At 50.4% G+C, this 248,734-nt stretch overlaps 5 protein-coding genes across 20 annotated transcripts; 1 reads left to right on the plus strand and 4 right to left on the minus strand.

Annotated features, from left to right (window-relative positions):
* Nucleotides 1-29,304: 29,304 nt before the first annotated feature.
* Nucleotides 29,305-99,679, plus strand: Kifc3 (kinesin family member C3). 8 transcript variants are annotated; one of them, XM_057753583.1, is made up of 22 exons: nt 29,305-29,320; nt 70,633-70,843; nt 73,438-73,571; nt 78,544-78,682; nt 81,082-81,263; nt 89,485-89,550; nt 89,978-90,121; nt 90,207-90,446; nt 90,802-90,975; nt 91,433-91,580; nt 91,651-91,781; nt 92,613-92,724; nt 93,494-93,675; nt 94,355-94,459; nt 95,604-95,734; nt 96,073-96,196; nt 96,746-96,875; nt 96,962-97,191; nt 97,394-97,528; nt 98,014-98,122; nt 98,853-98,879; nt 99,071-99,679. In XM_057753583.1, the coding sequence occupies exons 2-21, from the start codon at nt 70,672-70,674 to the stop codon at nt 98,855-98,857; spliced, it is 2,793 nt and encodes a 930-aa protein (XP_057609566.1). In that variant the 5' UTR covers nt 29,305-29,320; nt 70,633-70,671; the 3' UTR covers nt 98,858-98,879; nt 99,071-99,679. The 8 variants fall into 8 exon arrangements, with proteins under 8 accessions (XP_057609566.1, XP_057609563.1, XP_057609565.1 ...); XM_057753580.1 differs by lacking the exon at nt 98,853-98,879; XM_057753582.1 differs by lacking the exon at nt 98,853-98,879 and having other exon boundaries at nt 78,547-78,682.
* An 830-nt stretch (nt 99,680-100,509) lies between these two features.
* Nucleotides 100,510-119,606, minus strand: Katnb1 (katanin regulatory subunit B1). 2 transcript variants are annotated; one of them, XM_057754349.1, is made up of 20 exons: nt 119,514-119,606; nt 118,052-118,352; nt 113,819-113,949; nt 110,950-111,067; nt 106,328-106,428; nt 106,010-106,051; nt 105,203-105,286; nt 104,908-105,023; nt 104,465-104,536; nt 104,167-104,317; nt 103,870-104,060; nt 103,628-103,758; nt 103,243-103,293; nt 102,346-102,413; nt 102,116-102,184; nt 101,873-102,022; nt 101,566-101,642; nt 101,420-101,494; nt 101,174-101,290; nt 100,510-100,889 (listed from the first exon to the last, which is right to left on the minus strand). In XM_057754349.1, the coding sequence occupies exons 2-20, from the start codon at nt 118,089-118,091 to the stop codon at nt 100,757-100,759; spliced, it is 1,917 nt and encodes a 638-aa protein (XP_057610332.1). In that variant the 5' UTR covers nt 118,092-118,352; nt 119,514-119,606; the 3' UTR covers nt 100,510-100,756. The 2 variants fall into 2 exon arrangements, with proteins under 2 accessions (XP_057610332.1, XP_057610330.1); XM_057754347.1 differs by having other exon boundaries at nt 102,116-102,235.
* Nucleotides 119,607-122,429: 2,823 nt separating this feature from the next.
* Nucleotides 122,430-144,433, minus strand: Drc7 (dynein regulatory complex subunit 7). Of its 2 annotated transcripts, XM_057754136.1 has the most exons (17): nt 144,228-144,433; nt 143,738-143,912; nt 142,735-142,860; nt 142,010-142,204; nt 139,507-139,665; nt 138,985-139,203; nt 131,994-132,122; nt 129,772-129,844; nt 128,882-129,010; nt 128,606-128,734; nt 127,338-127,558; nt 126,002-126,217; nt 125,324-125,434; nt 125,135-125,245; nt 124,052-124,246; nt 122,678-122,817; nt 122,430-122,592 (listed from the first exon to the last, which is right to left on the minus strand). In XM_057754136.1, exons 1-17 carry the CDS (start codon nt 144,431-144,433, stop codon nt 122,499-122,501), a joined length of 2,628 nt encoding a protein of 875 aa, XP_057610119.1. In that variant the 3' UTR covers nt 122,430-122,498. The 2 variants fall into 2 exon arrangements, with proteins under 2 accessions (XP_057610119.1, XP_057610120.1); XM_057754137.1 differs by lacking the exon at nt 142,010-142,204.
* Nucleotides 144,434-153,906: 9,473 nt separating this feature from the next.
* Adgrg3 (adhesion G protein-coupled receptor G3) lies at nt 153,907-177,308 on the minus strand. Its single transcript, XM_057754266.1, has 12 exons — nt 177,257-177,308; nt 174,439-174,601; nt 163,815-163,950; nt 162,182-162,331; nt 161,357-161,491; nt 160,862-160,901; nt 160,631-160,722; nt 160,385-160,497; nt 158,193-158,473; nt 157,945-158,038; nt 157,367-157,641; nt 153,907-154,019 (listed from the first exon to the last, which is right to left on the minus strand). The coding sequence occupies exons 1-12, from the start codon at nt 177,306-177,308 to the stop codon at nt 153,907-153,909; spliced, it is 1,644 nt and encodes a 547-aa protein (XP_057610249.1).
* A 3,621-nt stretch (nt 177,309-180,929) lies between these two features.
* On the minus strand, nt 180,930-218,086 carry Adgrg1 (adhesion G protein-coupled receptor G1). 7 transcript variants are annotated; one of them, XM_057754030.1, is made up of 14 exons: nt 217,907-218,086; nt 192,575-192,660; nt 191,699-192,121; nt 189,745-189,874; nt 189,192-189,339; nt 188,748-188,879; nt 188,276-188,392; nt 187,907-187,952; nt 187,604-187,707; nt 186,597-186,715; nt 185,341-185,609; nt 184,527-184,635; nt 183,311-183,579; nt 180,930-182,336 (listed from the first exon to the last, which is right to left on the minus strand). In XM_057754030.1, exons 2-14 carry the CDS (start codon nt 192,636-192,638, stop codon nt 182,206-182,208), a joined length of 2,061 nt encoding a protein of 686 aa, XP_057610013.1. In that variant the 5' UTR covers nt 192,639-192,660; nt 217,907-218,086; the 3' UTR covers nt 180,930-182,205. The 7 variants fall into 7 exon arrangements, with proteins under 7 accessions (XP_057610013.1, XP_057610014.1, XP_057610010.1 ...); XM_057754031.1 differs by lacking the exon at nt 217,907-218,086 and adding an exon at nt 217,754-217,775; XM_057754027.1 differs by lacking the exon at nt 217,907-218,086 and adding an exon at nt 210,973-211,340.
* Nucleotides 218,087-248,734: the final 30,648 nt, after the last annotated feature.

Here is a 248,734-nt window from a genome sequence, read left to right on the forward strand (position 1 = left end):
GCAGGCTGATCAAACCATGAGGAGCAAGCCAGTAAGCAGCCCCCTTCCATGGCCTCTGCATCGGCTCCCGCATTCAGGTTCCTGCCCGGACTTTGTGGGATGATGAACTAGAAGCTATAGAAGGAAATAAACCCTTTCTTTCTCAAGTTTATTTTGGCCACAGTGTTTTATCACAATAGAAACCCTAAGTAAGACACAAGTCTTCGCCTCCAAGTAGCACCTAAAAAAAGAATAATAGTGTTGAAGGCTGGCGAGAGGGTCCAGAGGGTGTTCCCACAAGTCGGAGGATCTGAGTTCCATCCCGGGACACACACGGTGGGAGAAGAGTTTCCTTCAGGCTGTGCTCTGGCCTCCATTCTCACGTGTTCCTGCAGCTACACACCTAGAGAAACCTTAATGGATAAGGGAGGAGGGGCTGGGGAGAGGGCTCTGTGATTGAGAGCACTTGCTACTCTTGCAGAAGGCCCAGGCAGTGTCCCCATGACCCACACCATGACTCAAAACTGCCGTAACCCCAGTTCCAAGGAATCCAATGCCCTCTTCTGGCTTCCCAAGGGCAACAAGCACATGTGTGGTGCACATATGGGCAAGCACACACTCAGAATAAGCATAAATCTTTAAAATAATAGGTTGCTGAGAGTGATGTATCACGTGGATTTAAATGGTTGTGGTGCGGTGTAACTGTTGGGAGTGAAAATCGAAAAGTAAAAATGGGAAAAGCATAGGATTATGCTTACCACGTGAAGCACATTGTCTGACAAAAGAAATTATTTCTATTGAATTAAATAGTTCAATGATCTACTTCAATTTGTTACTTATAAGGGGACCCTTGCTGCTAACAAAACCCCCACATGAAATACTGAGTGTCCGTGGAGGCTCACAAAGCTCACAAAAGAGAAGGGCTTGGACAACAGGGATAAGAAATGATATATATTTTTTTTCAGGCTGAGCCTTTGTGGGTGTGATATCAGCTCTTGGAACTGGCAGGTCCATTAATCAGGGGACACTTACATCCAGCAGGCTGGAAAGACAGGCTTGAGCCACTGAGTGTTCATTACAGGAAAAAAGAAAGAACTCTTGCAAAAAGCCTTAGGCAGAGAATTCTTATCAACAAGACGAGAGGTAATGAGCGTGACATCTATGGGGAGACAGAATTCCAAATGGAATTTCAGGACCAAGCGGCGGAGTTTGGAGAATAGGGCCACATTTACAATTCAATGGAGTGAACACAGAGGGTAATTTTTCATGTGTACTTAATGTATTTTAAACCGCAAGCCCTGAGAGTCACTGTGGGTGTATCCCTGTCTGGGTTTCCTTATCAAGCTGATGACTCTGTAGTGGGCTACAGTGCTCTTTTAAGCCCCAGTGGAACATACATTTATTTATTTAAAATTTGTTTTTCGGTGGAACTATAATCCCAGCACCGTGGAGACTGAGGCAGGAGAATTTCCTGTTTGACACTGCTTGGGCCACATGGTGAAATCTCTCAAAAGTACAGTAGATACAGCCAGCATGGTTGGGTTCAATCCCTAGGGCCCACATGGAAGAAGATTCCCACTCTCTGCACACATACCATGACACACGCATCCTGCCTCACACAAATAAATAGATGCACTTAAAACATTTCAATACATGTAATGAATAAGGGGTGAGAGAGAGGGTAATGAGGAATACGAATAAAGTACATTATATGTATATGAAATTGTAAAATAATAAGCAAAAATCAGGCATGTTGTCAGATGATAAGAGGTAGGAGGATTGGGAATTTAAGGCTAACCTCTGCTACATACTGAGTTTGAGGTCTTATGACCATAAACTCAGGCTACGGGAGACCTCGTCACAAACAAATGATAAACGTTGTCTATCTGCCCTGTATGTTTGAGGAGACGGAGGTGTAAACCTAATGGTGGAGTCTCTACCTGGTATATGAGGCCCCAAGTTTGACCTAGCACCACGAAAACCAAACAAAACACTGTAGGTTTCAAACTCTTTCTGTACTCATCAGATACAGATCTAAATGGAACATATTATCCTTTATGTAACTGTAAGAGCCACAAGAGAAGCCCAGCTACCCGAGCTTACAGGTCGGGGCACATGTTGAAGCGCAGGTAAAATACAAAACTCAGGTACGGGCCTGCCTCAGAAGTCCGTGGCCCATAACTCATAGTGTTCTGTCGTCAGCGTCCGACACACCTGTGCCCAGAGAGCCAGCCTCTTTCTTCAAAGCCGCCTCCAAACTCATGCTGCAGCAAGGTTGACCGTTTCCCTTGTGCAGTTGCTTGGTTCAGTCGCATTTAGGCTGCTTGTACGTGGGCCAAGATGGGGGCATCTGGAGATGCCGCTTAGTGGCAGACGATTGTTTTTGTGCGCACGCTCGTCAGCACAAAATGACTGCACAAAGTTGTGCTATTTGGGGTACCGCACCTCCGAAGTGTCCTCACTTCAATACAAAGCTGCGTGTATCTGGGGTCACGTGATAGTAATTGCCACTCAATTCTTCCTGAGTTTCCACTGGCTCCCGATGAGGTAGGATGGAAGACAATAGCCCTATAAATCGGCATAAAAATGAGCGTCAGTTGTCATTATCTGCAGGAAGCTAAGGCAAGAGGATGACGACTTCGAGGCCTGTCTGGCCAGCTTTGTGAGATCCCTGTCTCAAAAAGATACAAAAAAGGCCGGAAACTGAGCCTGGTGGTGCAGACCTGTGATCCCAGCACTAGGAAAATTGAGGGCAAAGATCAGAAATTTAGGGTCATCCTGAGCTACATAGAAGGACCCTGAAGGGAGGAAGAGAGACAGAGAGGTTGACCATGGTGAACAGGAATTACCTTGTTGCCTGCTTCACGTTCACCTCCACCTTCGCAGCAGGTTTGGCCTAATTTCTGGTTCCCTCGCTTGCTCCTCGACCACTTCCTCCAAATTCCCACTAGGTGGCGCTACGATCCCGGTTATCACTCTCAGAGACCCTATGAGCTTGCCGGAGTCCAACTGGCCGCAGGCATCTGGACCCTGTCAAGGCTGCAGCGATTTTGTTTTACAAACTAGTAAATGGAAAGTCAAGGAGCATAAGTAATTCAGAGCCTCAAAAAGATCTCTCCCCTCCTGCCTCTTCCCCATAATCTGTTCCAAACTTGTAACATCATCACACTACCCTGGAAGAGCAGAGCCATGGGTATTCAGGGAAGCACTGTGGTAGCTTCGGACCTCCCCATCCTGGCCTCCTACAGAAGAATTGTTTTTAAAAAAGACGGGAAGAAAGAACTGGAAAACAAAAATTTAAAAATAGCCTAGTGTGGTGATTTAGATCTTTAATTCCATCCAGAACTCAGGAGTCTGAGGCACAAGGATTACAGTGAGTTGATGGCCAGCCCGGGCTACATAGTTCTAGTCCAGTCTGAGCTGCAGTCTGAGACCTGTCTCATTCATCCAAAATAACAAATATAGACAATTTTAAAAGAAGCAGTGATCGGGTATCTTTGGCCTTGCCTTGTGCTGGAGAGAATGAAGAAGACAGGGTGAGGGTGGTAGCAGCTCACCCTCTCTTAAGAGTAAAGCAACGGAGAAGACAGAAGCACAGTCTGGAAGCGCTCTTACAAAAGAGGTGATCGCAATCAGCTCTCTGAAGTATTGGGGGCTTGCTTTTTGTGGTGCCTAGGATGGAGTTCAGGGCCTCACCTACACCAGGCAGGTCCCCTGCCTCTGAACCACACCCCTGTCTTCACGGCAGGATTTTAAGGGAAGGGTTTTGTTTCCGCTCAGTGTGACAAGATCTCGCTGGTCTTGGGCTGTGATTCCTCCCACCCTTGGCCCCTGATAACAAGATTAAGAAGATTCTGATAGAGAACACAGGGACTCCTGCAGGCCAGAAACCACGCGTCTTTGCGGAGGTCGCTCTTCTAAGGCTTGGCTGAAGGGCAGCTGACTGTGACAATAACTAAAGGGCCCAGGGCAACAGCCAGCTGGGAAGGAGGAGTGACCACCCAGCCTTCAGGGAGGTGTTCTGCTGAGGAATTTGTACTTTAGCCCGAAGGCTGTGTGGGGCAGTTGGGAAGGCAGCTAGCTCAGGGAATGTCCTGGGCAGAGCTGTTTTTTGGAAAGGGGACCCTGGCAGCCTCGTGGAGGTCCAGAGACAAGGACAGGTTGGAAATGGAGACAGGGGACACACAGCAGAATGAGGTGAGGACCAAATGGGTTTGGGACAGTGGGGAGGAGAGGAGACAGAAGAGAGGTTTCAGCTAAGACAGGTTTCTCTGGCAGGGACTAGAGGATTGCTAGACCTCTGGGATTTGTGCTGCTCAGAAAGAGCTGAAAATAATTGATTTTAATTAAATGTACATCTTTTGGGGCTAAGATTTCAGAAATTTATTCTTTTATTTACTTATATGTATGTACGAATGAATGAATGAGTGAATGAATGAATGTATTTGTGCATCTGCGTGTTTATGCACAAGCACAAGTGCACACATACCACATCACACATGTGGAGGTCAGAGGACGACCCGCGGGAGGTAGTTCCCTCTCCTTCCACTTTGTGGGCCTTGAGGACAGAAGTCATGTCTTAGGCTAGGTGACAGGTGTCTTGCAGATCCATTTCACAGGCCCCTGGAATCTCTCTATCTATCTAGTTTGGTAGCATTCCAGATAGACACACACAAAGTGCCCATAGGTAGGGCTATTAATCATTTCTCAACTAAAAGGAGGTCATGCTGGAATACCCCCCTCCCCCAGCCCTGCTCTGCCCACAGCATTGATTAGAGTTATAAATAGACCTGGGAACATAACTTAGTGGTAGAGTTTGCTCAGCATACATACACAAGGCCTGTATTCCACCCCAGCCCCATGACTCCCCAAGGCCTGTATCCACCCCAGCCCCGTGACTCCCCAAACTTGATAGATGGCTCCCCCTTGCCACCTTCATGGTCTCCCTCTTCTAGGATATGTTACTAATGTTTTCCTTTCTTTTTGGGGGTGCTGGGGATGGAACCTTGTGCATCCTAGGCAGGCACTCTTTCACTGGGCTATAACCCCAGACTCCTGAATTTTTGTTTTGTTTTATATTTTCTTTCTTTCTTTCTCTCTCTCTCTCTCTCTCTCTCTCTCTCTCTCTCTCTCTCTCTCCTTCCTTCATTCCTTTATTCTCTCTCTCCCCCTCTCTCCTTCCTTCCTTCCTTCCTTCCTTCCTTCCTTCCTTCCTTCCTTCCTTCCTTCCTTCCTTAATTCTCTCTCTCTCTTTCTCTCTCTCTCTCTGTCTCTCTGTCTCTCTGTCTCTCTGTCTCTCTCTCAGACAGAGTCTCACTATTTAGCCCTGGGTAGCCTAGGCTCACTAGCTTTGTACACCAGACTGGCCTAGAACTCACAAAGATCCACCTGCCCCTTGAGAATTAGAATTAAAGACATTTGCCACCACAGCCAGCCCCATTGTCTTTATCCAAATTCTGCTGTCCTTGGAGCCTGGGCTCTGGTGAGGCTAAGGACGTTTCTCTCTCCTAGGCTCCTTGTCACGGGAATCAGCCTAGAGTGGCCTTCATGGTAGGCAGCTAGGCTGGCCTTGTGCTGGATGGACAGGGTGTCTGGGGTTTAGATTGAGGGGATTGTTCAGGGATGGCCCTGGGTGTCTAGAAGCATTTCCCAATGCAAAATCCCCTGTTGTGGAATAGTAATTTAACTATGGAGAATGTGTTACATTTGTTTATACTGTGGAATGTTACTTTAAATGTATAAAGGTGTGCTACATAAGTTTCTGCTGCCTTTGTTAATGATATAAAGATGTGTTACATTTGTTTATGCTGTTTTTTTAATTATAGAAAGATGTGTTGCATTTGTTTCACCTTGCCTGCCTAAGGTATCTGATTGGTCTAATAAAAAGCTGAATGGCCGCCGGGCGGTGGTGGCACACGCCTTTAATCCCAGCACTTGGGAGGCAGAGGCAGGCGGATCTCTGTGAGTTCGAGACCAGCCTGGTCTACAAGAGCTAGTTCCAGGACAGGCTCCAAAACCACAGAGAAACCCTGTCTCGAAAAACCAAAAAAAAAAAAAAAAAAAAAAAAAAAAGCTGAATGGCCAATAGCTAGACGGGAGAGGGATAGGCTGTGTAACACCAATAATAAAAACCCAGAAACAGAAATTGGGGTTCAAGCTGAAGATCAGAAAAGCAAAACAGCCAAGCCAGTAGAAAAGTCTTATCTCTACCAAGGCTGGGTGACTGAAAGCTGAACCCTGTGCCTTTGTCTCCTCTCCTCTGTCTTATATCTTCCTCTAGTGCTGGGATTAATGACCTAATGATGCCGGGCACGCCTTTAATCCCAGCACTCGGGAGGCAGAGGCAGGCGGATCTCTGTGAGTTCGAGACCAGCCTGGTCTACAGAGCTAGTTCCAGGATAGGCTCCAAAGCCACAGAGAAACCCTGTCTCGAAAAACCAAAAAAAAAAAAAAAAAAAAAAATGACCTAATGATTCCCTAGGACTGAGATTAAAGTTGTGAGCCACTACCACGTAGATCCATGGATCCATTTCTGCATTGATCTTGTGGCCTTGAACTCACAGAATCTGCTTCTGTCTCCCAAATCCTGAGAGTAAAGGTATGTGCCACTACTGCCTGGCCTCTAGTGGCTTAGTTTTGCCCTCTGATTTTTAGGCAAGCTTTATCTATTAAAACATAAATAAAATATTACTATATTTCCCCTTTTTGTCTAAAATAAGAAGGCTGCAACTAATATAAGAAAAACTATATACAATAATACAATAACAATATATAATATATATAGGCAATAAATATGTCAACAATGTCTGGTCCATTTGCATTTGACAAATTCAGAGAAAATACTCCATATCTATCCTATCTTGTTAGTCCAAAGTCTTGTACCTAATTTACTTTCTATCATAACTTGCTTTCTGGTAAACTATAACTATCTAATCTTTAACTTCCTCGGAGATCCAAGAAGGAAATAATATTAACTGAATAAGCAGGAAGTATGAGCAAATGTCTTCCAAAAACTGTGAGAAATGACAGAAACAGCTGAATGTCTGGTCAGTTACCCAAAAGTTTCTCTACAATGTTGGAGCATCTATCTTCAGCCTATAGGCCTAGAATATCTGGCAGACTTTTCTATGAAGCAGAGTTTTTGAAGAACTGTTCCACCTTGTCTGGACAAGATTTGGTAGTCACTCTTTTTTGTGTCCTGCTTGTCCCATTAAGAAAGCATACTGTTAGCAGTTGAGGCAAGGGCACTTTCTTGCCCAGTGACTTACTTTTGCCCCAAAAAAGTAAACTCCACCTGAAGTGTCTTCGATGCCCATCATATTCTCTGAAGTAGATTGGTGCTGCCAGGAGCAGACATGTCTCATTGTCATAAAAATAAAGAACAAAAGAACCCGATATTAACACATCTTAAATATCATATTTTGTAGGTCTCTAAAGTGTTTGAAGATGACCTAGTTATTTAAAATATATCTCTGTTTGACTTTGAAAGCATACCTAATGTAACTACAAGTTTGATTGTAATAGGTGACTAATTACCACCTGCATTTCCTTATTATCCTAAACAGTTTGTAATAATAACTTTCAAGGACTAGAAATCTGTATTACGTTGTTAAATGATCTGTATAGGTACAAAACCTTGAATATGTTTAGAAAAATATGTACAGTCTTTTAACAAAATTAATCTCAAATTTGTATCATTATACAAAATTTGTATACAATATACAAAAGTGCAATCCAATATAAAACATTTCAAATGAGTAGTTGTTTTTTAAAAAGTAGATTTAATAATCTACCTTTTTATCTTATTATGACTATATGCTCCCTTTTTCTTTTCAAGTGCAGAGCTTGTGGGCATAGAGAATAAATAGGAAGATAAATTTAGGCTCAAGAGAGATGAAGAAAGGAGAGAGGGAGATGCCGGGGCAGGACAGTCAGACACAGAGTAGGACATACAGAAGGAAATAAAGATTAAAAAAAAAACCCAGAGGTAAAACGTAGATACAGAGAACCAAGACAGATTCTAAGAGCTGTAGAGAAAGGAGCATTAAGACAGGCTGAGCATTCGTGACTAATATTAAGTCTCCATGTCGTGACTTGGGAGCTGGTTGGTGACCCAAAAGAAAAAGCCTGGAACAATCTCCTGCTTCCTTTGGACTCCGGCCAATGCGGATTTAACCCCGTTGTTACTCAGAATGTCACCTGGCATCTCAAACTACAAGTTCTACGAACTGAATCAGAGTGCAATGTGTCAGGGAAGCTGGGGCAAATGAACCTTTAAATGTTTGAAGCCCCTGATGAGCTTGTTTGGCTTGTACAGGTTTCTGAACCTGTTGGATGTTTTCTGGACGAGTTAGTGATCACGCCTGCTTCTTTGTTTTGCTGTTTTGTTTTTTTTTAATTTGTTTTTTTGTTTTGTTTTGTTTTTTTGTTTTTTTTGAGACAGGGTTTCTCTGTAGCTTTGGAGCCTGTCCTAGAACTAGCTCTTGTAGACCAGGCTGGCCTCGAACTCACAGAGATCCGCCTGCCTCTGCCTCCAGAGTGCTGGGATTAAAGGCACACGCCACCAATGCCCAGCTGTTTTGTTGTTTTGTCTCACTCTTTGGCTCTTTGTTTGTTAATGTGCCCAGGCTGACCTTGAACTCATCACAGAGCCTACTCTGGCCACCAATTTTCTATCCTCTTTTCTCAGCCTCCCGAGTTACAAGGAGGACGGGTATGGGTCAACATGCCTAGCTGATCACTTCCATTTGTTCCATGGCTTCCAATATGCCAGGACAGTTGACCTGGGCTCCACCCACGGAACCTCCAGAGCCCTAACAGGACCAGGAGCTCAGATGATATGAAAGGGCCTCAGGGCAGGCTTGTCCCTGGGAGTAGAGAGAGCCACTTCTGAATTCATACATAAACCTAATAACACTTAGTAGCTAGGGATGGTGAGAAAGGCCTTACCGTATATGTGTGTGTATGTGTGTGTGTCTGTGGGGCGGAGGTTACCTCTGCTTTTTGTTTGTTTGTTTTTCGAGACGGAGTTTCTCTGTGTTGCCCTGGCTGTCCTGGAACCTATTCTGCAGAGCAGGTTGACTTTGAACTCAGATCTGCCTGCCTCTGTCTCCCAAGTACTGGGATTAAAGGTGTGTGCCATTACAATCTGGCAAGGGGATGTCCCTTGAGTTGAGATCTGAAGGATGGAAAGAGCTGATGTATATAAGCAGCACCTAGGCACGGGCAGGATGAGGAACCCACTGCCTGTCCGATCTGCTCCAGAAGCCCATTTTCCTTTCCTTCCTGACGGCACACCCTGCTCACCAACACTTCAGCTTCCTGGACCTGGAGCTGTTTCTGCTTTAGGGAAGTTATTTCCTATCCATGGAACCCTTTAGTCCTCCAAGCCCTAGCCAACTGCATTTGACTGACAGATTGAGAAACTGCATTGCATGGTGCTGTGATTCCTAGGAGACGTGTTGAGTCTTGGTGATAAAGGAGACATGTAAGCTTGTTTCATTCAAGTTAGTTCGGTTTTCTAAGCTTTACTCTGCCTTTCCGTGATTTCCAAGAAAGGACTAGGAGACTCGGAGCAGATCTGAGTGTGTGCTGCCCTGTAACTGTGGGTGGTGACATTGCAGGTGAGCACAGGGTTCCTCAGAGGCAGGAGGTGTTGGATCCCCTGGAGCTCTGGGATTACAGGCAGCCCTGAGCTCAGTGTGGGTGTGGGAGGCAGACTTGTGTCCTGCAGAAGAGCAGCGATTGTTCTTGACCTCGACACTACCTCACCAGTCCCTTGTTTTGTCTGCCAAGGTCACTGGTTGCCTAGGCTTTCCTTGAATTTCGTTGAGGGTGACCTTGATCCTCCTGTGCCCACTTCCGAGTGCTGGGATTACGAGTTTGTAACCACACTTGACTGGTGATGTTTTGTAAAACATGAAAACAATCCTTTAATTATTTCAGTTACCTACGGCTGTTCACCCGTCGTGACTATGGCTTGACTTCGGGGTGTCAGACAATTGTAGAAGAGGAATTTCTAAGGTCAATTCTGAGGGCATGATCACAGCTCAGCAGGAGTGGGCGGGACCCCTGGGGGTTTCTGAGAGCTGAATGGGAGCAACTATAATTAGTATTTCATTAGGCGACTCTCTTTACTTTGTATGGAAGCTGGGGCTGGAGTGAGTAGAGGTGACAGGGCCTCAACGGGCTAGAAAATGCTCTGGGTTGCATCTCAATTCTCTGTTTTTAAATTCTGAGTTAAAATTCATCCATGCCATTTTAATAGCTTCAGCCATGTCTTTGGAAGAAGGAGGGAGGGAACACAACACGGCTTGAATTTGGACACGGAAGCAGGAGAGGACACTCAAGCAGAGAAGTGTTTATTTGGGGTCTGAGGAAAACAGGGTTTTCTGGTGACATTTCTGGAAAGGCTTGCCTCTCTACAGAATGAGTTCCAACCCATCCAGAACTACATAGTGAGATCCTGTCACAAAATATTAATTAATTTGTTAATTTAAAAAATGAAATTAGGACTGAAGAGGTGCTCAGCGGTTAAGGGCACTGGCTGACTTCCAGAGAACCCAGGTTCAGTTCCCAGCACCCACGTGGCAGCTCTCAGTTATCTGTAGCTCCAGTTCTGGTGGATCTGATTCCCTTATGCAGACATACATGCAGGTAAAACACCAATGTACATAAAATAAAAATAAATAACTTTAAAAATGAAATTAAAGTTGGTTTCGGGTGCTTTTAAGTTTCACAGGAAGGAGGCCTCCCCAGGGGAAAACACACTTTATAGGTGCCCTTGAATTCTTTCCTTTTTCAAGATAGTATCTCTACCTGGTCCTATCTGGTATGAGGCTCACAATGTAGACCAGGCTGGCCTGGAACTCACAGGGATCCACCTGCCTCTGCTTTCTGAGTGCTGGGATTAATGAGTGTGCGCCATCATGCCCCAGCCTCCTCCATGTTTCTGTCAGTGTGGAGAACTGATTTTAATGTCTTCTTTAAATAGCTGATAGAAATCTGGGGTTAGAATCTTTCTGAGTGGAGGTAGGTTTTAACTAGACATTCAATTTCTTCTAGCAGGTATAAGACAATTTAGCCTTTCTGTTCCTCGCAGGGGAGTTTTAGCAGGTTGAGGCTTTAACAAATTGGGCCATTTTCTTCTGAACTATCAGACTTCTGTGCATATCTCTTTATCAATCTTGTCAAAGAATCTGCTTCTGTTTTTTTTATTTTCTGATCTTCATTTTGTTGGGGTTTTGAGATATAGTTTCACTATGTGGCACAGGTTAGTCTTAAACTTGTAGCAATTCTCTTGCCTCCCCAGTGTTCAGTTATAAGCATGTGCCCAGGCACCTCTACATACAGTGTGTGTGTGCGGCGCATGCATGCATGTGTGTGTGTGTGTGTGTGTGTTTTCCCTTGCTGCTTAGGTCGGCATAGACCTTTTTTATTTTTTTTTTAAATTTTTTTATGGTTTATTTAACTTTATTTTATGTGCATTGGTGTGAAGGTGTCAGATCCCCTGCAACTGGATCTTCAGACAGTTGTGAGCTGCCATGTGGGTGCTGGGAATTGAACCCAGGTCCTCTGGAAGAGCAGTCAGTGCTCTTAACCACTGAGCCATCTCTCCAGCGCTAGACCTTTTTTAAAATGTCTTTTGGAGACATGGTTTCTCTATGTAGTCATGGCTATTCTGGAACGTAGATCAGGCTGGCCTTGAACTTGTGGTCCTTCTGTCTCTGCCACCTAAATGCTGGGATTACAAGTGTGAGTCCCCTACTCAGTTTCAGTCTGGAATCTACCGGCTTATGCGATTGTCTTGCTTCAGCCTTCCCTGAAGCTGAGATTACAGGTTCATTACACCACCCATTTCAGCTGTTGTTTTCATTGTTGCTGCTTTTCCTGGTTTTTTTTTTTTTTTTCATTTTCAATGTTACTGCTTTTTTTCACTTAGCTTTATTATTTCTTTGCTTTTGCTTATTTTTTCTTAGTTTGTTAAGGAGGAAAATTAGTATCCCCCCGTCCCCGTGTGTGTGTGTGTGTGTGTGTGTGTGTGTGAGAGAGAGAGAGAGAGAGAGAGAGAGAGAGAGAGCTTTGCTAGGTAGCCCAAACTTGCCTTAAGACTTCCTATTCTCAGGGTCTGGAGAGATGGCTCAGTGGTTAATAGCATTGCCTGCTCTTCCAAACGTCCTGAGTTTAATTCCCAGCAACCACATGGTGGCTCACAACCATCTGTAATGAGGTCTGGTGCCCTCTTCTGGCCTGCAGGCATACACACAGGCAGAATATTGTATACATAATAAATAAATAAATATTTTTTAAAAAACCTTCCTATTCTCTTGTTTCTCCCCTGAGTGTAGGAATATAGGCGTGAACCACAGTGCCCGATCTAGATTAGCTTTTGAACTGTGGCTCTTACTCTTTTAAGATAAACATTTAATGTTATAAATTTTCCTTAAGCAGTACTTATTTATATCCCACAAATTTTCTCCTTCCTTCCTTCCTTCCTTCCTTCCTTCCTTCCTTCCTTCCTTCCTTCCTTCCTTTCTTTCGTTTTGAGACAGGGTTTCTCTTTAGCTTTGGAGCCTGTCCTGGAACTCACGCTGTAGACCAATAGACCAGGCTGGCCTCAAACTCACAGAGGTCCGCCCACCTCTGCCTCCCCAGTGCTGGGATTAAAGGTGTGCACCACCACTTCCCGGCTCCCACAAATTTCACGTGCTGTATTTTCATTTTTGTTTGGTTTGAATGGTTTTCTTTTGAGACTAAGACTCCCACTTTAGAAAGGTGCTGCTGCTGGAAGAGCTGCCACAGGCCTGTAAAATCCCAGCGCTCAGGAAGCAGAGGCAGGAGGTTTGCCATAAGTTTGAAAAGCCAGTCTACACAGTTAGTTCTAGGCTATAAAGTAAGACCTTGCCTCAAGCAAAGCGAAGCGCAAAGACAAAGCCAAACCAAAGAAGAAATGTGCTGTTCAGTTTTTAAGTACTTTTGCAGGTATTTTTTTTCTTTTTGCTTCAAATTTAATTCCATTTTGGAAAATACTTCTTTTTATCATTTTTAAATCTTTTTAAGTAGGCGGGAGAGATGGCCTAGCCATTAAAGGCACAACTCACAATGAAAAAGATTTACTCCTTCTAAGTATGTTGGGATTTGTTTTACACCATACAGTGTGGTCTAACAGTGCTCTATGTGCACCTGAGAAGATGCTGTGTTCTGCTCTTCCTAGATGAAAGGTTCCATGAAAGCCAATGGGGTCCATTCAGTTGATGGGATGACTCAATTATTGATCTATGGACTTATAACATCAATTACTGAGAAAGGTGTATTGAAGTCTTTAACTATAATTGTACATTTTCCCATTTCTGCCTCTATTTGAAGCCATGTTGTTAGGCACATGTGTTTAGGGTAGTTCTGCCTTCTTGGTGAAGTAGTTACTAGATCCAGATTCAGGTGTTCACCCATGGAAAAACCAGTGCTCGAGAGGTGGATGCTGGGATGACGAAGGTATAGTAGAAGGGGTGAAGGCTGTATTCAGTGAACAAAGAACGGAGAAGAGAGAGTTTTGCTCCTGAATCAGTTTCTCCATCTGGACTGGTTGCAAATGCCCACAAGCCCAGTAGTCAAGACCCTGAGGCAGGGGAGTCACAAGTTCAAGACCAGCTTACACTACACATAAGTTCCAGGTCAGCCTGATCTACACAGCAGGACCCTGTTTCAAAAGCACAAAACAAAACAATAAATAAATGAATAAAATTGGCTCGCTCACCATATATTCAGGTAGGAATAATGAGGGAGAGATGGCCAGGAAATGGGAGGACTATTCATGGCACTTCTGGGACTAGGTGGGATTTTCTAAGAGCTGACGAACCGCCTCTTTTCATGGCTTTCTTGGTCTGGTGTTTCCAGTCACGGTGGCGGTAGGTGTCACCAGCCTCGAAGGCTGGGTGAGAGACAGACTAGGCAAGTCTAGCTCAAGTTAAGCCTGTTTTATAGTTTTGGGCAACACATTTCTTAAATGTTTCAGATGCCTACATGTAGAGCCCAGTCCTGTTTGACCTGAAGGTTAAGGCAGGAGATGAGACAGACAGCAGGCAAGGCTGACTTTTCAGCCATCCTCATTACCTACCTGTCACCTGCAGGCCCAAGCAAAACGCCAGTGTTTTCAGGCTCCTGAAGCCCCACTAGCAATCACAGCCACAACCCACGCAAACACGGAGGCAGTGGGGGCTAGCGATGAGCTGCCTAGCTACCTGACCTCCAAAGTTAGTGGTTTCTAATTTAACTGAGAGCTAGTCAGGATGGAGGTTCTTTAGGTTTCCCTGCATGATACAAGAGGGGCCACTCTTTCTCTGTGAAGGAGCTGGTTTTGCTCTGACAGGCAGCTTGGCCTCCGAGTTGATTCTGAAATCTTGCAGAGGGCAAGGTTTTCCCCCTTGGTGACAAACTGACCCTTTTATCATTATTGTAAGTCTCTCTTTATTCCTAGTCATTTTTCTTGCTCTAGTATTTACTTTATCTCATATTAATATAGGCACTTTGGCCTTATAGCTGCATATATATAGCTTTATATATAGTAGACCTTTTTATTTTCCCTTTATATATAATATTATTTTTGTTTGTTTTGTTTCTTGAGACAAGGTTTCTCCAAACCCTGCCTGTCCTGGAATAGTGTAGCCCTGGCTGTCCTGGAACTCAGAGATACACCTGCCTCTGCCTCCCAAGTGCTGGGATTAAAGGCATATGCTACCATGTCCAGCTCTTTCATCGTTATGTGTGAAGAACTTCTTGGGGGCCTCTTCTTAGAAGTCAGAATTTAAAAGATGGGTGTAACAGCTAATGACTCTGCTCCCAGTACTTGAGAGGTTTAAGTAGGAGTGTAGAGCTACTGGGCTACAGAATAAGACCATCTCAAAAAGGCAAGAGCTGAATACAGTGGCATAAGTCTGCAATCCTAATACTTGGGTGGCTGAGGATTGGCATGAGGATGAGGCTGGCCTCAATTACAGCAGAAAACTCTGTCTTGTTTGAAAAAAATCAAACTAGCCGGGCGATGGTGGCGCACGCCTTTAATCCCAGCACTCGGGAGGCAGAGGCAGGCGGATCTCTGTGAGTTCGAGACCAGCCTGGTCTACAGAGCTAGTTCCAGGACAAAACCAAAAAAAAAAAAAAAAAAAAGAAAAAAATCAAACTAAACAAAAGCCCAATTTAAAGTTGGGCGTAGTAGGTCCTGCCCATAATCTCAGTACCTTGGAGGCTGAGGCAGGAGAATGACTACAAATTCAAGGCTAGCCAGGGTTACACAGTGAGACCCTATCTCAGAAACCAAACCAAACAAAACAATTTAATAGCTTTTGCATTTTAGTTGGTGGGTTCAGACAATTTACATTTAATGTAATTATAGCTTTTGAATATAGTTCACCATTTGGTTATTTTCTGTTTATCTTTATTTTTGTTTCTCCCTTTGCCCCTTCACATTGTCTTGTAGATTATTTTTAAATTTTTTAAATTAATTATTATTATTGTATGTGTGTGTGAGTATGTGTGTTTGGTTTGTGGTATGTGGTGTGTGTATGTGGTGTATGTATGGGTGTTTGTGGTGTGTATGTCTGTATGGTATGTATGTATGTGTGTGACTATATGTGTGTGTGGTCTATATGTGTGGTGTGTATATATATGTACGTATGTGTGCATGGTATGTGTGTAGTGTGTATTATGTGTGTGTGGTATATGTGTGTGGTTTGTGTATATGTATGTGGTATGGTGTGTGTATGTTTGTGTATATGTGCATGTGTGTGTAGTGTGAGTGTGTGTATATGCATGTGTGTGGTGTGTGTGTGTGTATATGTGTGTGTGTGCGTGGTGTGCCACAGTGTGAATGTGGAGCTCAGATGACAACTCTATGGAGTTGGTTCTCTTTCCACCTATGCATGGATCCCAGGGGTGGAACTCAGGTGGCTAGGCTTCTGTGGCAAGCACCTTAGCTGGCTAAGCCACCTCACAGGCCCTATTTAAATATTTTAAGTGTACTATTTAAGCTCATCTATTGTGTAGGGTTTTTATTTTGTTTTGCTTGCATAGCTTGGGTCTCAGAACCCTTATTAGGGACAATAAGGGAATAAAGAACTGACAGGCACATGTACAGAGAAAAGCTGAGACCAGGCTACCTTGAAACTCATTTTGTAACCTGGGCTAGTCTCAAACTCATAATAATCCTTTTTTTTTTTAAGGTGTTGATTACATCCAGGGCTGTGTGCATGCTAGATAAGTTCTGTATTGCTGAGCTATATTCCAGCCCCATATATGTTTATTCATTACTTTTAAATCAAATTTTATTTTGTAATCTAGGTTCACTTTGAATTCTCACCCCCCTGCCTCAGTTTCCTGAATACTGGGATTGCAGGCATTTAATACAGTAGCTGGCTAGTCTCTCTCTCTCTCTCTCTCTCTCTCTCTCTCTCTCTCTCTCTCTCTCCATCTTCCCTCCTTTTTCCTCCCTACCTCCTCTGTCTCCCTTCCTTCCTTCCTTCCTTCCTTCCTTCCTTCCTTCCTTCCTTCCTTCCTTCCTTCCTTCCTTCCTTCCTTCCTTCCTTCCTTCTGAGACAAGGTCTCTCTATGTAGCCCTGGCTGTCATGGAATTCAATATGTAGACCAGGGTAATCTCGAACACTTGAACACTCAGAGATCCACCTGCCTTTGCCTCCCTTGTGCTGGAATTAAAGCCTTGCATATTTTAAAAGAAAGATAGTAGTTGGGCAGTGGTGGCACATGCCTTTAATCCCAGCACTCCAGAGGCAGATACAGGAGTACCTCTGACTTTGAGACCAGCCTGGTCTACATATCAAGTTTTAATCAAAAGAGGCTGTCTCAAACAAACAAACAAAAATCCAGGCGAGAGTATAGCTCTGGAAATTCCCTCAGACCTGTAGCCTTTCCCTGTAGCTCTTCAAATGCTTATTTCTAAACACTTCCACATGAGGCTTCTAAAAGCAGTGAGTGTGTGCTTTCTCTTCCTCCCACACACACCCTGCCACAGAGCAGTTTTCTCCTAAGGATGGTTGCATGTTTGATTATCATTACCTATAAGGTAATTTATCTCAATTAAATTAGACTACAAAAACACACAAAAGAAATAAAAGACCTGGCATGACAGACAAATCAGGCCTTCATCCCCATGCTCAGGGGCAAGTGCAGTGGGGCTTTGTGAGCTGGAGGCCAGCCTGGCCTATATAGTAAGACCTGTCAATCAGTCAGTCACCCAATAAAAATAAACTGGTCTATAGAAATAAATTGATGAGTAAAGTGGAATTTGAAATCTGGGTTTGATTACATTTTTAAAAAAGAAATCTTTATGTGTGCGTTTTGCCTGCCTGCATATCTGTAGAGTAAGATACATTCCTGATGCCCTCAGAGGCCAGAAGAGGTCATTGGATCCCCTAGAACTAGAGTTACAGACAGTTGTGAACTGCCAAAGGGTGCTGGGAATCAAACCCAGGTCCCCTAGAAGAGTAGTCAGTGCTCTTAACCTCTGGTCTATCCCTCCAATATCCACTCGCACCTTTTGTTTTTAAAATGTTTTAACTCAGGGTAATACTCTGCAGTCCTGGCTGGCCAAAAGCGAGCTATGTAGCCTGGGTGGCCCCAAACTTACAGCAGCCTCTGTCTGACTCTCAGATCCTGGGGTCAGAGGTGAGCAGCCCACGCCCAGCTGCACTGCTTCTTTATAACTCACCCTTTGGACTGAGGTGCCCATTTGTCTCAAACTGTTAGAGCAGGTTCCTAGAATTGGTAAATAGATACACCAGCCTCCTTATTCATCGCTGTGACAAAATACCCAATGAGAAGGCAAATGAAAAGGTGAAGGGTTTTGGCTCACAGTTTGAGGGTACAGCTCATCACGGCAGGGAAAGCAGCAGGAATCTGCTTGCTCACCCCGAGCAGGTGCATGGTGGTGCTCACCCCTGAGCAGGTGCATGGTGGTGCTCACCCCTGAGCAGGTGCATGGTGGTGTTCACCCCTGGGCAGGTGCATGGTGGTGTTCACCCCTGGGCAGGTGCATGGTGGTGTTCACCCCTGGGCAGGTGCATGGTGGTGCTCACACCTGGGCAGGTGCATGATGGTGCTCACCCCTGGGCAGGTGCATGATGGTGCTCACCCCTGGGCAGGTGCATGGTGATGTTCAGCTTGCTTCTTCACTCCCCTTTTTATACATCTGAGGACCTCTACCCACTGGATGGTGCCCCCACAATCAGGATAGGTCTTCCTTCCTCAGTTAAACGTCTCTGGAAGTGCCCCTCGCCCACACATAGCCAGAACAGTGCCTCCCTGGAGCCCTGGTGGTTTCTCATTCAATCAAGTTGCCGAGGGAAATGACTGATCTGGAAAGGCCGGTGAAACCTAAGGTCACGTGTGGAGCGGCAGGTGTAAACTCTAGCGCTTATTGCTAGCAGCGCTGTTAATCCCTGGGTCCTCTGATCACAGCACCGCTATTGTCCTCCACTTGTTAGAAAATCCCGACAAAGTATCTTCTTCATGGTGGCAAAGGGAGAACCTTCTTACATTCTAGAATTCTTGTTTGTTTGTTTGTTTGTTTGTTTATTATGTACACAGTGTTCTGCCTGCATGAATGCTTGCACACCAGAAGAGAGCACCAGATTTCATCCTAGATAGTTGTGAGCCACCGTGTGGTTTCTGGGAATTGAACTCAGAACCTCAGGAAGAGCAGCCAGTGCTCTTAACCTCTGAGCCATCTCTAGAATTCATGTTTAAGGGGGAAGGGAAATTAAATCACCACACAAGTTTCCTCTCAAAGTTTCATTTTGTTTTTTCTCTTTTTGGTTTTTGTTTTGACACAAGGTGATGATACGCAGTCCATGCTGGCCTTGAACTCTCAGTTCTTCCACCTCAGCCTCCCGAGTGCTAGGGCTGCTGGCAGGCGTCACCACATCCAGCTATGTCTGGTACTCTGTGTGGCTTAGGAAGATTCCTCGGCCCTTGGTTGTAACCATGTCATAAGCCTGGACTATCTGAGATCCTTGGCTTTAAAGGCCTAATAGTTCTTCAGAATTCTTTTGTTTGTTTGTTTGATTGATTGGTTTTTCAAGACAGGGTTTCTCTGTGTAGCCCTGGCTGTCCTGGAACTTACCATGTAGACTAGGCTGGCCTCGAACTCAGAAATCTTCCTGCCTTTGCCTCCCGAGTGCTGGCAAAGGTGTGTGTCACCACTTCCTGCCTTCTTCAAAATTCTGATAGCAACCAAGGCCTGCAGTTTCTCTTCTCTGGTCCCTTATGCTCTTCAGCCTCAGCTCTCTGGCGTCTGTTTCTGCCACTCTGCTGCTCCTGCCCTGGGTACTCCCCTGAACTGTTCAACCTCTTCAGCGCTCAGGCAGCTGGCTGCCTTGCTGGGTTTGTGCTGAGTGACAGTTCAACCAGATGCTGTCATGCTGCTCTCTCTGCGGCTCAGCCCACACTACTAAAACAAGACAAGCAAAGACTGACAGCATCATTGGGCCTGATGTTGCAACTCCGGAGGAGATAGCACAGGATGGTATCTGTTTCCCAGGCGACTCCCCAAGTGAACCTGAACAACCTGCTGAATGCCATAGCCGGGGTGATTGCACTAATAGCAATACACTTCGCCTGCAGACGAAGGTCAGTGATATCACTAATCACTGTATTGTTCCTCTGGGCTAGGTAAAGATGCTCATAGGACCATCTAGAGTTTTCTAAGTCTCCAATAGCAAAATGTCTGCATCGTATTGTCCTGGCTGCGGCTACACCTTCAGGAGAGGGGCAATCAGCTGGGCCTGAGTAGTTTTTCTCAGAGAGCCTAAGGAGCCAATGCTAGCAAGAGAGTAATGGCTGGATTCTGAAGCATACAGTTATGAAATCAGATTGCCCCAACTCCCAAATGTTTTGATGTTTACAGTTGGAACTTAAGGAACTTAGTACGCTAATCCTGATCTTAACAGTGATTTACCAGCCTCTGATACCTGCCCTAGGCAGAGATGGGTCCTCCCATCCCATCTGTCTCTCGTGCCCACACACTCACCCAGCCCCCCCACCCTTCATGCCCAGACATCTTGAAGGCTGGTCCTGCACTTCAGCTCTCTGTGTGGTCTTTCCCTCAAGTAAACCAGACCCCGTTCCCAGCTTCATACTAAAGAAAGCCGTGATTAAACAAGGCCACTACCAGTGCATTCTCTGAGCAAAAGGAGCTTAAAGTTTTAACAGACTCCTCAGATGTATGGAAATTTCCAGGAATTACACAGGAAAATAAGGATTTATAAGTGAAGCTTGGGCTTCAGGTTTTCAGTTAACGGTGACGATGGATGACATAATTGCTCAGAGCAAATTTTAAGTTGTTTTGTAGAGGGTTCTTCTAGACTTGACCTAAAAGTATGTGTGCTCTTGAGGCTGGGGGTTGTTAACCCCACAGAGTTGAGGAGGAAGACCATTGACACAAATCCTGTCCAAATCCATTAAAGCAAGCTTTTCATTAAAAACTCTTTTATTAAACTGTAGCTGGAGGTCTCTCTCCTGCCTGCCAGTTCCAGAATAACCACTCTGTGGCTTAATATTCATTACGAACTGTTTGGCCGATGGCTCAGGTTTCTTACTGGCTAGCTCTACATATAAACTCATGCATTTCTAATTATCCATGTATCACCACGTGCTCTGTAGCTTACCAGGAATGCTCTGGCATCTTACTCCTCCGGTGGCTGCTGGTGTCTGACTCTGACTCTGCTCTCTCTCTCTCTCTTTTTGTTTTTTTCGAGACAGGGTTTCTCTGTAGTTTTGGTGCCTCTCCTGGAACTAGCTCTTGTAGACCAGGCTGGCCTCGAACTCACAAAGATCATCCTGCCTCTGCCTCCCGAGTGCTGGGATTAAAAGCATGTGCCGCCACAGCCCAGCGCCTTCTTTTTCTCTTTATGTTTGCTTGTATTTCCTGCCTGGCTATCAACAAAATCAGTTTCTTTACTAACTAATGATAATAAAACATGTTTATACCATGCAGAGGGATTACCCCGCATAGAAGACAATCACAGTGACATACCTTCACACAGTGTAACGAATATTCCACAGCAAGGAACCTTGTCAAGTACCTCCCTCATTATAAGTGAGGGAGGGAAATTTCACAAAATATTTCTTTTACTAGAATTTTATTTCCACTGGGCGGTGGTGGCGCATGACTTTAATCCCAGCACTCGGGAGACAGAGGCAGGCGGATCTCTATGAGTTCGAGGCCAGCCTGGTCTACAAGAGCTAGTTCCAGGACAGGCTTCAAAACTACAGAGAAATCCTATCTTGAAAAACAAACAAAAAAATTATTTCCTTATTTATTTGGGGGGAGGCAGGTATGGAACTCACTGTGTAGACCTGGTTGGCCTTAAACTCACAAAGATCTGCCAGCCTCTACCTCCTAAGTCCTGAGACTAAAAGCATGCATCACCACACCCGTCTAATAATAAATTTTTAAAAACAAAACAATAAAATCATCCAACTCTGCTTCGATAAACTGGTTAGTCTTGAAATTCTCAGTGTTGAAGTCAGACTCTGATGAGGTCCTTAAAAGTTCCCTATGCTGGTGAGGATGGCGGTGTGGAACCGTGTCTGTCCTGTCTCTGTGAGGATGGCCGTGTGGAACCGTGTCTGTCCTGTCTCTGTGAGGATGGCCGTGTGGAACCCTGTCTGTCCTGTCTCTGTGAGGATGGCGGTGTGGAACCGTGTCTGTCCTGTCTCTGTGAGGATGGTGGTGTGGAACCCTGTCTGTCCTGTCTCTGTGAGGATGGTGGTGTGGAACCGTGTCTGTCCTGTCTCTGTGAGGATGGCGGTATGGAACTGTGTCTGTCCTGTCTCTGTGAGGATGGCGGTGTGGAACCGTGTCTGTCCTGTCTCTGTGAGGATGGTGGTGTAGAACCGTGTCTGTCCTGTCTCTGTGAGGATGGTGGTGTGGAACCGTGTCTGTCCTGTCTCTGTGAGGACGGCGGTGTGGAACCGTGTCTGTCCTGTCTCTGTGAGGATGGTGGTGTGGAACCGTGTCTGTCCTGTCTCTGTGAGGACGGCGGTGTGGAACCGTGTCTGTCCTGTCTCTGTGAGGATGGCGGTGTGGAACCGTGTCTGTCCTGTCTCTGTGAGGATGGTGGTGTAGAACCGTGTCTGTCCTGTCTCTGTGAGGATGGTGGTGTGGAACCGTGTCTGTCCTGTCACTGCTGACAGCCTGAGCCCCTGGGTTTGAACGTGTGGAAAGTCTTTCTTTATCATCTCATAGATACTTGTGTCACATGTAAATTCACTTGTGACTCCCCTCTCCAAGGGTGACAGGAAATTGGGCAGTGCCCCCTGTGTATGTTTGACACACACATACTCATTTGGAACCTCTGGTTCTACTTGTGAAACATTACTGATGTGTAAGAGAGACCATTTAAATTACGGCTCTTAGTAACCAAGCCCTCCTCCTTTTTAACCCCATAAAAGGAAGCCTCAGACAGAAATCCAGGATCCTTGCGTGCCCTCCCTCATGAGGCCTGCTGTCACTCTGGACAGTGTATCCTTCTGGAATCTGTTGCTCCAAAGTTGTCTTGTTATTTTTGCAAATCTGAGTGAACCCTTATTTTCAGTTCTTTGAGTAAGAGGCCAAGGACCTGGAAACACAAGGGTGCATCCCTCCCACCCTGTAACTGTTTAAGATTGTATCTGCCTCTGATGTTGGTGGCGAGCCCCCAACTGCTAAGCTGATTGGCAGGCTGTACATTCAAGAGATGCCACATCCCCTCCTCAGGTGGGCTGACTTGCCGAAAGCTCCCAGTGTGCAGGAACTTAACTGTGCTTAAACTGACTGGCTTATTCGAAAAGATGAGCTGAGAGAGGAGAGGGAGCTGGGTTGGCCCTGAGCATTGCCTCCACCCCTGCAACCTGGGGAGCCAGGGTGCACAGAACTCTCTCAACACATGGCTGCACTCACCAACTCGTGGAGACTCCAGCAAATCTCTTTTCTTTTCCCCTACTGCTTGCTGCCAGGAGTTTAAAGGGGTAAAAGCACAAACCCCCTAAGCATCCTCCTTTCGGCTGACCAATCCCATCCTGAGGCCACCTAATAGCTGTGCCTGAGGCCGACAGATGCATATGCTCAGGTCGACGGGGAGTGGCTTCACATTTGTTTATTCCAGACAGGATCTCCCTTCATAGTCCAGGCTGACCTGGAACTCCTGATGCTAAGGAGAAAGGATTCTCTTTAGTTTTTTGGTTTCTCTGAGTCACAAACGACTCCTACCAGTCTAGAAGTTCCTAGGCTTCAGGAGCTATGCAGAGAACCTGGGACCACCACTAGATATATTTTCAATATGTATCTACTGCAGAATCATAAATGAATGTGAAGTCCTTCCATGGGTCACCGTTCTCTTCTGTTCATAAAAGAACTTGCTCCGTCAAAGTCAAGCTCGGGAGGTTTCTTGAAACTCAATAGCTGAGCATTTGGGGAGATGAATATGGGCGAGCCGGTGGGGCAGCCTTGACCTAGCCTCGTGGGAGACATTTTTAATCTCCTTTCCTCCTGTAGTAACTAGATGAAATGGAAAAGAGGGAGGATAGGCCATGGGAGTCTGGCTTAAGAATGGAGAATTGCACCTGTTTGGGCAGTGCCACCATCCTGGCCCAGGTGACCAGGTTTCCCAGTGGCACCTCGCTTTAGAGCCCACGGCTACAGCTTGCCAGCTTCAATGTTGTAGTTCAGAGCATGTGGCTGGGGCAGAGGTTGGGGGAGGCCAAAGGCAGCGATCTTAGAACTCCGGAAGCCAAGAGAAACTCTGGGATCTTGGACTTGAGTGCCTTGCCTAGTCTAGAATGGATGGAACCCTCCCTCACCTTCCCGCAGGTGCCTCCAGAGTTTGCTTTGGTGGGATGAGGTAGAGTCAGATGCTTACATGATCTCTAGCCCTCACCCATCTGTCTCCCCAAGGAACCGGAAAGTCGGAAGCATCCTCTGTTCTTTTTCTTGTTCCAACAGCTAGTCCATGTTCTTCACTCACAAACCTGCACAACAGCTATTGCGAGCCCTTTGTTCACAAGCCTTTGCTCCACACCAGGCTGGGGACTGGCTGCCTGGGAGACCTTAGCACACACTGTGGTCAAAGACCCCAATGTGTGGAGCTTGCCATCCTTCACAGAGGGACACTGGAGGCAATGCACAGGCCCACAGATGCCTTGCCACTGTATACATTAAGACAACACAAACTTGACAAAAACAGGGCAGCAGAGGTGGCCACGGCGGCACACACCTACGAACCTAGTGGAAGGAAGAAGGCTGAAGCAGCAGGATCGTTAAGGGGTTCGAGGCCAACCTGTGCTGCAGTGTGAGGCCCTGTCTCAAAACCAAAGACTCCTGTGGGACATGTGTACACTGTGTAAGTATATATCGCTATGATTGGTTTAACAACAAGCTGAATGGTCCCTAGCTAGGCAGGAGAGGGCTAGGCGGAGGCAGAGAGAATAAATGGGAGGAGGAATCTAGGCTGGGAGAGAGAATGAGGGAGAGAAAAAGGGAGATGCCTGGGGCCAGGCAGTCAGGCAGCCACCAGCCAGTCAACATGGAGGAGGACATACGAAATGAAAGTTTAAAAACAAACAACAAAAAACAAAACAAAAAAACCACAATAAAACCAAAAACCCAAGGCAAAATGTAGACGAAGAAAAACAGGCTAATTTAAGTTCTAAGAATTAGTTAGAAACAAGCCCAAGCTCTAGCCTGAGCTTTCATAATAAGAAGGCTTCATGTTCTAGTTTGGGAACTGGATGGACAGAGAAAGACTTGGTCTATATGGCACCAACATGGGGACACATATTTCCACATAGGACCTGAGAGAGTTTGAAAAAGTTCCCAAAGTGCAAATATGGACTCAGATATGGCTTCCTAGTCCCACAATCTCTCAGGCCGCAGTGCACAGAGACGCAGCGCCCAGCTGTTGCCTGTAGGCTTGAACCAGGCAGCATCATGTGCAGACCCACAGGGCAGATTTAAGGCTTGGCTCCAGGGTCAGAGAAGGCAGCAGACACACGGTAAAGCAGTCCAGATTGTGAAACCCTTTAAACAGATGAGGAAAAAAAAATGGGTATAGCTGGGCGGTGGTGGCGCACGCCTTTAATCCCAGCACTCGGGAGGCAGAGGCAGGCGGATCTCTGTGAGTTCGAGACCAGCCTGGTCTACAGAGCTAGTTCCAGGACAGGCTCCAAAACCACAGAGAAACCCTGTCTTGAAAAACCAAAAAAAAAAAAAAAGGTATAGACAGTCATAGAAAAAATAAATAGTTTAAAAATAATAAAGTCTTTAAAGAGAGAGTAGAGCAGTATAAAAGAATAAGCCATGTAAAGATGGGAAATACACAGGGGGTCTGGATTCTATGTGGTGCTTTGCTGACTTTGAATTTTTAAAGCTAGTGCTGCTGAGACACATTAGATTATGAAAACTGGTAAGTTAAACCAATCTATATATTTTTAAAATGTCTTAACTTCAAAATGGAAGTCAGAAATACATTGTGGTTGGGGAGAGGTTATGTCTTTGTTTCCACAGGAAACAAAAAGTTATGGTTCTCTTCAAAATTAATGATCAGATTTGATTAGAGGAGAAGTGAAAAATCTTGGCTATGGACATAAAAAAAGAAACCAAGAAAGACTACAAGTCAGGTGGCATATGGACTTGATCCCTCTACATGGGAACAGCTCTGCGATTGGATGAGACTTGATAAATCTTGTTGGCTACAGATTCCCCATGACTTATTATTGCGTGTCATCCTTTCATATGGATGGAGATTTATATTATAGTTTGGTTATGTAGTCCAAATGGTCTTATAAAGTTGACAGATGTCTTTTACCTGCTCAGACACAGAACAAAAAGACTTGTGCACACTGCCCATTCCATACTGTGTTAATGCAGATATGCATGTTACCTTTAAAAGTTTGTATGTTTTCAGAAAAAAAAGGACCAGACACCAGTATAGACAAGTAGCCCAGGTGACCCAGCCTCTCAGAGTGCCTCTGTCTGAGTTTTCTCAAATTCTACATTCAGAACAACTTCTAAGCTGCTAGCTGAGATGACCCAGTTTCACAGACTCTCCAGCCAAGACTTCAGAGAAGCCCTGCCTTTCCCATCACACAGAGTCTTGACAACAGCTAGATCTCCAAGGACTTGACCATTATCCCAATTTTCTCAGGGTCTCCTAAAGATGTCATTGCCCCCAAACAACAGGAAGTAATCTGGAGAATACAATGCCCACATTCCCAAGAGGTAGGGTGGGTGCTTTTTGGTCATTTAGTGAGTTATGGATGTTTGTTACTAGTTAGGGGGGTTGGTTACAAGTTGTTATTGGTCATGATCCAGAAAAAAAGCTGAACAAAGGATATTAGATTCAGGGATCTCTTTCTGAAAGGATAAAGGATGAATATAGCATAAAAATGATGGGGTAAAAGGGTGGATTATTGAGTCTACTTTTGAACAATCACTAGTTTCAAATATTTTACATCAGTATGGAGTTTTGTATATTGATACAAATTTAAGGTTATCTTTGTTATACTGTATATATGTTTATACTCTTGTTTAAGGTATGGTATCTATGCAGCTCATTTTAAAATGTAATGTAAAGTTATTTATGATAAATTAGAAAGATAGATGGGTAGTTAGTCATCTATAACAAACACATAGTCATGGAGCCTGTCCTGGAACTAGCTCTTGTAGACCAGGCTGGTCTCGAACTCACAGAGATCCAACTGCCTCTGCCTCCCAAGTGCTGGGATTAAAGGCGTGCGCCACCACCGCCCGGCTGTTAGGTATGTTTTCAAGATCAAACAGATTTATTTTAAATATAGAGTGTCTTCAAACACTTCCAAGATCTATAGACTATGGAATTTAAAATATTTTAATAGCATAAAACTTTTCATGACAGTGATATTTGTCTGCTCCTGGAAGCACCAATTAACTTCAAAAAAGGATAATGGGCATCAATGACCCTCCATTTGAGTTTGCTTTTATTTTGACAAAGTTAGTCACAGGGCAAGAAACCACCCCTGCCGCAACTGCTGACAGTATGCTGTCCAAATTGAACAAACAGGACACAAAAGAAGGTGACTGACAAATTTTGCCAAGACAAAGCAGGACAGTCCTTCAGAATTCCTGCTTCACAAGAAAGTCTGTCAGGTATTCTTAGCCTGTAGGCTGAGGATGGATGCTCCAGTGTTGCATTGTGTGTCTACCAGCTGTTTCTGTCATTCCTATAGCTTTGGAAGTTGCTTGCTCTGCATTTCCCGTTTATTCGAATAATATTATATCTTTCTTGGGTCTTTGATGGGGTTGAAGACTAGATAGTTATAGTTACAGTTTTCCTTGTTACCAAATTTAGAAAAGAAACTCATAAAAGAAATGTAAAGTATATAAGGTTGAGAGACATAAAAACTTAAATTGTTTATCCAAGAAAATATTTTGAGGTCTAAAAAGGTAATTTTAGGATGGCAATACAAGTTATGATAGAAAATAGTTTAAATATAAAACGTTGAGCTCATCAGTATAAGATAGATAATAGAGTAATTTCTCCAAATTTGCCAGATACAAATGGACTGGACATTGTGAATATAATTCTTATACGATAATTGTCTTTACTGTATATAGTTTTACTATGTTAGACAAAAAGGGGGAAATGTGGGATATTTTTGTACAGTGTGTGAAAATTTATTGCTGTGATTGTAATAAAGAGCTAAATGGCCAATAGCTAGGCAGGAGGTACAGGTGGGATGTCTGGGCAGAGAAAAGGAAAAGGAGAAGGAATCCAGGAGGAGGAGAAGCCAGGAGACATGGAGAGGAAACAGGAGGTGCAAGATGGAATAGAAGTAATGCCATCTGATAGAATGTAGACTGATATAAATGGGTTGTTTCAGTTATAGGAGTTAGTTAGGAACAAGCCTAAGCTATAGGCTGAGCTTTCGTAGTAGGAAGTCTCCATGTCATTATTTGGGAGCTGGCTGGTGGGACAGTATATATATATATATACTTGGGTGCCTTTTCCTCAAGGAGGCCTCATGTGACTTCCTTTTTTTTTTTTTTTCCAAAGACAGGGTTTCTCTGTAGTTTTAGAGCCTGTCCTGGAACTAGCTCTTGTAGACCAGGCTGACCTTGAACTCACAGAGATCCTCCTGCACCAAGGATTGACTTCTCCCAGGCTGCTCTTCGGAGCAAGTCTTTCTCTGTCCACCTTGGTGCAGGGTGGTGGTGGTGGCTCAGCAGGGAGGAGCGTTCCCCATTGACCTGAGTTCCAGGAACCCAAACGTGCTGTTAGTGCCTTCCTGAGATCTGGGACCTGGATCTACCCCAGGACTCACAGGGGAAGAACCAACTCCTCACAACTGTGCTCTACCTCCACATGCGTGCTGTGGCTATGCACACACTAACAGTAACAAAAACACAAATATCAGAAATGCCTGTGAACTCTCCACCCGAGTCACTCAAGGAGGAGGATGTTGCTGTAGGCTGGGCACGAAGGCAGAGGGTGAGACAGGATTGGGGAGGTTGAAAATCAAACTCAGCTATGGATAACTTGCCAGGCCTCAGGAGGTGGAGTCCATCTGGAGGATCAAGATTTTCAGGGCCAATGTTAGCTGCCCAGAGAGTTTGGTCAACCTCAGCTGCCTGAGATCCTATCTTTAAAACAAACAAAAACAATCCAGGTGGTGGTGGCACAGGCCTTTAATCCCAGCACTCAGGTGGGTGGATCTCCGAGTTCAAGGCCAGCCTGGTCTACAAGATCTAGCTCCAGGACAGGCTCCAAAGCTACAGAGAAGCCCTGTCTCGAAAAAACAAAAACAGCCTGGACATTTTGAGTTTCCAGTTGGAAGCTAGAACCAAGATTAGGACCATGTAGAGCGGACTGCAGAGAAGTTCTTCATAAACAGCTCGTGACCCAGGTGATTCCCTGAAAGTGGAAGCAGGTGCTGCCTTCAGAGCCTTTCAAAAAAAAAAAAAAAAAAAGAGCTGTACTAAAGCCTGAAGGCCTCCTTGTTCACAGCTGAGCCATTCCTGGTGGAATTGGTGAGCCAATCAGAAACCCCCAGCATGCTTCATGTTCTAATTGGGTAGAGCACTATCAGGGCAAGCCTGGCTGTGGGTGCCATGTTTGTAGGGCCAGCCCTGGTCTGGTTGAGCTGGAACATCTGGGCCCAGAAGCAAAGAGAAAAGTGGGAAAAAGACTTCAACAAAGATTTGGAGAAGACTGTAGCCTGGTGGGCAGAACTCCACACCTCCCAAGATGCTTCTGTAGGACCCCAAGCTCGCTCCCCAGCAACCATCACAGGCTCCAAGGGCTGGGGCCCTGAACTCCAGGTAAGGAGCAGAGACCTACCTAACCTTTGGATGACGGTTTGCCTTGAGGCCCTGGAAGCATGCCTGAAGTGTACTATGTTTTTTTTCTTCCTACTATCTTCTGTTATGTCAAAAGTACCTGCCAGTTGCACAGATTTAACTGGAAGAGGTGGACTAGTTGTTTTGTTTTTTTGGTTTTTTTTTTTTTTTTTTGGAGACAGGTTTGCTCTGTGCAGTCCCGACTATCCTGGAACTTGCTCTGTAGACCAGGCTGGCCTGGAACTCAGAGACCTGCTTGCCTCTGCCTCTTCCCGAGTACTGGGATTAAAGGCGTGAGCCACCACCGCCCGCCGCCTGCATGGACCAGGTGTTTCTAATGATAGGTCTCAGTCCAGCAACTAAATTCATAACTGGTTCCTTTGCTTTGTTAATGAACCAAGCCTGGTTTTCACCACCTAGTGTGCCAATGGCTAAAACGAGGCATTTTGCAGAAGAGGAAGTGCTTATTCAGGAAGAACAAGCGGCGGCAAAGCTTTCCTCAGATCTGAGGTTGAAGGTAGCGGAATTGACGGGCTTAAAAAACAGGGTGGTCTGAGGCATGGGGAAGGCGGCTAAAGGAAAAACAAAGGGATTGCTGGTCTGCACACGTGTAATCAGACACTGTGGGGCTTCGGGGGCATGTGTTCAGAAATGCTGGTGCTGCCAAGATCTGGGGTTGGAGTTTTGTGTTTGACACCAACAGGTCGCCCTCTGGACACGTGTGTAGGCCCCATGCAAAGGATTTTGAACAGTTTGAGATAGGCAAATGGCAGCCTGTAAAGTCACTTAGGTACCCGTTGGCACCGTGTCCCATACCTCAGAGGTGTCGACAAGTTCTGTTTAGCCACTGACTTAGAGAGGCAGTAGCCCAGTGATGAACTCTTGCTTTGTATGTCCAAGGCCCTGGTTCTATCCTTGACATTAAAAATAAATGAACCATCTTGGCAATGACCTCTGGGTTTCGAAGACTCTTGGAATGACAGGCAGAAGAGAGGTCATTTTCAACAGACTTTTCAGTGAAATCTGAACCCACTGGTATCCGGTCACGGTGCAGCCAAAGGGATGTATTGGGTCAGTAGATGGCTCAGTGGGAAAATGTGTTCTGGTTGTCCTCCTTCCTTTTTGTTTTGATTTTTGAGACAAGGTCTCATCACGTAGCCCTGCTTGACCTGAAGCATTCTTTGCACACTAGGCTGGCCTCGAACCACAGAGATCTGCCTGCCTCTGCCTGCCTCCCGAGTGCTAGGATTAAAGGCGTGCAAGACCATTTATTTTTGCGTTTAAGGCCAAGGCCAGTTTGATCTACATAGTGAGTTTCAGGACAGTTGGTGGTACGTGGTAAGATCTTGTCTTGAAAAAAATTATTTTTATTTTATGTGTGTAGATGTTTTTCCTGCATGTATGTCTGTGCACCCCATTTAGCAGTGCCTGTGAAGTCCAAAGAGGGGGTCAGATCCCCTGGAACTGTAGCTACAGGTGCTGTTAGCTGCTGGGTAGGTGCTAGGAACTGAACTCTAAATCCTCTGCAAGAATGGTACTCCTAACCACTGACCCATTTCTCTGGCCCCCAAATTTATTTTTTTTGGGGGGAGGGGGATAAAGTCACACCACGTCGGTCATGCTAGCCTTGAACTCACTGTGTGGCCCAGTCTTGCCTTAAGCTCCTCCTTCCTTAGCCGCCTGAGTGCCTCCAGAGAAATGGCTCAGTGGTTAGGAATACTTAACTGTTCTTGCAGAGGGTTAGGGTTCAGTTCCCAGCATCCTCCCAGCAGCTAACAACCACTTGTAGCTCCGGAGCCTGAGCTGAATTGTTCTTATTTCTGTTGTAGACGAGCCAATTGCTATTGCTATTGTTGACAGACTAGAAGTGCCTGAGGTTCAGGTTGGGATGTGAAGTCTTTAGCCGTTCTGGCTTTGAGGCACTGGACCCAGTGAATTATTACACACTTATTATCTAGCTCTGTTTGAGCTATTGATTCCCTCCCTCCATAAATATGCATTGGAATGTGTGCTAATACCTGGCCCATTCATACTGGTGTGTTCGTGTGTGTGTGTGTGTGTGTGTGTGTGTGTGTTAGTGTGTTATGTACCTGCCCCTGAGTGATCTGCCCCCTTGGAGCTTGCATTCCTGGTAGAGAGACAAGAAGAAAACAAGATAGTTTCAGTGATAAGAACAAGGCTGTGTGATAAGATTAAAACACTGAGAGGGGGGGTTTGTCAGAGGGTTGTCTGGAGGAGAAGTTAGATGTGAGGATAAATATAGACGGAAGTCAGCTTTCAGGAATGTGGAGGTGGGGGAGGCTAGAGAAGGCAGAGGATGAGAAAGAAGGCCTATAAATCAGTGTGGGCTGAAGGCGGTGGGAGGTGGCTTGGGTTGGCAATGATTTTCCACAGTGGGCTGAAGGCGGTGGGAGGTGGCTTGGGTTGGCAATGATTTTCCACAGTTGGGCCCACTGGACTCAATAAAGGCTTGGGCACAGGTCTGAGGGGATTCAAGACACTAGACATCCCCCCAGCCCCCACCCTGTTCCCTTGTGCTTGCTAGGCAAGCTCCCTGCCTCTTAGCCATGCTCCCAGTTTTCCACCAAGGTTTGGATCTGAACAGCTGGGCAACGTCTGCAGCTGGGAAGGCTGGGGCGTTGATCGGGGAGGAGACTGTCCTCCTGGGAGGAGTCTATCAGAGCTGAGTTCTCAGTGGGGAAAGAGAGTACTTGAAATTGCAGAGAAACATCCAACTAACAAACAGGAATTACTTAAATACGATGGAATTTTAGGTTCATAAGAGAGAGAAGGGCCAGGTAGTGGTGGCACATGCCTTTAATCCCAGCACTCAGGAGGCAGAGGCAGGTGGATCTCTGTGAGTTCGAGGCCAGCCTGGTCTAGAAGAGCTAGTTCCAGGACAGGAACCAAAAGCTACGGAGAAACCCTGTCTCGAAAATTTAAAGAGAGAGAAAGAGAGACAGAGAGAGAGAGAGAGAGAAGGACGGAAGGTAATCAGTCCATTTGAAATCTGAGTATTCAGGTAAATAAACCTGGTATCACATCCAATTGGCACTGGACAATAGTGTTAAAAGTAACTGTATTTTGCTGAATGTGGTGGTGCACGACTTTAATCCCAGCATTTAAGATCTGCATAGAGATCTATGGTTTACATAGTGATTTCCAGGGCAGCCAGGACTACATATGAGACAGTCTAAAACTTTTTTTAAGCCTGTATTTTCAAGTTAGATGTAAGGTAAGCAAATAAAAATACGCACTAAGATCAGGGGAATGGTATAGAGAAGTCTCCAATTTACTGATTTGGGAAGGACAGTTTAGTTATAGAAACATTTATAAATAACCTTTAGAAATAAATCATTGTGTTTATTTATTTAGGAGGGCTGGGAATTGCACCCCAGCTAAGCATATGCTGTACCAAAACCTTAATATTGTAGCAGACAGATACAGACAGGCATAAAGAAAATATCACCGGAGAAACCCTGGGCTCAATCCTCAGTGGCGATGGGGGACAGGCTGTACAGATCAGTAGCCGGTTTGTCCCTGGAGACATCCCAGCATTATCTCTTTCCTGGTCTGTCTTCTCCTTGTGATAAAGGCAGAGAACAAGGCACAGGCTCATTTCTACATTGTAACCAGGGTGAAGAGAACCTAAGTCCTAAGGTTTTGTGGGGTAAGAACATGAAGACCTGGCTCCTGTCCCCCTAAGTGTCATCACCACTGTCACCTACGCTAAGGTTTATATTAAGGATGTGTCCTCAGGAAGAGGTCCAGTGCATCCCCCCCCCCCCCCCCCCCGCCATCCTGCTGCTCCTCTGGCCTTCCCCACCTTTCCCAGAGGCCTTTCCATTCACGCCATCTTTCTACCTAACTCACCTCACGATCAAGTGTTGTAATATGAGCGGCGGGGCTGCGTCCCCGGCACCCGGCCGCCCGCATGGCTAGCTTATGCCCCGAAATAATTGTATGGAAACTGTATTCTTTTAATCACTGCCTGGCCCATTATTTCCAGCCTCTTATTGGCTAGCTCTTACATATTGATCTAACCCATTTCTAATATTCTGTGTAGCACCATGGGCTGGCTTACCAGGGAAGATCTTAACCTGCGTCTGTCTGGAGTGGGAGAATCATGGCGACTCACTGACTCGGTTTCTTTCTCCCAGCATTCTGTTCTGTCTACTCCGCCTACCTAATTTTCTGTCCTATCAGGGCCAAGCAGTTTTCTTTATTAATTAACCAATGAAAGCAACAGATAAATACAAGACCCACCCCCATCAATCAAGCAGTGGCTTTTTGTTTTTTTTCCACACACGTACGAATACTACCGGTTTTTATTTTTATTGTTTGATGAGGTCTAGGGTGACTTCAAGAGGCGGGAGAAGGTCTGGACTCAAAGATGACATTCCAAACCTAGGACAAAACTAGTTCCACAAAGCCTGGTGACGCTGACCCCAACGAGCGTCTCAAAAAAAGCATTTCTTTTTCTCAAAATACAATCTGCAGCCCCAGCGAAATTTCAGCCCGTTCTTTCCTCCCGGGGAGATCGCAAAGCCATATTTTCCAGCTAGAGAGTTTCCCATCCCTGCGAAAATGATTTGCCGATGACTCCTGTTTTCCCCCGTGGAGCTGCACTCTCTGAATTCTGTCTTGTGTGTGAATGCTTGGTAACGCACACAGCCTTGCCCTGGAGAGAAATCACCGCAGACAGACAAGCGCAGGCAGAGCAGTAAGCAGGTGGCAGTAGTGGGGCTTCTCTGGGGTGCGTTTAGTATTCCGTGTGCGTTGTCCTCGGCAACCTCACGGCCGTGAAGACGAAGTTGCCTGTCTGTGCAGCTTTCTGTGTCTTAGGCTGAAGAGGTCTGTGGTGGACATCAGTTGTCCTGTAGGTAACACAGCTTAATGCCATCTGATCATTGCTGGTTCTGGGAAACAGCTCATGTTTCTGCTTTCCTGACCTTTGTCTTTGGGCAGCAAATTTGCTGACAAAATGACATATGATATGCAAATGAGGGTGAGCTGAGAAGATAGACATGGACCTTGCATGTTTTTATATGTTTTACCTATGCCATGCTGCTTGCATACCCCGATTTTTTTTTTAACTTCCCCTATAGAACTTGACTGAGCAGGCCAGTCTGAAGCAGTCCCCAGCTGTCACTGACCTGGGGCTCTGCTGAAGCCTCTCTGCATGGCCACCCTGAGCCTCAACATCCCCTCCATGATGTCTTTACTTGGAGACATTGGCTTTTCCGACCGGGGACGCTCTGTGCACTGCCTGCTAAACACCCCAATCGTACCATCCCCCCAGTGAGGAGCACTGGCAGGAGGAAGTGTGATACCCTCATTCTCACGCATCCCTGAGGACACGTGTCTGCCCCACCTGCCCAGAACAAACGCTTGGGAAATGAAAATGTCAATTAAGCTGTGTTGCCATAGCAACCCCAATCTCATATTTGCCTTTAATAGAAAAAAAAAAACCAGCCTAAGGCTGAAGATTGAGTTAGTTGAATTCCTCAGTTGTTCTGTTCACCCTTTCAAAATGCACACACATTGTGCACACTGGTTTGCAAAGACTAAAACAGCCAATGAGGCTTTCTTAAATGGTTAGCGGGAAAGAACCCAGGGCACTGTTCATACGAGACAACCCGAATCCACAGGGCCATACTCCAGGCTCCCATAATGCATCTTTAGTTTTATTTGTCATCGTCATCATCATCATTTTTTTTTTGGTCTTTTGAGATGGGGTTAGCGGTATCGTTGTCATGGTCATCATGGTGTGTGTGTGCACATGTGTGTGTGCATGATGGAAGTCAGAAGACAATTTGATGGAGCTCTTTCTCTTCTACCTTCTGGTGGGTTCTGGGGCTCAAGCTCAGGTCCCAGGTTTGCATGGCAAGCGCTGTCCCCTGCTGAGCCGTCTGGCTGGCCCCCATGATGTATCCCTTTAGGCTGACTTCACACTTGCAGACCCCCTTCCTGCCTGGGCTTCCAGAGTGACAGGTGGGCGCTCCAGCTCTGTGACGTGCCTTGCTGAGACAGAACGATGAGATGGGCCCAGAAAATCTCTGCTATTCTCTTGACCTGGCACGAGTTCTGCTGCTGTTGCTTTTCACTCTGTTGTTTGCTTTTAAAACAGGGCCTCTCTGTGGAGCCCTGACTAGATTGGCACATTCTACACAGACCACAGGGATCCCCCTGCCTCTGCCTCCTGAGTGCTGGGATCAAAGGTGTGGGCCTACACCTAGACTTGTCCCTTAAACGGTCACCGTACTGTCTCACCTCCTGAGTGCTGGGGTTTCCAGACTATAGCACCTCATCCTTTGTCTACATGGTTCTGGGGAAAGAATCCTGGGTTCGTGTGCTGTGGGCAAAAAGCAACAAACTGGGCTACATCCTAGCTATCTGTGCCCTTTGCTCCCTACCCCGCCACCTTTTTGAGGCAGGGTTGCTAACTATCTCGACTCTGATTCCCTGGCTTCAATCTCCCAGTTGTGAGATTACAGGTGTGTGTGCCACAGCACGGGGCTTAAGGTTTTGTTTAATTTTGTTCTTGCCACAGTGCTCTCCCCTACGCTAGTGGCTCTGCCAAGGATCACTGCAAATACGCCTGTATCGACTTTCAGTCTCCTAGAGGCGTAGCCTGTGGGTCAGGTCCTAGCGAGAAACTTTTACTCTGCAGTTTTTCAAGTCCTGAGTGAGGAGCAAGGGCCCAGAGACAGAGGCTTAGGTCAGCAGGCTTTGCCCATCCGTGTTTTCAAAGCTGGACACGTAGCCCAAGGCCTTTGGCATGGAGGCCATGCCAACTTTGTACCTTTTATTTGGGGACAGGTTCTGGTTCAGGCCAGCCTTGAACTCACTTTGAACTGTGATTCTCCTGCCTCAGTCTGCTGAGTGGCTGGGACAATACGCTTATACAAACCCTGGGGACTCTGTGGGTTTCCTGCACTAAGTTTTGTTAGGCACAGTTTGGGGTAACTTACCCCCATACTCCTGGTCTGGGAAATGAGGCCGACAGGAGCCATGCTTTCCAGGCTGGAGGTGTGGTTCAGTGGTTAGCCCGTGCCTGGAATGACATAGTCCATCCACAGCCCCCTACCCACCAAAAAGCACTTCCTTTATAGGGTTGTTCTGATAATTGAATGAAATGCCGGGGCTGGAGAGATGGCTCAGTGGTTAAGAACATTGCCTGCTCTTCCAAAGGTCCTGAGTTCAATTCCCAGCAACCACATGGTGGCTCACAACCATCTGTAATGAGGTCTGGTGCCCTCTTCTGGCCTGCAGACATACACACAGACAGAATATTGTATACATAATAAATAAATAAATATTTAAAAAAAAATGAAATGCCACAGACACGCTGGCTCACAGGGAGTGCTCGGGAGACGTGAACCATTGTGGCATGAGTGTTGGTGAGGGAATTCGCAGAGGAGGGACGCATCTGCCATCACAGGAACTACTTGCTTTAAATGGTACTTTTTAGTTTTTTCCTTTTCTTTGTTTTGAGGCAGGGTGTTACGTAGCTTAGGCTGTCTTCCATCTCATTGTGGAGCCAAGATTGATCTTGAACTCCTTATCCTCCTGCCCCAGCTCCCAGAGTGCTGGGATTACAAGTATGTACTGCCACACAGCCCTGGCTTTTCAGTGCCAGGTGTGAACCCAGCGCTTGCTTCGTGCATACTGGGCAGGCACTCCACACACAGCTGAATCCCCAGACCTCTTTGCTGATGTTGGAAATGCATTCCAGCTGTCCTTTAGAGCCGACTGGATGTTGTTAATAGCATGTATCTTCTCTCCCTGTCAATATACAAGTTGGTTTGTTTTTTGGTGCTTTTTTTCATTTTATTTATTTTATTTTCCACCTTTGCCAAGGCCAGAGATCAAACCCAAGGCATGAAGTGCCAAGTGTATGCAAAACCACTGAGATCTCACTCACTTTCCCCTTTCAAAAGAAGGTGGCTCAGGCCTGTAAACAGAGCACTTGAGAAGTGGAGGCAGGAGCATCAGGAGTTCAAGATCAGTCTCAGCTACATAGTGAGATCCTGTCTTAAAAGACAAAAACGGCTTAGGGCTGGGGTGTGGTGTGGTGTGGTGTGGTCGCGGCACTCACCTAGTGTATACAGGCTCTAGTTTGGATGCCTAACCCCATAAAGCCGTTGTGTTTTGTTGTTCTTGTCTGATGAATGGTCAGTCATAACTATGCAGATGTTGGTGTTGAGTCCCGTAGGCAAAGGGACAACATCTCTCCCATGACTGTCTCAGAACAAAAAAAAAAAAAAGGAGCCTCCTTCTTACTCACAGGGCGGAGGGACCTGCAGGGAGTAAGCCAGCCTTGGCAAAGAGGAAAGCCAGGAAAGATGTTTTGTGTGGCCTTTCCCCTCTCCTAAATTTTATAGTCTCACCCAGGCTTCTCCCACAGTTTCCCAGATTTAGTCTCTTAAGGGGAAATGGAGCAGAGGTCTAAGCAATGCCAATCACCCTCTGCTTCCACAGGGCGACTGCCAGGGAGCCTGGAGGCTGCACCCATTCTAGAGAGCAACCAACCTTATTTGTGTTTCACAGAGTTCAGAATCTCAGCATGAGGGAAGGAAGAAGGGAGGGCCAGCAAGATGGGTAAAGACTCAGTGAGTAGAACTGCTTGCCACCAAGTCTGATAACCTGAGTTCAAATCCCTGTGATCCCACCCATGGTGGAAGTCAAAAGAATGACTCTCCCAAGTTGTTCCCTGCCCCCCACACATATACTGTGGCACACAAATGTACAATCACATACAAAATAAATATTTTTTAAAAGATCAAGCAGTCTAGGTGATGGTGCATGCCTTTAATCCCTTTATTCAGGGAGGCAGAGGCAGGTGGATCTCTGTGAGTTCGAGGTCAGTCTGGTCTACAGAGCAAATTCCAGGACAGCTAGGGCTACACAGAGAAATCCCATCTCAAACCCTGACCTGCCCACCCCCCGCAAAAATAAAACAATGCTAATGAGTTTCTAAACTATGGCACATATATTACTTTAAAAGCCAAAGGATAAGCGCATTCCTAACTAGGGTCTCTCATTAAACTAATCGTAAGTAGTGGGTACAATGCCTCATAAAAAAAATAAATAAATGTGACTGAGCCTGTAATCCCAAAACTCAGGAGGCTGAGACAGGAGGACTGAGAGTTCCAGGTCATCCCGGGCTATAGACTGAGACCCTGTCTCACTCAGGGTGAATGGCTCCCTCCTTAAAGTGATTGTCTTGACAGCATGAGCACCTGTCTTGAGTCCCCAGGACCCACATAAAATGCTAGTCCTGGTGGCACATGCTGGAGTCTCAGCCCTGGGGAGGCAAACCTAAGAAGATTCATGGAGTTTGACGGCTAGCCAGTGTAGCCTATTTGGAGAGTTCCAGACCAAAGAGAGATCCTGTCTTAAAGGAGATGGATGGTACCCTAAGGATGACCCCCAAGGCTGGTCTCTGCCCCCCCCACTATGCACATAAAACAAGAACAACAAAAACAAAACTTGGGAGTCTGCATTCCAGGTCTGACCCTGAGATTCATGGAGAATGGTGGCCATGATTCCCATTTAGTAATTTTAGCCCCTGCCCCTAAAGAGTCCCTAGAACAAGGAACCAGAGTCACAAATGGAGTTGTGCCCTTCTGTGCTATTGTGTGTCAGTGTCCTGATCTCTGATGTTGAGATCATAGGTGGGTTTTTTTCTTAAATTTATGTATTTGACATCCCGACTGCTGTTTCCCCGCCTTCCTCTCCTCCCAGCCCTTCCCGATCCACTCCTCCTCCATGTCTACTCAGAGGAGGGCAGACCTCCCATGGGTATCAGTCAAACATGGCATATCAAGTTGAAGGCTAGACAAGGTAACTCAGTATGAGGAAAAGAGTCCCAAAGGCCAACCACAGATGGAGAATAGATATCATAGGTGTTTTGACCTCTGGGGACAGCTTCCAGGTGGAGTATCCTTGGGGAAAGATGACCCAGACCACGCCTGGGAGTTCCCCCTCTCAGAGTGAGTCCTGCCTGGCTGCTTTGATGGTGTACAGGCCCTGTTTCCAGTGGAGGCTGGTCCCCCTGGGTCCCTTCTTGAGCTGGAGTTTGGCTCCCTAGAGTGCTGTCCACAAGCAGGAATCATGTCCAGGCGGAGCTTTGGAGCCCCTCAGCTTCCCTTTGCTGTAATCTCAACTCCCTCTTTCCTGGGTGTCCAGTGGGAACACCTGTCCCAGATGCCACTCTGAGTCCCTTCTTGTTCAAGGTGATTCTGTAAGAATCCCCTTTAAAAATAACTACCCGGAGGCTGGGGAGATGGCTCCATGGGCAATGTGCCTGCAGCACAAGCATGAGGGACCACATCCAAATCCCTAACATCATATAAAAAGTCAGCCCCCCGCAAGAGATCGGAGGATCCCAGGGACCACCAACCAGTGCAGCCAGTCAGGAGCTCCAGATTTAATTAGAGACTCGGGCTGAAAAAAATAAGGTAGAAGGGCAGTCGAGGCGACTCAAGGTGAAGGTGCTTATGAAAGCCTGAGGGCCTGAGTTCAATCCCCAGAACCACGACAGAAGGACGGGACTGACGCTCGAGACTGTCCTCCAACTTTAACAGGCATGACATGGCGCACATGCTCCCGCACTTACACATGCACACTGAACACACATTTGCAATAAGTAAAATTTTATTCTTTTCATTTCGGTAAAGAGCACCTGACGTTGACCTCTGACCTCTACCTATGCATGCATTGGTACGTGCACACATGTATAATACAAATACACACATACACACAAACACAAAGATAAAAAGTGAATATAATACTCATAGCTGAGCCGGGCGGTGGTGACGCACGCCTTTAATCCCACCACTCGGGAGGCAGAGGCAGGCGGATCTCTGTGAGTTCGAGGCCAGCCTGGTCTACAAAAGCTAGTTCCAGGACAGGAACCAAAGAAGCTACAGAGAAACCCTGTCTCAAAAATAAAAAATTAAAAAAAAAATACTCATAGCTGAGACTCCCAAGTTTGATTTTTATATTTTTGGTTTGTTTTCTACATATCTCTAACTCAGGCTGACCTGGAACTCATATATCTGAGGGTGGCTTTGATTTCACAGCAACTCTCCTGCCTCAGCCTCCCATGTATATGGTCACCAGGCCAGACTTGAAATGCAGTATCCAAGACACAAGGTCTGGGCCTCATCTTCCTGTAGTCATCGCTGACACTTGAGGACAGGGGACTCAGACTCTGCTTTGTTGGTGTGCAGCAGAGCTGCTGCAGGGGCTGCCAGCCTTCCAGAGCTTTGGGGGAGCCTGAGAAACTGTCTCTGTGGATGAGGAAACAGGGATGTTGTCACTCACCTTACTCACTGAGCCCCGGCCTGGCTCACCTGCACTTGGTCCTTGGCCCTGTTTCACGGTTTCTGTCTTGGGTTGCGTAATCTCAGACTTTCAGGACTCAGGTCTCCCTGGCAGAGGTATTTCTGCTGCTGGGTCTTTAATTAGATGCCAGGCTCCCCTTCCTTTCTGTCTAAGCTATCCCCTCAAAGACCTGATAGGAAACAGGCTGACCTTACCTTGCCTTGCGGCCCCCCAGGGACTGGCTTTGGTGACATTTCCAAATTTATCAAAGTCTGAGGCAAGCCCAGAGCATAACAATTACTTGAGGCCCTGGGGATTTGTGGTTAATATATTTTTCTTTTCTAAACAGATGAAGGCTCTGGCTTTTGTTTGTTATGGTGGCCCTTGTAATATAGAAAGCGTTTGATTACAGCCCGTTCTCATTACAATCATTTCACAAAAGGGAAAACGCAGAGAACAGAAGTAATTTTTTTTTCAGGATTATACGACCAATTACATAGCAGAATAGGGTCCCCGACTAGGTCTGTGTTTTTGAAGCCAGTGTGCTCCGGCTACATTGGGGAAACCAGGACCAGGCCTGGTTTATTAAATATTAAATATGTACTGCACACATATTTAATCTGGCACTCCAGAGGCAGGCAAATCTGCAGAAGTTCAGGACAGGGGTTCTCAACCTTCCTAATGCTATGACCCTTTAATACCGTTCCTCATGCTGTGCTGACCCCCAACCATAAAATTATTTTCATTGCTACTTCATAACTGTAATTTTGCTACTGTTAAGAACTGTAAAGATCTGTTTCCCTATGGTCTTAGGCGACCCCATGAAAGGGTTCTTCAACCCCTCCCCCTCAAAGGGGTCGAGGCCCACAGATTGAGCACGGCAGGTTCGGGGCTAGTTCGGGCTACATAGGGAGTTCCACATCAACCAGGACTACACAGCAAGACCCTGAAAAACGACAGCACAGCAATCTGACGGTAGCGGCTGGCAGGGATGCCTTTCCAGGGAGGAAGGAAAGCTAGAATGCTCTACATGGTCCTTGTCACTCCTGTGTCCTTGCTCCGGGGTGAGCACCTGCCCAGGCTGGCACTGGCCCTGCCTCTTGGCCATGAATGACTGGCTTCTGAAATGCAGTTTCTTTGCTCTGGTGACTTCCTGGAAGGCCAGGAATTGAGTTTGGGCCGCTTGCCCACTAGGATTTGTGACCAGCTGGGCAGGCTGGCAAGTGGTGTTCTGGCTGTGACCCTGTGGCCCTCCAAGGGACAGGTGAAGGCTCTGACACTCCCTGAGATGGCCCGAGCCAGCTCTTTAGTCACCGGGTTTGGCCAGACCAGCATGGCTGTAGAAGGGAGCACACCTGCGTTCAGAATCTGCTGTATCATCCAGCTGCAGTCCTGGACACTTCTGCTTTGTGAACGTCCTCTCCACCAGAAAGGAAAAAAGCACTGAGTTATGTCACCGCTATCGTAGAATAAAGAGCAGGTTCATACTGTAGGAAAAACATTCCTTCACTCTGAAAACTCATATTCCTCCTTTTGATTTTAATTGAAATTTAAAAATTTACTCCAGTGTAGTCCAGATTTGGTCTTGAACTTTCCTCCTGCCTTCTCTTTCTGAGAGCTGGAATTACAGGCATGCTCCATCATATCCAGCTAAATTCAACATTCATCATCATCATCATCATCGTTGTTGTTATTTTGTTTTTTGTTTTTTTTTAAAGATTTATTTATTAATTATGTATACAGCATTTTCCCTACATATATGGTGCAGACCAGTAGAGGGCACCAGATCTCATTACAGATGGTTGTGAGCCACCATGTGGTTGCTGGGAATTGAACTCAGGACCTCTGGAAGAGCAGTCAGTGCTCTTAACCTCTGAGCCATCTCTCCAGCCCTATTTTGGTTTTTTGAAACAGGTTTCTTGTGTAGCCCTGGCTGTCCTGGAACTAACTCTATAGACTGGGCTGACCTCGAACTCACAGAGATCCACCTCCCTCTGCCTCACGAGTGTTGGGATTAAAGGCACGTGCTACCATCACCTGGCCCAACATTTATTATCAATTTGGTTATACACGTGTGCACACACATGTATTAGAGAGAGAGAGGAGAGAGAGAAAGAGAAGGGGGGTACTTCTACCACAGCTTTCAGGTAGAGGTCAGAGGACAACTGGGGAGTCACTTCTTTTCTTTTGTCGGTTCTGGGGCTCAAGTTCAGCTCACATCAGGTTTGTGCACTTTTGCTCACTGAGGCATTTCGCTGGCTCTAAATTCAACTATTTTACGGACTCCTACAAGTATTCTGGGCACTGTGCTTGCTATGCCTGTTGGATGAGGTGACTTATTTGGGGTCTGTGGTGTCTTGTTGCTGAGAATTGAAGCCAGGAACTTACCTTTTTTCTTTCTTTCTCTTTTTTTTTTTTTTTTGGTTTTTCGAGACAGGGTTTCTCTGTGATTTTGGAGCCTGTCCTGGAACTAGCTCTTGTAGACCAGGCTGGTCTCGAACTCACAGAGATCCGCCTGCCTCTGCTTCCCGAGTGCTGGGATTAAAGGCGTGCGCCACCACCGCCCGGCTTCTTTCTTTCTTTCTTTTTTTTTTTTTTTGGTTTTTCGAGACAGGATTTCTCTGTGGTTTGGGAGCCTGTCCTGGAACTAGCTCTTGTAGACCAAGCTGATTCCCATCAGCCAGCTCGCCCAGCTCTTTTTTTTTTTTTTTCTTGAGACCTAGTCTCCTAGTCCTCTTCTGGCTGGATTACAACTCCCTATGCTGACCAGGCTGGCCTCAGATTCACCAAGAGCTGTGCGCTTCTGCTTCGTCACACATGCTAGGCAAGTCCTCTACCACCGTGCCATGTTTCTCAGCCCAAGCTGACATTTTTGGAGCCAGTTTTCAAATGCAAAATGGGTATAGAGACATATTTGTTCAAACCCACAAGCGGCGAGCGTTTGAGGAGGCTCCAGAGCTATTAGTATCTAGTTGCTGCTCCTGTACTTGGTGGAACTGTCTGTCCTTCTTGCCTTCTGCTAGGCCAGGGCCTTGTGCAGGAAGGACTGAGGGTGCCATAGAGAGGGCAGAGTTCCTCTCCTGGGTGACAGGCAGCTTCTTGGGCAATTACTGAAAAAAGATTGTGACCAGGTATGATGGCTCACGCACATAAGTCCACCACATAGGCCGAGGGAAGTTCATGATTCTGAGGATAGCCTATGCTACATGGTAAGACTGCCTCAAAGAAGAGGGGAAAAAAAAGAAAGAGGGGCAGGAAGGAGGGAAGCAGGGATTATGTTGGAGGTTTTCACTGTCAGTTCTGTTTCTGGCTCCTGTGTCTCAAACAGTAGGGCCCAGATGTCCCAGGACTTGCCTTCTGCCCAGGCCTGCTCAAAGACTGGCTCTGTTCAGCAGAGCGGGTGCCTGCAGCCAGGGTGCTGCGGAGCTCTGCCTGCCTGTCTCTAGGGCACACTCGCAGGCCGACCATTGCAAGCAGCTTTGGCAAGGGCACACACAGGGCTCTGCCTCCAACCTCCCTCCTCCCATTGGCGGCCCACGCTGCCTCCTTGGCCTCATCCTGGCTCATTCCGTTTTCTCATGGTCATGTGTGCACGTGGATGGCCTCGTGCCGTGCCCAGAGAGAGCTTTAACAACAGCACAGGCCTGGACGGAGTCCCAGCTCTGTTGCTGACTGGCTGGGCAGGTTACTTCACACCAACTTCCTGGGAAAGGGACAATCCCAATTTCTACCTCACAAGTGACACCAGAGGACACGGGTTCTGTACCTGTGGGGTAACCAGCATTAGCATGGGTCCCATTCCCTCCTGAGATGGAAGTGGAGAAGGACCTGCTGGAGACTCATCAATTGTTCCTCCCTCTAGCAGCAGGTAAAGAATCACATAAAGATCATGGAAAGTTGTAGATCTGCCAGGGTGACAGGTTCCCAACCATGGTGTAACTCTGAGTCTGTGTACTGTTTTTCTGCACCTGAAAGATTCGTCAACTGAAAAGCACAGAAAGCTATGGAACTTGTCTCAAGGTATTGCAGGGAGGAATAAATGTTATCCCATTTGTAATGTCCTGGTGGAATCTGGTATCCACTGAACCTCTAAGAAGATGCTGGGCCTTTCACTATTTTTTTTTTTCATTTTTTAGCCTCAAGTAGAGTAACTTTAGTCTTCAGGACAGAACCTTCTAGACCAACACCAATTCCCCAGTCCCTTCCTCTCCCAGGTGTTAGAAACGCGTTCTTGTTACTGCTGGGAAGGTTATGACTTGGAGAGCATAGGAGAACTTCTGGCCACCCAGGGTTTCATGATGGTAGCTCCTCAGCCCCAGAAAATGTCCTCCCCTGGAAAGCTGTGGGCCTAAGGTCGCCGTGGGTACCACATAGGCAGGATGAGGCTCTGGACAGGATTCCATCTCCAAGAACCTGGAGAGAAGGTGTCCTGTGTTCCCACCATGCCAGGCACCCTGAAACATCCTGGCCTAGCCCCGGCATGTGGGGTAAAAGTGACCCTGTAGTCAGCCAGCCGAGTCTTTGGCTCTCTGGTCTCAGTTCTTGCCACATTTTCAGAGTGGGCATTATCCTTGAATATTCAGCCAGCATGTATACGACCTGTAGGCAGTGAAGCCTGGATCCCCAGGGCCCTGAAGTCACCTCAGTCACTGACACGAGCTCCCACCAACTGTGGCTGTTTGCAGCTTCCTTTCCCTCTGGCCTTTTCTAATTCTGGAGAATCCCTTTAGCCTGGTACAGCGCCTGAATGGAGGTACCTGGTAGGCTCTTGGCTGCTTGGCTCCCTCCTGGAGTAACTTCTGTTCCCTTGAATCCTTACTGACTGTTGGATAAAATATTAATGTCCTGGGTGTGAGAGCTCCAGAGCCTTCCGGAGCAGGGTCCGGTTTCACAGTCCTGAGGCTGCAGCTGTTCTCCGGGGTCTGCAGAAGGCCCCAGGGCCCCACACCTCAGAATAATTGTGTCCAGCAGCCCAGTCCAGCATTTACACTGCGTGACAGCCACATCCGGGGTGTTCCAGGCCCAGCAGCGTGACAGCATGAGAGGTAATGTACCCTGACAATGTAGAAAGACTGACTTCTGGGTTGGATTTGTACTTCATTATCTGTTACAGCAGACCAAGTCAATGGCTTCCTTAAGGATAACCATATCAAAACCTACCCCCAGAGAAGTGATGGTTGGGGAGAATTCTACTCTGTTCTAGTCTCCTCTTCCAATCCTTTGTCTAAAAAGAGGAAGAGGGTACCACGGCAAGACATGAAGGTCAGAAGACAGCTTTGAGAAGTCAATTCTCTCCTTCTATTACATGGGTCCTGGGGACCAAATCCAGGTCTTCAGGCTTGGTGGCAGATTTCTTCTTCTTCTTCTTCTTCTTCTTCTTCTTCTTCTTCTTCTTCTTCTTCTTCTTCTTCTTCTTCTTCTTCTTCTTCTTCTTCTTCTTCTTCTTCTTCTTTTCATTTTTGAGACGGGTTCTCTGTAACAACTCTGGCTGTTCTGGAACCCACTATGTAGACTAGGCTGGCCTCACTGAAATCTGCCTTCTTCTGCCTCCCAAGCACTGGGGTTAAAGGAGTGTGCCACCACAACCTGGCCTGACTCCCCTCTTTTTAAGACAAGGTTTATTATATAGCACTGGTTGGTCTGGAACTCACTATATAGACCAGGCTGGCCTTGAACTCACAGTGACTCACCTGCCTCTGGACTGTCTGGATTAAAGGCGAGCACCAAGCCTGCCACTCCCCCACTCTCTTTTCATCCCTCTTTACATGAACTCCACGCGCCTGCATCCAAACATCTAATGCAAAAGAACTGCATAGCTTTTTTACTAGATTTTTTTAAAAAGACTAGATTCCTAAAGGGGTGGTAGTCACTGTAGCTCTGGAACTTCAGTCCCAAGGGATCCGACACCCTCGTCTGACCCCGACAGTACCAGGCGTGCACATGATCCATATACACACATGGAGACAAAATATCCGTATGCATAAACAGACACATCTTTAACAACTGCTGAACAAATAATAAGATAAGTGACAGTGTTCAAGTTTGTGAGGGGTATCTGCTACTTGTGGGTGACGGCAAAGTTCCAAGTGACAAAGACATCCTGGAAGCATTGTGCTTGCAAAGGACCACAAATAGCTTGACTATCCCAGGCTGAATCTGTTTTTGAGGCAAGGTCTCTTGACCTAGGATGTTCTGGGAGTTGGCATGTAGCCCAGATCATCCTGTGTTAGCCTTCCAAGTCCTGGGGTTCCTGGCATGCACCCCTACCCCTGGTTTAGATATTTTTATGTGGTTGGTTTGCGGTTTTCAGTAGATTGATCAAATCAACTGGCACACACACTCTTTGAGAGATGTCCAACCGTGGTGCCAGGGAGTTGGGGTCAACTGCCTGGTTGTTGGAATGCTCCTCAGAGGTCTGGTATGCAGAACCAAGCGCTGAACAATATACTAACCAGGCTAACGTGAGAGGGGGTCAGGAGCAATTCTCAGACTGAGCTGATAAATGGGGCTAATTTCTGGTGGTGATGATGGCCTCAGGAGTGGCACAGAGGGCAGAGGTTAAGCAGGGAGACACGCTCTGCTCCTACAGGGGCTTCTATTATTTGAATTCGGATGGTTTTAAAAACTGTTATACGAATGACATATAGCCTCTCCGCAAAGCGCAGGCTCAGTTTTCAAGAGAATCAAAGTTGACAGGCCTGCGAGCGGCAGAGCCGAGGCTGGACAGGACGGGGGCAGCTAATTTGGGTGGGCAGCTGACACTCCTCTAAATTAAGCTACCCAGGCCGAACCCTGACTCACAGCTGGCCCTGCAGCACCTCCGGGTTAAGTAGAGTGGTAGCCTTCTCGGCTGGCGTTTATACGCATGCCTGCATTCTCGTTATAATCACATGTATCCTGGCTTTCATGCAGGGAGCTCAAAGCTGGGGTGCAAGCCCCATTTACCCTCCCAAGAGCCCAGGCTGGGGACAGATGCTTGGCATTTAAGGGGGAGGTGGACGGTGATTCACGAGGCGATGTCGCTGCTCTCTGCCTTTTTAGTCCAGTGTGAGGAAAGTCCCCAACAAGGTCATCCAGTTGCAGACCAGCCCAAGACTGCCCACAGGCTGGGTCAGCAACCTGCCAGGTGGGCTGGGTGGGGATAAGGTGCACTATCGGTCACATTCTTTGCCCATGAAGTGCTCTGCCCCAGCTCTTTCATCCTTTACCAGAAATTCCAACCTCGGTGATGTCTGAGTAGGTTGAGGATGCAGGCTAACTATTTGCCTGAGGCACTGGCCAGGAGGTGCTTCGGGGGCGGAGCAAGGCGCCTGCTTCTTTCCACCCAGAGGCCTCAGAAGGGATGCAGACAGAAGGCTACCCTCTACAGAAAACACCTCGTCTTGAAAAGAGGGCGGTAGCTGGCTCTTGTTGGATGTGCTGACTTGTGTGAATTTAGCCTGCTCGCTGTCGCCCTGCCCCCGCCACCTTGGTAGTTCCGTCAGCGAAGCTTAGGCTACATCTGTTAGTCTTGTCTTTCTGCCTGTCTGTGTCTCTGTCTCTCTCTATGTGTCCAGAGTTTGGCTCTGTAACTCAAGCTGGACTCCAGCTCTCCTCGCTGCCTCAGCCTCCCGGAGATATCCGTATCACTGCGTCTGGCCAGTCCTGGTTTCATCTACTGGTTGGGTATTCCTTTTTGGGATTTGAAGTATAAGAAATATCTTAGTTTTTTTTTTTTTTTAAATTGTATTATTTCCATACACATGATGAGATTTCTTTGGGAGGTGATCCAACGATTTGTCTAAACCCAAGATTAGTTATATTTCATATTGCCTAAAAGGAAATTTGTGACATATTTTAATTTTTAAAAGTCTTACTTGGGTTCTGGGCATTTAAACTCAGGTCTTCTGCTTGCAGAACATGTGTTCTTGCTCCTGGAACAATTTTCCCAACCCATATTTATTTTTAATATTATTTTAATATTAAATATAATTAATATATGGGTGTTTTGCTTACATGTACCACGTGCATGCCTGGTGCCTGAGGAGGCCAGAGAGGGTGCTGGATCCCCTAGAAATGGATGATGAAGAAGGGGTCGTGTGGGTGCTGGGTCCTCTGGAAGAACAGCCAGTGCTCTTAACCTTGAAGCCATCTCCCCAGCCGATCTTTAAAAATTTTTTTTATTTAAAAATATTTGTGTGTTTTGAGATAGGTCTTGGTCCTCCAGCCTGCTTCCTGTGTGCTGGAATGACAGGCCTGTGCCACCACATCTGGTTTGTGCTTTATTCTTTCGTGGGTCTGCATTTCAGCTGGGGTACGTCCCATGAAGACAGGTGTGGGATTTTCCAGTGAAGGCTTCATGTATGTCAGTGTGCAGCAAGGTTCCGCTAAAGCCGCATGTAGAGCCACATGCCTATAATCTCCGCACTCTGGGGGATGAAGCAGGAGGATTACATGCTTGACAGCAGCCTCTGAGGGTCGCCTAGGAGTAGAGTGACCAGCCACATTGATTCACACAGGACTGGGGGATTTCCAGGACAAGGGGTTTTCAGCAGTAAGGTCAGGACAGGTCTTGGCCCACCCTCCCAGCCTCCAGAGAGACTCTGAATACTTTCAGTAGCATGATCAGACACATCTTCCTTTCCAGTTTCCATAGTTACGGACTTCATAGAAAGGTTGGAGGAATAAACAAAGAAGTGGATCTCAGTAGTTCCAGGTCAGCCATGGCTTCAAAGTGTAATCCTGTCTTTAAAATGTATGAGAAGTTAGATAGCATGGCCCATACCTTTAATCTCCAGCACATCAGAGGCTGAGGCAGAAGGACCAAGAATTCAATGACATGCTGAGCTACAAAACAAGACCCCATCTCAGAAAAAAAAAAAAAAAAAGACAAAAGTTCCTGGATACCCAGCCTCCAGAATCAACAGAATCAAGCTTTTCTTGAATTCTCATTTCTTTACAGCTATCTAAACATCTAAACTTTTCTTCTTTCTCCCTTCTTCTGAGTCTCTTCTCTTCTCATCTCTTCTCTTCTCTTTTCTATTTTCTTCTCCCTTCCCTTCCCTTCCCTTCCCTTCCCTTCCCTTCCCTTCCCTTCCCTTCCCTTCCCTTCCCTTCCCTTCCCTTCCCTCTGCTTCCTTTCCTTTCCCTTTCCCTCCCCACCCTCTCCCTTCCCCTCTTCCTTCTCTCTCTCCAATTTTTTGAGAGTTTTTCTGTGTAGCCTTGGCTGTCCTGGAATTCCCTCTGTAGACCAGGCTAGCCTAAAACTCATAGAGCTCTGCCTCTGAGTGCTGGGATGAACCCGGCTTCCTCTGAACTCTTTTTTAATTTTAATTTTTTTAATTGATATTTATTGAGGAAGGCAGATTGAGTTTTGAGTCCTGCCTGGGCTACAGAACAAAACTCTTTTTTTGGGGGGGGGGAGTTAATTGATATTTATTGAGCTCTACATTTTTCTCTGCTCCCCTCCCTGCCTCTTCCCTCCCCACTTCAATCCTCCCCCCAAGGTCCCCATCCTCCCAATTTACTCAGGAGATCTTGTCTTTTTCTACTTTCTACTTCCCATGTAGATTAGATCTATGTAAGTCTCTCATAGTGTCCATATTGTTGTCTAAGTTCTCGGGAATTGTGGTTTGTAGGCTGGCTTTCTTTGCTTTATGTTGTAATATGAGCGGCGGGGCTGCGTCCCCGGCACCCAGCCACCCACATGGCTAGCTTATGCCCCGAAATAATTACACGGAAACTGTATTCTTTTAAACCCTGCCTGGCCCATTAGTTCCGGCCTCTTATTGGCTAGCTCTTACATATTGATCTAACCCATTTCTAATATTCTGTGTAGTACCACGAGCTGGCTTACCAGGGAGAATCTTAACCTGCATCTGTCTGGAGTGGGAGAATCATGGCGACTCCTTGACTCAGCTTCTTTCTCCCCGCATTCTGTCTGTTTACTCCACCCACCTAAGGGCTGGCCTATAAATGGGCCTAGGCAGTTTCTTTATTATTTAACCAATGACCTTCCTCCATCAGCTTTATGTTTAAAAACCACCTAATAGTGAGTACATGTGATAATTGTCTTTCTGTATCTGCGTTACCTCACTCAAAATAACATTTTCTAGCTCCATCCATTTTCTTGCAAAATTCAAGATGTTGTTATTTTTTTCTGCTGTGTAGTACTCCATTGTGTAAATGTACCACATTTTTCTAATCCATTCTCCGATTGAGGGACATTTAAGTTGTTTCCAGGTTCTGGCCATGACAAACAAAGATGCTATGAACATGGTTGAGCACATGTCCTTGTGGCACGATTGAGCATCCTTTGGATATATACCCAAAAGTGGTATTATTGGGTCTCGAGGAAGGTTGTTTCCTAATTTTCTGAGAAATTGCCACACTGGCATCCGAAGGGGTTGTACCAGCTTACATTCCCACCAGCGATGCAGAAGTGATCCCTTTTCCCCACAACCTCTCCAGCATAAGTTGTCATCAGTGTTTTTGATCTTGGCCATTCTTACAGATATATGATGGGATCTCAGAGTTGTTTTGATTTGCAATTCTCTGATGACTAAGGATGTTGAACATTTCCTTAAGAGTCTTTCAGTCATTTTAGATTCCTCTGTTGAGAGTTCTCTGTTTAGGTCTGTACTCCATTTTTTTTATTGGACTATGTGTTCTTTTGATGACCAATTTCTTGAGTTCTTTGTATATTTTGGAGATCAGACCTCTGTCTGATGTGGGGTTAGTGAAGATCTTTTGCAATTCTGTAGGCTGTCGTTTTGTCCTGTTGACCGTGTCCTTTGCTTTACAGAAGCTTTTCAATTTCAGGAGGTCCCATTTATTAATTGTTTCTCTCAGTGTCTGTGCTGCTTGGGTTATATTTAGGAAGTGGTTCCCTGTGCCAATGTGTTCAAGCGTACTTCTCACTTTCCCTTCTATAAGTTTCAGTGTGGCTGGCTTTATGTTGAGGTCTTTGGACTTGATGAACTCTTTTATTATTATCATCATTGGTTTTTTTTGAGACAGGGTTTCACCAATATAGCTGGCTCAGAATTCCCATGATGGACCAAGCTGGTCTAAAACTCATAGATATCCTCCTGCCTCTGCCTGGGATTAAAGGCATGTGCCACCATTCTCCAGCCCCTCTGAACCCTTTAAGAGGTCCCGAGATGTCTCTTACCCATACTGCCCCTTCTCCCTACGAACCCTCAGAGACAGGAGGATCTCTGAACTTTCTTCAGACCTCCAAGAAAGAGGACACAATTAGCCTTCAGCCCCTTGGAGAGGCTCCAACAGAAGGGCCCAGAGAATGATTGGGTGGGTACACATTTCATCTCTGAACTTCACGCCTCTGCCACCTAATCCAAGTCACTTTTGTGGGCTGTGCATGGCGATATAAACCAAGGAGCTCTTCCCTGGTCCGTATCTGTAACAATAACTGGACCTTGAGCCAAGGGTCACCTGGCTTCTCTTTCTAATCTCGACTAAAGCTGCAGCCTTTCTCATCTTTAGTCTTTTATTTTGAAGGCAACAGAGACCTGGAGTGGAGACAAGAGCTGCCTGAGTCTTGCAAGCAGGTCAGAGCAGGGCCTGAGAGAGTATCCAATATCATGTAATCCCAAAAATCCATTAATGACACGGTGGCTGCCAAAGCCCTAATTGAATCTGTACAACTTACTGGTCAGCATGTTGGGCTCTGGTATTATCAAAATATATTATTAAAACGGCATTCGTGAGAGTTAAAAGTCAGCCAAGTGTTTTGACTGCTGTTGGAGATATTAGTGAAGCAAGGCCTGTTAAATCATTGGGCAATTTGGAAATTCATTTTATTTATTAATAGTCACATATAATAGTAACAAACAATAACAAAAAAAAAAAAAAAAAAAACCCCAGGTCATCTTATATAGCTCAGGTTGGGCCTCAAACTTCCATGTTTCTCACCTTGGTCTTTGTACTGCTGGGAATGCATGTGTGTGCACTGTGTCCATGTCTCATAGATCCTTGTTTGTTAAGGCTTGTTTCTGTGTTTACACGTGGGTATGTGTACATGATGCCCATGAGGACAGAAGGAAGTGTCAGATCCCCTGAAGGAGGGTGCTGAGAACTGAACTCAGGTCCTCTGCAAAGGCAGAATGTGCTTAACCACCCTCTGCAGCCCTTCTCGTGGACTCTTGGTCAGACCTCCACTGGCCCTGCTGCCCACAGAGAGCAGCAGGTGCCAGTGTGACACCTAAGGAGGCCAGCTGGAGCCTTTACGAACTTGGCAGGTGTAGCAATTGTGAACGTTTCCAGCAAACAGGGTAATGCCATTGATCACATTGGGTCAGTAGCCTCGACCGGCTTAGCAGTCACAGAATGCTCCTGTTAGGTTGCCTGCTAGAGCCTACGTGGTTGTGCGTGCTGGCCCTGGACCCAAAAGACCTGCCCTTCATTCACTTTATAAACTTGGCCAATGAATGGGGTCCCTCCACCCCCCCACCCCCGTTTCCTTTGCGAACTCGTAAGCCTAGCCCCTCAAGGTCACACAGGAGGAGCTTTGTGGCTGATGTGAGGAAGGGAGGAATGACATCATTAGGACTCATCCAGATCCCCAGGGGTGCTGTGTGGCCACTGGATGATTGTTTTACTTCTCTGAATCTCTTGTCTGTGTGACGCAGGTAGGATCAGGAACAGGTATGTTGAGAGAATTAACATGTGATATATCGGGCTGAATAATGTATGTGCCCTGAACTAGTGACAATGACCTTATTAGAAACACAATCTTTGCCTTTGCAGGTGTACTTGAGGTCATATTGAATTAGAGTAGGCCCTTGAGTATGAAATGGTCAGTGTCTTTCTAAGAACAGGGAGCTCTGGACATAAGAGAAGCTCAGAGTTTGAGAAAGAGGCAGGGACAAGCAAGAAGTACTCCATCTTCCAGCTAAGGAAAACCAAGGATTGTTACAACAATCATGGAGGCAGGGGCTCCCTGCTAGAGCCAGACAAAGAAGAAGGGCCCTGCTTGTAACCTTGGCTGGTGACCTCAGCCTTCAGGACAGTCATTTTTAGCTACTTGTTTTGTGGAAATTTTGTTTCAGGGCCACAAGACTCTCCTAGTGCGACACAGGAATGTGCTGAGCAGAGTCTGCTTCAGCAAGGGACCGAGGTCGTCAGTTCGCAGTGCTGTCACCATCCTTAGTATTCATGGCTCAAGATTGGCCACAATGCTTACAGACTCCTTTGGAGAGTCCTCCAACCTCCCTGACCCCACCACTTATCGGAGTGGCATAGGATGATGGCCTGGGGTCACACCCCCTCTCCCTCATCTTGTCCCCGCTTAGCCTTTTCTGGAGGAGGTGGGTGACTTCTTTTTAAAAAATTATTTATTCTGGGGGATATGTACATGCCATGATACATGTATGGAGAACAATTGACAACTTATGGAAGTCAGTTCTTTCTTTCCACCATGTGGGTTCTGGGGAGCTACATCAGCCTTGGCAACAGGCACCTTTGCCAACTGAGCCATCACAACAGCTCAGAGGTGGTGGCTGACTTATTTGAGCCCTCAGAGGGTGTGTTGAGGTTAAGGGTCCTGCATGCATCCTTGTTTGAGGGGGTGGGGGCTGTCCCAGACACCACCCCAAGCAGCAGCAACCCAGCCTGGTTTCAGAGCTGGGATGTTTCATAAACCTGTCTGGCAACAACATTCTTCTAGCACGGAGTTGTCACCATGCAGTCTGTTGTGGTTTTGTGAGGCAGCTCAGGCTGCTAACCTGTGATGCCAGTGTGACTCACAGGGCCCTCAGAACTGGAAGCAGGTCTCCTCAGTGACGGTGGCCAGAGCCCTTGACTCTCAGCCCAGATTGCTCAGACACTAAGGTTGGGTCTCAGAGATTTTCCTCCCCAAGACAGAGGGGGAACCCTTGGGTTGACAGTGGGAGGAGGGAGATCAACTGGGCTGTGGAAAGAAACAACCTAGAAAGATCCCAGTCAAGTAGTCCCTTCCTTGTCCTGGTCACAATTTTTTAAATTGACTAAGTGTGTGTGTGTGAGTGTGTGTGTGTGAGTGTGTGAGAGAGAGAGAGAGAGAAAACCTGTGAAAGTCAGTTCTTGTCTCCACCATGTGGGGTCTACTTCAGGTCTTCAGCCTTGGCAGCAGGCGCCTTCATTCACTAAATCATCTTGTTGGCCCCAGGCCATCTTTTAGGGACTTGGCTTTCCTCACTTGTATAGGGATTGTTTTTGTTTTGTTTTTCCAGACAGGGTTTCTCTGTGTAGTTCTGGCTGTGGCTGACTAGACTGTCCTTGAACTCAGAGATCACCTGCCTCCACCTTAGCCCCCTGAGTACTGGATCTGAACAGGCTGGGCTTGTTTGCTGCAGGCGCTCTCTCTCTCTCTCTCTCTCTCTCTCTCTCTCTCTCTCTCTCTCTCTCTCCTCTCCCTCTCCCTCTCCCTCTCCCTCTCCCTCTCCCTCTCCCTCTCTCCCTCCCTCCCTCCCTCCCTCCCTTCTTTCCTCCCTCCCCTCTCTTTTTTTTTTTATTTTAGTGGTAGGTTGAGACAGGGTCTTTCTATGTAGCCCATATTGGCCCAAGACTCTTGCCTCTCAGATTTGGAACCTGCGCCTCCTGGGGAGGGGGTCATGTATCAACACAGCCTTGAAGGGTGTCCTAGCAGGAGAACAAGGACAGGAAGCTGATGTGGTTCAGCGCAGCTGGCTTGGAAACTATGGGAAGAGAACCTTGAAAAGAGCTCCTGGGGCTTCTGAGAGGCGGCTGGGGGAGACAAGTGACTGTAAGACACTGGAGAGGGGCTGGAGAGGTGGCTCAGCAGATAGTGTTTGAAGTACAAACATGAGGACTGAAGTTCAGAACCCCAAACCTGTGTTAATGTCAGGTGGGCAGAGTGGGCCACCTGTAATTCCAGTACCCAAAAGGGGGAGCAACGCTGGTTAGTCAAGTTGTTACCTTCTGGGTTCAGATCAGACAGTCTGCCTCAATAAGGTGGAGACTGACTAGGGATGATTCCCTATCTCAACCTAGTGCCTCCACATGCAAGTTACACACATGCACCCACACACATGTAAGCACATACATGAATAACACACACACAACGAAAGACAGAAAACAGGGTGGCTTAGATCTTGGAGTCCAGAGGTATGAGGTGTCCTGTCCCTAAGGCTTGAGCTGGCAACAGCACCACAGAGCAACCATGGTTACTGATGGACCTGAGACACTCAAGGCTTGGTCATGGCTGATCCAGCCAGCCTGCTTGCCTCTGGCTTTGCTCACTACACAGCTGGATTTGGTAGAGACGTGGTGAAGACAGGGCTGATGGGAGAGATAGAAGCAGATTACTCAGGTCCCCAAATACTGTGGCCGGCAGCTCCAAATATGGCAGTGCCCAGCTCGTACAGAGCTGTTTCAATACTACCCCCAGGTAAACCCCCCTCATTTCTACCTTCATTTGAGTTTCACAGAATTAGAGTGTTATTTATTAAAAAGTCTCTTTTCTGCCAGGCATTGGTGGTACGTCTTTAACCCCAGAATTTGGGAGGCACTGGCAGGCAGATCTCTGAGTTTGAGGGCAGCCTTGGTCTACAAGAGCTAGTTCCAGGACAGCTAGGGCTGTTACACAGAAAAACCCTGTCTCAAAAAAATGAATAAATAGTGGTGGCGCACGCCTTTAATCCCAGCACTCGGGAGGCAGAGGCAGGCGGATCTCTGTGAGTTCGAGAACAGCCTGGTCTACAAGAGCTAGTTCCAGGACAGGCTCCAAAGCCACAGAAAAACCCTGTCTCGAAAAACCAAAAAAATAAAAAATAAATAAATAAATAAATAAATAAATGAAAAAAATTCTTTTTTTTTTTTTTTTTTTTGAGACAGGGTTTCTCTGTAGCTTTGGAGCCTGTCCTGGAACTCCCTTTGTAGACCAGGCTGGCCTCGAACTCACAGAGATCCGCCTGCCTCTGCCTCCCGAGTGCTGGGATTAAAGGCGTGCGCCACCACCGCCCGGCTAAATTCTCTTTTCTTTAATCAGTCAGGATTTCACTATGTAGCCCTGCTGGCCTGAAACTCATAACATAGACCAAGCTGACCTCAAACTCACAGTGATCTACCTGCCTCTGCCTCCCAGTTTTTGGGATTAAAGACATGGATGGCTACCACACTCAACCAATTGGACATCTTCATTACTTGCTTATTTATTTGCATTTTCTTGAGTGTCTTTAAAACATTTTTAAATTAATTTCTATCTACTCTATTTAATTAGGTTGTGTGCGTCTGTGTGCGCACACGCACATGTGCCATGGGGCATACATTGAGGATTAGCTGTGAGTTTTCCCCTTCCGTCATGGAAGTCCTAGGGGTTGAACTCAGGCGGTCAGACTTGGCAGCAGGTGCCTTTGCCTGCTGAGCTATCTCATAGGCCTGAATCTGAGGTGAACTGAGTGCTAACCTTGGTAGCAGGAAGGTTGGTAAATGGCGAGAATAGTGGTGGTCTTCAATAATAGGGATGCCCCATCTTGAACATGGATAAATAGCTCTATTCCCATTTCCTTAGCAACAGGGATGCCCCATCTCTAACATGGATAAATAACACTATTCCTGTTTCCTTAGCAACAGGGATGCCCCATCTCTAACATGGCTTAATAGCACTATTCCTGTTTCCTTGTTGTTGTGGCAAAACACAGCGAGTGCGAGGGAAGGATTCCTGGCTTATGTTTCCGGGTCCTAGTCCATTACTGGGAAGTCAGGGCAGAAACCATGGAGGACACTGCTTGCTGCTGACTCACAGACAGGCCCATGTGTGGCTAGCTTACTCATATCACCTAGGACCACCTACCTGCCCATGGAATAGGACTGCCCACAGTAGCTAGGCTCTTCTACAGTTAATCAAGACCATCTCTCAACAGGCATTTCCACAGGCCAACACCTTAATCGGGACTCCCTTCTCAGGTGGCTCTAGGCTGGATCAAGTTAATGTCAAGTTAATGACTAAAACGATCTATGACAAGTACTCACTCACGGAATGCTGTAAGGGTTAGCACATAGTGACTACTCAGTGAATAGTGTTCACCTATGACGCTGGGGCTCAGAGAGGCTAGCTGTCTTGCCCAAAGTCACACTGCATGGGTGGGGAGCTGTCTGAATCAGGGAGTCCTAGTCTGACGGAGAGGAGATTGTGAGCGGTCCCCTCATTCACATTCTAGCACTGGGAAGGAAATCCCGTGACTTCTGACTGGTTGGTGTTGGGGAGGCCTCACCGAGGAGGGCTGTGTTAGTTACATTTCTGTTGTGGTAAAATGCCACGACCAAAAGCAACTTACAGAAGAATTTATTTCGGTTTATAGTTCCAGATGACTAGAATCCTTAATAGCGGGGTGACAAGGAATCAGGACAGGATGACTTGAATCAGGAGCAGGAAGCTGAGAGATCACATCTCAACTGCAAACAGGAACCAGGGAGTGAACCGGAAGTGGGGCAAAGCTATGAACTCCCAAGGCCCACCCCCAGGGATGAACTTCCTCCAGTAATCTCACCAGACACCACCACCACGTGAGCCTTGGGGTACATTACTCAACCCCCCCCCCAGGTGATAGTTTCATGGGTGGTCACATGACAAAAGGGCCTGCTTTGGAGTGACCATGGGGCTAGGTGAGGTGTGAAGCACCAGGTTAGCGCACACACACACAGTACTCTGAGTATGTACCTGTGCTGCGCTCTCCCTCTTCCTCTGCCAGCCTGACCAGCGAGGTTTTTAGTGTGAGCACACTCTGGCCAACCCTCTGGCTATGACTCGCAGCTTCCTTGAGTCCCTGGGCGCTCGACGTGTCTTTCCTGTGAGCACATATTACAGAGGCTGTGAGGGCGCTGAGCCTATAGGGAAGCTGCAGTGGGCTCCCAGGAGTTTCTGGGTACAAAGCTGGAGGCAAGCTTCAGAGTAGCAAAATCTCAATTTCTGCCACAAAAGGGCTTGGCAGCCGTGTGGGTTTGACGGGGCCTGAGGCTTCAAAGATGGCAAGAGTGTCCAAAGAGCGTCTTTCACCATCTCCCCGGGACGGGTCATCTGCACCCATTGGCGCAGGAGGGGATTTGAGAGGCCAGGTCTGTGTGGTGGGAGGTCTGTCTGGGGTAACTGTATTTTGGGCTGTGAGGATGAGCTAATGTAGATCAGAGGTGTGGCCAGGACAGGTGCATTCTGGGTTGTCTTCTAGGGAGATTTAGACACCCTGGGATTCTCTCTCAACAGGAAGTGCCCTAGCAGCCAGGATGGAATTATCTCCAGCCTCTTACAGGCCAGTGTTGCCCTGTGTACCTGTGCTACTGGCTTGGGGCCAAGTTTGAGCTGATCTTGTTCCTGGGAGGGCTATACCTATCAATAGTCCCCAGGGTTGTCATCAAGATGGGGCACACCAACAGGGAGTGACCTTTGGGGGTTTGCATGTGTGTCTGACTCCCCTCTGGAGTGAGCTGTGTGCCCTGCTGCAGGAATTCCTGTCCTGATCCACCAGCTCTCTCCTGCTCATATCCCATCCGTTTTTCACCTCATCCCCACCCCAGGTCTACGTACACCGGCTCTTTGATACCCTGAAAGGCAAACAGTAGAAGCCGGGGTAGGAGTACTCTTGGTCTCAGTTGGCCACTGTTACTATTGCCTGCTCTTTGGGTGACTTCATACACACCCTTCTCCTGCCCTAGAGTTGGGGCATATGGGAGATCACTAGAGAAGGACTAGGGGCTGAGCCATTCTCTAAGAAGGCAAACCTTAATGGTATATTTGGCTGACGTCTGGGTAGGTTTCTCTTTCTTCTGACCTTCTTCTCCCCGCCTTTCAACTACAGCCATCCTGAGTGGTCAGCTGTCCTCTTTGTCACTGCAGTGCTAGAAGGACCGCCAGCCTGTTCTTCTCTATTTCTTTATCAGGGAGTGGGGACAAGACTAACAAAAGGGTAGGTATCAGACAGTGGGCCAGGGACACAGCTTATGTCCTAAAGTGTTCCCCTTTTACAGCTTTCTAACCTCCCAACAGTGTCCCCTAATATATATTCATGGGCCTCTCCCGGCCATTCTTACAATGTAGCACCTCAGTTTCCCCACCGTGCTGCAATACCCCCATAGGATGAGGTAAGAGGGACAGGTAGGGTCCAGGCTGTGCTGGGATGCTTGTCCTCAGACAGCTAAGCTGGTGCTCCAGGACCTGCACATCTTGACCGTGAGGATGGTGGAAGTTCATCTCTCCCCTCCCCTGATGAAATACAGAAGCTACAGAAACTACAGAGATCCCTGTCATTTCTTCCCTGACACCTGGATGCCGGCAAATCCCATGCGGAAGGTTGGGACTTGTGGGGATGACTAAGAACTGGGCGTGGGAGGCTGGTTAATCAGCAGCGTCAAAACTTCCGTTGGTGTTTGCAAACAAGGGCCACCCCCAGAGGAGGAGGACAGGCTACAGGGAGGGGCTGGCAGTGGTGGCCTCACTCAGGCAATGCTGAGGCAGTCATGCCACAGATTGGCAGGGTGGTCAGGCTTAGAGCTCTGTGTTCTGGAAGAATGAAGTCTCCTTGACCTGGTGCCACCCCTGGTCCCAGCCCCCAGGGGTTTCCTTTTTAGGAGTAATTGACATTTTGCAAGAAACCCGAATGTAGTGTCAGGGTGACGTGGGAGCAGGAATGATGTTGCTTGTGGCTGCCTGAAACCAGTATTCCATTCGGGGTTTCCCTGTGTGCTCCTAGATCCTGGCCGATGGGATGTCACACAACCATGTGGGAAGGTGGCAGAGACTAAAGAGCAGGTGGGGAAGGGGAGCCTAAGCCAGTGACCTTAGCCAAACCTTCCCAGCTCTGATGACAAACATCTAGGGCTTTGGCACCTGAAGGCTCTGTCAGCCAGACACACCCTGCTCTTGACAGCCATCGCTCAGCCTTCTCTTCGTGTGCCTCCGCAGAGAACCTGACAGGAAGCGCGGTCCAGATTCAAGGGAAAGGTAAATCCGTGTGAAAATGGTTCTTCTCAAAAAGCACTACCAACGGCAGAGTAAATTTGGTGCAGCCCTTTGGAAGGCAATCTGGTAATGTGTAACAAGCAACAACAAAATGCTCAGGCTCTGTTCCAGAAGATTGCCTGAAGCTGATAGCCCCCACTCCTTACTCCTGCTCCAGAGGAATGCATGGGTTGGTGGGAGGGAGTGTGGAGAGCATGTTCTTCATAAAAATGAAAAGGGGAACTTTGGGGAGATGGGTAGTAATAGGCGTTTAAAGCTTTCACATCAAGTTCGAAACCAACCTTGGCTCCAGGAGATTCTCAAAACGAATAAGGTAATAATTTAGTCAGGCAGCCTGGGCAGTGGTGGCACACACCGTTAATCCCAATACTTAGGAGGCAGAGGCAGGTGGATCTCTGTAAGTTCAAAGTCAGCAGCCCAGTCTACAGAGTGAGTTCCGGGATAGCCAAGGCTACACAGAGAAACCCAGTTTCTAAAACAACAATTAGCCAGGCAAAGTTGTACATGCCTGTCATTTCAGTACTTGGGAGGTAGAGACAGGATGATCAAGAGTTCAAGGCCATGCATACCCAGCTACAAAATGAAATTGAGGCCAATCTGTGGAGTGTATGAGACCCTATCTCAAAAAACAAAATGAATAAATAAGACAGTGGTAGATGGGCGAGGGGCAGAGCTTGGGCAGAATGTGTGAGATTCCCAGTACCCCAAATAAAATAATACAATGATTACTGTCACGAGGACCGATCCTCCATGGGATCTGAACCTCAGCCTTAATGGGGTTCACCAATAAGAGGAGATCTTTTAAAAAGTGATGTGGTAGCCAGGTGTGGCAGCACTGATGTAATCCCAGGAATCTGAGGCAGGAGGACTGCCAGTCCTAGGCAGCCTAGACTATGTAGCAAGACTCTGTTGAGAAACAACAAAAGAATTACATGGGAAAAATTTAAAGCTGAGAGTCTGGAGTAGAATATGGCCTCCGGCCTGTCTCCTGTCACCTGCAACGTGCGTTTTGCTGCTGCTGGTCCCATGCAATGGCACTCGCTCCCGTCTCTATTCCACAGCACACCATTGGTTCAGTACAGCAATAGCCAGGGAAGAGGAACCCTAAGCTGGGCTTCAGGTCTCCATGCTCATGGCCCTTGAGCCCACGTCTAACCACCGTCTCTGTCCCTCTTGTTATAGATTGGTTTCTGCTCACAGTCCATTACCAGGGAGAAAAATCTAGAACAGTGACCTAATTAAAGGGTCTTGGGGACTTTTCCAAACTCTATCAACTTCTGTTATAATTATACATTTTTTTAAAGAATTAGTCTTTTGTACATATTTGCAAACCCCAAGCATTTGGAGCTGGTGGCAGAAGGATTTCTTGAACCCAGGGTTTTGAGTTTTGAGCCTGGGAAAGAGGGTAACATAGCAAGTCGCTATCACAAGATAAAAGCTTCATAGGTTTTCCTTTGTTTTATGTGTGTGAATGTTTTGCCTGCATATATGCCTGTATCACATACATGCAGTGCCTGCAGTGGTCAGAAGAGGGCGTCGGATCCCCAGAATTGGAGTTACTGCGGATTATGAACCACATGCAGGTGCCTGGAACTGAACTCTGGACTTCTACAAGAGAGACAATTACTTACCTGCTCACCCATTTCCCTAGCCCCTCCCATTCAAAAATTCATTTTTGTGTATGTGTGTGGGAGCATGTGTATGCCATGGCACACTGGAGAGGTCCGAGGATAGCCTGTGGGAGTCAGTTCTTTCCTACTGCGATGGGTGCCAGGGATCGAAATTAGGGTTGGTGGCAAATGCCTTTATCTAAGGAGCCTTCTTGAAGTACCTCTAAAAGGTTTCAAAAGACGATAGGGCCTGCTCAGGCCCAACCAAACATCAAAACTTCCAACAGGGAGAGACTAATGAGCAAGAAATGAAAACAGGAGCATTGAGGCACAGATGGCCTCGATCAAGGAGTCAGGCGCTGGGAACAGGAAGTGAAGCCAGAGAGTTAGGAGTCTGGGAGGCCTGGTGGGGATAGAGCGGGGCTTCTTCACTGCCTCGCCCAGGATCGCTCTTTGTTTTTATTTAATTATTTGTTTGTAAACCCTGTCTCGAAAAACCAAAAAAGAAAAAAAGAAAAAAAAATTATTTGTTTGTTTTTTGAGGCACGTCTCATTCTGTTGCCTTGACTGACCTGGAACTCGAATATCCACCTGCCTCTGCCTCCAGAGTGCTGGGATTAAAAGTGAACACACACACACACACACACACACCACACCTTCTCTGGGTCATTCTTGCTAAATCTTTTTATTGCCTGGTGCTTATGGGATTAAAGGTGAATACACACACACACACACACCCCTTCTGGGGTCAGTCTTGCTAAATCTTTTTATTACCTGGCACATAAATACATTATCACCCCAGTATTTGCATTCTTCTCATTTTTTAGACTACAAGACATGATAAGGGTGAGAAAACCTCTGTTTGGATGCCAAATTCCTCAGCAGGCCCGAGGTAGATCTTTAACCGCCTTTGTGGGAGCTGGGGAGTGCCCATTTAATGACGCCTCTGGGCAAATGGTAAAAGGCCAGGAGGTCTGAGAATTTCAAAGTTAGGCTTGGGTGGGGCAAAGGTTGTCTTGCTTCCTGTAGAGTCTCCTGAAAATGTGAGGATTGTTTCTTCCTGTTACTGTGGTTTTTAGAAAGTGGGGACACACAAGGATCAGGTAGGGGGTGCAGGTCTCCTGCATCCCCTTCCTTCTGGAATCCCCCCCCCCCGCCCGTGTTCATGATGGACAACTTCAGGAGTATTGGAAGATGTTAGTTTCATTCAGTAGGACCACTTAATTCTAGAATCAACTCTAGCACGTTCTCTTGCTTCAAAGGTCTATTACCTGGGTACAGAGGCATGTGTACAAGTGTACATGTATGTGTGCATGTGCTGGGTACAGGCATACGTGCTCCTTACATGTGCTGGATACAGGCGTGTGTGCTCCTTACATGTGCTGAGTACAGGCGTATGATGTGCTCCTTTGGAAAGCTGAGGGAGGAGGATTGCTTCTGCCTAGGAGTTTGAGGCTAGTCTGGGCAACACTGCAAGTCCATCCTCCCCCACGCTGTCAAACATAACCCAAATAAAACAAAGTTTCTCCAGCAGGAAGATAACTTTCCCTAGAGGCGGGGGCTTCTTTCTGACCATGCTGGAACAGCAGTTTAAAAAGCCTTCTAGACAGAAGGAATGATCCTTCATTTGCACAGGAGGAAGTCTATTTGGGTGTGTTTCCTGTATCCTGCTCTCTGAATCCTACTGACCCCTGTCTACTCAGTTATCAAGTCTGTGCTGCCAGACACTGGGCTGAAGCTTTTGAGGTTGTGAAGTCTGGAAAGGGCCCTGTCCTCCAGGGGAGGGAGTGGTGTTGACAGGACAGGCCACAGCGATGGCCCTGGTGGTGCTGGTGGTGGAGGTGCCACTGTTAGGGACTGGGAGTCTTCTGCTGCCTGCTGGAGCCTGGGAGTGAAAGGGAAAGGTGAGGAAGGTAGCTCGTTGGACTTGTGGAACTGGAAGGCCATCTAGAATTGATGAGATAAAGGTGGTGGTGGTTGGGGGGGGTGGTTGTAAAGGAATGAGGCCTCCTGGGCGTTTGTGAAGGCTGGAGGTCACTGGCCAATGGACTTCCAGAGACTGAAAAACCTTGTCTGCTTATCTGTGGACTTTGGCCACTAGGGGAGAGAGGAAAAGAAAATCATGGCAGGATTTTCTCAATTCTTCTTTCCTCTTTCCTCTGGGGAAGAGCTCTTGGGCCCTTGGCTGCTTGGGATACTTAGGAGGTTTACTGTTCTGGCCGCTGCTATTTATCTGGCCCTAGCACAGTCTCTACAGTGGGCAGGAAGCATCAAGGCCAGGGGCTGTGGAGGCCTGACCTGGTTAGCATAGCCAGGATCCTGGGAAATCTTTCACTCTTCCCATGGTTAGGAGAGAGTTGGCAGCCTCTATTGAAACCACCCAGGAAAGTGAGTTGGTACGCAGTTCCTGGTGACTTTGGGTAACCAACAGACTTTGAACTTAAATCCTCTCATGAGCCTCCCACAAGGCTAGAATGACAGGCCTGGGCCACCAAGACCAGCAGGGTGTGAATTCTTAAATTCTTCACAATCAATGACCAATTTGTTTTTACTTTTCAAGCTAGAGCCTTGCTGGAATTTTAAGAATGTTCTCACCTAATGCCCCAAACTTCATTTCTCCGTGATGGGCACTTCCTGTGGCATATTGAGGTATCTATGCACAGTGTAGATGCTCACATCTCTGCTAGACTTGGAGCCGCAGCTCAGACACATTCTGAATTTTCCAGCAAACCTTTCCTCTCTTGAACAAGTGGACATAGGATGTACCCACCTACCGGCCTGAGCAGGATCAAACAGGATCTTGTGTCTTTAGAGCTCATCACAGTGCCTGGCACTAGGCTCACTCTGGATAAATGGTGTCTATTATGTGTGCAGGGGGAAAAGGCCGTACTAAATAAAGTGTTGGCAGCATTTATTCCCAGCGGGTGGGATTATGGTTACAATGAGCATCCATTACTTTTGTGATCGGAGAAAAGGGAACAATAAAAGTTTTTATTAATAATAATAATAATAATAAAAACCTGACTTTGGCTTTGCTAGAAGGAAGCTGAAGTTAATGTCAGTGTCCCAACCCTCAAGCAAAACAAGGTTTCTGCTTTTATACTCAAACTTTAATGGACAACCCAATAAAGCCTCCGATAAAGGAGACAGTGCCCGCTTCCAGCTGTGGTCTCACTGTCTTGTTCTGGTGCCGGACATTCTGTGGGGCCCAAGTCCTTGTCCCAGTCTTGGTCCGGATTCTTGACTCCCAGTCGCATGTCTCAGCAGCAAAAGAAGAAAACAGGCCCATCGGAGGCTGCACGGCCCTCTCTAGTTCCCTCGGAACCCTGGAGAGGCAGACCCCCACCCTCCTCAGGTTCTCTGGGGACCGGCAGCCTCTGTTGGAGAGGCTCCGGTGCCACTTTCTCCTTCTGCACCCTCGAGTGGGCATGCTGTGGCTGAAATAAACGCTTCTCTGTTTGGGAGACAATGAACAGAGTGGCTCCTCTAGGTCAGCTGTCTCTCTTGGCCGGCTGGGCCTGCTCTCCCCCAGGCCTCTTCCAGGAGGAGCTTTTAAAGATAGATTGGGGGCTGTTTGGCTGGAGCTTAAGGGAATGTGTTACCTTAACAAACCCCAAGCAGGCTGCTCAGGAAGATGCTCATTGGCTGGCAAGCAGGGGCGCAGCTGGAAAGGCAGTATGGCAGGCAAGGCAGAGAGAGAGAGAGAGAGAGAGAGAGAGAGAGAGAGAGAGAGAGAGAGAGAGAGAGAGAGAGAGAGAGAGAGAGAGAGAGAGATCCATGTAGCAGAGCAGGTGAATATGTTTATATGCTTGATCTCCTGTGTAAGAGTATGTGTGTGTGTGCTAGAATGTATCGTTTTTTGTCTTTTTAAAAATGTGCACTAGTATTACCATGGGTTTCAGGTCCCCTCAAACTGAAGTTACAGCCATGTGGGTGTTGGGAGTTGAACCTGGGTCCTCTGGAAGAGTAGTCAATGCTCTTAACCACTGAGCCATCTCTCCAGCCCTAGAATGTATTCACAGGGTTTCTCTGTGGTTTTGGAGCCTGTCCTGGAACTAGCTCTGTAGACCAGGCTGGTCTCGAACTCACAGAGATCCGCCTGCCTCTGCCTCCCAAGTGCTGGGATTAAAGGCATGCGCCACCACCGCCCGGCCCCTAGAATGTATTCTTAAGATGTGAATCTGTGTGCCAGGATGTGTGTGAATCTTAGCAGGAGTGCGTGAAACTTTTGCACCTGGGTTAGAGGCGGAGTACAAACCGTTTGAGGGTGAGTGTAACCGTTTCCCAACGTTAGCACCTGGGTGGGAGTAAGAGGCCTGCGTTCCTGCGGGCTGGGTAAGGGCGAGTGTGCAGGCACGTGAAGTGTGCAGCGGAGGGTGTGAGCTTGCTCTGAAAGCGCAGGCAGGTGTGCCAGGGCGCGTGCACCAGAGGGTGAGCACGTAAATTTTACCAGCCTGTGCTGGGGGGGGTAGGAGTAGAGGGGGCGTGCGCCCGGGGCAGGCGCGTGCGCGAGAGTGCGCGTGCCCCCTCCCGAGCCCGTTGCCATGGGAACGCGCCGCGGCCTGAGTTAATCATTTCCTGTGGAAAGTGCGGGAGGGGCGGGCGCGGGGCGGGCCGAGGAGGCGGCGGCGGCAGCGACGGCGGCGTGGAGCTGCCTCGCGCGGGCGGGCCGGAGCGGGCCGAGCCCTGGGCTCTGCGGCGACACTGGGATCCTGTCTCCGCTAGGCCGGTGAGTCGGGGTCCGGGCAGGCTGGGACCGGCTGGCACCGGCTCCTCCAGGCGCGCCTGGTGGGCTGCGCGCCCACCCTGCTCGGGAACCCCTCTGTCTCGATCCACGGCGGGTGCGGCGACTGGGCCCCAGAGACCCGCCTGTGAGTGGGGTCCCACTGCGTTGTCCAACCGCAGAATCTCTCTGGAACCTGGGCTAGAGGGTGGCACGGCCTCTGGGGTCGCGTCGCCTAGACCCGCTTAGAATCTCATTGGTGAGGAAATGTACAGAGCCTACCTGGGTGCTGTGCGTCAACCAGCGCGCCCCCTTCCCCTGCATGGGTCGCTCCCAGGAAGGCTGCAGTTTGGGCCCTCCCTCTGTGTCCCCAGGTAGTTGCTTTCTCTAGCCAGGCCCAAGGTGGGGTGTACCAGCCCCTAGGTTAGGAGGAAAGGCCTCAGAGATAACCCTCACAAGCCCAGCCGAATCAAGTCATTGACAGCTGCAGCTGAGGAATCCTCGCAGGGAGGGGGAGCCCAGAAGCTGCCTGTCCCCTTCAGCCTTTCTACTGCAAGTAACAGCAGAACTCTGCCCGACATAGTGAAAGGCCTGGTCCTGAGACAGTTTAAAGAGGAAGCTAGATTTAAATTCTTGAGTACATTTGTCGCCCCCTTCCACCACCCCCCTTAATACATGTCTCATGTATTAAGCTAGGGGACCACCCTAGCTTCACCTTCCTTAGTGTCCTTCTGCCCCATACTGGGTGAGTGCCCTTCCTAGCCTGGCAGGATTTTTCCCCATGCCCTTCATAAAGGAGCCGTCTCCTTGGCCAGAGAGAGTCATTTGCTAGGAATGCAGCCCCAGAATGGCTCTGCGTATTTGTGTGGCTGGACTTCAGGGTTTGGGGTGGTGAGTTCTGCTGTCCCTCTGGGTCATCTGGACTCCCCGAAACATTTTCTGTATGCCAGGAGAAACCTAGCCCAGGCTAGCCACCCCAAAAATGCTCACCCAGGAGAACAAGCGACTATGAAGTGTACCCCTGAGTCTTTGCATGGTCTCTGGTCTAGGACAGGAAGAGGGCAGCTCTACCATCCTGGCCCAAACCCAGAGAGGCAGGCACATGCCCCTCCCCCAGCTGGCCTCTGCATTTACCCACCAAGGGGACAATACACCAAAAGACAGCATCCTAAGCTCTTTGTACATGCCAGCACTCCATACGTGCTCTGTCTGATGTTTATGCCAGACCTGTGAGGCACAGTGCTCGTCCTTTTATACATGGAGATGATCAGAGAAAGACTAGGTGATTAATTGTCCCAGGTGGCGGGGCCAAGGCCTGCCTGGACCATTCTCTTAGCTCTACCCCATGAATTCCAGGTTAGTAGAGGTCCAGGGACCCCAGATCAAACACTTGTGTGGGAGAGCGTGTGCTTCCCGCTAGGCCTGGAACCCTGGGCTTGCTTGAGATTCCTCAGTATTCCTGACCTCACACCAGGGTTTCCAGCTGCTAAATTCAGCTGCCTTTTCCTCTTAGGGATCTAGCACACACCCTTCCTCTTTCTTCAGGCTGCCCCTCCAACTTCCTTCCCTGATAGCACAGAAATATGGTCTCCTGCCTCTGCCATCCTAGACTGAGCTGAGGTCCCCTGGAATTCTCTTTCCTACACGGCCTCACCTGTAGGAGCACCTGCAGAGGATGGTCCTCCCATCTTCTGTTGGCCTGCAGGGTTGGCTTTATGCCCAGCTCTGTGCCAGGCTGCCCGGAGAGGGCATTTTTATCTGCCCCTCTTGCTTCTTCCTCTCAAGGCATCAGCGGTATGGGCCTATTCTATGGACCAGCATCTTCCTGACTGTCCCACATTCCTGTCCCCCTCCCAGTGAGTACCCCACATTGTCTTTAGTCAAGGAAGGAAGAGACCATGACCCCACTGTCTTCAGTACTTGGCCCCATAAACATCAGATCTCAAGTCTTTGGTCTTTGACCCCTGAGTCTTGCTTTTTTTTTCTGCCTCTGGATGCTTTGTTCCTGCCCCTCTGTCTACCCCACATGCCACTTCTCCCTATCTCAGCTCATCTCCCTCCCATCCTAGCTAAACTTCCCTCAGGGAAGGAAGCAGCTGCTGCCTGGGCCCTCTCCAATTCCTTGAGCCACCTTTGAACTTGCTTTGCTGCCTAGGATGATCTGGAACTTGCAGCCTCTGAGTGCTGGGATGGTAGGTGTGAGTCCCCACCCAGCTCCCTCTAGGGTTTCTTTTACTTTGCCATGGCCACCTGACTATCCTACTTGCTGCCTTGCAGTCTTCCTGAGGACTCTGTGCATGCCCTGGGCAGCTCCTGCCACCCCTCTGACCTCCACCCCCAAACCCCAGCCCTGCCCTTACTTCAGACTGCCTCCCTTTTGGTCTACTTTGCCGATTATGTCCTCACCTTTAGCAGTGGTGGCCTTTAGTTCTGAGTCTTTTTAATTATTTTAATTATTTCTTTCTTTCTTTCTTCCTTTTTCTTTTGTTTTTTTAAGACAGTTTCTCTGTATAACAACCATGACTGTCCTGGAACTAGCTCTTGTAGACCAGGCTGGCCTTGAACTCACAGAGATCCACCTGTCTCTGCTTCCTGAGTGCTGGGATTAAAGGTGTGCGCCACCACTGCCCGGCTAGCTGGTCCTCCTTTCCAGGCTTTGGTTAATTCACACACACACACTTCAGGATACTCATTTAGTAAGCTGTCTTGGAGCGCATGGGCAAAGCTCCTGTGAGCCCCTCCCCTCAGGGAGCCAGAGAGGGTCGGGGAGACAGCCGGTTCAGCACATGTTCTTGCTGCCGGGCAGGAGGTGGTTAGTATAGTGACCGGTGCTCCTGGCGCACCTCTCTACCCTTGCCTGTAACCTGTTCGTGCTCTGTAAGTTTGTTTTCAGACAGGGTTTCAGTACATAGCCCTGGCTGGCCTTGAACTCATAGAGATCTCTGCTTCTGGAGTGCTAAGATTAAAGGCATGCACCATCACTTTCAATAACCCTTTACCTAACGATGTTAAGGGTTTTTGTCTATTTGTTCTCTTCTGACTGGACATTTGAGGACCCGTTTCTCCGGGCACATAGTAGGCACTCAACAAACGATTATGAAAGAGACCTGAATGAATGTCTGGCAGGGTGCCTGCTACACCCTCAGTACTGAGTTAGGTGAATGTGTGAATGAACTGGCTCTGAGAATTGCTGAATGTAAACCCAGCTTGCCCCTGGCCCTAAGCCAGCCCCTGCTGAGCCCCTCCTCAGTGCAATGCTAATACTCAGGAGTACTAGCTGCTGGGCCACAGGCTTGGGACACAGCCTGAAGGTAGAGACTTAAGCTAGCAGCTGAGTGCAATTAGAAAATGAGATGTCATGGAGGAAAAGGATTAAACTTACCACTGCTTGGAAGCATAGGCTTCGAGCTTCCTCCACGTGGGGCTGCTACCCCAGTATGTCCTGCCACAGATCTTCATAGCAAGTGACCGACACACTGACTTGCTCCTGTCCCACTCGGAAATGCCATAGTCAGTACTGAGCACCCTCCTGCGAGCCCAGGGCCCTTAGGGGTTGCTACACTTGGGGCTGCTGTTCTGAGTAGCAAGGGACCCTTGTTTTGCAGACCCCTCCGGACGCCGCAGCTTGTGGGCTACCGACGCCTCCTGAACTCCTCTCCCCTTGTTCTCTCCACAGGTTGCCCGGCACCCAGAAGAGGTTGCTGAGCCCCGGGCCATGGTCCCCTCTCGCAGGACGTGGAACTTGGGAGCCACGCCTTCACTGCGGGGCCTGTGGAGAGTGGGCCGGGTCCAGGAGCCCAAGCCCAAGCCCGGGATGGCTCGCCCCGCCCCAGCCAGCCCAGCCGCCCGCCCTTTCCCACACACTGGCCAGGGGAGGTTGAGAACTGGTGAGTCCGCATTTTTAGAATGCCTCTTCATTTCCCTTCCTTCCTCCAGATCCCCGAGATGAGACTGAGGTTTCTCGCGGTTCCTAAACTCAGTCAGGGCTGTCAGGTAATTACAGGGTAGCCAGCAGCTCCGAGCCGTCTGGGCGTGGAGAACAGCGCAGCGCAGCGTCACTGGGTGCTCCTTCCCTGCGTCCCGCTGGGGAGGAGGAGAAGGCTTGGGGCCGGTTAAACTTTAACAGTCCGTACCACTGCGGCATCAGCTACGTTCCCGCCAGCCGAACCAGGTCAGAGACTCTGAGATCTCACTCGGGTGCTCTCTAGTGTCAGCCGGAGGCCGGTAAACAAGGTAGGTGAAGCGGCTGACCGACCTCCTGGGTGCCCTGCTCAACACGGACACCTGATTCCGCCAGGCTGCCCTGGACGGGAGTGAGGAGTGAACGCAGATTACTCAGAGTGTTGCCCAGCGGACTTTGCGTTCCAGGCCCTGGGTTTTAGGTGTCAGACAGCCAACGAAGCTTTCAAAGTGATCCTACCAGGAGGTCTATAGCGAGAGGGTCCTGGAGCCTGGGCCACTGTTGTACCCTAGGGAACTGTCAGCCGTCAGCTTTCTGGGTCATGTCCCAGGTGCTGAGACTGTCAAGGAGCCAGCGGCTCTTCTGTTCTTGGTAGGAGCTGGGTGTGGGGGTGAGGAGCTGCCTTGACCCTTTCCCCAGCTCTGTGTGGGCAGGTAGGCAGGGTGCCTCAGGTGTGTGGGAAGGCAGGGTTATCCAGAACTGCCTTCAGGGGCTTGCTCCTGACCTACTGGAGAAGTGTTCAGATTGCCAGTCCAGGCTTCTGGGCCTGAGACCATTTGGTCTCAGCCCCATAGTACACAGAAGAGGGGATGCACGGAGGCTCAGAGAGGGCTCATAACAAATCCCTACTGTCGTCTCCCTTTCTAACCATAACACGTTCACTCTGCCAGTGGTAGCCAGGCAGTGCTCCGCAGCTCTCCAAGCCTCTGTGATTGCCTTGGGCTGGCCACCCCCTTATACCCTGGGAGTCTTCAGGCAAAGCAGAGGTTCTGTGGGTCAGTCAGCTGGTTGTTGAAAAGGGGCAGAGGATGGTCTCTACAAGGTTGTCCCCAGGGTGTGATAGATGTAAGTGTGGCTTTTCTGGTAAACAAAACTAAACATTTCACCTTGGAAAACTGAGTTCTTCATTTACTTCGTGTGTGTGTGTGTGTGTGTGTGTGTGTGTATAATGAATGCTGTGTCTTTAGAGACTTCTGGCCACTTTATAAACTTAAAGGTTCAGTGAAATCCATTTGTGACAGACAGGCATAGGCTTGGCACCTAGGAGAGTCTCAGTCCACCACGCACCCCAGCCTCCTCCAGATGTCCCCGCTAGTCTTATTGTCATCCTGAAAGTGATAATCAACCAGCGTTGGTTGGCACACGGGGTTTGAATACAAGGCCTGGGTGACACTAGGCATATTAACTATTCAGGATCTCTGGTTTTCTGCCTGTCCTACAAGGGGAATGTCCTCCACTTCCCTGAGTGGTTGTGATGATAATTGCTGTCCTAATAGCTGTTATCTGTGGGTCCTCACTGTGCCTAAATCCTCTTTGTTCCTCACCATGGGGTTATGCCCTCAGGATATTAGTTTATCCCAGGGTAGCTGTGCATTTTCCCCCCACAGGGTCTTACTAAGGCTGCCTGGAACTTGCTTTGTAGACTGGACTAGCTTTGAATTTAACAGAAATCTGCCTGCCTCTGCCTTCAGAGTGCTAAGATTAAAAGCTTGAGCCTGATGAAAAAGCTTCCATTTATTGATTTTTTTTTAAAAAAATTAGTTTAATTATGTTATGTGTATTTATCTGTACATAGTTAAGCACACATGAATGCAGGTACCTACAGAGTTTAGAAGTATCAGATACCTTGGGGCTGGACTTATAAGGCAGTTGTGAACCACCCAGTGTGGGTGCTGGAACAAAACTCCAGTCCTTTGCAGAAGCAGCCTGTGTTCTGTGGCTGAGCTTTCTCTCCAGCCTGTAGCTGTGCATTTGACAGTGGGGCCAGTACTGTTTCCCACCCTGGCCAAGCTGAAAAGGAGTGGGGGTGTCCTGCTCCGATAGGAGCCCCAGAGGATGCCCTTTAGCTGTTTCTGGGTACACTTCTGGAAACAGCAGGGACCAGGCCACCCAGTGTGGGTTTGGTCTTAATGAAGGCAAGGGAGAAATTGCCACCTAGAGGCAGCCCGGGTAATAAAGCTGTATCCTGTGTCCAATTCCCTCGGTGTCTTGGCTTCTTCTTGCTGCTCTCTGCAGAGGAGCTGATGAACAAGCGTGGACCCCGAGAGCCACTGTGGCAACTGGGGAGCCCCCAGTAGGGTCTTGGGTACCCTTCAGGAAAGAATCTCAGGGTTCCTTTTGGTAAGAGAATCAGGTGGCCCCACTCTGTCCCTATCTGCTTCTGTGTGGAGGGAGCCAGTGAGGCCACATGAGGCTCTGCTGGCCACATCTGGGCAGGTTGGAGGGGGCAAAAACTGCACTCAGCTCCCTTTGGCCAGCAGCCAAGTATGTCATTTCACCTGTCTGTCTGTCCTGGAACAGGGCGTGGAAAAGACACCCTCACTGGTGGTGAGGAAGACTTGAGCTCCCGTCGCCCATCCCTGGCACAGTGTCGAGCCCTCAGTGTGGACTGGCCTGGTCCTAGGAGTCCGCATAGACTCTACCTGACAGTTCAGGTAAGCGTGGGCCGTCAGATGCAGGGCCAGGGTGTGGCCAGTATGTCAGGTCCTCTGAGCTCCAGCAGTGTGCCAGGGAGAAGAACTGGGGACCTGCCAGGCACCTGCTGGCTAGTCCTTTGCAGCCCACAACTGAAAGCCTACATGAATGCAGCAGGTTCTATTTCAGCTTATCTCAGGGGCGATTTCTTAGGCGGTGACAGGAACTTTTCAGTCACAAACTGGCTGAGGTGGGAAGTGAGGCCTTGGCTAAGATGAGCGGAGTTGCAGGAGATACTGGGAAAACAGGCCGGTTTGGGGGAGCTGTTTGTTTTTATGTGGACAGTGCCCATGTTCCCTTGTTTGAAGAATCAAAGGGAAGGCCAGGCTGGGCATGGTGCAAGCTTTAGAGACAGAGGCAGGTAGAGCTCTTCTGTGAACTTGAGCCCAGCCTGGTCTACAAAGCAAGTTTAAGGCCAGCTAGGAATACAGAAAGACTGTCTCACAAAAGGGGTTGGGGGCAGGGAGCTTCAAAGGAAGATGGTGGGGGGAGATTGTTTTCCTCCACAGTTGTCACTGATTTTCAGAAGGCATACTTCCTGTATATGGGTGGGGGAAGCTTTGATTGTAGAAATAATACAAAGAGTTAGTGGATTTTATTCAATGCTATTTTGGAACACAGGCAATACATCTTGTGTCTCGGCAGAAAGGTACTGTTTGAATGGATTTTATAGATGAGGACAGGTATGCTCAAAGCTCAGAGAGGTTAACTAACTTGCTGCTGGTCACACGGACTGGGATCTGAACTACTGAACACAACTCACTTGATTGCAATGGTGTAAAAGGTGGCAGTGGCACACACCTTTAATCCCAGCACTCGGGAGGTAGAGGCAGGTGCATTTCTGAGTTTGAGTCCAGCCTGGTCTACAGAGCTAATTCCAGGACAGCTGGGCAACACAGAGCAACCCTGTCTCAACCCCCCTCCCCACTAAAAAAAAAAAAATTGGTGTAAAGAATTCACAGTACAATCCCTAGAAACTGTGTGCCCCTCATGGTCCTTCCATTTATATGGTTTTTATATTTACCTTTACATATTATTCTATGCCGTATTATTTCCCTCAGAGTCATCTTGGAGATTTCTTCATACCCATCAGTCATAGAGAACCACCTCTATTTTCTTAAAAGCTGCATAATATTCTACTTGAGACTTTGCCATAAACTGTAATTGGGCTGTGTGTATGGTTTAGCATCAGGGCGCTTGCCTGGCATGCATGAGGCCTTAGGTTCATCCCATCACCACTGAGTACCCATGGTGGTGATGGCAAAATTTTCTGTGTCTGCTCTGGGTGTTATCTCTGATGACAGCGAGCTCCTTTGACATTCAAGCAGTTGTGACGTTGATGTTTTACACTCACTGTGGGTATGTAGGGGGGTGGATGGGGTCTCTGGGCGTGGGTGGGGGTGAGCACAGTGTACCTGTGAACAACTAGGGAATAACTTGTTGGAGTCGGCTCTCCTACTGTGTAGATTCTGGGGATGGGAACTCAGGGTATCAAGGGCCTTCATCCATTGAGCCATCTGACTGGCCTACATTACTTTGTTGTTTGCTTTGTTTTGAGACAGGATCTCACTGTTCAGCCCTGTCTGGCCTTAAACTCACAGGGATCTACCACCTCAGTCTCCTAAGGGCTAGGATTAAAGGCGTGTGCCACCATACCCAGCCGTATTAGCTTGGTTTGTTTCTAGAGTCCTATTTTTATGTGTTTGAATGTTTGCCTACATATATGTGTATGCACCATGTATATGCCTGGGATCTGCTGTCTGGGGATGCCGGAAGGAATCACATCCCTGTAACTACCATGTGGGTGCTGGGAACCAAATCTATCAGATCTGCTGACACTCCATGTCTAGAACTAGTTACCAACATGAATCCGCATATGGGTGCTGGGAACACAAAAGCAGCCAGGTGCTCTTAATTGCTGAGCCATCTCTCTAGTGCCTATGTCTTAGTCAAACTTTCTATTGCTTCAACAAAACACCATGACCTCAAAGTGAGTAGGGAAGGAAACAAAGGATTTATCTGGCTTACACATCAGCATTGCAGCTCATCATTGAAGAAGTCAGGACAGGAACTCAAACAGGGCAGGATCCTGGAGGCAAGAACTGATGCAGAGGCCATGGACCGCAGCTGCTTACTGGCTGTCTTCCTATAGCTTGCTCAGCCCACCTTCTTGTAGAACCCAGAACCAGCAGCCCAGGGATGGCACTACCCACCATGGGCTGGGCCCTCCCCCATTGATCACTAAATGAGAAAGGCCTTACAGCTGGATCTCAAGGAGGTATTTCCTTCGCTGAGGTGTCTTCCTCGGATGACTAGCTTGTGTCAAGTTGGTGCACAAAACCACCAAGTACGAGCCTACATTAGTATATTTTTTAAGATTTATTTTTATTTTTAATGTGTGTGTGTGTTTGACTACATATATGTCTGTGTACTACATCTATGTCTGCTACCTACGAAGGCCAGAAGAATTAGATCTTCTCAGACTGGAGTTACTGATGGTCACGAGCCACCATGTGGGTATTGGAAATTGAACCTGGGTCCTCTGGAAGAGCAGCCAGTGCTCTTAACTGCTGGTCTCTTCAGTCCTCCTGCATTAGTATTTTAATATATGCATTTGCTGAACAGATATTTATGGGTTGGATGCCTTATGCCAATGCATCTTAGCACAGGTGCAGGGATGCTGAGGAGGGATATAGGAAAGACAGCCCAGCAGAAGCTCCAGAGAGTCACCAGTGACCTCAAATGCATCAGGATGCCCTGGGCAGCTGCGGCCCTGGCCCACTGCTCTGGGCAGGACCCCCCCGGTGATGGCGCTTCAGGGGCAGTCTGTGTTTCGCCATGCTTCTTGGGTCTCTTGAGATTCTTCCGGGAGCTGAACGGCCCACACTTGCCTTTGTGAGGTCAGGGAGGAGAGCAGGAGAGTGGGTCCGGCGAGACAACAGTTAAGGAAACCAGAGGGAAGTTAAATCAGGAGGCTGTGGTCAGGAACTGCTGCTCAGCTGGGTGGTGGCCCTGTTCTTGAGCTTTGATTATGGGGTGCTGGGCTGTGGCTGCTATGGAGGCCTGGGCTCAGCAGTTCTGACGGGCTGTTCAGAAGCTGATAGCGACTGGCTTCCAAGTTCATGTCCTTCTGACCCCTGCCGAGCTCTGCCATGTTTATGGGGATGGATGTGTGCCAAAGTGTGTCCCAAGTTCAGTGAAACAACCTGCAGGTCACCCGAGCCTTGGTCCAGCAACTACAGCCTGAGCTATACCCTCAGAGGTGGTGCAGAAATTCCCAGCCCCTGGGGGATGTCTGTCCTTCCGGTGCTTCGGCCAGCAGCCCAGAAATAGTGTATGTAACCTTTGCTCCTGTCTGAAGGCAAATGGAAACTTCCAGCTGCTGCTGTCCCTGCCACCCCCACCTTCCCCAACCTGCTCAAGATGGCGTTGCGGTTGGTTGAGGGGTAGAGACAAAATTAAGCTGAGGAGAATTTTCCTAAATACGAAGATGAGGGGAGAAGGAGGCCAAGGGCATGGCTCCCCAGGCACCTGCCCCGGCCACTTTCACCCTTGCAATTCTTTTGATTGGCCTTTTGGTGCTTAGTAAAAGATGGAGGTTAGAGAACTTATAAACGGACCACAGCTATCTATGCGGCGCTTAGTGTATGCCAGGCACCTTAAGTGTGCTTTTCTTGTTGTTGCCATTGACTTGCCCACTGGCACTGGAAGGCAGAGGTCAGTGGTTCTAGATTGAGACAACAGAGGGAGACAGAGAGAAACAGCTACTGCGATGGTGCAGGATTTGTCCATAGCCACACAGCACGCAGGTCTGACTTGCTTTCTCACTGGGCTTTGCCCTCCCTATACTGAGCATTAAAGATATATATGTAGCACCTGGCCTGGGGTGTTGGCGTACACCTTAAATTCCAGTAGTGAGGAGGCAGAGGCAGATGGATCTCTGCAAGTTCCAGGCCAGCCAGGGTTGGGCTGCAGAGTGAGACCCTGTATATATAAAAATAGGTAACACAAAGAGGGCACAAAGACATAAAATTCTCTTCCCAGATGTCCCCATGGACATAAGCAAACCAAACCAAACTGTGTTTCTGAGGTGAAAAATTCAAACTCCAGACATCCCCAGAAGGACCAGGAAGGCCCTGTCTGATCATCACCTTTTCTCCTGTTGTGAAATTTATTTCCGTTTCCATCTCAGTGGGCCTCTGTGTGTGCATACCGCACAACGAGGAAACACCGAGCCTGTGAACTCCAGTTCATTTTCATCTACATCTTGTGTATGACCCTCAGATGGATCACACCTTCCCACACTGTTCTGACCCTTGCTTGGTGTCTTTCTCTGAGCTATAGGGGATGTCTCTAAATGAAGCACCCCTTTCCCGCACCTCCACTCTTCTGCTCCAGCCCAGCTACCTTTGTCTCAGTCCCTTGATGGGGATATGGGGTCACATTGCCCCTGGATAGCCTCATGGGGCAGAGAAGGAGGCAGGGTGGTCATTCTCCCGGTCAGGTGAATTCATGTGCAGCTTCCTAGTCCTGGGTGTGCCATCCTTAGGTGGGAGGCCATCTGCCAAGGTGTTGCAGCAGATGGCACTACAGGGGAGTTGCCCCAAGCCTGCTGTGTGTATGGCAGGACTGGATAGTCGCCTGTGATGGTGTGAACCAGCTGCTCACCTGCTGCTGACTTCTGCCCCACGGAACCTGCAGGGATAGCACTAGCTTCACCGGGGACCACAGCGTCCTCGGTGTGGAGGCCGGCTACTGTGGGGCCCAAGAATAAGTCACCGCCATCTTCCTGTGGGATATTAGTGTGACTTCCCCAGATCCCAGGCAGGCTTCTTTGTCCACACCTGGTGCTGGGAGACAAAGTGCTGGGCCCTGGGACCAGAATGCTCACACAGTTCCCTTCACGAGAGGATTCTGGTTGTGTCTTGGCAGCAGGCCCTGCAGGACAAGGGGTGCGAGAGCAAGAGTCAGGGGACGAAAGAAGACAAGCTCCTGAAGAGGCAGGCGCCGGCCCCCAGGCGGGACCGGGAGGCCCCAGAAGCTGGTGGCGCCATGAATGTAGAAAACACAGGTAAAGGAGGTCAGCCTATCAGCACACCTGGCTGAACTGGTGCAGGACAGAGGCTCCCGTGGGGTCCCAGCTGTGTGATGCTCTGTCCCACAGCTGGAGGTGGCTCAGCCGGTCTGGCCACCTGATGTGAACTTGAGACCCTGGACAGCCTCCTCCAAATCCAGGGACAGCCATGTGTCTGTCCTCTTTCTTGTCCTGCCCCTTGTCCCAGGGCCACCAGGGCTCCACCCAGTGATAAGAGACCTTGGCCACTGGAGGCTGGGGTTGGATTTCCCTTCTTTTTGTCTTTTCCAAGCACCCATCTAAAGCAGAGCCCAGGAGCAGCCTCCCAGACGCCATTGGTGCCGGCTGCAAAGCCTGGCTGTACTGGTCAGAGGATCTAGAGAGCAGGGAATTGTTCCCCTGCCTTCAGGCTTAGAAAACTGAGCCTGTGGTTCCATTATCCTCGGCAAAATGGGCACCCAGAGCTGACTGGTTTTAGAAGGTTCTCCAGGCCCCTTTGCTGTCCTCTGGGGTTTCTATAGTAAGTACAGGCCAGTGGCCACAGAGAAAGAGCATCCTAGGCAGCCACAGGGCAAGGCCAGGGGTGTGAGGGAAAGGTGCTGCTTTCCCAGAATCTGCATGTCTGAACTTGCTGAGGTTGTTGGAGGAGGTCACTCCCTCCTCTGAGTCTGGGCCAGCACCTGCTCTGCGTGAGCCCTGGTCCACCTAGATTCAGGGCTGGTGTAGGGTCTGGCTGAGCAATGAGCAGCCAGGGTTTCAGTACAGCCACCATCTGGCCAGTAGGTGGGATAGGCTCAGGAGGAAGGCTAGCTCCTCCTAGCAATGAGGACTGGTGTAATACCTGATCCCGGGGCCCTGTGGTGGGTGTGCTTCTAGAAACTGACCTGTTAGGTGGTGGCTTCCTCAGTACAGGCTTGTTCTGCTCAGGTACCCTGGGACCTCACCTCTCCTCCCTTCTCCCCATTCTCAGACCTCCTTCTGTTTCTTCAAGAGTGTTTCTCCCACTACCCACAATTCTGCAGGTTCTACTCAACTCCTGGCCCCTGCACAGGGCACCATGCTGTGGTCTGGGGCTCAGGGCCTCCCGGGACAGGAGCCGTGTCATGGAAGACAGGCTTGCCAAGACCCGGGATAGTCACTCACACCTGTGTTACCTGGGGGAGCCCAGCTCCTTTCCCAGGGCTGCTTTTGGGCTTAGCACATTGGAAGAGCCTGCAGGGTCCCTCCTGCAGGATCAGCTCTCAGCCGAGCCCAGCACATTCTCTTTGCACCAGTACAGTCTGTGGCCATGCTGATCATGTGGCAGCCCTGTGTGCTGGCCTAGAAGCATCGGGCTGCCCTTATTGCCTCTAGAATAGATCACAGAGGCTGGGCCAGCTCTGTGTGACTTTCATGCTGTGTCACATGCAGAGCCACACAGCTGAGGCCATTGGCTAAGCATGAATTGTCTCTGGAAGGAGGGGCTCCCAGCCCCACCCATGGGAACAGAACCCCTTCCCCCAGCAGCCTCGCTGCTGCTGCCTCCCATTCCCTGTGCTGCTCTGGGGCTTTGCAGAACTGTAGTCAAGGGGTCCATTGGTGGGGGTCAGGCACAGGGAGGCCCCTCACCTCTGGGAAGACCAGAAGCTAAGGCCTCATCGAAGTGAAAGGTTCACCAGCTAGCACCAACCCTCTGCCCTCCCAGATACTTTGCAGGGCCTCGCTTGGACTGCTGGGGGGGAGAAGGCAAATCCTTCTTCTGTCCCCCTGGACTGCAGCTGGTTCCTCAGTGCACAGGCCATGCTCCTCTTTAGTGCTTTGGAGCAAGCACTGATCACAGCCCTTGATGCTTGTCCTGTGTCTCCCACTCTGATCACAGAACAGGGGAAGGTGTGGGATGGGGAGGACTTGGGCTGAGGCCCTGCTTGACTTGGTGCTTGTCCCTTTCTTGTGCATGTGTGGCCCCACGTGCAGGCATCAGCCTGAGAGTATGCCTGGTTGCCCCTCCTCCATGCACAGGGGACCACTGTCCATGGAGCAGCTGGGAAAGCCCCATCCTCTCCGCCGTGCTTTTGAGAGAGTGTGTCTTAGCATGAAGAGCTCTTTCTGAGTGAGCCTCTGTTCTTTCCCAGTGGCAGTTGTCTGGAGACACACCGCTTTGAGGGGATTCAATAAAAACTGCTTTCCTAAGTCTTGGTTTAGGCAGTTCTGTCCCCAGAAGTTACTGCTAAAGTGACTTCCCCAAGGCAGACCTGGAGGTCCCCTGCAAACCCATTTTGTTGTAGCCTCCAGACCTCATCCTAGCCCTACCTGCCTGCATCCTCTTCCCATCGATGGTGTGCCCTGTGGTGATGGCCACACCCCTCCTCCAGGCAGACCTCCACTGTCGTGCTGATCAGCCACTACTTTGCTTGTAGGTGGGCGGCTGTTTGGCATCGGGAGGTGCTCAAGCCTGTCAGGGTCACCAGGCCCAGACCCCGTGGTACATAGGACGGTGGAGGCCATGTCCCAGCTTCAGGAGGAGCTGATGGTCCTTCGGGAAAGGCTGGCCCTCCACGACAGTGATCGGCAAACCACAACTATCCAGCTGCAGAACCAGGTACCTGGGGAGGCAGGGACAAACAGAGGCCGCTGCCCACTGTGGAACAGGTCAGAGGACATTGTTAAGGTACCTGGACCCCACCAGAAGTCAGGTGGTGACATCTTCTGGTTTGGGGAGATGCTACAGGATGAGGAGGTTCAAACTCTGGTTGTTTCACTTGGCAACAAGTGTCTTTAGCACCTGAGCATCTTCCCAGACAAAACATTTTCCCCTTTAATTGTTGAAATCTACTTATCAAGAGGGGAAGTTGAAAGTGGAGTACCCAGCCTTCCTGCTGTCCCTAGCCCCACTCTGGTGTCCCTAAAACTCCACTTTAAGGAGGATCTTCTCAGATGACCTGGGAATTCAAAAGGGTACCTTGCCTTTGCTCAGGTTTTATCTGTGAACTTTTTGATTATGTATTTATAACAACAGTGTTCTCCAGGGATGGTTCCTGAAACTCTGTACCTATGAGCTACTCTCTCTAGGGTCCAATCCTGTGGAGACATGCTCAAACTCCTGGGCCTGGAGACGGGAGCAAACCCTGACTCCTCAGGACTCATTGGCCCTGTGGTCCAGGGATAGGTAACTGCCAGTCTGCACCTTACTTGTAGATGGTTTTGACAACAGGACCCTGCAGTGCTCCCTACTGATCTGTGCTGCACTGTATCATAGGGAGGTTAGAACTGGAGAAATATGTCTGTCGTCTGAGGCTATCTTGGCTGTAGGAGCATTGTCTATCCTCTGAACTCCATCTTCTAATTTCTGGCCAGCTGATGCGTGTGGCTTTGTGGTTATCAGATGGGTGGGTCATAAGTGTGGACAAGACATTGATTATGAACTATAATGTGTGGTGCCCCATGAGTTCCTCTGGCCTCTTGTCTCCCTGAGCCTACAGTGGCTTTTGTTGTGGTTTTGTGTTGTTGGCTGTTGGCTTTGGTTTTGGTCTTTCTGAGATATGCTCGTGATCTAGCCCCATTGTGCCCTGGAACTCCACAGTGGGTAGTGCCCGCCTTCTGGGCACTGTGAATAAGACCACTACCAGTAACCATGTGCCACTGTCCCTTCAGGTTCCTGCTTTCAGTTCTTTGGACCGTATGCCCAGAATTGGAATTACTGAATCATGTAGGATTTCATTATTTTCCTTATTGAGACTCAGTGTTGAGACTTTCCTTTCCTCTTTTTTCAGAAAAGATCTCACTATGTGGTTCTGCTTGGCTTGGAGCTCCCTGTGTAGACGAGGTCAGCCTCAAACTCTGAAAATCTAGAGATCCATTTCTCTCTGCCTTGCAAGTGCTAGTATTGAAGTTGAGTGCTACTGTGCCTTCCTGGGACAGGATCTTGATACTGCCTCAAGCTGCTGTTGACCTTGAGATGACCTGCTGCCCTCTGCCCCCACCCCCACAGGTGTAAACCACATACCTGACTCAATTTGTTATAATTACTGTTATACATTTTTTTCTTAGTCTTGCTGTGTAGCCCTGACTGGCCTGGAGCTTACTCCTTAGACTAGTGTGGCTTGATCTCACAGGCAATAATCCTGCCTCTGCCTCCTAAGGGCTTGGACTACAGGGAGTGCTCCCAGACCTAACTCAGTTTAATTTTTGAGTTTTCCCATGTCCACCAAATGTGCCCAGGGTTCCAGTGTCTCTGTATTCTCACTGACACTTATTTAACAGCCTTTCCGGTGGGTGTGCAGTAGTGTCTCACTGTAGCTTCTAAAGTTCTTCATTTTTCTTTTTAATTTCTGTCTGCATGTATTCCTGCAGGTCAGAAGAGGGCACCAGATCTCATTACAGATGGCTGTGAGCCACCATGTGGTTGCTGGGAATTGAACTCAGGGTATCTGGAAGAGCAGTCAGTGCTCTTGGCCTCTGAGCCATCTCTCCAGCCCAGTTCTTTATTTTTCTATCCAGGTGACTGGATTTCTTTCGTTAAGTTGTAGAAGTTCTTTATGTCATCTGGACAGTAATCCTGTCTCAGGAAATGGATTTGCACGTCTCCCTCCACTCCATGTTTACCTTTCACTCTGCTCCATGTCTTTTGTTCAGGGATGCTAACCTGAAGCGCTACACCCGTGATTTAATGGTGTGTGTGTGTGTGTGTGTGTGTGTGTGTGTGTGTTGCCTGCGCACATGCCTGTGTATCACATGTAGTTCCTGCAGAAGCCAGAAGAGGGCATCAGATTCCCCCGGGACTGGAGTTGTGCAGACACTTTGTGGTTGCTGGGAAGCAAACCTGGGTCTTCTGCATTGCCTCCAGCCCCTATTCTAGTGACTTTTGTGGAGTTGTAGAAGTACTGAAGTTAATTTTTGTGAAGACCACTTAGCTAGTTTTTTCTTTTACTGTTCATGTTTTGACCATATCAAAAAAGCACTGCCAAATTCAGTGTTATGAAGTTTTTTTTTTCCTATATTTTCTTTTTTGTATTTAGGTCTTTGATCCATTTGCTATCCTTTTTGTATATTGCTCTGTGGTACATGGGTAAGGGCCCAGCTTTATTATTTGACATGTGGAGAACCAGTCTGCCACCCCCCAGTTGTCAGAAAGATTGTTCTTTGCTATGCCATGGTCTTGGCACCCTTGCCAGAAACAACTAGAACATATCTGGGGTTCTTCTGGACTCCCTCATCCTGTCTGTTCCAGCCAGAGCCGCACTGCTTCATTGCTGGAGCGCTGAAGTCAAGACATGGGCTTCCACCTTCATTCCTCTTGTGCAGCACTTGTCTGTTCGGTGTCTATTAGCTCACAGATGAATTTTTGGATGGATTTTTAAAAAATGTCTTCAGAAAATGCTGTTAGGGTTTTGGTAGGAATTGTCTTGGATTTCTAGATTTCTCTGGGTATTGTTGCAAGCCTTTTATTGAGTCTTCAACCCACGGCTACAAGACACTTTACTGTCATCTTTAATCTCCTTAAGCGACCTTTGTAGTTTTATTTTTTTCTTTTTTGATTTTGTTTTTGTTTTTTCGAGACAGGGTTTCTCTGTGGCTTTGGAGCCTGTCCCGGAACTAGCTCTTGTAGACCAGGCTGGTCTCGAACTCATAGAGATCTGCCTGCCTCTGCCTCCCAAGTGCTGGGATTAAAGGAGTGTACCACCACTGCCCGGCTGTAGATTTCTTTAAAAAAAAAATATTTTACTTATTTTGTATACAGTGTTCTGCCTGCATGTATGCATGCAGGCCAGAAGAGGGTACCAGATCTCATTCTAGATGGTTGTGAACCACCATGTGGTTGCTGGGAATTGAACTCAGAGCCAGCTCTCCAGACCACTTTGTAGTTCTCATGATGTCTTCTTACCTTTTTCATTATGTACGCACATGCATGTTCACACGAGTTTGCGGGTGCATGTCCCTGTATATGTGGGTAGAGACTGACATGGAGTGTGTTCCTCTATTCCTCTCCATCTTATATTTGAGATAAGGTCTCTCACTGAACCGGAGCTCACCATTTCAGCTAGACTAGCTAGATGGGGTGACTGACGAGCCCCTGGGATCTATCTGGCTGTCTCTGTCTTTATTCTCAGCACTGGAGTTATAGGCGTGTGCTGCCGTGTGCTGCCATGCCTGCATGTGTGTCTGTGCACCGCACTCACGCAATGCTCTTGGAGGCCAGAAGTGGGTGTCAGATCCCCTGTGACTGCAGTTACAGACGGCTGCTGTGAGCTGCCATGTGGGTGCTGGGAATTGAACTCAGATCCTCTGGCTGAGCAGCCATTGCTCTTAAACAGTGAGCCATGTCTCCAGCCCCGTGCCTAGTTTTTGAAAGGATGGTGGGGACCTGAACCAAGATCCGTGTGCTTGAATAAGCACTTTACCAACGAGCCATCTCCCCATCTCCTTATTTAAATGTAGTCTGATTTCATTCTTTCTTGATGCCGCTGAGAATGGAATGATTTTATTTTCTACTTTGAATAGTCTGTTGTTATAGCAACACAACTGATTTCTTGCGTTGATTTCACATCCTGCAAAACTTTGATGAAATTAATAGTTCTTACTGGCCTGATTTTAAAATCAAATTACTCGCCAGTTTTAAATCTCAATTTGCATGAAAATCTGCCCCCCTCCCCCCCAGTGCTGGGAATTGAACCCAAAGCCTGTGTGTGCTGGCCAAGTGCTTAGCCACACCCCAGCCCTGGCCTTCACTTTTGTTTCTGACAGAGGAAGCTGTGGCTCCTTTGACATTCCCACCTGGCATCCTGTGTGAAGTCATGTGGCCATTCTGGTCTTTAGTGGAGTGGGTTTCTGCCAGCCCACCCTAGCTCATGGCCGGCCCACCCATGCTGATGATGCTGATGACTTCATGCTCTGACCCAACTTCACCACTCACTGTGGTCTTTGAGGGCACTCCTGCGTTTTCAACACTCATCTACAGTTACTAGGAACCAGCCTAGTGCAAGGCACTAGGAAAGCAGCTCAGGGGTCACTACAGATCTCCTATGCTAGCCCAGGCTGTGCAGCCTTAATCCCAAATCCAAATTGCTCCGAAGTCCAAACACTATGCTACAACTTTGACAGCTAAGCCTGAACAAAGTTTATTCCGTGCACAAAAATGCTATTAAAATACTGTAAAATTTACTCCATACTCTGTGTATAAGGTGCATGTGACACACAGGTGAATTTGCTTAGACCTGGGCACCATGCCCAAGATGTCTCACAGTGTATATGCAACAATTTAAAAATATGAACTACAGACTGAACTACAGAAAACTTCTGGTCCTGCACACTCAGATGTCGGCTGCTCAGTTTGTAGTAGAGTATCTCACATGCCAGGCCTTGGCAAGCACATCACACAGATTTCCTCACTTGGTCTTCAGGGCTTTGATGACAGGGACGCAGAGAGGCACGGAGGGTGAAGGGACTTGTCTGGTTACTCTCATGAGCGGAGGTCTGGTTAGGTTTGGGATCCTGACACAGCTGTGTCAATCAGGTCAGCCTCCCAGCTGGGGCGTATGGGAGGCAGAATGAGTGAGGTGGCTGTGGGAGGGGTACTGCCTTGATATTACCCCCACCCTGCCCTTTGCCGCCATCCCTGGGGCTCCAGGTGAAATGCCAGCTCAGCAAGGCTCTGTAGAACCCTTGGCAGAGCCGTTTTTATGCTTCAAGATAGCTGCTGACCACGCTGCCCAGGCATGGTGGGAGGTAGGGAGGTAATCACTGGGTTGGGAGCAGACAGCTGAGACAATGAAGACCTGAGTGGGTACCCACCTCTATCCAGCTGCTTCTGCCATGGTAAATGTGGGTTTATGTCAGGTCAGTAGACAGGCATGACCCACTCGCTGTGCCCCTTGCCTCAGTTTCTCTAGCTGAGTGATTCTCAACCTTCCAAGGGCTGCAACCCTTTAATACAGTTCCTCATGTTGTGGTGACTCCCAAACATAAAATTATTTTGATTGCTACTTCATAACTGAAATTTTGCTCCTGTTATGAATTATAAAGTAGATAATTTCAGAGATAGAGGTTTGCCACGGGGTGGGGGTGGGGTCACGATCCACAGGCGCAGATCAGAGCCATTGCTAACCTTAGGTGGGAGGCCGTCGCCTCTGTGGACTCTGCACTCTCCGTTCTGCTCTTTGATTCAGGGGTTCTGCACGCTGCCCTCTGCTGTTGACTCGCGCAGATTGGCCTTTGTAGCCCTCCCTCCTAAGTGTGTGAGTAGGCAAGGCACAGGCTTGCAGGGTGTGGTACCTTGCTCTCTGCTCCTGTTCCTGCCTCCCATCCAGTTCTCTGGACGCTCCACTCACTTCTTCTGCTCTCTGCTCTCTGCCCTCAAGCCCTCTCCAAACAGAGCCTCCCTCCCAGCGCAGGCAGGGACCCTCTCCCTGCAGCAGGTTCTAACTGTCCTGCCCCAGTCAGGTGCAGCTGCTCCTCAGGAGGCCATGAAGGAGTTAGTGGGCTGTGCCTGATGGGTGGTGATGGCCGCCCCTGACAGGGTGCCCTTCAGATCAGTAGAGTTAGATTCCCCAGCTCTGCTTCCTGAGATGAGCTCCCAGATAACTTAGTGTCTGGTATCTCCAACCAAAGGGGTCTTTTATGGTCCCCACTCCTTGTCGACAAGTTGTTCCCATCCTGTCCATCTCCTGTGTCTCCTTATCTAGCCCAGCAGAGCCAGCAGCACCTGAGTTCCCATTGTGATGCAAGAAGGAGCTAGGCTGTAGACAGACCAGAGGCCCTGACTCCCAGGAAGCATTGCCAGCCCCATGTTCCCTACAGCGGGGCTGAGCGCCCAGCATCAGCCAGCATTGAAAACAGCCAAGGTCAGAACTTCAGAAATGCAGTGAGGCAGTACAAAGCGTTAGAAACTATAGGGTGAGGGAAATGCAAGAGAAACTCCTACACTTCACACCTGACTGGAAATCACGGAGACTCCGTGGACTGTGATTCTGCAGCCTGGAGGCCCTGCTCTTTCCTATCACCTACACAGGCTTCTCTTTGATAGGATGCTAATAGCTACCGTGAGGCAGGATGCAGGGGGCAGGGCAGAGTGGTCACAAAGGACTGGAAAGACCCCTCTGGTCAGATGCTACACACCAAGTCCACACTGGGCTTGTTGGGGGTGAAGGCAGAAGGTCTGGGAGACACAACGATGAGGTTGTACTTCAAACCTCCAGTTTTGCCCTCCACAAACCAAAGAGCAAGCACCAGCTTCACAGTTGCCTTGCAGTCAGTACCACAGCTGACCTAGCTGCTTCCTCAATAGTAGGACTTCAGACCAGCTCCACTTTTTGGCTGCCTAACTCTGCTTGTAGCTAAAGGGCGCGCACACACTGGGTTCTCAGCCCCATCGGGCAGTGGTAGTGGGTAGAGAAATGGCATGGACTTTGCTTTCCTGCTAGGCCCATGGCTAAGAGTGCCCTTAGGAAGGAACTTAATAAAGGTGAGGACAGGTAAGTTTTCTCAAGTCTTAGCTTTCAGGTCACCTGCTTATCCCCTGGAGGTATGGGCAGCCTGGCTGGGCCTTCCACTCTCTCAGTGGGGTCGTGGGCCATCAAGAGTTGACCTGCACTGGCCTGCTGGGTCTACAGCGAGGTGGAGGATCTCATGGCCCTCTTCCTCTTGCCCAGCTAGCCACTTTGTCCAGGCCTAGGGAACAGTGACCTCTGAGGCTACATGCGCATCTGAGATGTTACATCTAAACATCCAGGCCCCACCCTACCTGTCTTTGAACAGGGTCTTACTATGTAGCCCTAGTTGGTCTGGAACTCGCCATGTAGACTAGACTGGCCTCAAAGTCAAGAGTTACCCGTATCTCTGCTGGGATTACAGGTGTGCACCACCACACCCAGTATTAGCCTCTCTTACGAGATAAATTTTGAGGTACTGGGTATGAGTTCCCATCAGATGTTGGCCATGGGTACCCACATCGGAGATTCTTCTTCAGGTAGTCTTAGGTATCCAATTGTGTGTGTGTGTCTGGGGGGGGGGGGTCTGCCTTATCTGCCTGGTGTCTGTAGACAATATTCCCCTTCACCTCATTTAGTAATCAGAGTTCAGTACTTTGGTGGTCAAGATATATAAGCCTCCTAACCCACCAACGTCCATTTGACTCTCCACTTCTTTTCCAAGGTGACACAGTCATCTAGAATGTTCTGAGGAGAAACTCAACATGTCCTGGCAAATTCTGCTGCCAGGAATCTTATCTGCCAAGCCTGTTCCCCAGGGGGCTTCCTGAGGCAGACTAATATAGGCTCAGGGCTGGGGCCTTGAGGGATGGTATCCTGTTGGAGGCAGCTCAAGGAAGGGTCCCTGTCCTAGGATCTTTATCCAAGGCATTGTCACCACCCCTCACTGAGTATCTTGCTTGTCCATGTTCATGCCCATCTTCCTGGTCACAGTTCTTCAAGGTCCTGGGCATGGCCTGGCTGCAGAAGACAGTTTCACGGGCCGATTCACTAGAAGCTCCCTAAGGTGGAAAATGCTGGGGGCTGGGCAAGGCTGAGCCCAGGGACTTCTGAAGGACCTGTGCCAGTGAGAGGTCCTGAATTTCCTAAGAGTTCTTCTCCAGGCCTTCCTGCAGGGCCATAGCTGGCACATTTTTGCAGGGAGTGGGCATTGCAGGTTGCTGGAAACAGGGCAGCTTACCAGAGTTCCAGGCATAGCCTGGTGCTTGAACACAGGGAAACCTGTGGTCCTGGGGTCAGAGGGGCCACACTGGCTATCACTGGAGCTGGGCAAGCAGACTGGGTGTGGGCTGGTGGTGAGGACCTGGGTTCACAGTGCCCTTGGCTTTATGCCCACAGGTGGAGCATCTGAAGGAAAAGCTCCTTAGCCAGGCCCAGGAAGTGAGCCGACTACGATCAGAACTGGTGAGACCCCAGTACCATTTTGAGGAGGGGTGGTGGATGCCAAGCAGAGGATCCCACCTTGGTGTGGCTGGGTCCCCACGCCCTACCTGAACTTATGCTGCCTTGTGTCAAAGGCTTGTCACTTCTCACCACAGAGCAGGGGGCTGGATCTCTTTGCTGACGTAGAACAGGAGTGTGAACTCTGCATTAATGTGACTCTGTGTCACTTTCACACTCAGGAAAATAGACTGAGAGGAGTAGGGTGGCAGGGAGCAGGCCTGCCTCGCCTCGTGGCCTCCTTTCCTGTCTCTCTCTTGACGTTTTTCTGAGCCCCTGCCGCCCCTTTCTTTGCCTCCTTTTACGTTCCCTCTGTTCTCCTGGCTTCATCTCACCTCTCCTGGTGTGTGTGCCCTTGCTCATGCCTCCTTTGGGCCCCGGCTCTCCACAGGGAGGCACCGACGCGGAAAAGCACCGGGACAGGCTGATGGTGGAGAACGAGCAGCTGAAGCAAGAGCTGAGGCGCTGTGAGGTGGAGCTGCAGGAGCTTCGGGCACAGCCGGTGGTGCCCTGCGAGGGCTGTGAGCACAGCCAGGTAAGCCGGCAGGCCACCCTGGGCCTGTGGGCTCAGCTGTGTCACGTGGCCCTGCGCCTATCCTGTCTGCCTTAACTACCTGCAGGAGAGCACCCAGCTCCGTGACAAGCTGTCCCAGCTGCAGCTGGAAGTGGCTGAGAACAAAGGCATGCTGTCGGAGCTGAACCTGGAGGTGCAGCAGAAGACCGACCGGCTAGCAGAGGTGGAGCTGCGGCTCAAGGACTGCTTGGCTGAGAAAGCACAGGAGGAGGAGCGGCTCAGTCGGCGCCTGCGGGACAGCCACGAGACTATCGCCAGTCTGAGGGCCCAGTCCCCACCAGTTAAGGTGAGTCGTGCTGCCTTGAAGGAATCCTGGGCCCAGGGCAGGTCTTGTCCCAGTGGATAGCCAGGTGTATGTGACTGAAGGGCTTTCTCCTTCCACGCTCGCTGCCAGGGCAGGCTCTGTGACAGGGCTTGTTGTGTGCTCGGCACAAGTGCACCTGCTGTCGTCTCTGTCCTTCTTGTCGGTTTTTTGTGCCCAGCCTGGCCTCAGTCAGGCTTCCCTTTGGAAGATGCTAGCAGGCCCTGCAGCGTTCTGCAGAACCAGAACCCTTTCAGCTCCTGGAAGTTTTGTTCTAACAGAGCTGCTGTTGGGTCAACGGCGTCTAAGGATGCTCTGTTCTGTCTTTCCCTCTCTGCAGTACGTCATCAAGACAGTGGAGGTGGAGTCATCCAAGACCAAGCAGGCCCTCAGCGAGTCCCAGACCCGAAACCAGCACCTGCAGGAGCAAGTGGCCATGCAGCGGCAGGTGCTTAAAGAGATGGAGCAGCAGCTGCAGAACTCCCATCAGTTGACAGTACAGCTGCGGGCTCAGGTGAGCGGGCCAAGAGGGCTGTAGTGGGGACTCCACACCACAGACTCGGGGTCTAGTTCCTCCTTTCCCCTGACCATGTGGTCAGTCTCTGTGCCCTCATCTATAACATGAGCTGGTCACAGAAGCTCCTGGGCCACAGGGAAGTGATCACAAGGGGCTGTCTGTGGCAGCCCACAGGTTTGCTCAATAGGTCCCGCTGCGTGTGTCACCATGCTTTTTCTAATCTCCTGAGCGCATGTTTCTTGGGGACATATAGCCTATCACCTGTTATGTGCACAGACCAGCTGGAGCTGTGCTTTAATACGAGGAGGTGATGTCTGTGCGGACTCGCAGCCCTGTGGGGAAAGCAGGCCATTCCGCCCTCTACACCAGCCAGGAGATTCAGGGGCTTCCTCTCCACACTTGCCCTGCCCTTTCTCACACTCCCTCCTGTACCTTTTCCTGGCCTGGCCATCAGATTGCCATGTATGAGGCAGAGCTGGAGCGGGCACACGGGCAGATGTTGGAGGAGATGCAGTCCCTGGAGGAGGATAAGAACCGGGCCATTGAGGAGGCCTTCGCACGGGCCCAGGTGGAGATGAAAGCAGTACACGAGAACCTGGCAGGTGAGCCTGAAGCCGGCTCTGCCTAGCCCCATGCCTGGAAGCCCAGATGTCTAACACCTTCGCTCCACAGGTGTCAGGACCAACCTGCTGACGCTGCAGCCTGCACTGAGGACCCTCACCAACGACTATAATGGGCTCAAGCGGCAGGTGCGGGGATTCCCCTTGCTCCTGCAGGAGGCTCTCCGGAGTGTCAAAGCTGAGGTGAGCAAACTCAGTGGGACTTCGCTGGGAGAGGCCAGTCACCTGTATTCAGATCCCCTACGCAACAGCTTCTTGCCTTATTCCCAAAAGACATTCCTCTCATGAGCTCTCATCCATGCTACAGGATCCTTATAGCCATTATGTTTGTTTGTTTAGTAATTTATTTTTAAGACCCTGGCTCCACATTTTCTTACCTCAGCCTCCTGAGTGTTGTAATTACTGGCATTTGCCACCATGCCTGGCTCACTGTGTTTATTATTTACTTTCTTTCTTCTATAAGAAGCATTGAGCCCAGGGCTCAAAGCCTCATCCCTAGGTGCTCATTTTGTTTTTTAAAGTCATCCTCACATAGCGTGAGAACAGCCAGTGAATCTTCAGGGGCCTCCCGTGTGGCTGAGCCTTTTGTAGCCGCTGGCTTCTCAAGTTTGTATGACAGTTCTGCAGAGACAGATATATTCTGGGAAAAGGAAATAAGTTCTTGATATAATCATGTCAGTAATACATGGATACAGCCAGGAACCAAACCCAGGGTATTCTGGGCATCACCACTCTCCTTAACGTCCTAGCTCCATGAGAAGGGTTCTATTTGGGAGGAGCTGAATCTCGCTGTAGCCAGGTACTCAAGTTCCGGCCTTTGCTTCTTTGCCTAGAGCTCACTTTTCCTTGTCTCTAAGATGGGGTGCTGGCTGTGCCTCCACAGAGGTTGATCTGCCATGATAGTACATGTCGGGTCTCAGCCTGGGCAGATGAGGGTAATGCCATCAGGCCAGGTGGCCAGGGAAGGGAAGCTAACAGAGCCAGGCCTTTGATGGTAGTGTGCACGCTCCCCAGATTGGCCAGGCCATTGAGGAGGTCAACAGCAACAACCAGGAGCTGCTGCGCAAGTACCGCCGGGAACTGCAGCTGCGCAAGAAATGCCACAATGAGCTGGTGCGGCTGAAGGGTGAGTATCCTCGGCTGCATGCAGTTACTCCTAGCAAAGGATTCAGGGGCCCAGCACACTCAGGAAACTTACTTAAAGGCACACAGCTAGCAAATGGTCCACCTTGGGTTTGAACTTACCTTTAAAGCCCCTTGCCCATGGCAGGTTCCTCCCAGGCCTGGGGATGTGAGGGCACTGTGCAGTAGTAGACTAGGGCTTCACTGATCTCTGCCCTGAGCTCTAGAGATCACCTGCTCTGTGCCAGCTGTTGCAGACCCTGAGGAGTCAGCTGTGTCCCCAGTCCATAGCCCTCACCATGCTCGTGTTGGCTGGGAGAAGAGAGAGTGGTCATTAGTCACCAGAGAACCCTACAGTGTTCCTTCTCCAGGGCTGGGAGTGCACGTATAGCTGTCCCTGGGATACACTGCCAGCCCCCCTTTTCTTGCCTTGTTCTTTTTTTCCCGTCTGGTTCTGGTACCCAAATCCTACCTAGCATTCCCTGTGCCCCTCTAGATTGATAGATAAATCCCTCAGTTCATGGAGTCCAAGCTCCTTGAATAGATGAGAGAGTGTTACCAAGACTGGCTGCAGTACCTGAGCCACAAGGTAAAACACCCTGAATTTGTCTGCTCAGGAAGAAAATGTACTGAATTCATACAATAGTCTGGGTGATTAATAATAAGTTGCTCCTGGAACTCTGCATAAAAGATGGGACTCTTGGGCCACTGGTCTGCCTAGAACTGCAGTCTGGCATTGATCCATTTCATTTCTCCGTCTTCTACCAATCTAGGAAACATCCGGGTGATTGCACGAGTCCGGCCAGTCACCAAGGAGGATGGGGACGGACCTGAGGCAACCAATGCCGTGACCTTTGATCCAGATGACGACTCCATCATCCACCTGCTGCACAAGGGCAAGCCTGTGTCCTTCGAGCTGGACAAGGTCTTCTCCCCGTGGGCCTCACAGCAGGATGTGAGTGTGGCTCCATTGCAGGGCATTCGTAGGGACATGGGAGGAGCAGCAGAGGAAAGGACAGAAACACAAGGCAGGGGCCAAGGCTAGGTGAGAGTGGAGAAGCATGATCTCTCTTCGTCCATCTGGAAGGAAGTGGGTGGAAAGGTACAACTGGAGGCCTTAGGGAGATCCACATGGACCATGACTACCCATGGCTCCTTCTACCTCAAGGCCTCCTTCATTGGCCATTAGGCCCAGGGTAGCTTCCCTTGCTTGAGTTCCTTTCTTGTGACAGTACCATGGGACTTTCTGGAACTCCCCACTGTCCCTGATGCCCCCAGTGCCAAGGCTGAGCAACATGAACTCCATGGGAGTGACAGCTTCACACTCCTCTCAGCTCAGAGGCAGCCTTCTAGGCTTGTCTGGCCCACATCTCTTTCCTGCTGGGGATCAGGCAGGCCCAAGCCAGAGAATGTGCTAAGCACATGCTAGCCTCTGCCTTGGTTGGGTCAAAGTCTTCCCTGAGAATGTATAAGCTAGGATTGGGCCCCAAACCCTGCCCTGGTGATAGTGGCTAAATCCTTACCTGGTTCTCATTGATAGAGGCCTTAGCTGGGAGGTGGCTGGAGTTGGGGTGTGGGGCCCCACGTGCCAGCAGCACTGGAAGCCCCTTGGTCCCTGCCCTGTGTCCCCGCAGGTGTTCCAAGAGGTACAGGCCCTCATTACCTCCTGCATCGATGGCTTCAATGTCTGTATCTTTGCTTATGGCCAGACAGGTGCCGGCAAGACATATACGATGGAGGTAGGTGTGTGCCCAGTAGGATCGGGCTTAGGGACCTAGCTTCCTTCCATGATCTTTGGGTTTTGCACAATGTATGCTTTGTCTTATTCTCACAACCACCATGGGCTGCTGTTCCTTGCATTGACTCCATGGTACCAGGCCTGCAAAAACAAGTATCTCCTTCCCAGGAGCCTGCCCCATAGGCTTGCATGTCTCTAGGAAGTGGGGACAGACATCAGAAGACTCCTTCCTTGCGTATATTCCCTGAGCTCTTTTCCTATAGTGTGGCTGCCTCAGACTAGGCTTGAGGATTCCCAGGATATTATGATGAATGAGGCTTGGTATCAGCCCTCAGGGGGTTCCTGGGCCATGGGAGAGACTTGCTACCTACATGACTATAGTTGTGGGAAGCTGGGCTGTAAGAGAAGGGCTTTATCCATGCCATGTGCCCAGAGTCCTTGTAAGCAAGGACTGGGTCACTTAAGTTGAGGAATTTATTTTTTTGTTGCTGTTGTTTTGAGACAGGGTCTCTATGTAGCCCTGGCTGTCCTGAAACTTACTATGTTGGCCAGACTGACCTTGAACTCACAGAGATCCTCCTGAGTGCTAGAATTAAAGGCATGCATCAACACTAGCCCAATGTTGAGGAATCTTGACTATGGAGTAATAGAAAAACTCCAGCCCTGTAGGGTGTTGCCTTGTTGGTAGTTTTCTGGCTCTCCAGAGGTCACTGTTGACTCCCCCACATAGGAAAGGGGAGCTGGCAGAAACGGCTTGTTGGGTCCTGCTCAGGCCATTGGGCACCTGTTATCTCTGCACTAATCCCCACACCCTGAGTTCTGAGTAAAGAGACTGCTGAGCCGGACAGGACAGGTAGAAAGATGCCCAGCCTAAGCCCTGGTGCTCGGCAGGGTAGGCGTTCCAGGCCTTTGCCCCCAGAGCTCCTTCCATTCTCACCACCTTCCTGGCAGCAGGATAATGCTGCCTTAAAGGTAGGGAAACTCACTTCTTCCTAGTAGAATACCCAGATATTTATTCTGAGAACAGGCCAACATGCAGCAGGCAGCTTCACAGGGAGGCTCACCTGTAGGGTACCTAGGGGCGTGGGGTGCCAGATGCTGTGTGAGCATCTGTAGGGCCACTGGGCCTTTCCTTCTGCCATCAGGGGACCCCAGAGAACCCAGGCATTAATCAGCGGGCCCTGCAGCTGCTCTTCTCGGAGGTGCAGGAGAAGGCGTCTGACTGGCAGTACAACATCACCGTCAGCGCGGCTGAGATTTACAACGAGGTCCTCAGGTGGGCCGGGCCAGAGTTCTGTGGGGCTTCCTGGTCTCTGGGTCTAGCCTCTAGCTAGAGCTGACTTTGACCAAATCTAGGAGGTAGGTCCTCCTCCCTTATCTGGGCTGCCCTATGCTAGTTGGGATGGGGGTGGGGATCCCTGTCCAACCAGAGGGCGTGCACCCTTACTTAGGACTTCTGTGGAAACTGTTTCCCCCTTTCTGAGGACAGGGCAGAAAAGGAAAGGTCAGCAGATTCCAAGATTGATTGTGGGGGCAGAGTCAGGCTAGGGACTGGGTGCGATGCAAGCAGAGGCCAGAGTGGGAGGGAGAAGAAACGTTCTGCTTGTCCCCCAGAGACCTGCTGGGGAAAGAGCCTCAGGAGAAGCTGGAGATCCGGCTGTGCCCAGATGGCAGCGGGCAGCTCTATGTGCCAGGGCTGACTGAGTTCCAGGTGCAGAGCGTGGATGACATCAACAAGGTAAGGCGTATGGGACGCGCTGGGAGACCTTGCCTACCAGCTGCTCTGGAGGACAGGCGTGGGCTCAGATGTGGGCTCTGTCAACACCTGACTGTGCAGCTTGGAGGGGTCCCCAGGCCTCTGGAAGCCTGTGTCCTCATCTGAAGGGAAAGGCGGGAGGATTGTGAATCTGAAACCAGTCTGCTACCTAGCAAGACCTTGTCTCAGAAACACTTCCAGTGACTAGGTGCACACCTTTGATCTCAGCACTCAGGGGACAGTGGCAGGCAGCTCTCTGTGGGTTTGAGATCAACCTGGTCTGTATAGAGAGTTCCAGGCCAGCTAAGGCTACATAGTGAGACCTTGTCTCAAAACAAAAAATTAAAAAGTAGCCAGCTGTTGATGGTACACCCCTTCATCCCAGTATTTGAGAAGGCAGGCCGATCTCTGTGAGCTGCAGCTTGATGTGCATAGTAAGAACTTGTCTCCCGCAAAATCGAACAACAAAACCCAAATAAAACAGGGTGGCATTGCCCTTCCCAAAGGAGCCCCATTGCCTTTGCCTCTCAGGTGTTTGAGTTTGGCTACAACAACCGCACCACAGAGTTCACCAACCTGAACGAACACAGCTCCCGCTCCCACGCTCTGCTCATTGTAACAGTGCGCGGTGTGGACTGCAGCACAGGCCTCCGGACCACGGGTAAGACACACACAGTGGGCATCCCGGTCAAGCACTCTCCATGGCTATCTTGAGCAGCATTGACCTGTCCTTTGTCCTGCCTGCAGGGAAGCTGAACCTGGTGGACCTGGCTGGTTCCGAGCGTGTGGGCAAGTCAGGGGCTGAAGGCAACCGCCTGCGAGAGGCACAGCACATCAACAGGTCACTGTCTGCCCTGGGGGACGTCATTGCTGCCCTGCGTTCCCGACAGGGCCACGTGCCCTTCCGAAACTCCAAGCTCACCTACCTGCTGCAGGACTCCCTCAGTGGCGACAGCAAGACTCTTATGGTGGTGCAGGTGAGGGTCTGGGGTTCAGGAAGGGCCTCCCCAGGCTGTCAGCTCCCCCAGTCCCACATGGACCCTGCCAACACTCTTAGCCATTTTCATTGCCCCCCGTGGTCTCCCCTGATCAGAAGCATCCTCTGGTGACCATGCTGCTGCCTCCTGAGCCGTGGGGGCAGACAACTGGCATGGACTGGACCTGAACTCTGTCTCTTAGGTGTCCCCAGTAGAGAAGAACACCAGCGAGACTTTGTACTCCCTCAAGTTTGCTGAGAGAGTTCGCTCTGTGGAGTTGGGCCCTGGGTCCCGCCGCACAGAGCTGGGCTCCTGGTCAAGCCAAGAGCATCTGGAGGTAGGGAGAAGAGGAGGGTCCTCCCCAACACAGGATCCCCCCCACCCCGTAGGCCTTGGCTCTGAGTAGGGAGCAGGGCTGACAGGCTTGAGTGGTGGGGGCAGAAGCTGCCACAAAGGTGGTGAAGCTAGTACCCAGTGGCGCTTTTGCTTTCTGAGGCAGGTTCCCACCATGTAGCTCTGACTGACCTACAACTTCCTTTGTAGACCAGGAAGCCTCAGATTCACTGAGATCTGCCTGCCTGGTTTCTGATTGCTAAGGGGTCACTATACCAGCTCCATGGCCCCTCTAGGTCATCTTTATTTTGGGGGACCAGCAATGCATTGTGGATTGCAATGCAAATTAATTTCCTCCTTCATGGGTAATATTCCTGGGCTGACTTCTCATTAGTTGTCTCTGTAGATGAGGGAACATTGTCAGGTGGATGGAGGGGAGGAGCCAGGACAGCCGTGGCTCCCACAACAACCGGCCTTCTCTGCTCACAGTGGGAGCCAGCTTGCCAGACACCACAGCCAACAGCGCGAGCCCACTCTGCCCCTGGCTCTGGGACCAACAGCCGCCCGGGCTCCATCCGAAGGAAGCTGCAGCCATCAGGTAAGCCTGTCTGGGAGAGGACAGGAGGGCGGCAAGCCTTTCCCACATTGATGGTCACCGTGCCAGGCTGCCCTTTCCTAGATAAGCTGTTTTAAAAAGGGAAGAAAAACCCTATGAGCCAGCCCTAGCGGCCCCCACCTATAGTCCCAACTGCTTGGGAGGCTGAAACAAGAGGCCTGCCTGGCCAATGGAATTTTAAAAAGAAGGTAAAGTCAGGCATGGTAACTTGTGCCTGACCTCAGTTAGCGTTTGGGAGGCAGAGGCAAGTCTGCAAGTTCTGGGCCAGCATGGTTTACACAATGAGTTCTATTGTTCCCTCAAAGGGAAGCTGCTTGCCTAGCATGTGGGAAGTCCTGGGTTCCCTCAATACCCCAAAACCACATTTAGAACTGGTCTCTCTGCCTTGCCTGCTCTGGACAGAAGGCAGAACTGTTTTACTGAGTCCCAAGCCCCTGGAGAGGGTGACAGAGAATCTGGCCCTAGAAGCTCCTAGCACGTGCTACCGACTCAAGGCCCATGCTGTGCACATAGGAGCCCTCACCCCAGCAGAGCCCCCCACCTCCCACAAAGCAGTTCCGTCATGCCCAGCGGAAAAGAGGCCCCATCACAGGGCTGTGACCCGGGATTCCTGCCTCATCATTTGGAGGCCAGGCCACTCACTGGGTCCAAAATGGGTGGTGGCAGCTGGGTCAAAACTCTGCAAGTGAGATGTCTATCACTTTGCTTTCAGCCTGACGGCTGGGGCCGCAGTCTCCAGGTGAGTGTGGGCCAGCGGCCTGGGGCTGCCTGCTGTCAGCTATTGGTGCAGGGCTCTGCTAGGGCTGCGTGGTCCAGAGCTGGCCTGTCCTCCGCTGCCTGCTGTCCATATGCTTCTGCTGGCCTCCTGCTCTGCATCTGCTGTGGGCACGCCTGCTGAGGCAGGAGGCTGAGAGCACCCTTCTTTTTCAGGGAAGTTGAGGCCAGTGCCTGTGTGAGGATGTGCTACGCTGCCAGGCCTGGAGCTGGGCCCTGTGGTCTGGCTTACCTGTTCTAACACCATCATGGATGCAGGAGATGGAGGCCTGTGTGGAGGCTCTCCTGCCCTGCCTCTCCTCAGAGAAACATGTTCAGAAGGAAGCAAGTCTGTGTGTGGCTCTAGGCACCCAAGCGTGGGCTTCTGGAAGGGTGGGGATGGTATTCTGCCTGGTAGGCTGAAGCCATGGAAGTCCAGCCCTTGCAGGGAGCGTGGTCCCTACTAGTGGGGAAGGCTGAGGAACCAGCTGGGGGCTGGGGAGAGCAAGAGCATCTCTGCTTACCCTTCTTAGGAGGGGGTCCCTCACTGGAGTGTGTATATAAATGTTCTAAGGTGTATATAGGAGCCCCCACCCTGCCAGGGGTCTGGGCTGTATTTATGGCTGGCAGAGGCCAGTGGACAGGGCTGGGTCCTGCTCATCTGCCTGACACCAGGCACTCTCCCTGCCCACTGATTCTCAACATGTTCCTCTCCCCAGATCCTATTTAAGAACTTTTGGAAGCTTAGCCATTTTTACTTATTAAAATTAATGTCTTTTTACATGAGCATAGTCTGAGTCATTGGTACTGGGAGACCCTGTGTATGATCATGGAGAGTGGACATTTTATGCCCTGTTGCTCCCCACTAAGTGACCATACAGACTCTAGAAGCTACCACCAAAGACCACTGGGAGCCAGGAGTCTTACTGTCCCCATGCCTTGTCTATCACTTTGGTTATGATCTCAACTATGAAGACCCCATGTGTACCTGTAACCATTGTCCCATCGTGGTCTCACTTCCATGTTACAGGGAGCTGTCAGGTTTGTCAGTCCACTGCTCACCCTGGGCTGGCCTTTGCTCCCAGTCTTTGGAACTGTGGCCACTAGTAATGACCCCACTCCCTACCTACACATTTGTGCCTGGCCCCGACGTCTTGCTAGGCACATCAACAGCTGTCCTGGAGGGCAGCGGTTGGTTCTCATCCAGCCAGGAAGCGCAGAGATTCCTGTGGGCTCTGAAAGCCACTCTAGTCTTCCAGTGTCATCCAACATCTTGGTCTAGTCCTCAAGGCATCTAGAGGTCAGAGGGAGGGTTAATGGCTCTTAGCCAACCGAGTGGTAGCTAGCCATAAGGCTGGGGTCCTGCCCTCTGGCTATGCAGTCACTGGGCTGGACATCCATCCACTGGCCTCAAAGGAGCCCAAGGACAACTGGGAGTGTGGGTAAGATACACCTTTTCCCCTTCCCCAGAGAGTCAAGCTGACCAGGCAGCCCTTTGCTGTCCTCTGCTGGCCACATCCGGAAGCTGCACTGGGAAGAGGAGGATAGTCTCAGCCTCCACAAACCTCCAGGCCACGGTGTCTGGGAGAGCCAGAGGATATCTCTTATAAGGAAGTCAGGAACAGTTATACATTTAATAAATCTGCCTGATAAGTTACAGCAACAGCTCTGAGGCTGGAGTTGCCCTGAGAAGCAAGACTGTGCAGCTGCTGCCGGAGAGGAAGTTGTAAGTCCACAACTGTGGTCAGTGGGCTGGCGATGCTGCCTCCAGGATGGCCATCAGGGCAAGAGTGGAGGCCAAGCTGAGGCTCATAGGCCACGGGCATACAGCGAACTAGAGTGTAAGACCCACCCGTAAGCTCCTCAGTCCAAACTGGCCATGAGTAGGTGCAGCTCACGGAAGGCACTGCCATGGCGGCCACTCAGACCTGACTTGCTCTTGACGAGGCCACTGATGCTCTTGAGTTGTCTGAAGCAGAGTCGGCACTTGTGCAGCCTGTAGGCCAAGAGGCAGCAGCTGAGGACGGAGGCCACCCCACCTGGCCAGGATGCCTGCAAGCCTCGGGCTTTTGCTCCCCTAACCAACCACTCCAGTACCTCCCTAAGAGCACAAGAAGTCCCCCAAGCCATGCCAGTGTGGAGGGACAAGCAAGACCAGGGAGGAACCCATGCTTTGGCCATACCCATACATCCTGAGCCACTTCGCAGTGTTCGCTGTGAGCTGTTTGGGTACAGCCACCCATAACTGAGGCCGAGGGCAGCATGCATCATGCCCCTTACCTCTCCTCCCGGCTGATGTCCACACCCACAGAAGGTGGGGCTGCCAAAATGTCAGTGATGAGGGGCAGGAACCGCTGCAGGATCAGCTTCAGGGAGGTGCACCCAGTCTGGACATAGCTTCAGGAGCAAAGGAGATGGAGTCATACATAGATGGGCCCCGAGACAGAGGGTCCTCCACAGGCGGGGCACATACACACACGTGCCTACTCCACTCTGATGGCTTCCGGGGATGGAGGGGCTCCCTACCTCTCATACTTGCTCTGCAGAAGTTTCTCAATCTGTGGCAGCACTGTGGTACACAGGTCTAGCTTCCACAGCGAGCTGGAGAGAGAGCTGGGTGTGATGCTACCCGCCAGCCCTGACCACCCCCTTCTCTTCTTGAGGCCACTTACGCTTTCTGGTTGACAATGTTCAGGAGGTCTACCACCACAGACAGGTCATTGATGGCCACTGCGGAGTCCACTGATGTCTGTAGACAAGCTCCGTTAAGAGAGTGGCACAGGATGGGAGCAGACAGGGTTGGAGCACGTTAACAGACTGCACCAACAAGGAGGGTGGGGTGCAGCCTGACATCAGCGCTCAACTGATGGAAGCTGGCTACAGGGGTACCACAAGGCTGCCGTACCCAAAGATCCCACTGCGTGGCCTCTTCTCTGTCCAGCCTAAAGCCCAAGCAATGGCCTAAGAAGTCACCTTTACCTTGATATCTCCTGTGCTCCACACCGCCCGTACAGTGTCCAGGTTCTTGTGGCGGCTGGTAAGTACCACACACATGGTGTCGTGGCCTTTCCGTATCTGTGACATGGCATCCTCATCCACCAGCTCAGCCTGCTGGGGGACCTTCACGGCCTATGAGGAGACACCCAGATGCTGGCATGGGAGCAGATAGCACACTCCATTCTCTTAGCCCTCAACCCCACCTCTTGGGCAAATCCCACTCACGGGCAGGAAGTCAGAGGCCTTTAGGCCAATGGGCTCATTCCTTGTGGCAGGGATGATGGCAGGCTCGCCCTTGGGTGCAGGAGTGGAAGTCAAGACTGGAGGTCTGGCTGAGACCTCGAGCTGCAGGGAGCAGAGGCTCAGCTACATCAGCCCGAGTCCTCCCACAGCTCCTGACAGGAAGGTCCCCACCCTGGCTCAGACCCACAGGAATCCTCTCTGCTCAGACATACATTTGGCACCGGCAGCTGCACATCCATGGCTGGGCTAGGTTTCGAGGCCTCCTTTACTGTGGCTGTGTCTAGGAGTAGAAAGAAAAGCTCACTATCAAACTAGAAGGACCCGGTGAGAAGAGGTCAGGATGGGTTTCCATGACAGCTGCAGCTGGGAAGGAGCAGGTGTCAGCAGGCGGACAGGGGACGGGGAGCTGGGCGCAGGGAGATCAGCAGCAGGTGGGCATCCTGGGGGGCTGAGGCAGGGGCTGTCCTTGGGTGTGTGGAGGTGGGGCCCAGTAACTTCAGGGAAATCCTGCTATTAGGAATGGAGTACGAGAAGAGGGCAGCAGATGAGTGGGGGTGAGCAGGAAACAAGGAGGGCTTCTCAGAAGAACAGCCTCACTAAAATAAAGCAGCAGCACTGGGTCCCCAAGGGGAGCCAGGAGGATAGAGATGCTGCTACAGATGGACCCTTTGCTATCCCAAAGCAGACTGGATGGTCCCTTTCTTCAGTACCAAACTCCTGGCCAGGGCTCTGTGGGTCTGGCCTGCAGCTTGGCTCTCTGGCTCCTGCTCCAGGTCTGGGTCCCGATCCTCTGGTTCTCTACCCCCAGCCCTGCCTAGCCTCTGCTCACCAGCCTTCAGCCCTCTCAGAGTCTGCTTCCCCATATCTATAGTAGGCCCAGTCCTCAGTGGCACACGCCCAATGGGCAGCCCACCTATGTTTGTTTCTCTCCAGGCAATCAGGCTTGAAGGAGGCACTGCCTGCCTTAAATTGCCTCCAGGGCCTTCTGTGTGCTAGGCACATGGTAGGTAGGCACTTTTAGGCAGGCACAGGACAAGATCTAATTGGGCAGGCTAGGGGCTGCAGTGAGAGGCAAGACCTGGTCCTCAGGCCACCTCTTCCCAACTCACCATCTTCTGGGGGCGCTGGGAAGGGCTCACTTTTCCGAGGCGGTGTCCGACCTGCCAAGGCAAAGGGGGCTGATAACTGGGTTCCCGTAAGCTCTCTGGGAACAGGCTTTGTGTGTGGCCAAGGTCTTAATCAAGATAGACACATGGCTAGAAGGTGATCCCCGAGCACATGTTTCTGACCCCACGAGCCCGTATGCACCTATAGGCCCTCTTGGCTTCAAGCAGGGTAGGGGTCACCAGTGAGTAGCTGCTGAACCTCTGCTGCAAATGTCCAAGTTCCCCTTTTAGAAACTAGCCCAGTACAAAAATGTGGAGAGGAGGTAAGGTTTACGGGATACAGCCACAGCGAGGTGTTGGGCTGAGGTGGGAGAGAGAGTGGCCTCACTGATGCTGTTCTTGGGCTGGAAGATCTCATTGTAGTCCTCAGCATTCTGGATCTCGGCCCTGGACTCACGCTCGTCCCTGTCATCTTCGCTGCTGGGGCTGCGCCGCTCACTCTCCGAGTTGTGCTTTACCCTGGCGTGTGCAGAGTCAAGCAGAAGAGGCCAGCATCCTCAGTGAGACCCAGGGTTGAGTATGCAGGAGCCGCCTTGGGACATGCACCCTGCCAAAGCCACGGGCACCCACCTCTGAGGCTTGCTGCAGGTTGTGCTGGGCCGCTCATAGATGCGGCGGAGGGAGACACCAGGGTTGGAGGTCTGCTGTGTCAGGGGCTTGCTAGCCTGCACAGGGTCCTGGGTCACAGTGCCTGTCCTGGTGACTCTCGTCAGGTCCACCACGTAAGAGGAGACATTGCTCTGGGAGAAGGCCACACCTATCTGCAGGACAGGCAGAGCTGATGTGGGGTGGGGCCAGAACCCAGGAGGCCCAGTAGAAGGCAGAAGCTTGAGGGGCAGGGGGAGGGGTGGGTAACTTGACTCTCACCAGCTGGTCATTACAGATGGCCAGATCAGCCACCTTGCCCCAGTTGACAAGGACCACATCAAAGCAGCGCTCAGGCTCCCAACCGTAGACGCGCAGCGAGTCCTGGCAGCCACTGTATAAGCAGCAGCCGTCAGGGTTGAAGAGGACACTCCTAGGCCAGGTGAGAGTTGGCTGTCAGTCAACTGTACCTGACCCCCAGAGAGATGGCGAGCCCAGGACAGAGGAGAGACAGAGGCAGGGAAGATCACCTTTACCGACATCCCACTGCGCAGGTGAGGGGCCCATGTGCTCTACGTACCTGACAGGCCCTGGCTCCCCTTCAATGCAGCTCACCACCTGAAACTTCTCCAGGTCCCAGAAGCGGATCGTCCTACAAAGGTGGCCACAGGAAGCCAGTCCCTCATGCTGTCCAGGGCCTCTCCAGGACCCTCCCTGCAGGGGCACTAGGAGTGATGTCTGGGGCAGGGATGGCCCTGTGCATGCAGAGGGTAAAATGACCTAGGCTGGTCCTGACAGCTCTGCCCCAGAGCCAACCCCACCTGCTGGCAGCTTCCCTGCACTGTGCTCTGCTAGGGGGTGTGGGTCCTAACAGTCCAGGAAAGTACAAGACCAGGACTCTAGCCTGGGAGAAATGGGACCAGGAACTAATCCTGGCTTAAGTTTAGCCCACATAGGCTTTCAGGCATATGACGGGGTGAGAGAAGGTGGGGACAACGTCAGGCAATGCGCCTTATTCCTCACCTGTCGGAGCTGCCAGAAGCTAGGAGATACTCATTGGGGTGAAACTCCACCACGTTCACAGGCCCTGTGTGGCCAGGGAACTCAGACATCATCTTGCCAGCTGTCAGATCCCAGAGCTGGAGCAGGGTGGGAAGAGGTTAAGGGCCAGGCTGGGCCCTTGGCTCTGGGCCTGAGCTCCCTCTACTCTCAACAAGTTTGGGGACCCATACGCCCAGTTAACAGTGAGGTGAGGACACAGTCTGGGTATGATCAGCATCCCTCTGGGCCCAGCCTGCACACCAGGGTCAGCAGTTACCTTCACTGTGTGGTCATCTGCTGCCGAGGCCAGCCACTTCCCATCAGGGCTGAACCGGAGACATCGCACAGCCTGGCTGTGCCCCTGAGGAAGATGAAAAGAACCAAGCTCTTTGGAGGGGCCTGGGTCCCACCGCACCTTCCCATCCCCAATGGCTGCCCTGAAACACAGGGCCTTCCTAAGGACCAGCCACAGAAAGGATGCATAGTTACTGCTGGGAGACATGAGAGACACTTCTTTGTGGTCAGACTCCCAGGCCTCTAAGAAATCACAACTGTGCAGTCTGCTACATCCTAAAAGTATTTTATGGCCTCTTCCAAGAAGGATTCTGCCAGTCACAGTACTGACACACTTAGGAACAGAAAGCCTTGCACCCAGGGACACCAGCTAGCTACCTGATTGCAAATGCAGATCATGGAGTAGCTTAACAGGTGTGACTCTGGGGATTGGTGGGAAGTTGGGGGTCCAGACAGACCACCCAAGGCACTGCATTACTCCAGGTGTATTTTTTTTTTTTTTTTTTTTTTTTTTTTGGTTTTTCGAGACAGGGTTTCTCTGTGGTTTTGGAGCCTGTCCTGGAACTAGCTCTTGTAGACCAGGCTGGTCTCGAACTCACAGAAGATCCTCCTGCCTCTGCCTCCCAAGTGCTGGGATTAAAGGCGTGCGCCACCACCGCCCGGCCACTCCAGGTGTATTTTGAGGTTTAACCTGCAATGGACTGCAGCCCCCGAGGCCCACTGTGGTATGGACCCATGCTGTGACTCATGTCACATAAGATCATAGGTAACTGACACAAGCCATGCTCACCCTATATCGGAAGACACAGCCTTTCCTCCTGATGTCCCAGAGCTGTAGGAGAGAGAAGCAGGGGTGTGGGTAGGCAGGGTGGATCATGAGAGGTTGCCATGGCCCTGGAGGCCAGAGGGTACTCTGCAGCTCTGAGTAGAGAGGCCTCTGGATACCTCCAGGTCATGACAGCCCCAAAAAGAAAGGCTGGAAGGCTTACTCAAGCTGGGCATCCCAAGTTGAAAGTGTCTGACCAGAGTCCATGGGTCCTCTGTCCCCAGGATTCTGCCATGGAGGAAGGATTCCCTTACAGTTGACATAGGTACAGTGGTACCTTACCTTGATATTTGTGTCCTGGGAACCTGAGGCCACAAATTCTCCATAGGGGTGGAAATCCAGGCTGCAGATGTTGGCTTTGTGCCCCATGAGTGTGCGGAGAACTAACGAAGCAAAAATAGAGCCATGTAAATGCTAGCTGGCCAGCAGCATGCTGCCAAGCCCATCTGTGTGTACCCTTTGGCACAGAAACTGGGATGCCAATAGGAAAATAGGGGCGATCAGCCAGTACCGGGCCACCCTAACAGTTCTATAGCCATTTCTGTCACTACTCAAGTCCCCAGAAAATGCATGGCATTACCCATAGCTTGTGTGTGCCAAGGCCCTGAGCAGCAGCAGCCACAATGGTGCTTGGTCCAGGCCATGTGTCCACGGGGCTGTTATGCAGGGCAAATAGCCCCAGGACAGTACCAAGGATTGAGCAGAGGCTACAATCAAGGGAGCTGCTTGGCTAAAGAGTCCAGAAAGACAAGGGACAACATCAAGTGGATAACAGCCATGAGGATATGGCTGGGACTCATAATGCCCAGTCAGAAGGCACCTACACAAGTGACCTTGTGAATGGCCCTACAGCCAATACAAATGGAAGATCCAGGGAGAGGCAGCCGGGAGCAGACTAATCACGTATTGTTGCCTTGGGGACACATCTAATCCACTAAGGCCTGGCAGGCCAGGGGCAAATTTTGTATCTCGGAGTACTACAGGTAGCTTTTTGGAACATTTATATTTCCACGGACCAAATAAAGCTCCCCAGCCAAGGGGTATAGAGTCCAGCTCTCCTTAGGTTGCACCAAGGTTTCGCAGGTAGTGAGCTCTTGTGTTAGGGAGAGGTACGTAAAGGTCCAAGCACAGATGAACTGAGTAACTGCTGGAGAATCCACCCATTGGCGTGGCGGCCTGACAAAACTAAGATCAGTTCCAGCTCCGCTCCGGAACTGCTGTGTGAGTCTAGGCCATGTCTAGGCTGTCTCTAGGCCCTCGGACCTTCAGGCTGGTTTACAATGAAAACTAAAATGAACACCAAGTACTTCAGAGTGGGACTGTGCAGTTCTAGTTTCCTCCCGGAGGCCAGTCTTCTCTGGCCCTTCACTCTTCCTCCTTAGAGCTCACAGCACGTGTCTTCTCCCTCTCGTGGGCTCAGCGAGGACACACTACTCAGGGCTATGGCTGGCTGGTGTCCCCGTCCGTCACTGTGCACCCGCGGAGCATTTCTGGTGTTCAGCGAGCTGACTATGTTAGCTCAGTGCCAGGAGGTGGGTGGATGGTGAGACGTCCCACCTGGGCCTCAGGAGTGAAGTGCAGCCAGAGCTGTCCAGGTAGGAACAGCACAGAGGGAATGGCGGCTCTAGCCAGTGTCCGTCCTGAGGCCCAGGCCCACCGTCCATCTCACCTCCGTGTTCAGTTTCAGACATTACAGCTGGGAAGACATCTCCTCCTCACGCCTGAGGACCTTGCCAAGGTCCCTGACTCATCCTTGAAGTGCATGTCCAACTCCACCACACCCACACTGAGCCCTGGCTTCCCCTGCTCCTTGGCTGTCTCGCACTGCTGGAAGTTCAGGAAGCCTGGGCAACACGCTGCCCTAGCCACCTTTCGCCTCGTTGCCACAGCAAGGGAAACTCAGGCACGAGAGGCCGTGGTGGGGCTTACCCAACACAGGCCAGCTTCTTGAGGTAAGGGTGCCTTCCTGTAGGATCTACAGGCCTGCGCCCTTGGCTCCCAGCACCATGGAGAGCTGGCAGGACCACATTCTTCTGTCATGACTTCTGCCCTTACTTGTCTCTCCTAGGAGATGTCTAGCCTTGGTCACAGCTCTAGGGCCTGCGGAGTAGAGGAGACAGGAAGCTGCCTGCACATGTAGGGACCTCCATGGTCTCCCAGTGGAGTGTTTGTTCAGTCTCTGCCTGGTGTTAACTGTGGCTCTCAGAGCCCCTGTGTCCCTGAAGTTTCTCTGGGTTCTCACTCCCGATGCCCACATCTGGGGTAGCAGCAGTCCTGAGATCTTAGCTCTTCTTCCTGAGGGCAGGCTTGAGAATCACCAACTAGAGGTAGCAGATGGGCAGCGGAGGGCACTGGGGCAGGGTTCCGGCACCAGGATTCAAGATGTAGGTTCTACGACTGACAACCTCAGGGTTTCACTGAGTCCTGTGCCCTTGATGGTCTGTCTGCCCATCTGTTAAAATGGGGGGCCCCGCCAACACGCTGTAGCATCCATTTCCACCTTGCTATGTAAAGAGATCACCCTCATCTCCCAAGGGGAGAGCAACGGCTCCCAGAGGGGGCACAGTGGCTCCCAGGGGGAGCGCAGCGGCTGTAGAAGTCCAGAGTGGGCTGTGTCTTCGCAGCTTTTTCTCTTTAGCCCTTGGCTCTTTGGTGACTCATGAAGAGTGGAGATCTTCACTGGGATCCAGTTTGAAGCCGAGGTTTCCCGGGGAGTGACTGCTTCTCTGTCAGAGCCTGACACCAGTGATAAATACAGCAAGCTCTGATGCCTGGCGTGGCCTGGCCAAAGAGGTGCTGCTGAGACCCAGTGCACAGCTGTTTGTCATAAAGGTGTCCTGGGATCTTTGTTCAACACCATCACCATGTATAGCCACTCCCGAGGACTAAGGGATATCATCTTTCCTGAGGGCCACAACACAAAACCACCAACGTTCCTGAACCAAGTTAAGCTCACTGCCAGGCACACACACCAAAGGCTTGTATTCTGCAGCAGCCTGTGCCAGAAGGGCCTTTTAGGCTCAGCCAAGCTCAGGGAGTTCTCATTGGACAAGAAGGTTGGGACCTCTGAGCTGCAGCAGGTGGCCCAAGAGGCGAGCAAACCAACTCTGCTCGGATCTCGTGAGGTTGGCCTGAACATGGATGGTAAAACATGCCTAGTTAGCTGTCAATACTGCAGAGAGGAGATGTTCCACATCAAATTCTAGATTCTTCTGACAAAGCTGGGGGGCTACTGGGGCTGGTAGCATCCACAGAGAAGGCAGAACTCTGTGTGACACACCCCAGGGTGAGTTTCTCTGACCAAAAGAAACTCGTGAGGTCCAAGCTCAGATGTGAGTACACACCCACAGAAGGGCTTGTACCGTCGAGGCTGGGATGCCTGCTACAAACTGAGGGAGGAAGAAGGAAGAGAGAAGCAGATCCCATGTGAAGGACCAGTGAAAAGCAACACCAGATTCCGCCAGTAACTCTGGAACCTAAAAGCAGCGTGTTGACACCTTCAAAATTCCACTAGAAAATTATCTCCAATAGAATTCTACACTTGAACTCTAAAGAACAGAGATACGATAGTCACTTTCAGTCATAGAGGGTTCCTAACACTGTGCCTGCCATTCACCTTTAGAGCCAGGGATTAAACCAGGGCCTCACACATGCCAGGCAAGGGCTCTGCCACTATGTCCCTTGCCCTTGCATTTTGAGACAGGATGGACTTGAACGGGCAATCTTCCTGCCTCTGCGTCCTGGGCTCGTCCTGGTGACACCACACCCAACTCCCTCCACCTTTTCCTAGTAGATCATCTGGAGAGCAGGAAGCCACAGAAGAGGACACTGTAGGTCTCAGGATAGCAAAGACAGGTGAGGAGGCGAGGAGTGATGGGCTAGCCTGCAGCTCCAGGGCTCCCAGGCACTGAGCCTGACTGAGGAAGTGAGCATCGGATTGCAGGACTGGTCAAAGCTGACCCATCTAGCAAGGCCCTTGTGATGATGGGTAACGACGAGCAATGAGGATTGTGACAGGATTTTGAAAATGCACACGGAAAAAGGAGCAACTGTTCACTCTAGGGGAACCAGGTCACAAAAAGAAACACACGGGGTCCCTACAGCATAAACACTGACCATATAAATGGTGGCACTGCAAGGACAGGAAGAGAAGTGGGGGCAGTGGGCTCGGGTCTGGGCAGCTGCTGAGAGCCAAGCCCTGTCTCTCCTTGCAGGGGTATGTGTTTTTATTTGAGGGTTGTTTGTTTGCAGTGGGCTAGTACACCATAGGCTAGGCTGGCCTGCGACTTCACAGCTATTCTCTTGCCTCAGCTTCCTGAATGCTGGGATTTTAGGCAGGCACCATTGTGAGGGACCAACTTGTTTTGTTAAAGCAAGTGCGACACCATAGGTTTAAGAAAGGGGTGGTAGTGATGGGCACAACAGTGGGGGAAGCAGAGGCCCCAGAACAGGGTAAGCATGTGGCAAAGACTTCCTTGTGGCACCAAGGTTCAAGTTGACATGGACTTTTCAAAGTATGTGACAGAGGGAAGGGGGGCAAACAGAATATCCAGCCATCCAACATCTACCCTGATGTGGGATGCTTCCCAGGATCTCAGTGGCTTTTCCCACATGGCCATCCACTTATTCATATGCCTGCAGGGTATCCCCTCCAGTGATGTCCTTCCAGGTTCCAAATACGCACATGTAAACACACATACCTTACTGTTCATGTCAGCACTTGGGAGATGGCAGTGCCCATTGTTGCTGGACTGATGGAGTGCCATGGACGACACGCTACCCACTCTGGTCAGTGCTTGGGAACAAAGAACCCAGACCTCCTAGAGGCGGCAGCCCAATGCCCCGATCCTGAAGTGCCCCCCCCCCCACACACACACAAAGGAACAATAAGCAGGGAGGCCTACTTTTGGCAGCTTCTAGGTCCCAGACACGAATGGAGCCCGACTGGGAACCGGCTACGATGAGCTCCTCAGGGGTGTTGAGGCGGACACTCTCCACAGGGGACGTATGACCTGTCAGGCTCTGCGGAGAGAGGGTGGCAGCTCCAATGGACTGCAGGGATAACCCCCAGTTACTGTCCCAAAGTGAGGGTCCCTGAGAATCGCTTCAGTAAGAAGTAAAGAGTGGTGAGCTGCTCTCAGGGGGCCCCACCAATGCCCTAACTCAGCTGAGCATGGCGGTTCATCAGCACAATGAATAAAGCAGCCCTTCAATACCTGTGACCCCCATCGTCTGTGGGGCAGAGGCAGGAGGATGATGGGTTCCAGCCCAGTCTGAACTACATAGTGAGATCCCGGCCAGCCTTGATTACATGCTGAGACCCTGACTGATCCCTAGGCATCCCTCTCCCTTCTATAGTGCTCCTGGCTCCTGGCATGGGCATCACCTATGGGAATGGCTCCAGGTCACTGGAAGGGAAAGGAGATCAAGATAAGGAGACGCTGGACCTTTACCCCGAGTCTGAATGATCCCATCCAGGCTATCCCCATCTCCATCTACTCTGTCTGATCATAGAGGCCACAGCAAGCTAGGAACACACTTGCACTGCCTGCCCTGGGTGCCTGACTCCCAGGGCTGCCTGTGCCATGCTTCCGGGGGCCTGGGAAGGTCTGATGGAGAGCGGGCAGGTTTGTGCACACCCAGAGCACCCACAGGGACAGCTGGATCAGGTAAGGTGTTGTCACCTTTAGCTTTGAGAGGGAAAGCCAGAACCAAGTCCATTGTGTCTGTCACTCTGCTCAATGCTGGTCCCTCAAAGCACAGTGGTCATTTCACCAGTGTTTACTAAGGAAACATTCCTGATGGGGACATGTGGGAAGCAGGGGGCATTCCTCAGAACCAGTGTTCGAAGCCTTATAGTTAGAGCAGCTTGCCTGGCTCCTGCTGGACAATGGTAGGGGGTCTGAATGGGTCCAGACTTCCAGGATCACAACTGAGCAAAACAGCCCCCATAAGAAACACATCTTCTCTCCAAACGTACAATCCAAGGCCAGGTGTGGTGACACACACCTGCAATCCCAGCAGTAAGGACATCTCTGGTCTCTGAGGTAGGACAATCTCCACGCTCAAGGTCAGCCTGGGCTACACAGTAAGACCCTGTCTCAGAAAAACAATAGCACCACAATTCTTCAGGGAAATTATTCTCTGTAAGCACAAACCCAAGGTTTTTCATGGCAAGAGACCAGAGGCCATATAAACGTCCATTATGGTAACCTTTCAAACACGAGGAAGACTGAATTCCATGAGGCAAGGTGTGTACACAGAATGAGACCACTAGAGGGAAGCAGGTATCTGCTTGTCCGTGGACTGAATAATTCTAGGACACAGAAGGAATTTGAAGGTCTAGTCATCTCCAGGAGGACACAGAAGTCACCGCAGAGAAAAACACTTTCACACTCACCCTCTTTTGGGTGAATTTTAATTTTTTTAAATATGTAGGCAAGTACTCTACCACTGAGCCACATCTCTAGCCTACGCTGATTGCTTTTCAAGTCAGGGAATGTTATGGGGGATGAAAACATTCGAGTCTTCCAAAGAAAACAAAACAGAACAGGGGGCTGGGGAGCTGGCTCAGTGGTGAAGAGCAATGGCTGCTCATCCAAAGGACCTGGAGTCAATGCCCAGCATAATCATGGCAGCTACCAACCATCTGTAACTCCACTTCCAGGAGATCCAGTGCCACCTTTAGCTTCTACAGACACTGCACACACATAGTGCATAGACACACACGCAAAAATAAAACCAAGATCAATACATCGTAAGGAAAAAATAAAAAGAGCAATTCTCTTACTGAACCCTGATGCACTAACCATGACTAAGATCCGAGTGAGTCTCAGTTTCGCCCAGTCTCATGAAATCACCGAAATAACCAAACTTCCACTAACAGTTACCACTGTCTCCATTTTTTGTTTACTTAGTCAAAGTCAAAAAAATGACAATCTCCTAAGGTGTCAAGGACACAGAGCACAGCCACACTTCCGTGTTGTGGGTGAAGATGGAAAGTGGCTTCTTGGAGCCCGTGTGACAACTTCTCAGAACTGCACACTTGGTCCAGATGCAGTGATCAGGGGTCTGCTCAGAAGTCTCAACAAGTAAGAATGTTTGACATATTGTGGTTTAGCAGAACCTAAAAGCCGGAGCCAGCAGTCCTGCTGATGACAGGGTGTGGCTAAGCTAATTACAGTTCATCCCTGTGATGGATACCAAAAAGCCATTTAAAAGCATGTTATAAAACAGTATTTGTTGACATAGGAAAAATCCTCAAGACACCGTCATTCTAAAGAACCAGGTCACACAAGGGAAAGATAGTATTCGGAGATATGTGCTTCTATTCCATTATCTAGAAAGACACAGACTCAACACCGGGCCACCTCCGACCAACAGAACTGCCTGAAACGACGGCTTTTCCTCTATGTGTGCTGTCCCGCCTCGGAAAGCAGCTGCAGCCCTGTATGGCGTGTGACTAGGGAAACTCAGTCAAGAACAGCCTCCAGCTGAGTCCCCTCTGACCCTTAGTGAAGATACGTCCCTCAAGCTGGTAGGCAGAGAATGGGGCTTGTGTAGGCCTTCCCGCAAACACTCTGAAGTTCTGTCCCACACCTGTGTTGCCCCTCTTCCTGAGGGCTGGCCACCCACCCGGCTGTCTTGGCCTCTCTTGGGCCTTCTGGAGCAGATAACGGAGCAGCACCAATGGTATGCGGGGCCACTCTGGGAACCTGGGGTCATCAGTGCCTGCCAAAGGAGCCCCAGCAGAGGCCGCAGTTCATCACTCACCATGATGCAGTTGGGCTTGTTGATGGACCACAGGTTGACACGGCAGTCATCGCCACCAGTGGCCAGCAGCCGCCCTGAGGCCTTGCCCAGCACCAACGAGGACACATTGCTGGCATGGGCCACGATCTCTTCTACATAGGAAAGGAGGGGAAGAAAGAGGTCAGGGGACTTTGACAGGCCATATGGGAGAGGTGGCCCTCCTCAGCCACCAGCTCTGAACACAACACTCAGATAATGCCCCCCACCTTCAGGACCACCTACGGGGCCAAGTGTAGGCCGGAGGCTGAGATGGCCGTCTTTCCCTCAGCTCACTGCCCTGCTCTCAGGCCTCCTTTCTCTTCCCATCAGCTGGCAACACAGACTGCAGAGGTCGCCCTGCAGGCACACTCAACCAGCTGCTAAGGGGAAAGACTTAGGATAGGTGCCTCAGTAATGCCGGGCACCTGGTGCACACTTGTAAACTCAGCACTTGGGAGGCCAAGGCCCAAGGTCATGAGTTCCAGGCCAGCTTGGCTACCTGCAAGACCCTGTCACAAAACAAAACGAGCATCTGCACTCATCAGGCTGGGTGTGAGCAGACGTGTCCTCGTTGCTGGTCCACAAACAATGTACTGCAAGAAACAGTGAAACAGCATCACACTGTACTGCGCATCACAAGTAACAGAGGTGAGTCAAGGTACCCGGAGGAAGCGCAGGTTTCCACGCAAACACTATATAAAGGACTGAGCACATGCAGACATGGCTCTCTGTGTGGAGAGTCCTAGAACCAATCACCACAGGTACTGTGGGAAGACTAAGTTTTACTTTTAAAAATTGGCTTCCTGTTTTTATCTACTCCGTTAAGCACTAATATCCAGAAAAAATGTTTTTCCTATGATAAAGAAAAAACAAACTGTTTTGTTTCTAAATGAACCCATGTATTACCTAAGTGCTTTTCAACTGCTCAGGTGCCGCCCATACAGGCAAAACCCACTTGGGACACACCTTCAGAAGAATTCAAGTTCTGTCTAGACAGCTGTCCCTAGATCCCAATTCAGAATTCTGAATCAGGTGCTGATTTGAGCTCTGCCAGCTGCATGGCCTTGGTCTAGTCTCTCGTCCTCTCTGACAGACGGTCCTTGTCCAGAGAACAGGATGACCCCAGGGCCAGTTCATTAGGAATGGGCTGAGAGACAGACTGAAAACCAGACACCAGCACAGAGTGGCTATCAGGGGCCCAGGGCAGCAGGGAGTGGGTTCCGTAAGGATAATGGCAGGAGGCAGCAGATACAGCAGGAGCTGGGTGGGGCAAAGCTGACCCCGAGAATGGGAGCTAAAGCCTCTGGACAGCCCACCAGAGCCCCTGGCCTGGACCGTGGTGGTGGGGGGAGGGTGCTGACATGGGGAACACAGATGGGAACTGCGGGCATTATCAGTGCTCAATCAAGAGACAGGCCTGTAAGCCGGTCCCTAGTCCCCAACTTCCTCTGGAACAGGAGGAAGGAGAGGGCAGGTTTCTCACACAGGCAAGGGGAAACCCCAATATACAGATGCCCAAAGCAGCTGGAGACTGGCATGGGTGATGAGAAGGGTGTCATGTGTGTTAGTAAAGGGCCCTTCCCCCACTCTAGGTCCCACTCTGCCCAGCCTGGGTGGCTCTTGTGTAAGCTGCGGGCCATAAGGAGATTGGAAAACAGGCCCCGGAAAGCCCTGACAGTCTGGGCTTCCAAAGACGCCCAGGGTCCCAACAAAGCCGCAACTTCTGAAACGACACGTCCCTTCAGGGCCTGGCAGGGCGCAGCTGGTGCAAGCAGAGGCTGACCAAACAGGATGAGTTCCTTGTCAGCCCAGATTCTTCCAATCTAGGGACTGAAGACCTGCCATCTGACCCAAGGGAGCTGGGTCTTGCTGGAGTCGTCATCTCAACCACAATCTTGTCCTCGGCACACTGCGGGACAGCTGCCTACAGGCTTGAGCCGTGATCCTTTATATATCTGTCTGAGCGGCAGGAGGGCCGTGCAGCTGTTCTAGAGGCTGAGTTGTCTCTGCAGCCACACCCCGAATTCATCAGACCCCCGGGCATCTGCCCTGGTCCTCACCCTCCTCAGGTAAAGAGAGAAAGGTCTGGCTGAGTCCCACCTCAGCAAGCACTTCCAGAGCCGGCCATGAACGTGTAACAGAAGGGCTTCCAGGCATCTGCTCTAGGCCTGGTCTGGGAGGCTGTGGAAGGAGAGCTTCCCGCCTCCAGGCTCCAGTGGGATTAGACGGGCCTGGCACTGGAAGAGTCACAGGCAGAGGTGGGGTGATGATGACTCCCCTTTAATCGGGGCTGATGGGAACCTGAGCGGACAGGAAGACAGCACAGGCACCAGCAAAAGGGACGCCCAGTCCTCACAGCAGGCTCCCTCTCTGGCTTGGCTTGGGGAACACCAGACACCAACGGCCCACACATAGGTACTAGATTTCCATGCAAACATCAAGCTCTCTGTGTCCCCAGGCAGGCCAGGTGACAGTGGCTGCTCTCCCTCCGGCATAAGCCATCAGAACCCCCCTCCATCCAAGACCTAGTGGTATAGCCTGGCAAATCTCAGCCAAAGCTGGGGATCACTCTTGGTCTGCCTCGAGGTGCTAAAGGACTTATACCCTAAGAGGAAAACACAAAGGGCAGGGGTTCAGCAACCCCACACTGGCAATGACCCTTCTGACCCTCACCACACCCTGGAGCCCCAAGAAGGCCCAGCCTGCGTGGTCTCAGGCTACACACCCATAAACTTCTTCGTACAACAAACTGCCAGCTCCTCAACATACTGCCTGCTGCTTGAATACTTTGATGCCTGGGGTCTTTGAGGACAAGGGTCTTGTGGGCACATGCCCTGCAGAACTCACTAGGTTTACCTGGCATCACCTTCTCTTTGCTGATGTACAGTAGCCCCATGGTCTCCTATAAGTCTTCCCCATGTACAAAGCTTCCTGTCTCCGGGCCTTTGCACTTGCTGCTCACACACCCTCCACCCCTATCAGTTAACTGATTCAAAGCCCACACACTGGCTCAGACTCAGGGCAGGGTTGGGAACAGAGGGATGTTAATTCTCGTGCTTGCCTACCGTTCTCTCGAGGCTGGGCTCCTTGGGTATTTTGGCGTTTGCTTGTTCACTAGCATCTGGTTCTACCTTCAGGTAGCATAAGCCATTAAAGAACTGGATACATAATGTCAATAAATACAAAGTCACTCAAAGTATACCTTCCTTGAGTGGCATGGAGGGGGTTCGCCCAGAACCCTAGTGCTTAGGAGAATAACTTGAAAATGGTTCCAATCTCTCACTTTACAAACAAGGAAACCCAGACCCAGAAAATAGCTCTGCCCAAAGTCCTTGTCCTGAAAACAGCCCAGGGGCAGAGTGGGCCCAGGGACAGCACACCAAACCTGTGACAACCAGCTAGCTGCACAGGAGTGAGATGCAGATCCTTTCAACACGATCTAAGAATCCCCGAGAGCCTTTAGAGGGTCCAAAAGAACCAAACTATTATCTTAAATATCAGGATGGTAGCAGCCTTCGGTACTCTCATTTGCCCAAGAGGAGGAGTCTTCGAGAAGATACACAGCATGTGAGGACCTCACTACTGTAAGGTTTGAGTACACCGATGTCTCAGCACTGTTTTCTACTACAGCAACATGGGTAAGTATAAACAAGAGCCCTATAGGGTCCTCAATAATTTTTAGGAATATGAAAGAGCCTGGCGTGGCGGCACAGGCCTTTATTCCCAGCACCCCAGAGGCATATGTCCTGGGCCAGGCAAGGCTAGAGGGAAACCCTATCTCAAAAAAGGAAAAGAATATAAGTGAGTTTAGACTAAGGAGCTCAGAAGTATCTTTGCTCAATTACACCCAGAGCCCCGCTAGCGTCTCCACCCCCATCACGAGATTTTCATCTGATGGAGGAAACAGACTTGGAACATAACTGAAAAATCCTAGAACACCTTCCAAAACACTCTGCCCATCAGCTTGACTTGAAATCCTTTACCAAGTGCTTTACCAAGCCCACGCTCTTATTGGAATCTCAGCACCTGCAGAGCACACGTGCAACTATTCTGTGCAGATAGGGCAACTCAGCCTCAGAAGGATTAAGGCACCTGCCCAGTGTGATTTACATCTCTGTCTACCCTAACACCAGGGCTGTGCCAAGGATAGGAGACAAGAACCCAGCCGCGAGCAGTTCACAAAACAACGGGGTGATAAACAGGAAAACTACTTACGCAACTTCCAGGCAGTCTTGGTGACCACAGGGGTGGCCATGCTTCAGGGGGTGGCACCTGAGACCCCCCCCACCCACAAAATGGATTGTGCTTTCCCTGTGGGGTGGGGGTGGATCCCCCCCAGATCCGACAATCAAGTTGGCAGGGAGTTCCCACACATCCAGGCAGAGAGTCCTCCTCTCCTGGGCCCAGCACTGCCTGGTGGTTTAGATCATGCGCTAGGAAATTGCAGCCTGTACGCAGAAGTCTGGATCCCAGATCATGGACTGTCAGGCTTGGGCCATCTCAGCTCAACACTGGTCTGGAATACAAGCAGAGGTGACAGTGTGTGAGCAAGTACTTGAGGTGAGTTGCAGCTCCCTGGGTCACCAAGGCCACTTGATGCAGGTCCACCAAAGCCCTCGTGGCCTGGAGCTGTAGGGCACACTGGGCCTGAAAACCTGACCAGGTGAACCTCTGTGACTTAGAGCCCAAAGATGAAAGACCATCCCTAAGTAGCTGGTGGTGTCAGCAACCCCAGCTCTCAGGAGCACAGACGAAGGCAGGCAGATCTTCCTTGCTTTCAAAGAAAGACTGACTTGACTTCCCAGAGGCCGAAAGCTGTGCTCCAGAATGCTGGCTGTCTTAAGTGTCAACAACTGCGGCGGGGCGGAGGACCACGTGTTTGCAGTTCACGCAGATTTGCACCTCCTGTATCGGATGAGGCGCTGGAGTCCGAGGCTATGTTTAGGGGCCCATGAGAGGCACCGGAAAGGCAGACACACCACACACACACACACAGAGGGTGAGGGAGAACGTGAGTGTGAAGAGACTGATAGTGAAGGCCTTCGGGGAGGAGTGGTTTTCCAGAGGATTCTGAGGGTCCAGTCCTCTAGTTCCCTCCTTCCCCAGCTCCCAGGAAGGGAACCACTCCCACCTCTTGCTAGTCTCAAGGACAGGGCTGGGAATTGGGTCTCAGGTCCAGGCGTGAGTTGGAATGACTCCTCATTTCTGAAAGGCCACGGCATGGATGGAGCCTGCCACAGCCACGGCTCGTCAACTCTCACTACATTCCTTTCCTCCGGTCACCTGTGCTCCCATTTCGGCACATCTTGAGCTCCCTAAGTTGGCCACGCCTCGCCAGACCCTCTTCACACCCCTTCACTCTGCTGCTATCGGAGTTCCCCATTCATTCGCTCCCCTGTTTCTGGAGCCCCAAATCAATGCGGTCCTCCGCACACCCTCGGCTCTGCTTCCGGCCCGCTAGCTTTCCCTCCCCGGCCTCCACACGCGTCTCGCTCATCCAAAATCTGCTACTGGTCTCTCAGCTTCGCCTGACTCTCCGCCCCTCTGTCTTGAGGGGCACCGGCCCCAGCCTTCGCTGGCCCAGAGCTCTCTGCCGGCGCCGCGATTGTCCCCTCCAGGCTCCGCAAAGACCAAAGCCATCTTCCCTTCGCCTCCAAGACCCCGGGGACCGCTCTACCTGCAGCTGTAGCTTTGGAGGCCAAGACTTCCCTCCAGGCGCGACCCCCACTTGCCTCCATCCTCTGCCCTGATTGGTCGCTGCTTGACAACCGACCCTCACAACAAAACCTCCGGTCTAGAGTCCCACCCACTTCACTTCTTACACCAATCAGCCGCCACGGACGCTCCGCCTTCCTCTGAGATTGACCAATAGAAGCAAGCGCATCTGCCGATTTGCGGAGCCACCTGCCTCCTTTTCCCCCGACTCGGACTAATCACGAGAAAGAAGCGTTTACGGCCCGCCCTTAGGTCTTGAAAGAACCAATGCGGGCTTCTATGTCCTTAGTCCCGCCTCCACTCGGGCTACCTTTTTCCGCCCTTTTCCTTCACTTCCTGAAACCCGGTTAAATTTGAAAAATCCGCGAGCCGCACACGATGGCGGCTGCACCAATACCTTCAGCAACAGCTCGAGATCGGCCAATCAACGTCAGTATTATTGGAGAACCAATTCCGGACAACCAATGGGAAGGGAACTTCTGGAGCAGCGTGAAGTCGCAGTTCTTCCATCTTGGAACAGGGCTTCCCGGATCCCGCCCTCAGCCTGAGGGTGTTTGTTGCCCACGTCTGATCTGGTTTCTGCTTAGTTGCACACACTTGCACACACACCGGCTTGAGTTCCCTAGGTGGAGGTCTGGACAGAAACAGAACCTCTCTACTGGTGGAGTCGGTGTCGAACCCAGGAGTGCGTCCTTAGAGTCACGGTGGGAGATGGCTAAGTAAGCTTGTGGCAACTCGCGGGCGGAAACCACCGACTAGGGAACTGGAAAAAGGCAGATGATGTGTGCGACAGGTCAGGCAGGTTGAGATCGGGTGTCGGAAATATAACCCTCCATGAGCCAGGCGGGGAGAGGTGGGGTGGTTCACTGAGGAGGAACTCGCCCCGGCCCATTGCAGAAAGAGCCTCCAACTCTGGTCCATCCTCCCACTCGCGCCTCTCATGGGGGCCGCAGCACCTGGCGTTCTTCTGCTCCACAGGGCGGTAGGAATTCTCCATTTACAGGTGAGGAAACCAATGCTGAGGTGAAAAGACCAAACTTCTGGAAGATGGCCCCAGGATTGGAACCTTTAAAGTCAAGACGTGCCAAGTCCCTACGAAATGCAAAAACTTTGCACGGACAAAAGACATCCACCAGCCTTCTGTGATTTGGGAAGTCGGCCCTGAGTAGACTGGGGATTACTAAGAGACCTGGATTCGGAGAATAACATTCAATCAAAACTTTGTAGCTTGCTATTCTTCTCAACTTTTTATTAAATAAAAAGTCAAAATTCTTGATGTTGACACGTTTTGCCTTGTCTGCTTTACGTACAAGTATTTGAGCATTATCAATCCCTAGACATTTCAATCATGACAACACTGAACATGACCAATCTCACTACCCCTACCTCTAACGTGTAGATTATATTAATATGATCTTAATCATCCCCAATACACATAATCACTTCTCTAAGTAGGAACAAGACTGAGAATGTAGCTCTGGTAGAAAGCTTTGACTAGTGTGAGGAGGAACTAGGTACAGTCCCCAGCACTGAAAATAAAAACTTACTAGAAGCAAGAAAAACGGCTCAATTTTAGGAGCGATTGCAGTGCCAAGAATAAGTTCAAATCATCACCACCCATGTAAACATCTGGGCATGGCTGCATGTGCAACCCAGGGCTGTGAGGAGCAGAGACAAGAGGATTGCTTAGGGAACACACACACACACACACGGTGGTGGTGGTGGGGTGTTTCTAAACTAAGAACCTGGCAAGATTTGGCATGCTTGGCTCTTTCAAGTTCATCTTATTTCTGTCCTCCTTATTCTCCCCCCACCACACACACACATACACCCATCTCCTCTTCCTTTCCTCCCTTTGTATCAGGATCTCACTATAAAGACCAGGCTGGCCTTGAACTGGCAGAGATCAAGAGCTGGGATTAAAGGCAAGTGCCACCACTTGTGGCTTGAGCTCCCGGTTTGAACCGTGGGTTTGGAAGTAGGTGTTGAAGCCTGGTGGGTTCACCTCTGAAGACAATGACTACCCCTCCAACAGAATTCAGCCGTAACCAGTAGTTCGACAGGGAGGAACAAGGCCCTCACGAGCCCCGCTCTCTGATTCATGATTGCTTATTGACGGGCCCAGGCATGTGCAGGCAATCATGGCTGCCGTGAGATTATTTGCAACGGCCGTGTCATGCCCGGAGATTATAGGCCAGGTTTTCTCTACTTTGTTTTTAAAAAACACTTTTAATCCCAGCACTTGGGAGGCAGAGGCAGGTGGCTCTCTGTGAGTTCGAGGCCAGCCTGTTCTATAGAAGGAGTTCCAGGACAGGCTTCAAAGCTACAAAGAGAAACCCTGTCTTGAAACCTATGCCACCCCCCTCCTCCCAAAAAAAATTCTCATGTAGCTTAGGCTGTCCTCAAATTCCCTATATAGCCAAAGCAGATCTCGAACCCAGATCCTTCTGCTGGGGTTACAGACATGCAGCACTCTACCCAGCTCTCTCAGCTCTTTAACACTTAGGTCAGGAAAGAATGTCAGTCCCATTCACAGGTGGTAAGTGGAAGGGGAACTTGGATTCAGTTTCTTGACCTCTAACATCAAGCCACCCAATCCTGGGGTGTGCTCCTTGGCCAGGCCATTCCCACTTTATAAACTGGCCCACCATCACCACATTGAGCTCTAACTAGACGGCCATGACTGTGGAACCATCTGGAGATGTTAATACTTGATATTCCAACAAAAGATGACAGAGAAAGGCTGAGGACGAGATGGGGGGGACGACGGGATTGGAGCTTGTGAGTGCCGAAGTACAAATAGCAAATAAGGAGTGTGTTTATTTGAGGGAGACTATGAGGGACAGGGAGGTAGCATGGCAGTGAGGCTGGTGTGGGGTCACAGTAGCCAGGGAAAAGGGCAGGACTCCATTCTCTGGCAGCTTTTGCCATGGTCCTATGAGGGGCATCAAACAAAGCCTTTGACGAAGTCTACCAAGCGTGGGTCCTTGTAGAGCTTTTCCTCCAGTGCCAAGTACTTCAGCGGAGCCAGCTCTTTGTGCCTGAGCAGAGGGAGGCGGGGAGGAGAAGGTGAGGGATAGCCAAACTGTCCATGCTCCCAGGAGTCCTCCTGGCTCTGCCCCTTACCGATTGAGTCGCTGTTCCAAGATGCGGATTCGGAACATGGCCTGAGAGCAGTAGCTGAGGTACAGGTCCTCGTCCTCGGACGTCAGGGTTACCTGGTTCTCCTGGTACCATTGCTGCTTCTTCTGCAGTTCCTGGGTCTCCTGGGGGCAAAGGGAGATGAGCAGGGGCACAGTGTGAACTGATCCTCAGCCAGGCCCATAGATTACTAGCAGCCCCCATCCCCACCTTCCATGGAGAGGGGCAGAGTTAGAGGATCACAAAAGATCTTGGGTTGGAACTACTGGAGTCATGATTCGAAGGACAAGGTGTGCATGAAATCAGAACAGCCAAAACAGTTAGTCAGGGCTAGGGATGTGGCTTAGTGCATGACCCTGGGTTCCACCCCTAGCACCTCATACAAAATCAAAGCAGCAGGGTGTGGTCGTGCCACCTTTAATCCCAGTACTCACTAGGCAGAGCCAGATGGCTCTCTGTGAGTTTAAGGCCTGTCTGGTCTATATTGCACATTCCAGGCCAGCTGGGGCTACACAATAGGACACTGTCTCAAAAAAAAAAAAAAAAAGAGCAAGGGCGCTGGCTGCTCTCCAGAGGACTGGGGTTCGATTCCCAGAACTCACATGGAGACTCACAATCATCTGAAACTCCAGTCCCAGGGGATCTGATGACCTCTCCTGGCCTCTGAGGGCACTAAGTGTGCACATGGCATACATACATATGTGCAGACAAAACACCCACATACAAAACAGCTATGTGACCTAGACAAGTTGCTGAGATGCTCAGAGCCCCCAGTAATTCATCTCCAAATGTAAGAAGTATTGTGTCCAACTCCACCTGACTCTACCCTGTGCGTTCTGTGAAGACCGAGACACTGTGTGGAGGCCACAAGGTATGCACCTCACCTGTCTCACAGAAATGGGCTAAGGACTAGGAGTTAATGTACCACCCTCAGTCCATCTATCCACAAACCCGCCCATCCATTTCTTTATCCCTTGTGTGCCAATCTTACCTATCTACTCATCAGCCCACTCACTCATCAGCCCATCACCTGCTCACCACCCATCCATACATCCACATCCCACCTCTAATCCTTACCCACGCCTGCCTGCCCACATATCCAACTGCGCCCACCCATCCTCTTCATCCATTCCCCATCTACCCGCCTATCCACGCATATTCACCTACCCGCCATCCATCCACTCATCATCCATCCAGTCACGAAGTGGGGAGAAGTCAGATATTTGGAAGCCCCAGTTACAAACATACTCATCCACGCATCTAGCTCACACATCAGCAACACCCTGAGCAAAGACTTCGGGACCCATTTTCTGGCTGAGGATGGTGAGGTCACCTCCCTGACTTGGGCCATGGTCCCACCTTCTCAAAGCGCGCCTGAATGAGGTTAGCCTTGTCGATGAGGCGCTGCTTGAAGTCGCTGAGACACTCGTCCTTGAGGCGCACAGCCTGCCAGCGCGTGAGCTTCTCGCCTGGGGGGAGCTGTGCCAGGAACGGGGCCAGGTAGTCCAGCTGGGCCTCCACTTGCCGCAGGTGCTCCTCATGCAAGACACGCTCCTATGGACCAGGGAACCAGCTGAAAGAGCACCATATCCTCGAGGCCTCCCGAGCAGCAACGGTACAAAGTCAGGCCCCAAATCTAGGTCCTAGCAGAGACTTCCTGGGAGAACTAAGTTCCTAAGGATCACCCCTTGACCCATGTTTAAGGGTGACATGTAATTCCTGTTTCTGACATGAATTCACCTCTCAATCTGAGCTCAGTTTCCTCCTCTGAAATCAGACCAGCTTAGATCTGGGAAGCACATACCCTGGGTCTGACAGCCCACAGCAGGTACAGAGAATGACGGTGATTAGCTAGATGCTAGACTCCCAGCATTTTTCTCTTGCCCATAAGGCCCTACACGGAGCACACAGAAGCCAGAGAACCTGCAGACAGGCTCTTGCCCCTCCCTATGAATCCAAGAACAATCCAAAGCCCAACCTTGCCCAGTCAACTGCAAACTACTTTAAATGTCTGCCCTGCATGGTGAAGAGGATTTAGATGCAAACCTAGAAACCCAATCGAGTCCTCGCACCTGGAGGAGGGGGTGTGGCCAACGCCCTGCCTCTCTGAGACCAGGTGCTCAACTTGTGCCTGAGTCAGTAGGCTGGACTCCCAGCTCGGGTCACAGCCTCAGTGGAAGCCCTGGCAGAGGTGGACATTCATCTTTCCCCATGCAAGGCAGGCTTTGGTTTGGCCACAGTCCTGGATAAGGACACCTAGCCTGAACCCTAAGTGCTCTTTGGGGTGACCCATCAACACAGTCAGTGTGGCAGGTGACAGTCAACAAGAATACTCACCTGATGTCACCAGTGACGTCATCCCTTCCAAAGGACTCCCATGCTCTCCCTACCCTGGAGCCCTGCCTCCAGGGAAGGAGACCTGGGGAAAGCGGGGAAGCTCACCATGGCCTCCCGATACTCTTTGCTCTTCTCGTTGCGCTTGGTGTCATAGATGGAGATGCTCAGCGTATGTGCTTCCTCCTCCTCTTCCCTGAGCTTCAGGATCTCCAGCACCTTGATCACACATAATGGCGGATGTGCACATCTAAGACCCTCTCTCTCCGCCACATCCGCCCTCTGGGAGGACCTTACCTCCAGCTCTGACTCCCAGGCCTGATGCCGAGACAGCTTCTCTTCATTCTTCAGTTGAATCAAGGTCTCATACTGGTAGAGAAGTTTCTTGGTGTGCTCCATGGGCTCCACCTGGGACCAGAACCACCACAGTGACAAAGAGGCTGCAACTGGTCAGGTCTAGGGACCACTAGGCTTAAATCGACTACCTTTTTCTAGCTGGGTGACCTCAAGAATGGTGATTAACCTTTCCAGACCTCAGCATCCCTGTCTACAAAGACATGGTAACAAAGAGGGGCCAAAGAAAGATGCAGAGGGGCTGAGGGCTGTGCCAGAGAAAGCTAACTAGAATAAGAAGATGAGACTATCTAGGAGATGAGAGTACCCTGCCACCTCCAGGATGGGTCCCTGGGATCTGGAGTGTAGGCTCCCCAGAGGTGCAGGTGGGGACGAGGATGTCTCAGTCTGCTGGATTCTCATTTTGATGGAAATGGGATGAGTCTCAGAGGAGCTGCAAGGAACAGATCCTCAGATGGGAAATAGATGTGTTCCCAGGGACAGAGATGGGTTTCCCCGTGGAGACTTAAGAGGAGGAGTGGAGGAATCCACCCGGGATTTCCCAAGTTGCCAGAAAAGGCTGCAAGCAGTTTCCGGAGTGTGCCCCCCGCCAGTCCCTGCCACGTGCGGCCGCCAGCCCACCTCGAAGCTGATGCACATGTCCGGGGTCATGATGATCTTGTTGCCTTTGCTGTCCACCTCCGTGCGCCGCAGGAACTCACGCTTGGATGCGGTGATGTAATCGTCGCGGCAGTGGTAGCGAAGCTGAATGCGCTCCTCCAGCATCAGAAACACACGCTCTGCCACGTCCTCATCGGCAGGCTTCGCTGGATTGCGGAAGAACCGCTCCGTGATTTTCTGTGTGGCCAGAACATGCAGAAGGCGGCGGGGGATTTCTGTGCATGCTCCGTGGACAGGAGCAAAGGACGCTCCAGATCCAAGAGTTTGGAGGTGGGGCCTGTTGGTTAGTCCCTTCTAGCCAGGCAATGGATTCTGTGACTCCCGTGGGTTCTCGGGGTCTAGCCATGTCAGCCTCGCATAGTGTGTTCTTCAGTTCCCTCCTCCACAAGACTCTGCTTGCCTGCTCCTAGCAATGGGAAGCTGCCACCTCTCCAGGAAGCCTATCCCATAACCAAATATTGCTTGCTATGGAGACGAGCTTCTTTGGGGCGTGGTCAGAAAGCTCAGTGGCCAAAAACTTGGTAGAAAACATGGGTTCTAACCTTCATCTCGGATCTCAATAAAATTAAAGACTCTCAAGAACAAGTTGTGTGTGTGTGTGCCTTGATGTGCATACATGCACTTGTGTGGTGACCAGAGACTGACACTGTCTCAATTGCATTTCTCAAAACCTGGACTCCCTTGAACCTGGAGCTCACTGGATTGCCTTGACTGACTGGCCAACAAACCTGAGTTTGCCTCCCTGGTGCTGGAATTCCAGCTGTGTGTCACAGTGCCTGGTTGTTCTCGTGGGTTCTGGGGATCACACCCGGGGCTTCATACTCTATGGAGTGAGCTATCCCTCAGCTCCGAGTTCATTGAGATAGGGTCTCAGACTGGCCTTGGACTCACTACGTAGCCGAGGGTTACCTTAAACCCTTGATCCTTCAGCTACCCCCTCTCCAGTGCTGGGATTAGTTGTTCAACTAGGAACAAACCTACTAGTTCACAGTAGTACTGGAGAGAAGTCACTTTGAGATATTTTCACATTTTTCTGGTTTCTCATATTTCCATGTGTCTGGTCATAAGTGTGTGTTACAATAAGGAAACAGTGCTTCTCTGTCTGGTGACTGGGGACGCAGTTCAGTTCTAGCGAGCCCAGGGGCCTACATTTGTTAAACTTCTTGTTTGAGATTTAGAACCCTGGCAAAAATCACAGGCCTTGAACCATCCCAGAACCAAGGTTTCCCCACTTCCTGCTGACCCTCTTTCAACCAGGGAAGATGGGCAGCAGTGCCTGGCCCAAGGATGCTCTCACCACCATGGGCCTGGGGTTGGACTCCGCGCTGTTCTGGGTGAGCTTCTTGATTCTGGGTCCAAAATTGATGTGGCGGTAGGAGAGGAAGTCTGAGCGCCCTTGATAGCATTCTGTCATGGTCATGGGCGTCTCCTCCCGCTTTATCAGGCCATCCACACGGATCATTTCATAGAACTCCATGACGCGGTCCATCTCGGGCAGCATAGTCTTGTATGAGTGCACTGGGGGAGGGGGGTGGCGAGCAGGGAGGGAAGGGGTCGAGTGAGCATCGGCAGCTGTGGTAGCTGATGCTGCACCCAAGCCCAGGCCCAGGGAGAGGGCAGCTCTTCAGTACACGTGAGCATTAGCCATGTGCCCAACCCCCACTCTCTGGATATTGTGGTTACATCGAATTCTTCATTTTTACGAACAAGTCCATGAGGAGCATCTATGCTATGCCCTTATGGATCTTGCTCAGTCTTCGCTAACAACAAATTCTCAGCAGAGGAATTACTGGGTCAAAATGTGTGCACATTTTAAGGCCATTGTTGCTGGAAGTGGAACACAGGGCTTCAGGAATGTTAAGCATGTGTTCTAACGCTGAACTACATCCCCATATTAACACATTTTGCTTAATTATGCTTAAGAGTGGCCTGCCAAGTCTCTAGGGAGGGGCTTTCTGCTGCTTCCAACCCCTGTCACATCTGGTTAGGACCATTTGCTCACACAAAAGCAGTGGCATGGTCCCTTGTTGGTTTCATCTTGAAATGTTCAGCTCCCAAATGCAGTTCATGTGTTTCCGTGTGTTTGTTGGCTCCAGATTTTTCTCTGGTAAATTCTGGGGTAGGATATGGATCTTGGAAGGCATGCTCTTTCTTCTCAACCTCATGGACCCCTAGCCACAGCCATCCAGTGGGCACTCTGCCCTCTGCATTTGCCCTTGTCTGTGGTGTTTGGTTGGCTTTACTGCCCAATATCTTTAGACCCTTTACGTGTGACCCACCCTGTGAACCCTCTGGTGGAGATTCCAGCTTGATCGCAGTCACAGAATTGCATGTGGCCCTGCCTTTGATTTTCCTGGGGAGCTGTTGGCCACAGTGTCTCCCTTTTCGGAGCTTCCTCAGCTGTCTGCACACGTCATTATCTTTACAGAGGCAGAAGCAGTGTCCGTGCTTGCCTCCTGAGGACCTCGCTGATACCTGGGGCTGGTTTTTCCCATCACGTATCATTCTAGGTAAGCCCCCCCTCCCCCAGGGCTCTTGGCTTGCCCAGCAGTGGGATCCACGCACCACGCAGAGCTTGGGGATGGCCCGGCTTGAAGTAGTCCACGTTCAGGCCCGTGGTCTTGTTTATATGCTTCAGCTCCAGCATGTCCTCGCGGTTCTGGTACCACTCCTTTATCTCCAGAACCTTCGTGCCTGTGGGGGCCCAAAGATGGCTGCTGCAGGCAGACCAGCTCCTCTGGCCTCTGCCCCCACAGACACCAAAAAAGTAGAGGTGCTATGCCCAGAGTGACCCAGCACAACATTTGGTTGTCCCCCATCCTGGCCCCCAAGGTGCCTTACACTGTATGTCTTCGTAGATGGTGAGGCGGCACACCAGGCCATTGTTGTTGAGGTATGGAGCCCACTTCTCCAGCTGGGCCTTCTTGTACTGGATCACTTTCTTTCCATTGGGGCAGCGGGTCTCAAACTCTGTGGATGCAGGGGGTGCTGAGGGTCTCTCCTTCCACCCTTCCTAGCCGCTCATCCTTTTTCTGCATCACCTTTAAAGACCCTTTAGGTCCAGAAACAGCTCCAGGGAAGACGAAAGTCGTCACTGATGCTGGCTTCAACTCTTCCCAAGGTATACAAGCCAGAATCCCAGTGCCACGCAAGAATCCTGTCTGTGACCCAGCCACCCCTCACCCCTGCCAGGCCTTCACCAGTGAGAATGGTATGCTAGAATGACTTCTGAGCCTTCAAGACCAAGCTCCAGGGCTCCCTATTTCTTGAACCCCATTTTGCTTCCATCCCTCATCTAGGCTGTGATGAGTACTCCAGCTCAGGTTCCATGACCTCCTCTCTAGCACTTGTCATCTGCTGGAGCAGCCTGAATCCTTCTTCTGAGTCTAGGGGTTCCCAGATGGGTCTAGCAGACATGGAGCAGAAGGTAACCCACTCTTCTGCCTTCTTTGCCCATACATCCCGGGGCCTGACCCTCTTACACTGTCTTCTACAGGTCCTGCCTGTGGTCTCCTCAGAACAAAGGATCTGAGGGAAGGAAAGAGGCCATGTTTCAGACTTTGGAAGTCATGTTAACAGTCCAGTTGTGTCCCAGATGGTATCAGGCTCTGGGCACAGAGCTGGTGGGGTGTTGAGAAGAGTGGAGATGGCGGCTCAGGAAGCCTCTATGACCTCTCTGCTGAGTTATGGCCGTAGAACTCCCTGGGGCTGGGAACTGGTAAATGACAGACCTTCAGGTGTGATCTCAATCTGGGAGACCCATGAAGGTGGCATGTCGAAGCTCTTCTCTTCCTCCTCTTTGCCCTGTGAGGAGAGGAGGTGGGTGCTGGCTAGGCCCTTGGAGGCCATAGTGCAACTCTGTCCCCAACCCGAGACCCAGCCTTGCTAAGGGGGCTGTCAGTTTCCCCAGAAGAGGCAGAAATCAGGACAGTGATCAGGATTAGGCAGAAGAGGAGTCATCTTGGGCAGACCCCCATTCCCTGCTTTACCTGGTCTAAGATGGTGGTACCACCTGCGGCCATGATGGCTGCTCAGAGAGGGGAGCCATACCTTTAACTATTATCCCAGGTAAGGAGGGCTGGGAAAGTTCCTCACCCACACTAAGCCTTGGTTTCCTTAGCTGTTTCCTGGGAGGACTAAAGGATGTCATGAATAATGCCCGGAGCTCTGCCTGGCTGTCTATCCCTGGTCTGTGCTGTGCAATACGGCCTGGTCTAGACAAATGACCCTCAAACCAGGCTCAAGATTTTCCATGTGTACACTTCCTGCCATAAACAATGCTTAGCCCTTGGATACTTGTTCATCTAACTGTGACTCCTTTCAGGGACACAGAAAGCGAGCAGTCAGCAGGAGGCATGGGCAGAACGTGCAGCCAGCAGAGGGCGCCAGTGCTCAGAAATGAGGAGTTGGCGAACAGGGTGACCCAGTCATTCTCAGGCAGTTCCCAGAGCTGAACGTCACCACTGAGAACCCAGCTCCCAGCTCTCTCACTTCCTGGGTGGGTTTTTTGGTGCCTCATTTTGCCTGCTGCCTATAAGCCGCCACCCTCCCAGGCAGAGGCGATTTAAATGAGTGAGCTCAGAGTCCATGCCAAAGCAGAGCCCGTCCCTCAGTGTTGTCTTTTGTTGGGAGCATCGCTCAACCTCCCACTAAAATCGCACACCAAACCTTCACCCCAGTATCTATGAATCCGGTTGCATTTGGAAGTAAGTCTTTAGGGAGGAGGCAATGAAGTCTAAGTATGCTTCTTAAATATGCTAAGGGTTCTTATAAGACAAGGGGATTAGGACAGAGATTCATAGAGAGAGGGCCAGATAAAACACAGCCCTGATGGCCATCAGCAAACCCAGAGGATCTCAGAAGAAACCAGCCCTGCCAGCATCTTGATCCTGAAATTCCAACCTCCAGTAGTGTGGGACCTCCAGTTTGTAATACTTTGTTGTGGCAGTGCTAGACGTGTAAAAACACCTGTTACTGTACTGTCGATGCCAGACTATGACCCTCACCTATGTTATATATATACACACATTAATATGTGGCATCATATTCAAAATGAAGGGGCTAAAGAAACTAAAGTTTACATCGCTTGAAAAAGAATATAGTGCTATGCTAAATTTTATTAAGAAAATTTAGGTACAGAAAAAGAAAAAGTAGGTTATGAAATTGGGTGGATTCATTTTTTTTTTTTTTCTGAGACAGGGTTTCTCTGTAGTTTTGGAGCCTGTCCTGGAACTAGCTCTTGTAGCCCAGGCTGGCCTCAAACTCACAGAGATCCACCTGCCTCTGCCTCCCCAGTGCTGGGATTAAAGGCATGTGCCACCACTGCCCGACCCTCACCTACTTTTACACATAAGGGGGAAATGGAAGATCCCAAAGCTGAGGGAATTTGCCTGCTGGGCTCCTAATCTTGGATTTCTCATTCAAGACTTCATGCAGGAAGCACACCTTCTACACACACACACACATATGCACACACACCACGCACACACACCATGCACACATACACCTTATTGGGAGATTACGGAAGGAAGGCTGATGAGGGGATACCCCAGGCCAGTGGTCTTTAGAAGACCTAATAGGACAGGAAGGAAAGGCCTAGCTTGATAGTCATAATGTGACTAAGGAGGAGCTAGCAGAGTGGCCAGTCCCGGGGCTCCCACTCTAAAGAGATGTGCTTTCTGAGGAGCACCCCAACCCTTGAATGGGGCTCCAGATGGAAGAGACTGAATTCAGGTACTGTCAACACACTGGGAAGTCCTAGACTAGTCACTGGATGTACCTGGGCCTCTGTTATCCATCTGGAAAATGAGGGCTCAGGCCATGCCCTTCTGCTTGGAAGAATGTATGATTCTGGACTTCCCCGTACATGGACATGCTTTCAGGGGTGTCTGTCAGGCTGCCTGATGCAAAACAGGTGAAGCCCCTCAGCCCACCCTCAGGCCACCCGACTCACCAGATCGTCTACATCGTCATCATCATCCAGGCCTTCGTCATCCTCCTCAGTCAAGGACAGGTGCGGCTTATCGGTCCCCAAGAGCATATACTCCCATCTCACAGGGTCTCCCAGGTCGAAGATCAAGTCCTGATGGAGAGGGAACCGACTGAATGCACCCCTGAACCCCATGCCTGGGCCTGCTCCTAGGACAACAGAAACAGTTGTTTCCAGAGGCCTGCAGGGACTGTGCAGAATGTTAGTTCCATTCAGTCTCTAAGAGTCCAGCCTCATTCTTCATCTCAACAGGGACGCAGGCCCCACTCCCATCCCACCGACCCATCTCCAGAGAAAGAAATCCCACAGCATGTCCAGAGGAGACTCATCAGTTCCCTGCCCTGGGGACAGACCTGTATATGCCACTATGGGGCATTTCTGAGCAGGCAAACTATTAGGAAATGACTGGGTTAAAGTGAGCCTCCTTGGTTTCTCTTTTTGTTTTTGTTTGCCCCAGGTCAGGGAGGCAAGAGCCAACTGCTACTCCGGACTCAGGAGGATACAAGAGATCTCAGAAGAAAGCAGCCCTGCCAGGACCTCAGTCCTGGATTTCCAGTCTCCAGAATTGTAAGACAAAGAATTTTTGATCTTTAAGACCCTACTTGGGAAGAAACGTTTAAACGTGGATTGGCATAAAGGGAATATGGAGGAGCGCACAGGCAGAGGAGTGATATGTGACTAACTCATCTGGTGGGGTCGTTTTGCATGGGAAAGTGGCAATTCTGGGAGGGGAAGCGGTGTGTTCAACTTCTCCACCAAGTGTCTACTGTATGCCAGGCCCATACCTGGCCTAGGAACGCACACAGAGCAATCGATACAGACCAGGTCTCCAATCCCAGGCACTTCCTGTCCAGAGGAAGGGAAAAGCAACAAGCCACTGGACTCGAACTCAGACCTCAGGCCTCCAAGTCCTGTGCTCTGTTGTTATCCCCAGTGTCCGCCATTCCTGACCGGATAGAATCCTGTTGCAATGTACTGGTCTGAGGGATGACTGTGGCCTGGTGGGAGACAGGCAGATTGGACATGCTTCCCCTGTGTGGTCTATAACTGTGTCGGTGAGTGGAGGTTGAATTCCTGGGATAGAAAGACATCTATCTCAGCACTCGACCTGACTCGTCTGACCCCAGGGTCTCTCAGCCCTTATTTCCCTCACAGAAAACGATACTCAGAAGGCGTTAATAGATCCTGGGCATTTGACGAGTGTCAGATTTATTAACTAGTGTGACGTGTAAGGACACTGACACCCAGGTCAATGACATTTATCCCACCCTACACAGATGATGCAGAGTCAAAGCTGCCTTCCTTGGGATAAGGCTCACAATGAACACACGCTCAGTGTTACCGGCCCTTCAGAGGTGACTGTAGTCTTCAGCCCCTCCTCTAGCCTGCAGGTCCTCATCTTGTCCTTCGACCCCCACCAGGACTCTAGGGTACACCACACCAGTGCCGTGGGAAGGACATTTGTGGCAGGTGGAAGGGAGGTGAGGGAGCCAGTACTGAGTCACCAAATAGGAGCATGGAAGAAGAGACCATGACACTGGCCAGCGTGGACACTGCTAAAATAGCGCTGGGACTTTGTTCCTTCTGAGAACCTTGGCTATAAAGGAGGATGCTATTTCAGAAACAAACAACGGGTACCACAATACTTAAGAGGCTGTGCTGGGGATGAGGCTCAGTGGTCGAGGGCTCGTCTAGCGTGTGTGAGGCCCAGGTTCAGTCTGCCACTGAGAAAAACAAATGAAGAAGCCAGGATTCATGCAGAGAAGCCCGAAAGGTTTTTCTGGTTTGGGATCATTTTCTCCGCTTAGGGGTCCAAAGCAGATCAGAGACTGAGAAGTGTTTCTGGGAGGGGTGGGGTGTAGCTCAGTTGGTAGGATGCTTGCCTAACATGCATGAGGCCCTGGGAGCCCTCCTAGACCCCCATAAACTAGGCATGGTGGCACATGCCTGTGATCCCAGTTTAGGAGTTGGAGGCAGGAGAGCTGATGTTCTGCAGTTCAAGGTTATCCCTGGTTATATGGTAAGTCCAAGTCTAGCTTGGGATGCCTGCAACCTTATCAAACAGAAGGAGGAGGAGAAAGAAACAGCTTTCAGTTTATCCACAGCACTAAGGGGCAGAAATCAGAATGCAGAGTCCTCCAAGGGAAAAAAAAGTGACAAATGCCCCAGACTCTGCTTTGAGACTTTGATGGGTCACATTAAGAGAGTAAAGATAACGCAAAGGCTCAGTTAAGGCTCTCCAGGACTGCTAGATCTCCTAGTTTTCCACCAGAATCTCACCCAACATCTCTGCAGAAAGATTACGACATCTAAGCACTCAGTTATCTCCAAAAAAATTTCATATGTGATTTTTGGTGACATGCACACACATACACACATGGAACATTTGAGTATGTGCTTGCAAAGGAAAGATTGGTTTTTTCCAGTGGAGTCTCACTAGGTGTGCAAACCACACTTAGGGCAGGCACCATGCCCAGGAGTAGAGGCAGATACAGAAAGGGTTTTTGGTCCATAATGCTTTGTTCATTTCATTTCGTTTTTAGCATTACAGGTCTTTTGTGTGTATATTATAGTTTCTGACTTTGTGTTTTTATGGGATTGTTTATGTATGTGAATTGTGTGTGTGTGTATCTATATGGGTTTCTTGTGCTTTCTCTTTGGCTCCTTTTTTCTGTTTGTTTTGTCCTATTCTGCTTTATTTTTTTATTTTATCTTTGTCAAGGTCCGAAGCCATGTAATAGGCACAAAATATAGGCCTACATATCATATATTTTTTTCTTCTTGTTATTATTATAATTATTTTAGATGCCTGTTTATTTTAATAAGAAAGAGAAAGCAAAGGGGCTGGAGATATGGCTCAGAGGTTAAGAGCACTGGCTGCTCTTCCGGAAGTCCTGAGTTCAATTCCCAGCAATTACATGGTGGCTCACAACCATCTGTAATGGGATCGGGTGCTCTATTCTGGCCTACAGGCATACATGCAGACAGAACACTGTATACAAAATAAGTAAATAAAATCATAAAAATAAGAGGACATGGGAAAGGGGGAAGAGAATTCCAGTACAATGAACAACATTTGTCATGACTCTGAAAGAGAAAGAGAAAGCCTGTGGATGTTGGTGGGTAGGGTTTAGAAAGGATCTGCGAGACGATGGAGGGGAAAACATAATCAGAATATACCGTATGAGAAAATTGTGTTTACGTATTTATTTTTGAGATAGGGTCTTTCTGTGTAGACCTGGCTGACTTCCGACACAGAGAGCCTCCTGTCTCTGCCTCCTGAGTGCTAGGATTAAAGGTGTGCACCACTATATTATACCCAGCTTAAAAACTATTTTCAATTAAAATAAAAAATTTCAAAATTGAGGATGTACATAGAAAAATAATAGCTATAAACTTAATTTTATTGAAAACTAATTTTATCAATAACTATAAATGGTTAAGCACCATAATCAGAGACTGAGAATGTCAAAATGGATAAAGGAAAGGCCCAACAATACACACTTAAATTTAGAAAATACAAATAAGAGTTTTGTAAAAGGCAAAGCTAGCCCATGGTAGCATAAACCAAAAGAAATCCAGAGAACCTATATTTATGGATTGTAAATAGATATATAGAATGTGTAAAGCAAACAGCAACGGAAGAAACAGAAATCCGACAGTATAATCCGAGTTTTGGATGATGTCAATCATTTTAGAATCTAGAAAACCAGCAAAGATATTGAAGAGCTGAGCACCGGCAACTGACTTGTGTTCACTGACACGCAATAGAACATTCCACCCAACCCCAAAGAGCAGACATCTTGCCCAATGCACAGAACGTTTAAGATACAGCATAGTCTGGACCAAAAACCAAGCCACGGTAAGAGAGCGGGGATTGCATGGTCAGCATTCTCTAACAATCACAGAATTAACACTGAAATAAAAAAATCGGTCACCAGGAAATATCTACATGTCTATGGATGAAACACCACTTTTTGTTTTGTTTTGGGATTTTGGTTTTTCAAGACAGGGTTTGTCGATGTGGTCCTGACAATCTGCCTGTCCCTGCCTCCCTAGTGCTGGAACCAAAGGCACGAGCCATCACCGCCTGTCTGAAACACAGCATTTAAAATGAGCTGTGAATCAGAGGATAAAGGAAAAGGAAAACGAGAGAGAATTTTGAACTGAAGAAAAACAAGCTCGCGCCCCTTATTTGTTGTCCAAGACAGGATGGTCAACACGGAAATATTATAGAAACAACAGAAACAGACCTATTTGATTGTATCTATATCTATTTGTGTGTATATATATGTATATGTGTATGGAACAATGATAAGAAAGAAGTGGTTATCAATTTGAGAGTTATGAACGGATATGAGAGGGAAGGGTTTGAGAAGAGAAAAGGTAGTTGGGAGGGGATAGAGGGAGAAAAAAAACGAGAAAGTTATGTAACTATTTCAATTGAAATTTTTTTAAAAAAGAAAAAATACAATAAATATTAAACAGCTCAAAAAAAAAAAAAAAAAAGCAAGTTCACAAGCTGTTGAAATGTGTGGGATGCCAGTGCAGGAACTCGCTAACAAAATGAAGGTCTTTGCCAGAAAAACTGGCCCAGAGTCATTACTTCGATTTCTACCTTAAGAAACTAATTAATGAAATTTAAAGCAATCATTAGAAAATAATAAGGATCAGAGTAGAAATAAATGAAACAAAGCCATAGGGCAAAAAATAACAAAACCAAACACCGTTTATTGACAATTCTAACAGTATTGATAAGCCTCTTGCTAGATTCACTAGGAGAAAAAAAATATTTGTACATTATCAGTGCCAACAGAGTGTAGAGTCATCACTATGGGCTCTGAAATATCAAAAGGAAAATAAGGAGTGAATATCAACATTTTATAGCAATAATTTGAAAATGTAAATAAAGGGATAAAGTTTTCTAAAGGATGGAAACTATCAGAACTCACTCAAGAATAAAAGCCCTGGGCTGGGAGTGTGTCGATTGATGCTAGAGCCCTGGGCTGGAATACACAAGGCTTTGGGTTCCATCCCCGGAACTTCCAGAAAAGTCAAATTATCCCAACTGAATGTGTAGTTTAAAACATTTCTACAGAGAAAACTCTAGACCCAGCTGGCTTCCAAGGAAGAAACAATAGTGATTCTATAGAAAGTCACCTAGCAAAGGTTGTTTTTTTAAGCCTTTTATTTACATGTATGTGGCACTGTGTGAGAATGCCAAGCGTGTTGCAGGTGCCCTCAGAGTCCAGAAGAGTGTTGGATCCCCCGAGTTAGAGTTACAGGCGGTGTAAGCTCCCTGGTGTCGGTGCTGGGAACTGAACCCTGGTCCTCAGCAGGAGCAGGAAAGAGCAGGACTCGATCTTAATCTCTGTGCCATCTCTCCAGCTCCCTGGAGAAGGTTTTAAAATGACCTCACAGGTAGAAAAGCCTTGAAGTCTTTCTAATTTTTCGAGTTAATGAGCAGGCTTAAAACATCCTGGATATGTGCACAGTGCAAAAATCAGCTGTAGTTTCAAAACAATGCAGTATGCGAGCTACCCACAAGACAGCTAACATGAGAAGAGAGGAAACTGGGTGGGCATCCGTGTGCACACCTGTAATCTCAGCTTCAGGAGGCCAAGACAGAGTGCCACCCCGTCTCAAACTCCCAAACAAGTAAATAGGAGTATTGGTAAGGAGCAGGAGGACACAGCGCTGGAGGTGGGGGCTCTAAGTCGATGCAGTCATTTTCTGCAAATGAGAAGAATCTGACTCTCCTGGGTCTTGATCAATCAGACGTGCGCACACGTGTTCATTGAAATGCGGGTAGGGAAATGCTCGCTGCAGGGCTATCCCAAATAGTGCCATGCTGGAAACAACTGAAACATGCCACTCTAAAATAGAAAAATAAGTTCTGGAGTACTTCGAGAAGAGGGAGTTAATAAGCAATGAAAACGAACTGAGCACTGCACACAGAAAAGATGGGTGAATCTCACAACATCTCCATGACTTCACAAATCCAACACAAAGACTGCACACTGTATAACTCAGTAGATGAGCTGTCCTAAATCAGAATAAACTGAAGGGCATTTTAAGAAGTCAGCCTGGGCTCTGTCCCCATAGCCGAGCCCACTCGCCCACACCCCCACCCTTCACTGATGGCTCCAATCAGGTCGTCATCTCCCTGTGGACCTGGGCATCCTTTTCAAGTGAAAAATGTTGGTTTGTATAAATGAACTTTTCTTCATTTTTGTGGTGCTGGGGGATCAACCCAGAGCCTACACGGGCTAAGCACCTGCTCTGCCATTGAGCGCATGGCTGGAGGGGTTACTGGATGGGAGGGGGCAGGTCCTGGATATGTAGGGGAGTTCATTTGCACAAACCAATCCAGTAAGGTATACATTTAAGATTGAGCACCTCTTTGTATACGTGTGTGGGGGTGTGTGAATATGGAGGTCAGAAGACAGCTTGCAGAAATCAGTTCTCTCCTTCTAGTATGTGGGCCCTTCGTATCTAACTCAGGGCCTTAGGGTTGATGGCAAGCATTTTTACCCATTGAACATCCTATCAGCCCATGCGTGTGCTGTTTATGACCTTAACGTACAAGTACACATTTGGGAGTGGGGGGGGGCAGGAACTGAACACAGAGGGTTTCTGAGGAATGGGTCATATTCTTTCTTAGTCTGGGTGCAGGAAGCAGGGCCTGATCAGCTTACAGATCGTGGACAGGGAGCTTAGCGCTTCAGGTGTACGCACATTGCAACATGGGTGTTATCCTTCCGCCCAAAGTTCATTCACACAAACCAACAGCCAACAGGTTAAAAAGGATACACACAACAAAACTGGAGACGTTCATCTTGCCAGAAAGACCCTTGATAGGCAGGAATGTAGGTACTGGGGCCTCCTGATGTCAGGGGCTGGTAGCATGGCTACCCCTGGCCCCCATCCCTGGTCACACCCTGCTCCCACGCACCTTGCAGCAGTTCCAACAGTCCTGCATGTTGATCCAGTAGTTCTTGTGGTTCCAGAGGCTCTCGATGCCCAGGAAGTGGTCGTCCTTGGTGCTGTAGCTGCGCGCTGTCAGCGGGTCAATGAAGAAGCTCTCGGGCACCTCGCGCTTCCCGGCCAGCACCAGGACCCAGGCGTGCACCCGCAGTCCATGCAGGGGATCGGGCTTCGCCTTCTCTTCCTTCTACACAGGAAAGGTGGGTGACCTCCAACCAAGGGGACCTCTCTTTCCATCTCCCCTCCTAGGCCCAAGGTTTCAACCGGTAAAATGTGAGGGGCAACCACCAGATCTGTGGTTTATTCTGCAGAGCGATTGTATCCTGGGTGAGATTTCCTTCAAAGAAAGGCAATGTGTTCTACGGGTAAGGAGAGCTCTGGTGAATCATAAGAGAAGGCCTTATGGCCCTGGTATGTTATCCCTTGGGGGGGCTGGGAGGAGGGGGTACCGTGAACAGTCATGCCAGGGTGCAGTGCCGTTTATACCCACCAAGAGGCGCTCTTCCTCCTCCTTGCGCTGCTTCTCTTCCATGTTCTTGATCTCCTGCAGTCTCTTTTCCTCCTGCTCCTGCTCAAACCTGCTGGTCAGGTCCCGCGGTGGCTTGACGGCGTACTTCTTAGGCATTGCCTTCTCTTTCTTCTTGACTGTCTGTCATCCAACAAGAGAGGAAAGTCCAACTCCCACCCACATCCTTTACAGGGCCTACCCTGACAGAAGAGGGAACTGCAGCATAGAAAGAAGTGGGGTGGGGTGGGGTCCTCTCTACAGATCAAGCCTAGCTAGCTGCACAGCAGAGAGCCCTAAGGATCTCCCCATCAGCCTTGCACAGGAAACTGTGAACAGGAAGGGGAGTCTTATTACCCCACTGACCAGGCTGATTTGGATCCCAGCCAGAAGGTGGAGCTGATTGTCAGGGGTCAGAGTTTTCAGGGGTTATCCTTGGGAGGGTTTCATACATTGACTTCAAGTTCAAATTTTCGGGGCCAGGAAGGAAAAACCTCTGTGTGTGTGTGTGTGTTTCTACATGTATATGCATGCACATGTGTATATAAATATGTACAAAATGAAAATCTGTGCTGCCATGAAGGAACTCTCCAGGCGCTGTGGAAGTGGGCTTGTGATGGTAAAAGAAATGCAGTCTCCAGTCTTGGGAGTCAGACTTGGGTTTCCATCCCTGGGTCTCCATCCTCCAAAAAATGTCATCACAGTTTGGTAGCTCCAGACATGGTAACACTTGCTTTTGGGCTATGCCCTTTTATAATAATGACAATTCCAACTACACAGGGCTATCATCAGTAGCCACCGAGTCATCCCATGCCCACATTAAACCTGCAGCAGAGACAAGAAGACCAGGAGGTGTGAGCTCAGAGACCACGGAAGGAAAAGACATAAGACAGCATTTGTGCCGCATGCTTTGCTGCCAGGCGGTGGTAGCGCACGTCTTTAATCCCAGCACTTGGGAGACAGAGACAGGCGGATCTCTGTGAATTCGAGGCCAGTCTGGTCGATAGAGCGAGTTCCAGGACAGGCTCCAAAGCTATGAAGAGAAGCCTTGTCTCAAAAAAATAAAGCAAACAAAAACCATCATTTGTTCATTCCTTGTGTGGTGGTTTGAATGAAAATGGCCCCATAGGTCCGCAGGGAGTGGCACTACTAGGTGTGGTCTTGTTGGAGGAACTGTTTCAGTGGAGTGAACTCTGAGGTTTCAAATGCTCAAACCAAGCCCAGTGTCACACAGTATCTTCCTGCTGCCTGCTGATGGGGATGTAGAGCTCTTGGCTCCTTCTCCAGCACCATATCTGCCTGTGCGCCATCGTGCTTCCTACCGTTTCAATAACGGACTAAACCTCTGCATCTGTAAGCCGGCCCCAAATAATTGTTTTCCTTATTGAGAGTAGCCATGGTCATGGTGTCTCTTCACGCAACAGAAACCCTAGCTGGGACACCTTGCTTGGGGAACCAGTCCCGAGTGAGCAGTCTGCCTGGCACCTCTCCCTCTTCCTCAATCTCCCGGTTAGTGCTTCAGGCCCCTGGGTCTCCATCCATCAGCTGAAGAGGGGCCTGACTCTTGTCACAGAGCCCTGGAATCCACCCAGGGTGTGGGAAGCTCTTGTGGGCACAGTATGGTGTTTTTCCAAACATAGATATGATTCTGGCATGAAACATATGCACAAAAATGCCTTCACGGATGCCCGTTACCCACAACCGTAGCCACACGCATGCTCAGTACTTCTATGCTAACTTTAACACTGTTAGAGTTTAAAAAGTGCTTCTTTTGTTTGCATAAACTCTGGTCATCATCAGATTCTTAATCAGCAGACAGGAAACTCAACTGCCACTCACTGGGGGAAGTGGTAACGTTTCCCCTGTTAAATGGGATACTTTGGGGCTAGGGATGCAGCTCAGACTAGCGTTCTTGCCTAGCGCGCGTGCGCGAGGTTCTCGGGTCCATCCTGGAACCACAAACGGGGTGTGTGTTTTAGGAGGGCTGAGAATCAAGCACTCACTTGGCCATTGTTTCCCACTATTAAAACCACCAGATAGGATTTTACCAGCTGTAAGCGGAAGTGGGTAGGCTTGTGATGGTTAGAGATAAGGTAGAAGCCACGTGAGTCATAACATTTGCCCAATGGCAGCACAGTGTCTTAAACTGAGCTAGGACAAGGCGGGAGGGACAGCAGCTGGGAGAACTGAGCTCTGGGTGATGCTGAGGACAGAGAAATCTCCAAGGCACTGAAACAGGGGGGTCTGGAGCGACAGAGGACATGTAGTGATGGGGAAGGAACCCATGAGTGTAAGGACAGCCTAGATGGGGACCTGCTTCACTAAGGGTTGGCCAGGGCAGGGACACAATCCTCACACCCCTAAGGGTGGCCAGGTCAGAGACCCACCCAGTTCTTGCTTCTCCAAGGATGGTCAGGGCAGACCCAGATCCTCTCAGGCGGATGGGCAGCCTGGACAGTTTGCATATAAGGAGGGGTATCAGGCATACCTCTTTGGCCTTTACGGTGAGCGGGCACACTTCTCTTGTCAGGTCCATGAGGCAGAGGTCCAGGGAGCCGTAGCCATTGACGCAGTAGGCGTCGTAGCCGGAGCCAATGAGCATGGAGCAGAGCAGGGTGCTGAAGTCGAAGCAGTTCCCCTTCTGGCACTTGAGCACAGTGGTCGAGGAATACAGGTGCGTGGGCTGAGCACAGGACACCCGTCAGCTCAGCCAGACCCCTCGCCACTCACCACCCACTTGTAGGGGTAAGGGCCCTGCTGCATCAGGAGCCTCTTGAGGACCTGGCACATCAGACCCGTGCCACCCACACACGTGACTGCCGTTTCAAGGAACGGGTAGCTCTCCTCCGAAGCTCTCCCCTCCATCCTTCTCATCCTTCTATCAGCGCTCGGTTATTCGCCCCTCTTTCCTGCCTCCTTTCTTTCTCAATGAAAAGCTGACTGAACCTTTCAGAAGCCCAAAGATGGGGCTGCAGGCTAGAGACAGCTTGCTATCCCCAGCTCTTTTGTGCCTCCTGAAATAAAAAAAGGGAGACTGAGGCAGACTCCACCAGATGGGGGGACCAGCCTTGCTGTGTACCTACAGGCCAGTGGTTGCCTCTCTGTGCCTTTTCCTACAGGGGTCTGAAGGCTGGAGCTTGCCTGAGTTCCTGTTGCCCAGACTTGTACTAAACCTGCTGGACTTAGCCCACGCAGCCAGGAAGTAGCACTGACCGGCTTGAGTGGATCAACCAGGGGAACCATGGTGAGGAAGTCGGACACAAACTGGGCACAGGTGTCCCAGTTGTAGAGTTCGGGGTAGGGCATCAATGTCGGCCTCAGGGTTGTACTCACGAACTTCTGAAAGTGAGAGATCATGAGAGGGACCGTGTGGAACAGGGGCGTATGAGCATCCGTGCCTGGTTGGCCCAACCTTCTTCCCTGACTTCCTAGGGGGACCCTGAAGAGGCCCAGCTCACTGGTCTCAGGGTGGTAGAGCAGTCCCTTGCTGGGAAGGTCAGGCATTGGCCACTGGAGGTGGCAATGGCTGAGATGCACCTATTCACAGCACTCCATGGGGACAGTACTAGCTTGTTCTGGATTTGAGCTGGAAGGACTGGGGAAAACCCTTCCCTCCAAGCTCAGAGAGGCCAGGTAAATTGCCTAAGGTCTAGAGGAGATAGATGTCCGACCAGGTTGAGGCCCTTGTAGAGCGAGCCTACAGAGGTTTTGAGGAGGGGTGGTTGGTGACCAGGGTGGTCTCCAATAGCAGGTGACAGCACCTCAAGGAAAGGACAAAGAAACGGGACAAAGTGGGGGCAGATCACGCCCTAAAACCTGGCACAGGGTTCTTGCTCCCCTCCACATGGCCCCAGGCACCTCCCTGAACCTCTCCGGGTCTCAGTTCTCATCTACGCCTGTTCTATACCCAGGAGAGTTTCATTCAGGCTTGTGAGGTCTCCTGGCATGTGTTCGTAAGTCAGAGCTGATAGCCACAGCTTGCTCAAGGCTAGCCTGGGCTGCGTAGTAAGACTCAAGACTAAGAAGAAGCCTGGGGATGTAGCTCAGTGACAGGGTGGTAGCCCCACTTCCAGTTCAGGTCCCAGACCCGCATTCCCCTGGAGTCATCTCCTCCAGCTCCTCACAGGCCAGCACTGCTCCACAGGGAGAGCTGGGTGTGCCTTCCTCCACCCCCTCTGCTCCTGCTCTGGCCCCGCCCTCCAAGCCCCAGGCTCACAGGCACATTGCACTCATTTAGCGGGTACAAGAAGAGAGGCACGCGGTCTGGGCACAGGTGGCTGTACTGCCGGGAGAAGTTGTCCGCCACTTGCAGCAGGTGCTCCTCCTTGGGTGAGTTGCTAGTGTAGGAAGCAGGCAGCTTGGTGACATCAATGAGGGCCTTGTTTATGATCCTGTGTCCCAGCAGGGATGGCAAAGTTCTGAATGAGGCCATGCTTGGCACTCTACGAACCCCCAAAGCACGTGAGCTGTCTTTGACTTTGTCTTTTCTTCACTTATTCCTCACAACTACACAGAGACGGTATCACTGCTCACACTTCTGCGTTTACACAGACAAATAGAAGAAACAGACCCTCAAACTGAACCTCATCCCTCCAAGGCCACCCTCCCGGCCTAGGTGCCACCATTTTGCCTTGGTCCTTCCCGAGCCCGGTCCTTTCTAACTGTGCCAGGGCGGCTAAGTGGACAGCCTCAGTGGTGATACTCACGAGTACTCGGCTGGGGTGGGGATCTCAATGGCCGTTAGCTTCTTCTCCAGGTCTCGAAGTTCATCCTGTGTCAGGACAGACTCCTCTCTGCTCACTTCAGCTGTCTTCATCATCTTCTCCATCTTTTCAGCCCATTCTGCCCGTTCAGCGGCTTCCTCACGCTCAGCTGCCTCCTCCTCCTCGACTTTCTCTCTCAGGACCTCCATCCTGATGTCTCTGGATAACTAAGATAAATATCTCTGTAGGGAAAAGCAGATATTCTCAAAATGGCCATGGTCAGCCAGAAAGAAATCAAGACAACCTGTACTTGCCAAGGGCCCTAGGGATGCTCTCCTCCACCTGGGCATGCATAGGGGCCAGGGGGTACTCTCCTCCACCTGGGCATGTGAGGGCCCTGGGGGTGCTCTCCTCCACCTGGGCATGCAGAGGAGCTTGGGGGTGCTCTCCTCCATCTGGGCATGTGAGGGGCCAGGGGGTGCTCTCCTCCACCTGGGCATGCAGAGGGGCCTTGGGATGCTTTTCCTCATAGAGGAAGAACAACATCCCATGCAAGCATCCCTTCCACGGGGGAGGAAGTCTCCATTTGGTGCTAGCCCATCTCTAATACCTAATACAAATCTCTCTTAAAACAAAGACAATGAACTGGACATGGTGATGCATGCCTATCCCAGCTCTTGAGAGGATGAAGCAGGAGTAGTTTAAATTCCAGACCAACCTGTGCTACATAGACAAGCCCCTTTTCAACAAGCATCAGACAAGGTCAGTGTCAGGTTACCCAAAGTTATTAATGTGGCTTTGATGGCCACTGTCTCTTTCTAGCAAATGACACTAATGCTGTAGAGATTGCTGAATATAGTTTCCTATTTAGGTATATTGATGATGTTCAATAAATCAATATGTTTCCTGGATTAAAGGAGATTGTTTAGAATAGGAAGGCAAAACAAAGTAAGACCCACAAAATAGCAGGTAAATGAAATCTCATCTTACTACAATGGAAACTGAGGCAAAGCTCACAAAGACTTGCAGGGCTAGAGAGTCGGCTCAGTGGATAAGAACACTTACTGATCCCCCAGAGGACCTGGGTTTGGTTCCCTGCACACTCATGGTGGCTCACAAACATCTGTAACTCCAGTCTCGGGGATCTGCTGCCCTCTTCTGGCCTCCATCGGCACTGCATTCATGTATGGAAGCTGACTCCCACCCCCAGATACACACAAGAAATTTAAGACCTTTAAGACCATCTTTTTAAAAGGCAGAGTTACTGCCAAGGCATGTAGAGGGTGATGGTAGCCCAGAGGGTGGCTACCATCCTGTGACACACAGGATGCTATATGTGCAGCCACAGAGGAAGACCTCATTAAGATTCATAGTCACCAACCCAAAGATCTGCCCCTTTCCACACCACAGAGTCCCAGGTTTGAATTGGGGCGGCAAGGTGCCAGGTTTGAAGTGTTCCACTTCCTGGCCTCTCTGGCAATGAGGTCTTGGAGAAGACATGGCCCAGCTTGTGACCAGTAATATGTGGGAAGAGAGGCCATTAGAGGGCAGCAAGTACACAGCCTTGGTTCTATGAGAATTTTATGCTTGAGACATGCACACCAGGTGGGAGGTGGAGAGGTCATTGGTAAGGGCCACTTGGTGTACCAAGGCTGCCTGCTAAGAACAGGAGGGAGTGAGAGAGTCAGGTTCCCATGATACAAGTCGTGCGCCTAGGACCTCTCTCAGACTTCCAACTCATGTAGAACGTGGCCTCTGCTTGGTGTCTGCTCCCTGCTACCAAACACCATTGCATCTGTCTGGCCTCTGCCTTGCACCTCAGGCCTCTCCTCCACTCTCCTCCTTTCAGATCTGCTCTCAGTAGAACAGAAGCCCGCACCCAATGGAAGCAGTACAGGCAGGACAGCAGTAAGGGCGAGAGAGAAAGAGGGTCCAGACTTGTTCTCAGCTCAGAGAGAGGAGTCAGACTAAGGACCAGGCAGTTGGGCTGGGATGTGGCTGAGTAGTAGTGCGCTTGCCCAGTGTACATGAGCCTCTGAGTTCCATCTCTAGCATTGCAAGATGAGACTCTTGCAGAGGAAGGCGTGGGTTGCCAGGCCAGACTGAGCCACAGGGAGAGATGGGGGCAGTATTTGCTATTCTTTCTGTCTCAGCTAGCAGTTCCTGCTGGAGCTCACAGGCCACGCCCCACCCCTTTTTAGCCCCCCATTTCCCTTCCTGCAATGTGGAAGGGGAGCAGATGCTGCCAGTCCAATTCTGATATTCTGTGCTCTAGGACTCTGGAAGGGCTGGGTGCCTATGGCTAGATATAGTCTGCCTGAATCCTAGCTGAAGCTTCGGGTCCAGCAGGCCCATTCAGTACTCTGTTCCTGGGGACAGACCTCCAGCCAAGCAGTATGATCTGGTTAGCAAAGCTCTTTGCCTGCCTCTTGGGCACAGGGGAGATAACCAGGGAGAGGCTAATACCTTCTAAGGCACCCCCAGCTCTCTAGACACTTACTGTGTGACAATCCCCGGGGCTATATAAAAATGATATCCTTATCCTGAAGTGACTCTGATGGAGTTAGTCCTGTGTGACCCACTCTACAGGCAAGAATACTGAGAACTGGAGAGCCTAAGAGAACCATCCAATTACAGCCAGCACAGAACAGATCTTTGACTGGAAGCCATGTAGTTCTGGCTCTGAAACCCATGTAAGACAGGGGAGTCATGGAAGAGAAGGGGATGAGGAATGGGTTGCAAGGAAAGAAACGTGACAGAAAGAAGGTATCAGTGGGCAGGCCAGTTCCAGCGGGGCTCAAGGTCACAGACTGGGTCGTCAGAGCGGATGGGATTCAGACCTGCAACACTACTCCGCATACAGGCCACCTTCTCAGCTCCTAACACCCACAGCGTCCTTCCTGGAGCCTCTTCCCAGCAGCAAACTTCTCCTCCCCACAAAACAGCCCCGCCCCCAGCTTTCATCAGACAGGTCCAGGCTGGAAGACCCCCAAGAAGTACTCTGCTATCCACCCCTGCTGCCCTTGTTCCTCCTCTTCCCTATCTCCACCCCCAGTTCCCAGATCCCTCCTTACCCTCCAAGAACAGTCTGTTAGTTGTCTCCATGGTAACAACAGAGGGCAAGTCCTGGGAGAGGAGGCTTCTGGGAAATGTAGTTTCCTGCGATTGCCCTGGGTCCAGTTTCCCAACCACCACCCCCATAGTGTGCTGCACGGTAAAGTATCAGAGCGCAAGTACTGATCGCCAAAATTTTAGGAATTTTTTGTGAGCCAGTTGTCAAACACAGAATCACTAAATGGTAAAAATCTCCCATGAAGTGTCTTAGTCACTTTTCTATTGCTGTGAAGAGACACCGTGACCAAGGCATCTTAGAACAGAGTTCATTGGGACTCACTGCTCCAGGGGGTTAGAATCCATGACTCATGGCAGGGAGCACGGCAGCAGGCTGGATGGAATGGCCCTGGAACAGTGGCTGAGCGTTTACATCCTGATCTACAGGCATGGCAGGGAGCTGCTAGCTAACTGGGAATGGCATGGGCTTTTGAAAGCTCAAAGCCCAGCCCCAGTGACACACCTCCCCCATGAAGCCACACCTCCTCCAACGAAGCCACACCTGCTAACCCTAGGAAGTAGTTCCACCAACTGGGGACCACCAAACCTTCAAATGGGGGTTGTTCTCATTCGAACCACTCTACAAAGTCCTTCTATTAAAAAAAAAAAAAAAAAAAAAAAAAAAAAGCAGTGAATCCTCCAAGTTCGTCACTTCCCAATTACTTGACTGCTTTCTGTGTACTTGAGGTAATTTTATGCTAACCCATGCCTCTTAGGTACAGTGTGAAGGCAGCTCCTCCCTGTTCTGTCCAGGGATGTCGGAGCAAGAGCTTAGAATGCAAGGTGGTTATTTACGCCATGGGAATTGGAAAAGGCTGCAGACAAAGGTTCCTCTTGGGAATCAAATGGCTAAACACCCTCAAGCTGCCTCTGCCCTGCCATAGGAGAGGTAGCCTTCACCAAGACACCTGGAAGTGCAGGATCTAGGGAGGCAGGTTACTTGACCAAATGTGTGCTTTGGGCTAACCTGGGGCTCTTCGTGTAGTAGACAATTCATGGTCTAGGAGATGTCGTGGTGGATGCAGAAACTCATTAATGGTGGCCCACAAGGACTGGTTGACTCCAGTTCCTGGGGAGCCAGCATCCTCTTCTGATCTCCATGGGTTCCTGCATGTGTGTACACTCGGATGTATACAAAGTAAATACATTTCTTTCTTTTTTTTTTTTTTTCCAAGACAGAGTTCCTCATAGTTTTGGAACCTATCCTAGAACTCATTCTATAGAAAGGGGGCGGGAGAAGCCTTAGTAGACTCACTTCTCTACACCTTCGAATTTGCAATTCGATGTGATTATCACCTTAAGGCTTGGTAAAAAGAGGCTTTGTCCTCTGTGCTTAGATTTACAGTCTAATGCTTTACTCAGCCAGTTTACCTGCTTGTTAACCGTTGGCCTCGAACTCACAGAGAGAGGCACATGTTTGAGGTCACAGGACGATTTGTGGGAGTCAATTCTCTCCTTCCACCATGTGGTTGGTCTGGATTTTGAGCTCAGGCCACCAGGCTTAGAAGCAAGGCAATGGCAATGGCGGGGGTCAGGCACTGGGTGGGGCTGAAGCTAACATCTCAGGTAACCACTCTTCCACCTTTACCCTCAAGGCCACCACATCTGCCTTTTCTGATGCACGGTGACAGCAAGCTACTTGTCACCGCCCATAACTGAACCTAAGAGGAGGGAGGCTACAGAGAGCAGAGAACACTAGGCCCCAAGCTCAGAAAAATCAGCACAAATCATAATTTGGATTGTTTCAGATGAATATGTTTTACTCTGGGAAGAATTTCATGTCTTTGAATGTTAAGCTATTTAATGAGAGCCTAAAGCAAATGCACCTGTTTCCTGCCTCTTTGTTAGAATGTAACAAATTTCAGAAGCTGGCTATGAAGCACCAGGCAGAACAAAGCCGCAAGAAGCTGGGAAAAGGGCCCTCCTTGCAGCTCACCGGGACACCAAACAGGCAGGGCAGGCCAAGCTCTGACTTAGTTACCTTCATTCATGGCAGGTGTCAGGCACTGGACGGGGCTGAAGCTAACATCTCTGGTAACCACTCTGCCACCATCCTGGGACAGTAGAAGTCTTGGCTTTCCATGTCTGCAAGTGGAATTAGCCGCAGGGGCTGCAGAGGCAGAGGCAGAGAGGCAGAGAGGCAGAGAGGCAGAGAGGCAGAGAGGCAGAGAGAGAGGCAGAGAGAGAGGCAGAGAGAGAGGCAGAGAGAGAGGCAGAGAGAGAGGCAGAGAGGCAGAGAGAGAGGCAGAGAGGCAGAGAGGCAGAGAGGCAGAGGCGACAGCCTGCTTCGGGGGACTCTGGTCCTTCTAAGAAGATGTCTCCTCCTCAGCAGTCACTGTTGCCAGGCAATGACAGAAGAATCTTGCCTGTCAATCAAGGACGCACTTGACTTCAACTTGGGTGCTCTGCGGGGCACTGGGAGTCGCTATTGTTGGGATTCTAGAAAGCCAGGGGTCCCAGCCCCACAGACCCTCCCTGGCCTTGGAGGAGAGTCGTCTTTCCCCCACCCCTGTCTATACCAGGAAGCCAGTCAACGGGGCTGTAGCCTGGTTGACCCACATCTCATTGAGCTGCCCAGGAAAGCCACAGCCCGGGTTGCCTTGAGTTCCAGGTTGGGGACGTGGAGATAGTTCTGAGACAGAGTCTTGCAATGTATCTGTCTTAGTGAGTGAAGAGACACTGTGACCAAGGCAACACTTATAAGAGAAAACATTTAATTGGGGCTTGCTTATAATTTCAGAGGGTGAGTAAGTGATCACCGTGGTGGGAAGCAGGCGGGCATGGGGCTGAAGCAGTAGCCGAAAGCTTTATATCCTGATTTGCAGGAAGCAGGAGGGCTGGGGGAAGAGACACGGGGCCTGGCATGGGCTTTTGAAACCTCAAAGCCTACACACCTCCCCAACAAGGCCACACCTCCTAACCCTTCCGACAATTCTTTAACTAAGGACCAAGCATTCAAATATATGAGACTAGAGAGCCCATTCTCATTAAATCCCCACAATAGCCAGGCTGACCTGAAACCTGCCATCCCCCCGCCCCACAGTCTCCTTCGGCATTGCCCACTGCCTTTTTGTTGGTTCCACAGGCTCTTGAGTGCTGGGATTACATGCATGTGCTTTCTTCCTGAATCCGGGAAGTGTCCTGGGAGGAGCTGGCACCCACAGGTGCCACCCTGGCACCTCCAACCTGTGGAGGGGCGTTGAGTGGGCAGGTTGTTGTCCCTCTCTGACTCCATTTCCACATCGCAGCACCCTTGGCTAGTTCTTTAAGTGGTGGTGGAGGAGGAAGGGGGCATCAATAGGAATCAGGGCCGGCTATCTATTTTTGCCACAAACCTCTCAGGACAGGGCAGGAACTCTATAATACCTATTTGAGGTGAGGCAAGGCCTAGGCTCTGAAAGGTGGGGCCACATGCCCAGTGTCACACAACTCCTGAGCAGCAGAGTCAAGATTCCAGTTTCTAAGACAACTCTATTATTAGCTCCGATGCATGAGAAACACCTGTGACGATAAGACCCAAAGGCCCCAAGCCTGTCCTCCAAAACAGACTGCAGCTCAACACACACCAAAGCATGGGGTCCTTTCCCAGAATTCAACAGCAGCCTTCTTGCCTTCCTTACTCTTACCAGCCAGAAGTCAGGCGACAAGGATGTTCCAGTTGGGCAGGAAGGGGCCTGCAGCCTACAGTCTAGGCATCTATACTGGCCTGCTGGGAATAGGTAATGAGGGGGACAGAAATCTAGGAAGAGAGAAAGTCCTGGGAGGTGAGGGGTACTCTGCAGGCCACAGCAGGGCAGGGGTGGGGCGCTCACCATTGCTCCTTTCCCTCTCGTATTAGTCAGAGTTCTCAAAAGGAAGACAACGGATAAATGAATATACATGGGATTGTTAGAGTGGCTTACAGGAAGGAGCCGGTACAGGCAGCCTAACAATGGCTGTCTCACATTAGAGAGGCTGAGAATACGGAAATTGCTGAATGTTTCAGCAGCCTCAATCTGACGGTGAAGGTTCCTGGAGAGCTGATGGTCTTCAGTCCACACTGGATTCCCAAAGTAGCTGATGATATTATCGACTGAAGAACCCCACAGCGACAGGAGATGGGTTTGCCAGGGAGAGAGGGGACAAGCAGGCAAAAAGGCTTTCTTCACTGTCCTTTTATCTGGGACCAGAAGGTGACACTCACTTAAGGTGGGTTTTCCTACTTCAACTAATATGACCTAGAAAAATCCTTTACAGGTTGATTTTAGTTGATTTCGGATGCAGCCAAGTAGACAATGAAGACTAGCCCTGGCCCACACCTCTATTATTATTTTCTTTGTTTTTTGAGGCAAAGTCTCACTATGTATCCTAAGCTAGCCTTGAATTTAGGATGATTCCACCGTTGCCTCCTGAGGGCTGAGATTATTGGGGTAACCTACCAGATCTGGCTCTCTCTATTATTTCTGCTGCTTTTTGCTTCTCATGGAGGCCAGAGAAAGAGAATTAAGGAGATACAGGAGAGAAAGGAGCCCCTCACGCTGGAGTCTGATTGAAGACTCTTGACGGCTGAGAGTCAAATGTCCCAGCACAATGAACATTTGCTGTGACGGCTGGCTGCCCACACAGCACAGTGGTTTCTCTTCGCAGAGGGATTTCAAAGAATGTTAGCCTAGCAATGAACTGTGCTCCAGTCCTGACCGTGTATGACAGCTTCCCTTTCCCAACGAGAAATGGGCAGCTTTCTAGGAACCCCATTTGCAGTAACAGGTACATCTTAACCCCCTGTGCAGCCTGCAACCCACGGCTTTACCTGACCAGATAACGGTCCTGCAAGGCATCGCCGGAGAAACTGTATAATCTCATTTATCCGAAAGGGAGAAGAAAAGAAATTACTCACCAGCCGCTTGAGCTGTCACTTGAGAGCCACTCAGATCACACATGTATCAACGGCAGTTGTCAGGACCTGAAGTTAGAGGCTCTCTTGAGAAGCCACACTCACAAGCTCAGGTGTGACCTATCCCTTTCCTGAGCGCGCCTCTTCTAGCTCCCCTGTTCAAATCTACATTTAAATCTATTTCTCTCTCTCTCTCTCTCTCTCTCTCTCTCTCTCTCTCTCTCTCTCTCGCACACACTCTCTCTTTAACAACATGCTTCACACTGACTCTACAGAAATTCATTTCTTCCACAAAACCGAGGATAAGGGACCTCCTCAGGCTGCAGGTGGCAGTGCTGGCCCATTTCTCTTTCAAGGCCTCTGATGCTACAGAAGAAAGCTGTGGTTGAGAAATGAAGGCTGAGCCACCGAAAGCCACATGCTTAACCTGAGTCCTACCTGAAGCATCCCCTTCTCCAGGAATCTGTCAGCTTTATGCAAACACATACATCCATTTGCTCATCCAACGAGTATTCATTTATTAAAATATGTGCGACAATTATTGGCTTAACGTGGGAAGGCCTGCTGCTCAGGCTGGGTGGAAACAATGGACAAGGCTGTCTAGGTCCCTGCTTATAGGAGTTGGACATTGTGGAAAGAGTGGCCTCTTCTCCCTTCCTCCCTTGGCCACATGCACTTATGTGGATGGAGCAGGCATGGCTCCAGTTCTGGACCTCAACTTATGCCCCAACAAAGACAGCAGGCAGCAGGTCAGATTCAGATCTCCCACCTGGCAGTCGAGTGGAGTGAGTGCGGATGTTCCTGGAAGCTCACCCTCTGAGGGGCATTCTCTGAAAGTGTCCTGGGCACTTAGAAGGACCTCAGCCCTCAATAGTGCAGTAATTGCAGTTAAGATGAGCCCCGACTAGGGAGCAAAGATGAGGGTAGAGTAGGTAGAAGACCATCAAAGCCCCCAAAGAAACCTCCTGCCCTCTGCTCCCCTGGCACATATGGAACAATAGCCTGTGAATGTCCCGGGGTCTGGGGAAGATGGACATGCAGCTATGCAGTGGGATGGTGGGATTGTAGTGGGAGGGGCAGGAAAAGAACTCAAAAGACTGGAGTTTCTTCCAGGGGCTTCACCAAGTTTCCTCTCTTTGGCCCAGGCTCCCAGTGAGATGAGAGGTGGTCCATGGCCGAAAACAGCTGCTTAGCTGTCGAGATCCGTCTCCATGGCAGCCGGGGTAAAGATGACAAGCTGTCAGAGTGGTTGGTCTCAGGCTAATAGGGACTCTCCTGCAAATCTGCTTTTGTAGCTTTTTGGACCCATAAACACATCAGAATGGGAGCTTTTCAAAATGTTTTTTAATATCTATTTTATGTGTATGAGTGTTTTGCCCGCACATATATGTATACAGCACCTTTATGCCTGGTGCCCTTGGAGACCCGAAGAGGTATCAGAGCTCCTGGAACTATAGTTCCAGACAGTTGTGGGCCAGTGTGTGGGTGCTGGGAGCTGAACCAGTGTCCTCTTCAAGCCATCAATCTATCTCCAGTCCTCTGAATGGGAGCTTCAAAGTCATATGGTTCAGTGTGGTCTCCGTTCACTTCCTCCTCAGACACCCTGTACAGAGAAGGCAACGGAGCCCAGAAGGAAGTAGGGAGCTAGCTGTCTGAGGTCACGCAACCCAGCTGGAGGTGAGAGCACACTTCAGTCACCTACTCCTGTGACATGGAGTGGGCCTGGCCAAGGCGGGCAGTGCCGGAGGAGGGGGCTGTGGTGCTCTGCCTCGGGAAGTAGAGGATGATGAACCAACAGAAGATGAAGACGCCTGTGGTAAAGAGAGGGTTTCGGTGAGCCTGGGACAGGCTGTGGCAAAGCAGGGGCTCTACAATAAACAGTCAGGCACTTGATGAAAGAATTAGGTAAAATGAAATCTATTCCTGAAAGAGAACCAAATAAAACCTTGGAGACCACACACACCGACCACAGCAAAGGAAGAGCAAAACAGAGGCATTCCCAGATAAATAAACCAATGCCACTGCCACACCGGGCTCACCACACGGGCTCGCCTCACCGCGCTCCCCACACCGCAACTCCCCACCATCCTCCTATGAAGGACAGCTACAGGGTGCCTGCCAGCAGGATGAAAAGGGAAGGCATAGTAGCATATAAAAACTAGAGGAAGTGTAGAATTGACTGGGAAATACAACTGTGCCTGAAGGGAATCCATAATGAAAACACCACACAACAGTAACCATATTGAGACACTAAAAGGTACCAAGGGCTCTGTCTGCTGGATGTGGAGGAAGGTGGAAAAACCAAATAACTTAGACTCATCAGAGTGAGACGCACAGGCTTCAATAATGTAGCCCGTGCAAGAATAGTGAGATTAGCCAGGTGGTTGTGGTGGTGCACACTTTTAATCTCAGCACTCAGAAGGCAGAGGCAGGTGGATCTCTGTAAATTTGAGGTCAAACTGGTCTACAAAGCAAGTTATAGGTCAGCCAGAGTCATTACACAGAGAAACCCTGTCTCAAAAACAAAGCAAACAAGCGAAAAAGAATAATGATATCATCTCTAAGTTCAAGATGCCTCTCTCCCCAATTCCAAACATCTGGGATATTCCAAATATGAACTAATGAATACTTATCTGGAGACTGTCTCAGATAGTCCTAAAGCAATTGTGTGTATGTCTGTATATTTTTTTTAAGATTTACTATATATATATATATATATATATATATATATATATATATATATATATCTGAGTGTTTTACCTGCATGTATGTATGTGGACCAGGTATCTGCGGAAGCTATAGGTACTGGATTCACTGGAACTGAAATTACAGATGGTTGTGACCTCCCATGGGGGCACTGGAAACTGAACCTGGGTTCTCTATGATAGCAGCAAATGCTCTCACCCACTGACCCATCTCTCCCGCCCATTTTTTTTATTTATCATTTTAGTTAACATACAAAAAAGTAGATTTTACTGTAACATTTTCTTTAAGAAAAAGATTTGTTTTAATCTTATGCATATGACCGTTTGTGCCTGCATGTAAATGTATTTGCAGGTGTGCCCAGTACCAGAAGAGGGTACTTGATCCCCTGGAACTGGAGTTAACAGGTTGTGAGCTGCCATGTGACTGCTGGGAATCAAACCTGGGTTCTCTGGAAGAGCAGCCAGTGCTCTCAGCCACTGTGCCACCTCCCCGGGTACTCACCATGGCTTTTTCATACATAATTTGTTTGGGTGCTCTCTCTCTCTCCACCTCTGACTCCCAGCTTGTACCCTTCACCCCAGCATCCCTATCCACTCTTATGCTCTATGTATTCCATTTCCTTCTCCCCACCCTCTTCCTTTAAACCTTTTCCCTTCCCTTTCTTTGCCCTCACCCCACATACATACATGTATCAAACTTAAAGCTAGGACCTTAACGTGAGAGTGTCTTCTGTGGCATGTGGCTTCCACTGCAGACAACATGGTGCCCCTAAAGATTAGAGGCTTGGCTAACAGCACGGATCTTCACCTGGACCAGCAGATGCCAGCATATAACCAAACCCAGAATAGAAGTTTGGCGAATCTCTCCTTCCCTACCTTAAACTGTGTACATAGACATGCTGAACGTTTAAGGGGTGTACATCTAAGATGGCAATCCTCCCTCAAGGCTGATGTGATCAGTAGATTATTAACCAGCAGCCTTTGCAGGGTCCTGTTACCAAGCACAGGAGCAGTGCTGGCTGTCTTGGGTTTCAGCCCGACACATGGACCTAACACGCGTTCCTCTCCCCCCCGCCCCCCCCCCCCCCGTCTTCTTGGAAGAGTGGGTCTAACAAATGAGCATCTTGTGACAAAAGTTAAGGTTACTCCAAGGTGGGAGCGCTTTCTCCCTGCAGACAGTTCCCTGAATAACTGTCCTAAGGTAATGATTAACAAAGGTCCTGACTGTGCGTGCCGCTTGCCCAGTCTTTTGTTTCCTCTGTGTGCCAGGCCAAGGCTGACATCACCCTGAAGTCAGGGCAGAGGATGCTGTTCCTCCTGCTCCTCCAGGGTAGCTTTTCTCAGTGTATCCCTTTTCTGTTTCATCTGGTTGACTGGGCAAGTGGCTATGTGCGCTCTCCAGAGGAAGCCAGGGCTCTGGCTCAGGATGCTGGTAATACGCCAGCTCATAGACGACCTCCTGGGTCCCACACACGCACGCATTCATTGTGAAAACTGGGCTGAGGAAGGGACAAGGCCGCTTTAACTTAGAGTGAGGATGAGAAGTACTGTCTGGTGGAGTTGGGGGGCAATGATTAACACTGTCCCCTTGACAGAATCTAGACTCACTTAGAAGACAAGCCCCTACGTGTGCCTCCGAGGGATTTTGTAGATCAAGTTGATTCAGGTCGGAAGACTCACCCTAAAAGTAGGAGCCACCATTCCAAGGTCCTGGAAGAAATCTCAAAGAGGCCTGGTGACAAGGTTCAGCAGTAAAGGTGCTTGCCAGAAAGCCCGACCGCAGGGACTCAATACCTGGGACCACATGGTGGAAGGAGGGGACCCACTTCCACAGGTTGTCCTCTGACCGCCACGTGTGCATGCATTCGTACACAAATAAATAAACCAATACAATTCTAATAACTAAAAAGAGTAAGTGCCAGCACCTGTCTGTCTCCCGTGTCCTGACACGGGTATGATATGAGCAGCTGCATCTCGCCTTCCCCATCGCAGGGTCTGCACTCGTGAGACGTGAGCCAAGGGGAGGTCTTTAGTAAGCTGCTTTTGTTGAGCATTTTGTTGTAGCAATTTTTTAAAAAAATTAAATACATTAAAAACTTCTTTAGAATTCTATGTCCTGTCACATGACCCTGCCTTCCTAGATAAGACTGGTTAGGCCTAGCTGTGGTCATCTGATTCACAGGCTTGAAAGAGTCATGGTAGGCAGAGAGAGACCGAGTTGTCACAGAGCCTAGGTAGGAGACAACACTCAGCTCCAGAACAGGAGGTGGGAATATCTGCTTTGATTCATGTGGCTTTTCCTGATCCTGGCCCAGGTGACACCAGCCACCCTTGCTGCCCTGAATCCCACAAGAGTCTTGCATATCTAAAATTAGCACCTTTGACTTGAGCTGGTCCTGCAAAGTGCCCTCCCTGACCCCCAGGTACCCCTGGTGCCGACGAGACAGCCTCACCTTGCAGCGAGTTGAAGAGGGCAAAGATGTAGGTGGTGGACAACCCCAGGGGCGTGAGCACAGCCAGCCCCCAGGTCATGCCCACCAGGCTCGAGAGGCCCAGAACAGTGAAGACCGACCTCCAGGTCTGCCCCTGTTCTTTGCCCGCTGTGACACTGGGCAGCATGAAGATCTTCCAGGCCACCAGAGCCAGCACCACAGCTCCAAAGAGGAAGCTGACAAGGAAGTAGCCGTGGACGGTGGCATACAGGGCAGGTTCTTTCTGGAACCAGCACCTGAAGGAGAAGGAGACAGCTGCTGGGGCTGGGTAGGAAACCCTGACCATTGAGCCCCAGGAAGCTTCCCTGGCTGATCTTCAGTGACAAGAAGATGCCTCCCACCACTGCCCCAGCTTTCCTGGACTGCCCCCCTTATTTCACTTTCTGACTCCAGACTTTCATTTGCCTCCTGTGTCACAAGTCAGGTGGATCTGACCATTCTCAGCTTTGTCATTCTCCTCCTAAGGCCCCTCCCCTCACTCTCTCCCTCCCAGGAAACCAAAGACCTCCACACCCTCTGTTCCCCACAGCTCCACTCACAGCTCCAGAGAGGTGCGGTTCTCCTGGTCGCGGATAGTGTAAACACCGTAACTGTTGCTACTCCCAACACCAATGACCACAAGAGCAGGCAGGCCTGGGGCAAGGAGAGGAGGTGGGTATCACCGGTGCTCCCTGGGGTGAGCTCGTCTCAAAGTCCTGTAGCCATCCATCCCGCAAGCTTTGGGCTTCCATGGGTTCTATCTCCTTAGCCCTCTAACCTGCCTTCTACCCCTCCAGCCTGTGCTTACCCCATCCCAGCAGGCTCAGCTTCAGGAAGTAGTGTCCAAAGTAGGTATTGAAGACCCTGATGGCCAGCAGGTAGAGGTGGAAGGCCTCCAGGCCCATCCAGGTGAAGACACACAGCAAGAAGTAGTGGAAGATGGCAGCTCGGACCCAGCAGGAAGATGGGGGGCCTTGAGAGCTGCTCCCCACACTGATCAAGAAGGTAAGATTCAGGAGAAATAGGCTGCTACTCAGAGCCATGTGGATCTTAGGGGCATCTTCAGACTTGAACCTCTGCAGAGAGAGCCTGGGAGAGAAGGACAATGATGGAGTTCTGTTTTCTCCTGTCTCCCAGGCTTGATCATGCAGGTATTTCCCAGTAGCACAGTGAAATTCTCTGCCACCTCGCCACAGGGGATCCACCCATGCTGGGCCTCAGGGCCCTGCACAGGGGGCAGGAAGCTCTGGGTATGTGAGTTGGGCGAGCAGATGTGGGCAAATGGGTGAGGCCTAGAATGTAGCAGTGAGCAGGGCTGGGGGAGGGCCAGAGACTTGCTCAGGATCCCAGAGTCTCTACCCAGCCAGTGCGCCCTGCTTCTCTGTGGAGCTTCTTGCCACTCTAAATTCCTAGCAAATAAAGGCCAGGAGGGCTCCCACTCGAGAGTCAGAGCCTACAGTTTTCTGGAGTGGAGATAAGAGGCATGTCTACCTAAGTTGCTAGGCTCCTGTGTTGGGAGCCGGCAACCGTTTCCTCTAGGCGCTCCATGCTTGGCTCAAGGATCCAGCAGCATGGCTAGCTGGTGAGATACACTCAGCTCACTGAGAATGGGAATGGGCTAGGGACTGTGTTCTAGGCCAGTGCTTGGAGGGGAGGGATGGCAGCACACAGGGCCTGAAGCCCAGGGCTACTCGGTGACAAAGGCACATGAGAAGGACAGAGGGTCCCTGGACTGGAAAGATGGGAAGGTCAAAGAATGCTCCTGGTGGGTTCCAGTGAGCTTGGGCTCCAGGAGCTGGGGTTAGGGAAGGTTGTGACAGAGTCTTATCTCACAGGTTCCTCCACGTCAACAGGTATGGGATGTCATCGCTACAGTCTGGCTCAGAAGAGCCAGGTGGCAGGGCTATCTGTCCCTTGTGTCTGTCCCGTGCCTGTTCCTCACTGGAGAAACTTGCGTGTCCCTGAAAGGGCACTTTTCCCGACCTTCAGCCACGAGGAACTAGGAAGATGGTGGTTAGTCTCTTGCCATTTAAATCCAAGAGTAGTCAAATGGCTTGGCTGGCCAGTACATTCTACCCTGTGACCATTGTGGCTCAATCAGTCATTGGCCTGTGACCAAAATCAGACCCTAAAATAACTAGATATTCATGAGTTAAAGATGCATACACATAGAAGTGTGACCCCCCCAGAGTCCTGTGCCCACAGAAGTGCTCAATCTTCTGCTGCAACTTTGAATACTCTGAACAGGGGCCATGTAGTTTCATTGAGACAGATTATATCCCCATTCCAGTGTGGATGTGGGCACACAAACACACATGCATGCACTCACATGCACATACATGCATGCACTTGCATGCACACACATGCATGCATCCCTGCATGCATGCGACACACACATGCATGCATACACATATTGATGATGTCTAAAGCAGTAGAACTGAAGGGGTCTTGAGACTACTTAACCATATTCTGCCACTGACAGCTTCCTGGCTTTGATGATACGCTACAGTTACATATGACACACTTGGGGAAGTTCCGGGAAGGAGCCACAGACTGTCTGTGCTATTTTTGCAGTTTCCAGTTAGTCTATAATTATTTCAAAATGTTTGCTTTTAAAGACCTCAATTCTGGAGCTTTATCTTTGCTTGAATATCTAAGGAGCAGTTCTTGAGGAAACAGGTGAAATTAGTATCCTGACAAAGGAGAGAGAAAAGCTGTGGAAGGTAGAGCCAACCCCTGGGGCCTCGGGTGGAGCCCCTAGTTCTAGCCCTGCCTGGGCCACAGGAGGTGAGTTTTCCAGTTCCGTGAATCAATCATGCCCTGTGTTCGCCCATCTGAGCTGAATTTCTCCTACTTCCAACTTCAAATGCTAGTCTCACCTTGTCAACTAGCAGACTCAGGACCAGAGAAGACCACCAGGTGAGGCCACAGGGCAAAGATACTTCATCCCTTTCCTGTACCTCCCTGAGGGCATGAGAAAAAGGGGGTGGGGCCGCTCACCTGAGGGCAACATAGAAAACAATGGTGAAGGCCAGGAAGATCATGGAGACTCCACAGCCTGCTTGGGAGATGCGAGTGAGAGTCTCTGCTGTGGCCAGGTCCAAGATCGGCCTCTGTAGATGACCCCAAGTCCACATCACATCACTGAGAGGCCAGGTCCGCACATCTCCCAAACCCCAGCCAGCCAGGAAGCCTCTCCCAGGACAGAGGCTGGACCTCTGAGATCAGGAGGGCATGGGCTGTTACCAGCAGCAAGGCGAAGAAGGTTAAGTGGTCGCAGCGGCAGACAGTCCTCTCATCCCCGAGCTCCGTGGAGCAGCCTTGGGAATCCCAGTCTCCTGGGGACCACAGAAAGGTAAGGATGGGGGCTGGGGGAGTAGAAGAGGGAAGGGAGGGCCCGCCTCTACCCTCACCTTCAGCCCTATGGAAGCATGTAGCTTCCTTTTTTCTCATTCTAGAGAAGTCTTCCAGACCTACCTTTAACCACATTCCAGAATACACAAGTGAGGATCATATTCTGAAACCAGAGAATTCAAGTCAGGAAAGGAAGGAGGGGGAGGCAGGGAGGAGATGGTGCTCCCGGGGCCTACATGTGCCTTAAGAGGAAGACCTCTGTAGGCTACATGGGGAGATTGCATGCCTGGGAATCAGTGCTCCCTGGACAGTTGCTGTGTGTGGGAGAGATACAATAAACACGGCACACATAAGAGGGTTTGTCTGTCTGTGCACACACACCTTCAGGACCATTGCCTGCTGAGTATGGAAGCACGCACACACATTTATGAACATGGAGATGGGACACTATGGGGCATGTGTGTTCACATGGGCAGGGCAGACAGATGTCTTTGGGCATAACTCTGCACGACCCTGATGGTTTCTTCTGGGTAAAGGGCACAAGGCCCATGCATGGCTTCTCAGAGTTCAGGTGCTGGGTGCCCTCCGGAAACTGCCAGGCCTGGGCAGAAGACTCACAGGTGGCTGACGCTGGTGGGAGAAGGTGATCTCCACTGGCTCCGATAGCCCGGTGGCGTGCGTCTGGCTCACACTCAGGCCCACCATGCGGTTGTTCAACACGCTGCTGCCATTGTCCTGGAGGAGCTTGGGGCCCTGGGAGACAGTAGCAGGAGGCTAGGCTGTAGGAGGGGCTGACCTTACCTGCCCTAGCTAGAGAACTCTAGGACACCCCCTCACTTGGAGTCAAAGCCTGAAACTAGGGGAGCAGGGACCCAGCCACCCAGGGGCATAGGCAGCCATCTTCCTGCTGTCCCCTATAACATGCTGAACTAGGTTGAACTGGGCTCTAGGCTCCCTATCACCTTGCTCAAAGCCAACCCCTGACATCTCTGAACTGGAAGAGCTTGAGGCTAAGATAAGCCAGGAGATGGGGGTAAATGTCAGTGAATACCTCCAGGTGGAGGATGAGTGCATGCAGGCCCAAGGGTGCATAAATCTAAGTTTAAGTGAATGGGTGCATGTCTCAGGAGTGCCGTCTGGCATGTGTTGTCCAGGGAGAGCATGTTTGCCCATGTGGACAGTCATATCTGAGCACACCTGATTCCATGTTCTCGGGAATACAAAGTGTGTTTTTGCATGTGCAAGGACACACGAGCATGCGTGCGCCCACTTGGACTTCCTACACAGCCAACAGCTACTGGTGTCAGGATATCAGAATCATCTTCAGTCAACAGACTGTAGATATGGCTCTTGGATGACCCGGCTGCCTTAGAGAACATCCCAGGGACTCTGGCCCACTGAGTATTTAACTGCAGCTTCCTGAGCTCCCAGCAGGCCTCTTACCTTGAAGACATTCCCCGCACCAATGTCCAGAACAGTTATGGCCAACCGGACGGCAGACCTGTTGCCAGGCAGGAGGGCTCCAAACAGGCTCTTGGGAAGTCGAACTCTGTCAGTGGGCTGGACTTCACCCTGTATCACCTGCTTTGGGATCTGTAACCATGGACCCAGAAGCCCCTCCATTACCTGGAGGATTCCAGCCCCCACTCAGGTGCTGCTACTGTCCCCGTTGGGAAAGAAACTGCAGCATGTCGGGAGAAGGGGCAGCATCTGAGGACTTTTAGTTCTGGGGTGGAGGTTCTGCTTCTCGTGGACTAGGCCCTTGGACAGGCTTCAACAGTGGGGCCCAGCTTCCCCATCCCAGGGACCAGCTGAGCGTAACTGTGTTGGTGCAACCGTGCTCTGCTTTAAGTGTGGGGAGCATCCTGGAAAGAGGCTTTCCTTGGTGTGCAAGAGACTTGTATTCACCTTGAGCGTGAAGTCCTTCCTGCCCAACAGTGAAGTGTTATAGGAACCGAGCATAGTTAGAATGTTAGAACAAACCTCCCCCAAAATCACCGGGCATGCTTTGTCTAGTCTCTGGCCTCCTGGGTACCTTGGGGCCTCAGCCTGCACCTGCCAGTTCCCTGCTTCTGAAGGGTCCATGCTCATGGGAAGAGTTGGGGTTGAAGCCCCAGTTTCACTTTCCTAGTCCAGATCTTGTCAAAAGGACATGTGGGTGATGCCTTGGGTCAGTGCATACCCTACCCAGAGGGCACAGCATCATAAATGGCTGAGGATGTTGGGCGATGAGCAACTCAGCAAGATGCCCGGACCTCTGCCCTCAACTTCATCCTTGCAGGAAGGCTGGGGACTTGCTGAGCCCTTGCTGGACCAAGAATTCCTTGGATATTAAGTCAGATGCTCTTTCCAATATGTTTTTTTTTCTGTTTTTTTTTTAAAGATTTATTTATTAAGCATACAATGTACTGTTGGCAAGGAAGGCACCAGGTCTCATTACAGATGGTTGTGAGCCACCATGTGGTTGCCGGAATTGAACTCAGGACCTTTGGAAGAGCAGGCAATGCTCTTAACCACTGAGCCATCTCTCCAGCCCTGTTCTGTTGTTTTTGAGACAGAAGCTATCTGGATAGCCTGTGTTTGCCTGGAACTCAGGAGCAATCCTCCTGCCTCTGCCTCCCGAGTACCAGGAGAATGAGTGTGCATCATCCTGACTGGCTTCTGATCTCTTGAAAGTGGGCCATATTCTCACTATTTATAGGCAAGAAAATGGAGGGTCAGAAAAGTAGTGTACCCACAATGGCCATGGCTGGTAAGGGCAGAGGAAATTTACACTGGGAAAGTGTAAATCGGCAGCCTTCCCTCCCGCTCAGTTGCTCTGAGGCCAAGTGTGCCCTTACTCTGACTTCAGATGTGCGCTCTGGTAGAGAGGTTAGTGGGCACTTTAAGCTTGGAGGTGCCAGAGATTCATCTTCCAGATGAGCACCCAAGGCCTCTGGGAGAAAGGAGACCTTCTGAGGACATCAAGGGCTGAGAAGGGGGGCCAGTTCAAGAATCTCCCAGCACCCTGGCTCAGGAGGGATAAGCTTTGATGGGTACCACAGAGGCCTGAGCCAGCCACCAGGAAGCTCTTCACCTGGGAGGGCATCAGAGAGAAGAGCAGGTCTTCTGAGACGTCTGTGCTGACGTTCTGAATCAAGGCCTTAACAAAAGGCTTGTCCACAGTCTCCTTGGAATTCTCCAGCAGGTAGGACTCATAGTTCAGCCAGTATCTGCAAGGGGCAAGGGACCAGGGGAGGAGGAGCTTGTAGGCTGAGCCACCCACTCAGAGAAACCCTGTCTGGAAAAACCAAAAAAGAAAGAAAGAAGGCCACAGGAGCAAGCTCAAGCCAGCAACCCCCACCCAGCAGGCCTGAGGCAGTAACTTCCATAGGATGAGGTACAAGGGAACAACCGCTGAGGGAACAGGCCCAAGCCAGAGACCTCTGTGGGGCACATGCAAGTCAGGGACCTCCGAGGGAGCAGGCCTGAGCCAGAGACATTGGTGGGAACAGGCCTGAACCAGCGACCTCTGCCAGAGCAGGCCTGAGTCAGCTACCTCAGCCAGAGCAGGCCCCAGGAAACGACCTCCATAGGAGCAGGTCCAAGGGAGTCACCACTAAAGGAACAGGCCCGAGCCAGAGACCTCTGTCAGAATGGGTATGAATCAGTGACCTCTCCACCAAAGCAGGTCCACACCAGTGACTTCCACCAGAGCAGGCCTGAGCCAGCGACCTCTGCCAGAGCAGGCCCAAGGCAGTGACCTCAGTGGCAGCCCCAAGCAAGCAACCTCTGTGGGAGCAGGCATGAATGACCACCGGTATTGCAGAGCAACTCCTGGGAGTGCTGAGTGACCTCAGGAACACTGAGTGACCTCTGGGGTGACTGGAACTGTGGATCTGATTGCACCATGAGGAGCAACCATCTGGGCCTTGGATCCACTGGCACCTGGAAGATTGACCACCAGAGACACAGCCCCAACTACACCAGAGGAAAAGATGGGTAGACAAGGAAAGAACACATTCAACACCACAAAGAGCAATATGACACCAATAAAAACTAGTGGCCTTACAACTAAATATAAATTAAGCAGAAGCAAATGACCTAAAAAATAACTTTTGGAGAATGTTTGAGGCCATTAAAGAGGAAATAAAAATTTCCCTCAAAGAAATAGAGGAAAAGACAAACAAAAATTGGAAGAAATCAACAAATCCCTTAAATAAAACCAAGAAAAATCAATCAGACAGATGAAGAAAACTATTCAAAACATGAAAACTGAAATAGAGACAATAAAGAAAACACAGAGGGAATGATAGAAATGGAATTTATGAGAAAATAATCAGGAACCACAAATGCAAGCATAAACAGCAGAATACAAGAGATGGGAGAGAGAATCTCAAGCACTGAAGATACAATAGAGGAAATAGACTCATCTGTCAAAGAAAATATTAAATCTAACAAAAGCTTAACACAAAATATTCAGGAAATATGGGACACCATGTAAGGACCAAACCTAAGAATAGGGATAGAAGAAGGAAAAGAAGTTCAACTCATAAGCACAGAAAATATATTCAACAAAATCATAGAAGAAAACTTTCCCAACCTAAAGAAAGATATGCATATGAAGATACAAGAAGCTTACCAAACATCAAATAGACTGAATCAAAAAAAGTTTCCTCACCACATAATAATCAAAACACTAAACATACAGAATAAAGAAAGAATATTAAATGTTGCAAAAGAAAGAGGCCAAGTAACATATAAAGGCAGACCTGTCAGAATTGCCCCTGACTTCTCAATGGAAACAATGAAAGCCAGAGGTCAATAATTATGCAGACATTAAGAGACCATGAATATCAGCCCAGACTACTATACCAACAAAACTTTCAATCACCATAAACGGACAAAACAAGATATTCCATGACAGAACCAGATTTAACCAATACCCAGCCACAAACCCAGCCCTATACAAAGTACTAGAAGGAAAACTCCAACCCAAGGAAGTTGGCTACATCCACAAAAAACACACAATAACATCACCAACAACAAAAACTAAAATAACAGGAGCTAGCAATCACTGGCAATCACCTATAAAAAGGCACAGGCTAACAGATTGGATATGGAAACAGAATCCATTCTTCTGCTGTATACAAGAAGCACACCTCAACCTCAAAGATAGACATCACCTCAGAGTAAAGGGATGGGATTTTTTTTAATCAAATGGACCTAAGAAACAAGCTGGTGTAGCTATCCTAATATCTAACAAAATAGACTTCAAACTAGAAAGAAGGAAAGGGAGAAAGAAAGGAGGTAAGGAGGGAAGGGAGGGAAGGAAGGAAGAGAGGGAAAAAGAGAGAAAAAACTGGGCCACATGGGACTTGACTGCCTGGGAGCAGAGGGACAATAATAAGAGACAAAGGCTGCTGTCTCTCATTCTGTAGAGAAGAGCTGGTGTCACTCTCCGTGGTGCTGAAATTTAGAACTTTCTTTGTGCTTGGGTCTCTTTCCCTAGCCTGGGCCCAAATTGTTGCCTTCTTATTGTCTTCCTAGAGCTGAGATCACAGCCCCACCTCTTTAAAAAAAAATCTTTTTCTTTCCTTCTTTCTTTCTTTCTTTCTTTCTTTCTTTCTTTCTTTCTTTCTTTTCTTCTTTCTTTTTGGTTTTTAGAGACAAAGTTTCTCTGTGTAACAGCCTTAGCTATCCTGGAACTAGCTCTTGTAGACCAGGCTGGCCTCGAACTCACAGAGATCCACCTGTTTTTGCCTCCTGAGTGCTGAGACTAAAGGCACGCACCACCACTACTGCCTGGCTTAAAATCTTCTAAAATTACCTTTATTTGTTTGTTTATTATGTGAGAGACACTGCATGCCACAATTTGCATCTGGAGGTCAGAGGACAATTTGCAGGGATTGGTTCTCTCATTCTACTCTGTGGGTCCTGGGAATTGACGTCAGGTTGTCCAGCTTGTGTGTCAAGAGCTTTTACCTGCTAAGCCACTTCTCTAGCACTTCCCCCGCCCACTTCTTAAAAATGTAGTCCTGGAGATCAGAACTTGGGTCCTCATGCTTGTACACCACACCTTATTGACCTCTCTCCAGTCCTCTATTCACTATTCACTTTTCCAAGAAACCCTGAACAGGTGAAGGCTGAGGCAGTGATAGGAGGCAATAGGCTAGAGGAAGATACACCCAGACTGAGGCCATGGAGACAAAAGGCAATTCTCCCTCTCTCCCCTCCCATCCCCTCCCCTCCCCTCTCCTCTCCTCCCCTCCCTTCTCCTCTCCCTCTCTCTATTCTCCCCCCCTTTCTCACCTCTTCTCTCTCTCTCTCTCTCTCTCTCTCTCTCTCTCTCTCTCTCTGTGTGTGTGTGTGTGTGTGTGTGTGTTGGGGATGAAACACGAGATCTCAGGCATGCTAGACAAGTGCTCAAAACTACAACACCCCAATCTTTGTCATCGTTTTTGAATAGCCATAGTTATCAAAGAGAAAGGACCCTATAGAGACGACAGAAAATAGATTGCAGAATAGAAAAGTAAACCATGCAAAAATATGCAAGTATCATTGGATGGAGACAGCATAAGAAAACTATTGGACCAGAATCATAGAGATGAGGCTGTGGAATCCATAGAGCAGAACATATTATCCTGCCTTGATTTACCTTAAATAGTCAAGAAAGGGTTGGCTTTCATTGGTACCAAATAAAATAAGAAACTATAGAAGAATTGACATTTTTGTTGCCACAAAAAGTGGTAAATAGTGAATTGAATATATGTTTCTATACGTTCCTACCTTATATACTTAGAGACCTTCCTCAGCTTTGCAAAACAACCCACTTCACTGTCCTAAGGAAGAGTGATTCTTGGGTACAGTGACTTCTCATTATTTTATGTTGTTTTAGTGCCACCCCCTTCTGTGAGACAGTCCCAGGCTGACTTCAAGTTCACAGCCCACCTTCCTTCACCTCCTGAGACTTGGATTATAGATGTACACAACCACACTGGAGCTCTCAATCATCTAGAATGTAAGCGGAACATTCCTATTCAGAAGCAGTCTCCAAACCCACACCCCACCCCTCCTTCACTCTTTCTTATGGGTTCAATCCAGACATCTGCTTCATGGTAAGCTACTTCTGATGACCTCTCCCCAAGGGGACAGATCGAAACAAGCACTTGACTGATCCCCCCGACCCTCACACCCTATACAAAACATACAGATAAAATATGTTGTGGTGACAACTCTCTGTCAGAGAGTGACCTTCTGGAATTTCTGACAATGAAACCAGAAGGAGGAAGGGGGAGAGGGAGAGAGAAAGAGGGAGGGAGGATGGGAGGGAGGGAGGGAGGGAGAGGGGGAGGGGGGAGGGAGAGAGAGAGAGAGAGAGAGAGAGAGAGAGAGAGAGAGAGAGAGAGAGAGAGAGAGATTTAACCAAGGAAACTATTTAAATGACCAATGAGCTCATGCAAAGTTGAGTGGCCAGAACTGCATGAGGGCCTTCTACACTGCTGACAGGAAGCAAATGGCACAATCACTTTGGGAGACAGTTTGGCAGTCTTTTATGGAGCACAACATATATTCAGTGTATATTCCAGCAATTCTGTTCCCAGGCATAGATCTTCCAACAAATGACAACATATGGCCTCAGGACTTGGATTAAAATATTCATAGGAACAATATTCAGACCAATCAAGAACTGGCACCAGTTCAAATGCCCATCAATTGGTAAATGGACAACAGAATGTAATATATTTGCATGGGTAATCAAACTAAAATAAAGACCATAAAATATGAATGAGGCTCACTGCACTAAAGGAAGGGTCACTTGAAAGAGTTCCCTTTATACAAGATGCCCAGAGGTGGTCCTAAGGAGGATGAGGCTGGCCGGACCCATAGTGGTGGGGCAGGAGCAGCAGGAGGCTGCAGACAAGCATCTAGAGTGACTGCAGCGATGGCCTCACACACTGTATAAATATCCTAATACTGAACTCTAGTGGCGAACAGTGTGTGTGTGTGTGTGGTGTTATCCATTGCATCCACATCAGGATTCCAAACTGAGGTGGCACAAGCCTGTGACTCCAGCTACTGGGAGGTGGAGGCAGAGGGATCAGGAGTTCCAGGTCATCCTTAGTCAGTTTGAAGCCTGGGCTATAAGAGACCCTGACCCTCCCCCCATTCACTGCTGAAAAAGAAGATAATACAACCAAATTTAAAAGCAAATAAAATATAGTCTGGTGGTAGTGGCACACGCCTTTGATCCCAGCACTTGGGAGGCAGAGGCAGGCAGATCTCTGTGAGTTTGAGGCCAGCCTGGTCTACAAGATCTAGTTCCAGGATAGGTAAACTTTAAAAAGCACTGGATTATAGACCAGTGACCACAAGGGCACTGTTGCTATCATCGTGTTGCCTGAGAGACACAGTTTAATGGAGGAGACACTTATTTTGACTTATGACTTCAGAGGGCTCAGCTCCCAGAGCCCCCAGGTGAGTGTCTTTACTGTTTCCCTGTTACGGCGAGGCGGAAAACCATGTGAGGTAAGGAAGAGACTGCTCACCTCATTGCCGCTGGGAAGCAGAGCATAAAAGGAAACAGAAAGACAGGGCCAAGAGGCACCCTTTCAAAGGATGCCCCAGCTAGGCAGCACCTTCCCAGTTCCACTCCCCCACCCCTGCGGTTTACTCCAAGTTTGAATTCACGAGCATTTGAACCATTGGCTAGCTCAGAGCCCTCACAATTTTATTATCCCTGAAAGGAATTCAGACACAATCAGAGGTAGTTCTGTCATCCAGTTGCTCAACACAAATAAGTTGACAATCAAGACTCACCATCAAGGACTGAAGAGATGAATCAGCAGCTAAAAGCACCCATTGCTCTTACAGAAGTCACACATACACAGCGGCTCCCATGGTGGCTCACAACCATTCATATCTCCAGTTCCAGGGCATGGGACACCTTCTTCTGACCTCCACAGGCACTGCACGTCCGTGGTGTACATGCACACATGCAGGCAAAACACTCACACTCATAAAATTAAAAAAAAAATCTAAAAATAACTCAAAATAAATGTTAAGAAAAATTAACCACCCCACCATGGTTGTCACCGTTACTAAACAGGCCTTCTGTGAGACTGAAATTTTTGTCAGCTTTCTGAGAATGAGGTTGACATATGTGTGTAGTCATGCAAAATCTACCACATTTGGGACAGGCACAGGAAGAGGCCAAAAGAGGGTGTTGGATCCCCTGCAGCAGGAGTTACAGGTGGTTTGTAAGTGGCCTGGTGCAGGGAATTGAACCTGGGTCACCTGCAAGAGCAGCAAGTGCTCTTAACTGCTGAGCCATCCTCTCTAGTGACAACCTTTGTGCATTAAAAGAATAATAATTATTATTAGATGTCTCAACATATCTATTTTTAAAGAAGCATGGTGTTGGACTTCTGCTTTGGGATCAGGAAGAATTGTTTATTCTCCTAAAAATGCATGGAGAAGCAAAGGCATGCAACGATGGCTGTGGTACCCTGTCAATGGCAGCTAGGACAGTGATAACCTTGGGATGACATCATGGATAAAGTCTAGAACAGTGACGACCTCGGGGTGACATCCTGTATAAAATCGTGAACATGAGGTTCAGCACATGTGGCCTCTCTTGTCCTGGGACATCTGTTCTTCCTAAGATCTTTCTACTGAAAGTTTGAGTTCCTGGTGAATAGAGGTCACCGTGGGTCACAAAGCACACCTCACTGGCCACAGCAGGGATGAACCCAAAGAGCACGCTAAGGGAAGGAAGCCATTTCTAAATACTGTTTGGCTCCCTTTCTGTCACCAGGACAGACAAACCCAGGGGAAGAAAGTTGCCTCAATGCTGACTATGGCAGTAGTGAGGTCAGGCCCTGCCTCAGACAGGCTCAGAGCTCTGGAGCCACTGCATGGCATCAGGAGGTCTCAGGGAGGTGTGTTAGAGAAGAGAAACAAACCTGAGACTCAATAGCCGTAAATAAGCAGCAAGCTTTTCCTCCCCCACACTGTCTGCTGACTCTGCCAGCCAAGCGGAAAGCTCTGAGGAATCGAGCAGTTGGCTCTTTTCTCACGAGAGCTTAGACATGTGAGCAAGGAATCAATAAAACTTTTGAAGAAACCAGAAGGGGGCAGTTTTGTGATCTTAGCATAGAAAAGATTATTTTTGTTTGTTTCTTTTCTTTTTGTCTGCGACAAGATCTGGTCTTACATAGCTCAGGCTGGCCTCAAATTCATCATGGAGCTGAGGTTGGACTTGATCTCTTTAGCCTTCTGCTTCCTCCTCCTGAGTTCTGGGATTAAAGTCGCTCCAACAGTCCCATCTCTCTGGTTTCAAATAGAAATTCTTTAAAAAGGCAATAGGGCGCCTTCCTTTTCTGTCTCTTTCCCGAAGAGGTAGCTGCTGCTGTGGCTTCTCACTTCTCTCTTCCCTCCTCCCTCCTCCCTCTGTTTCTCTTTCTCTCTCTCTCTGCTCTTCCCCCTCTCCCCTTCTTCCCTTTCTCCTTCCCTTCCATAACCCACTAAATAAATACCCATTTTCTCTGCAAAAAAAAAAAGCAGTAGGGCTTGTGAGATGGCTCAAGGGAATAAAGATGTTTGTCATCAATCCCTGAACCCATGTGGGAGGTGGTAGGAGGAAACTAACTCCACACATATGCTATGGCATGCAAGTTCCCTAACATTATACACACACACACACACACACACACACACACACACACACATATACACACACACACAATAATAACACTTAAAGCAAACCTAAAGATCTGATCAATTATAGTAACTAAAATTAAAAACCTTAGCAGCAGTCAAAAGACAGTGCTGAGAAAGTGAACAGGAAGTCGTGAAGAGAAAGAATACTCTCAGTGTACATATTCACAGAGACACATGCAGAATATCCAAAGGATCCCCAAATCACTACAGAAAATCCAAACAGCTCTATAGACCAACAAGCACACAGAGATGTCAAGATTTAAGAGGAACAAGGCAAGGTGTTCAACGTCAGTCATCAGGAAAATGTCATTACAGTCTCCGTGAGATACACTAGGAACTGTAAGGATGGCTAAAAGGAAAGGCAAACAATACCAAGAGCTGGCACAGCTATGGGTCAACCCCAGTGACACAACCTATGGGAATGAGATTTGATCTGACCAATCAGTAGCTTCTTCTGGAGTCAACCCTGTGCCACCCCCCCCCAATCACTAGCTCCACGCCTAGGAATACAAGTTCACTACAATACAGGACTACAAATGCTTAAAAGCTTGAGTCGCCCACAAAGAAATAAGTTGTAAGTTACATGTCATATAAGAGGCTGAAAAAGGAAACACACCCAAACGAAGACAATAACCATCAGTGGTTCATGGGTTAAGGGGAATTTCACTTCCTTTCTGTAGCTGATTTCCAATGAATATGTGTTACTTTTTGTAGTTCCTTTTGTTTGCCGAGACAGTATCTCTCTGTGTAGCCCTGGATGTCCTGGAACTCAGTATATAGAACATGCTGGCCTTGAACTCCTGCCTGCTCTGACTCCTGAGTGCTGGGATTAATGGCCACCACACTCAGCATGTATTATTTTTATAATCAAAAGAGCCTTTAAAACAAAGCACACTAACATTTATTGAGCTCCCACTGTCTGCTAATACTCCCCCATGAATTATTCACGCAATCAATCCTCAGTGACATTGTGAAGAAGCCTGAGAGGTCGGAAGCAGGGGCTTGAGAACGCGACAGTGTGGCAGTGTGGACGATGGCAGAAACCCCAACGCTCAGGTGTAGAGCTGTGTGTTTAACCTCTGCCGTCTCTGAATCCCATTTTACAGGTAACCTAGATGACACCTGAGCACTGGCAGACCGGTCCAGCTTGTCACATATTCAGCTCCTGTCAATTTGGCCTCTTACCCACTGTGCAATCATAGGCAAGTTCTTTGACTGCACAGAACCTCACTCAGTTCTCTCATCTGAGAAATGGGTTGGTAACAGGACCTACTTCAGAGCTGTTTTTAGTCTGGATGTCAAACGTCCCACAGGATCCTGTGTAGGAACACTTTGACCTCCTCTGGTGGTGCTGTTTGGAAGGTTGGGCCTAGATGGCGGATGTAGAACACAGAGGACAGGTCTTGAAGAATACAAGCGAGGCCTGCTTCCTATTGGCCTCTGCTTCCCATGCCCCTCCCTGACAAGGCATGTATGATCAAGTCAAGCTGAAAGCCTCTGCCGCCATGGACAGAGCCTCTCCATCCACCATGCCCTCCCCACCATGGATGGACAGCAGCACCCTCTACTGTGAACCAGCCTTCCCCTTAGCTTGCTCCTGCAAGGTATCTTGTTTCAGCGATAGGAAAAGTAACTGTAGACAGTGTTATGAAGATAAAAGGGCAAACTCAAGGGATGTGGTGGTAACCAACTCAGTCCCCAGGGCACTCGCTCTTTCCAAGGTGTATATTCAGGTCCTAAGGTGCCTAAGAAGCTGCCTGAGTAGCGGCAGACGGGGCTGGGAATGTTTCCAGGCCACTGAAAGACTGCCGATCTGAACCTGGTCTCAATAACCAGCTTTGGGCAAAGGTTTTCATTCAGCCCTTTGACGACCATTTCCTGAGTCCTGGCTGTAAGCTGGCACTTCGGTAGCATCCCGGGTGAGTTTTGGATCCCTTTGCCTAGAGGACAGAGCTACTCTGGCAATGGCTCCATCAGGGACAGCACCTGGAGGCTTCCCTTCCCCCACCCCATCTAACCAGCTCCCTTGGTCTCATGAAGCCCATCTCTGGCCTCCCCGGGCTATCTTTCTTGAGCAGCTCCATGGAGCCTGCAGAATTACGTCCTATCCCATCTCATCTCCGCCTATGACACCCTTGGATCCTGCCCTGAAGTCCAAGCAATCAGTCTAGAACGCAGAGCTGACCAAATCCTTCTTAACTTCAACTATGCCGTGTTCCTGTTTCCCATAACGATCCTTCACACCTGACTCCTTGTTTATATTTCCAGTTCTATCCCCCACCCGTCCCATCTTGACATTGTCTCCTCTGTCCCATGAACGTCTTTGCATTCTAACAATTCAAGCCTTGTTGGCCGTCCCTAGCACTATGGAGTCATATCACCCACCATTGTGTGGGTCCACTGGAAAACTTTTCTGTGCTTCTCAAATCCCTTTCCCAGACTGCCTCCCAGAGAAGGCCTTAGCAGACTTCCTCTTCTGTGCTAAACTGGCTCCCTGTCCACACTTCTGACTGGCCATACTCTGAAGTCATCCCTATGGGTGTCCCTTTTTGTCCCTCCACTGTTCCCAAGGCAGAGATAGGATAATTGTCTCTGCCTCCACTCGTCCAGTGGTTCTCAGCCATCCTGATGCTGCGACCCTTTAATACAGTTCCTCATGTTATGGTGACCCCCCCCCCGCCACCATTATTTTCATTGCTACTTCATAACTGTAATTTTGCTGCTGTTGTGAATTGTAGTGTAAATATCTGTGTTTTCTGTTGTTCTTAGACCACCCTTGTGAAAGAGTCCTTTGACCCCCCCAAAAAGGGTTCATGACCTACAGGTTGAGAACCATTGCCCTAGTCTATAGGGATGCTGATTACCTGGGTGGAGCCAGTCAGAGAGAACACGCCAGGGTGAAGAAGGGAGCAGCGAGTTCCAGGGCCCTGGGGGCTTATGAGCTTATGGCTTCCCAACAGACCACTCTTCCCATTCCTCCCAGACCCCTTTCCCCTCACCTCTGCAACTTCCCCACATCACAGGAGATGTTCTCTGACGGCCCGCACGTGGTGAAGCACTCAGCAATGTCATTCAAGTCATAGTTGTCATACTCATGGTTCCCCTTGAGCAGGCAAACGTTCCTTGACTCTTCAATGGTCTCAACATACTCTGGATTCTCTTCTGATCGTATAAATCTTTCGCCTTTTACTAATGGAGGAAACAGAGCCGACAAGGGGCAGGTAGCGGAGGGGCAGTGGACTAGGTAGGTAGCTGCATCTGTCAATCAGCCAGCTGCCCTCCAGCAGGCTCCACCCTCCTCAACTCCCAAGAGCCACTCCTACCTCACGGGGCTGGTGTGGTGACTGGGGGAAAGCATGGCCTGTGATTCTCTAGACAATGGCTTTCCATACAGTGCTCCCTGAAGAGCTTTCTCTGCCAGTCCTGTCACCCTCAAACGTCTCCTCCGCAGAGCCTGCCTGGTTCCCTGCATTGCTCTATCAGATCCTCCCAGACCTGGCAACTACTGCCGGCTCTAACTCACAAGACCTTAGCCTCCCAGCTTTGCCTGGGGTAGGTAGGGGCTGCAGCAGGCCCAGGTGCAGGGAGGGGACGACTACACAGGGGCTGGAGCAGTCAGCAGATGGAAGCTACTCTGACACAGAGCTAGACAGACCAGCTTCTGTGACTTCTACTTAGAGCCTTGTGCGGCGGAGTGCAGAGGCTTCCTGTCACAGCCTGGCTGTTTGTCCTCAGGAAAGTTACTCAATCTCTCTGAGGCTTGATCTTCTCACCCCTTTTTGTTTCAGGAGATGGAAACAGATTATACACCTGGGCACACAGCCCATCTTATGTAGGACGATGTGGGTTTTGTTTTGTTTTTTTCTGAGACAGAATCAGTCTTTCTACATATCCTGGGCTGTCCTGGAACTCACTGTGTAGACAAGGCTGATCACAAACTCACAGAAAGCCAACAAGGTTTCTCTGTGTCGCTTTGGAGACTGTCCTGGAACTTGCTCTGTAGACCAGTTGGCCTCTAACTCAGAGATCTGTCTGCCTCTGCCTCCTGAGCCCTGGGTTTAAAGGCGTGTGCCACCACCGCCCGGCTTATGATGTGACTTTTAATTGAAGTAAAATTGGTGTGTGTGTGTGTGTGTGCGCGCACATGCGTGTGCATTTGGGCATGTGTGTATGCGCATGTGTGTGTGTGTGTGTGTGTGTATGTATCGCCCATTGTCTCTATCTTTATTAGCTTCTGCAAAAACTTCAGGAAAGGCTCATATCACAGGACTCTCTGCATCAGATTTTCAGCAGGCGGGGTTGGAGTGTGGCTCAGGAGAGCATCTGTCTGGTATGTCCAATGGGTCAGTCCTAGTGTCCAGGGAAGTGAGTGTGGACAGGGGTGGGGCTCACTAGGCAAGCCACTTAGCATGTGGGAAACCTTGTCTCCAAAAACAAATGCAGAAATGACTGTTGCTAGGCTTTATCAATTTCCCTTCAGAAAACACGTGTTCACGTTCGAGACCCTCTTCTCGCCACCGGCCCCTTTCCCTTCTACAGCCGCAGCCCATTCCTCTCGCTTCAGGCTCAGGGTGTCAGGCAAGCAGCTACCACTTTTGTGTCCCCCTTTTAGCACCACACATGCTTCTCGAGTGTGTGAGTAAAGGGATGGGGGTAAATGGAATATGGCATCTGATGCACCGCAAAGGGCAGAACCCAACGTCCTATATGAAGCTGCCAACTCCTATGTCACTCAGATAACTGACATCACCCAGTCCTGAGCATCCCTGACATCATTAGATCCACATCACCACTTGGAAAAGCCTTGTTGGCCTTCCCAGGGTTGCCTGGCAGCCTGCTCTGCCCCAGGATGTGCTCTGGCCATGGGAAAGACAGCACTGTCATTTTCTATCTACTTTTGTATCTGGAGCCTCCAATAGCCCAGGTTAGCTTCAGAAATGTTGTGCACCTGACCCTTCTGCATCTACCTCCCAGGTGTAAGTATGTCTCACAGTATCTGCCCGCTTTTGAGCCAGACATTGAGCTCTGTCCTTTACCGAGTCCCCTAACATCTAAAGAGAAGAGATTTTTTTTTTTTTAACCAAAAGATGCTGACCCATGCGGCCAGTCAGAAGTCCACAGGTGACAGACATGCAGAGAAGTGAACCCCGAGGATACTTGTCAAAGTCGAATGAAACAAAGACAGGCATAGCCCCGAGACAGGAGCACCCCACCACTCCACATAGTCGGCACTCGGCAGCCAAGGACGTGGAGCCGCCCACGGAGGGAAGGGTGGGAGCTGGCTGTCCTGGGTAGAGCAGGACTAGGAACCCATGTTGGTATATTAAGCAGAAATGAGTATGACGGGAGTGGTCTGGGCCCCAGCTCCGCTCACGGATGACACTGAGCAGCGCTGACAGGGAGGGGGAGCCTGTGATGGGTGGACTACGGGGGGCAGAGCACTTGCTCACCCTTCCAGGCTCAGATTCCAGAGGCCCCAACACCTCTGTCTGGAACCCAAAGGCTACTCAATAGCTCATTTGGCCCACCATGTCCTAGAACCAGGTTCTAGCCCAGCCGGGATGGATGGACATTTATCCTTCCGCCCCACCTACAACACACCATGGAGTGACAGAGGGAGCTGAGACCCAGCATGATGGGATTTATTAGGACAGGAATGACCCAACAGGACGAAAGAGATGATGAAGTGGTCACTCTCATTCCTCACTTCCCCAGCCTGTCTGAGTCCCTGGATCTCTCCCCATGCTCCCCGGGGTCCTTCACGGCACGGCATCTTGCAGCCTTTGCAGGAAGGCTAGAGGAACCACGTGTGCTCACCTGAACCCAGTAGCAGAAAGAGCAGGAGGCCCAGGTTCCTGGCTGTTGCCATCAGTGTTCAGTAGAATCCGGTGGCTGTGTGGCCTCCTAATCGCAAGCTCTGTCCAACTGGCCTTCCTCCTGCCTGACGTGCGGTCACTGTTTCCTGTTTCTTCTTTCTTGTTCTTCCTGCCCAATGAATGGCGCCATCGGTGGGGTTGTGAAAGGTGGCTGTGGGGAACTAGGAAGTGCTCTGTGACCCACATGGTCCTGAGATCACCTGGAGATGGAACTGGGCTGAACTCCCACCACCCTGCCAGTGGGCACTGCGGAGCTGGAGTCCATCAGCCACAGGTGTCTCTGCCCTGAGTAGGCTTGGAGTCTTGCACACCTTCCCCATTTCCCTAGCAAGGGTATGGGAAGCTCATTTCCGCCTCTGTATGTGCGTAAGTGTGCATGCGTGTATATGACTTCCCTTCTTCCTGCCTGGTCCAGCAGTGGCCAGCTTGGGGACAGCGACCGTCTCTTCTCAGCACAGATTACCATCTCATGCCAGTGTTGGTTAACTGATTATGCACCTCTTCCTCAGAGCAACTCCACACATCTCAAGTCACGAGTCCTTCCCGTGCCTGTGAGAGGGACCAAGTGGCGGACAGCTTGTGCACAAGCTGAGTGTCAGCGTCTGGATTTGACGAGACCTCTAACTGGCCAAGTACACCCGTGAGGCCAAAGACTCGGAAGTCATATGAATAAGACCAGGTGTGAACCTAACCTGCTGGGCCCGAGAGGAGAAGGGAGTTGATACTGTGGGCCTCGAGCCTCTCCCACAAGGCAGGAGAACAGGGAGAATAAATAACTGGTGTCCCAGCGTCGGGAACAGGGGTGTGGGCCCTATGGAGGTGGCCAGGGTCTGGGGGAGGAGATCAGCCTGACATTATTGTCGTGGCTACTGCCTGGCCTGGAGACCCTGCACTAGCTGTCTGCTGCTTGGCCCCCCTCACAACACTTGGGCAGAACTCGTGACGTGTGTGGAGTTGGCCAGGACTAGCGTGTGATGGTAATGAGTGCTGCAAGGTTACTCACCCTCCCTAAGCTGGTCACTGCTGGTCCAGGCAGGAAGAAAGGGACTCACATACATACGCACTTACGCACGTACACATATACACGTGCTTAGCGAAGAGGTGACCCCAAGGAAGTCATGGGTAAGGCCAGGCCCTTGGTGTTGTCACAATCACTCAGTTGGACAGAAGACCCTCTTCACTAGCACCCCTCTCAGATCTGACCCTAGCTCTGCTCCGCTCTGGGGTCTTTCTGGGGAGCTGTTACTCGGTAGCTGTCCTCTGTCTCCCCCTTCCTTCCACACGTCCCCTGCTAGGCCCTTGGACCTGAGGGGGTGTGAGAAGGGATGATGGGTCACTCTTGTTCTGGTAAAAGGTGGGTGGGGGATATAGCCTGGATTCCCAGGTCAGAATCCAGAAGTTCCTGTGTCCTGAGCTTCCTCTGACAGGAAGATGAGAGCCACCGGGCCTGCCCCTCCTCCAGCCAGCCTCCTCTGGCTGCTTCTGGCTTCCCTCCTAGCGACAGGCAAGGGCAAGGATGTGTGAGATGCTAGGCCCTGACGTCCTGGGGCCACCCTAGAACCCATGCTGGCTCCATGGGTTCCTGAAAAGTGCCACGCACCACGCCCCTGTGTTTACGCTCTGTGCGCTGGCACCCAGTTCCCGAGCTTCGGGCAAGGGGGCTGGAGGTTAAAATACACAGACACACACAGACAGCGACATGGGTCATCCTTGAATTCCCCAAGAATGCCCCCTTTATTGTGTTCAGGGGCAGATTATATAGAGATAGCCACGCCCCAGCCAAACCCACCAGAAACCACTCTCCTGCCATCAGGAACTCCTGAAGGTCTCGTGCTCAGAGCAGCTGTAGGCACTCAGATCAGGAGCTCACAAGAAATTCAGGATCTGGGGTCTCACTGCTCCCAACAGAAAGGCCAAGTGATCCACAGACAACGGCATGGTGTCAAGTGTTCCTGGAAGGCCAGACAGGAGCAGCCAGGGAGGTGGAAGGGCCAGGTGAAAGACCCCCATGAGACCAGGGACTAGCCTAGCGTCCTTTCAAGAGCCCCAGGGTCCCCACATTTCAGGACTAACATAACTGTAATGTCCCCCTCAACTACCTCCCTCCTCAGCTTATCCAAATGTCTCCTAGTCAGCAAGGCCTCAAGCCCTCTGCCAGGCCAGCCAGCATCACCTGGGCTACCCTGGTTGTATCACCAACAGAAAGGTGTCTCCGAGGCTCCCTAGCTTGTCTTAGTGGGAAAGTGTGTTGTCTACGCTCAGCCTAAAAAGGGCCAACAGGGCCAAAGGAACCCCTTAAAGCCATTAGGGGTCCCACCCCTTTATCTGAGCTAGCCTTGAAACCAGAGGTTCCAGGAAGAAGTTAGGGGGTGCTTTCTGCCTGTGAGAGGGGAGAGGGTGTCGGTCAATAGGCTCAGAGACCCTCTCACAGAGTCCTAGAGGCCTACAAGCACTGTGATCCTGCTCAGGCAGAGGGACTTGGGAAGGGTTGGTTCTTCCCTCAAAGGTGGGGACATAAGAGCCGAAGTAAGCCAGGCAGTAGAGGCACATGCTTTTGATGCCAGCACTTTAGAGGCAGAGGCAGGTGGATCTCTGAGTTCGAAGCCAGCCTGGTTTTACATAGTGAGTTCTAGGACAGCCAGAGCTACATAGAGCAACCCTGTCTCAAAACAACCAAACAAATAAACAGCCCCCCAAGTAGAATCAGAGGCTACCAAAGTTGTAGAGGAAGGACTGGAGAGAGACATGGTACCAAGGGCTCCCACACGCCAAGGTCCCTGCAGGTCCCCATATCTGCCACATTCATGCCTTGGTGTGGGAACTGCCCATGTACCTAGATCCTCTGAGGCAGCATTGTCTGGTTACAGAGTGCCTGGCCTAGTTTACTTCCCAGCTTCCCCTGGAGTCGTGAAGGGTGGGGGTGGGGTGTGAGTGTGGATCCTGGCTGATCTCAGACTTTAAATGCAGAGCAATTACCTTCCTTCCTCCTTCCCTTTCTCCACAGGGTCTCACTATATAACCCAGACTGGTCTTGAACTCTCAGTCCTTCTGCCTCAGCTTCTCAAGTACTGGGACTGTATACACCACCACACCCTGCTTTTTATACCTTTATACCTGGAGACAGATGGGACAATCACACATAAGGAGACACCGGAGACGTACCTAACGTGTGTCACATGACGAGGAGAGATGTGAGGAGCAGGCTAGAAGCAGGGTTGGGAGAAAAGCTGAGCCGTTTCATTTTTGCAGCCCACCTGCCTCAGACTGGTAGCCCAACTGGTCCTTGTATACCATGTCTGGTCAACGTCTGGGCTCAACTCTCAAGAGTGACCTCCTTGGCTAGGAAGGTTTTGTATGTCCAAGATATTAAGATCAATGGATTTTTTACTTCCTAGTCTCGACCCCATGAAAGGCAAATGATGTGGCTACCTAGGTCCTCCTCCACATCGCAATAGCCAGCTGCAGCCGATGGTCATGGTCTCCAGTTCACTGTGGCCACCCCAACAGACACCAGCTGCCCATTTCTCCATTTTCCTGAGGTGTCCCCAAAAGCACACGTGTGCACACGCACACACACACAAAGCCGAGAGGGAATCTCTCCAAACTGTGTTGCTTTGCCATGGCATCAGATAACAGCCAATTTTTATTTTCTCAACAATCTCCTACAGTTTCCAAACTCTTTACACAGAGCTTTAATATCAAAAGACAAACGAATTGGAGTTTAAAAAGATCATATCCTCCTCATTTTGAAGGCTGAGGTCAACATGAAATGCTACCTCCTGCAGGAAGTCCTCCTGGATTCCCAGCCAATAGAAGTGGTTCCCCATCCCTATAACTAAAGCTCCGGGACATTGTGGAAGTTTCCAAGGGCCACTGCCAGATCTTCCCACCTGGCACAGGACCAAAGTGTGTTAGTGGGGCAGAATTCACGACAGGCAGTTCAGTGTCCTCAGAGTCATCTGCAGTGATTTGAAGATCACCCCTCAGGAGAACATCAAGCTGCCAATGTCACCAGAGAGGGCTGTCTTCGTCTTCCTTATATTGGGTTGAAAAAAGCGCCGTTTCCCAGTTCTTGCTGGAGGGAGGCTTCAGGAGAGGCGGAAGCCCCTCTGAGGTGTGAGCAAAGGGAGGCAGCTTGGAGAGAGGCTCAGACAGGTTGGCCTGGTCCAGCCCTGGAACCTTCCCTGAGCCGAGCCAGAGGTGGTGAAAAGCCAAGGTTCACAGCAGATAGAAGTTTATAGCAGGCATCAGCTACCCCAAATCACAGCATAGACCTGGGACCCCAAGCTGCAGGTGGAGGGCTAGGGGACCACAGAGGAGAAGGGGATTGGGGAAGGAAGAGGGCTGCCAGGCAGGTAGTGGGAGGTGCTCGTCTGTTGAGGGGTTCTGGCTCCAGAGCTTCTCCCAGCCAGCCCATCCACCCTCAGTGTTATCCCCAGGATCAAAAGTCAGAGACAGGCAGAGTGCCACACGGTGACCACAGGGACAGAGTGGCAAGAGCCAAGGCAGCTGTGTCTCAGGCAGGGGCAACCGTTCAGGATGTGTCGAGCTCCAAAATCTAACCCTAACCGTGGCTTGGGCCTGCGAGTCTCACAGCTGGGCCCAGAGGTGACCAGTAAGGCAAGGCCTGAGGCTCCAGCCTGATACAGCTGTGAGGACAGCCCCACAGCCAGCATGGCAGTGTGCTTCGGTGACCAAATCTGGGAGCAGAGTAGCCCCCAAGGTCAGCTAGGTGTCAACCTACCAGAACAACAGCCCTATCCCTCCAGGGACTAGGGCCTTCTCTACTATGATGCCCCTACCCAACAAAGGCTGGGCACAAAACCGAGCCACAGACAATGTGAACAGGCGCCATGCGTGTGTCCTCCCACGGGGAGGTGGGGCAGAATCCTAGATGCGACTGGAAGAGGTGCTGCCGGAGCTGATGGGGAGTTTGACGCTGTCCGAGTTGTTCTTCAGAGGGGAGGGACCGCCTCGGGCCTGGAACCGCATGGACCAGTACCACAGGAAGATCAGGAAGCCTGTGAGCAGGGAGACACATGCATCATTAGAAGTGAGACCCACGTCTGGCCCTTGGTTCCCTCTCAGAGTCCCTCTGTGCAGGACCCAGCCATATAGGACCCAGCCATATACTCAGGGCCCTGGAGCCACTCGTGGTGATTCGGTACCCTGTGGCGTGTCAGTGGTTCAGCGCTGGCCTTACATAGCAGCTTAGGGTTCCGTACCTCCAAGGGGACAAGAAGGAGATGCCTAACAACACTATTTTGGAATAAATTTCCTCATCCCTTTCCATCCCACGGTGACTCCAGTGACTCCGACACAGCCGTGTAGCCCCTGGTCAGTCAGCACAGTCAGGTGCCGAGGTGTCTAGGCCTTTGTGTCTGAGTATGGGAGGCATGGGGTAGAGGGTGTGGACCCTACCGGCCTCAAGGTGAGGCCTCCAGGATCCTTCTTCCAGCTCCCACTGTCTGACCTTCAGCCACACTTGCTCTAACCACAGGGCCTTTGCTTTTGCCCCTCCCCCACCTGCTGCTCCTATACCGGATCTCCCTGACATGTGCCATAGGCAGGCCACCCTGGGCATTTTGTTCAGGTGCAGAAAGGATTAGTGGGTCTGAGCGGACTAGGGTTTGCCTTCCCAAGCCCCCGGTGAATCTGACATTGTTGACCCAAAACCACTGTCTCACCAGCCCGGGTTCCACACTTGTCATTGTTTACCACAACTCTCCTACTCTCTGAGTCTCCTTGGTGGCCGCACACTTTCTTGACCACACTGTCACCCTGGGGCTTAGCGCAGGGCTACGTGCACACAGTGAGTGCTCAGTACAGGCTTGTCCTGCATGTGGCCTGGGTACCCTAAGGGGCAAACTGAGGCCCAGAGAAGGGAGCACTTGTGGTTCCCTGGCCATCTCTTCCCTTTGCTCCACCTTTGGAGACAGCACCAGCAGGATGGGTAAGGGCTATGGAGTAGGGGCGGGGCCCTCACCACGCCTACCTTGGAAGGAAGTTATGATGCTGAAGAGGTAGAGGATGACGAGCTGGAAGGTACCAGAAGCAAAGGAAAAGAAGACCAAGGCCCAGGGAAGACCAAGGACCAGGCTGAGGCCCAGCAGAGTCAGCACGTGGGGCCATTTCTGGTTGTGTGGGCGAAGTCGCAGGATCTGCACCACCATGGTGACCAGCATGGCCAGGTTGAAAAGGAACACCAGGCTGAAGAGGCCCAGGTTGGTGACATAGCTAACCAGAGAGTCCCGGATCCAGCACCTGGACGAGAGTAGGCAGCTCAGCAAGGGAAGGCTCAGCTTAGAAGGGGGAGCAGCAACAGGGTCCTGGGCGGTTCTGGGCAGTTCTGGGCTAGGCATTGGGAATGCTCGTCATGTACAAACACCACTGCCTTGCTGTCTTTGTGCCGTTTTTAAAAAGTCAATTAGTTTTTAAAAAAATATTTTGTGATCTTTAATTATGTGTATGTGTTTTCATGTGGATATGTTCACATGAGTGCTGGTGCACAGAGGTCAGAGGGGTCAGATCTTTTGGAACTGGAGTTACAGGTATCAGTGAGCTACCTTTTGTGGATGCTGGGAACCAAACTCAGCTCCTCTGCAAGAGCAGTGTGCACTGTTAACCACTGAGCCATCCTTGGTGTCATTTTTAAAGACACACCTACCGAGTTATCCAGTCAGATAGCTTTAAAGTAGGTATTAAGGAAACCATGTTCTTGACAGTACAAGGTTGAGGCAAACCCACCAGGCCTGGTGTAGCAGGGCAAATGTCTTCTACATGGACCCAGTGACAAGCATTCCTTCCAGGCCTGGGACTCAAGAGGCCTGGCTTCAGGTCTAGTTTGAGGATGTCCGCTGCCAGATGGAGTAAGTTAGGGGGATGGAGGAGGGCTCATCCATGCCCTCTAGGTCACAGGCCTCCATCTGCCTCAGAACCAGTGGATGTGGCAAGGAAACCTAATGGGGTACCATGTGGCCCAACACCTCTTCACAGAGGTCCAGAGAAGGGCCAGGCTCTGCAGCATGGGCACCTGACAGTCTTGGCCTCTCTTAGGTCCTGTAGTCCTTAGCTCTGGGTTCTGGCCACCGCCAGGTCCATTCCTCCAGCTCACTGGAGCTCATAGCCTCCTGGGAAGCATGGCCTGGTGAGGCTGCTGTCCCTGCTCCTCCCTCAAGGCCCACCCTCCTGCCCCTGCCACAGCCACTCACATAGAGGGGTAGAGGACACGGTCTGGAGTCCGGTGCACAGCCAGGATGATGGGGCCGTAGTTATTCACATCCACCAGTGCCACCAGAGTGACCAGGAAGACAGGAAAACCTGTGGACAGTAAGCAGAAGCTCTGACTCCACCCTCTGAGTCCATTTCCTCTGCTCCCAGTGGACCTGAGCAGGTCCTCTCTGGTTTCCCATAATGGGTAGGCTCTCTTTCAACTTTGCCCTATCCCTTCCTGAGTCTCCCAGGAGAAAAGGTCTGTGGTCCACTGTTGAAGCCTGGTCAAACAAGGAAGATGAGAGGATGATGGGACTGTGGGGGTGGACAGTAAGAGGACACCAGGAACTCTGGCAGGGAGGACAGATTTGACTTCCTGATAGCAGAAATGGAAAGTTCCATGTGGGGGTGGGGAATCCCCCCACACAGCCAGCTCGGGTTTTGTGAATCCTCAGCAGAAGATGAATGAGAGGGACATGGGAAGAACAACAAGTGGGACCAGGGGTGTGGGGAGGTCACGGTCTGTTCAGTGTCCAAAGTGACCCATAGTAGCAAACTCTGGGTCTCAGTATGACTTGAATAGCCTGAGACGCAGGTAGTGAATTGTCATCAGCCAAGAACAAATGCCAAAGTCATAGAAACTCTACCATGTAGGTTTTGGGGGGTCTATGAGTGGAGTCATTGCTAGCCTAAGTGGCCCCAGTCCAGGTAGAGAAAGGGAAGGGCAGAACCTGCTGCCTGTGCTTGGCCTGAAGCCCAGTGGACAGTGGATAAGACAGTGGGTGCTGGTGTCCCCTCTTTCCTGCCACTTACCCCAGCCCACGATGCTCAGCTTGAGCAGGTAGCCAGGAACGTAGGTACCAAAGACCTCTACCACCAGTCGGTAGAGGTTGTAGCCCTCAAGGCCCATCCAGGAGAGGCAGGCAAGCAGGGAGAAGTGCAGGAAGATGGCGCTGGTGCGACAGGCAGCCTCGGAGCCCACCAGTGCCACAGGCTCACTGAGCAGGAAGCTCACATCCAGCAGGAAGACAGCCAGCAGCAGGTTCATGTGCACTTTGATGGTGTAGTCGCGTGACTTCCTCCTACAAGAAGCACATGCTGGTGGGCCAGGGCAGGGCCAGGGGTATGGCCCTATTTCGTTCTCCCTCCTCTTCCTCCTCTCCTTTCTCTTCCCTATGCCCCTCTTCCAGGAAGCCTTGTATGCCTGCTCCGTGGCTGTCTGTCGTGTGTGGCTCTGAGTAGCTGTGAACACGTGCCCAGCTGCAGAGTGTGGTATCCCTGTACCCCAGGATTCTAAGGAGTTCCAGAGTTGTAGACACTGGCCCCACAATAACCATCCTCAACTCGTTCTTTTATCCTATGCTGCCCCAAGCCAGTCCAGTCCACCTCAGACTGCCCTCTCCTCAACACAGTGGGAGATAGAGCTGGAAAAGTGTCTGATGCAGGAAGACCGCATTTCCCACTCATTCTCCTGCCTCTACCCCTGCCTCTGCACTCAGTGCCATGCCCACCCCGGCCTCCATGAAGCCCACCACTGCCTGTCCTCAGAACGGCATGCCCTAGCCTTGGTGCACAGCTGCAGCGCACCTGGTCACAACGCACCTGATTATGACACACCTGTACCAAGTTCCACCCCTCCTGCTTCAGGACAACTGAAGACTTGCTGAGGGTCTCCCAGAGCCAAGGACGTCTCTCTTCCACCCAGGCAGGCCCAGGACCTAACTGACCTCAATATAGTCTATGTCAAGCACTGACCACTGGACAATCACTTTCACTCCCTCGATGTGAGGCCTCAGAAGTCTGTCACCCTCTTTGAACAGTGCATGGCATGTGGATACTCGGTCTGAAGTAACCTAGTCCCATTTCCATCACCCTGTATGCCCCGTAGTTTGGGTTCTAATTGTTCACATCCTCAGCGCTAAAGCTGGACTGTTACTTTTGGTATCCAATGATGGCCGCATGAGGCGGTCAGTCCATGGCTTCCCAACAACATACATACTTTGGGTGAAGCAAGCCTGCATGGTCCTAGGCTACACGGATGTAGAACCACACTGCTTCCTCCGGCCTACCTGGAGCAGAGGTAGGCGGCAATGGTGAAGACACACGCCAGAGCAGAGATGACACAGCCCACGTAGGACAGGAGCGTGAGGTAGTGCTTATGAATGGCCTCTACCTCCGTGGAGGACACCTGAATGGGGACAGAATGCCAGTCTCAGCACGCTCCCCTCCCCAATAGCCAGTGTGTGCCCCTTCCAGATCAGCTGGGAGCTGGTAAGCCCCTCCCGCCTGAATGCCCTTCCGGAGGCCTCTGGGACTCCCTCCCAACCCAGGCAGTCTCTGACTCTCAAAGACCAGGAATTCTCACCCGAGATGTGAGCTCTGACCCAGCCTGAAACACACAAAGCCCTAGCTGAGGCAGTTTGAGCTGGGGATTGTCCATTGACAATGGTATCAAGCACCAGCTGCCAGGAGAAGCTGAGCTCAGAATTTGAAATCCCCCGGGGCCACTGAAGCTGCTTCAGCCCTCTGGGGCAGGAGATGATCACCCTGTGTGCTTAGAAGAGCTGGTGTCGGGCACAGTATACATTTTTGATTTGACATATTTTCTCCTCACAATGGTTTTATCAGGATGTAACCACATTGTGAGGCAAGAAGAATCTTGGTTTTCATGATGTTCGGCCCAAAAGTTAAGCTCCCCAGCTTCTCACACCAAAGGATTCTGGGAGCATGAAGCTGGTCAATAAAGCCCCTGAGATCTGGGGTCTGAAAGAGCACATCTTAGTGGCTTCTAGTTGGGGTGTAGAAGCAGTGTCCTGGGCCAGGCTTGTGAGTGGAAATCTGCGTTTTCATCACACACTAAAACTTGAGAACAAAGAGCAAACAAGAGCTTGAGGGACCAGCACTTAATGACCTGCGCAGCCTCAGGTGTGTGACTCAGCCTCCTTCCAGGTAGGATAATGATAGGAGCTACCTTGGAGGGTTATTTGGGATTGAGTCAGTGGGTTCCAAGTACATAACACAGCGCACAACTTGACCTGTGGCCGAAATGCAAGGGAGTTACGGAGGATCCACCTACCATCAAAACAGCAAAGTAGGTCAGATGGTTGCACAGGCAGGATGTCTGCGTGTCTCTGTGGACGGTCTCACAGCCCACACTGCTCCAGCTCCCAGGGTTGCTTGCTGAGGGGGATGCATAAGACTCTGATCGACCCCAGTCCTCGAGACCCCACCATGCCCTCTACACAGACTGGACCATTCCTGCAAGGTTTTCCTCCCCCAGCAGAGCCCTGGCCTCCATCACTCCCTTCTCTAAGCCCATCTTCTCCAGAAACCCATCCCTGGGGATCTTCGTCTCTCCCAGACACCCCTCCATACTCACATGTCGGGTCTTCAACCCAGAACACACACTGCAGAGTCACATTCTTCTGTGGGGATAAGAAGAATGGGCCCTCCATAATTCATCCTCGGTGTTCCTTCCGCAGTCGACTCCCCGTGTTTTCTCTACAGTGTGCCCTCTGTTCTCTCTGCCCACCTCCCATGGTCCTTCCATAGCCCACCTTAGTACTCTCTCCCGTCTATCTCTCATTCTTTCTATGGCCCACCCTTCATATTCTCTTCACAGCCCACCTTGCAGTTCTCTCCCTCCCTCCCCCAATCTGGGACCTGGCTGTTGGGTGCTCTCAGCCAGACAACCTTTCTGTTAAGGACAGATGAATTGGGAGGGATGGGAGCAGGAAGGAACGCTTACCGGCTGGGGCTGGTGCTGGAAGGTGAGTACCACGGGCTCTGAGAGGTTGCTAACTTTGGTGTTCTGTACAACAATACCCAAGACCTTCTCACCCAAGACTTGGCTGGAATTCTTGTCCTAGATATAAGAAGTTGGGGGGGGGGACAGGTCAGATATATGAAGTTGGGGGTGAGGAGGGCAGGTCGGAGGTTTAAGCCTGAGAAGAAAAGCTAAGGAGGCCTCCAACCACTCTTGCCAGACTTCCATCACTCCTAGCACTTTGCTTTCAGAGTCTTGTGGGTCGTTCACACTGTCGTGAGAACACAGAGCCTCTTACACCTCTCCCAGGAGATTTGGGCCTTGCCCTGCCCTTTCTGCTTTTATAGGAGAGGCTTTGGCTCCTGGAGGAAAGAGACTAGCTACTGTCTTCCCCACCTCTCTGTCAGATGTACAAAATCAGTTCCCCAAAGAGTAGGCAGGGAAGACGCCATACCTGGAACAAGGCCTGGCTGCTGAAGTCCACTACCAGGAGCCTCTTGGCAGCATCCCTGCGACGGCCTCTGGTCTGCTGGAAGAGAGCCCGCGGCAGCCGCACCGAGTACCCCTGGACCTCACTCTGCCCCTCCTGCGTATCAAGGACCATCAGTGCCCGGCCCAGAGTATGCCCCAGGTCCCGCCACCCCGACCTTGCACAACCCCGCCCCCCCCCCCGCCTTCTAAACACTGTGCTCTGGGCAACACCATATGAGGCCTGGGAGTCAGGTGGCAGGAGTCTAGCTAGGAGACTCTCAATGGAGTCTTACAATCTGAGCCTTCAAACACCAGCTCTCCCATGGGCTGTGGATTATCCCTGGACTCAGGGCAAGCCAAGGGGTATCATGCTATATGGAATGCTCCCATTTGCCCTTCCAGCCCACCCTACCCTGGGTCACCCGACCTCCTGCTGGGAGTGGATTTGCAGATCCTCTAGCCCGGCCGTGGGTGGCAGCTTCCACACTGTGGCATTGACCAGGTCCTCCTCAAAGGATAGAGTATCTCCCAGGAAGCTCACAGAGGTTAGCTTTGACTCCAGGCTCTGTAACCGCCTGGTATGGGGGGGGGGATACATGGTTGGTGACAGAGGGAAGGGCCAGGGTAGGGATCTGGATACACAGGGCAATCAGGAACAGAGGACAGGGGACCAAGGACAAAGGCAGCTGGGTATGGAGATGGGGGAGTGGCAGCGAGGGACATTGTTCTGGAATTTAGCCCATGTCTGTGACCCACTTATGCCTGAGCTGGTCCCAGCCTCTCAGAGATTCAATGTGCTAGATGCCAGGATGGAGTCTCTTGTGGGGAAGAGGTGGGGCACTGCCTGGCTATGCACTGATATCTATCTTTGCTGAGAGCCCAGCAGGATCTAATGGGGAGGTCCAGCCTCAGGAAAGGAGTCCCTGGGCCCAGGTCAGATCTCCCTCCCACCAACCCCTAAGAAAGTAATCCACACTCACTGGCTGATGAGCGCTGACGAGGGCCGCCTGGAGGCCTTCTGAGGATGCTGCAGGAAACTGCTGAGCAGCTGCAGTTCCTTCTTCAGATCACACATGTCCACAGATGCATTGTGGGAGACCTGCGGGGCATCTGGGAAGGCAACAGACTGCCTGAGACTGCTACCTAGAGAATGGCCAGCATACAACCCTATGCAACCCTCATGTGGTACTCCACACTTTTATTGACTTTGCAGAAGGAACCGAGATGCAAGAGGCAGAGGAGACCACAGGTCACTGAAACATGAAGGAAGGTTGTGTCTCCCAGGGTTTACTGCACATGAGCATAGAAAGCCCTCAGGGGCCCTGGCCCAGCAGATCCCCTTGGGAAGAATGTGGGTTCTGTGTGCCAGCTCTGGGGACCTCACAACCTCTAGTCTATTGTCTCCAGGACCTTCTACCTTAGCCCCTGAAAAGTTGGGTGTCATCAGGGACTTGAGGAGACCCAGACGATAAAGGCAGGCAGAAAAAAATTCTTCCCTAACTCACAAGGACATGGTCCCCAGGCCTCCCTGCCAACCTCCCTGCTTTCCTGAACTTTGGCCCTCTTAATTTTTCCTGACCCTACCAATCAGCTGCTAGATTCACACCCCAAACCCCCAGTTTGTTAGTTGTATAGCTCTCTGTACCTCAGTTTCTTCTCTATTAACACAAAGGTGTATGAAATGCCTACAGTTCATGTTTTTTCTATGCACACTTTGTTTTTTGCATGATTTAAATAATTATGTTATTTATTGATAATTATATATTGATACTTATAATCATATATATATCAGTTATATATTGATAATGATCAATTATCAGTCTATTTGTGTGTGTGTGTGTGTGTGTGTGTGTGTGTGTGAGAGAGAGAGAGAGAGAGAGAGAGAGAGAGAGAGAGAGAGAGTACACATGTATGTGTGTCCATGTTGGGTTCCTGCAGAGACCAGAGGAAGATGTGGCAGATCTTGGAACTGGAATTACAGATGTTTGGGGGCTACCTAATGTAAGTGCTGGGAACTGAACTTGGGTCCTCTGCAAGAGCAGCAACTGCTCTTAACCACTGAGCCATCTCTCCAGCCCTTGTACTTTGAATAGAAGCTGGACTGTGGCTCTGCCAATGCTGACATTTCCTAATGGTGCATCCCCAGGTCAAGTTGTGTTTCCCCTCCCCTCCATTTCCTGTGTCCTGAACTTCATGTGTATGTAAGTATGACCTCCATGTGTGCACTGCACCCCAAGACTTGTAAATAATAAACTCTCTCCATCCCTTGCTCTCCATGAGAGTTAAATCTGATTATCTACCTGACAGGATCTAGAATCACCTAGGACACAAGCCTTGAGGCACCTCTGTGAGTGATTATCTAGATCAGGTTAACAGAGATAGAAGGATCCACCCTACAAGTGGACAGCACCATCCCCTAGGCTTGAGTCCTGGGCTGGATAAGGAGGAGGGAAGCTTGCTGAGTGGTATCCATCACAGCCTGCTTTCTGACCACAGATGCTAATGACCAGCTGCCTCCAGCACCTGCTGCCAGGACTTCCCCACCGTGAAGAGCTGGGAACCAAAATAAACCCTTTCTCCCTGGCTGCTGCTTTTGTCAGAGCACTTGATCATAGAGAGGAAAAGTAACTGAATCACTCTAATGGCTGAAGAGATGCTGTAGCCATCACGAAGGTCTTAGAACAGAGCAGGGACAGACAGGGTGGGGCAGGGCTGGCGTAGTTCTCCAGTGTGGCTGCCGCGGGGCTCCACCTTCCTACCCTCACCTATGCTTTTCCACAGAGCTTCCAGAAGTTCTCCTTGGATCCCACTCCTCCCCTCCTCAGACACCTTTCATGGTTCTCTACTATGGTGACCATAGCTGCCATCAGAACCCAGGTCCTCCGTGACGGGCTTTCCATTTTGCCTCCCATCCCACATCCGTTTGTTCCTTACTGTGGAAAGAGAAGCGGAAGATGGCAGCCTCAGGAAGACTGGTGTTCTGGGGGCTCCGCCAGGAGCTGACGGAGGTGGCAAGCAACGGGACCCCCTGCTCCGAGCTCTGCTCCTGTTTCCGGAAGCAGAGGGGGCTGGAGGCTTCCCTACTCAGCAAGTAATCAGTCTTGCCGTAGCGCAGGTGGAGCTTTCCTGCGTGGCGGCTCCAGTAGAGACAGAAGTGGTAAAGCCCTCTGGGCTCTGGGAATGAGCGAGGGAGTTCAGGGGCTGCAGAGAAGGGGGCATGGATCGTGAGGGCCTCGTCCGTGTTCCGCACAGAGATGTGCAGCTCCGGAATTTGGCTGTAACGGAGCTGGCTCTGTTGTGTCTGGTTCCGCTGGCCACAGAAACGGAAGTCTTCTCGGGGATTGCCACCGAGGGCACCTGAGGAGAAAGAGGCTATAGATGGGACCAAACACGGGCAAGGACCCAGGACTCACACACATTCCAAACCTCTATACTTCAAGGATCTATAACAATGTATCTAACCTGCTAAAACATTACTGGTTTCAAACAAAAAACAAAAACAAAACTGAAAATAATGATTTCAAAGTCAAAAGCCCAACTTTAATAGAAGTTATTTAATGAGAACATAGCGGTCATTGACTGTTGCACAAATGTGGGCTGTCCAAGAATCTGACTGACACCCAGTCTGCGAACGCCACCCCGGGCTGTGTTCTGTGAATCTCAGAAGGAAGAGGTACCTTTCTGCTTCCCCCAAGGTGCCCTCAACCAGCTTAAGCTGTGCTCTGCAGACCCACCTCTTACCCAAAGAATCCACTCACAGACATGGAGGCATTAACAGTCACAACAGTCCCAGGGCCCCAAGAAACCTACCTTGAGCCAGGATGAACAGACTCAGTTGGAGATACACCGTCTGCCACAGCAGCTGGACCGCCATTGTACTCCCCAGAAGTCACCACCTGGGAAAGAGTGAGAGCATTATTGGGGGGCAGCCCCACAACGGGAGCCTATATGTAGGTGGAGTGTGAGCTAGAGGTCATACAGAAACGGTCAGGCCTCCTTTCCAGAGCAGCCAGAGGCTATCAAGAGGCACAGTCACCACTCTCCACAGAGTGTAAGCAGCTCATGTGGGCGGGGCGGCGGAGTCCCAGAGACCATAGAGTGGCCCTGTCTAGAATTCACCTACAGCCACCATCTTGCAGCTCCAGGTTTAGAGGCCAAGCGGGGAAGGGGGGGGGGGGGGGGATGGGAATGGGCTGTGTTGCATGACCACCAGGGGGAGCCAACCACCAGAGTCTGGGAAGCTGGAGCCAAGAAGTGTTCTTTGTGGTGTCTACCCACTCACCCCTACCCTGGTGCCCCATGAGGGCCAGCTCCATTCACGCCACACTGACTCCATAGGCCACTATTAGCTGAGTGCCGGATGGCTACCAACCTAGGCAGCTCTTTACCCTACACCTACATGAACGCACACTAACACTGGAGCTAGCTCTATTGTTGGCTCTCCTGCTAGCCCAGTGACCAAGCTGGGTGCTGACAGACCCTGACTACCATCCCTCAGCCTATGGAGAACTCCTATGGGGAAGTGTCAGGCCACAGTGATGGACTCATCTGCTGGGCCCAGACGCTTGGGGCACAAAAGAAGTTGAGTTTGGAGGGGAACTAAAAAGGCCCTCTAGAAGAAGCGGATGTTAAACTCCATGCCCATGTGACTCAAGCAGGATCCTCCTTCCTGTCTCCTTCCTGAGCCTCATTCTGCTCATGCTGGCCCCTCAAGCGAGAACCAGCCCCGCACACTCAAGCATGAAGAACATCTAAACGTGAGAAATGGAATCTCTCGTGATGCTGGAGCATCACAGAGAGAACAGGAAAGTTGTTGAGGAGCTAGTGTGTCCTCCATGTGGGCTTCTCCGCGTCCTGTCAAGCCACTACCAGTTACCTAGAACCAGCAGAAGGCCAGCATCTGGGAGCAGGCCAGATCCCCCCTTCCCTCTGTGGTCCCTGACACCATCTACCCTGCCCTTCCCTCTGCAGTGTCTGTCACCCAACCTTCAGTCCGAATGTCTCTTTTTCCACATAGACTCCTCACTTCAACTTGAAGTTCACAAATCGCTTGAAAACTTGATCCAATTTCCACTTTTTGATGAGACAGTCAACAATTTATGAGGTCACACAGCTGGTGAGGATTCATGTCCCTCTCAGCATAGGCCACCGCGGTCAGCAGAGGGCCCAGGACAGGACAGAGTCATTTGTCTTACACCAATGCTCCCTAACTGGTCCTTGAGAACAAAGGAGGCCGGGAAGGGAATGAGCAAGGGGAACAACCCAGTGAGGCTGGATCACCCTGGATCACCCTGGCAACCCGTGGAAGGGGTCAAACACAAACAAGGGGCCCTACTGCCCCTCCACCTAGTCCCTGTTCAACCCCAGCTGTGTGGAACCACTCTAAAGAGGACGAGCGCCCCTGCCAGCATTCTTAGGTTTGGATGAGGAGGTATTTGTTGCTTGGATCTCTTAGTGAACTCCAGAGTAGGACCAGCTGGGTTCAAATCCCAGCTCCTGTACTTCACCAGTGTGCGTCCTGGAGTTAACTTGCTCACCATATTTGGGCTTCACTTCCCTTGTAAAAGAGGATTGCAAACCAAGCCTACCTCAGATGCCATTGTGAGAATTAAGTCTGTTGTTCTCCATAAAGGGCTTTGGACCGGCATGCACACAGGGTAGGTACCACTGAAGTCCGATCATCTCTGTGTACCTTCCAACCAGTCTGGCCGGGACCCAGACCCCTTCCCCCAACTCCTTATCCTATGCTTCCCTCCTCACTCAGTCCCCCTGCCCTCTGCAGGTGGCCAGCTTGGCCTTCAGAGCACTTGAGGGGAAATTCCTAGAACATGAACCTCCCTTCCGGATAGAGTAGCGGGAAGGCTGCGGCCCCACCCAGAGAACTTCCCTCCTCCAAGCGGGCCCTGAATGTCACAGACTCCCAGGGGCGGGGGGGGGGGGGGGGGGGGACGATGGGGGTGGGGCTGCTCTTCAGACAACTAAAGCATATCCACATGGGTCAGGGAGAATACTGTTCTATTTACCCACTTAGCGTATTCCTGCCTGAGTCCCTCCCTGGGCTGTCTACAGATGTACACTTGCCACCAACCTCGTACCCCAAAGGGCACAGGCAATGCCTACGATGGAGCACCTACTGCCTCCTGCAGGCACCCTGAGACCTGGTCACCTATTCCTCACAGCCTGGCCAGAGAGAGGGGCCTCTGTGTTCCAGAAACCAAATCTGGGAAGCAGAGGCCCTCTTCCGGGGGACTACCTCTGACCTGCACAGATGATGTCCCTCTCACAGACGATGAACGGCACAGACAATGAACGGCAGAGCAGACAAGCCTCGGTCCCCAAATGCCAAGTCAACAACAAAGTTGTGCCACCTGCCACAGCACTGCCAGAAGCAACGGTTATTGAGAAGGTGGGTCCGCAGCCTCACCCCAATAGCAACAGCAACCTCTGAAGAGTGACCGGGTACAAATGCAGAAACTGAGGCCAGAAAAAAAAAAGGCCATTTCTCCCAAGAGCACACAGGGCTGCTACTGAGCCCTCTCTTCAAAAGTCCCTAAGGTTTTCAAAAAACCCTGGTTTGGGGTCCCCCGAGAGAGAGAAGCAGGAGCTGTGGAGGTCACAGACACACGGTAGGCAAGTGCAGCCTAGAGAGGAGTAGCTGTTGGGCTGAGCCCCCTACTCCCCATTCTTTCAGACTGGCCATCCTTGACCTCAGCTTCCGGTAAACATGCAGAGAACAGAACAAACTGAGCCAGCCCGACACAATGGAGGACATCACAGGGTCCCCAGGGATTCCCTGGAGTAGAGGGGGCAGGGCTGTGTGAACCCAGACACCCCCATTCCTAGCATGACTGATTTATGGGGAGGGGTCCCACGCATGATGGGCAGCAGTCCCAGAGCTCACTTTCCCTCCTGAGGCCTGAGTCACTTCCCCTGCCATCCTGTGTGGACCTGCGTCACCTAGACACTGCCAGCTCCTGGAAAACCCATTTCCTCCTCGGATGGAGGTGGAAGTTGAATGGATGGGACTAGGAGGGCTCTGGATTAACCCTTCAAGTGGCCAGCGGTACCCCCTTCCACTGGGGTTACAGGGTATCCCAAGGGTATATATCATTGCCTCGGGCCTTTGCCAGGATGTCCTGGGTTCTGAATGGCAGATTTCCACTGTGATCTTCTGCTCAAAGCCCGAGTCTACAGGAGTAGACTCCCAACCACACACAGCCCTGTGTCTCCTTGCCAAGGGCTGACCCCATTAGAGGTATCCCAAACTGCCAGTGGTCTGGGACCCACTCCAGGAAGATGCTCTGAAGGATATGGCCTGGGTCCTGTGCACCACAGCTCAGGTGGGGCTCATAGCCGGGCTTTGGTAGGATCCAGTGATTGATTGAAAGGCCACGTGTGGGAACCAGGAGTACCCAGCAGCCGGACTTGGGCAGCATCGGAGCAGGCAAGGGCCTGCTGCATTTGCTTGACTGGGAAATAACAAACCCTGGACAGGGATAAGGGGCAGTCCATCTCTCCTGACTCTTATCTCTTCCCCATGACATGGCACGTGGTCCACAGTATTTGGCAAGGGGCTGACCATCTGAGGGGCCTCGCACGGGATAGCCCAAAGAAGGAGGTAAAGCCCATGGGAGGAAGGAGGGAGCCAACTACTTTCCAGGTTCGAGCCTCCTGTGATCAACCCAGGCCCTGTCTGGGGAGACAGAGGAGACTCAGCTTACCATCAGTTACTTTCTAACACAGGGCTGTAGAATGTGTTCCTGGAGAGCTCTGGAGACTCAGGGAGGGTACAGGGGATGATAGGGACCTTAGGAGTATAAACATGCAGAATGCAGGTATGTGTGTCCACAAGCTCATGCGTGTGCATGTCCACAAGCCCATGAGTGTGCATTTGCAGTGTGGACTGGGTGAAGAGGGAGGTGAGGAAGGCTGAGCGAACTATGTTATTTCTGCAGAGGAGGCAACCCAACCGAGAGTGTGAAGGCACATGAGCGGAACAGGCTTGTGTATGCTGCCTCATAGAGCACAGGGCAGAGAGGATCCTCCCTGCCGCATCTTCCAGATGTGGCCCTTCAGGACAGCTCCCCACTTCAAGCACCACATGTCCAGATACTCAGAGGAGATGTTAACCAGACCAGGGACCAGAGGTGCCTCCCCGCTCAGTCAGAGCGCACTGTGCTATGCCCCACCCTGCTTCTGAGCACAATGCTTGTAAATGCTGGGTCCTGCTTTCTTCATCTGTCCCTGCGCCACAGTTGGGTGACTGACACCCAAGCAATCTGACCCCTCCAGAACCTACCCCTCACTGAGAAGGAACACTGGGGTCATAGGGGCAGCACAGTGACTTCAAGCTTCAGGAATCTGTCTAGACTACATGATAATAAAAATCAAGCCGGCACCTGCTGGAAGCTGGCAGTTTCCCAGGCCTCGCCCACTAGGGCAAGGCTCACTTTCTGTGTTTGTTTGTTTGTTTGTCTTGCACTTAGCCTGGTTGGCCTCAAACTCACAGCAATACCCCTGCCTCAGCCTCTCCAGTTCCAGGATTCCAGGCCTGAGCCACCATGTTGGGCATGGTTGCCATTCTAAACCCAGCCTTGTTATAGAACCACACAGCTAGCACAGGCTTCGCCTTACTATGATTTCCTGCCCATGTCCATGTACTGTAACACCCTTTGCCAGCCCTGCCCCATAGGGAAACCGAGGGAGGGGAGATGTGGGTATTGAGTACCAGCCAGCAGAGGGCCTGTGGGCACAAAGGACTCTCAGCCTCAGCAGCTGAGCATTCTGCAGTTTCCTGTTCCTACAAGTAGACATGCATATGGAAGACCCTAGGAAGGCCAAGGGATCTTCACCAAGCAGGGATGAGCTGACCTTGGCCACTCCCTTAACTGTCCTTACACGCAGGCCCTTCCTGTGGTGCTAGCTTGTCACATAGCCACGGTCCGGGGCTCAGGCCTCTGCCTCCCCCACAGCTCCGTGGTGACAGTAGGCAGCAGACAGTGAGGCTCTGGAATCCAGGTCCCCTCCAGCAAGCACTCAGTACCAGCACCAGCAGGGTCACTGCCACATGGTGACCCAGTGCTCTCAACTCTGTAGTCTGCTTACCTTCCACTAATTCTGGAAGGATGCTTATGCAAAGAGACAGGAAACTTAACATGAAAATCACATCACAGGCAAGATTGCAAAACAAAGGGGGACTCATACCATAACTCAAATCAAGTCCGGCAAACCTCAAGTTTCAGCCACTGTGGTTACTGAGTCCCTTCAGTCTCACCTGGCCTTACCGTAGGAGAACTTGCTACTTATCTTCTGGTTAGAGAGACCTTTGGACCCTACTTTCTCTTGTGCCCTAGCATAGCAAAGGCTCTGATAAGTCCAGCGAGAAGAAAGAGCACAAAGCTTGCTGGCACCAGTCCCAAAGCAATGGGATGGCAGGTCATTTCCAGCAGGGACCCCTGTCATTCACGTGAAAAACAAGCCCTCGGATGCCTTTACACCACACAGTAGCCTATCAGCACACTCGCCTCCAAGTGCGCATGTATGTGCACACACACACACAAACACACACACACACAGTCTCTAGCCCCTACCCTTCTCTGAGCTGTCCCCAAGGCTATTAGGCAGCACAAGATGGGCCACTGAAGCCATTTAGGTTGCAGTGATCCCCAGGGCCCCTCATCACCATCTCTGACACTTCCAGGCGATGGGTCCCCTGTGAGCTTGGGTTGTACTCAGGCTGTTCCTACCTCCCTTCACAGGCAGCAGCGGCTTGGGGAAAGGACAGTGCCATGCCTGACCCAACATGATCTGGTCCGTTACAACCTCCCCTAGCTGGCTGAGTTTATCTCAATCTCCAGCAGCTAAGTCACTGGGAATGCTGGAGAGGGCGAGGAAAGCAGGAGTCTGAGGATGTAGATGCTCAAAGCCTCAAGGAATCTTGGGCCTAACTGGAGAGTCTGAGACCCTAAGGGAGGGGGAGGGGGTAACGCCCAGGGGTCCCACATCTATCCTACCATAATTATCATATGGCCAGTACAGGCCAGGGCTTGGCCAGTTCAGAGACTCTGGTGCTGACCCTGTTCAGCTTCTAGTCCCGGGTGTTCCAGGCCAGGCCAAAGCCAAGTGTCCAGGGCACAGTCCTATTCAATGAGCCATTGTGGATAGCCAGCCTCTTGTATTGGTACAAGGGACCAGCATCTGCCTCTTGGGGCTGGGTGGCAGCAGTTACAGGCACAGAGGTCAGATAGGCTCTGTGGTCACCTAAGCCTGGACCTGTGAACCAGCCTGCCTCTCAATGGGCCTCAGTTTCTTATTTTGTCAATGGGAAATTACAACCCCTGTCCTCTGCCTGTTACCTGGGTAGATTTAGGGTACTTGCAGGTGAAGAAAGACCTTACCTCTGAGCTGGCAGTGAGGGACAAAGAGGATACCCAGCCTGGCCAGACTTTTTTCCCTTTCAGACTACAGCAGTCTCTGCGTCCACCCGAAGTTCCTCTTTCCCATCTTCTTTCCTGAGTTGCCCAAGGCCACCCGCTGCCTTTCTGGGGGCTGCGCTGGGCTCCCCGAACCAGGCAGAATGCCCATCTGTGGACTGTAGGATCTTTCTGTTTCCCAAGGTCAGCTACCAAACCTCCCTTTTTGCCTCTTTTCTGGCCCAAAGGCTGCCAGCTCGGGGACACAAAGCCAGGCGGCTCTCAGCTATGACTGGATCCAAGGCCCCTGCAGGGAGGAGACAGGAGGCATTGAAGAGCCCTCTCTCAGCTCCCTGAACACACAAAGGTTCCCTCAGCTCCTCCGTGATACCCACAAGCAGGTGCCGGCCCCTGCAGTAACAGTTAGCATCAACAAAACACTCCAGATAGGCAGGGTGGGACTCAAAGTTCTTTGAGCAACTAATATATTTATTTGCTTGTGTTTTGAGATGGTGTCTCTCTATGCTACCCAGCCTGGCAATGAACTTATAATCCCCCTGCCTCAGACTCCCAAGTGTTTGGATTACAAGCCTGAGCCACCAGGGCTGACTTACATTAACACATCTAATCTTCTTAAAAACCCATGAGAAAAAGACCGTGACCCACCGGACAGATGAACAAGAGGCCCCTGGGAAGCCAAGTCACCTGCCAGGGTCACACATGAGGAGTAATGGTCACGTGGGAATCCAGGCTAGCTCCGAAAGAGGCCGGCTCCTGAAGGGAAAGCTTACCTGCTGGTGAGAGCCTCTGTTTAGAATTCACAGGGGAATGATCTCCTTGGGTTAAGCTGGCTGCCGTCTGTGCAAGGCCCCAGTTCAGGGCACTGTATGAACTTACCCAGGTGACCATGGGTCACAGTTCCTCTACAGCTCTTCCCAAGGTGGTGGTGTTTCCAGTTCTCCTTGTCCGGTTATCCTCCCCCAACCCTTCTCTGAGACCTGTGCTGTGACCACGGCTATAGCTGACTCAAAATGTTCAGCTCGGAAGGGAGGGAGGGAGTGTGTGGCTACCCCCAACCACTTCCTGGTGGTTCTCCAGACTTGCTGATGTTTGAGTCCCCTTAGAGGACTGGCTACGATGCCCCCAGGGTCCCTGGCAACCCACCACCATTATCTCCATATCAGTGTCAGCGAAAGAGGGGATGCGGGGTTTCAGGAGAGAGAATGAAAAAGGGAGGCTGAGGAGAAAAGAAAGGAGATGGTGCGAAGGGTGATGGGGGAGGAAAAAGGAGATAAAAGAAGAAGGAGCAAAAAATATACCTGGCTTCCTCCTCCAGGCAAAAGAGTGACTGGACGAAGCTTCCCTGTTTGCAGGCGGCAGACTGCTGGAGTAAGGGACACTTTCCCCTAGTACAAGGGGCTGAAGGTCTCATGGAAGCCTGCCCCCCCTCCAAGTCACCACCCCCTTACTAGAGCTTCAAACAAAGGGGGCAGGCGGGAAGCTGGGCTGAGAAGACGGGCCTCCAGCGCCAAGGGGGAGGAAGGGGCGCAGGTGACAGCAGCCCCTGGCAACCGTTCCCCTGGCAACCGTTGGCAGCTGCATGGACTGCGTCACAGCCTGGCTGAGAGCGCGGGCTCTCTAACTTGTCTGTACCAGAGTGTGAGTGCTTTCATCCTGAGGCTGCCTGGGCTAGGCAGGCGCTGGCAGGGACAAGCTGGGCTCATGTGCAAGAAAGCAGGTGCTAGAAGGTAGGCTGTCTGTCTTGAGAGGACCTCAAAGCCCCAGAACACCCATGTTCTCTACAGAAGCAGAATGCTAGATTTTTGAATGAAATCTTCCAGTTAGTCTGCAGTGTCTAAATATATATATTATAAATATATATTTAAGGGAGAGACTTGAGGAAAAGATCTTGCAATGTAGTCCAGGCTAGTCTTGAACTTGCTATCCTCCTGCCTCAGCTTCTAGTACTGAGATTGCAGGTGTGTGTCACCACTTCTGGCCCTCAGCAATGGCTTTAAACACCAAAATGGTTTTAGAACACAGTAGGAGCCAGACCCTTGACCAAATGACATCTGTGGGAAGTTGGCACTTGCTGGCTGCCTCCCTGTGGCCTTGACCACAGCCAGGTGGAACATTCTCTGGTCCCTATCATTGGCTGCAGTGAATAGAGCATATGACATTCTTCCCTGAAAACGTCAAGGGTTTGTCTCCTGCTGGAAGCCTTCCCAGACTACCACAGCTCACTCAGAAGCCCCTTTCTGAGCCAGCCCGGGGCTGAGGCTCCTCCTGCCTTTCTTTCAGAGCTCTCTGGCTGGGGCAGGAGCTTCTGGGATGCTCTTTACCTGCCTAGGAAGAAAGCAGACAGATCAAGGCTTTTGGCTCCTTCACTGAGCACCCAGCGCTGGGTGTTTCAGAAACTCATTTCCACCATGCTGCAAGGTGAACAGGGTTGAGCCCAGGCTGAGACAGGACCCTAGAGGCTGGGGAGCGAGGAATGTGATTGCTCAAGGCTACCTGACTGGGAAGGGCAGGTTGTAGAACCCAAAAACAAATGTCTGAGCTCTAAGCGCCCATCTCATCCTGTGGAGCCCTCTCACCAATACCATGCACAACCAAGCTCGATTTGATCTCCAGACAGGACTCTGCTCACTTCCTTCTGAGTGGGCACAGCTCTGACCTCGGTGGAGCCTTTCTACCCAGTGAGTCAAAAGGGAAAGACATCCAGCCCTCGGAGTGACCCTGAGCGCCAGACAAACTTGAATGAGAGTAGAGAGGTACACAAAGGCCTCCAGCTCTGAGCCAGCAGCAGATAAGGACAGAGCAGGGCTGCCGAGGCTGAGGCACAGGGTCCCAGGCCTCTGCTGAGTGAGGCAAACCTTTCCCCTGAGCACCAGTGGGAACTCCGGGGATCCCATGCCTCAGGTAGAAGGGCTGGCACAGGCCCTGGGAAAAGCAGCAGGGCTTGGAGCCTTGGGTACACTAGCCCAGTGCCTCTAGCCCATGGACCCAGGCCAGCAGGCTGCCGCGGTCAGGAGGCCACTATTGTCTCACTGCCAGAGCCTGGGACTGTTCAGGCTCTATTTTGGGCCTGGAGGAAGAGGAAAAGAAAGCAAAGAAAGGAGCTGCTGTCCTGGGCAGGAGTGGGGGTGGGGTGGAGACACCTTCCCTGCCTCCAGAAAGAGCCCCAAGGCCCATTGGCTGGGAAGGTAGCCATGTTGGACCAAAGGACCCTGTGACCTCAAAGAAGCTGGCAGGGTACTGAGGTTCTGTGGATCCAAGGGGCGGGCACCCCAGCCCCTTTACACACACTTGGTCCCTACTCACTACAGCAAGAAGCGGGCACAGTCTGTCTCATTCCCATCTGCAGCCCCTGAGCCTCCTACTCATCTTCAACCATGAGAAACCTGACCCAGCTAATTGCTGCTCAGAAACCACAGCTGGACTTAGACCAGCTTTGCTCCAGAGCTTCTAGGATGCGTCTGAGCTGAGGAGAGCAGGGATCAGAAATGCTTGTCCGATATTCGAGACTCCAGAACAATACAGCCGTCAACACAAATCAGTGGCCCCACTCTGGTCCCACCTTCTGCCACCCCTGCCTTCCCCAGAGTCACCAAGTCCAATGCACCTCTAGTTTCACCTCAGGGCCTTTCCCTCACCGTTGTGTGTTCTAAGATCTCCCCTCTGACGGGCCTTCTTGGGACTTCATTCAAATGTCTCCTCTCCTGAAAAGCCATCTATGACTCCCCAGTTCTAACTGTCTTCTGTGTCCATCGTGGCGTTTCTAGTCATCTGTGTCATTTGAAGGCTTGTGGTCACTTCTGAAGTGCCCCTACCATTGGCTTGTTTACTATTCTTCGGTGGCATTTGCTGTCTTTTCTTTTTAAAGTTATTATTGTCGCTGTGATGCTTTTTTCAATTCCACGTATATGCCTGTTTGTTTCTCTGTGTGCGTCTGTGCATGTGGCCACGGGTGCTCTGGAAGCCAGAGGTATGAGATCCCCCTGTGGCTGAGTGACAGGTGGTAGTGAGCTGTCTGGCATGCTGTCAAATTCAAATCCTCTGCAAAAGCCACTGAGTCACATCTCTCCATCCCTGGCTGGCTTTGCACGTCTCTGCAGGTGCAGTGTGGGGACCCCAGCAGCTGCCCAGTGCTGCTAGCTGAACAAGCAAGCAAGCGAGGGGAACTGAGGCACAAGATACTGTAGATCTATGCTAACAAAAATATCTGCTGGAGGGGCTGAACACTGAGCCGTTCCCAGCCTCTGACTAGGGAAGGAGTGCCCACACCTCCACCGCATGTGAAGGAGTACCCACACCTCTGCCACGTGTTGGGCTAGTGCAAGGATCCCAAGACCATGCACAGCCTGAGAGCTAAGAGAGGCTAACTCCTCCTCCAACGTGTAGTAGCCTAATAAAAGCTCTGAGAAGTCCTGAAGCACCCAGGTTCTCTTACTCCTACCCTACCTCAGGGTGCAGGGGGTGGTACTCCAAAGGCTTCTGGATGACATGACGTCTGAGATCTGACTAGCTACTGTGAACACCAAGGCCCAGATTTTCTCTTCACACACAGGCAATATTACCAGCCTGTACCCCTCAAGGGTCTGCTCCTGTGTCATGGGATTAGGGAGCCCAGAAAGATGTCTCACTTACAAAGGGAGGTCTCAGAACTATTACTGTCACGACACATTCCCCTAGTAGGGGAACAGAGGTGGGACGCCTTCTGCAGGAAATCTGAGGTGGATCAGAAAGAGGAAGTGGGTGCTGGGGTATAGGAACCCAGGGTGTGTGGGAGCCTCTGAAGACTAGGACTAGGCACACAGACTAGCACTAATCCACATCAGGGATGTGCCTATGAGCGCCATGACATTCACCTGACTCCACACCTCAATTGCCACCTGTGAGAAGGGAGTCTCTTTGCCATCGTACAGCTGAGGAAACAGGCGTGGAGAGAAGCTGTTTGCCCAGAGCCACAGAACTGGTAAAACTGGACCCCAATCCAGTCCGCAACTCCTTCACTCCTGTGCCTCTATTGATGCAACACCCCACTCTTACACGGGCAGCCCCACAACATAAGTGTTAGCGATCCATGACACTCTGCATGAGGTCAAGATGGAGGCTCAGAGAGGTTTGCACCGCAATCCTGAGGCCTCACAGCTGAGGGACTGGGCCAGACCATCCCTGTACACTCATGTGGTGTGTGAACACCACTGTCTTCACAGATCACATCTACTGCAGCTTTGAACTCTGGTTCCCCTAGTAGGGAGACAGAGGTGGGATGCCTGCTTATGCTGATACACGGCAGGGTCTCCAGGGAGAAGTGCCAACTGTCTTCCCCAATCACAGCTAGTATTGGTGACCCTGTGACAGGTTCAGAGACCAGGCCCTACCATCAGGTATCCTAACTGTGTACAAGAAGGGCGTGGAACAAGTGTTGGCAAGAAGTTTCCTTACTACCCTGCCCACAATCCAGCAAGATGATATCACCGGTGTTGGAGCAGAATGGGGCAACCTACACACCTGCCCAGATTCAAGACTATAGGATACGGATGATCCAGAGGCCCCAGACTCTGCAGGTGGAGAAGTGTCTTTCCTGTATAAAACCTCGCTCACTCCTAGCTCCTCATGTGCTGTCTTGGAAAACACTCCTGACGATGTAGTCCGATCTACCCACGGGGGAGTTAGATGCAGTGACCAGCAAGGTAGTGGGGAGGGTCATTATATCACCCAGACATCACCTGTGTACTGGTTAGCACTTAACTCGAAAGGACGTGGTCATTGCGGCCATCTCCCCAGGGTTGGGAAAGCTCAAGGCTAGAAGAACTGTGAAAAAGAACCTCCTAAGCCCCCAAGGCCCTCACATGGCTTCTCTAACCAACTTGAATACTTGCAAGGATGGGGTACTTGCAACCTCCAGTGGAAACAGCCATGCTGACAAAATGGGAACAAGTCCGGCCAGAGGTAAGTGACCAGGTCCCTGCCACCATGGACTGTACAAGAACCCCCACACTGCTTCATCGTCTCTGAAATATGGATAAAAATTAAGCCTTGGAGGAGCAGAAGTACCAAAGACAGAATGAGGGCCTTGGGCAGGGAGGCAGGCTATTGGCCGGTCCAAGCCATTTGGCATCTGCCCAGATGATGATACAACAGACGGGAATCAGGCCCAGGTTCAGCATGACTCAGCTGTCCTGACCAGCCTCCGAGGTCCGCCACTCACACTTGCCAGCCTCAAAATAGGTGAGCCAGGCAGTTGTCACCTACCCCAAGGTCAGAAACCCAGGCTTCCAGACACAGAACCATACCCTGACAGTCGGACTCAGCTGGGAATGCCCACTCAACGCACGCCCCAGGGACCAAGGGAACTCATTTCAAAAGAGGAGGGACCACAGAATGCTGCTCAGGACACCAACCTGGCTATAACCCAGGCATCTCTTCTGAACTCAGGGAGGTGGCCAAACAGGCCTACATCTAACAGTAGGCAATGTCTAAAGGTCACCTTCCCTTGCTATGCCTTTTGCAAAGGGGTCTTCCAACCCTTTCCCCTGTACTTGAAGTTCTAAAGAGAAGTCCCAGATAAATGATGGTGATGCTAACTGTGAAGTCATCTCTCTCAAAGGCTGCAGAACACAGAGAATCTGATGACCCTTAGAGTCGTCAAAATGGGCTGTCCTCCCGCTACTACTGAGCAGCTATGACTCAATGAACACAAACAATAAACTACTGTAAGATTTCTCTAGCAGACAAGTAATATCTAAGGGGTCATGGGAGCTCTAGGGGTCAAGGTCAACAGTGATAATTCTCCAGAAAAGGGAGGACCAGACACCGTAGATGCCAAAGACTGTTGTTCATCATGCAGTCTGTCTGTCCACCATCTTAATGTGCCTCTCCTCTCTATATAAGAGTTTCTGTGCACCTGAGAACCCCAGGTGGAACTCTAGGAAGACAGCCTCAAAGGAGGTGGCTCTTGAATAAAACTGATTGGCTTTCAAGCAATGCACATCAGAGAAGTGTCTGGAAGTAAGGCCCCCAGGTCTTAGGAAGCAGGATCAAATCCCAAACAGCACAATCCTCAAAGAAGCAACGAAGACCCTCTCAGTGGAATATGCAAGGGTGTGGGCTGTCCACAAATTGGAGCCTTCCTAATGACATCTTTGATAAGGGGCAGACTGTTGCTCCAGAATAAAGGCTCTGCTATTCCCCCAGAGAAGGTTCCAGAATGGTACCAGGAGAGTGCAGCACTTGCAGGTCTGGGAATGATGCACTTAAAATCTCATGGCTCCCTCAACCCTCTCAAGATGCCGTTTTCACTCCGGTTTTAAGACTAGAGAAAGTCCGGGCAGCAGAGGCGCTTTTAATCCCAGCACTCAGGAGGCAGGCGGAGCTCTGTGAGTTCAAGGCCAGCCAGGGCTAAACAGAGAAACCCTGTCTTGAAAAACCAAAATACTACTAATGATGATGATGAAAACAAGGACAGGGTGGCTAGCACACCTCTCTAAATCCACACAGCTGCTGGCACTGAGATGGAACCAGGCAGCCCCAGAGCTCACACGCCTAACTACTTGTGCACCTGACCCAGGTCACTGCCATAATGGGAGACAGAGAAGGTCTGGGGCAGATGGGGATGAGGCCTGATTTTTATGAGTCCCAGCAACATGTGGCTACCCCTTTCACTCCCCACATCCCCTCCTAGAGATTCAGGTATCTTCATCCTCACCTTACCATAAATAAGACTCCTAGCAAGGAAGTTACTAATTTGGCACTCAGAAGACTGAGCCAGGAGGATCATGAGTTTGAGGCCAGCCTGGGCTACATAGCAATAACCCTGTGTGAAAAACGGAGAGAGGAAGGCTGAAAAGGAGGGAGAAGGGCAGAGGAGAGAGAAGAGGGCCTCTGTTCAAGGTCACTCGTGAAGGGTCTGAACTTCATTGTAATTCAAGCACCCCCAAGTATTTGAGCAGAGCTTCCAGCGGACCCTCAAAGTGGCAGAGTGCTAACTATATATTTGCAGCCCGTGTTGCCCTGTGTTCCGGCAACAAAGCTCACAAGAGACAGGCCTGGTCATTTCCATTTACAGACAAGGAAACTGAGGCCCAGAGAAGCTCCGTCTTTGACAGTGTAATGAGTCTCTGGTGCTCACCCACTTTCTGCCATGGGAACTGAGAATCCAGGCAGATGTTGCTAGCAGGTAGGAAGGAAGAGGACTGAGGACAGAAGGGCGGGAAGGAAGGGAAGTAAGGACAGTCTTCTATCTCAACATTCTGGAGTCAAAGTGCCCTGAAACAGGGAAGCTATTGGCCACAGAACCATGGATGCATTAGGGCACTAGAGCTGGTTCTAGGAGAACGGGTCCCTTAACCCCAGCCCATCACCCATTATCATGGAGAGGATTGCCTGCTGATGCTCGATGCTCTGCCAGCTTCTCGCAGTAAGCTCTTATCTCTGCCTGCCTGGAATTGTACTCCACACATCGCCAAGGTCAGTGCCAGCCCAGGAGCCTGGTGCCCAACCATGCAAGTCTTCCTGCCCGACACACAGAGCTAGTTGGGGCAGGCTGACTCGTTCCAGTGTCCAGCTCCCCCTCAGGCAGTGGAGATAAGAAAAAGTGACGTCTCTGGCTTCGGTATGCCCATCTGTCCAATGGGAGTGAGAGAGAAAAATGCTAACTCCCCAATGGTGCAAGTGCTGTTCTAGACGGTTCATGCTAACTCTGCCACACTCAGAGCAGCCCCCTAAAGATATGGCTAAAGATGAGAAACAGAGGCACGTGTCTAAGCCCACACAACCAGAAAAGGGTACAGCCAAGATCTCTTTGAGCAAGCCTGCCTGAATCCCATCACCAATGCATAGGCTTGCCAGTGGCGAGGCATGGGCACATGCCCTCCAACAACTAGCTTAGGACCAGACAAGACCACCTTGCCTCCTAAGAGAGGCAGAAGAAGACAGCAGTGGGACCTGGAGCCCCAGAGATTCAGCTCCCTTGCTGGGGAAGCCTCCTCACCCACATTCCTTGCCTCTAAAGAAAGCATTGAGCCCAGCATGGGAGGTTTATGGTTGTTCCAATCCAGGCTGGGATCGCAGGGAACCTGGAGAGTTTGGAACACATGGGGCCTGGGACTGTGTCTCAGACCATCTCTCACCAGGTAGGCCAGTGGTTTGAGCGGGCTAACCTTAGTCTCTCTCCCCTGTAGCTCAGGCCTGACCTCAGAATCTACAGGCTCCCCAGGGGCCCCCAGCAATTCCAGATGGGGATGGAGATCCAGAGCCTGGAGAAGGGACAAGCTCTCAGCCGAGCGAGAGATGGCTTGCCAGTGTTCCGCCCACTGCCTCTGAGAGGCCCTTTTGTGCCAGCTCTGCCCCACCCCCCATTTGCCAGGACCCTGGAGGCTGGTCACCCTTGGCTGCCGAGTGCGCTCACATGATGCCCCCATCTGATGTGAGTCAGAAGGCAAGGCCACGCTGAGGACCGGGATGGCAGCATGAAGCCCTACTCAATCTTAGGGGGAGGGTGCGACACTGGGGTTTGGGTGCTGTGTTGTCACACTTCCCCCAACCTCCCCACCAGCCAGCACCTCTCACACCCCTCTCAGGGCCATGCCCTTTCCCCTACTGCTTAGAAGTCCATCCCACATCCCCCGGAGGGCTCAGCATCCACCAGACAGGAGATCATCTACAATGGCCCCCTCCACGGCTGTCCTGCCCAGGCTGCCCTCTTCCCTCACCATGAGGGATCCTGAGGATCCTGAGTAAGCAGGCCATCCTCACGGAACACACTACCCTGTCAGAGCTCTGACTGCTTTCTTCCCTTCCTTTCAGCTGGACTCTCACCTCCGCTTCTTTCTCCTCAGCCAGGAAGTCATCCCTAAGCCCGAGGCTCAAGCTAGCAGCCAGGGGCTGAGCAGCCAGGGGCTGAGCAGCCAGGGGCTGAGCAGCCAGGGGCTGAGCAGCCAGGGGCTGAGCAGCCAGGGGCTGAGCAGCCAGGCCAGACCCTCAGCACTCATCCTCTGCCCTTCTCGCCCTGTTGCCCAGTCCTCCCGCCGTTGCTTCCCCTGCACGGAAGACTGAGACCCCCCTGGCATGACACCAAGCATACTGAAGTGACCCACATCAGGCGGCAGGACTGCAGCTAGCCCCATGCCTCCGAGCTCTCATCATTCCTCCAAACTCTTCCCATATTGCATTCTCTGCCACGGACATTCCAGCCATCCATTCTCAGACACCGTTCCCTCCCCCTTCCCTTCTGCCCAGTTCAGAGCTCGACTCACTCCGCGTTTCTCACAGACCCCCTAGCTCCTGCCACCTCCTCTGGTCCCCTCATCTCCCTCTGCAGCCACACCCCCTCGCCAGCCTGTCCCTACAGGAGGGAGATGCCACCTCCAAGCCCCCTCAGACACCATCCTAATCAAAGATTGGACCAGGAGCCTGGCTGGGATTCTTGAAGTCCTCAGCCTGTGGGAGGCAGGGTGGCAAGGACCACCCCCTCCCATGCCAATTTAACAATGCAGAGAGAGGCTAGGTGAAGTCGCTTTGACCAAAGCAGGCTGTAACTCAAGTTTCTGGGGCTCCAATAGCAAAGGAAGATGCAAGCTAGCCCCAAAAGCTAGTAAAGTCTCTGAACGGGGCAGGGACTGGCCTGAATTCTGGGGACCCTCAGCAGCCTGCAGCTCCAAATGACCCAAGCTGCCCCTTCCCACAGTCTCTGGGACCTGTAGGGAGGGGGCCGCCTATAAGTTCCAACTGACCTATTTGCCTTATTGCTCCCTGAGCCCCTAGGACCTAAGGGAGCCCTCAGTAGGCACTGAGTGGATGCATAGGCGACCTCCTTGGCCTTCTGAAGAAGGTATGTGATTGTCCCCTCCCACGCCATCCATCCCACACCACAGCTGCCTAAGAGGGAAGGGGGACAAAGGGACTCTGCCCCTCCTCGCCCCACCCCCTCAGCAAAATGAGCCTCTTGGAGGCCCTAACGGTCATCACCAGATGGCTGGTTAGAAAGTGGGGAGGACAGGAACCCTGCCCCCATTTCCTACACCAGGGGAAGGGGGCCTAAGGGCCTATCAGGCTGAAGCAGCTGGGGGCCCTGAGCTCTTGTGGTTCATGGGTAAGGAGCTCTTGGCCCCTTGGCTTCACTTCCCAGGACTCTTGGTCCAGGTGCCTCCCGTTCAGACCAGAGGCCGCAGCATGCCTTCCTTCCTGGGTTTCTAAGTGTTAGACTGTGTTGTCTCTGGGGCCCTGTTCTGTCCCAAAGGGAAGTGACAGGGGAGGCCAACTTCAGGGGTACTGTGCTCAGTCCACCACAGTGCCCTCTTCTGGAGCCTGGCTCTCCATCTCTAGACTTGCTGTGTGACCTCAGGCCAGCCGCCTGCCCTCTCAGAGTCTCCCTTTTCCCAACCCTGCAATAGGAGCGGAGATCTCTGTAGCCTAGGCAGGCCTTAAACCTGAGAGCCTCCTGCCTCTGCCTCCCCAGTTGCTGGGATTACAGGGGTGTGTATTCCACCACATCTAACTGAGAACAGAGACTGAAAGTCCCAAGGCACGGATGCCACACTTCTGGGCCCAAGACCGTATCACTCAAGCCTTGGTTTTCCAGAGGCCCAATGAGGGGCTCCGAAAGTTGGGTTCCATCTGATCCTGTCCCTTTCTCGGCAGCCTTCAGTTTACACACATCTCTATGCTAGAGACCCCCACGGTTGTACTCATCTGAGCTAAGCCCCCCCCCCATAAGATTCCTTTACGTTCTACACTCTCTTCTTAGCAGCCGCCTCTCCTCCCACCTACTGGCCGCCCTTAGTCCCGTACCTGTTGCCAGGCAGAGGGCTCTGGAAGGAGTCAGGCAGCTAGACCCCCTTTCAGGATTCACTTCCAAGGCTGAATCTGCCAGTCTGGTTCTCTCGTGGGTAAGAGCGGGAGAGAGAGCAAGAGCTAGCTAGCAAGTGCACTGGCAAGGGGGTAGGGGCAGACTCTTGGCAGCCGGCAGCCCCTCTGCCGCAGTCAGCAGCCTGTGCGGAGCCGGAGAACCAGAGGGAGAGCCGGGACACCCTCCTGCCCTAGCTCAGCTCCTCCCTTCAGGCTGGGGATGAGATGACTGGCTAACTGTGAGTCATGGCTTTCTCAGAGGGAGGCAGGAGGAGGCAGGGCTGACAGAGGTGAGGCGGGGACCCTGGGGGATGCCCATGACTCAGGCCTGGCAAGTGGGAACCTGGGTCTCACCTCTAATCAATCTCAGAACCCCGGTGCCGGTTTCAGGGATGGGAATGAGCCGGAGTGACTGTGCCTCCTCACCCCCCTATTATCAAGGTCCCTGGGGGCTGCCCCTCCTGAAGTTCTGTCAAAGAAACCAATTTGCCATGGCAACAGGCCACTCAGATGCTGTCCCCTCCTCCAGGCGCAGCCAACAACTGCCCCTTCCTGAAGGACAGCCAAACCTCCTTGGCAGCAGGCAGAAGTCAGTACTGACCGACAGACTCCTGGAGGAAGGGGGTGTCAGGCCGCTGGCTTGAGGCCATGCTGACCTGTGTCTCTGAGCATCTTCTTCCCAGCAGGAAGCCAGGCCAGAGTTCCTGGCTCTCCGTCAGCGGCAACCTTTCAAAACCCACGTCCTAGACCCTGAGACCCCAGGGACTTCCAGAAATAGTCCATCTGCTGAGTCAAATGGGAAACTGAGGCCCAGATAAAAAAAGCCCTTCCAAAACCTCAGAAAGAGCAATTTGGAAATGGGCCAACCCCACCATGCCTGCTCGAGACAGTCATCCATGTTAGCTGTTCCCTTCGCTTCTGAGGTTCGCTGGTCCTGCACAGCCGGGAGTGGGTGGGTGGGAGGTATGGGGAGTAGCGGGGTAAGCCTAGGCCTCCAGAGGGAAGTCTCCAGTCTTTCCTCTCCATAGGGTGTGAACAAACAAGTCCTGGGTGGCAAGCGCGGTGGGGATTTCACAACCTAATGAGGGCAAGCGGCAATAATAACAATAATGGCAGTGATGGACTAACCACACCGATCACACCGATCACACCGCCGGCATCCCAGCCTTCCCTCGTGCCTTCTTCATGCTTTAATGAGACTCGAGAAATATTCTCCAGGAATGGAGTAATGAAGGAAGAGGGCTGGGCAGAGGAAGGGAATTAACTTGTTCAAGGTCACATGGCTGGGGAAGTGGCGGGGTCAGGCCGGAGCCCAGTGGTCCACCTCACCTCACAACAGCACCATTGCATAAGGCGAGGTGACCGCACACAAGCGGGTGGCTTATCCGACCACAGGGTTAAGACATGGGTGGGCCTGTGGCTCTCAGCAAACACCTATCAGGTGCAGACCCTTCACCTCATCATTGCCACCATGTCTCCACCATACAGAAGAGGCCCCAGGGATAGAGAAAGCCAGGGACTCTTGGCCACACCTTTCAAAGGCTAGAAGCCAGGTATGAACCTAGTAACGCCAGAGCCCCTGCTGAATATTGAAGGAGAAGACAGGACCGCCAATAAACAGAGAGCCACAGAAGGGCCTTCCAGGGGGACAGCAGCAGGGGTAGAGAGGTGGGAAGAGCCATTTTTGGAAGGAAATAGAACCTGTTGAAGAAATGGGGGCATATGGTGGACGCTTTTGAATGCATGGAACTGGAGGGCTCATCAAAGGTACTGGGAGCCATTGAAGGTGTTCGACTAAGGGATGCTTGTAAGATGAGACAAAGGAAAGCTGAGCTGAAGACTCTCATCCAAGAGACCAGATGCAGGGCTGGGGAAAGCCAATCAGGGAGAGGGGAGGTATCAAAAGCATCTCTGATGTGTATAGTTGGGCTGGGGTGCGGATCTGGGAGGTGAGAAAAGGCAGCCCTAATGTCTGCTGGGATGGGAGCCACACATCCTCTCTGCTGTCCATGGCCACTGGAAACATGGCGCCGGGGCTCAGCCATAGAGCTGTGGCTCCACAGGGAGGGCTGGGGGGCTACAGACTGGTGGCAAAGCCAGGGGTGGGGTAGGGGACACAGGAAGCCGATGTGCCCCTTCTGTATAAGGGATGGAAGGGAGTCACTACTGATGCTGATCCGGAGCCAACTGGCTACAGCAGACTCTGTCAGCTGGAGACTTGGGCAAGCCTCTCCACCCAGCCACCTCTTTGCTGTCGGTTGAAGACAAGCACGGCACCTGCTCCCTCGGCACTTAGGAGAGACCTCAGGGGCACATGAACCCCAGGATACTTAGAACAAATCAACAAGGCTTGTGCCTGCTGTGGCTGCTGCCTGAGACAAGGCCTGGGCAGAAAGATGGAGTGTGTGACTGGTGGAACTTCAGGGGACATTCAGACCTCCATCTCTTCCTAACCTGCCAGAGAGAACAACAGGTTGCACAAGCCAGCCTCGTGAACAGCAACGAGCTGTGCCTACCCTTGCCAGGGGCCCAGACAGCTACTGCCTGCTCAGAGATGGGTTTTTACTGGGCGAGAAGAGTTCAAGCACAGGTTTCTCTTGCAAGCTCAGTGATCTTGTATATTTTGGAGCACAATGCCCAGCATACAGATGCTGAGTGCACACAAGGGTGCAAAGCTCCAGCTAGTAAACATCCAGTATCCCCTCTGTACAACAGGAGCACCCCCTCCATTTTTCAGAGATAAAGACTGAGGCCCAGAAAGAGGACCTTCCCAAAGCCACCCCAAAATCCTACAGCCTGTAACCCGAAGATGCAACAGCACTGTGCTCCCAGACACCTCTCTGCTCCCTTCATTCCCGTGGGAAAGCCTCCTGCCCACAAGCATGGGGGAAGCCACAGCCCCCGTGATAACGCCACCTCCTGTCACGTAGCCCCAGGGTCCAGCATGCTTGGCGGTGCCCATGTGACTCAGCCACCCTCACAAAGGCAGCTGTGTGCCAGTGCCCGGGATGGGCTTTCCCACTGTGGGCTATTCCCTTCCCCTAGCCTGGAAAGAGTATGAAAACCAGACTGGTCCAAGATGAGGAGAAAGGGGGCCCCTCTCAACTGTTAAAGCGGGCTGCTAAGCCTCGTGGGGATTCGAGCCTGGGCTTGGGGTTCAAGGACACCCTGCCAGATAAAGTAAAATGAAGGCTAGCCAAAGTATGTAAGTTGAGTCCGCCCAAGCCTGTTTTCTGAGACCTTATTTGGAGTCTACTCCAGCTCCCTGGGGGCGGAGCCAAGCAGAAGCCCGCCTCTATTTACCTGCCACCCGTTTTCAAAGCCCTGGGGTTGTGGACTGGAAGAGTCACACCCCAAATGCTGGCAGAAATCTTTGAATCCCCTCCTGACCACAGCGCTGTCCCTCTTCATCCCTACTCCAAACAGTCACTTGCCATATGTCACACAAGTAACCGGTGCTTTCTCCTACAACCCTGCGAAGGGCCTTTGCCTTATTTACAGTAGGAGAGGGAAGGAGCCCGCCAGCCCAGTGTTGTGACCCCAGCCAGGGTCTGACCTTCAGGCAAGTTCCTTTCCCCAAGTCCCTCCTCTTCCTGGTCCCAATGACATTTGACAGCATGCCAAGAAGTGGCCTTGGTCCCTAACATGTACACACTTCCTTTCTCTCTGTGCTCCCCTGGTTCCAGCCTGCAGGGAAGCGGCCACTCCAATGTCCTGTTCCCTAGACAAATTCAGACTGGCTGGCCTCCAAGGTCACCCCCACTGTCTGCCCTCGGAGGTGGGTATGCCTGGGTGCCCAGCTACCTAACACACGCAAACTAAACAAGAACCTCCCGTTCGTGCTGTGGCATGACGGAATGTCTGACCCTCAGCTTAGCCACCCCCAAGCAGGAGGGCTGAATCCAGCCAGAACATGTTTAGAGAATCAAACTGGCCATGCCCCTGACTCTTAACATTTGAGCCCAGGGCAAAGATGAGGCACTTCGAACAAGCCCTCACCAGTCCAGCCACACATCTGCCAGTCTGGGCCTGCCTTTCAGGATCCAGAGGCCCAGGGTACCCCGTGAGACCCAACCTATCTCTGAACACAGGTTCCCTCTACAGCGAAGGTGACCAGGGGAGCTGTCACGATGAGGCCTTCCTGCTTTGCCTCTTCAGGGTGTGACTCTATGCCTTGTGCTCAGGGGAGCCACTGATCCACTCCAAACCTCTCTCTCCTCCCTGCTCTGGTACCCCCACAGAATTGCCCCAAAGCCCTCCAAAACTGCCGTGGGAATCTAGTATCAAATTGCTGGACTTTGACTTCTCTGTGCCTCAGTGTCCACATATGTAAAATGGGGGCGGCATCCTCCACATTGTTCTTTGGCCTGTGTTGAAGTATATGCTTGCGTACATGTCTATGTGGATGCACGTGTGCACATGTGTGTGGAGGCCAGAAGTCAACTTCCAGGGTGTGTATCTTCCTCTATCACTCTCTGTCTTAGGAATTACACTTAAGACTATTAAAAGTCTTAGGAATTACACTTATGTGTGTGTGTGTCTGTGTGTGCAAGCACATGTGTGCACATGCATGCCCACATGCAGGTACCAGTGCCTCTGCATGCATGTGGAGGGTAGAGGATAACCTGCAGGAGTTGCTTCTCTCCTTGCACCATGTGGGATCCAGAGATCTCCCTCGAGTCATCAACTTGAAGGAAAGTGTTTCGGCGTAACTATCTCTCTGGCCTCACATTAATCTCGCTGGCCTCACATTATTTTTGGAGACAAGGTCTCTCACTGAACCTGCAGCTCATTGATTCAGCTAGATTTGCTGGACAGCAAGCCTGAGACCCTCTTGTCTCTGCCTCCCCGGGGGTAAGGTACAGGCACAAACCACCAAGTTTGTCTTTTTATGTGGTCCCGGGGATTCACCTCAGGTTATGAAGCTTACACAGTGTGTTACTAGCTGAGCTATCTCCCTAGCCCCATGGATCTGCTCTTAAAATGCCCCCAGTGTGCAGGAATAGGACTTTGATCCTCCACGGGAGCCACCCCGTCTTGGCCAGAAAGTCAGACTTGGCCTGAGATGACCAGCATCTCTGTGCCAGTTCTGCCAACTGTCACACACTTGTGCCCCATCTATGCTCCCCCTCCCTGGCTCCTGCCCTGTGAGGTTTGAGTGGCAGCTGCCCAGGCTCCAGACTCAGGCCAGCTGTTTCTGATCAAGTAGAGAGGCATTAGCTCATCTGTGCCAAGGCAGGCAAGAGAAGTCCAGAGAGACTTAGTGACCACCCATAAAGTGGTACAGCAAGGAGCAAAGATTGGGTAAGACTTGCTTCATCTTGAGAAAAACACTATGCCAGGTCACCCACTGCCAGAGTCTCCAGGACCAGGATCCGGGCTGTGCTGTCCACTGTGCCCGCATCCTCTTCTCAGTGCAGACACAGCACAGACATGTTGAGGTGTTGACTACAGGAGACTTAGGAATTCCAAAGCGGACACACTTATTTTCTCAACTGAGAGCCCAGTAGGCTGCGACAGCTTCCTCCCCATTTCCCTCTCCCTCTCCTTTGAGACAGGGTCTCTCCAGGTAGCCCATGCTGGCCCTGAACTCGAAATTGACCTGCCTCAGTCACCCTGCCTAGCTCCAACTTCTCTTTTGATGCAATAAAGAGCTGTGATCCTAAGTACTTCATAGACATCCCGCAGAGCACAGGACACCCTAGTCCCAGGAGATCCCGCCCCCAGAACCTCTCACTTTCTGCACACCCTTGTAACCAGCAGCCAGGGAACCTCCCCCTGGGGTCTCCCACTAAGTGCTGGGGCGCAGGTGGCGCAGGATACATAATGGAACGATGGCAGATGCTCATTAGCAGGGGCCCGCCGAGCAGCCCACATGCCCCGGGGAGCCAGGCTGGCAGAGGCAGAGCAGCGGCGCCAGCCACCCACCTTTGTCTGGCTGGCTGGGGGCCCTGAGTTGGGGCTGGGGGCTGGGCACTGGGGCTTTAGAAGCAGCATTTGCTTTCCACCCCCACCATGGCACAACTGGGGCCATGGGTCCAGACAGAAGGAATGCCAGGCTCCCACCAGAGACCATGGCAAGCCTGAGCTTCCTCTCTCTGTCCAGGTGCATCTTTGGTCACCATGTGGGGGGAAGCAGCTGGTAGGAGAGGGGAACCTTCTGCTAGACCCTTGCAGAAGGGGTGACAAACCCGGGCTGAGAGGCAAAGGGACCCTTGGCTGGCATAGTAGAGACAGACACACCTGAGCTCTGCCCCTTTGCAGGCTCACCAGGAAAGTCTACCTGCCTCCTTTTCCTCCTCAAAGTCAAACAAGTAGGGTGGCCTGCTGCTAAACCGGTTCCCCATGGATCTCAGAAGGAAGCAGCTCTGGAAGCATTGGGGACGAAGGCAAAGATGGGGTTCATGCTGCCAGCCCTCATTCACATGCCAGGGTCCAAGATTCACTCTGGCCCTCACGTCAGTGGTCTCCTTCTAAGCAAAGACAGACACACCTCACACCCTGACGGTACGTTCCAGTACCCCCATGTGAACATGCTCAGGCCATACTCTGAGCAGCAAGGAACGACCTAGAATCAGCCAGCGCCTCTAACTCACTTGTTCCCTGGGAGACACCAGGGATCAGGCTCACTCACAAGAAACCTGAAGCCCGGAGCTGAAGCTGAGACCAAGGTCAAGTGGGCTGGGCCAGGCTAAGGCCTGCCACATCCGCTGCTCTTTCTTACCTGTCTCCCTCTCTGGACAGGAGCCTCTCACCTCCAGGTCTAGGCAGGCCCTTCAGTTGACAGCGTCTGCAGCCTCCTCCTGCTAGGTATTCAGCACCTAGTTTGAGCCTGCCTAGGCAGCAGTAAACTCAATCCAGGTGAGGCTCCACCTACCTTCTAGCTTCCGGTGTCTGTAGCCTTCTGACACTCCTGAGTTTTTTGGCGCCGTCTGAATGGTCTTCAGCCTCCATGGACTTTTGGCATCTCTACCCAGAACAGCATGAGCTGCCTTGTATGAGGCTGGGATCACCCTGTCGCTGGGCTTCAGAGACCTTTCGAGTCTGTCGGGAGGCTTGCCACCACGCCCCCGCACACCTGCAAACTGCCAGCCCTTTGTGGCTTCTCTCCGCCTCCACTGAGCTGGGGCCCCACCTGAATCCTGTCCCATATCCTGTCTGCAGTGCAGTATAAAGCAGCCACGGGCTGGAGGATGCTGGAGGCCTCCAGGGCTGTGGGTGGAGTTCCTAAAATGTCCTGCTGGACTAAGGTGGAAGCAGGCAGAGGGTGGGTGCAGAGACGGAGCTTCTTCCTAGGGATGGGTAGTGGCAGCTGCCCCAGGTATCTTGAGCAGATGCCAGGGGAGAAGTACAGGCAAGCTTCACCCTGCAATAGAGAGGCCCTGTGCGTACATGTCCCCCCAGCCCCTGCTACCCACCTCTTTTCAATGTTCTTACAGTCAGGCGCCGGTATACCAGGGGTCCTTCTGATGTACACCCACCCCCAATGCTGAGACCCGCAGGCTGAGCCAGACTTCCCCCCAGGAAGCCAACTCAAGCAGAGGCCAATCCTCTGAACAAAGTGGTATCCAACACTGTTGATGGCCAGGACCATGGGGGTGTGTCACTCCTTTTGGATTAACCCCGGGGGAATCCCCACACTCCATTGTGTTTCCTGCTGACACCCAGATGGATCTCCCTACTTTCCTTGTCTATGTATCCTAGCCATTACCAGAGCAGACCCAGAGTAGGGTCTGGTCTAGACAAATGGTGGATAACTGGTGAGAGAATAAGAAAAAAAGATGGATGGGGGATGGATAGATGGATAGACTGGAGGAGGGACGCCACACGTGTATGGAAAGCCAACTACGAACCAAGACTGTGCTAGGCATAAGAGAGACAGCTGAACTAAATCCTAAAACCACCCACTGAAATCCCTGGCCTCTCAGAGCTGCAGGGATTCAGATCATAAATCAATACACAATAAATATGATATCTATCCAGAGCTATCAAGATGAGGAGAGTGATAAGGGAGCAGGACTAGACGCCGGGTGGGAAATGATGCTTGAGTTTAGACAGCAGCCGAGGAGGTGGCCTTTGGGGTGGCTGGAGTAGAACATTCTAGGAGAAGGAAGAACCTTTGCAAAGGCCCTGAGGTGGGTGAGCCTGGCTTAAGGGCTGAGGAGGAGCTTGCTCACTGCTGTGCAACTGAATGAAAGAGCCAAAGGGCCAAAGGCAGAGACAAGGCCGCAGAGGAGGAGGGTGGCCAGCCGGACAGACGGGCTCTGGGAAGGACAGATGTGGTCATGTGTTGCAAGGAGGTGATGTAAGCACCTGCCTGCTGGCAACCGCTCTGCCCAGGCCCTGCTGAGACCCTCAGTGCCACCATCACCCCTTCCATATAAGAACCCCTGGCTACCAGAGTCCCCTTGGCTACAGCGTGAGCACACACCCCTCTGCTCCGGAGAGGGTCCCCTGAGCTGAGCAGATAAGGGGTACCAGGGAAGATGACAGTCACAGAGAGGACCCACACGAAAACCTGACTACAGAGTTTCCCCGTCGTCCTGGAGATATCATTTGCCCTGATAAGGACACAAAGGGAGTCCCAGTGACTTCCTGCATGCCCACTGGTGACTCCCTCACTGTGACACCCACGCTTCACGTCTTCCCATATGTCCTCGGGGCCCCTGGCATGAGACGTAACCATGGCTCCCTGTCACTTACTAGCAAGGGCTGGTGCCAGAGTCCCAGTCTTGGGCCCTCTTTTGCTGAGTGCACTTGGGGAAGTTGCTTAAACTCTCTGTGACTCAGGTCATCTATCAAGTGGGAAACCCTGCTTTTGCTCTGATTGCCTCTCAAAAATAACAAGAGTTGGGCAGTTTAGTGTGCCCTGGTGGTGCAGGTACCTGAGGAACATTTGTGAGTCTGAAGACCTGGTCTCCTGGCAACCTAGATCGTCCTCTGGGATAGCCCGTTAAGAACATGAAATGTCACAAGACTGTGTCCAGGTCTCAGACCTGCCAACTGCAGAGATGTTTGTAACCACCGTGATCCAGGCCTGAGACAAAAGCAGGCTCTGTCTGGGTCACACTGACTCCCCCGCTTGTCCTGCAAGGAGTAGCCACCTGGTGTTAAGGGGTAGGCTACTCCCAAACAAGGCAGAGTGGGGTCCAAGAACAGGCCTGAAGTCACACCCAGGCAGATGGTCCCCAGAATCTGTCCTAAACCCATCACTACCCATTGGAAACAGAGAAAATATGGATCCCTTCCCTTTCAGGTACTTGAGGGACAGGGTGAGAAGGTCCCCAGGTCTGTACCCCATGCTTTCAAGCTAAGCTTCCACGTTCCTTCTTAGAGCTGGTGAGGCCCATAAGGCCAGGGCGCGAGCTCCCATCTCTGTGGAGAGCCCTGGTTGAGCCGTGATTGAGCCATGGTTGAGCCAAGATTGAGCCAAGGTCAAGCTATGATTGAGCCGTGGTTGAGCCAAGGTCGAGCTGTGATTGAGCCATGGTTGAGCCAAGGTCGAGCTATGATTGAGCCGTGGTTGAGCTCACCTTGGGCCCTGAGAAGGGACTTGCTTCACCTGTGGTGACGACTGTGCTTCCTAGTCACAGATTAACTGACTTGGGCCTTTCGTTTTTCCCTAGTTCCTGTATTTATCCACTGAGCTAATATTTGCCTAGTAAGTACTAAGTGCGGGGCCTCTGTTTCAGAAAACAAACACCCCCGGCAGCCAGTGGAGATGGTGAGGCCAGGGCCCGGGTGTGTACTTCCTGGAGCCCAGCTCCACCTGCTGTTCTGTCCCCTCGCTTAGCCTCCGTCACAGCGGTGTGAGAGGCACCTGTCCCTGCCGTGAGGATCCCATGGGAAGATGCTAAAGCCCTATGGACAATGGCTGACACTTGTTTCCGTGCCCCGTAAATGTCCCCCATCCCCAGTGCAGAGCAGAAGGTAAGTCACCGACATCTGGCCAGCAGCCTTTCGGGTGCTCAGTTCTGCTCCTGCTGTTAATGGAGGAGGCCACTGGAAGCAGCCACCTGGCAGAAGTCATTCTTCACAGCAGCTGAGTGTGCAAGGTCACTGCTCTAGAGCACACCCCAGCAGCATCCTGGGTAGCCTCACCAAGCCTTGCAGAAAGCAGATGGGAAGGATGGAGAGCTGACAGCCTTGCCTAGGCCTTGGTAAATCCGTGGCAAGCCAGGAGTGATGACTGTCACCCTGGCAAGAGGCTGGGTTAAGGGGATGGAGAGTTCAAGGCCAACCGGGTTGTGCCGCGGACCCTGACTCGGCTAGGTCTCAGTGAGGTCATTCTCAACTTTGTGTCCTCTGGTCACGGTCAAGGCTAGCCTCCTAGGTTCTTCCACACAGCGTCACCCACCTGTGTCAAGTTTAGAGACAGGAAACCTCGCTGCGGTCTGAGTGGTTGCCACGCAGTAGTACTTCGGTGCTTTGAAGCTGGAGCCTTTCTCTGACTCTTGGTCAGTAAGGGAAAATAAGAGGCCCATCCCGAAGTGTTCTCCAGAGAGTGACAGGAGAAGATGGGGTGGGGGCGAGGGGACTGTTGAAAGACACACTCATGCCAGCAGATCCAAGGGCAATATCTGTCCCCATTTTACAGATGGAGACACTGAGAGCAGGCAATAGAGATGCACGGCTCCACTCTGAGTCAATACCATTGGACCACGTCCTCAATGTTCCGTGACACTGCTTTGGAGTGGCCCTGTCCCTTGAGGTGGCTGAGTCACATTTCCAGCCCCCACCCCCACCTCAGCCTGGAGATAGCACTCATGGTGAGCCCACTAGACAGACACAGGAAACTGGGGGAAACCAAATGTCACATTATGGGCTTCCAACAGAGACGCATCGAGGGGAGTTAGCACTGACAAAGGGTTTCACCCACACAGGGGACTCACTTCCCACCCCTCCTCTACCAGGGAAACTCCACCAGCCCTCTCCCCGCACCTCACCCACCCATAGGAAGTTAACCCTGGCAGCCCCACGCCCCGCATTCCTTTACCCATTCAGAGGAGCTCCCTGGACCATTTCTGAGCACTAGGTCGCTTCCAAACCCTGCATCTCAGGATGCATTTGGATTGCATCAGGGTTTGTGAACCAGGAGGCTGAGACCGAAATGTAACTGCATTGCCCAACGGGGCCAGCAGCAGGTTCCGAATGGACTACTGGTCCCTGGCTTATCTACATCATGAAGTTTCATATCTGATGTATTTCATTTGTTCATCCAACATTTTCCAAGGGTCAAACTGGTCTCTGTGGGGCCAGACAAACACTATGTATGTTTTTAGGGTGTTCATGCCTTGATGAGGAAGTCAGGTACAGAATTTTAAAAATTAGAGAAATGGTAACCCCATAAATATAAGAAAAATATTTACATATAGCATAAAGGAGTGGTCATAGAGTATATGAAATCATGAACACACGTTACCTAGGAAACCAGGGAAGCCCTCTCAGAGGAGGAAAAGAGACCGGCCCTGAGAAGAGTGGACCCAAGGCACGTGGGGAGACTCAGAAGGGGCGTGAGCACAAGTATGGGGAAACTGACAGCTGGTGAGCATGGGGGAGCTGGGGAGAGGACCACTCCCTCCCGGGAGAGACACCAACTCCAGTCACTCAGGGAAGCTGGAAGGCAGGCGGCCTTAGGCCTAGCTGTCCTGAGCAGGCCAGAACTGGCCACTCTGCCCTGAGTCGGTGCAGAACTAGGAGAGGGTAATGACAGGCTCTAAACATTGTTCCGGCCTGAATGGGTATTTTCATTTACACTAAGTGGGATGAAACCTGGCGGAACTGTCCTCTGTTGACAGCGACACAAACTTCTTTTCCTGAGTCAAGATTCTAGGTTGCTTGGACGACCGTGTCACTGTTTCCGTTGCCTGTCATTATTCCTGATGACCGTGGCGGCTACAGACCTGGCAGTCACCAAATGTGCCTTATTTAACACTCTCTCCTCCACTTCCTTAAATCATCCAGATGATCCGCGAGCTAATGGCCGCAGCCTGATTCCCATCTCCTTCGGATTCCCATACTTCAGCTCCTCACAGACAGCTTGAGCAGACCAAACGTGGACCTCAGAACCAAGGAAGATGAGGGAGGCTCAGTATTCTACAGTATTGCCCCATATCCATGTAGTAGACGTCACCAACCTCAAGAGGTAGGTATGAGTCTGCCAGGGAGTTGTAACAAAGTAGTTTAAGGAACTGAGTAGTTTAAGGAACAGGAATGGGTCCTTGGTTCTGGAGTCCAGAAGTTGAGGATTAAAGTTTCAACGGGGCAAGTTCCTTCTGAGGGTCCCAAGAGCCTTTACACAACTCTTCCTGGCTTCTGGTGGATGAAGGCCATCCTTGACACTCCTGGGCAGAGTAGCATTGCTAGATCTCCACCTCCCCCTTCCCTGGATGGCTGTCTGGGCCCAAGTTCCCTGTTTTAAAGGGCTTGACCCTAAGAGCCTTCAGCCAAATTGATTAAATCTGGAATGATCCTGTCCACACACACACACACACACACACACACACACACATACACACACACACGTCACGCTCTTGCGCTCAGGTATGTGAACCTTGATTCCCATGACAAAGAAAGCAAAGAGAGCCAAGAACTGAACCATGGCGACAAATTATAGCCAGATGTAACCATTAGAAAGTGCTACATTGTGGGGCATAGTGGCACACGCCTTTAATCCCAGCTCTTGGGAGGCAGAGGCAGGAGGATCTCTGTGAGTTTGAGGCCAGCCTGGTCTACAGAGCGAGTTCTGAGACAGGCTCAAAAATACAGAGAAACCAGAAACCCTTTTTTAAAAAACCAAAATCAGAAAGAAAAAAAGAAAGAAAAAAAAAGGGAAAAAAGAAAAGAAAAGGAAGTTTAGAGCTCTGAGTATTTACTACTTTGTGTAATTTCATTCCTCTCCCCCTCCTTTTCCCTCCCCCATCTCCCCCCCCCCTTCCTTCAGCCTCTTTGTGCCATCTGGTCCCAATCTTCCAGTCTCAAGCAATCCTCCTGCCTCATCCAACCAAGTAGTTGGGACCACAGACACATGCTCAGCTTTAATTCTTTATGCCTGTGTTACTGGAGACGGAACCAGGACCTCATGCATGCTAGGCATTCGCTCTACTGCTGAACTCCCTCCAGTTCCTATGATTTCACAGCGGCTGTTTAACAGCCAAGCCACGGATGGTCCAAACATTTCACAGTCTTGTCCACCAGCACAGGCAGGTAGACATTTACCACTGGCGTCCTCCCCTCAGCTTATCCTAGGTCCCCAGCTGGCTTCCTATGGCCTTAGATAAGAGCTGGGTTGCAAAGTGGGCTTGAGTCTTCTGTATGTCCTCTGAGGTCTCCTCATCTCGATAAGACCCTGAGGAAGGGATACTCTGGTAACAAGGGGCTGTGACAGGACCGTCAGGCAGACCAGCAAAGAGCTACAAACAGCCTACACATCCGGCACCAGGAAAACACTCGCCCCAGTTTTCACCTTGAAAGTGACCAGCTGGTTTATTTTGTCCCTGGTTGTCCTTGCCTGGAAAGTTCTGCATTCTAAGAATCTGCTTGGTCCTAGGCAAACCCAGACATTGGTCACATGATCATCTGTGTGGCCGCAACAAGATGCTTACTATCGTGGTACACCCAGTAGAGAACACAAAGGCTGTGCCTTCACTGGTCTCAAGAACATTTCTCTTCCAAGGCAGAGCTGATACCCAGGGACCCTGGAAAGTCTCTACATAGTAAGAATTAGAGTATTTGAGCCAAGCCTGTGAATGGCAGAGGTGTGGGACAAGGAGAGACATTCTGAGAAGTAATGGCCAGATCCTGGAAGTGGGTTCAAGAGACCTTAAGGAGGTGACCTACCACCAGGTACCTCAGTGTTTCCATCTAAGCATGTCCTTCCACCATGGCAGTGCCCTGCTTCTCACAAGCTCTCAGGCAATGCCGTCGGGGTGCAGAACCATAGGGCTAGGGCTGTGGGTGCTTTTTCAAAACCACTTTAAAATTATTTCCACTGTGGTATGCAAATGATGTTTGTTGAAACAAAACTCCAGAGTGCCTAGGTTCGTGGCCTATCTAGAGACGGAAACCAGATGTGGGGTTGTGGTAGGGGATGCAGGGAGGGCTAAACCCAGTTCTGAAACATCTCATTCCTTGAAACAGTTGACTCAAAAGGGAGCTGGGTCTCCCCAAGGCTATACCAGCCCAGGCCATAACTGAACCCCAGCAGGGCTGGAGAAATGCAAGGCCTGCAGCCCTGCTCCGATATCCCAGAGAGCATTTGTGTTTTCAGAGCCTCCCAGCGCACGGCTGCTCGGTCTCAACGCCACAGCCTGACAGCAGCTGTTCACACCACAGCCTGACAGCAGCTGTTCACACCACAGAAGCTTTAGCACCATGGTGCTGCCATAGCCACAGAGGAAAAGAACCTGCAGCTTAGACAGATCTGGGGGCCACAAGGGTTAAAGATCTTCGCTTTCCCATTTGTCCTGAGTTCACATCGCATCTGGTTGTCAGGAGAGCTGACTGGGTGGGCATCACTCTCAGGGGCCTCACTTGAGTCTGAGGAAGCCAACTCTGTTATCGCCTTACCTAAAATATAAAGTCTGAAGATGAGACGCAGAGAACGGACTCCTCTTGTTCTGGAAAGTGACGGAATCCAGATGGGAGCCCAGGCCACCACTCTCGCCTACCTGTTTATCCGCTAGGATACCCTTCCTCCCAGGCACAGAAGCACCTGGCTGGTGTCCTGTGCTGAGATCTTCCAGGGACCTCAGTTTCTCGAACCTCAGTTTCTTTGTCTCTGGGTGGTGGCCCCTGTACTGGGGCAAGAATTACAAACTGTGGTATCCATGGGCCAGGCAACAAAGTTGCCAGTGCAGGCAGGAGGAGAGGGGATGAACTGGAGAGCACAGCCTCCCGGCAGCGGGCCCAGCTCAGAGAAAGGACACTGTAGCAAATACAAGACAGTATGGTCCGGTCCTCAGTCTTTGCCATATAAGCTGTGACTGTTGAGTGCAAAATCCCAATCATTGAAAGTCCTGCTGTGGTGGGAGGGTAGACAGCCTTTGGAAGTCACATGAAGCCCGTCCAAAGCCAGAGCCCAGTCTTGACTTCAGTTGAGTTCTTCTACAGTCTGTGCGGATGCCGGTTGCTTCATGCCATTGCCGCGGACAGAGCCCCTGCATTTCAGCTGGGCCCAAACATCCTTGCGAGGTCACCTCGCAGTTAAGGGTGTTCACATGACTGAACCCTGGACGATAGGTGGTCACTGGAAGCCGAGTCTGCACTACTGGGCTCCCCACTCCTGAACAGACGGTCTGGGCAGTGAGAGGGCTCAGGTCAAAGCAGCTGCTATCACTGACAACCTGGCTTGATCCCTGGGGCCCACGTAGTGGAAGGAGAGAGCCACCTCACGTACGTTGACCTCTGACCTCTATATGCACATGGTATGTGTGACCAAACACATACACCCAATAAATAAACAACAAACAAATAAATATTTTTTAAGTTTTCAAAAGAAGTGTCAAGCCGCACATTCCTGTCCACCACTTGCCCGTCTAAATAAAACACACGCTATTGGCCATAAACCCAGATGAAAGTCATATCCTGGGTTCGAGAGCAAAAGGAGGATGTGTATCTGGTGCCCTGCATGGCCATACTCACCCTGAACAGCCCAGACCATTCCCTGACTGACGATTACCCTGCCGCTGTTAGTGCGTAGCCATAGCAACAATCCACCTAGCATGGGTGGGAGGATCCCCCTCGGCTGTCATATTTGTTTCTTTTTATTTAATTTTCATGGTGCTGGGGATAGAACCCAGGATCTTGTGTGTGATAGACAAGTATTTTACCCCTGAACCAATCACAGTTCAGAATTTCAAAACCAGAATCCTTTCTGCTGCCCATGTACCCATTGTAAAGGTCAGGGTGTCAAGGCTCAGAGAGGTAAGGAGTCTAATTTAATAAGAGTCTCTCTATGCTCAGACCCACATACAGGACCTATGCTCTTCCGTAAGATAAAGAAGCTTTGGGGACTTCTGTCCCCTCCAGCTGTTGTGTGGCCTCTGCCAATCACTGTCCTGTCTGGGCAGCTTGCCATTTAGTTCGGTCTCCTCCCACAATCTCTGACTAGACAGGTTTGAACTGGCACCCAGTGTCGAGCCTGTCATTTGAAGTGCTCCTATCAGGTGACTCGGCAGTTCTTCCCCAAGAGTCTGGCCCTCCATTGACCTCAGCCACTGGCTCATCTGTCTTCTGGAGACCCAGGGCCTGTGATCTGGAAGGCCAGATGTGCTGAAATCCCTGAGATAATGTGTAGGCCAATGGTGGCAATTAAAACTCCTCCTGGCTGACAGGCAGCTTCACCTGCCCCTCTCAAACATACCTTCCCACGCCTCCAAGCGGCAGGTGACCTTTGCCAGCCTGTAATAGGCACTCAACTAGGACATCTGTACAGCTGTGCTGAGCCCTGCAGGCTGAGAGTCGCTTATGACCTAGGGACAAGGTAGACCACACTGACCCCACCACCCCACCGAGGCCAGAGCTGTTGACCTTGAACTAATCTCAGAAGCAAGGTTACAAATGCCCAGCCCAGGGTCCGGGCAGGAGCGGGTGCAGAAGCAACGCAACAACAGGAAGGGGAAGTACGCCGGCTTACTTGAGTGCTTGCAGAAGTCGATAGCTAAAGTCCAAGGTTAATAAATCAAGAAATAGCAGGCTAAGCACGTTACTTATTGCCAAGAGGCGGCCACAAAAGCCGAAGCCGCGTGGAGGAGTGAGAACTCAGACTTTTTATCACTGGCCCTTTTTATGAGTTTGGGCTTTAAGTCCATTTGGTAGAGTTGTTTGTTTAAAAGTGACCAGTGTTGGTTTGTGAGGTCGCTATGTTCTCGGACCTCTCCGGGCCAGAAAAGCCACACTCAGGGTTCCATGTGGTCCGGTGGCACGGTCAGTCTGTCTCTCTATAAGTGAGCAGACACACAGCTTGGGGCAAATTTCTTTATCACTCTGGGTCCAAGTTCCTCCAGCTACAAAACAAGAATAGTAATCCCAAGGTCCTGGTATGTCCAGTAAATGGCCCTTGGGGGCTTCGCTCTTAGTAACCCTCAGACTGTGGCTGTCTCTCTTTCCTTGCCAGGCTGTAAGGCCTATCACTCTAGTTCAATACGGAAAATTCTAGTTCACCCTTTATAGTTGGTGCAGGATTTTCTCTGCACAGGATGCAAAACTAGCTGGAGCCACGAGGATGTTTGCACACTCAGTGTGATGCACGGGGCAATGATTGATTGGCAGGTCTTTGGGGGCAGAAGAGTTACTCTTTTTAACAGAAATGTTTCTAAAGGAGAAGACTAGGCCACAAATGCTGTGTAACTAAAGTTTTTAATAAAAGGTAGTAACGATTTAGAATCCACAAATGCCAAAAGAAAGCTTTAACTGAGTCGTATCCAACCATGGGCTTTCATTATGCATTTTCCTTCCTTCCTTCCTTCCTTCCTTCCTTCCTTCCTTCCTTCCTTCCTCCCTCCCTCCCTCCCTCCCTCCCTCCCTCCCTCCCTCCTTCCTTCCTTCCTTCCTTCCTTCCTTCCTTTTTTCCTTTTTTTTTGAGACAGGGTCTCTTGTAGCCCAAACCGACCTTGAATTCTCCCATTGCTCAGAATGACCGTGAACTTCTGACCTCCACTGCGCCCACCTCCTGTCTGCATTTTCTAACTCTTGTCTCAATGTGTGACTGAACATCTTTTTAGAAGTTTATCATCCATGTTCATTTTTTTGTGAAATATAAATTTGCAGCCTTTGCCCATTTTTATTAGACCTTTTGTCATTTTTTCCGCTGACCCACAGAGCCTTAAGTGCATTAGAGCCTTAATTCCTTAATGGGTGTGAGGCATTCCTCTTCCCATGGGCTACTCTGTGGCTATTTGCATCTTTGGCCATAGGAAAGTTTCATATTGTTATATCCTCAAATGGCTTCTGGTGTTCTTGACTTACTCTAAAAGGAGGGATTGTCACACGTTTACCCAGTGAGCAGAGCAGGTGGGCCTCATGCCATGTCACTGTGAGGTGACTGGGCCCGGAGAAGGGTCAGGGCTGGAGTGAGGTGTAGATTGTGTTATAGCAGTATTGCCCTTGTCGGAGTGCCTGGTGTGCACATACCATGAATTAGGGTTTTGTCAAGATTGGCACATGGTGGAACACTGCAAACACTGGCTCTGGGCATGGCTGGAAGGATAGCTGAGCACAGGGTTCCACACTCAGAACCACAGCTAGAGAGTGTGGCTCTGGTTCGGCTTTTATTTTCAAGTCATCTTGATTTATCTACCCCCAAATTTCTAGGCGTGTGTGTCGCTTATGCAACCAGACTCTCGTCCATTTTTCAGGAGTTAGTTCCTTTGTTTCCCGTTCAGTCGGTCTCCCTCCCCTTTCCCCACAGGCAACGGCAATTGTCCTCACTGTGTGTGTGCAGAGGCTTGATAACATTTTTCAGAGAAATAAGCCACCCAGAGGCACCAACCATTGGCCGGGGAGGAAAACTAACTTCCCTCAAGGGCCTGCTCTTGGCTGATGGCCAAGGAGCAGAAGGGCTGCAAGGGCAAACAGCCCTGAGGGACTGGAAACTTGACTTTCCTTATGGGACTGACCAGTACTTTTTAGGCCAGGCAGAACCCATCCCAGATTACCTCAACAAGTTCCGTTTTGGTCAGTATTTCCAAAGCTAATAATAAAACCTGTTAAATATTTACCTACCATTACCTTCTGAGCCAGGGTTTGTTGCTGCTGTTGTTACTTTGTTTTGTTTTGTTTATGGCAGAGTTCGCTATGTAGTCCAGGCTGGCCTCAGACTCCTAGCAATCCTTTTGCCTCAGCGCCTGAGTTGTGGAGTTGAAAGTGTGTAGCGCCGTGTCTAGATGATCGTTTCTGTGTTTATTTATTTATTTCTGTTTTATTTATTTATTTATTTATTTATTTATTTATTTATTTATGTTTTTCAAGACAGGGTTTCTCTGTGTAGTCCTGGCTCTCCTAGAAGTCACTCTGTAGACCAGTCTGGCCTCGAACACACAGAGATCTGCCTGCCTCCCAATTCTGGGATTAAAGGCATGTACTAACGCTGCCCAGTTTTAAAGTGTTTTTAAGTTAATAGTATGGCTGGAAAGGTGGCTCATCAGTTAAAAGTGGGTATTACTCTTGCACAGGGTATTACTCTTGTTGAATAGCTCACAACCTACTGGGATCCTGTACCCTCCTCTGGCCTCTTAGGACATCTGCACGCGCGCGCATGCACACGCACATACACACACACACACATACACATTAATAAATAAATTAATTAAAATGATAAAAATAAATACTTTTAAAGATAATCTCAGGGCTGGAGAGATGGCTCAATGGTTAAGAGCACTGGCTGCTCTTCCAGAGGACCCAGGTTTGACTTCCAACACCACCCAGTCATCTGTAACTTCAGTTCCTGAGGACCCAATGCCCTTTTCCGGCCTCTGCAGGCACCAGACATTCATGTGGTACACAGATATACATGCAGACAACACACCTCCACAGGCACCACTCGGGAGGCAGAGGCCAGCTGATCTCTGTGAGCTAGAGACCAGCCTGGTCTACAAGAGCTAGTTTCCAGGACAGGCTCCAAAACTACAGAGAAACCCTGCCACAAAACAAAACAAAACAAAAAACTCACAACCCTACACAAATAAAATAATATTTAAAAAAAAAATTTAAGTTAATCTCATGAGTCTGGCTCAATGCTCTGCCCTGGGAGAGAGAAACGGGCAGCCAAAAAGGATCTGGAAATTGCAGGTGGAAGCTGGTAGATAAGGGGCAGAAGAAGGCTGAGGGGGCAGGTCTGACTCATGAATCTGAAGTCTCGAGGGCTTCTTTTGTGGCTGAAGATGGGGAGTTAGCAGGAGGAGAACTGAGTCCCCATACCTACTGCCTGCAAAGCCATGGAGAGCTGGAAAATATCTCCTTAACATCCAGCCATAAAAGAAAAGAGAAGGAACCTGAGAGACCTCCAGAGAGAAGTATCTCTTGACGTGGTGACACACATATACGTCACCCCAGCACACAGGAGACAGAGGTAGGAGGACCACAGTTTTAAGATCAGCCTTAGCAACACAGCAAGTCTGAGTCTACATGAGACTCTACCTCAAAAAGAGGGGTCTAACTCTGGAATGAGATGGACTAGGAGCCATTAGTTCCTAGCTTTATTAGTTCCTAGTTTCCCTCAGTTGTATGACCCTGGAGAAGGGGATGAGCTCTCTGAGGCTCAGTCCTCCATCTGGACAGTGCCTTTCTAGATGGACTGAGGGGAGGGGCAGGTTCATGGAGCACGCCGCCTGGTCTCCAGCAGGTCTCCTAGAGAGACAGTCCTTGACCTTTCGTCTCCCATAGGCTCTCGAGGGATGCAAATCATGACATCAGTCTTCCCTAGGTGATTGATAAAATTGGTCCCACTGAGAGAAATGAGTGGCTCTGGCAATTACCCCTTACTAATTAATTACTCATTAAAGTTTTTGTATTTTACTAATAAAGTAATTACCTACCGATAGCCTGGGAGCCCTACGTAATTAATTTGGTCCTTGGTCTGGAGGCAGGGCAGGCTCTGGGTAGAAGCTCCTGCCAGAGAAGCCTCTGGGACCTACTCCAGATCTCCCAAGTCAAGGCCCTCTGGTTCCAGGAATGGACTCCAGCCATGAGTCTGGTAGAGGCCTGGTGAGGAGAGGTTACTTTCCCTTACTAAGCACTTATCCTGGGCCAAGCTGCAGGTGAATGAGCTCCAGGAACCTGTGGCTACCAGCGGAGGGAAGGAGCATAACTTTGACAATATGAGACCCAGAGGTGTCAGGTAGCTAGGTAGCTGGGGACCTTTGTCCTAACATGTCTTCCTCTCCATCCCCAAAGGAGAGAAGGAGTGGGAGACGAGGGCCAGTCTCCAGGGACTGCAGCATTTTGCCTGATAGAACTCTTGAGATTTATCTACACTTCCTCAGGCATATTTCCCTGAACACAACCTGAGCCTAGAAAGGGCAGACTGGTGGGAGGCCCAGGTAGAAGCCAGTTCCCAGTGTCTTGATGAACTCTTCCAGGACCTGGAAGAGCCCAGAAACCCAGAGAGGGAGGTGTACCTGCCAGAGGCTGCTCAGCTCCGAGGGAGCAACGGGTCTCAAGGTGCCACTCCCTGTGAGATGCTCCAACGCAAGCTGGGAACACCTACATGAAGTCCACTGGTGCAGTGGAGCGGAGGCTGGACCTCCTCATTGCACATGCCACAGCCCCGTAAGGGTCACCCTGGCAACCATGATCCCACTGACCTCCCCACACAGACCCCAGGGGTTGGGTGGAGCTGGAAGCTGGGATGATCAGCTCTTCCTCTTGGTTGACCAGTGGGGAAACAGAGGCCCAGGACAGCCAGACCAGGCCATAGCTGTACAACATCACGGGAACAGAAGTAAAATCTAGGACTCTCGCGTCCCTGGATTTCTGCTGGGTGGCCTTGGCTGCACCTGTGTCCTCTCTGGATCTCAGTTTCTGATCTTTCAGGTGAAGCTTACAAGAAGAAAATGAGTGATGGTGACCCGATTCCAGCTGACCTCAAGGGGCGCAAGGACATTAACCAGAATAGCTTCTTTTTTTATGTGGTTGATTGATGGATTGATTGATTGATTGATTTAACCGTGAATGTTCTGTCTGCTTGTATGCCTGCACGCCAGAAGAAGGCATCAGATCCCATTATAGATAGTTGTGAGTCACCATGTGGCAGCTTGGAATCGAACCCAGGAACTCTGAAGAGCAGCCAGTGTTTTTAACGGCTTAGTCATCTCTCCAGCCCCCAAACATCTCTTAAATATGTTTTGTAACCCTAGTTCCACAGCAGCACCTCCGGAAAGGCAGATCACCTCGTGCACCCTTCAGCCTTCTGAGCTAGTTCCTGCTCGACTGTCTCCTGGCTGCTGATCTGGAAGGCAACACGGAAGGTCCCAGGTCATACTGCCAGCAAGCAGGAGAACTGAGATCCCCGCCAGACCAACCTGACTTCAAAGTTCAAGCTTGAGCACATCAGCACACTGCTCTCAGTTCATAAACCATGGGAGAAAAGGCAGGAGGACCTCAGGGCAATTGTCTGGGGACAAGTAGACACAGGAGTGGTCAGTGGGATATGTGATCCACTGTCCTACCTCCCTAGGAGCCCCCTCAGCTCCCCACTGACCATACAAACTCACATCCATGTTAACTCACATCCATGCAAACTCACATCCATGCAAACTTACATCCATGCAAACTCACATCCATGCAAACTCACATCCATGCACACTTACATACATGTTAACTCACACCGTTCACATCATATCAGGAAGCATAGCGTGCTGGCCATGGCACATGGAAGCCGGGCAACAAGCTACCGGCTCAGGGTAGGTAGAGAACAGTGCTACAATGACAGGATTTTCCCTTATGGAATGCCAACACAAGGTGACCACTTGATGAATGGATCCTTTTGGAGCCTCAAGCCCCAGGAATGTAAAACTCACTGCGAGATTTCCATTTCTGGAAATGGAGGGCCTCCTCTTTCTGTGGACTTAGAAACAACACTAAAGATCTAGAAGGGGGTTAGAGAACATGAACGCTGAGTCTGACAAGGGACCTTAACGAAGTCACTGAAGTCGCCTTAGTGTCAAGGACACCCACAGATGCGCACACGTGGGCTTAGGTTTGGGCACTTACTAGATGAGCAAGACAGACGTCAAGCCCAGGGCCAGCAAGGGAGAGGAGTCGTAAAGCAGACCATCCACGTGAGGGCAGCCCACGAGTCAGGAAAGCCGGGCTGTTTATCACCGAGCACTTTAGACAGAAAAGGATGCAATAAAGACCAGAAACAGAACTGTCATTCCAAATTCACAAAGCAAATACAGCGATAAAATACACACAAGTAACATTTAGAGGCCAAGAAAGGGGAAAGAATAGGATGAGTGAGAGTCATAACACAAAAAACATATATTATAGTCACGTTTATATGAAATATAAACGGACCGAATGCTCCAATTGGAGAAAACTTATTTTTGACTGGATAGAGACAATTACAAAAAAAAAAAGACAGAGAGTTCTAAAACATAAAAAGAGACAAATGATTTAAAGCTAGGGGATAAAAATACTAATAAAAAAGAAAGCTGAGCTGGAGAGATGGCTCAGTGGTTAAGAGCCTTGAAGTCCTTCCAGAGAGTTCACTTTGGGTTCCCAGCACCCATATGAGAAGGTTCGCAAAATCTCGCAACTCCAGCTCCCGGGCATCTGATGCTTCCTCTGGCCTCTGTGGGCACCAGCACACACACATATACATAAATAAAAGTAAATAAATTAGCCTTTAGAAAGGAAGCTGATGCAGGTATTTCTTTTTTGTTTGTTTGGTGTTTGTTTTTCAAGACAGGGTTTCTCTGTGCAGCCCTGACTGGCCTGAAATTCACTCTGTAGGCCAGGCTGGCCTCGAACTCACAGAGATCCGCCTGCCTCTGCCTCCCAAGTGCATTAAATAAATTTATTTATTTATTTATTAAATAAAGGCATGTGCCACCACCACCTGACTGATATAAGTATTTCTATTGAGAGGAAACGTTAGGCAAAAAGCATTACTAGAGGTAAAGATAATAGTAAAATAGTAATAAAGGGGGCTGGAGAGATGGCCCAGTGGTTATGAGCACTGGCTGCTCTTCCAGAGGACCTGGGTTCAATTCCCAGCACCCATGTGGCAGCTCACAACTGTCTGTAATTCCAGTTTCAGGGGATCCAACACCCTTTTATACAGACATACATGTAGGCAAACACCAATGCAAATAAATAAATCATTTTTAAAAATTAATAGTAGAAGTTAGTTTTACTAAAAGGACATCAGAATATTAGATTTATATCATGTGCAAATGACTACACAGCATAATCAATAGATATGATAGATTTGAAGACACCTTTTAAATTGTTAGAAAGAATACAACGTGCTACAGAAGACTTGAAGGATCCGATAAACTAGACTGAATAAACAATACAGATCAGAGGGCATGATTTGGAGATACGAGTTTTTAAGCACCCCCAGCACATTTATAAACATGGCTCATATCCTTTGTTATGAAACAGATCCCAATAGGTTTCCAAGGACTTTAGTTACTCACACTATTCCTCTGGTGTGAGGTCATCAAGTTAGAAATCAATCAAAGATCACCAGAGGGCTGTTGAAATGGCTCAGCAGGTGACGGTGCCTGTCTTTAAGCCTGGCAACCTGAGTTCAGGGCCTGGAACCCTGGAACATGGTGGAAAGAGAACCAGCTTCCTGAAGTTGTCCTCCAACCTCCACGTACACGCCACAATACCAGGGCCACGCCCATACACAAACACACGTGCACACAAAATAAGTAGATAAAATGTCAACAAAAACTTTCAAAGAAGAGCTAGAAACCTGAAAGGTCCTAGTCCCTGAAGAATTTGTATCCGGATTCACAAACCTTCCCACAATGCAAAAACACGTGCGGGCAACTTCACCAGCAAACTGTACTCACCACTCCTGGCAACTTCACTGGCGATATTTACCCAACATTCCCAGGAGAACTAATAGCTCCAAGCTGTTCCAAACCCTCATGAAGACTCAAAGTCTTTTTCTGAAGTAAACATAATATAGACCCTCAAACTCAACAAGAAACAGAAAAAAAAAAAAGATTAAAAAAAATTACAGTGCCCTGCTCCTTCTCTCTCTTCCCACCCTCCTTCTCTCTCTGATGCAAAAGTTCTTAATAAAATATTAGCAAAATAACTCTAGGTCCCAATGAGAAGACAAGGTCTTATTGAGTTCCATCCAACCAAGACAAGATAGGAAAATGACTGTGGCCATGGCAGAAACAAATCAAGGTGGGAAATCCAAGGAATCATTGCAATATAAACCAAGAAAGCTGCGGATTGAAATCTGAAATCTATTCTTACTTTTTACTTCTAGGACCTTATTCTGCAGCCCAGGCTGGTCTTAACTCACAGTTCTCTTTCTGCTTAGCGCTGGGGCTACCCATTCAAGACCGAAAAAAAAAAAAAACCCTCAACCAAAAAGAAATAGAAGGGAACTTCCTTAATCTGATTTTTTGTAATGAAAAAAAGAAGAAGAAAGAAAGCCCCAGACACCTCATCAAACATTATACTTTCAGGTGAACTGTCAAGAACTTTCCCTTGAGATCAGCGATGAGATAAGGAGGCCGGCTGTCACCACAGCTGTCACCCTGTCCTAGGCGCTAGGGGTGATGCTGGGGGGTAGGGAGCTTACTTAGCATGGGCAAGGCCCTGGGTTTGATCCCCAGAACACACGTGCACATGCGCACACAAATGCACACACGGAGCTGTTCTGAGGTCTAACCTGGGCAATGTAAAAAGAAGCCATCAAAAACGGGGACAAGATCAGATTGGTCACTCCTCAGGATATACTGAGCACATAAAATACCCCCTAAAGAACCACATGTACAGAACACTTGTCAGGGTTTGTTTTGGGGGTGTTGGTTTGGGCGGTTGTTGTTATTTTATTTTTGTTGTTGTTGTTCAAGACAGGGTTTTTCCACGATGCTCTGACTTTCCTGGAACTCAGTCTGTAGACCAGGCTGACCTTGAATTTAGAGATCCACCCACCTCTGCCTGAGATTAAAGGTGTGTGTTACCACCCCACCTGGCTTTGTCATGTTTTTGTCTGTCTGTGTGGTACTTAATCTTGGTGATCAACTGGACACACCTGGGAAGAGAGAAGCTTAAAAGCAGAAACTTTCTAAAGAGGACTGAGGTAGAACCCGGATGGCAGCACTTCCTAGGGGGCAAAAGGCCCTAAGTTTCAAACTCAGTGGAGTAGGAAAGAGGGAGGGAAAGAGGGAGAAAGAGGGGAGGGAGAGGGGGAGAGGCGAAAAGGAGACTTCTCCAGCAGGCAGACCCATACTGCATAGTTTAGGAATGTAGACACAGGTGGGGAAGTTAAAATAAAACCTAGGGGATTTTTCTGAGGGCCAGGACAGTCTCGGCGCTGCTTCAAGGGCATTAGGGCAGCAGGGCAGAGACTGGTCGGTGGGACCAAGCTCTCTTTCTTCACTGGGGTGGTGCTGGTCGTTTTTGTTAAACTGTATATGTACCCTGGATATTCTCTAACAACTCCCAGCTCTCTGGAGGCAGAGCAGGAGAATCTCCATGAGTTTGAGGCCAAGCCTGGTCTGTTGAGTGAGTTCCAGGACAGCCAGGGCTACACAGTGAAACCTTGCCTTGAAAAACCAACCAACCAAAACAAACTAAACCCCACAAAAAAAAAAAAAATGAATAAATAGAGCATAGTAGGGCATGCCTGTAATCCTTACATTTGAGAGATGGAGGCTGGGGGATGCGTTCAAAGCCTGCCTCAGCTTCATAACAAGTTCAAGGTCAGCCTGAGCTGGGTCATGGGGACCATAAACTCAATCTTCCACTGTAGCTAGGACAGTGAGGACCCTGAATGGCATTGTTTCAGAACAGGTAGTCATGGGACAATTGTACTCCTTGGCGACAGCACAGTTTGAGGGGCATGCCAGGATCACAGCCTGAACAGAACCTTCAAATACAGCAGTCATTTCCAGCTGGGGACATAAAGTCATGTGAGGAACTTAGGAAACTTGATTAAAGGCACATCTTTTTAACCCTTCCAGCAGATCCATCTTCTCGTTTCTTGTTTCTTTCTTTAGATTTAGTTTTGTTTGTTTGTTTGCTTTCAATGTGCATGTGCCATGTGAGTGCAGGATCCCGCAGAAGCCAGAAGAGGGCGCCAGAGCCCCTCCCTGGAGCTGGAGTTACAGGCAGCTGTGAATTACCCAACCTGGATATGAGGAACTAAACTCAGATTTTCTGGGAGAAGAACAAACACCCTTAACCATTAACCAGCCCCCTAGAGATTCAGCTTCTCTGTGATTCAGCATTAATTGCTAGAGTGTTTCCCCCCTCAATGCTAAAGTATTTTCTCATACTCAAATTTTCATTCCTACAAAAGAGGCAGAGGCTGTGGGTCATTTAGGGTTCTTTAGGTTGTATTTCTTTTCTCCCAGCCCTGATTACACTTACCCAGCCTTCCATTTTAGCTGTAATGAGCACTGTAATGGGAGTGGATATCACACCAGAGAGGGATTGACATTTACCCAGATGGAAATGGCCCTTCCAGATGGAAATGGCCCTTCCGGGAACAAGTAGTGTCTAAACTGAGGTGGCTCCGATTGTCAGTCTTCGTCCAAACTCCTCCTTGCCTGTTGTTTTTCCACAGGTTGGCTGGGTTTGGCTCTCTGAAGGCCCCCCGCTGAGGCATCCATAGAAGCATTCCCCCTGTGGGTGACTCTGGGGGTCTGTGTGTTGCCATTGCTTTTAAATTTATTCTATTAATATTGTGTATGTTGTGTGCACGATGTGTGTGGGCCTGCGGTGATCAGGATTTGGCACAGCACATGTGCAAGGGTCAGAAGCAGTTCTTGCCCCCCACGTTAATGTGGGTTCCGAGGACCAGACCTGCAGAGTGAGCACCTTTACCTGCTGAGCCATCTCGACGTCTCCATTTGAACGGCTAAAGATGTCCAAACAAGAATCTGGTGCCCAGGAGGCTATGGGGACGGGGCAGAGCTGGGGACCCTTTGTGTCCACTGAAAGGCCAGGCTTCACAGCTCCTTGGGGAGCCAGGCCTCTGTTGTTATCATCTGCCAGATAGAGTCAAAGGGGCATCTACAGTCCTCCAAGGAAGGGCCAGTCCTCTGTCTAACCTGCCAGAGGTGTTACTTGACTGCTTTGCCTATGGGATCCTGCTAGCTCCAACCCCCGCCCTACCTCCCCCTCCCGAAATGGCTGCCCCATCCTGCAACTATATCTCTATGTCCTTCCCTGAAGTTCTGTGGTGGCATTTGTTTGGCTCTGGTTGCAAGTGGTTGGGATTCTGATATAGTTCCCAGCCTGGCAGGGCAGTGCAGATATTGTAATTGCCACGCAGGTTGTAGCCAAGTGTCCCTTGCTAAAGCCTGTCCCCACAATGACTGCGGTTGAGTTTCAAGGTGTCGTTCCCAGGTGACTCTTCACTGGACTATACAACGCACAGCTTGGGCTGACATTCTCGTGGTCCGGAGTTCAGTGATTCGGTGGTGCTTGTCGGAAGGCTGGGGCTTCACAGGGATAAAGTCTGAGGTTGAGTGGAGGGGAAAGATGAATTCCGCTCTTCAGCCTTCGGTTTCTTCAGCTGCTGTGAACACTTGTCATTGTCCAATGTTAAAACGCCAGGAATGACCCAGACTTCGCTTTCTCTCCTGTCCTCCCACCCCATCACTTATCACAGTGGCTTCTGCCCTGTGTCTGTCTCAGTCAGTAGCGTGGCCTCACAGGAGCTATATCTGAGCTCATATTCGTCTCCTGTCCTGTGTTCGACTAGCATCAGTTCAGAGGACAAGTACCCACAATGGTGGCATTCCTGTATAGCTAACCCGTTTGTCCAAGCCACCCCACACTTCTCTGTGCAAGACCTAAGCCTCTCCCTGGCCTCTTTCAGGAATGTGACTCAGCATCCAGCCATGGGATCTCACTTGAGCTGTGCAGGGACCAAGAGGGTTGAGGGCCCAGTAACTCTGGGCTAAACCAGGCTCGACTCTTATGGGAACAAACCTAAAGCCAGCAGTCAACCACCTCACAGGGGCCCTCATCAGGGACTGGGTAAAAAGAGAACTTCCACCGGGAGCCAACCCTATGCCTGTCACATCTCCTCCTGTGGGCATAAAATCGTCATGAAGTTCTCTGAGAGGAAACCCTTCCATAGCAGGGGACATGTACCAAGGCCCTGGGTGGGGACTATTCTGGTTGGCCGATGGGCTCCTGAAGTTCTCTGAATGGGAAGAAAGGATCTCAAGAGCAGAGGGTGGTATGGAGGGAGCAAATGAGAATGAAGATAGATGATAGATAGATAGATAGATAGATAGATAGATAGATAGATAGATATAGATAATAGATTGATAGATAGATGATAGAGATAGACAGATGATAGATAGATGGATAGATAGATAGATGATAGAGATAGATAGATAGATAGATAGATAGATAGATAATAGATAGATGATAGATAGATAGATAGATAGATAGATAGATAGATGATAGAGAGATAGAAGATAATAGATAGATGATAGATTGATTGCTTGATGATAGATAGATAGATGATAGATTGATAGATAGAGAGATAGATGATAGATTGATTGCTTGATGATACATAGATAGATGATAGATTGATTGATAGATAGATAGATAGATAGATGATAGATTGATTGCTTGATGATAGATAGATAGATGATAGATTGATTGATCGATGATAGATAGATAGATGATAGACATTGATTGATTAATGATAGATAGATAGATAGATAGATAGATAGATAGATAGATAGATAATAGATAGACAGGCAGACACAAACAGACAGACAGACAGACAGACAAGAACATGTACTTTTTAGAGTCACTGTTTACCATGAAGGAAAAGAACACCATACACACCACCTGTTTACCTCTCCGCCTTGGGACCCCATCAGTTTTGTGGCCCATTGCACACATCTAGGCACCCCAAACCTTGATCCCACCCCTGCCTGCCATATTCACTCAAGGTCAGCATGATGGGGGTTGGGAGGCAGTAGCATCTCCTGTCTACTTAAGGTCAATCAGGGACAGTCACCCCTCTCTGCAGCCAGTCTACTGTCTCCATTCACTACCGTAATGCACTCCTTGACAGGGAGTGAAGAGCGCCTCAGACAAGATCTTCGCTTTATCCCTCTACCAAGTTCTACCATCTGACCCCCGCATCACTCAATTTCCACGTCTCCTCCCCTCCCCATGACCGAACAAGGCCTGGCTCAGCCGAGGTTCTCTCTGTCTGAGAGACAGAGGTGGCAGGCAGCTGGACAGGGTACGCTGGATCAATGGATGTATGCATAAAGTCACACGCTGGGCAGGAAGATGACATACATCAGGACAGACAGACGGATGGAGGAGTGGGAGAGAGAGCAGGTGGATAGTAAGTGGAAGGCAATGAATGCATAACAAGAGGGCAGCTGAGCAAATGGAAGGTAACAGAGTCATGCATGGATAGACAGATACATGGACGGCAAAGCAATGGACAAGTGTCAGGACAAACGGACACTCCACTTTTCTCCTTGAACAGAAATTAAATCAAGCCAGAACCCCAAATGCTCTCTAGCTGGAGATTCCCCAGCCGGCAGATGGCAATGCTGGGTGCATTCCTTTACCCTAAGGGACAGTTCCTCTGCTGTTGGGACACCAAGAAAGGCAGAAATGGCCAATACTGGCCCCTGGTGGTCACTGTGGGAATGACAGCTCCGGAGCCTGGCTTGACAGCCTTGGAGTCTCCGTCCCGCTGGTAATGGAGTCACAGAGCACACTGTACCCAAGAGGAGGCTCCATCAAAGGAACAGCAAAGGCACCAGTGCCCTGCAGCTGCAGAGTACACGGCACTGGTCCCATTGTCCCATCACACCCCGAAGGACCCACTCCTGGCTAGGAGCTCTTGGAGGATGCCGGAGGAAAGCTGCCAGGGATGTCAGAGACAGGTGCCCAGCAGTCTAGGCGACATAGCCAAAGACTTACCACGTGGGGAAGTGGTCCAAGTGCCTCACATCTTTCTCTCTTCCACACCATCCTGAAGCATCAATCAGAGCCGCCTCAATGATGCAGTTATGAAAACAGTCCCCAGGAGACACAGAGGCTGGCCAAGCCCAGGCAGGCCAGGTGCCAGCCTAGATTTCAGCACAGGCTGCCTAGGATCCATGCCCGCACTTTCTCAGCCCGGCAGTATTATTAAAAAGAGCCTTCTGGTTACGCTGGTGTGAGCACACACCTGAAACCTCCGTGGAGATGGCTGCCTGGGGCTCACCCCCACCCTCGCCATTCCAATAGGCACGCAGAGTCTGCACCAGGCTAAGGAACTGTGTGGCCTGGGGTAAGATACCGTGCCTCTCCGTGTGCTCGTCTCCTCCTGTGAGCTAGTGATACAGACGATTTATTTCACAAGTCTATTGTGAAAAGCAAATGAGCTGATAAAATATTTATAGACAATCTGATACACGGAAAGTCTTTCCTTGAAGGAAGAAAATGGAGCCCAGAGGAAGAAAGGCTTGAATTCTTGAAAGCAGACATGTCTAGAGCTGGAAATTACTCAGGAGTTAAGAGTGATGGCTGCTCTTTCAAGGGACCTGAGTTTCGTTCCCAGCATGCACTTCGGACAGCTCACAACCCCTGTTAAGGCCAAACCCAGAGGATCTGCTGCCCTCTCCTGGCCTCCACAGGCAACTGCACGCACATGCCCATGCCCACGCATAGATCTTCACATAATTTTGAAAATCAATAACAATCCTTTTTTAAAAACAGCAATTCCCTACTCCGAAATCTTTCCCCATTTCTCAAAACCTCTGTGAAGGGCTGGGGTTCTAGTACTTGCCCTCCACACACAAGGATCCTGAGCACCACAAGAAATAAAGGAAGGAGAGAGAGGAAGAGTGGGGACAGGAAGGAAGAAGGGAGGGAGGAAGGGAGGGAGGGAGGAAGGAAGGAAGGAAGGAAGGAAGGAAGGAAGGAAGGAAGGAAGGAAGGAAGGAAGGAAGGAAGGAAGGAAGGAAGGAAGGAAGGAAGGAAGGAAGGAAGGAAGGAAGGAAGGAAGGAAAAGCAGCAGCTTCCTCCTCCACCTGCATAACTCACTTAGCACAGTGTGTGTGCGCTCCGTTTAAAGGGCACAGGGCTGTGTTCCCCAGGACTGTTTGCTCTTCAGCTCTTTCCCGCAGTGAGTGGAGCTGTGGCGATCAGCATTCATGGGTTTATAACGTTTCCCTGTGTGGTGGGCACTCGCATTCTTGGGCAGGTGGCTTGTGTCCCACATTCTGCAATCACCAACAATGCTGTTAGGGCCTTTCGTGGGACTGTGAGCATCCTGCTGGGACCCTGGGAGTGGAGTAGGCAGAATGAGCTTGTGCCAGGGCATAGAGTTAATGAACGGGCTGGTTTGCTTCTATCGCCAGCAAGCCTGTCTGGGTTTCACTTGGGTTTTGTTTGTTTGTTTGTTTGTTTGTTTGAGGAGTTTTATATGAGTGTGGTTTTGAGAAAAGGTCTTACTATACAGCCTTGGCTGTCCTGGAACTCACTATGTAGACTTAGGCTGGCCTAGAACTCACAGAGATCCACCTGCCTCGGCCTCCCAAGTGCTTGAGATCAAAGGCATGTGCCACCACACCTGGCCTGGTTTTAATTGTTCAGATATATATATATAGTTTTTCTTCTTTGTTGTTGCCTTCTTATCTTTTGTTAGTTTTGAGGCCTATGTAGCTTTGGCTAGCCTGGAACTCATGATCTTCCTGTTCTCAGCCTCCCAAGTGCTGAGATTACAGCCTGAACCACTGCGCCAAGCTAAACCTGCTTGTTGTTTCTGTTTTGTCTCACTGATAAAAATCAGTCTTCCCTGAAAAGGACAAAGGAAAATATCAAACACTGCTGGTCACCTGACCTCCTGATCAAGGATCTTTCTTGAATGTTACACCTAAACAGCTGGTAGTGAGTGGCCCACAATGGGACTGCAGGAATGACTATCCCAGCTCCTCTGGGACGGCCAAGAATAGTCAGTCTCTCCAGAGACCCACGTACACTGCACACTTGATCCCTTGCAAGCTAGAATCTGAGTGAAGCCCTTGTCTTCCATCCACAAGACTCTTTCTTCCCCATCACTTTGTCTCACGAATTGCTGGCATCTTCATTCATGGGTGGCTTTGGACCCAAACTCTGAATGGTCACATGTCTTTAACATCACAAACGAAGACACTATTTCACACCCTTGAATGTAAGGGACCGTGTTACACCCAGTGTCCTATGCTCACCGTTCCTTCTTTTTTTTTGTTTTTCGAGACAGGGTTTCTCTGTGGTTTTGGAGCCTGTCCTGGAACTAGCTCTTGTAGACCAGGCTGGTCTCGAACTCACAGAGATCCGCCTGCCTCTGCCTCCCAAGTGCTGGGATTAAAGGCGTGCGCCACCACCGCCCGGCTGCTCTCAGCTTTTATTGACATTTAAATGTTAGAAGAAACGGATTTTCCTTCGGGTCTTAGTTCATGAAAGGGATGTTTGCTGCAGGCAATTCTAGCTAACATTTCCTTGTTCTCCTCTCTGCGGGGCCATCATTGCAGTCTCCCAGCCTGTGGTTGCTAAGCAGAAGCTCAGCCGTGCACCCTGTCTGTCTTGTCCTTTCTCAGTGACTGCTCTCCTCACTTCTCCAGATGTGTAAAACACGACTTCATTTTCACATGTGGTGCTTGAGACATGCCATACTCCCTGGTTCTGTAGGTCTGCTTCTCATCGCTTCTAGAAAACCTGTAACTGTTGTGTTCATTTCATTCCTCTAGTTTCTTCTTCTGGACTCCACTGTGAGATTTTCTGATTCTGCTCTCTGGGCATCTGTATTTCATGCCAAGGCTCTGTCACCATGTAAACAGTTCCCAGCTCACACCTTCATTCCCTTGTGGATTGTCTGTTGAATTTTAGATTTTAGAATTAGCCAGGTGATGGTGGTGCACGCCTTTAATCTCAGCACTTGAGAGGCAGAGGCAGGCGGACCTCTGTGAGTTCGAGGCCATCCTGGTCTACAAGAGCTAGTTCTAGGACAGGTTTCAGAGATACCGTGTCTTGAAAAGAAAATAAATAAATAAAACAAAAAATAAAAAAGAATTATTATTTTTTTTTTTGGTTTTTTGAGACAGGGTTTCTGTTGCTCCTCTCCCTTCCCTCCTTCTTCTTCCTCTTCCTCCTCCCCCCCACCATTTTTCCTTATCTTACTTATGTGCCCTTCCTGTCATTGAAGCTTCTATGTCTTTAAGCATCTCCCATGGCCTCTCAGTATTCCATTGCTCTTCCTTTCCCTTCTGTGGCCTGCTCCTCACGGTGGCTCACCTCTTGTGGTTTACAAAGATAAATTTGGAAGCTTTTTATTTGATATTACTCACAGATAAAATCCTCCTGACATAACCTAGGGATGTTTTCCTCCAGGTTGAGACCATTACCAATCTCTTACAGAGGTTTTTCCAACCCAGAACCACCCCAGCTCCCTGGGAGCTTAGTTTCAGAGGAGACTCAGTTTCCCAACCTCCCTACCCTGAAGTTCCCCAAAGTTCACTACCACTACATGGGAAAAATGCTTTAAGAAACCCTGTCCCTTGGGGCTGGAGAGATGGTTCAGAAGTTCAGAGGTTAAGAGCGCTGACTGCTCTTCCAGAGGACCCCAGTTCAATTCCCAGCACACATATGACAGCTCATAACTGTCTGTACCTCCAGTTCCAGGGGATCCAACACCCTCGCACAGACATACATGCAGCCAAAACACCAATGTGCAAAATACACAAATAATAAATTATTAAAAGAAGGAAGGAAAGAGAAAGGAAGGAAGGAAGGAGGAAGGAAGGAAGGAGGAAGGAAGGAAGGAAGGAAGGAAGGAAGGAAGGAAGGAAGAAGGGAGGGAGGGAAAGAAGGAAGGAAGGAAGAAATAAAGAAGAAATAAAGAGAAAGAAAGAAAGAAAGAAAGAAAGAAAGAAAGAAAGAAAGAAAGATGGAGAGAGAAACCTTGTCCCAACAATGACCAGTTGGAGTCCACTCATTGACCCTCTCCTGCACCCCAAGCCCAATACCCCAGCACCCACCTGATGAAACCAGGGTTTCAGCCCCCACTTCTCACTTCTTTTATGTTTCTTCACAGTGCACGTTACCAGCTGTCATATTTTATATCCGTTTGCTAAACTGCTTCTTGTAGGCCACCCCCACACTAGAATGTGATGACTTGTTCATTTATATATCCCTAGTAACTAGTGCAATGCCCAAAATATAAGTGCTAAACCATTATATGATGGCTGAATGAGCAAATGAGACACAGCACCTGTCTCCAAATGCTCTCCGTCTGGCAGCTGAGCCAGACAGGGACAGTTAGCTGCAAGACAGGAGAAATGACTTCTGCTGTGGGGGAAGGGAGTGTGGAAAGAAAGTTCCATCCAGGCTGGAGGTCAAGGGCTTCTCTGCCTGGGCTGGAGGGGGCTGGGGGTGGACCAAACTGAGATGCTAAAGATGCGGAGCCATCATTCCACAAGCAAAAGCCATCGGGGAGAATGTTCCAGAAAAAGGCCAGCTTCAAAAATGAGAAGGATGCTCTCTGGGAAAATGAAAGTTCTTTGGTGTGGCAAGATTGAGGAAGGGAAGCTGGGCTGGAGAGAGATGGCAGGTCAGACCTCCCTGTGCTCCGGAAGTCCACTGGTAGTTTGGGAGTGAGGAGGAGGAGAGTGTGGGGTGCTGTGGAGAGAACATGCTGAGGCTAAAGGGCGGGAGGTTCCCTCTGGCTTCTGGGGAGGCAAAGAGGCCTGAAGGAGGCTCCATTCAGAGGGGCGCTGGTTCTGAGCCAGGGCTGATGAGGCAGTGGGACCCCTTGGGCTGAGTGGCTGAGTGGGCTGACTGAGTGAGTGGGCTCATTTGATGGGCAGAGGGTCTTCTCAGTTGGTGTTGGTTAGGGTGATCGGAAAGATGAAGAGCCCACAGCCCAGACTCCTGAGCCAATACTTTTTAATTAAGGTTGGATTTAGCAAAAATAAAAATAGATTATATGGGACATGAGGTGGAATTTGAATTTCAGATAGACGAGTTAACTTCTTAGTGTGAGCGTGTCTTCAAAACTAAAATTCCTTTGCATTATCTGGAATTCTCTCTTCAACAGCCACCGTTCACCCATGCTCACGCCTGATGAAATAATGGTGCCCAATAGCCCCGGGCCTTCCTGAGACCACGCCCACTGTCAGCCCTTCCTCAGAGCCTTTCTCTGAGCAGCATCCCCAAACTCCATCCCAGACCTTTCTGCCTTCCTGCCCATCTGAAGCCCAGAAGCTGGTCCACCACCTAGGCTGCATCTGCTGGGAACACTAAGGACAGCTAGAGCAGACCTGGCGGCCCATACCTCCTCTGACTGACCCAACTTCCCACCCCCACTGGGGTAGTTACATGAAGTGCAACCCCAGAGCCTGGACCTCAGTGGGGTGCAGAGCCACAGGCTAGGGCTGACATTGCGACCACGTCCTCCTTCGGGTGGCTCTGGGTTTACTGGTTCTGAGAGGCCAGGTCCTTGGCTCAAGCAAGGCCCCCGCTTCACCTGGGTCACCTCTCCCACCCATCCAGTTGTCCAAAGATTCCTCATGAACGTGGAGACCAAACCCAAGGATCTCCATGCTGGACTAACCATGGGGAATCTGGTGGAGGATCCAGCCTGGAGCCAGAGTGGGAAAGAGGCCTTCCCTGTGGTGCAGTTGGGGAGGTTTCATGAAAGATGTATAAATGGACCAGTGGAGGACTCAGAAACTGGGGTGGAGACATGGCCAGCCTGGAGTTGTAAAGTGTCGGGAACGTCATTGGTACAGTAGGGGCCAGAAGGAGTGAGCAAGGTCCTTCTCCAAGAAAAGTGAGGGAGGAAGCCACAGGATGGAAGGATATGCCTAAGAAGGAGTTGTAGGTCGAACAGGCCAGGCCTGGGACCTAAACAGCTTCCCTCAGTTGAAGGTGTTAACAATAACGGGGACTTTGAAGAGATGGTTTAGGACATAGGCGCACTTGTGCACACGCATGAGATCCTGAGTTCAGATCCCAGCGCCTATGTAAAAAGTCAAGTATGTCACATGAGCCTGGAACCCCAGTGCTGGTATGGGGGTGGGGGTGAGTGTTGGGTCAAAGTAGAGGATTGCTGGGGTTCCTGGCCATCAGCCTGGCTCGGTGATCACTGAGAAACTTGTCTCAACAGAATAAGGCAGAGAGTCAGAGAACAGGGCACCCAATATCCTTCTCTGGTTCCAGGACATATGTGTGCAAGGATGTTGTACCTGCACACGTGTGTGCACATACACCACACAGAGAGAGAGATAATTAGATTAAAACGATAATATAAATCTAGTAATAGCAGTGACCACTTATTGAGGCCTCATGTAGTAAGGACTTAAGTGGATTTTCTTTTCCTGAATCTTCCAGTTACTACTGTTGTCCCTGCTGTGGATGGGGAAACTAAGGCACAAAGAGGCTGAACAACTTGCCCACAGTCACAGACCTGGCATCTGATCCCAGGCAGTCTGGCCCAGAGCCTGTACACTCCCCAGCCAGTGGGGGCTAAGTACATGGTTACCCAGAAACACACAAAGGACCTCCTGGGAGGATGGAGACATGATTACCCAGAAACACACAAAGGACCTCCTGGGAGGATGGAGACATGATTACCCAGAAACACACAGAGGACCTCCTGGGAGGATGGAGACAGGATTACCCATAAATGTCCAATAGGATAGCATCCAGCTCTGATTCCCTTTCTGTGGTTCAAGTACATGGTATGTCTGATGTCTACCCCAAGCAGCTGTTCGGGTGCCAGAAACACCTGGGCCCAAACCCCCAAACATGACCTTGTTCGACTGCACAGAGAAAGAGACATTGGATGTGTGAAAGCCAATGGTGTTGTAGGTCCCAGACTCTCCTACTGGTCGAGGGGTTCTCAGACAGGTAGGTAACCGCTGCATTTCCAGGGGTAATTTTGGAGCCAATGCCTTGGCACACAAGCCAACAGCGCCTCCTACTGTCCACCCTGGGGAAAGCACTGTCTCCCACCTGGTCTGACTGACAGCACAGATGCTCT

The sequence above is a fragment of the Chionomys nivalis genome, chromosome 21 (assembly GCF_950005125.1).
Source record: "Chionomys nivalis chromosome 21, mChiNiv1.1, whole genome shotgun sequence".
NCBI lineage: Eukaryota > Metazoa > Chordata > Mammalia > Rodentia > Cricetidae > Chionomys > Chionomys nivalis.

Excerpts from the sequence above, each read along its gene's own strand:
- Drc7 (XM_057754136.1), bottom strand. The coding sequence starts at position 144,433 with ATGGAGGTCCTGAGAGAGAAAGTCGAGGAGGAGGAGGCAGCTGAGCGT. Across the intron at positions 139,204-139,506 it reads AGGAGGAAGAGCGCCTCTTG|AAGGAAGAGAAGGCGAAGCC; the intron begins GTGGGTATAAAC and ends TTTCCTGTGTAG. Across the intron at positions 126,218-127,337 it reads CCAACCCCAGGCCCATGGTG|AAAATCACGGAGCGGTTCTT; the intron begins GTGAGAGCATCC and ends CTGGCCACACAG.
- Adgrg3 (XM_057754266.1), bottom strand. The coding sequence starts at position 177,308 with ATGGCAACAGCCAGGAACCTGGGCCTCCTGCTCTTTCTGCTACTGGGT. Across the intron at positions 160,902-161,356 it reads CCCACCAGCGTCAGCCACCT|AATATGATCCTCACTTGTGT; the intron begins GTGAGTCTTCTG and ends CTCTGGTTTCAG. Across the intron at positions 160,498-160,630 it reads CCTTCTTCGCCTTGCTGCTG|AGGCCGATCTTGGACCTGGC; the intron begins GTAACAGCCCAT and ends GGTCATCTACAG.
- Kifc3 (XM_057753580.1), top strand. The coding sequence starts at position 70,672 with ATGGTCCCCTCTCGCAGGACGTGGAACTTGGGAGCCACGCCTTCACTG. Across the intron at positions 95,735-96,072 it reads ATTTACAACGAGGTCCTCAG|AGACCTGCTGGGGAAAGAGC; the intron begins GTGGGCCGGGCC and ends CTTGTCCCCCAG. Across the intron at positions 98,123-99,070 it reads AAGGAAGCTGCAGCCATCAG|GGAAGTTGAGGCCAGTGCCT; the intron begins GTAAGCCTGTCT and ends CTTCTTTTTCAG.
- Adgrg1 (XM_057754030.1), bottom strand. The coding sequence starts at position 192,638 with ATGGCGGTCCAGCTGCTGTGGCAGACGGTGTATCTCCAACTGAGTCTG. Across the intron at positions 185,610-186,596 it reads GCCGCCTACCTCTGCTCCAG|GAGGAAGTCACGCGACTACA; the intron begins GTAGGCCGGAGG and ends TGCTTCTTGTAG. Across the intron at positions 182,337-183,310 it reads CATCATAACTTCCTTCCAAG|GCTTCCTGATCTTCCTGTGG; the intron begins GTAGGCGTGGTG and ends CCCTGCTCACAG.
- Katnb1 (XM_057754347.1), bottom strand. The coding sequence starts at position 118,091 with ATGGCCACCCCTGTGGTCACCAAGACTGCCTGGAAGTTGC. Across the intron at positions 102,236-102,345 it reads TGCAGCTGCCGGTGCCAAAT|CTCGAGGTCTCAGCCAGACC; the intron begins GTATGTCTGAGC and ends TGCTCCCTGCAG. Across the intron at positions 101,291-101,419 it reads CTGCAGAGCAAGTATGAGAG|CTATGTCCAGACTGGGTGCA; the intron begins GTAGGGAGCCCC and ends TTGCTCCTGAAG.